The following is a 288,358-nucleotide window of genomic DNA, read 5'->3' on the forward strand; positions in this document are numbered from 1 at the left end:
GGTGGGGTGAGCATTGAAAGATGCAAGCGAACAGGCTGGTTGGAACAGTCGGGTACAGGGTTTCGGTGTGTCTAGCCCCCAGGGAAGAGGTGCTAGGAGCACCAGAGCATTATGGGAAGTGCTTTGGGGAGGGATAGCTCAGTAGTTTGCGCATTGGCCTGCTAAACCTAGGGTTGTGAGTTCAATCCTTGGGTAGGCCATTAAGGTATTTGGGGCAAAAATTGTCAGGGATGGTACTTGGTCTTGCTGTGAAGGCAGGGGACTGGACTTGATGACCTTTCAGTCCTAGGAGATAGGCAATCTCCATTTATTTATACATGCCTGTCAGCATGAAAGAAGTTATTTGTACATATTTGCCTGTATATGCAACCACATTTAAGTTGTGGCCCTCGGCATATGCTGTGAGTATCATTGTGGCCCTTGGGGCTTCCAAAGTTGTGTAGCCCTGCTCTAGACCTTACAACTAAAGCTGAGAGGGATATGGCTCAGCTCTCCTAATTCATACTGCACAAAGTGAAAAGAACACAGCGAAGACGAGTCATTTCCTGGAGGGGCCAGGCTCAGGAGGAATTACCAACTATATTAAACATATTGATTATGCTGCCCCTGGTGCCACTTTCTTACATCACACACAGCAGGTACTGTCCAAGGGCTTTCATTGCTTGGGGGCCGCCATGTAATACTTCCTACCAAAGGTAAAACGTCCACTGACTTCAAAGTGCCTGAGCAAAGGAAAGAGAAATTACACCAATTCCATGGCCAGTTTCTCTGTTGCCAGGAACAGAAGATTAAGCTCCTGTCTCATTTATGGATGTGACAATATACGAGGAATTGTGTCTGACAAGTAGTTCAGAGTGTCCTGATTTTGACCTGGGGCCACTCTAGCTAGATCACTCTGTGCTTGACAGAGCCCCGTGTACTCTGAGCAGAGAGCACCAACATGCATACAAGATCTAGGTTCTTTCTGGGCCAGAGGTGTTGGGAACTCTATGTAAATCACGGGTGGAGCAACTTTTTGTGGGTCAGGGGCTGCTGACCCATAGAAAAATCAGTCAGCGGCCACATACAAGCAAGAAGCATAAAACAAAACAAACAACAAAAAACTCCAAACACTCACTGACATGGCCCCGACTGAGAAAGAGAAAGACAACCCCCACATTCAAACTCACCCAGCAGTGCCTGGGGCAGGCCTGGCTAGTAATTTTTGTGTGTTCCAGCCCTGCAGGGGGGGATAGTGGGTAAGCTGGAGCACCAGCGTGGGCTCCCTGAGACCAAGGGGGGAGCACTTCCCCTCAGGTCTGGATCCAGGCAGTCAGAGCCCACATCTGGCCCATGGGACTTAGGTTCCCCACTGTTGATGTAAGTGATTTCACTCAAAGGCTCAATAGTTAACATTTATTTTTTTAGGTTTTTTATACAGTCCAAAGTAGGGGAACAGGAACTAAGGTTATAGAGTTGGATCCAACTCCACTGAAATCAATCAGAGGCTGTAATAAAGTCTCCCAAATGCTTTGTCTCGCTCTGCCTCAGTTTCCCTACACAAGTAAATTGGAGAACCAAATTGCAAGCCAGAGCATCAGTGAAACTCCCACTCTTTCGAGTTCAGCATCATTCAAGACAGGTATCCCAGGCCTCCTAAGGTACCTACTATCTCCTAAGGACTCTGTCTTAGAAAGCTTGGGTTGCTGCCAGCTACATAGCAGGTATCCCCAGCCACACCTAACTAGTACAGTTAGGATGGCCAGAAGTCCTGATATAATTGGGACCATCCCAATGCTAAGGGATTTGTCTTATATGGACAACTATAGTCCCCTCTGGGAAAAAAAGTGTACCCATTTTTCACACTTGCTATCTGATCACCAGGGCTTGCCAAGTGGTGGTGAGCCCCGTTTGCCAGCTGTGCGGAATCGCACGCCGCGTATGCGCAGACCGCGCTGCGCATGTGCCGAACGTGCTGTGCGGCCGCGCCGGGCTAAAATCTACTCACCATGGGCGAGTAGATTACTTTAATTGTTGAGCCCTGCTGATCACCCTAAGTGCAGTGGCAACCCCCTTCCCGCAGGTCATTTTCTTGTCCTTAGAGCCTCCCTACACACCATTCTTCCCTTTGAGTGAGTTGCTTCTAGGCCTTTTATCTTAACACCTTAAAAGCAACAAATTAGTCATGGTTTGCTGAAAAGCCCATTTTCTTTAAAGGGCCATCCCACGCTATGATTGAGACATTCCATTCAGCTCAGGAAGTGTTGGAACAAGTCTCACAGTACTTTGATGAAATGGAATATAAACTATCTGGAGACTGTATGCTTCTCGTACAAGGGGACTGACTCAATGATGTACCACGTCCTTTCCGTCTCAAACTGCTGTGTTTCAGTAGTGTCTAGGGGATTCCCTCTTCCCTCTTTATGAAGCTGCACTTCCTTGTAAAAATGTACTATATACTTTGCTAGGGAAAGTTCTGTGTATAATCCCACAACAAATAAAGTTCAAGAACCACCACTGCTTTGCAGTGGAAATTATGGAAGAGAAAATAAATTGGCTTAAGGCTAATTAATGTTAAAATAGTAATAATCTGGAGCTTGATGCAAAATCCATTAGATTCAGTTGAACTGTCTGCACTGATTTCAGTGGCTTTTAAGCATTCCTCTGGGAAGAAACATCTTCCAGATGAAGGGCTACATTTTCTGCCGGTGTAAGAGACAATAGGCCTATGCCAGCTGAGAATATGGCTCTAACTAGCTTTCAGTTGAAGAAAAAGCGTTCAGTTGTCATTACTAAATGTAGAAGAACAAAGAAAAACAAACAAGGCAAAGTTCATTATTTTGTGGATTCTACCAGAAACAATTAATGAGCTCCTCACACAGGCTTATTAACTAAGACATTCCCTAGAGCTGTGCAGCCATCTGCTGACTAATATCTTTACTACTGGTGCAAATCCAAGGAAATAAGCAAGAAAGCCATCTTGTCTTTCACTGAAGTAGAAACTGAGTAAATACAAATGATGCTGCGTTACAGAGTCTGAGGCTCAGCTCCTATGAAGACTTATGCACATACCTTCATGTACATCTGTGAATCAGCTCATTGACTTTAGTGGAACTACTCACAGGAGTAGGCATGTGCTTGGGAACTCCTTGCCAGATCAGGGCCTAACATGGCCTCACTGCCAAGGCATGGTTTATGATTCAGACTCCAGCAATATCATAGTCTCAAGCCTCTGATGATTCCCTAATCCTCCAAGAAAGGGGGAAGCTCCAGGGCTTAATATTTATATTTAAAATGGCTCTGCAAAACAAGCAGAGAAAATACAATTCAAATCATAGAGACAATCATTATACATTATAAAGCTGACAATCCATTTTTGCTGTGCCATTCTCCTCCCAAATACATTTGTGCCAGTCCGTTATTATTGCATGTCATGTCAAGCTCACAACTTAGCTCCATCCTAGTTCTCAGCTAAGTTAATTTATAAATCCAAAATGAAATAAAATAAAATAAAATAAATACATCTGAGTGGGAGGGGCAGCATCTTTGTCATCTGAGAGCTTCAAAGTTGCTCCCAAATTGTACTATTCCAGTTAACAGCCCTTTGGCACTTCTATTACACCTAGCCGTTAAAACATAATTTATAACAGAACTTTGAATGTTTCCTGGCTCACTGCATTTTTTAATATACTGGATCATTTGCATCAGTGTCTTTGTTCACCTTATATTTCAGGAGTAGGTAAATTGTGGGAGGTTAACCTTTTCTGTAAATAAAAACAAATAGGAATTTATGTAGGACTCTACATAAGGGCTAGAGGATCTGGCTCTGAGTTGACATAGTTAATATTTTGTCAGCTTCCTCCTTCCCCTTTACTGGTGAATTGAATGGTTTCTGCTGGAAAAATATTTTCAAAAAAAAATCCATGTCATGTTCTCTGCATTGTCTGGTCATAATTTGGATACTTACTCCCCACTTCCTGCCGTGGGGAGTATTCCTTCACAGAATACATCCATCTTAGGCGATTTATGACATTTAGAAGCCCATGTGATCATGCGGGCTTTGTAATGTCTCAGTGCTTAAGTGGACTTTTGGCCACATAGCACCTATTTCAGCTCAAGCTTGCAGCTGTGTGTCACAGCAGTGCTTGAGTGCTATGATTACCATCCAAGGATGTAAGAAGCGGTAAGAAAGCTTTCTCCAAAGACTGATGTTTGCAATTAACTGAATTACTTCAAGGGGGGTGTATATAGGACAGATTTAAAATGTTACTAGTTACTGTGCCAGTGGCTGGATGATGATACTGCTGTGCCATTCGAGGGAAAAGAAAATCTTTCTTTGCCAGCTCTCAGAGATGAAGTTCCTGCTGTGACAGCAGATCTAGCATGTATGCTTGATTTAATGCCCTAAGTGAACATATTCTTGTAATTATCGTCTGTGTCTGATGAGTCTTGTGGAAACTATAAGGCTTTGAGTGGAGGATCTAGGAATCTTGTACAAATATAACATCTCAGATTGATTTTTCTGTTTAATGTTTCATCACTCTGTAACCAATTGATCATTCTTTGAATAAAATCGTAGCATAACTCTATGCCAACACCTGTGATTCATTTTCACTTAGCTAATCAAAATGTTGTTTCACAAGACCCTGCTGATGTTCAAGGTGCCTTGTAGGAGGTATTACCTTACCCCAAGTTGGCATACTCAGATGGCATATATCTTAAAATATTATTAGACGAAAAGGCATCATTCATGAGACATACCTATCTCTATCGAATATCTCGGGGGGAGGGAGAGTATAGATCTGTTTCATTGAGAAGTTTTTCAACAGGCATTTCAACATTCATACTGAATGTTTTTCTGTTTAGGAAAATACAGCATCTCAGCATATCTCAGATCAAGAGCTTTTAGGCTGGATTTCTCCTTTGTAAATTAAACAAAAGGATTAACAGCAGCACATTTCCAGCACAGCATGTACAGAATAGTCAGTCATCTTCAGCTAGTGGGAGTCAAACATCTAATTTCCTACTCTATAATGCAGAAACTGTAACTCCAAGGTTCAGGAACCCGATGGTATAGTTTAGGAGGTCTTCTTTTACCCATTGAAACATTTTAAATTGTATCATTTCTCAAGAAAACCACAAACACAAATACCATGGTGAGACATCAACCCATCCTGTGTCACTGGATTTCGAATGGGTGTATGTCACTAGGTTAGCTAAATGATTATTTCTCACTGAGTGTGAAAATAACTACTCTTAAGTTTGTTGCCTTATCTCCCCTTACAAATTGAAAGAAGTATTAGTTTTTCAGATCTGCATTAGCAATGCAATGATAAAGCTTTGGGAAGTCTAAACAAGGAATCAAGAAGAGTCTGGGAACAATGATACTTATGCACTATCACTTGGCTTCTAATCCATTTTTCAGTGGTTGGGATGAAAATTATCACAGCAGAGAGGCCTAGCACAGAGGCTAATGCACCATTTAGTGCCCAGGCTTGAAGCAGGATCCAAGTGTTGCATAAACTTCATGCTGAACTTCAGCACAGGGCTGAATTTCACCCTAAATAAATACATATTTTTAGCTTCTTTGAATGCATGTCCCTAGGTTTTTTTCAGGGTTGTATATTATAGTTTGGGAGGGCAGGGGGTAAACAATAGCAGCATCAGAAACATTACACCATGGGACAGATTTTAAAGGTATTTAGGCATTGAGAGATGCTGATAGACACCTAATAGCATTGAAATCAATGGAAGTTAGGGGCCTAGACACTTTTGAAAATCCCACTAGAGATTTAGAGTAAAATACTTTTTAAAAACCTGGCACAAAGTGCTGACTGGCTACATGAGGATGATAATTCTTGAAGAGCACAGAAGATGGAGAAGGTAGAGAGTTTCCTATTACCCTGTTTTGAGTAGCCATTTGTCTGAGGAAAGGGGAAATACCGTGTGGATTACTTGAGTTACATTAGGATCATAAACACTTGGGAATAAGAAACATGTTGGTAGAAAAGGGCTGTGCTAATAAAAGTGGTTCATGTTGCTAGCTTCACTATCCACATTATTTTCAGAATTCTAGAACATTCTGTCACATGCCAATATCTGGTTAATAGCCTCATTGTCTGTTTAAGCCAGAAGTTTTCCTATTGACTTTAATGGATAATGGATCAGGCCCAAAGTAAAGGAGACTTAGGGTATGTCTACACTTGCCCCCTAGTTCGGACTAGGGAGGCAAATGAAGCATACCGAAGTTGCTAATGAAGTGCGGGATTTAAATATCCCGTGCTTGATTAGCATATTCGCGGCCGGTAGCCATTTTAAAATGCCAGTCGCCCAATTTAACTTGCCGCATGTAGACGCGGTAGTCCGATCCAAAACCCTTCCCTCGAATTAACTGTTACTCCTCATGCAATGTTAATAGAACTTTAAATGGGAAAAGATAGGTCTAAATACAATTTCCACCAATGTACAAGGGACCTAGATTCTTATGTGTTTTTTATTGCTGCAGTTACAAATACAGGCAGTCCCCGAGTTATGCGGATCCGACTTATGTCGGATCCGCAGTTACGAACGGGGCTTTTCTTGCCCCGGAAGACGGGAGCGGCGGGATGCCCAGATGCGCCACGGTCCGCCGCACCCGTCCTCCAGGGCAAGAAAAGCTGCTCCCCGTCAGCAGCGGGACAGCCCGGGTGCACTTGAGCTGTCCCCCTGCGGGCATGCTCCAAGGCTTTGCTCCCCGTCTCCCGACCAGCAGACCAGGGAGATGGGGAGCAAAGCCTCGGAGCACGCCCGCAGTGGGACAGCCGTGGCGCGCCTGGGCTGTCCCGCTGCGGGCGTGCTCCAAGGCTTTGCTCCCCATCTCCCTGGTCTGCAGGGAGACGGGGAGCAAAGCCTTGGAGCACGCCAGCAGTGGGACAGCTGTAGTGTGCCTGGACTGTCCCCCTGCCCACGTGCTCTGCGGCTTTGCTCCACGTCTCCCAGGTCAGCAGACCAGGGAGACGGAGCAAAGCCATGGAGGACTTGGGCGGTCCTGCCACCCCCGTCTCCCTGGTCTGCTGGGAGGCCGGGGGGTGCAGCTAGTCCCCCCCCCCAGCAGACCAGGCTTTTCTTGCCTACCCCTAGGGTAGAGCAGCTGGGGGCTGCCGGGTTGGTCCCGCAGCACCGCTCCTGACAACCCGGCAGCACCCCAGCTGCTCTGCCCCAGGCGTCCCCAAGTCAGCCGCTGCTGAAACTGACCAGCAGCTGACTACAGGAAGCCTGAGGCAGAGTAGCTCTGCCCCAGGCTTCCTGGAATCAGCCGCTGATCAGTATCAGCAGCAGCTGACTTGGGGACGCCTGGGTTTCTTAAGTTGAATCTGTATGTAAGTCAGAACTTGCGTCCAGATTCAGCAGTGGTTGAAACTGATCAGTTTCAGCAGCGGCTGACGCCAGTTCCCACTTACATACAGATTCAACTTAAGAACAAACCTACAGTCCCTATCTTGTACATAACCTGGGGACTGCCTGTATCTGCATTTAAAATTGAAATACTGTGCTCTCCCAAAGACCAATATTCCAGACTTCAACCAACTTCTTTGATTCTTTTCCTTTTAAAACATTGATGGGCCTTTCAGTTAGTGATTCATGCACAATTCCATATGAGTGCATCCAGTAGTCACCAGACCATTGGTAAAAATTCTTCCTCGTTAAACAGAGCATGCAAGCACCCAATGGACTTGAAAATGCTGACATTCTGCAGCCAAAACAAAGCTCTCCTGGAGTATTTAAAACAGTTTCAGGAAGGATTTCTTCTTCAAGAGACATGGTAATATAGTTTTGGATTAATGTGTGTTGTTGAGAAGCTTTTTTACTATGATGACTTTTATCCTTTCAGGCGTGCATGTTATAGCACTTACTTGTTCTGAATCCATATTATTCTAGGCTAAATAGTGAGACCGTGGAAAAAATGTATGCAGTGACATTTCAAGAGCTACTTTAGCAATTTCAGCCAATACCTTCTTTTACTAGACCTTCTTCAGACTAAAATTTTTAGGCTTTGTCTACACTATGGCTTTTGCCAGAAGAAGCAATGCAAATGAAGTGCTGATTAGCATTTTCTTGCACTTCATTTACATAAACTATTCTGAGCTGTTTTTGTGCAAGGAGTGTTTGCTCAAAAACAAGCAGTGTGGGCATGTTTGTTTTATGCAAAAACCCCTTTGTGCGCAAGATCCTTATGCATCTATACGTTCACACTGCCTGTTTTTGCTCAAAAACCTCTTGTGCAAAAATGAACCAGAAGAGATTATGTAAATGAAGTGTGAGAAAATGCTAATACATGCTTCATTTGTATTGCCTCTTTTGGCAAAGCCCATAGTGTAGACATAGCCTATGAGAAGATCCATAACTGGCAATTCCTTAATCACCAAATGACTGAGTTGTTGTCATCTAGTGAAAATAAAAAAAGACCCTATTCTGCTTTTGTTTTAGCATATGCTTGATAGCAGAAATTGAGGTTAATTAACCTTTATACCATTATTCAGTATGGTAGTAAAGCTATATACATACAATGCAAGTTTATTTGAAAGCAAATTGTATTAATTAACATTCATTGTGCATCCTTCTATTGTTTATTGCTAGTCTCTCATGTGAATAGTTTGTTGATCTTTTAGGTAGGGCAAACATTTGTTTCAGATAAGTAGAATTTTCAGTTGACTAGGTATTCATTAGATGAACCCCTATATTTACTTTTGAAATTGTGAGGTACAATAAGACTGTTCACTAAAATGTTATACTATTGATTTATATTTCTTGTAAATTTGTTTACTTTTTTGGCTAATAATATCTAAATTCTGTGCCAATTCCTCAACAATAAATTATTTCTCCAGAGTAAGGTATTAAATTATGATGCTGCAGAGAACAATCTAACTTGGAGCATATGGGATAAAGTAACACCAAAACCACAGGCCAGCTGTCTGATTCACAGGTCAGGATGCAAAAAGCATAGGTTGCTGTGAACACTGGTTCCTTCCACTGATAGACATTCAACCCAATTCTTTGCTAACCATCTTTCTATCATCACCAGTGAAAATTGTCGTTCTAATGATTTTTGACACCATATTTTTGTCTCCTTGAGTGAAGAAATCTACATCCAAGATACAATTTATGTCAAAGACTGAGACAGAGAGGATCGATCAACTTTACTGATGATCTGGTCAGCTTCTGCAAAGAAGTGCACCACATCTAACAGTAGCCATTCTCCTAACAGCTAATTGCCTATACATCTAGTTATGTGCGACTGTAACTGAAAGAGACTCTATAATTCCATCTAGTGAATCCCAGTAATATTATACCTCACTGGGATTTTCTATAACAACACAGATAGAACCAAACATAGAAATTAAAAAATCCAGAGAACCAGGCAGCATTAGGGAATTAAAAACCAGCACCTTTCCAGCTAAAGGGAGGCAACAAAGAGAAAGGTATTGCTAGTTCGCAGATCTAATCACACACCCAATGGCTTTCTATTCACTGTCTATGTAATCCACAAGAAAAAGAAGTTTACACTTTTTTTTTTAAATTACAGATCATAGGTTTTGGTTCATTCCAATTGAGCAAAGTCAGTACTGTTAGGCTGCATCTAGACTGGCATGATTTTCCGGAAATGCTTTTAATGGAATAGTTTTCCGTTAAAAGCATTTTCAGAATAGAGCTTCTAGATTGGCACAGACGCTTTTCCGCAAAAGCACTTTTTGCGGAAAAGCATCCGTGCCAATCTAATCGTGCTTTTCCGCAAAAAAGCCCCGATTGCCATTTTCGTGATCGGGGCTTTTTTGCGGAAAACAAATCTCAGCTGTCTACACTGGCCCTTTTGCATAAAAGTTTTGCACAAAAGGGACTTTTGCCCAAACGGGAACAGCATAGTATTTCCGCAAAAAGCACTGATTTCTTACAGTAGGAAGTCAGTGCTTTTGTGGAAATTCAAGTGGCCAGTGTAGACAGCTGGCAAGTTTTTCCGGAAAAGCAGCTGATTTTCCGGAAAAATTGGCCAGTCTAGAGACAGCCTTACAGTTTAGCTAAAGAAAATACTAAGGACTTGGCTAAATGTCCTATAGCCATGTTTGTAGTGCTGATGTATGGTAGCACTTTAATCAATCACACTAATAGTCTAGCTTCTTCAGAAAGCTTGTTGACATTTAATACTAAAATAAAAAATACATTCAATTTTTATTAATACATCAAGCCAAGTAAGTATTTACTGTATATATTTTCCACAGATTTAATTTAATATATGAGCTTAAGTAGGAAGCCCATAGGCCCCATTTCACCAGGCCTTTCTGATAGGGCTCGTCTACATTGGCCCCTTTTCCGGAAGGGGCATGCTAATTTTTCAGATCGTAATAGGGAAATCCGCGGGGGATTTAAATATCCCCCGCGGCATTTAAATAAAAATGTCCGCCGCTTTTTTCTGGCTTTTAGAAAAGCCAGAAAAGAGCATCTACACTGGCCCCGATCCGGCCCGATCCTCCGGAAAAAAGCCCTTTTCCGGAGGATCTCTTATTCCTACTTTGAAGTTTTCTACTTTGAAGTAGGAATAAGAGATCTTCCGGAAAAGGGCTTTTTTCCGGAGGATCAGGCCGGTTCGGGGCCAGTGTAGATGCTCTTTTCTGGCTTTTCTAAAAGCCGGAAAAAAGCGACGGACATTTTTATTTAAATGCCGCGGGGGATATTTAAATCCCCCGCGGATTTCCCTATTACGATCTGAAAAATTAGCATGCCCCTTCCGGAAAAGGGGCCAATGTAGACGTAGCCATATTGTTTACTTTACTAAATGTAGCTACTTTGGGAAATGTATCTTCTTTGGGAATTAGTAATTAACCTCCAAAACAAAGGAAGTATTGGAGCTGGGAGACAATTCATGATATGATGTGTTGGAGAGACTTGTATGAAGTCATGAAAGTACTTTGGTAGGATTTTTTTAAAATTTATTTTTCTAGAAAGCCAATCTTCCCGTCCTGCCCTGAGTGACTTTCAGTTTCCCTCTCATTTACACATATACTCTATAAAGTACAATATTGGTGGAGAAGATATTTGAAAAGCTCTTTGCATAAAAGAAGGTGCTTGCAGCCAGTATGAGATGGTTCTCAAATGATGTGGCAGGCAAAGCAGAGAGGGTTGAAGTATTATGTGCTGTTGAACACAGTACTTAAAGAGTACCTTGAAGTTTTCAAGTTTGGGTGATTGATTTTCAGATATTCTTCTAGTGCAGCTGAAGTACGTGGGAGCTGCATGTACTCTGTGCTTTTGAAAATCAGACCAGCAGCATCTAAAAATGATAACTCAAAAATATGACAAGAAGAGCAGAGAGTTTTTTTGAAAAACAGTTGGGAGCAGAACCTAACTTCTGCCTCTCAGTCCAGTGTCCTAGCACAGCTCCATATGGTTTTCTCAGAGTAGCAACTAACATTTCTCTCTTTCTAAGTTTTCCCATCATCCAGAAAATGTGTTTATGCAAGTCATGGGCATGAGCATGCTCTAAATCCAGTTACATTAATAATATAGCTGCACAATGCACAAATACAGTTTACATCACTAAAAGCCAGTCATCTATATTGCATCTCATAAAAGAGAGGGAATCGATGATTTGCAAACAAGTATAATTCACATGGATACAATATGCCCAAAATACATCTCACTCTGTTTTAGAAACTGATAATGGAGTGATTCCTGCTAATTTCCTTGATTCCATATATGATAATATAGGGGAAGGTGCACACTTTTATATAGCTGGGTGGGCTCCTCTACATGTCTCATATGAGACTTGAGTATTGCAATACACCTGGTCTTTGAATCCCATATACAAAAATCTGACTTAAGCCACATATAACTGAGTTTACATGTATGTATAAAAACATCTTCACATTTTTTTTCTTGTTTGCTTTCACATTTAGGGTACGTCTATACTACAGAGGAAGATCGAAGCTGCTACTGTCAATCTTCCAGGGTTCGAATTAGCAGTCGAGTTAAGACAGCTAATTCAAACTGAGAAGGGTACTCCTGTCAATGCCGGTAACCCTCATTTCATGAGGCGTAAGGAAAGATGAAGGAAGAGAGCTCTTCCTTCAACTTCCTGCAGTGTAGACAGTGCCAAAAGCCGAGTTAAGGTACTTTGACTTCAGATTCGCAATTATCGAAGCTAAGTTGTATATCTTATTTCGACTTTAGCATGCTGTGTAGACGTACCATTAGTGGCCTATTTCTACTCATCCTCTCTAAAGGCTGTAGACTCACCTGCCTTACAAAAACTGAGAGCAGGGAAAACCCCATCTAGAAACTTCATAGGTCTGATACTCTTTTCTTGTAGCTTGTATAATCGCTTGGGAAAAGTCAGCACAAAATGCAGCTAAATCAGAATTCACTCACCTACACTGCTTAGAGTGCTCTACATCATTTTGTACAGGGCTCGTTGACTATGCAAAGTACCAAGCATTGGCAAATCAGGCCCATTGAATTTCAAGGGATTTATGACAAAAGGCGAAGCAGGGAGCAGAGTCCAATGTCATGCAGTCCAATTCCTGTGAATTTTCAGAACTTCTACGTTACATGTTGACTCCTGGAATGGAGCCACTGGCCAGCTTTCACCTAAGACACACAACTGCCATAGAAGCCCTGTTCCTGTTGAGTCCTCTGTCTATGAAATATTTCTCTCCACATTTGACGTGGGGAAAGTGATGAGCAGAAGGCCATGCTGCTATAAGTAACACTGGCTTCTGCACTGGTATCATCCATGACTGCACTGTGAAACCCGGGGCCTCTTCAACTTTGTCTACTTTGTTTTGATCCTTCACATACACCCTACAATGAAGGGAAATGCAGGAATATAGGGCCTCCCATTTTGTCTGAGTAGGACCAAGGATCCTACATTCCCTCAATTAGGAGGCACAGGAAGATATAAAGAAGTGGAATAGGGCACAACCCCTCTCATAAATGCACAAAAGAGAGGACCTCCACGACATACTCTCCTCCTCTGAAATTCCTAGTAGCCTTTAGAATCTCCTCAAGTGGACATAAGATTTTTCTTAAAATTTCTTAACATTTCTACCACTTGTGCAGTTCATTTTTTACTAGGTCTTATTCAGACAAGACAACTTGGAAGTCAATAACTACATTGCTTGGATAAGGACTAATTAATAAAATGACTTTAAAATGAAAGACAGTTGTACATGCCCATTGCGTGTAACCTGATATTTTTATTTTTTTGTGGTATACAATTTCCTCATTCTTTTTCTCAGAATTGCTTAAGTGAGCGGAAATTTCTCAATGTGAGATATAATCATTCAGTCTTTACAGGAAGTTGCAATGGCTTAAATAAACTCAGTTACTTTGACACATTCTCCAGTACATGCACAACAATTTGGGCAAAAAGTTTACCATGCTTCTAACAGATTTGGGACACAAATGGCTAAACACGCAGTTCACAGCCACACTCTTAATAAGTATTTAATAGTCAATCAGAGCTATCAGCTGAATCTGGTGCATGGATTAGATGCTGTAAAATAATGGGTATGTGGATATTTTGCTAAATACACAGCCACACCTAACTGTGTTGCTGTAGCCAGTTAAACAAGTCTTCTCTCCTCCTATAAATCCATGCAGTTAGATATCCCACAATACCTTTGTGTCTCTATATGTCTCGCTATATTTGCCTTTGTGGACTCTAATCATTCATGCACAGGCTATCCTAGTAGTCTTAGCTGGCTGTCACTGGAACATGCTTCTTTGAAACAAAAGTTGCAATAATTGATTTAGCTCATGTCAGTACTATGCCTATGGGCTGAGTCTACACTGGCCTCCCTTTCGGAAAAGGGATGCTAATGTAGCACTTTGGAATAGGCAAATCTGCGGGGGATTTAAATATCCCCCGCGGTATTTGCATTAACATGGCTGCCGCTTTTTTCTGGCTTGGAGATAAGCCGGAGAAAAGCGCCAGTCTAGACGTGATTCTCCGGAAAATAAAGCCTTTTCCGGAGGATCTCTTATTGTACTTGAAAGTAGGAATAAGAGATCCTCTGGAAAAGGCTTTATTTTCTGGAGAATCACGTCTAGACTGGCGCTTTTCTCTGGCTTATCTCCAAGCCGGAAAAAAGCGGCAGCCATGTTAATGCAAATACCGCGGGGGATATTTAAATCCCCCGCGGATTTGCCTATTCCAAAGTGCTACATTAGCATCCCTTTTCCGAAAGGGAGGCCAGTGTAGACACAGCCGTACAGTTATGTACTGAAACAACTCATTCGAAATACATTAGGGAACTGATTTAGTAAAGCTGGTGCAAGTTTGAGTATAGAGATGCCCTAAGAGAAATTACATTTTGGTTCATACATCATCAAAAGGTTTGTTAACTCATTTCTAATTGGAGAACCTTTTTTGTTATTTATATGAAAACCCATAGAGCTTGACATGCTGATGCCAGCTCAAGTCTGCAGGGCTGGACATTAAAAAGCAAACTAATCCCACTCCCATCTTTTTACTTTTAAACGCATGTTTGATATGGAAGTCACTGACACACAGGCTACGTCTACACTGGCCCCTTTTCCGGAAGGGGCATGTAAATTTCACCAGTCGTCGTAGGGAAATCCGCGGGGGATTTAAATATCCCCCGCGGCATTTAAATAAAAATGTCCACCGCTTTTTTCCGGCTTTTAAAAAAGCCGGAAAAGAGCGTCTACACTGGCCCCGATCCTCCGGAAAAAGTGCCCTTTTCCGGAGGGTCTTATTCCTACTTATTCCTACTTATTCAAAGTAGGAATAAGACCCTCCGGAAAAGGGCACTTTTTCTGGAGGATCGGGGCCAGTGTAGACGCTCTTTTCCGGCTTTTTTAAAAGCCGGAAAAAAGCGGCGGACATTTTTATTTAAATGCCGCGGGGGATATTTAAATCCCCCGCGGATTTCCCTACGACGACTCATGAAATTTACATGCCCCTTCCGGAAAAGGGGCCAGTGTAGACGTAGCCACAGAGAATACGGAATCCCACAAACTAACTTTTCAGAGTAGAACCATGCATTAAGATTCTGAGGCTAACATGAAGACACCCACAGCAATGTAACATTTAAAGTGACAGGAGGAGAGAACCAGTCTCTGTTATAAGTCTCCATTTTCATTTGTTTATAACTTCCTCGGAAATTCTCTTTTTGAGAAACTTTCCATGCTTGGTCTCTTCTAAAGAGTGATTTTTAAAAAAATGTCAGCAATCTAGTGGAAACTATTTAACACAGACATAATTTATGAAAAGTGTGTGACTAACAGGTAAGAGAGGAAGTCGCTACATCGGTTTGATACAGATTATGCATGATAAAAAGTGCTCACATTAAAAAAGTACTGTATTTTAGATGATAGTGCCCACATTAAAAAATAAGAGTTTTTAAGAGTCTCAATCACATAGTTCTATTTATTGTCAAAGGAAATACTGCAAGAAGCAGGGAAAAAGAACATAAAAGATATATTTTAAAATACATGGAGGAAATGAATATTAGTTTTTGTATGGAGGAAACTGTTAATATACACCAATGCATTAGCTATTGGCTTTAGCATACAAACAAGTATTTCTACTAACAAATTTAATTTTAAGTACAAAACAAAGGAATTTCACCAAAAATAATAATGAAAGCTCACTTGTGGATATCGGTTTGCTACTACCAGCGGTCTCTTTCATTTTACAATGTTTAGAAAGAATGAAAACAATAAAAAAAGATAAATTAAAAAAAATGCCAGTTAAGAATTAAATTCAGACCGCAAGTTATTCCTAAAGGCTAACGAAGATAGAGGGCCTGATTCTCATTTACACTAAGGCCTCTTTGCACCACATGGTAATGTAAAGAGGCTTTAAAATGGCAGTAAATTACATGTGATGCCCACTTTAAGAGCAGTTTATGCAGAGTGGTATAAAGCAGCTTTAATGTAAATGAGACTCAGACCCAGTATTTTTTATAGTAGAATATGAATCTAATCACCTTTGTAATATAAAGGTATATTGATGAAAAGCATGTTTTGTATAAATACCAGAAAAACATTCATTAGAAGATAAAAAGGACAGTAATTAACATTTAGCTTTTAAGATAAATATGTACATTATTTACAATATTTCAAAATGTTTCAAAAGTTACAGTATCCAGGATTATGTGCCACCGGATAAATCACTCCCTTTTTTATAGAAAATGCATTTAATATACAAATATATATATTTATATTGCAGTTATTTTTCCCTTCAGCCATCTGTTCAAGAATTAATAAACAAGGAAAGTAGGAGACATTATTCTTGTCATCCAGAATTCAGCTACAGTGTCCATACACTGAATAAAGTAAAAAATATTGTACAGATATGTCAGCTGAAAACCCTAAGACTACTTTCTATGTTGAGAATATTTTGGAGCTGTTACTGTACTGCCCCACTAGTAAATTAGCTTAATGTATACAATACAGGTGAGACCTCAATGGTCCAGCACCCTTGAGAGCTGACCGATCCTGGATGAGAGAATTTGCCGACAATGGGAGGGTCCCCCTGGCACCAACCCCTCAGCCTGCTACCCCTTCCTGCTCTTGTCTCCTTTGGCCTAGCCGTGCTGCTTTGTCTGGGCTGCTGTGGCCCTGGCCCAGCTTCCCTGTCCAGGCTTCTGCGGCCGCAGCCTTGGCTCCGCTGCTGGGTGGCAGGCAGCCCCAATCATGCTGCTGTCGCCACCGTGCATGCTGCTGCGGTCCTGCTGCTGCCCATGCTGATGTGGCCTGGGCCAGGCTTCCCCTCCTGGGTTGCTGGGGCCCCAGCCCCGCTACTGGGTGACAGACAGCCCAGTTTGTGGTCTGCTGCTGCCTGGGCTGCTGCGGCTCAGCTGCTATCAAACTCGCTGGACTGTGCTGGGCTCCCAGCTGTTGATCGTCCTGCTCCGGGGCTCTCTCATCCAGGAACATTCATGGTCATGCCAGATCATGGATGTTGCTAGACCAGAGAGTCCCGGATTTGCGTGGTGCAGCCTGTAGTCCTGCCTGCAAAGCACTGATACAGAATCAGTTTGACTCAGTGATGGTAATTGTCTGTACTATGTCAGATAAGTTTTCTGGATCTAGCTCTTCTTTGCCAGGATCAGAATTTTCTGATAAGATGTAACAGCCAGAGTCTCTTGGACAGTCATTTAACTGTGACTTGTTAAAGCTGGGATCAGGGCTTAAGGTCAGGGGCTGTTGCTCATTTTCATGTTCTTGTTCATCTGTAACAAATGAAAAGGAAAGTATTATGAATCACCTGTGGATAATTGTTAGGATGATTACAAGATTGCTCTTAGAGCACTGCAGAAACTGAACTGGCAAACTGCAGACTTATTAGAGCCATACCTAATGTCTGTTAGAAACAGAAATCTTGACTGATCTGATTATTATCACCACATGATATTAACAACAACTGCAGCCCACTCAACATGAACATGATTCTGTAACATGTTGCTCACAGGTGGGTACTTGAACCCCAAAGACATCAAAAGGCCTGTGTACTGGTTCAAGGGTCTGCTTGTGCAGAATGCATTGTGACACTGGGGTTTATATAATGTCAGGCTCTTCCCTTTCTTCATTTTCAAAACCCTTTGAAAGACCTAATTATCATAATCTAACATTCTTCCCTCAACCTTCTGCGCTTGATGTGTAAATGTATTGTAGGTGCTGTACCTTTAGGCTATAGCTCCATAAGGCAGAGATCAAATGTGTCTATTTACAGTGCTAGGTACGGTAGCCATGCCATACAATTACAAGATTTTCAAAAGCAGCAACATATCGGGCCACATTTGCCAAAAAGCTCAGTTCCTATTTTAGAACCAAAATGAAGTTGCCAGATTTTCAAAAGCAGTAACTATCAGATTTTTAAAGATATTTAGTCCTTGCAGTGCTCAGCACTAGAAAGCCTGACAGGGTTAGGCATTTAAGTGTATGTCTACACTAGCCCCCTAGTTCAATCTAGGGAGGCTAATGAGGGCGACCAAAATTGCAAATGAAGCACGGGATTTAAATATCCTGCACTTCATTAGCATGTTCCCGGCCGGTCGCCATTTTAGAAATTGACTAGCCTGAAGTAACTTCCCGCGTCACGTGGCAGTGAAACGGGATTCCGAATTAAAGCCCTAAATTGAATTAACTGTTAAACCTCATTCCAGGAGGAATAACAGCTAATTCGATTCAGGGCTTTAATTCAGAATCCCGTTTCACTGCCGCGTGTAGATGCGGGCAGTTACTTCAGGCTAGTCAATTTCTAAAATGGCGACCGGCCGGGAACATGCTAATGAAGTGCGGGATATTTAAATCCCGCGCTTCATTTGCAATTTTGGTCGCCCTCATTAGCCTCCCTAGATTGAACTAGGGGGCTAGTGTAAACATACCCTAAGTCTTATTTTCAAAAGGGATTTAGGTACTTTGGATTTCAATGGGACTTAGGCACTGAGGACCCTAAATCTCAATGAAATCCAAAAGCCCTTTTGAAAACAAGACTTAGCGTACATCTAGACATTTGTACCCTTAGGCTTTGCAATGCTGAGCACAGCAAGGTCTAAATATGTTTAAAAATCTAGACCTTAGCTTTTCAGTGAGAGTTGCTGGTGCTGAGCATTTCTGAAAATTTGGCCATAGATAAATAAAAGGGTGAGATTTTCAAAGACCCAAAGGGCAGTTAGTCACTCAACTGCCATTCATACTGTTGAAAATCTCCCCACATTAAATAGACACAAGTTTTGCTTTCAAAACATTTGTCAGCCAAAATATTAATCTACCAGGGAATGGAAAAAAGACATGTTGCCTCAACAGGAAGAGCTTAAACTGATCTCTCAATTATCTACAATCTAGTATTTCATTGAACATAGCAAATGCCATGAATTTGATATATATTTGGCACAGAGGATCACTGGTGGTTCACTACATTATCAGCAATTCATATCAGGCCTGACATACTCTCTACACGTAACACATTGTTGCTACTCTGTATCTAAAAGGTGTTATGTAAAGTGTCATATATGAACTAGTAACATGCTCGTCTTGAAAATCGTTGTATGTTGTATGCCTGGGGTTTGTACAAAGGGTTATCAATACATGCTAGATCTGTGTTCTAAATCTAAACACATAGGTCTGGCAGGATTAAAATACATAAGAAATGTGGTTCTGTCTCCTTGACTGTCTCTGACTTAAATTAGGGAAGGTAATACCAAAATGAAATAAAAGCACATTTACATAAACGCAAACAAAGTTTTCAGGAGAACAAGTGGGGAAGAGGAATAGTCATCAGAAAGTTATTGTTCAATTTTATATTAATGATCAGTTTTATTCTCAATTAATACTATATTTTTAATGATGACAGATTTATAGTGGATATGAATCCTGTGTATTGAAAATAGAGTAAATTATGTGCATTTATAGAATGGCCTTACATGGCATATGTCTACCAGGAGGCTAGGGATTCTGGTTATATTTATAGTGTGCATTGCTGATACTCCAGGAAGAATTATGGTTTAAGAGGCAAACCGCTCCCTGAAAAAGGCAGGCATGCAAAAAGATTCATAGATAGTCATGTAAAAATAAACAATTACAATATTTAATTTAAATGTGGAAATGGGACATTTTGGCATTGTTAGAATTTTTTTTCCTTTTCCTCCTTAATCAAAATTCTGGCTAAAGAGAATATTATTACCATTACTATTAGTAGTAGAAGTAGTAGTAGTAGGAGTAGTAGTAGTAGTAATATTTATTTATTATCAGTTCACCACGATAATAGAGGATATATCTGTGATGCCTAACTTAGCTTTTCCGTTAGCTCAGGCTACATTCAACAAATGCCAGCAATAAACAAGTCTGCTTGGTCATAGTGTGCTTACACAATTCAACAATTTATTGTATGAATCCTTCCTTAGAGGCTGAACTCAGAAGGTCTTCCTATTCCTCAACTGTCATCCCGTGGTCAGTTTATGTCACTTGCAAGTGTTTTTATCAGCTTCTGTAGAATCATCTCTGTCTTGTCAAGCAGTGACCTAAAAAGTGTTAATGCTGTTTTCAGTCTTAAGGTCAAAAAGGAAGCTTAGTCTTCTATCGTTTTTGTTACTGTATTTTCTTTTTTTTAAATGAGATTGAACAGAATTATTGGATGAATTTTTAAAATGCCACTTTTGGTTATTCTATGTGTTTGTTTCATTAAAAGATGACTGTTTGACTATGTTCATCTGAATAATATAATTTCTTGTACACAAATGGATCTGTTGTGGGTTTTTTGCATTGTGTTATCACAATGACAAACACATTTGGACCCAAAATGGCAGAAGCTGAAACTTCTATAAGAGGAATTATATACATTTCCTCTGATGTTTGATTTCTTGTGTGCTATAAATATATGGGAATACTGTAATTTGCTAAAAAGCAGATTATTTTCATACACATTTTTGGTAACAAAATCAATCTGTGACAAATGAGTTAAAAACTAACTTACTACAAAAGGCAGGCTGAGACTCTGAATTGCACAGTGTCACCACTATATTATTATTGCTGGTCAGAAATTAGTATTTTCTGTGGAAAAAATTTCCCTTCAAATCTTTGAAATGATGTTTTCTTGGGATTTTTTAAACAAAAATTTGAAAACCAAAGTGCTCCAGTGTTTATTGTCTGAAAAAATATATTGTTCTGTTTTTCACTGAAAAACCAAAGTTTCAAACAAAACAAGTATTTTTTTCAAGAAAAACAGACTAACTTTCTCAGTAAAAAAATCGATCAAACAATAAATACTAAAGCTGCCTCAATATAATATTGAGCATTATAAATATATATTAAGTCAGTGTAAATGTCATGTTCTCCTACTTCACATTTAAAAACTATACTTATTTTTAACTTTGACTTTTACACCTACATGTTCTTAACTTCCTGGACATAGTCAAGCCCTTTATCATTAAAGGTAAGTTTGTACTGTTAATCTGGATGTCAGTCAAAGATACATTGCACAGGAAAAGGAATAGATAAAAATCAACTGCTGTTAAGTGTTGCAGATTCATCAGAACTCACTCTCTTATCAAAAAGTAGAAGGCATGTTATTTTTCATATAGTAAATAACTTTCATATGAGATAAATAGCTTTCCGTCAGAGTTGTCTAAGATAAGGTCAGAGGAGCTCAAGTATATAGAATTTTGACATGAGTATTCCAATATAAACTTTTTTCCAAACTGCTTTTTCCTATGCCCCCTTCTCCATGGAAGTCACATAAGTGCCGCACCCACTCTGTCCCATGTCCCATCAGAAAATGCGAGTGGCAAGGCCTAGCTGCCTCTACAAGATCCTTGCCCTCCTTGTGCCTCTATTCTCCACCTCTTGCTCTTGCAGGACTTGGAAGGTTTAAAATATGCAGGGCTATGGCCAGCCAGCTGGGACAACGGAGAAAGAACTCAGGGTATGTCTACACTACCCCACTAGTTCGAACTAGCGGGGGTAATGTAGTCATCCGCAGTTGCAAATGAAGCCCGGGATTTGAATTTCCCGGGCTTCATTTGCATGAAGCCAGCCGGCGCAATTTTTAAATGCCGGCCAGTTCGAACCCCGTGCCGCGCGGCTACACGTGGCACGGAGTAGCTAGTTCGGATTAGGCTTAATCCAAACTAGCTACTCCATGCCGCATGAAGCCGCGCGGCACGGGGTTCGAACTGGCCGGCATTTAAAAATGGCGCCGGCTGGCTTCATGCAAATGAAGCCCGGGAAATTCAAATCCCGGGCTTCATTTGCAACTGCGGATGACTACATTACCCCCGCTAGTTCGAACTAGTGGGGTAGTGTAGACATACCCTCTCAGCAGTCCCTAGCAGCCAAGAAGTGGAGATGAGGGAAATATGCTACTGACAGAGCAGGATGGCTCTGCTCTTTCTCTTGCTCCCTTCCCTGACCAGTGGGGACTCTCCAGTGCTGCCCTGCCCTGGTTCAGACACCTGGCTGGCTCCAGCCCTGAACCCCATCATCTGCTTCCTGATAACCTCACTGCATCCCACAGTTTGAAAACCTATGTTTCAATACTATTTTAGACTATGTGATTAGACTACAAGTACTGAAGAAATATTAGTCCTTAGGTTTTTGACGATGAATGTATGATGCATATGTAATTTTTCTACTTGTTAATGATTGGGAATATTTACTACTGCTACTACTGCATGGACAGGACTAGTAAAAGGATACATCCCTTCAGAAAAGAGTTTATAATTTAAAACTGTCAGGAAAACAATTACATTTATGCTTTAGCAAAAATCCTATTGAATTCAGTGGAACTAAGATTTCAATCATGGCCACTTCTTTGTACAAGTGCTGAAGACATTCTGCAGCACTCCTGCTGGACTATCAGTAGTGGGGCTATTGAATTAATATCTGAGACTGAGAGAGTAAGGGCATGTCTGCATAGCAGGACTAAAGTTGAATTAAGCTACGCAACTTGAGCTATGTCAATTGCATAGCTTAAGTCGAAATAGCTTAATTCGGCTTTTGGCGCTGTATACACATCAGGAAGTCAAAGGAAGAACACGCTTCCTTCGACTTCCCTTATGCCTCATAAAATGACGGTTACAGGAGTCAGAGTAAGAGGTTCTCCAGCTCACCATTATTTCAAAATAATGGCTTGCAGTGTAGATACACTCTTTGTTATTTCATAATAACGTCAGTTATTCCAAAATAACTCCTGTGTAGACATAGCCTGAATGAGAACAATGAAAAGAAAGAGTCTTTTCTGCCCCTGAAATTAGGAATCCAGCAGAGGAGACTGGGAGAAAAGGTGAAAAACACTGATACCTGAATGGAAGAAAGGGTAGTCCAGCTGCTACACTTTCTCACTAAATACATGACCCATTTTATACTTCAGAAAAAAATTACTGTGGGACTGGCTCCCTGATGATGACAGAATGCTGCTTGCAATTGATGAGCCTTTGGCCAGTTTCCAGAATAATGGGAGAGTGGACCTTCTCTGAGTACTAATAAAAATAAAAGGTGTTCAAACCAAGATTGATCTTTCCATGGTATATGTGCAATCTGATTGACTTAAACAGGTGGTGCAATGTGTAAATTAAGCGGAATCTGGGGTCCATATTTTGTCCAGCGTGGTTAATGTTGACTACTGTCACAGCAACGATAATGCCTTTGGCCATGATGCTTTGTCCCTGGCAATAAAGCAATTGCTATTTGTGCGCGTGACTGAACATTTCTGCAGGCTCAAATAAGCAATTATCAATGTTGTGACTATTTGGTCCAAAACACCACAATTTAATTACACCAGTACTTTTGAATAACCATTGGGAGACCCTGGCAAGATGAGAAATTAGGGATGATGAAGTTTCTATTTCCTAGGACATAACTGCTGTCAAATCTCTGGGGGTTTCCTTTCTACAAGCTAATCCTGATAGGGTGCTTTCTGCCAAAGGTTCTAGTGTGGGGTGGAATGTTGTTTTCCTGACCGTTCTTTCTTATAGGGGAAAGATATCCCCCATTTCCTCCCTCGCATCAGCAACCTTATTAGGTGTGAGGGCAAATGCTATCATGGAGAGTCCCTAAAAGAAGCCTATTATGGGCAGTGAGCAAGAGCCTCATCGAAATCAATTGCATATGAGGAATTTGCTGCTACTAATACTTGCTTCTCCAGACATGTGAACTAAGCTATGGGCTTGTTTCTCAATTACATAAAGGCTCATTTAATGCCACTTTGGCAGTATAAAAAGGCTTAAAGTGGGTGAGAAATGGTCCCCAAGAACAGCTCCTAAGCATAGGGTCTTAGGTGTAATATTAGCAAATGCACTTTCCACTGGTCCTGCTCCCAGCCCTTGGCCAAGAATGTAGATTGGGAGCACTGTCAAGGGCATGTTAAAATGCATTACAGATGGGGTTCTTAAACTTTGTAATTCCATGACTCCCCTCTAAGTTGCTCGCAACCCCCCTCTAAGTTGCTCGCAACCTGCCAGGGGGTCGGGACCCACAGTTTGAGAAATGTGGCATTACAGTATTGCTGTTCTCCGCTACCCTGGAACCATACAAGAAGAATGTAAGTTAGAGCTGTCCTGAGGTTGCTCTGATTTATACTAGAGGTCAGAGAAGGACCTGAATAGGGGGAAAAAAACCTGTATCTTAAATCTATGCTTTTAATGATCATCTGCTTCCATATCCAAGTGGAGTCTGAATATTATGAATAATATTGTTGTTGTATTTCAGGAAACCTTGCATTTCAACTTTGGATCATAACTTAGACTTCCATCAAGGATTCAGACAAAAGCTTCACTGGAACCCCACTACAGTGCAAAACTGTGGAACTGTTTCAATTTCTGAGGGAAAGGCAAACTTAGAACAGAAATATGCCATCAGCACTATTTCACACAGTATAAAGAAAGAACATTATTTTTACCTAGATGCATGCTCAAGTTTTATCTACTGTGCCTCCATCTAACTTCTACGGCCAGTAAACATTACCTTGTAGCAGAGGGTAATTATGCTGCCTACTTCTAAGCTCAGCAGAAAATCAATTTTAATTAAAATATCATTTATGCTGGACTGAGTCATGCCCATTTAAACATATATATTAACCTAGGAAATTTCAGTTCAGATGCAGAGTTCATTTATAAAAATGCTGTCCAACTTTTGCAGCCTATTTTTCCCACTTGGTTTGACTGAAGCACAAGGAGGTCAATTGAGATGACCAAGGTCACATAGTGAATCAGACACTCAGGTTGGACTTAACCCCAAGGTCGTCTTGGCTTCCCTTCTTTTGTTGTAACTACTTGATGGAATGGCCTATTTATATTCCTCTATGCAGTTGTATCAATTTTAGTTCTTAACATCTTTGTACTTTAGAGTGTCGTGTCAAATTTTGTACATTACTTCTCTCCTCATCAATCCATTGACAAATTCTTCTGTGCTCTGGCAATCAGATAAGGTCAGCTTCATCACCATGCTCCTAATTCAGGAGAGCATTTTCCTTGAATTTGTGCTTAAAGTTAAGCATACAAAAGTCCTACTAGCACCTCTGGGACTTAATCAAAGGTTTTAAGTAAGCACATGCTTAAATGTTCTCCTGAATTGAGGTTCATTCACTATTCTGCTTTTTGAAAATATCATTTGACTGAACTGAAAAACTTGTGTATTCAAAGCTGATGTGAACCAATTATTCATTTCACCCATGGATCTCATATTGCAACACATCATCAATAACCTTTAAACAAGGAGCACATAACAAGATTTATTATTTACAGAACAATTATAAGAGTTTCAGTTGTTCAACTGCAGCACAAATATTTTCAAGCATACTATTCTGCCTGAGGAACCATGGCATAAACCCACGCTGGCAAAGGATGCAGGGCTGGATTAAGAAAGGGGCTATAAGAGCTACAGCCCAGGGTCCCAGGCTAAGGAGGTCTGGCAAAAAGATTTCCTGTCCACCAAAAGTCCAAATCTTTTTGTGACACTCCCATAGCCTGGGGTGCTGGGCTGCAGGCACTAAAGCCCTTGCATGTTGTCTGGCCATACGGAGGGGCTCCGCATGCTGTCATCCCCCATACTTGGCTGGAGCCACGTCACTGCAAGCACCGGGGGAAGCTCCATCCCATGCTGCCCTTATCTGCAGGCTCTGCCCCTGCAACTAGCTGGGAATCCCAAAGTGGTTCTACTCCAAGGAAGCGCACTGCACCACAATTCGCTGCCCCAGCCCTGAGCCTCATCCCACTTCTTAAGTCCCTCCCAGACCCTGAACCCCAACCCTCTGCCCTAGCCCTGAACCCCAGCCCACACCCTAACTCCCACCCAGACCCCACATTTCAACCTCCTGCCCTGAGCCCCCTCCTGCACTACAAACCCATGTCCCTAGAGCCCTATCCTGCACCCAAACTCCTCATCCCAGCTCCACCCCAGTCAGAATCCCTGCACAGATCCCTCTCCCCAACAACCCTCCTCCACCTCAACCCACAGCATCCTCCCACACTTTGAACCTCTCATTTTTTGTTCCACCTGGAGCCTAGGGATCTTACAAAATCTAATAGGCCCAGGCCCCTAGAAGAGTTTACCCAGCCCTGCATGGATAATAAGGATTAATTAGTCAAGATTTAATGTAAAGAATATGAAAAGGCTATCCCAGGTTAAAAACATTTTCCCCTGATCCTTGTACATTTGTTGGCTTGGGAATATAAAGAACATCAAGTGCTTAAAAAAGTGGGAGAAAGACACTAACTGATGTCTGCCTGTTAAAGAGTTTAGATGGTTATGGCTTCCTGTAATGCTTGAGTATTTAAACCAGTAAACCATAACAGCATCATACTGGAACAGTATTTCAGGACTGCAGAAGCCTGTTAAAATTACTCATAATTTGTACCAATAGGAAAATCTTTGTAAAACTATAGCTTGAGCATTTTCTGTCCCTGTTTTGTTTAATTGTTGATGTGGAACATGTAGAATAAAATATACAGAATGTGCCGCATGGTCAGTTAGCAGCCTACATGCATATGGATTCATATGCACAGTGCAAAGGCAAGCCAAGGGAGGAGGGCTCCACCCAAAATACAGAGTAAACAATGGGGATAGTTCTCTCTTTTCTTCCAGGCTTGCTCCTCTTCATCCTCATGTCAATCACTGTATCTACTATACTGGCAAGGCCTCTCCCCTGCATTCAGCTGAAAACATCTACAGGACAACAAATGACTTTCTGATGTGTATCTGTCACCTGGTCCATAGATAACCATGAGGACAGAGAAAGCCATTTGAACTACCTCTCTTGGCATGGAGTCTCTCTTCTTTCCATCTTGGACAAGGAGACATAGTAATGGACAGAGAGAGATCCAAACAGACCCAAATATGGTCTCAGAATAAGGGGTCCCAAAAGATCCAGACAGAAAACTGGGGCGGGGAGAGTGCTAAGCCAGCCAGAGGAAGTCTTTGAACTCAGAGAAGCAGAATATGTATATAAGATAGGGGTTCCCACTTGAGGTAAATCTCCGAATAACGGAGCTTTATGTGTTCGATGTGTGGCCAGGTGCAGAAGAATCACTGAGTGGTGGAGAGAAATTCACTCCATCTAAGTTATCAGCCAGACTGGGGGGTTGTAGATGAGCTACTGCTCTTGATGAGCTGTAAGCTTGCATTCCTAAGAAATCCTTAAAATGTTTATCAGAGACTTTGCATTCCCAAGTCCCAATTTTTTCTTCCAGAGGATCCTCAATTTAGAGTGCATATCTGCCAAAGAGGTTGCTCAAGAAGGCTCAAGACTCTACTTAGGCCTGGTCTGGATAAGTATCCAAGTATGTAACTATTTATAGGAATTTATCTGAACTATTTTGAATTAGAAATCAGGCTGGAAATATAACAACAAATGCATGTGTTGTTGTACTTCCAAGTCCAGGAAGTGAAAGGAGCAAGTGCAAATAAGGATAAAAAAGGAAAGCTAAAAACAACTTGAACCTCAAACAAGATCCAGTTCAGTTTAATTTTGAACTAAGGGTACAGATCTACTACTGTTTTATGCAAACAATTGTTTGCTGATCTGTACTACAAACTCTAGCAAATTTCAAGGTTGTTACCAGAAGTGAAACTGGAAGAACAGTGCATGGAAAGGAGAAGAAGTTGAAGATCTTCCTCTGCAGGAAATCATTTCTAATGCCAAACATGTTTTAATTAATTTCTAGGAAGTAAGTCTGGAACATGGGAAATCTAATTTGAATTTCTTGGTTAGTCACAGAACTCCTTGGTGTCACTTATCCATTTTGTGCCTCAACCTTATCTGTAAATCAGGGATGATAGCGCTGGTCTATCTCACAAATATGTTGAAGATTAGGAGGGCATTCATATATTTCTGGGAGAGGGTAAAACAGTATCTAAGTTAATTTTTCTGGAATTTCTCCTATTTGAGGAAAAAGTCTAATATATGGACATTTTCTGAAGTCAAAATTATTTTAAATATGTTTGTGTCTCCATTTAAAATGAGACCATAACATCGAATGTAAATTTACACACTTACTTTCATAGTCCTGGAGATTTTCAACTGCAGACAGTAATCTTGACCTGTCTTCTGGGTTTGTAATATTTAGTTCAATCAAATGGCTCTCTTGTAGGTCCTTTAAATCCTCCAAAGTCTCATAGCCATTTAGCAAGAGAGTAGATGAGTATTCCTACAAAAGGTAAAGCACACAATTCCTTTAGTAAGCAATCATCAGGTTCAGTTAGGCTGTGTCTAGACTGTAGGGTTTTTTCGAAAAAACTTCACCTGCGTCTAGACTACAGCCGCGTTCTTTCGAAATTAAATCGAAAGAACGCGGCTTTTCTTTCGATGGTGGTACTCCTCATTTCACGAGGAAAATGCCTTTTTTCGAAAGTGCTCTTTCAAAAAAAGGCGTTCTTGAATGCAAACAGGGCTTTTTCGAAAGAGAGCATCCAGACTGCCTGGGTGCTCTCTTTCGAAAAAGCGGCTTGCTTTTTCGAAAGTACTGCTTGCAGTCTAGATGTAGCCTTAGAGACACAATCACAATTTCTCTCTTTCATTTTTGGTGGAAATGGGGAGAAAAGTCATCATGACTCCTGGAGCACTGAGACTGCCTCTGGGCTTTTATTACAGAGAGCTGCCAAGTTACTGTTCCCTTCCTCATTATGCCCATAATGTGAACCATCCTGCAACATGTCTAAGTGTACCTCAGACACACTAACACTTCACATCCAGACTGGATTTATCTAATTGAACTGTAACATTGTCTAATCTATTACTATCCAAACTGCTGACAGCAGGCCAGACTCCAGCTTGTGTAAATCAGAGTAACTTCATTGAATCTGATTTATAGCATATGAGGATCTGGCCCAGTGTTTATAACACTCCCATATTAATTTGAGAAACATGAGAAGACTTTCATAAAAGACTTTGTATTGTATTCCTGTTGGAAACTAAAAGTTTTCTATTTTCATCATGGACTGTTTGGAACTGTAAAACATATCCATAATGACAGGCATCCTTTAGTGTCTACTGCATGAGATAAGCCATTCAAAAGGCCACACAATGAAATTAAGAGCATTATTGTCCTTTATATTTTCTAATTAGTTATTGTTAAATTAAAGTTGGATTGCCTGGAGGGATAACTCTGATACAGAATTCAGAATATGATTCATTAATAGGCCAGGGGAAAAATAAAAACAAGAACAGAATAACTATGCAGACGACTCCAAGTTTGTGTCTAGACTACAAATTTCTTTCAGAAAAAGATATGTAAATTGCAAACTGCAGTTTGCGTATCTTTTCCTGCTTTTCTTCCGAAAGTTATTTTTCCAACAATTGGCTTGTCTACACTGGGCCAAATGTTGGAAAAAAGCCTCTTTCAGACATCCCTTCTTCCTCATAGAACGAGGTATACAGGGATGCCGAAAAAAACGCATCTGCTTTTCCGAAATTTTTTCTGAAAAGCAAATGCATTCCTTGGATGTGGCAGAGCTTTTCCAGGTATCCCAGAAAAACTCTGCAGTCTAGACGTACCCTCTGAGAGAGTTTATATTGTTTATTAGAGATGGAATAAACCAAACCCCTTCATTCTAATAACACCAAAATTTCAGTACTTGGATCAAACAAGACAAACCAAAACCCCAGATTCATTCATCCCTAAACATTGTAAATGTCTGATCTTTGTAGCTTGGGTCTCTTCTGTAGTTTAATGTAACATACTTTCTGAAAATAATTTGTCTTTCTTTTATAACAGAAAATGGAGTATAGATAGGGCTGAAACGAGGAGCTTCTGGTGTACTACTCACTGCTGTCTCAGGCTGTGACCTTGGGTTATTCACAACCTCTCTGCCTCTCCAGTTACTGATTTGTAAAATGAAGCTCAGCAGCCAAATTCAAGTCACGTGATACATTTGCTCAATAATATTTAGATTACTAACATGCAGTGGGAAATTTTGAAGATTAATTAAGGTTTGTAAACTGCTTTGAAACTGTAGTGTTGTATACATGCTATCATTTTTATTATTTTATGTCTGTCACAATATTTATTCCATTGATAAAACAGTCAAAGCAGCAGCATTCAGATTTTATGTATCCAGAAAAAAAATGTAGTCCAACTTTTTCCAGTCATAAAGAAGATGAAGTATCAGTCTGTTATAAACCAAAAGTAAGTACACAAAGGGATTCTTTTTCACTAATGTACTTTTATAGGCTTGGAAATGTAGCATCAAAAAGTTAGTGTAGACAGCAAGCCTACAGCACATAGCGTTACTTCCTTGTAAATTCAAACAGGCTGGCTATTTTGTTTTTACTGGTACTAGCCAGAGAGATCATGCAGGGAACAACGTAGATGGCCTTAGGACGAATGTACTGTTATTCAGCGTGCCTGCAACTGTGTGTGTGTGTGTATGCATGTTGCTCCAGAGAGAAGTGATTCATTCCCACACAAACACCAGTGCAATATCATTATTGTTGTTTATGATCTATAGTGCAGTAATACATAGAGACCCAATTAGAAATCAGGTTCTATGGGGTTAGCCACACTATATGCCTGTACTAAAAAAAGATTGCCTCTTTCCCAAGGACCTTACCAACTAAAAAAAAGGCATAGTAAATGAAGGATTACTTCATTCTCTTGTCTCATTTTGGCTATGTCTAGACTGCAGGATTCTTTGGGAAGAACCTTTTATCGGAAGAGATCTTCTGAAAAAACTTCTTCCGAAAGAGAGTATCCACACACAAAAGCACATTGAAAAAGCGATCTGCTTTTTCGAAAGATAGCATCCACACTGAATGGACGCTATCTTGCATGTAAGCTGTGATTATTGTGGATGGAGTGGCCACCAGCGCAACAGTGCTTTTTCCTCTTTCCACTTCTTTCGAAAGAACTCCCTCTTCCCCATCCACATACGCCTTTTTTCCGAAAGAACTCTTTCGGAAAAAGGCTTCTTCCTCGTAGAAAGAGGATTACCAATGCCAGAAAAAAACCCTCTGTTCTTCCGATTTACTTTCGGAAGAATGCGATTGCAGGGTGGACGTAACTCAGGTTTTCTTGGAAAAACGGCTGTTTTCCGACAAAACTCTGTAGTGTACACATACCCTTTGACAACCACCATCCTCACCTCCACATACACACAGGTTAGAAAACGGAAGGAAGTAGTATCTTCTGGGCTATTAATATTTCCTGAACTGCTGGAATTTGCCATTTTGGACTTGGCTCTATTGAAAAAATAAGAGCAAGCGCACTGAAACAACACATTCCACACACAACTAGGAGTGTGTTTGCTGACCTGAAGATGGACCCGCTCCAAAAGTTCCTGCAGAGATTTAGGCTTGGCCCTTTTGCTCCTTCTGTGTGCCTTTATCTTCCTGGGCGTGAGTTCCTCTTCCAGAATAATATCGACGTAAATGAATTTGAAGTACCCCACCTTGTTATTCAGCATGCCTGTCCACATACCCATGGGGGTTTTGCAGATGATGTCTATAATGTCTCCTTTCTAGAGGGGGAAAAAAGGTACATCAAATCAGAGGGAGACCGACCGTTAGTAATATGTGTCCTGTTACCTCAATGAAGCAAGAACAAAATAACTATCCAGATGACATTGAACAGAAGCAACTTTAATGTTCTGGAGTGAAGTAACTCTCTTTGCACAAGTTGGGAATACTTCTTGCTGTTACAAAATTTCAGAAAACAGTTGCAGAGTAATGTTTGGTAAGATGGGCCCTGGCTCTGTGAACTCCTGTTGAGAAGTAGAGGGCAGAAAGTAGATCTTTTTTCTGCTTGTATGGACAACACAATGCAACCTGTCGATCCCCACATATGGGATGAGACTTTATAAAATTTAACCTTAAAATAAACATTTACCATCCTGTTTCAAATAGTGTCATACAAAGCATATGCAGCAAATCTCCAAACCCATCTGGTTTGAGATTTTGTTGTAAACTTGAAATTGAGACCCAGTTTATTAAAATGTTTTTTATAAACTCTGCAAAACTCGAATACATTTCAGCCAAAGCCAATCATGCAAAGTTTAGGGTTTCACCAGGTTTTGAGTTTGTTTGACCATTAAACTCTGAGGTAGGAAGCCACATGAAATGAAAGGTAAGGAAATGTTTGTACACAGTCCCATGAAGTGAAGACACCATGTTTTTTGAAAGGTCTAATATATATATATATATATATAGGGGAGGCATTCAAGAGATTTGAATCTGACTAATTTATGTTCAGCCTGGGGGTTCAAAGCCAAGTCAGAGCTAAGGCTTGAGCTTTGATTGAACAGTGCTGAAAATTTATGTACTGTACTCACAAGTTTCCAGCCCTAAGCAGCAGACAGCTCATAACTCTAAAACAAGCTGCCTTAATAGTGAGAAATTTACATGACTTCATAGTTATGCCATTTGGTTCCCAATTAGCTGAGGTGCTTTGGGAACTGATAGAATAACTGGTGGTAAAAACAATCACAGAACAAAGGCTGAGACTGAGAATATAAAGTAGCATAAAAAGTAAACAGGGAAGAACTTTGTCATGTAGTGCTTTAAAACTGATGTACAAAGCTTGTATTAGATGTGGGTGAGAAGGAGGAGTCAGCAGAATAGCGTACATGGGCTAACAATCAAAGTAACAATCAAGAAATATGATTTTGGCACGAGTGTTTTAAATGGACTCAAGAGAAACGAGGTTACAGTAGCCAAGGTCAGAGGAGGGGGTTGCAGCAGTCAAGATGTTGAAGGTCTGGGTGAGAATTTTGGCAAATCTGCTCAAAGAGGAGAAGGTGCCTCTTGGAGAAGGTAAAAGGAAAAAGAATCAACATTTGGATACCATCTGGATGAGAGGGCAAACTCAAAAATGAGGACTGGATTATAGATTGGAGCAAATGGGAAGATGATGGCACTGGGAACACTGACTGAGAATCTGGAGAGAAGGGAGGCTTTGGAAGAGATGATATGTGGACAGCATCTTCTCAAGGAAAAGTTGGGTTCCCTGTAATGCTATTCTGTTGGGCTGCCCACCTCAGTGAAAAAGCTCATAGTGCAACTTTCTCCACCTTCACTTGCCCCAGACATCTTTGCCAGGCCCTCTGGATTAGGGAAATGCAATGTGGAATATTTTTATCGTTTAAGTATGTGCTTACGAAGAGGTTTAGGGGAACAGTGGATGGAGGTGTCCTGTGTAGAAGGACTGAGGCTGTGAAATATACCAGCTAACCCTGAAAAACCAGAGTCATCCTGATTTCCCAGGATCACCAGTCGAAAGTAGCACCCATTCCCACTGAATGGGGCTAGAGTATAAAGAGTATACCACACATTGACATTTCAACTGGATTTTGGTAGGGTGGAGTCCCCTAACTCAGAGACCCTGCAACACTAGGTTTGACAGCTCACTATGAACTGACTCTATAAAAAGGTTTTGCTAAAATGACTGTGTCTGTTTTAAAGAGCTATATACCCATACACATCAGAAACGAATGAACAAACTCCTTACATAACAAATGTCTCACCTTGATTTTGAGAGAGTCCGTATCATAAGGACTCGGTGTGAAGTCGGTGTGTACTTTGGCTCGTCCACAGAAGGGTCCAGTGTAAGGGACTTCATCCTCAAGTCTAAAACTGTCCCTGTTGCTGGTTCCCTCTGAACAGCTAGTCACTCCACCTAATAGAGATGAGAATGAAGATTTAAATCCCCTTCCTTGAACTACTAGCTATTCAATTCTGTATAGAAACAGAGAGGCTAATATGCAAAGCACAGAATTAAAAGACTGTACTCTAGACACTTTACACACATTTCCAAGAAAAATCTATTTAATAATCAAACCTACTATGAAAGGCTAAATAAAATAAGTTGGAGATCTTTATTTATTCTGTGCAATAATCCTTTATGATCCCAATGCTGCTAATAGACTGCTCATTTTATTTAGGAGGTTGCTGAAATATTACCTCTGCAGGTTAATAATGTGTACTTTAAAACTGCAATTTAGGGAAGTATATCTGCTGAACCTGTCCTGTTTATTCAGAGAAACTGAAGCAAATGCTGCAGAAACTACTTTATTTCATTATACTATAAACTAGCACCTGCATTATGAAGGAAATTTTAATATTATCAACATTTCTACCTGTCATATTATCCAGGCTGAATAATAAAACATCAGTAGAGTAAGTCAAGCAATATGCATCCAAGTATGTTTTGTAGATGAAAGTAGCAGTGTGTTGGAAGTAAACTCCCCATTTAGATTGCACAAAACAGCATCCGAGAAAATGACCATAACAATTATTGGAATTGATGTGAATTATTGTACATTTACCCCATTTCAACTCAGGGCCTCACTACACCTAAGTAGCCTTTGCCTACAGAACCCACTCTCATCATATTATATATGCAACGACACCAATGCAACATCACATGTAGAGACCGGTGCCCTTGGGTAGCAGTTTGCCTACTATATGGCATCAGATAATTGCATGCAGAAGGCTGACAGGAATCCCACTTCCTATTGGACAATCACATGCCTCCCTAAACCTCTAGTTTACGTTACCTGGTGGGGGAAATAGCAGGTTTTTGGTGAGCTGGGAAGGAGGCAGACCTCGATCCTCTAATGTTTGTGTGTTGGTGAGGATCTCCCACCACCTCCAGAGGAACAGAATTACACTGGCTACCCCCTTTTGGCTATCTGTAGAGTAGAGTCACTGGGTTCCCGGACTCTATAAGAGAAGGCTCTTATGTGGGAGACCCTGCAATCACTATTTCACAGGTGATGGGGCCAAGGCAGCAACAGGCCTAGGGCCAGCTGTGACATTTAAGGCTGTTGTGTCCATTGGCAGGATGTCAGGCTTGTTGAAAAGTTCAAGTTTAATTATTGTGGAGTTACATTTTGGTTCTAATTACTAAAATGGGCAAAGTCTGATTCACAGATTAGAAAGCTGTAAGGAACCACTGTAGCAAGTCTTGTCAAATTGTTCCAATGGTTAATTACCCTCAAGGTTAAATAACCACACACTACTTCCAGTCTGAATTAGTCTAGCTTCAACTTCCGGCCATTTGATCTTGTTGTACCTTGGTCTGCTAGACTGAAGATCCTTGTGTTATCAAATTTCTGTTCTTTGGCACCAACAGCTCAAGGCGTAGTCAGTAATAAAGAAAATACAGGATAAGACTAGGATTGTTTGTACTCACTAGATGAGCTCTGGCCACTGTTTAAACTATAGAGACTGTCCATGGAGTCACTGGCTTTTAGGCAGACTTTTTCTGTGTGTGTTCCATCCCCAGGGTCACTGTGAGAGTAAGAATCTTCTTTTCCTTCTTCATTCTTCAGCAATAAAAAAATCAGTGGTTAGATGCAGTGAAATATATTTTACATGCATAGCTGACACACAATATCTTGTGCACATTTACTTGGCCACCTACAACGGTTTTTAAAGAATTAGGATTACACTTGCAGTTTAAGGAAGTTTCTTTTACTAGCAATCATTCAAGGGAGGAAGCACATTTCAGGGTTATACCATAGGTTGAAAATTAGGAAGTCTGGGTTCAGTTCCCAGCTCCACAGCTTACTTAACCTGAAATCATTGGCAAGTCACTTATCCTCTCTGTGCCTCAATTTCCTAGTGACTACTCTACAAAAAAAGGACAGTTGGATAAATTCATTTCTGGTCTCCACGGAATTACTACAATAGTGAATTAACAGAACACTTATATCCATTTGAGGCTTGCCAAAGGTGAAATCCTATGTAGCCAGACAAGAGACATTCTAGCTGCTTTACCTCACCAGAGATGGGGCAGGAATCTATCCCAAAGTTTTTCACCTGTCATGTATTTCAAGTTATTTTTGCTAATTTTAGACATTCATAAGGAAAATACAAAATCATCTGAGGCCATATTAAAAAAGGCTGCCTCTTCCATATAGTCAGGAAGGGAACCATTAGCTGCAACTTCTTGATCTTCTGAGGAGCTTTCCCAGATCCCAGACTCTAGTGGCCTACAGCAGCTAGAACCAAAGTCAGGGGTTTTCAGAGCCAATCTTCCAGATGGGAATGTGGAAGATCATCTATCACACTCCCCAAGTTGTCTGCTCAAGTCTCATAATAAAAATTCTGCTTTAACAAGATTAACATAGGACTATTTCCCTCACAAAATCATCTAAGGCCTGAGTCCTGGACCTTGGAGGTTATATTTTTAAATGCTACCTCTTAAAGTATAGCTTACAGAGTTTGCAAAGATTAGAAAGTATGACCCATGCGTCAATCACCGCTGAATTTAAAGTAGATGTAATATAGCTAAATGGACCAGTGATGGTTTCCAAAAGAAGCTGGTTCTTTATGGTATTGCATGCAGTGTCAATATAGCATGACATGTTGAAGTAACCAGGATGTCATATGCTATCTGGAATGTTGCTTCAAACTAAGGAAATTGTTAAGCATATATTATGGGGTTCATAGAATGGAGCAAAGATAATATCATATTTGTGGTGTATGCCTAGGGCCTCTGCTGTAGGACTAATTTTTAGAAACTCACTTCCTCTTTTCATGCAGATGCATATAACACACATCACAGCATTTAAAAGTTATTGGTTTCCAGATGGGAGAATGCTAGTTTCATCATTCTATTGCACACTGCACTAGTTAATGAGTGGAGAAGAATTGAATTATATTAGTTACAGGAGAAAATAAGACTTTATGGTACACATGTTGTCTCTCTCTTTTATATGAAGAATTAATTTAATTACACAGAAGTAAATCTGGCACTCCTGTTTATCCTTTCTGGTTACACAGAAACAACTAATCACATAATGAAAATGAAACTCAAATATAAAAGTAGTAAAAGGAAAAACATTTCAATGCACAGTATGTGATTAAAATGTTGAACTTATTACTGCAATATATTAAGGGAAAAGGTTTAGTTTCAAAAAAAGATTATACATTCATTTTCATATATAATAAGAATATCTGCAGTTACATTAGATAAGATTAAAAAAGTATTAGGGATATAAACCCTTATGCTTTAGGACAGGGATTAGGAAGAACTCCTGAATGCAGGTCATTCTATAAATGTCCACTGAAAATTCTTCTGAAGCACCTAATATTGGCTTTGGTCAGAGACAGGATATAAAACTAAATGGACCACTGATTTGGTAAAGTAATTCCTTTGTACCTTATTTAGGACCAATATTTTGGATGTACAGTTAACAGGAAGTGTTTAAGGAGATTTATCCTCAGTTGCATGGCCATATGCATGGACAGATGCGTACACAGTCTTTTTACCATTGGCATAACAAAAAAATCTCCCCATTCCCAATGGTATAAAGCTCTCATCTCTGTGCTAGGCCTCAGTTGTGTGAAATTGTGTGTGCACACATGTATGAGAGAGAAATATGTGCATACAGGAAAGGTAGGGAAGTAGGAAAAGAACTGATAAATAATTGTGTTAACTACTATTTTTATTCAATATGCATCACTAAGTTATATACCAGAACTCTTTTATATCATGGCTAGTTTGTAATACACTATCAAAAACAACAAAACAAGCACCATATTTCTAACATAACTGATTGTACAAATCAAAAGATTTTTTAACCATATTTACCATATCCTCAGAGAGTGCCTTGATGTACTTTTTACCCATCTTTTTCTTCATAGTTAGGGAAATGGCCCGCATCTTCTTTCCTAAACTTCCTCCATTACCTGCCATTTTATTTTGTCCTGGATCTCCAATGTCACTTACAGTCTCCACTTCACATATCTAATTTGAAATAATAATAAAAAACAAAATAATTATTACTCATGATGAAAATAAACCCCGATACAATGGAGTGAGAGACTGCAGAGAGATATTTTGGATTCAGATAAGTTGGATGCAAGTTATTATTAGCAGTTCTTATAGCTTTAGATCTGTCTAGGGAATAATATGTACGTAACAGGCTTGCACTTCTCTTAAGTACTCACAAATGGGAGATAGGAAATGCTGTACAAATTGATGCTCACCTTATTTATGGTGTCTGATCTCAATGAGAGTGCTGGAAATTTACCAAACACACTTGAAGACAGAAAGACACATCTCCAGGCTACTAGCATAAAACCATTACTGTGGAAGCATCCCTTTGAAGTGTAGGATATTAAGGGTTTGATTGTGCAAGCCTGACTCTTGTTGCTCAGCATTGTCACGCAAGTAGTTGCCATTGATTTCAACAGGCTCACGCACATGAGCAAATGCTCGTCAATTCAAGTTTTACACAACTGAACTGTAGTGTTTTCCACAGGGAGAGGGAGTAACCAAAGTAAATTCTTGCGACATACAAACCTCATCTGAATCATCTGCTTTGGATACTGAATGGTGTCTAAAACGGTCAAAGCTTCCAAAACTGCTTGTGCGCTAGAAGACAAAAATAAACAAACAAAACTGAACTCCTTGACGATATTCTTTTCCATTATTCAGACAAATATACATTTTACCTCTTATGTTAAAAACCCTTTGCTTACAACTGGAAGATAACACACTATTTTCAAATAGAGCCAGAGACAGCGTTAGAGGTGCCTATAGGGATTAGGGACAAAGTATGAATGTGTATCTGGAGATGAAGCAATCTGAATCAAAGACATTGTTAACCCTTAACGCATGGGTATGATTATATGAGCTCACCAGTTTCACAGCCGTAGTTTATGCTGACTTAAGTGAGTTCTCTTCACGTACACTGGGGTAAGGGAGATCGTAATCAGGCCACTTACATTTAGTATTAAGCAACAGAGGATGCCAATTCTATTACTGTGGCTGTTCAATTCACTTTATACCATTTATCCTTCCTACTGGGAGCCAGAGCTGAAAACTGTTTAAGACTCTCTAGTTTGGGCTAGATTCAGTTCCCACTGGAGACCATGGGAAGCCTCTCACAGACTGCAGTTGGAATTGGATTGGCCCTTAAGAGAGCATTCTGAATAACAAACCTGAAGCTTATTTCTGTGTGGGAACCTTATGAAACCAAGTCAAACAAACAGAGTATTCATTAAGTGCCACATTTTTCAAAAAAATAGCTTCTAATTTAGGCACCCAGTTTTTAAACACACACGGACTCACTTCCCTCCTCAAGGGAGCTGGTTGCAGCTCTCTAAGCCTTGGCATTGCAGCTGGCTGGGAGGCTTTCTGATTCGTACCACTGGCACAATGGTGGAGAACTGAGTTTTGATGTGCTCTGTCTCCATCATGCTCCCTTATCGCTGCCACATGTATCCTGTGCTGAGGATGAGGCTGACTCAAAGTTAGCATTGAAGACTATGTCAGCTTTACAGCAGTTGGGAGTTCTCTACAAGAGAATTAGCTTCTGTGCATTTCCAGGGAGAACCCCTTCACTTTGATTTGCCTGGGAGTGGCCAAAGGGAACCAAGCACACAGGATAACTTGATTCAGTAGCTATCTCATATTTATCATCCAAAAATTGGAACTCCCAAGTTAGAAGTACCTTTTGAAAATCTGAACCCAGTAAACTAATTACCAGAGTTTCTAGACTTGTAATAGTATCTTTAAAGTGGTCAATTTTGGTTTTTCACAGTTATTCAAAGATAAGTCAAGAACTGTTTCCTTCTAATTTCTTGCTTGTTTTATATTTAAATGTTGTGTGCTCATCTCAGTACATATCTGGGTATCCAAAACCTTCAATTTGCATAATTTGGAAGGAAAGTTCACTAAACTTAATAGTAAATATCAGACTGCACATTTTGGAATTCTGCTCCAACTACATATGTAAAACTTCTGGGTTAAAGAATTGTTCATATTCATTTGTCCATTCCTCTCTCCCTGTGATTTCTGCCTGCCTAATGGCTTGCTTGTTCCTACTTTTTCTTTCAGTCTGTTGATACCTATCACACTTGTGTCCCATCAAGAATAACAGGTCCACTGACTTCTCTCTAGCTCTTTTAATCTTAAAATGACTTCAGAGAAGGTTTTATCAGGTATGATGTCTGAGGCTTGTTTACCAGCTTACTGAAATCTCATGCGTTTCCAAGATCTCTCCATCAGATATACCTCTGAATAGACTGCAGTTTTGAAGAGGAAGCTTCAGAAATGATTGAGGTTTCAATAGACCATCCACTGAGTGATGTGTAAGTAAAAAGAAGGGCAACTAAGGCACTGGACTGGAATTCAGAAACCCTATGTTAAATACTTAAGTCTGTCACAAACTCCCTGTGTCATCTTAAGCATACGTGGTATATATATAAAAAATGTTCTACATTGGTATAGCTCAACTTACATGACATTAATAGGAAAACTCAATTATTTTAGTAGAAGCAGAAATAGTCTAACATGAAGCACTTTAGAAAATATCATCTTTCTTCTCTTCATGCCACAGTTCTTGATTTATAAAATGGGGATATACTATGAAGATAAATTTGTATGTGTGTAAAGTACTTATATATTATAGTGGTGGGTGCCTTAAGAGAAATATACAGCTAGAGTTAGTTTATCTGTCTATGTTCTTAATACATAAATGGTCATGATATACCATGGTCATGACACCATTCATGTCCTTTCATCAAGTGTTCTTAAAAGCAGGGCATCTGAAGCTCTTATTACATTCAATCTGAGTAACAATTTAATCTTATGGTAATTTTCTGAGTGATGATACAGATCTGTGCCTTTTTCTATCCATAATTACTAAGCTGAAGTTTACTGCTCTGTATCGGTACAGCTACACAGCAGCGTTATTCGGAATAACTCATGTAATTCCAAAATAACAAAGAGCTTGTCTACACTGGAAGCCATTATTTAAAAATAATGTTGAGCTGGAGGACTTTTTACTCCGAGTCCTGGTAACCCTCATTTTGTGAGGAGTAAGGGAAGCCAAAGAAGAGTGTTCTTCCTTCAACTTCCTGCTGCATAGACAGTGCCAAAAGCTGACTTAAGCTATTTCAATTTTAGCTACGCAATTGCTGTAGCTCAAGTTGTGTAGCTTATTCCAACTTTAGCCCTGCTGTGTAGATGTGCCCTGTGGCTGTGTCTAGACTGGCAAGTTTTTCCGCCATTTTCGCGATCGGGGCTTTTTTGCGGAAAAGCACGTCTAGATTGGCCATGGACGCTTTTCCACAAAAGGTGCGTTTGCGGAAAAGCATCCTGTCAATCTAGATGCTCTTTTCCGAAAATGCTTTTAACGGAAAACTTTTCCGTTAAAAGCATTTCTGGAAAATCATGCCAGTCTAGACGTAGCCTGTGTGTATACTCTCCTTTTCTGAGCATAGTCAGTCATCTAAGAGTCTCATCAGTAAAACTGTCAGACTCCTGACTGTTGTAGAGGGTGACAATTTGATATTCAGTCTCAGCAACTGTGATCTTAAGGATGGTGCTCATCAAAATGATACCAACTATCCTGTGTACAGATATACTTCCCCGGGGTATTTCCAGCTAGGAAGGACCCCCCTCTTATTCTGTCCCTGGTCATAAATCAAAGGATCACTATCCATTTTAGCTCCCTTATCTCTCTTACACAGATGCTTTTAAACTAAAAATAGTTGATGAGGGGAGGGAGGTGACAGTGAAAAACCATGGAAAAATAGCAAGTCTTAAAATCTCAATTTTTTCTAAAAACAATAAAATAAAAAATCATGATCGCTTTTTACACTATTCAGATGAAACGTACTCTGATAGACCAATCCTTGCTTTCCCAAACATCTACACACCACTTCTTATTGGAGCTAGTCAGAAAACACTGTGTTTCGGTGGAAATGGTCACCAAAATATTGTTTCAATGAAAAGTGCACAACCACAGAGATCTTTGCCAGTAATGATTTTCACTTTGTAATTGGGTTCTAGCCACCAGAAGGCATTCTGTAGAACAGAGGGTCCCAAACTCACAGTCCACTCCCAGCTAGAGTGAGTGTGCCCATCAATTGAGTTCTGCTTCTCTGTGGCTCTTACTGCTGCAGGGAGTGCAGAGGAGCCTGACTACTGCGCTATTGCCCTGTGCCAAGCCCCTTCTCAGGTAATCCCTGAGGGGGACTGGGTCCTATGAAGGGGAGAGGGCAGGGCGGTGGCAGAAGGAAGCAGGGCTTGCAGAATGGGAACAGACAGGCCCTTTCCCTCTGCCCATGCTAGCACTTCTGAATTGAATTGTGCAACTACTCCAGCTGGGGATGGCCCATGGACTATGAGTCTGAGACCTCTGCTGTAGAATGTAGGTGTTGAGTCTTCTATCATGACATCATCTTGCTTTTTATATTCATTTTTGTTCATTTCATTTTGATTTTGTTTTAGCATGAGCTTGGTTTACAAAAATTATTACATGAAATACATTTGAATATATTCGTTAACTTAAATGGGTGACATTTAGTCATTTAAAAATTGACTTAGTAATTTTAAAAAAAAATTATATTTTATTTGCGATGTATTTTAATTGTTTGTAATCCATCAGAAAAAATCTTCTTAGAGAAAGCTACTAATAATTGATTATAGGACAATTTAGCCTGTTCAGTTTAATTTTATCTAATACTCTCAGATATAACTTCTATATTTACTAGATCAACAATATCCTGACACATGACAAGGGGTTAGCTCAATAGCATGATGTAAAACACAGCCCCAAGGATTATGGGACTATTAGACAGGATTAACACCTTTCACTGACTTGTCAGCCTTGCCAAATGTGCCCCTCAGCAGAGACGAAAGGATGGAAAGAGGGAGGTTGGGATTCACAACAATATTGGGAAAACATAAAATATTCTTATGCAGTGATCTCTAAACATACAGCGACCTTTCTGGAGCATTCCATCATTTCAAGCTGCCTACTAGGAATAACGGTATATTAAAGTGCTGATGTGTTTCAGATAGTTTAAAAAAGCACAGAGGAAAAGGGTTTATTGTTGCTCTTACTCATAAACAGCCTGAGCACAGGGAAATCAGTTATTCTTTTTAGAGCCTTGAAATAACCTTATATTCTATCTGGGCAGATGCTCTGGGCTATTGTGTAGTATATCTCAGTGTTGCTTCAGATCTATTAAATATTAATAGGAGTTACAGGATGATTTCCACCATTCCAGATAATGGTCTTGTTGCACAGAAGAGCACTAAATAGGGCTGCTTCAGCAATTCTCACATACTAACTTTTTCCATTAAGTAATCAATAGCTACCACCTTTTAAAATGTATTCAACCCCCATTATACTGATAAAGAAACGCAGATTTAGGAGCCATGGGCTAGGTGGGGAACAAGGCTATTACTTTTGGTATTGTCAGTCACCACATTAGTGTCAGGAAGCACCTATTTTTTGAAGGTATAGTTATAATCTGCAGGCCTCACTTCTACGTTAAAGAAAAGCTCTAAAAGTCAAGGCAAATCTACAAGACTAAAATATGTAACTGATTTTTGATACCGGTATCTTGTAAAACTAAGTGATTTTGCTGGCTGAAGTCACAAAAGAGAAATGATTAAGCAAATGTGAATCTGCAGAATGAAATCTAATGCAGGTAGATGAACAAACACCCTTAGTTTTCCACAAAAGGGCTGAGTAAATGTTCCTGTATCATTTGTTTAGATTCAGTAAAGGACTATTGCTGGCTTGCACTCCATTCACATTCTAGCATCCAATAAACATAACATGAAAAGGCAAACATATTGAATTGTTTATAATTACTCATCCATCTTCCTCTGCTTTTCTCATTCCCAGAAATTTGAGATTCTTTAAATAAGACTTTTAAAGAGCTAAGGAGACACTTTTTTATTTTATTCACATTTTTTCTTGCTTGTGAGCTATCCTTAAAATCTTAAATGATGTTTACAAAGGAGCAACGAATAGAAAACAACCCAAAGTGTTTGATGTGCAAATGGAAAACAACAAACACTAAAATATATGGAATATAGTTTTTTCGTATATATTTCCTAATTAGGGTACAAAGCAGGAAATTGCTATGACGATTTATTCACCACTAGTGGCAGTGATTGCCTTGTTAAATATTCATTTTGGGTGAAATTCAACCTGGTCATATCTCTAACGGACACTGACAATTTCTACCTGTTGAAGGGGCAGCCCCTAGCATAGAATGCCAGCACAGTGTTGATGCACCACCCAAGTCCTATGTGGTATAATATGTACTTGGGAGTTACATGGTACAGAGGCTTCATGATGGCTCTCTGCACAGGGATAAATGCCTCCCTGTTTGAAATTCCTCCACTCATTTTCAGCTGCATTTTTCACTTGTCCACACTAAATTGCTTATGGTAACTGTTGCAGGTCTTTGATAGGCTGTTCATACTTCAGATAATGGGGCCAGATGCACAGCAGGTGGGAATCAGCATGATTAGTGATTTCAAGCAAACTATACTGATTTATATCAGCTGAGGATCTGGCTCAATATTTTCCTTCTGTACTTTGTCTCTTTATGCTTCTCCGCCCTCACTAAGGATTGTTCCTTTGTAATGTGTTTCTAGACTGTCCCTGCTCTTTCCTCCCTGCAGGGAGAGAAGCCACATGAACACACCCAAGAGCACAGAATATGCCAGCTTGATCAATGGAGGTAAGTCAAGCTGGGCAAAGTTCACGTACAGATACTGGGGGTGAATACATCCAATCCATGATACTTCTAGTCCCTCAAACAAAAGATCCAATGATAGCCACTATGGAGATGAAACACAGAGCTATCAATGTAGAGATGACTATTAGCCAGCCCATCTTAATTCTTTAATAGATCAAAGGAAATGATCTTTTAACTAGCTTGAAAGCAAGATAACATCTTTTAAGTTTAGCACTGATCTGTATGAAGAAGTTTCTTAATTCTGTATGAAGTATAAGAATTTGAATTCCTGATTCAGAAACAATTAGAAGCGTAATGAAGAGCTAACGGAGGAGACATCAGGCCTACCATACTTCAGGGATTTAGCCCATTACACATTAATTACCTATTTAGAATATCTGACCATTAATATAACTAGTAATATGATTTTCTAGTCCGTTGAAAAAACAAAACCTCACCAGGCAAAGCAACAAAAAATGATACAGCTTGTTCTTGCTAACTCAAGGGGCAAGCTACTGAAATGGCATTTTAACTAGTTTAAAAATTACTCTGTAAGATGCTGTCAGTGTGCTCTGGCATTCAGTGATTGCATAGAGTAGGCAGGCTGAGGGGAAGAAAGACAAAGAGGTTGTTCAACAGAGCTGTCATGTGAAACATCAGAGCAAACACTCTAACTTTAATGATGGAAAAATCACTGGAAAATAAACAGCTGTGTGAAGTGGTGTGTTAATTATATTTAACACTTCCACATCTCAGCAAATATCACTCTTTAAAGCAAACGGTGAACAGCTGTTACATGAGTATATCTTTCTAATACCCACTTAAACCTCTAGACTCGAGCCTTCACCGAAGTGTTCAGTGAAACATGTAGCACACCTGGCAGCGTTGTCAGATTTTCTATTAAAACCTTCATTTTTCAGTGGTTTGGAGTCTATACCAGTGATATTCAGACTTCAACAAAATGACTGACCAAGTATTCTACAATAACAACATAGTAAAAGCATCCTTATGGGTTGATACCTTAGCTTGATCAATGATTGACATAGTGTTCTAATGTCACGTGCGACAATGAACCACAGGAGACAAAGTAAAGAGCCACTTGTGGCTCCTGTGCCTTACTCTGAGTATCCTTTGGTCCTGCATGCATGTGAACAGCTTCATTCAGTCAATAGGGCTTCCAGACTTAAGCATGGGCATAATAGCTTTCAGGACTAGGGTCCATCTCCTTACCTTTGTTAAATGTTTATGCCAAGCACATGGGAAAGCCTAAACTAACAGCCAATTTCACCTTGCAAGCAATACTGTATTTTAAATAAGTTATGTCTGAGAGGCCAGAAAATACTCATTGTAGAAACAATTACCTCAGAAATAGCAAGATTTTTAAACCATGATTTACAAGTGTTATGGGAAGTCAGGGGGAAGAGGGCAACCTCTTTTATTTCTTCTAAGAAAGGCACGTATAGTTCCTGAACTTTAAACAGAACCAACAGGCAGATTTTGAAATTTACTTAGCACCACACAGCTCCCAAACAGAACAACAGCTGCTTAGCACATTTATCGGCAAGGCAATTGGCTGATATTGTGCATACACCCACATGTATTTGTAATAATCATGGAATTCAAATATTTCTCTGTTATTTCATTACTATCTTGAATTGCACACAGACACACCAAAAAGAAAATGATGTGAAAGGAAGGTTGGGGAGTGTGACAAATTCACAGGAGCTATGTCTCAGAAGGGTAGTCGTGTTAGTCTATATCTGTAAAAACACCTAGGAGTTCCTTTCTAAAGATCTATTAGTCTTTAAGATGTGACAGGACTCCTCGTTGTTTAAGTAGGAGCTATAGAAACGGTCAGTTTAACACTTGCCATGATGAGCACATCTCCTTCACTGTCACCCCTTTTCATCTTTCAATTAGACATGTGCAAAAACATCCAGGGACAGGTCCTGAACCCCTCCCTCTGCAAACTGGCTCTTAAAGTCAATGAGCTTGTTGCCGGGGCAATGATTATAGTCATTAAACACTTGGTAAGAACATAAGGTTTGGACTCAGACTTGTGAAGGTCCTGGTGTCTAAATACTTTTCAGGAGCTGGGTCTTGGTCCCTGATCTTTAAATATGAACTTCCTTGCTTTCCCTGTTGTTGTTGGGTTTTTTTAAGAACCAGAGCAATTCAAATATCCCCACATATTATCAGAACCAGCTGGTTTGATGTTTAAATTTTCCCTAATCTTATTTATCTAGTGGAATTCTTTTAAAAAAATGTTTTATGTAAAACAGATCTAGGCCTTGCTACTATCAAGTTCAATGCAACTTCTCATACAGGGCTGGCCTTACCATGAGGCGAACTGAGGCAGTCGCCTTAGGTGCCAGACTATGAGGGGAACGGGCGCCACTAGGACCAAGAATGTAGAAATTTGTGTCTGCTGCTAGTGCAGCGAGGGGACATGGGGCATCATTTGAGCTTCCTGCCTCAGGTGTCAAAATGTTGCGGGCCAGCCCTGTTCTCATATTAGTAAAATTACACACACACTACAGTGTTTTTAGGACTGGGTCCCTAGAGAATAAAAGTCTTAAATACATATACAACACTATACGATAGAAAGGGTGAGTAAATTGTGCCTCAGAATGATATTACGTATGTGACATCATTTCTTGAAGCTTTCAAGAGCGGAGGAAGGCCAGAGCAATTTATTTCCTTCACTTTGCATGCTACCTCTAATTACCTCCCTCATACATCACGCACGCATAGGACAAATTGGTTTGAGCCTTCTCCCAATGCAGCCAGTAATAAAACTCCATTGCCTTTACTGAGAACACAATCAGGCCTTTACATCCCTTGCCATCGTAACATAGTGGAATGGTGAAGGAAACTGTGAAAAATATTCCATCAACTAAAGTTTCCACTGAGGTTTGGTATTAAATAGGAACACCAAGTCATCACTGTTAGACATGAACATCCTCCAAACTTGTTCAGTTTTAGAAGAGTGAAGGAACTTTTAGAACCCATCAGCTAGGTTTTACTGCAGCAATATCCTTGACCACAGGTAATGACCAACAATAAGCTAATTCTAAGAAAGTTAAAAAAAAAGAAGAGTTTTTATTACTTTTAAATGAGTATCTGAAGCATCATTTTGGTTCACTTGATTAATGTTCACAGCAAACTCAGCCACTGGAGTTGTAATGTTTCTGCAAGCTTCCTTATAGCAACGCTTAGCCATTAATTCAGTGGCATATGTCAGCTCAGCAGAGCAAGGTCACTCTTCTCCTTCAAGGGGAACGTTTTTAGAAATAATAAAACTGACAGAAAGTTCTTTTTTGCATGCTTTATGTCACCTCAGGTTGAGTGCTGCAGTTAATATCATAGAGCTTATAAACATTCCCATCTCAGACAGCCTTTAACTCCACCAGATTTTTGGAACCTAAACTTTTTTTTTTTTTTTTAAGTAAGATAGTGACAGTTTTACATGGGACAAATATACAATATGTGAACCTAAATGAGTAAAGAATGAGTAAATCTTTTCTTAGGATATTTGGAGGAGAAATTTTGGAAACCACTAACATACTTCTTATGCTGCAGTTGCATTTTTTAGACTGGTACTTTGAAAGAAAAATGTAGGATTAAGGGCTCTGTCTGTTTGAATCCAGGGATCTTTCAACCTTTGGGTACAAGATGAGGAAATTTATTTCAGATATTATTGGATCTTTATTTCTAGTTCACTGCCAACTGTTACAGCAGATCATAAGTCTGTATGTATACGAGAATGCCAAATTAATTGATTTGTTGTAGGAATTATTTTGAAATGTGTGCATTAATGGAGATTTGTTAGTAGTCTATGACAAATAATTGTAATTAAAACTTGTTTGTTGAGACACAAAAAGTAAATGTAAAGCATAATCAAACAAAATACTTTAGTAACTGCTAATGAAGGGCCCAATCCTGCAAAGAATGTAACATAGACTCTGGGGCTAACAGGGAGTTCATGTAAAGATCAGAACCTAAAACAACTGAAGGAAAAGATATATTGAAATGCATCCAACCAACAAGCCAAATTTGTCCTTTGAGTATATCCACTAAAACCTACTGAGTACAATTTTATTAATAAATCTTTGGCAACATTAGCTGAAACTACTTTTATGGGGGTGAGGGCAGAATTTGGACCAAAATTTATTATCAGTCACTGTTAATGTTAGAGTTATCGCAAATCTATATGGCTAACGATTTTCATTATTTTACCTATGGAAATGATGAAACAAATGAAAAAAGAGACTACACTTTGCTACTGATGGCTAACATTTGACTATTGTGAAGTGAAGGCCAGATGAAGGCATCCTTTTACTCATCCACTCCTGCGAAGAGTGGTCCTAGTTTCAGTGTCTGCATAATGTCTTCCACATTGTAACATTACCCTAGTGCAGGGCTACTCAACACATGGCCTGTGAGCCACACGCAGCCCACGGTCCATTTGTTTACAGCCCATGGTACGATTTGGATTTATGCAGGGCTCAACACACAGCCCACGGGTGGGATCCTTTGAACATGACCACCACTGGGAACATGCTCTACAACATTGAGGTGTCTCCCAGGCAGGGTGAGCACTGAAAGATGCAAGCAGACGGACTGGCTGGAACAGATGGGTACAGGGTGTCAGCATTTCTAGCCCCCAGGGAGGAAGTGCTTGGGCATTGTGTGAAAGAATATATATTTGCATGTATACGCAACCACACGTAAGTTGTGGCCCTCGGCATGTGCTATGAGCATCACTGTAGACCCCAGGGCTTCCAAAGTTGAGTAGCCCTGCCCTAGTGCCTGGACACAGGGAACACAACTTCATGTTTCACGGTAATAACACAAGGTTCACTGACACAGTAATTGTATGTGGTACATATATGCATGCGATAACATGTTTTGGACTCTGAAGGCTGATCATTAGGAACTGGAGATCATACAGGATGTGGTAGGCTTTGGATCATTAAGTAGGCTCAAAAAGAACATTCAGCTAATAGCTTGTGAGAAATGTAACACTGCCGAGGAACATTTCTTGGCAGGAAAGATACAATAGGTTGGGTTCTGTGCAGCTTGTATATACTAAGCACTACAGCTGCAGTCTCATGAGGAAGTCTAGTCTAATTAAATTAGTTACACCATCCTAATTTTCTTCTTTAGTTTTTACACCAGAAACACAGAGATACACATAGGATCTCTTTTGGGTAATGGGTGAAGCAAAAGGTGTAGATCTAGTAAGCACACGCCCCAGTCACCCGTTTATTCTCTCACCTCTGCCACAGCCATTCACAGGGCTTGTAATCCCCGAACTGATGCTCCTGTCATTGCTGCTCAGGAAATTTGGTGAGTAACATGAGGGCAGAAAGGATCATATTTGTGTTGAAAATGAGCAGAGCAGTGGAAAAAAAACCCCACATGCTGGTAAATCTGAAGAAAAACAATGCCCCCCTGAGAAATCTCACATGGTAGAAACAGTGCCAAGTTCCCCACAGGTTGTGTTAGTGCAGCACTCAGATATTTGACTGGCTAGAACCTTGCTCACTCTTGACATGCACTGGCTGGGTGTGGAGGGACACAGATTTACAAACCAATCATTTGCTCTGCTGAATTGCCTCTTTTTCTCCTCATTACAAAGATGACAGCTTGAAGAACATGTCTCACTCGGGGTACGACTATACCGTGGGGGTTTTCTGGGATAGAAGAAAAACTCTGCTGCATCCAGGGAACACGTTTGCTCTTCCGCTTTTTTTTTTTGCAGAAGTGCAAACACGCTTTTTTTGGAAGCCCAGTCTTCCTCATTCCACGAGGAAGAAGGGATCTTCCAAAAGAGGAGGATTTTCCAAAATTTGGCCCAATGTAGACAGGCCAAATTTCAGAAAAGCCTCTTCCAAAAAAAAATTGGAAAAAGCTGTAGTGTAGTCCCAGCCTAGGGGACGACATCAGAGTCTAGCCTTGCACTTGCAGTACAACTCAGTACATTGCAGATGACAGTAAACTAGGGCGGAAGGTAGCTACGTTGAAGGCTAGGGATAGGATCCAAAGTGACCTAGAAAAATTGGAGGATTGGGCCAAAAGAAATCTGATGGGGACCAATAGGATAAGCAGCAGTTCGGCAGAAAAGGACCTGGGGATTACTGCGGATGAGAAGCTGGATAAGTCAACCGTGTGCCCTTATAGTCAAGAAGGCTAATGGCATATTTGGGTGCATTAGGAGCATTGCCAGCAGATCTAGAGAAGTGATTATTCCCCTTTACTCGGCACTGTTGAGGCCACATCTGGAGTATTGTACCCAAGTCTGGGCCCCCCACTACAGAAAGGACATGGATGTATTGGAGAAAGTCCAGCGGAGGGCAACCAAAATGCAGGGCTGGATCACATGAATTACTATGAGAGGCTGAGGGATTTGTGCTTGTTGAGTTACAGAAGAGAAGAGTGGGAGAGGGGGAGGAGGGGTTGATAGCAGCTTTTAACTACCTGAAAGGAAGGTCCAAAGAGGATGGAGAAAGGCTGTTCTCAGTAGTGACAGATGACAGAATGAGAAGTAATGGTCCCAAGTTTCAGTGGGAGAGGTCTAGGTTGGATATTAGGAAAAATATTTTACTAGGAGGGTGGTGAAGCATTGGAATGGGATACCTAAGGAGGTGGTGGAATCTCCATCCCTAGAGGTTTTTCAGTCCCAGCTTGACAATGATTTAGCTGGGATGATTTAGTTGGGACGGTCCTGCTTTGGGCAGGGGGTTGGACTTGATGACCTCCTGAGGTCTCTTCCAGCCCTATGATTCTATGAGAGCCCCTCTCACAACTGCTTTACATTAGCCACTTACCTCAGCTTTACAACGGCTTTGAGTCACTGTTTAGATTGTTGTCTCTTTTTGGCTCTCAGCGCCCCTTTTTATGTTATACCTCATATGACACAGCCAGCAACACTGTTTTGCATAATGAAACAGCTCAGCAGAGGGGGTGTAATTCAGGAGTGACAAAGCCTAACACCCACTTTCCACAGGTGTAGCTGACTACATATGGTGCAGCACAGCAGGAAGTTGACCCAGCAAGTTCCTTCAGCTCTCTCAACCACCCTGTCATCTCAGCTTCACACATTTACTTTTTTGTTGTGCTGTTGCTAAGTGAAGTTGATTTCTCCATCTCGCTACTGCAAGATAGCAGTCTGTGACAAATTTATGTCTCTAACATAAAGAGAAGGGAACAGTCTTTTGTTTGTTGCTTTCCCTAAGTTTTACCATGACCATTCTGTTGGGTGGCACTCCCCCAATAATCTTTCAGGTTCAGAAGCAAAAGATGTCCTCCAAAAAAATCAACATAGTATTATTCCGTGCTCCTGGACTGTCACGTCCTATCATTCAGCATTCCAAAGCATATATCTTGAAACACCTTTTAAATGACATCATCGAGACCCAACACAGGAAATTTCTGCTTCCTTCAGTACCAGAGTAAGTCACCCAGCTATCCAGACATCTCATAAAGCTATAAATGAGACAAGTGCCAGATGAGAGAAAGGGATGGCTTTGTTGTTCTCCGGAAGATGAGAATGCAATTCAGACATGAATGGAGAAGAAGGAGAGTGGGTTGCTTGGTTTCTCCATAAAGATGGTGTGATAATATAGGGCAACAAGAGGCCCTTCCATATTTCTTCTTCAGTGAAAAATGAAAGCTGGTGGCTTGTCTGTGCCACGTTGGGCATGGCATGCCTTTGTACACACACACACACACACACACACACACACACACACACACACACACATATACACGCAGCAGTGGAGATTCAGTGATTCAAGTGGAGCAGGTTCTGACTCAACATCTTACCCTAAAGAGCTGTCTCGCATGTTAGGAGTATTGTTTAGTCAGAGGATGGTAAAAATATTTCATTTATGTTAAAATATGAATGGTGTGTTAAGGCTGGATCCCAGAGCTTCTTATTGTTAGATTATATTGGATTCACCCAGTCCTCCTTTTTTCTCCCCATTCATGGAACAAACTAAGGAAAAATGCAGAGATAACAAAAGCTACAGAATTGGCAGTATGGGGTGTATTATGTGTAATAATATAAGCAGCTGAAACAGCAGCACTGGTGACAGCAGAAGCTTTAAATCTCCAGGATTTTTGCTAGACTCTGAACTTTAGCGATCCATCTCAGGAGGAGGAAGAATAATAATGCTTCCAGAAGGGAAGAAGAGATGAAGAAAGAAAAAAGGTAGAAGAAATAGGAAATATTCCAGGTTGCCCCTCTGAGAGACAATTTGTCAACTGGTGATAAACCTGCAACCTCTTATAAACAACCCTATCATATATTTCTATAGCCTTCATTTCTTTTTGCATTACTGATTGCTCAAAGACTTTTTGCTGTGTTGTTGATACTACCATGAGAATGCACATAAGTTCATCTACAGCTTGGTCCGCAGTAAAAATGTTGCTGTTGCCAATTTGATAAAAAGAATAATACTGTTGTTAGCCTCCATCATCAGTCCCACCATCCCTTCCTCTTCTTCCTCTCTCCAGCTTTCAGAAAGAAGTGATGTGAGGCTAAAGTGTTCAGAAGTATGAGCGGTAGCTGAAAACACCATGCCCCCTCTCTCTCTTTTGCCTGAGATTCCACCTCTCCCACCCCCACTCATCCACCAGAGAAAACACCCCACATGGCCACGGGTCCCCAGTGTACCTCCAGCTCCAGTGCACTGGAAGGGTAGTGTAGCTGGAGCATCTCCCAGCCCTGGAAGGATAGGTGGGTTGGCCAGAGTGTCCTCAGCCCCAGCCTCCTGGGCAGTCACTGCGGCTGGAGCAACCCCAGCTGCAGAGCACTCGGTGAGAAATGCAGGCCACATGCACACCAGCTCCAGTCTGCCCGCCCCAACTTCTTGGCCAAAGGGAAAGGGATCTGGAAGTATACAGGAGTGGGTCTGGGGTGGGATTGTGGGCAGGGCCATGCCAGGTTGTTCGGGGAGGCACAGCCTTCCCCTGCCTATGCTACCCGCCACTTATGATTAGAGCCATTCAACTTCCTACTGCTGGTATCACCTATTATTTCAGTCCAATCTGCCATAGCTCCAAGAGCGGTTTTCACACCACTGGAGTCAATTATGTAGGAGGTTGTTTAATGCTATTTGCCACATGGAAACTATCTCCCTAGTTCATGGGGATTTAGACCTCCAAAATGAAGTCTCTTAATGGACTCACTCCTGGCTGGCAAATGCAAACAGCTTCTTGCTGTGCTAGCAATCTGTGAACAGCTTCATATGGATTGACGCAGGAACGCTACTTATTGCACTCAAGTTTCTTTTCTTGACTTGAAGAGGGCAGATCCAATGCAGAGAGACAACATACAGCATAGTTATGAAACATTTAGTTATGAAACATGTTTATCTGCTCATGATGCCACGTCAGTCCATACAATAATGTATGGTGTCTTTGGCTAATACATTAAAACTGTTCTATGCTAAATTAAATGTGGCTGTCAGTTACTTCAGGTCTCGTAAGTGAACTATGAATATTCTGACACAGATTACTGGCAGAGAGCGATCATAAACGAAGAACTGAAAGCCACATCGTCTGCTTCCCCAACACAGACAGTCCTTTTCCAAGTAATTATTTGACAAGTATCAAACACCTTATTCACTTATGTTTCAAAGGTATTTGACATTACCTGAAAATACAGTAGTGCAATTAGCCAAAGTGCTCTATACAATTAAATGTAGAAAAAAATATGTTCAGATTTTTAGCTGGTATAAATCTAATAACTTCAGCAAACCTCTCTGTTTTATATCAGCTGAGTATCTGCCCCCTTGGGCTTATGAGTGTGTGCATATGTGTGTGTCTGATGGAGAACCTAGTTTTTTCAAAAATGTCCCCTTTAGAGCAACTGGAAATGTGACATGAATATTCAGTACACTGAAGAGCTCAACTGGAGCATCCACCTGGGAATCCTAGGGCCTTAATATCTCATCATAGAATCAGATTAATTCCTGGAGTCTTACCCCTGGGAGAGAACACTACCTCTGGGTTTCAAAATCCCATCTTGCTCCTGGACAAACATCATGGAAAACAGCTGTCTAAATATTCCTCCAATGAAAGACAAAAAGAAAATCACCCATGGTTCCCTCTAACCGTGTTCTAGATTTTATACAGCCTGAGGGAAATAGGAAAATCTATTTGAAATGTCACCCATAATCTTTTGTATACACATTTATATATTTGGTTATTTCTAGTATGTTTTTTCACATAAGCCCCTTTTGATAAGGGCTACAGGTATTCCCATTATAAGCCAAATCCTTAAAATTACATCCCAGATGTCATCTCTTTCTGGTTACTTTTCTGGTTCAAATGTATTTTGACAAACAGTCTTTCCACAAGAGGTAATGCTGTAAAGACCTTTAATGACAGAACTGTGTGTTCCTTTTGCCTATGTGCATAAATTTGCATAGCAGGTAGAACAGCAAAACAGCTTATCATCAGTTCATCACCTCTCATCCCTGCTAAAAAGAAATGCAAATGGAAAGGAACACCACTTCAGTCATGGCCGTGAAAATTAGCATCCGTGACATGAGCAGGGCTCATTTATGCACTTGAAATTTTAGAAAAAAATATAAAAACTTGCTATTTTCACAACTGTATCAAACTGTACCTTTGAACCATCATTAAAAAGCTGAGCTTCTACTACTCAAGGATAAACCCTAGTTAATATTCATTAACTCTGAACAATCTCTACACAGCAGGCCTTAGTCTACAGAAGTTCTAATTATGCCTTGAATTATTCTGGGTTGTAAGGCTTCTGGCACCTTTATTTTGTATTTTCTTTTCTCTCATCAGTATTCCCCTTACAGAGTGCTGCTCAAACCCACATAGGAGAAAAAGCTGCATTGGGAAGCTTACTTAACATCTGCCCACTCTGCAGGCATGATCCGCAAACACTAATGCAAATGAGTATTTCAACTTCTACAGGACTAGTCATGTGAGAAATGAGCCCACTCCTGTGAGCAAACTCATTTATGTAAGTGTTTGCAGGATCATTCTCTACATCAAGAACACAGACCAGGAGTAAAATCCTGGTACCGCTGAAACCTCTGGTATTGATTTCACTGGGGCCAGGATTTCAACAAAAGTATACAAGAAGGGAAACTATTGGTGTGATGTAATTTTAGAGTACGATAGCTTTGCAGTGAAATATTTTTAGCTCTGATGAGATTAGCCTTGTTATTTCGTATGAACCCTTTGAGCTCTGAAAATTAATAATATCAAGCTCACAGGGACATTATGGAGCAGTTTGAACAAATGTTGAGAATAACGGGGAAAAGGTACTCCACATGATTCTGCACCATCTCACAATTTGGACAGAGGTTCAAGCACCAAGTAGGTGAAGTATATTTGAAAACAGAATGAAACTACAAAATGTCTTGACCCTTACACATAAAGCTAGGATAGCTGTCATCTAAATAAATATATAAGGCAACACTAGCTTCAACCAAGTCCTAAGTAAAGAGTATAAAGTAAGGCTTGCTTTAGACTGGAGTGGACACAAGAAGAATTCCTTCATTCTCTACCTCTCTGTATACATTTCAGAGGCAGAAACAAGAGATAGGCTAGTTATGGTTCAGTTCTATATACTTTACAAGCAATATTTCAGTACACAATATGCACTATCTGCCCCTTATGTTGTCATGTACACCTGGACAAAAGCAAGAATAGAGTGAATATAAAACACTGCCTAACAACACTACTAGCATTTTACGCTCATGTTGCACAAGTGCGGCACAAGGTGCATGGCACTAGAGCATCAGGTTCTTTTAGAAGCATTCTGATTAAATTATCCTTCCTCCCCTGCATCAGGATGGCAAATGCAACTGAAATCTGACCAGCTGCACATAAATAGCCCCTTTCTAGGTCTGGCAGAGGTGTGCGGATGGGTGGGCCTGAGTGAGTATCAAATGGTGATTCTAAAAGTCTGAAAAAAATCACTTCCATTGGTGCCTATTAAGATTATAGCAGAGTTTAAAGGAAGCAATCAAAATCCCACTGAGGTCATTGAAATGACCCCTATTGACTTCAGGGTCCAGGCTCTAAACAAAGCCCTTTGCGATATTATACGCATTCTCGCTGCCCAGAGACAGGCATAGAGCTTGCTAGTGGGAAAATGTACATAAACTTGTAACTGAGTAATCTAAACAAATTTTGTAAAGAGCATCCACTACTAGCTGCCCTAAAAATAATCTCTCAAGGCAGTAGCTGAAACTGGTGTAGAAAGATCGTTGTCTCTACAAGTCAGAGAAGTCTTAGAAGTCAGAGATCAGCATGACCACAGATCTCAGCGCTCAGAGCTTTCAGACCTAAACGGAAACCCCATTTTTCTCCTAACCTGTCCTCAGTATGACATTTAAATAACCGAAGTCCAGTCCCCACTGAGTAGAAAGGAAAGGGAAGAGGGAGCACTGAGAGAAATTTATCTTGATAGATGCACTTATATATATGGTACCAGAGTGATAGGAAACCACGTGAAAAATCTAAACGGAAAAAAATGAGATAATTAGGTGCATGAAAAAAATATAATGAACCTCACAACTTTAGGGTCTTTCCACATTTTGTTGTGAATTCTGCAGTATTTGAAATTTTCTTCTTTAGAAACGGAAAGGTTAGAAAATTTCAAAGTTTCTTCGCCAGGTCCTCCTGGCCAACGTATAAAGGTATAGCTCCAGTGAAGTATGTGCAGCAAAATAGATATGCATTAGCTGAGGATCTGTCCCTTCTTCTTATCTCTTTAGACACCACTGTCACAATGTAACCTTGTATTCTATTACCCTGCAAACCAGACTTGCAGAAAACTATCACAGAACACAGCAGAAGGAGAAGTTTTCCTTACGCTTTCAAAGCACACATTCAGCTCTGGAATGAAACCAGACATGGAAAGTTTTGACTCAAACCATGACTGTTCATTCGCATTACATAAATATATATATATGATATGTATTATAGACATGCATGCACACGTGCTTGCTATTTCCTCTAGGAAAGTAAATTAACAGGCACCCCCTCTATATAACACAGAGAATAGTAACACTATCTAATTGCCTTCAGATAGTAAATACCACCATTTTAACAGTGAACACTTATCCATACATACATCCTGCCATACATCCCAATACAAGTTGGGGGCCAGCTGCCAAAGAGCCTCTATAGTGGCCAACCAACCACCTCAATTAGTGAAGCATAGCTAACTGTCTAGCGGCAGCTTTCCAACCCCATCTTCACATGATTTTCCTTTGCCAACCTAAGTCTATTTGCTAGTCTTCATAGACATCAAATGCATGATACAATTATATTAAAATACAAGATTTGAAAAGGATATCATTATGGAAATTTCTTAAATTTCTGTGCATAAGAAAATATAAAAATGATGACAAAAGTGACTGGGTGAAATGTACATGAACAAATGTTGACTGGATAAAACGTGGTAGTCAGAAGACGTCTAGGGAAATCTGTTATGAAATTCTGTAAATTTCATCATAAGAGATCAACCTGCATCCTGTACATTTCCCAACTGCTCACTGAGTAAATTAGGTAACTATCTTGCTCAGAGAAAACAAGTTACAAAATGCATTATTTTATCAAACAATGGTTTAGATTTAGTATGTTCTTTCTCCATTCTTAATACCATGATCAGTAGACACTCAGCAAAAATGCTCCAATTGAGAGAGTGTCACACAATGGGGTCTAGTTCTTCTCTGCTTTGCAGCTGGTGGTGTAACTGTAACCCATACTCCTACAGGGTGTGGTTCACTGTCCCATGCAGTGCCACTTAGATCACTTATAGAGAGAGAGTTTCCTCTATATCCGCGGTGTCTAACACGCTAGCCACTAGCCACATGCAGCTATTTGGCCACTCTAGTGGCTACTGCTTCAGGACTGGTTGAGCTCTACAACCTTACCTGAGAACCAGGGGCTTTTAGCTCAGGTTGTAGAGGCTCCCAGTTTTGTTTTCGCCTGTTGAAGTTACATAATCAATGCCCAAAGTGAGTGTAAGGTGAGTGAAATGCATCCAAAGTAAGAGTGGCAATGAGGACACAGAGGGTATGTCTAGATTACATACCTCTGCCGACAGAGGCATGTAAAATAGGCTACTCAACATAATCAATGAAGCGGGGATTTAAATATCCCCGGCTTCATTAAAATAAAAATGGCCGCCATGCCATGCCGGCTCAATTGATCAACGGCATAGCGTGCGAGTCAAGATGTGGATTGGTCAACAAGGGAAGCCTTTGTCGACCTCTCCTGTAAACCTCATTTCACGATCAGCTGAGCCGGTATGGCGCGGTGGCCATTTTTATTTTAATGAAGCCAGGGATATTTAAATCCTCGCTTCATTGACTATGTCGGGTAACCTATTTTACATGCCTCTGTCAGCAGAGGCATGTAATCTAGACATACCCAGACTGACTTGCTCAGACCAGCAAGCTGTTTTCAGGCTGAATTCTAGATCTACATACTATAGCAGAAGAAGTGATATGTACGAAGAGTACAATTATACTAGGTACGAAGGTGATTCCAATATAAATCTGAATGGAAAATACATTTGATTTGGAAAATAAAATGAAATTAAAGGTACACTGTTTATTTATTTGTATAGCATCGTAGGTGTTCATGGAACTCTTTAACAGAATAAGTCAACTAAAATAGGAAATGTAGAAATGTCCTTTTAATTTATTATTACATTTATACGGATCACTATGTACCATTATTCAGTAGTCACCAGTCAATGCATTTTAATTTGGGCCTGATTCTGTCATCCTTAGCTAGGAGAAATCCATGAGTAGCCCTAATAAAATCAGTGGGACTATTTGGTCAGAAAGGTACCCATTCCATGGGAGTAAAGGTGGTAGTGTTGGGTCCTTAATGAATATATCTCAGAAGAAAATTAAAACTATTTACAAATGAGAAGAGAAGGATTGTCTCATGCTTACCTGAAACTATAGTAAAGAAGACCATTGTCAGGCACATAGATGAACATAATTTGTTGGGGAAAGTCAGCATGTTTTCTATAAAGGGAAATAATGCCTTACTAATCTACTAGAATTATTTGAGAGAGGACAGGATCCAGTAAATATAGTGTACTTAGAGTTATAGAAAACCTTTAACAAGGTCCCTCACCAAAGGCTCTTAAGTAAAGTAAGTTGTCATGGGATACGAGGGAAGGGCCTCTCATGGACTGATGACTGGTTAAAAGACAGGAAACCAAATCTAGAAATAAATGGTCAGTTTCCAGAATGGAGAGAGGTAACTAATGATATCCCACTGGGGACTGTAGTAGAACCAACCCTTTTTAACATATTCATAAATAATCTGGAGAATGGGGTGAACAGTGAGGGGCAAAATATGTGGAAGATACTAAACTGCTCAAGAAAGTTAAGTCCAAATCAGACTGTGACAAGCTTCAAATCATAAGAACATAAGAATGGCCAGACTGGGTTAGAGGAACAGTCCATCTAGCCCAGTATCCTGTCTGCCAACAATGGACAATACCACTGGCCGATGCCCCAGAGGGAGGGAACACAACAGGTAATCCTCACACGATCCCGCCGCTGTCACCCATTTTCAGAAAAAGATTTTACAAAACTAGGTGACTGGGCAACAAAATGGCAGATACATTTTAATGTTTATAAATGAAAAATAATGCATATTAGAAAACATAATCTCTACTATACGTACAAAATGATGGGAACTAAATTAGTTATTGCCACTCAAGAGAGTGCTCTTGGAGTCACTGTGGATAGTTCTCTGAAAACATCCACCCAATATTCAGCAGCACTCAAAAAAGCAAAACAGAATGATTTTAGGAATCATTAAAAAAAACTAGAGAATAGGACAGAGAATATCTTATTGCCTCTCTATAAATCCATGTATGACAACATCTTGAATACTGTATGCAGATATGGTCGCCTCATCTCAAAAAAATAATTTGGAATTGGAAAATTTTCAGAAAAGGGCAACAAAATTATCAGGGGTTTGAATGTCTGCTATATGAGGTGAAATTAATAAAACTGGGATTTTTTTCAGAAAAGAGGGGATTAAGGCGGGATATAATAGAGGTCTATAAAATCATGACTAGTGTGGAGAAAGTACATAAGGAAAAGTTATTTTCTTGTTCCCATAACACAAGAACTACGGGTCACCAAATGAAATTAATAGGTAGTAGGATTAAATAAATAAAAGGAAGTACTTCTCCATTCAACACACATTCAACCTGTGGAACTCCTTGCTAGCGGACATTGGCAAGACCAGGACTTTAACAGGGTTCAAAAAAGAGTTAGATACATTTATGGAGAATAGATCCATCAATTATCTAGGATGGATAGGAACAGTGTCTCTAGCCTCTGTTTGTCAGAAGCTGGGAATGGATGACAAGAGGGGAAATCACTTGATGATAACCTATTCTGTTCAATCTCTTAAGGACATTTGGCATTGGCCACCATCAGAAGACAAAATACTGGGCTAGATAGACCTATGGTCTGATCCAGTATGGCTGTTCTTATTTTTTGTCATGTGTCATTTATTTAAAACTTGTTAGTTGTTATTTTAATTTGCTGTCTATAAAATGCATCACAATAATTTGACAGCTAACTGTAAAATGTAAACATTTAACTATAGAGACAAAATGTGAATCGGGAAGGGCTAGATCCAGTGCTCATTGAAATCTATGAAATCAATGGTCCATAAATCATATAATAGAAATGGGGGTTTCTCACAGAAAGGCCAATAGAGGTTACAACAGAAAATTCTTCTGATGAACAAGTGTCCTCAGTGATCTTTTAGGACTGACAATTTACAAGCTGAGGCATGAACCCATGCCAGGGGAGTTAGTTCTACATGCTAGCAGACACACTACTGAGAGCAGTATGAAGTTGGCTAGGGCTCGCTATAGGGTGACTGGATGTCCTGATTTTATAGGCATAGTTCTGATATTCAGGGTCTTGTCTTATCTAAGTGCCTATTACCCTCTCCCCTTACCATCCTTCCCCCCCACCCCCCCCACCGCATCCTGATTTTTCACACTGGCTATCTGGTCACCTTGCTCGTGAGGACCCTTTGTTAAAATTCTGGCACTACTCAACTGAAGAAAAGTGTGGATATTTTGGATTTTGTCTCATGTTTCATATCTGCCAGTGATAACTTACCTGAGGACTCAGGAAAGTATTTTTGAAGGCATTTTATTTCTTTGCTTTGAGAAGGACCAGAATGCACCTAATTATAGGAATTGAAGTTTACTTCCTAGGACAAGACATTACCATGCATCATACCTTTTCTCTTCCTCCTCCAACTTCAGATCACAGAAGTTGAACAATGTGGCATACCAACAATTGACTCAGCATATATTTTCAGGCTGAAAGTATAAACATTTCCAGCAAAGTGCAGCTGACTAAAAGATTGCTAGCCACACACTGTCTCTTTCTTTACTATTATGAAACAGCAATTACATTTGGGAAAAAAATTATACTGCTGGCCCACACTTACCTGCTACATTCATGGTTTATCACAGTCTGAAGAGGGGGACTTATGTGGGTGCTATTATCAAAATAGCAGCAACACATTAGTCAACAAACAACACTAGCAGCCTGTTCAAATTTACACCTACAAATTTTGCTCTGTCCATTTACAGTGTGAATGGCAGTTCCATAACAAAGATTCTGTAAACTGAAGCCCCTAAACTGAATGTATGCAAACTGAGCCAGAAGATTATAGTAATGGAGCACAAGTCAATGCTCCCGAGGCACTATTGTGTATTAGATTTTCCTGTTCAACCTTTTCATAGATGCTACAAAGTCTGTACCATTGCACATGATTTTTTTTAAAGTGAATGACTGATGTTCAACTCTTTCAAGCATCAAAAACACCCACTTTGCCAACTGTTAAGCATCTCTTTTATTATTGTAGAGCATTCTCTTACCTTTGGCTTTTGACATTTCTCCTTCTCCGCCACGTTGGAAGGCCTTCGCTTCAACATTTTAAAATTTGGATTTATCCAGATTAGGAGCAGTTGTCTGACTTCAAGCTAACTCAGTGTAACAGTGCAGGAAATATTGAGTGCACTTCAGCAGAATGGTACTTCCTTACACTACTCAGGAAATGACTTAACTTTTGTATGGGGGGAGGGAAGGAAAGTACTACATTGTGAGGTGGGGCACATCATCAACCATCAAGGCAGCATCAGCCAAAAGAATGAGCACAGGACTCAGAACCAGTAGCTTCTGAGTTCTCTTCCAACCACAGTCACCATTCATTCTTAATAATAATATAGGGACCCTGCTTCTTCCAGACATCTCACCCAGCCTTGCATTGATCATACCAATCAATGCAAGCATCCCTGGTCTAGAGTGGGAGCTCCTGCTATGCTGAAATGACATTTTTCCTCAATGGATTTGAAGATTAACATGAGGAGTGCCCAAAAATAAGTTGAAGAGAGAAAGACATGGCATGTGGGAACCCAAAGACCTCTTTTAAATTCTTTAAAAACAGCTAAGATGCCTAAAGTAGAAAAGAGATGTAGGGTATCCAAACCAGTATCTCATTTTTTGTTTTCATTTTCATATAATTTGACAAGGAGACAGAATAAGGCAGCAGAAATCCCGTAGCTTCAGTATCTTGAGGAGAGCTGACCAGATTGCCACCCTATAAAAACCTGAACCCATGCAAAACACTGCTGACTTCTCGCTGAAAGCTGTAGGAGAATCCAGCAGCTTTAAACATATACCTTCAACAGGATCTCAAATGAAGCTTTTTGCTATAAATGGATAAGCATGGATTTTTTGAAGATTAATTGTAGTAAAAATATGGATTTTGTATTAAAATTTAGGCAATTAAAATGTCAATGTTAAAATTTGTCAAAATTACAATTTTTGAAATTTTCAACCAGCCTTTTATAATTTCATGGTTAGGTTTTGTTTTAATAATAAACTGTAGACAGCCAGTCATGGCAGATATCTTCTGGGAATAAAAATTCACAAATCTGGTTAAGCCATAAACAATGCAGATATTGCTTTGTTCTTGTCTTCCTTTTACAACCGTATTTGAATGAACCTGAATCCTGAAACAAGTTAAAAGGTGAGAAAGCAGATGAAATGTTTGTTAAAATCCAGCAAGAGATAGCCAGCTCTCATGACAAGGGCTGCCTTTTTCATATTCCTGTAAAGATAATTCTAATTTTCCTGATGCATAAATGAGGACAGGAATTAGGTAAGGGTAATTACTATATTTTTTAAATGTTCCCTTTCTTCCAGATTAACTATCAAAATAAGGCAACTTGGATATCAATTTTCAGGTGAGTCATCATTTAATTTTGTTATGCCAACTTCTGTGTCTACAGATGCATGATTTAGGAGACAATGTCAAGTTTGGGTAGCTGATATGTTGGGCAGATTGGTAACGTGCTGAAAGAGTCTCAGGAAATGGGGTAACTGAATGGATGCCTGAAGTGTTTCTTTCCAGACTTTCGAAAGACAGGTTTTCTTTAAAAGACGCAGAATGTCTGTGAAGACAATGCAATATCATTCTTGTGTGTTGGCTGGACTCCAGTGAAATATGTGTGCAAGAGGAACAAAAGATTTCTGTTTACATATTCTTATCAGGTAGCACCAATAAAGAAATATGAGGGGGTAAGATATCCATCCTCATACAAATGATAGCAACACCTGAAAAGTCCATTTAGATTGAAACACATTACCATAAGGGTTGAACTCACCCTGGTAACTTAGTAATTACATATTTTGCTGTAATTAAACCATTTTTTCTTTATAAATGTATTATGGCATTGGATTGTGTTTCTCTTTAATCTTTTAAGCTATATGCAAACTTTAGAATTAAATCAGACTGCACTGATCATTAGGCTGTGATTCTGTCCACTGTTTAAATCTTCATGATGAATAAATGGGAACTCATCTGATATGAGTAATAGATGAGCTTCTCTTCTGTAGCATATTTATTGTTAAACAGGACGAAAAAGGCCTTTGCAAGAAATATAGTCTCCACCCATATCTATTTCTTCTCCTCATTCACAGACCAGACAAATTATAACAGCTTGAAGGCTGACCTGATTATCATCTTGTCCTTGAAAGGTTGATACATACATTAGTTTTAGAAACTGCCAGAGGAGGGGGAAAAAATCCAAAGGTAACATTAAATGTACTTAATTTAGTAAACCAGTATATTTAAAAGAGGTTTCATTTAATATTTAAAATAACAGGTGTGGTAATATCATACTTCATGATGATAGCCTTTCAATTGGATATCCCCCAAATACCCAATATCCCAATACTTTTGCTATGGATCTGATAAGAAGAATTGAAAACCTTATCTACCCCATACAAAATATACACCAACTTGAAAAGAGGTATGGTGAAGTCAATAAGAGCTGTAGCTACTGAACTCTTTTAAAAAATCAGGCCCTTACTATCTCAAATTGGGCATCCAAAATAAATGGACACATTTGAAGATGTTGGTCTTTATATGTAGTTTACAGACATACCTACTCTTAACAAGAGAAAGCAACGACACAGCAGATATTTCACTTGCTTACATCACAGTCAGAGTGCACCTTGTTGCACTCACATTGTGTAAATCCTTGGGAAGAGATTTCTGATCTCAATGGAGAGGGCTTAAATGTCACCAGTTTCAGCCTTATCAGTGGAGCAACACTGGCATGTAATATGGTAGAAAAAGACCCAAAACCTCAAATATATTTCAGGATGGGACTCTAATGCAAACAATAAGTGCTCTCAGGAGAGCAGGACAAATGCTATTCCCTGACCCATGGAGCACTGACTTGGCATGCTCCTAATCTCTGCTACCCTAAGTGGAGAGTGAAGTATCAAGAGTGTATGTCAAACTTCAATCCCACATAATACTGTCATGAACTAAATGGCCATGCCAGCCACTCTAGTGTTTAGAATCAACACTGGCCAAAGGAAAAATACTTTATTGAATATGATGAGGGAATGATTCTCAAAGAGAACAGCTACAGGATGTTTCACATATATCTTTTATATAGCTTTGAACTGCATAGATGAGATTTTTTTTCTTTTTCTTTGAGTCTAAGCCTTCCTTTTAGGAAAATTCCCAAGTGAGCTGTGGGTTTGTGTTGTAAAGTGGGTAGCCACAGGCTGCTCCAGTTTCCAGTAATGATTCCACACTTATGATTTCTGATGCAAGTACGTCACTGGTAGATTTCCTGTGAGATTATTGTAATCAGAGCCCTGCTTCCTGTATGTGTAACAGACAAAAAATCTTCCAGGAAAATTCTAGTGTGGTTCTAGGTATATGTGGATACAGCAGAGACCTTGTAAATATAGATGGAACTTTAAAAGCTAGAATGCAATGTTCATGTCTAGGACATCTCAGTCGATTACATTAGTGAATTCTGAGATTACTAATCAGCTACCTGAGCGTTTTATATAGGTAAATTGCATGACTATACACGAGTTGGTTTATAATATACAAGCTATTACATAAGTTGTAAGAAATGTCTTTACAAATATATTGAAAGAATGAGGACCCAAGGTTGTGATGCATTGCAGATATACTCACTGGGAAGGCCACACAATTATAGTACTTTAAATAAAAGATCTGCGGTAAAAATGTGCAGATGCTCAGTGTTAATCTAATACACAAGATATAGCATGTTTCATTCTGCAGCTTGGAAAGCAGCTTACCATGCAAGCACTAGCAGTGCAGTTGGGGATTGTTCAGAGTACCTACATGATGCTGCTGGCCTTCCTATCTCTGATTAGAATCAAGATCAGCAAAAATAAATGCTCTGATTAACTCTAATGCAGCCTGCTGTCAGGAAACTCTTTGCAGTCTGAGCCATTTTTTTTTTACTAGTAAACATCTCATGTTAAATTTCTCCAAGGATGTCAGAATGTCAAGCTGCCATACTTACATCATTAGAACAGCTGTTTAAATGCTACCATGAAAAAGAATAAAAGGAATACACTCCCTATAGTCTCTTGCAGAGCTTTAATTTAATTTGGCCTTCAAGGAGGAGGGTATTTCTTCTGTCCCCTTACATGTAGTTTCAGGTAGGCAGGATGAAAATTTGGAATAACCACTTTTGAGTCATATTAACATATAGATCCAGTTAGCTTCACCAAGAGAATAACAAGGGCTGGAATGTCCTCTTGGACATTCTCTTTGGACCAGGGGAAACTGGGGACCAGGGGAAACTGGGGAGCAAACACAGGCGGGTCTGAAGGGAAACCTTAGGGATAGTCATGCTCAAAGAAGACACTTGGGCTGATACTTATGGTTTGTTATTGTTTTTAAGTGAAACCCCATGAAGGGATGAACAAGGACACTAACTAAGGATGTTAAGAGGTGGGTAATTCACTAATCATGTAGTCGATACATTTTTTTAATCAACTACACCATTAGTCAACAAGGAAAGGCTTGCTTAGTTGTGGCTCACATTGGGTCTGCTGTGGCTCCTCAGGTTAAATGTAGTAAGAACTGGGCACACAGGCAGACCAGCTCTTACCACATTTAAAATGCAGAGCTGCACCAGGGACCAGCACAAGCCAGGATTGAGCTAGGCTCTCAGAGTCCTGGCTCACACTGGGTCCAGCAGCCCCTGTCCATGAGGCTTCCTGCTGCTCACAGGGAACCCTGCAGACATGGGCTGCTGTCAGAACAGCCTCTGTCTGCAGTGAGCCTGGTCCCACTGCGAGCAGAGGCTGCTTCACAGCAACCTCTTCTGCCCCCCTACCGCACTGCTGCCTCTGATAGAGGCAGCAGCGCAGGAGGGGGATAAGGGGGGACAGGTGGCACTGCAGAGATGGTGCTGGGGGAAACTGGCTTTTAAGCTGTCTCCCCCCAGCACCAGCTCCTGTCCCCCCCTTGCTGCCTCTACAGAAGCAGCAAGGGGTGGGGGAGTGCGTAGTCAAGTAGTTGACTCAACTACCCAATAAACCTAGGCTTGTTGGATAGTCAACTACTTGCTATTCACTTACATCCCTAACACTAACTCAGAATATGTATGTGTTCTGTTGGTTAAGGGAAAGCAACTCAGGCTAACAACACATATTGCCTTTCCTCTGCAGCCTCAACAAACAATCCAGGGATTTTATTTATTTTTGGTTCCAATTTCTCTTATGTGTTGTGATTCCTCTTCCTGTTGCCTAGTCCCCCTCACCCTACTCGATACTCTCTTTTTTTGCACTGATTTTGTGGCTCTGCCCCTGCATACCTTTTCCTACATGGTCCTTTATTAGCCCACACTCCCTCTTGTGTATCATCCCCCCTTTTTACTTTCCCATCCTCCTACCCATCTCTCAGAGATTGTCCTTTATCCCTCATCTAACTGATACCAGAGAAAGAGAAGAGAAAGCAGGCTTGGAATCTATTGCCCCACATCTTTAGTAGCTGAACTAGGCAAGGTCTACACTAAGGAGCAAAGTCAGACTAAGGCCTGCAACTCCAGCTATGTGAATAGCATAGCTGGAGTTGATGTGTCTTAGTTCGACTTACCATGGCATCACCTTTGCAAGAGGTCAACAGGAGAAACTCTCCCATTTACTTCCCTTGTTCCTCACAACCCTATAGAGTTCCAAAAAATGACGGCAGTGCGATCAGCGGTCAATTTAGTGTGTCCTTACTAGACCCACTAAATCGATCCCCGGGAGATCATAGTCTCCCAGTAAGTGAAGACAAAGCCTGAAATGGCACTGCTACCAGTCCCCTCCCACGCACATACTGCTTGATCGGCTTCCGCGGCCTTGTGTGTGAAGGGAGGTCTGCTGTTCTTTTCATCCAACCCTGTGTGGCTGGTAATCAGCTAAGAGTGGAATGCAAGTGCTTCATAGCCATAGGCAAGGGTAAGGTCCTTTCACTCTGGAAGCAGCAGGGTCACCTTTAAGCCTGTGATGACACAGCAAGCTAAGGCTCCACATTTGAATGCAGCAGCAAACTTTTACGGGTTTTACATACTAGCTAGAAGAACACTAAGGTTCTGAAGTCACATATTCAAAAGTTAGGAAACAACAGTATTAAGGTAGCCTGTACAAATGTGATTCCTTTGTGCATGTGCATTTATACACTCAGTAAATAAATTATCATAATTTTTCCCTCCGGACCCCTGCCTCATTCAGGGCACAAGACGAACCTGCTTTGGGGATGAATCAGAGTTGTGTAGTAAAGTAAATAGTTGTTTGTAGGACCCCTGCCTCATTGTGATACCAGTTTTATGTCAACGAGGCAAGCTCTATGGTAATGCAGGAAGTACTGTGGTATTTCCTTGGCCCTGCATCACTAAAAAATCTGACAGCATCAAAATCTAGAATGTATTTATTCTTACGATATTCCTGTGAGGTAGGGAAGTGATATTTTAATTTTACACGTGGACAATGGAGGTCCAGAGAAGAAGTAGCTTGTCCAAGGACATACAACAAGTTTGTGGAATTAAGCTCAGGCCTTGTGAGTCCTAGGCTAGTGCCTTAAACACTGAATGCTGCCCTGGAGAATTGGAATCTAACCTTGTCCTCCCAGAGGTCTTATGTGATATTGGATAAGTCACCTGCACCAAACTCTTCAAGGATGGTCACTAATAGTTTGTTCCTCAATTTCTGGGAACCCAATATGAGTTCCTGGGTTTAATTTGCAAAAGTGCTGAGCATTCTCAGCTGCAGCTGAATTGATGCAACTGATGTGGTACTTTGAACAGAAAATCTTGCCCTAGGTGTCTTAAACTAGGCACTTAAATTAAGTGTATACTTTTGCTCTTTTCCACCTGCACAGATCCTGTTGCAAGACTGAAGCCTTAAACTGTAAACATTTTGAAGCAAGAACTGTCTTGTGAGTTTGTACAATAGCTAGCATTATAGTTGGGACCATGTATACTTCAATATACATGTGATGTATTCATTTTTATGGAGTTTTCTCAATATTTTATGTTGAATTACAAATTGTTTTTAATAAAAATGAAAAAAAGAATTAAAACTCTAATGAAAATCTAAATAGAGGAACCAATAAATGTTAAAAACAAAACATAGCCCATGATTTTAAATTATCGTAAACATCCCATACCTACCTTCCCCCACTCACTCTCACTACTTCTTGCACAAAATTAAACTCAGTTTGTAAGTAGAGATGACCAAGAAGTTGCAGCATTTTCTGATTAATTTGGTTTTCTCTTCTTCTCATGAACTAGATTCTATCAGATTATTATTTCCTCAAGCTCAACGTTATTCAAGTGAATTTTGTCTGCACAATTGTTTGATCAACTGTTCTCTAAATTTTAGTACTTTGAGCTATCTTGGTTAGTTAAGATTGATCAGCTTAATTACCGACTATCACTTATTTTTTTACAGTAGATAAAAGTTTAATTACACTTACAACATGAATATTTGTCTGCACAAATCTTAAATTTGCTTTACATACATGTTAGTGCAAGCAAATTTAATATTCTCTTTCCTGGCACTTTTTTTCAGTTGATATTTTTGTCCCTTTCTAAAACAAATGCAAAGTCAACGACATTCAAGTTACACTAAGAAATTAAACAAAACAAGCTCACATATCCCTAGCTGGAATTAAATTTGCCTTGGTTTAGGAGGTTGTCAGAACAGCAGACTTTCTTTCACTAAAAGATCTTTATTCATATTAAATATGCAGTATCTATTACACTGATGCCTTTACATTAATGTTCCTGATGTTGCCCTGAATTGGAAATCCTCTCTGCACCTCTCAAACCATTGCTCAGCAGTGACATTATGTGTCTTCTCCTACATTTCTAAATTGACTCTGTAGGAGAGATGCAATTCAAAATACGGTCTTTTTTTTTCCAATTTATGGAGCGCCTATCCTAAACCACAGATTTAGGTCTTCTCTTCTTGAGGAAACAGATGTGACTTAAAGGGCAACAACATTTAGACTATTTTGGATAAAGGTGGGAAAAGACTGTTCTTGGAAATGCCTTTCCACCAACAGTTACCCTTCTAAATGAGAGGGCAGATAGTTCAAGTGACTCCCGACAGCTATGATACTAATATACTAAGATCTCTGTACTGCACTCTCTTATTGATGGAACAAAGCATGTGCTTTAAATTAAACATTGATACTTTGTAAGTTTCAGAAGGGTAGCCACGTTAATCTGTAACTGAAAAAATGTAAAAAATGGTAAGTAGTCTTGTTAGTCTCTAAGGGTATGTCTACACAGCAAAGTTATTTCAAAATAACAGCCATTATTTTGAAATAACTTTACTAGCATCTACACAGCCAAACCGCTATTTCAAAATTAATTCGAAATAGCGGAGTGCTTATTTTGAATTTGGTAAACCTCATTCCACGAGGAATAACGCCAAATTCAAAATAGCTATTTTGAAATAAGTGCTGTGTAGACGCTTTTATTGAAATAGGGGGCCTCCAGCCTTCCCAGGGTGCCCTGGTGGCCACTCTAGCCTCAACCAAGAACACTCCTCTCCCTCTCTCCTCCCTGGAGCTCTTAAAGGGGTAGACTCTGGCCACAGTGCCTGTGCCAGCTCCAAGCCTGCCAGCCCAGAGGCCCCAAAACATGACCCTGCAAGCCACTGGTAGCCAGCCCTCCACCGCTAGCCAGGAGCAGTCTGCCAGCTCCCAGGAGCCTGCCAGGGCCCAAAGAAGGAAGGCATCTTCCTGTCTAGAGTGGAGATCATGGACCTTATTCAGGCTTGGGGAAGATGCCCCCAACATCCATGATCTCTGCACTAGATGGAGGAACGTGGCTGTCTATGGCAGGATAGCTGCCAGCCTGGCCACCAAAAGCCACATGTGAACCCAGGAGCAGGTTTGCATGAAAATCAAGTTGTTCCAGTGAGACCCTCAACCCTGAGCTTCCCCTGCCCCTTCTTTCCCTTGCTTCCTCCCTCCAGCTCCCTCCTCCCACATTTCCCCCTCTCCCACCCTCTCTTTTCCCCTCTCCCTACTCCTTTCCCCAGTCTCACCAGAGTTTCATTCCCTCACCCCAGTTTTGTTAAATAAAAAGAGTTTGTGTTCATGAAAATACATGTATTTGATTTGACATCAGGAAGGGGTGAGTGGAAGGACGTGAGTGGAAGGACGTGAGGGAGGAATGAGGCACAAGCCCCCTGTGGGGCAGACCAGGGAGGCTCTTAGTGCTCCTCAGGGTGGAAGCTCTCCCACAGGGTCTCCTGGATACTGACAGCCCTCCAAGGGACCTCCCGGATGGCAGCCTGCAGAAAGTGCAGCCAGGCTTGCATCAACACGTTCATGAGAAGCACCAGAGTGCCCAGGGGCAGCTCTGGCTCCATGTTGCAGAGTGCTGTGGTGTCCTGAGTGAGGGCAACCAGAGCACGCAGACACAAAATGCTTTGCTGTCCCTCATCAAGGTAGGCAAGCAATCAGGGAAAGCTGAGAACCGGCTGTCCAGGAGGGGTCCCTTTAAGAACAGGACTCAGATAGCCTCAGGCAGCAGCCACATAAAGTAACTCCTGATCTGATGCCCTGCTGCACCTGGTTCTGGCCGGCCTTAAATACAATTCAGCATCCACTCAGTGTGGACATGCTATTTCGAAAGAGCAAAACACTATTTCGAAATAAGCTATTTTGAAATAAGATATTTCGAAATAACGCTGTAGTGTAGACATACCCATAGGTACTGCAGGACTACTTGCTGTTTTTTAAGCTTATTCATACTTCATATTACTGCACTGTAGTACTTGTGCACATTCTTAAAGCCTGGGACTTAAAGACATGCCTACAGTTAAACATATGCTTCAGTGTAGTCCTGAGTAAAAAGATGGACTTACTGAAATGCTTCTCTGAGTCAGGGCTTAGGCGCTTTACTGAATCAGAGCCAGAATGTTCAGCACGTTGCAGGCCTGAACCTTAACATTCTGATCCTGCCACTGACTGTAATAAGCCTGGTGTCACATCAAGCCACGAGTAAAACTTACTCCTGTGCAGAGGGACAAGTTGCAGCAGTTAAGACCTCTGTACACAGGTGAACTGTATCTGAAGAGACAGGCTGTCATAGGAAGATAAGCCATAAATGGTGTGGGCTCATTGGTCAAAACCCTAGCCCTAGGAATTTCATGTGTTAGCAAAGCATAACATCCAAAGGTAGAGGTGTAATTCTTTAAAAGAACCACTTCATTTCACAAAATCAGAGGTGAGGTGATCTACCATAAAAAGACTATTCTTTTGAAAAATCCCCAAAAAAGTAAAGTAAAAATATACAGGACTGACAACAGAAAGTGATCCAGGGAAGGGCAGTATTACAGTAGCATATGTATGTAAAATAATAGCTAGACAACATTTAATTTTCTTTTGCGTATGCATCAGTGCCTCATTTTGACAATTCTAGAAGATGCCAAGGGAAAGTTGTGCTTTCTATTGGCAGTACTTTGTCAGCAGCTGCACTTAGTTTAATTAAAATGTAACTATCAATCATGCTTTGAGCAGCAGGCATTAGTCCTTTTTTATTTTTTAAATTGCAAATTTTCACAACATTGACAAAGAGAAAACACGTGAAATGCTGAATTTCCACATAACACTACTAACAGTAATATTCCCCTTTAAATAGATCCATGACTGCAATCCAGGAATTATTTGCCTTTCTTTCTGACTGTAGCTCAGGAGAACCAAGTAACAATGGAGGAAACAAAGCCAGCAGATCTAGTAACAGAGGCAAACAGAAACTTCCCCTTGTAAGAAGCTGCCAGTGAGATTGTACAACATATATTAGTTCATTTATTTTAAAAATATACTCTCTTAAGTATAATTATATTTTAGCAGCACCAGCAATAAAAAATTCTAAAACATATTACTGGAATGTCTCAGTAATTTACATACATACCTGCCATGAAATTGAATATCTAGGGCTACCATATTGGAATTTTCAAAAAAGAGGACACCCTTGAGAGGGAGTATATCTATATCTTTAAATGTGTTACATTAAATTCATTAAATGTGAGTTGGTAGATACTGATACAGATACACTCCCCCTCAAAGGTGTCCTCTTTTTTGAAAGTTCACATATGGTAACCCTAAATGGTTAATGTGTCTACATCCCCTAGCTGTCTCTGAAAATCTCAGCATGGTATTTAAAAACACTGAAAACCATAAGATGAGATTCACCCTGGTGATAAGGGATGTGCACCTGAGCTACTGCATCCCCTAAATCTCACAGTGGAGATGTAGGGACAACATAATCACAAAGGGAGACCCTGTGCCCTTATGGACCAATGCAAAAGAAGATGTAGCCTGTCGGATACAGATAAGTCACTAGATAGGTGATATACAGGAAAGTCATCAAACATTCAAGCTCTGATGCTTTAATAGTGCCTGCAGAGATATATTACAGTGTATTACCCATCAATGGTGGGATGAGTTTCTCTCTCCCTGTTACGCACTTAGTTCCTGGCACAGAACCTAAATAAACCAGGTTGTGTGTGTTAAGTGGTGATCTGCACTCTTTTTCTGTATTCTGTTGAACTGAGCCAAAAAGCATTTATAAACTTATTGCTACTAAAACTTCTTAAACAAACACACACCGAAATGCAGCAAAAAGCAATCGCTACAGATATCAAAGCACTGGAAAGATTAAAGTTATATGAAACTCAGTAGTTTCTGTTTGCTCAGTTCCTGCAGATCTTTGGTTTCAATTCTGATGGGTTCACTTAAGACCTTATTTTCTGATTCAAGTTTTAAAGAACCCTGAACTCTAGCTGAATCAGTAACAACTCCTTATTTGTCATGCATTTAATTATCCAAACCACGTAAAGGCCACACATTTCACATTTAGGTATAAACCATTCCTCAAATTGTCAGAACACCTTAATAACATTTCTGAGAGTCCTAGGATGTGTTTTGAGTTTGGAATGTGCCTTTGGACTGTGCAATAGACATTCTAGCCCATGTCATACCCTGCTCTCATCAACCTGCCATTACATGAAGGCACTAGTCATTTAATTTTGTGGCTAGCTGAACACAGGGCAAGAGGCTGAGTTGAAAGAATGAGGGTGTTCATAAGGAATGGGGGAATTTAGCTAAGATTTTAGGGGATATGAATAAAAACACATCATTATGAGTCTGTAGAGAGGCATTCATCTGGAATTAAGAAAAAAAACTAGCTAGAGGGACAGTGAAGATAATTTCTACCCACAAACAAACTCCTTCAAATAAGCATGGCACAAAAACCACAGTTCATATGCCTAACATCATTTTGACTGTTTTCTCTGTTGTAGCCCTTGCAAACACACTTCCTCAGATTATGCATCTTTTAGATTTTAAGATGATTTGTGCAGAGACTGTGAGCCACATTCTCAGCTGATATAAATCAGCATAGCTCCTATGGAACCACAGATTTACACCTGATGAAAATCTGGCTTTTTTCATGAGTAGATCTTAGCTTGTTTTGGGTGTTACTCTAATAAAAATAAGTAATAGCCACAACTCAGAAATATTGGCTACTTCCTGAAATTGGAATAAACTATGGTTTACATAGAATCATAGGGCTGGAAGAGACCTTAAGAGGTCAAGTCCAACCCCTTGCCCAAAGCAGGACCAACCCGGGATTTAAAAACTTGACTTTTAAGTCAAGCCGGGACTTAAAAACTTCTAGGGATGGAGATTCTATATCTCACTAAGCCATGAATTCCTGTGCTTCACCACCTTCCTAGTGAAATAGTTTTTCCTAATATCCAAGCTAGACCTCCTCCACTGCAACTTGAGACCACTTCTCCTTGTTCTACCATTTGTCACCACTGAGAACTGCCTCTCCCTTCAGACAGTTAAAGGCTGTTATCAAATCTCCCCCCCAATCCCACCACTCTTCTCTTCTGCAGACTAAATAAACCCAAATCCCTCAGACTCACCTTAGAAATTATGTGCTCCAGCCCCCTAATCATCTTCGTTGCTCTCCACTGGACCCTCTCTAATGTGTCCACATCCCTTCTGTAGTGAGGTGGATGCAGTACTCCAGATGTGGCTTTGCCAGTGCTGAATAAAGGGGAATAATCACTTCTCTAGATGTGCTGATAATGCTCCTCCTAATGCATCCTAATATGCCATTAGCCACTTGACTCATATCTAGCTTCTTATCCACTGTAATCCTCAGGTCCTTTTCTGCCAAACTGCTGCTTATCCAATCAGTCCCCAGCCTGTAGCAGTACTTGGGATTCTTTCGTCTAACTAGGCATCGAGCCGTTTATCACTACCCACTGAGTACAACAATCTAGCTAGCTTTCTATCCACCTCGCAGTCCATTTATCCAATCCAAACTTGCTGGCAAGAATACTGTGGGGGACCACATTGAAAGCTTTGCTAAAGTCAAGGTCTATCATAGCCACCGACTTCCCCATGTCCATAGTGCCAGTTACTTCATCATAGAAGACAATCAGGTCAGTCAGGCATGATTTGGCCTTGGTGAACCCATGTTGACAGTTTCTGATCACTGTCCTCTTTTTCAAGAGCTTCAAAATGGATTCCTTGAGAATCACCTCCATGATTTTTCCAGGGACTGAGGTAAGGCTGACTGGTTTGTAGTTCCCTGGATTGTTCTTCTTCCTTTTTTTAAAGATGGGCTCTACATTTGCCTTTTTCCAGTACAGGAGGCCCCCAACTTGTGACGCAATTGGTTCCAGGGAAAGCGTCACAAGTCAGGGTCGTCATAACTCGGAACCGCATTTACAGTAGGTGCCGTGCGCTGTCGTAAATGTGGGCTGAGGATGTAAGTCGGGAGGTTCCTGCCCCTTCTGCACTTACAAAAATGGTAGTAAGTGTGGGGGGTCAGAACTCGGGCAGTCATAAGTCGGGGACCTCCTGTAATGCCTACTTCTTTAGTTATACAATTTTAAAGCACGTGGATCGGACGGAGACTTCTCTTAGAGGAGAGTCCATTGATGGAGATTCTCTAGGTTTTAGCCAGAAAGAGAGGAGCGGAGATGATAAAGTATGGGCCAGATCAGAGAAGAAACAATCACACATACAAGAATCTAATACATCAGGCCAGGGCAGACAAATAAACAGTGGCAATTTTTAAAAGTGCTTCTACACAAATGCTAGAAGTCTAAATAATAAGATGGGTGACCTTGAGTACCTCGTATTAAAGGTGGATATTGATGTAATAGGTGTAGTCCCCTTACTAAAGGTGCCTCTGCTTATTTTCTGGGAAGACTCTGTGTGCTGCAATCTAGCCTCACAGACTACAATTCCTATGGGCCCTTGGGAAAAACAGGAAGGAAGTGACTCTTGTGTGAGAGGTCAGGGTCTCTCCACATGCATGAGAAGAGAGGCCTAGCAGTCTGGGACTCTGCCCTTGGATTTTGGAACAGAAGGGGACCCAGGCTGCTGTGGAGGAGTTTGATCCAGTCCAGGGGCTGTTGAAGTGCAGCTACAGACTGGGACTAGATGCCTTTGGAACTGGGATCTAGCAGGCTGCTTCTGATAGGCACAGCATGAGACTGTAAGTAATTGGGCAACTTTGAGAAAGTGCTTCCTGGGACGCAGCTGCTGTCTAGCTTGGACCCTCATACACACTGCCGACAGAGAATCTCCATTAAAGCTGCAGTTCTTCAAGCGCGCCCACGCAAGCAAGAGTCTGGGACTCTGAGTCCAGGGGTGTGCACATTCTGGAGTGTGATTAATATTGGCAGTGCAAATGCTACATATATAAGTTCCAATTATTGTTGTGCACTTTGTTAATGTTATTCATTGTTAATCTGTTAAACCCTGTTTATTTAAGTAAAGATTGTTTATTTTATTGTAATCTATTAGATGTATATGATTTGTAGTTATTGTTCTGGAATTAGATCCAGATTATTGCTAGAATGAGATTATTCCTGGAGGCTCTCAAGGCACACCAGTAAGTGTGTACAAGGCCAGCTAAGTGGAGGCACCGTCATTGTATGTTCTTTATGAGCAAGGGTGTTGATAGGGTTTTCTCCAACTGAACAACATCATCACTGGGATGTTCAGGATCTCCTATTATGTTAAAACCAACAGGTGCCCAGGTACACCTGTGAGTGTGACCTGCTCCCGAGTAACCCAAAGAAGAAAAAGGGGGTTACATTGGCATCACAGAAACCTGGTAGAATGAGGACAATCAGTGGGACACAATCACACAATCATATATCAGAAGGGCAGAATAGGTCATGCGGGTGGCAGAGTGGCACTATATGTGAAAGATAATGTAGAATCAAATGAAATAAAAATCTTAAATGAATCAACATGTTCCATAGAATCACTATGAATAGTAATTCCGTGCTCTAATAAGAATATAACAGTAGGGATACATTATCGACCACCTGACCAAGACAGTGATAGTGACGCTGAAATGCTAAGGGAGATTAGAGAGTCTATCAAAATAAAAAACTCAATAATAATGGGGGATTTCAATTATCCCCATATTGACTGCGTACATGTCACCTCAGGACGAGATGCAGAGATAAAATTTCTCGATGCCTTAAGTGACTGCTTCTTGGAGCAGCTGGTACAAGGAACCCACAAGGAGAGAGACAATTCTCAATATAGTCCTGAGTAGAGCGCAGGATCTGGTCCAGGAGGTAACTATTACAGGACCGCTTGGGAATAATGACCATAATATAATAACATTTAACATTCCTGTGATGGGAAGAACACATCAGCAGTCCAACATTCTGGCATTTAATTTCAAAAAGGGGAATTATGAAAAATGAGGAGGTTAGTTAAACAGAAATTAAAAGGTACAGTGACTAGAGTAAAATCCCTGCAAGCTGTATGGACACTTTTCAAAGACACCATAATAGAGGCCCAACTTAAATGTATACCCCAAATTAAAAAACATAGTAAGAGACCTAAAAAAGAGCCACTATGGTTCAACAATCATGTAAAAGAAGAAGTGAGAGATAAAAAGGTATCTTTTAAAAAGTGGAAGTCCAATCCTAGTGAGGTAAATAGAAAGGAACATAAATACTGCCAAATTAAGTGTAAAAATGTAATAAGAAAAGCAAAAAAAGATTCTGAGGAACAGCTAGCCAAAAACTCAAAAAATAATAGCAAAATGTTTTTTAAGTACATTAGAAGCAGGAAGCCTGCTAAAAAAACAGTGGGGCCCCTGGACGATCGAGATATAAAAGGAGCAATCAAGGACGATAAAGCCATTGCAGAGAGACTAAATGATTTCTTTGCTTCAGTCTTCACGGCTAAAGATGTTAGGGAGATTCCCAAACCTTAGCCATCCTTTGTGGGTGATATATCTGAGGAATTGTCCCGGACTGAAGTGTCATTAGAGGAGGTTATGGAACAAATAGAAAAACTTAACGGTAACAAATCACAGGGACCAGATGGCATTCACCCAAGGGTTTTGAAAGAACTCAAATGTGAAATTGCAGAAGTATTTCTGTAGTTTGTAACCTATCCTTTAAATCATCTTCTGTACCCAAGGACTGGAAGACAGCTAACATAACGCCAATGTTTAAAAAGGGGTCTAGAGGCGACCCTGGCAATTATAGGCCAGTAAGCCTAACATCAGTACCGGGCAAAGTAGTTGAAACAATAGTAAAGAATAAAATTGTCAGACACATAGAAGAACATAATTTGTTTGGCAAAAGTCAACATGGTTTCCGCAAAAGGAAATCATGTCTTACTAATCTATTAGAGTTCTTTGATGGGGTCAACAAACATGTGCACAAGGGGGATCCAGTAGAGATAGTGTACTTAGATTTCCAGAAAGCCTTTGACAAGGTCCCTCACCAAAGGCTCTTACATAAATTAAGTTGTCATGGGATAAAAGGGAAGATTCCTTCATGGACTGAGAGTTGGTTAAAAGACAGGAAACAAAGGGTACGAATAAATGGTAAATTTTCAGAATGGACAGGTGTAACTAGTGGTGTTCCCCAAGGGTCAGTCCTAGGACGAAACCTATTCATCTTATTCATAAATGATCTAGAGAAAGGGGTGAGTAGTGAGGTGGCAAAGTTTGCGGATGATACTAAATTGTTCAAGATAGTCAAGACCAAAGTAGACAGTGAAGAACTTCGAAAAGATCTCACCAAACTGAGTGACTGGGCAACAAAATGGCAAATGAAATTTAATGTGGATAAGTGTAAGGTAATGCACATTGGAAAAAATAACCCCAACTATACATATAATATGATGGGGTCTAATTTTAGCTATGAGTAATCAGGAAAGAGATCTAGGAGTTATTGTGGATAGTTCTCTGAAAACGTCAATGCAGTGTGTAGCAGCAGTCAAAAAAGCCAATAGGATGCTAGGAATTATTTAAAAAGGGATAGAAAATAAGACAAGAATATCTTACTACCCCTATATAAAACTATATTACACCCACATCTTGAATATTGTGTACAGATGTGGTCTCCTCACCTCAAAAAAGATATTTTGACATTAGAAAAGGTTCAGAAAAGAGCAACTAAAATGATTAGAGGTTTGGAACAGGTCCCATATGAGGAAAGGCTAAAGAGACTGGTACTTTTCAGTTTAGAAAAGAGGAGACTAAGGGGGGGGATATGATAGAGGTATATAAAATCATGAGTAGTATGGAGAGGGTGAATAAAGAAAAGTTATTTACTTGTTCCCATAATATGAGAACTAGAGGACACCAAATGTATTAATGGGCAGCAGGTTTAAAACTAATAAAAGAAAGTTCTTCTTCATACAGCACAGAGTCAACCTGTGGAACTCCTTGCCAGAGGAGGCTGTGAAGGCTAGGACTATAACAGAGTTTAAAAAAGAGCTAGATAAATTCATGGAGGTTAGGTCCATAAAAGAATATTAGCCAGGGGGTAAAGAATGGTGCCCCTTGCCTCTGTTTGTCAAAGGCTGGAGAAGTATGGCAGGAGACAAATTGCTTGATCATTGTCCACCCCCTCTGGGGCACCTGATACTGATCACTGTTGGAAGATGGGATACTGGGCTAGATGGACCTTTGTTCTGACCCAGCATGGCCATTCTTATGTTCTTATGTTCTGAAAGTGTATATCTCAGAAAAGATTTTTTTAGATTCCCCAATATGTCAGTTACATGCATACCAGTTCTGAATTCTATATTTAATCTTGAATACTTCTTGAAGCAACATGCAGGCTTGTAGCAATCAGAAAGGATAATATGTAAACACACATATAACACTGCACTGCCATAAACTCTCCTCTCTCTCTCTCTCTCTCTCTCTCTCTGTCTATATATATATATATATATATATATATATATATAAAGATAGTTCTGCTCAGCAGGAAACAGTAACCTGTCTGAAATGATGTTGAAATCTTCCCTTAAGTGTCCCCTGGGCCTGAGACAGCCAAAAAGCAGAACTGGATGCTTTCAACATCCTAAAATAAAATTTTGCAGAACAACTGCATATTCTTTTCTCTGTTCTTTAGTTACAGGATCTTCTGCACCCAAGGGCACCATTTTGGCGGGAGGAGGAGGCGGAGGAGGGGAGGAGCAGCTGTGCACTCTGGGATGCAGCTTGCTTTTTATCCGATTCTCTGGACACTAAGGTAGTGAGGGGAAAGTTCTTGCATTCCATGCATGCCTCACATATCTATCTGGTGAAGGGAGCTCACCAGTCAGGTGTGAGAGGCATGCACAGAATACCAGAACTTTCCCTTCACACTTGTAGAGTACGTCTAGACTACATGCCTCTGTCCCGGGATGAGGTATACCTGGGTGGTCGACAAATGCCTTTGATGTCAACACCCGCGCATCCAGACTACCGCGCTGATCAGCTGTTTGTCGGCTCAGCGCGGCAGCCATGTAAATTTAAATGAAGCGGCGATTATTTAAATCGCCGCTTCATTTTCCTATACCTGGTAGTCTAATCTACATGCCTCTGGCGACAGAGGCATGTAGTCTAGACATACCCTTAGGCTATGTCTACACTGGCAGCTTTTTGCACAAAAACAGCTGTTCTTGGGCAAAAACTTGCCTGCTGTCTATACTGCACGTTTTCTTTCGCAAGTAAATTTACAGTCTAGCATTGTAAAACAGGGCTTCTTCCGGAAGAGTTATTCCTCTTCCCACGAGGAATAAGCCCCCGTGCGCAAGAGCTCTTCCACAAGAGGGCAGTGTAGACAGGCAACATGAATTTCTTGTGCAAGAAGCCCTTATGGTTAAAATGTCCATCAGAGCTTTCTTGCGCAAGAAAGCGTCCACACTGCCACAGATGCTCATGCGCAAAAGCACATCTCTTGCGTAAAAACACATGCCAGTGTAGATGCGCTCTTGTGGAAGACTTTTTGTGCAAGAACTCTTCCGCAAAATAGTACTTGCGCAAGAAGCTGCCAGTGTAGACGTAGCCTTAGTGTCTGGGGAACGGGATGAAAAACAAGCCACATGTGAGAGAGCACGGCTATTCCCCCTCACCCTCCCAAAATGGCATCCTTGCTTCCACCTGCTACAATGTCCTACAGCAATGGTCCCCAACCTTTTGGGGCTGCCGGGTGCCCGGGGGCGGGGCCGCGCATGCACCGCGTGCCCGGGGCCGGCATCACTCATGTGCCACACACCTGGGGTAGGGGCCGCCCATGTGCCGCACGCTGGGGGCGGGACAGGCCCAGATTATGCGGTGGGCACCGCGTTGGGGACCACTGGCCTAGAGGATAATGATTTGGTCACAGTTAACTATAGGACGTCCAGGGGGCCCCCACCAGCACTTAGCACTGACAAGAAGAGCCATGATGATCAGGAACAGTGAAGTATGCACTGTTATAGCTGTGTCATTGCCAGGTTATTATTATTATAGCTGTGTCATTGCCAGGTTATAAGTGTGCATTAATCTCTCTTACTGGACCAACTTTTGTGGGTGGGAGACAAGCTTACACAGAGATGAGGCTGTAGAGTGCCACAGCTAAATATAACTTGGTACAAGTTGTTGAGCATAAGCAGTTAATATATATTTCAATGGACCATTCAAGGTGAAGTGACCAATTAACACTTCTCAGGTCATAGTAGGGGAAAGGGATAAATAAGCTTGAGAAGGGGCCCTGGAATTTAGTGGGTTACAAATTGTTTTAACAAGCCATGAATCCAATGTCTCTGTTCAGTGTCTAGTGGAGTTATGAAATTAAGCCCCCAGATACATCTTTTGAAAATATTGTACTGGTTTCGTTTGAGGATGAGGTGATCATTTTCTGAAGTGTTCAATCAGAGGCAGAGCTGTACTATCCATAGGATGGTGGATGACAGCCAGCTAGGCCCTACATTTTTTTGGGGGGGGCCCTGTGGTGGCCCCCCCAACCATTCTATATATGGGACAGTCCCCAGTATTGATAGGAGGCTGTGGGGGACAGAAAGGCCCAGGAATTACCTGAGGGGAGGACTGGCATGGGGTGGTAGCACAGGTCAGCCTCACTGCAGTGGTAGAAACCCAGGAAGTAGAGTAACACATGCAGCAGTCTTCACCCCTCTGCTGCCCATCTCCCAACCAGGTTGCTCTGCTTCACAGAGTGGAGTGGGGGCAGGATGTGGGGTGAGGAAGGGGGGTTTCCTGGGTCCCACACCCTTCTAGGGATGGCCCTGCCCACAGGTGACGTGGTGTCTTTGACTTTTATCATTTTTAGTGGGAGTTCACCTGAGGGTGTAGTGATTGTATGGTTTCACACTTAGAGTTGTTATTGCGGCACTTGATACATTGGATGTTGTGATAGGCCAAAGCAGAATGTGAGTAGAAAACTGGAGGAAGTATCCAAGAACTGGCTGCAGAGGGAAAACCAGGAAGAGGAGCATGATTGGTAGCTGAAGTCTGGGAGAGCTGTGCCACTGTCAAAATTTGTAATTGCTAAATGTTCTTCTGAGTGGCCATCCCTGCTCCCTCTCCCCCCTGCAGGCACCAATCGCTTATGTGCATAAGCATTATTATTTTGCAGATGAGAAAAATAAGAAACTACTGTAATAACGGGCTCCTTTTCTCCCCAGTTGTGGGGAAGTGAATAAAAAAGGCTGCTAAAAGAGATTATGTGACATAGACAGCAGCTCAATGGCAACAGAACTTAAATCTGCATCCCAGGCCACTGTTCTATACAATGGACCCTTTTAAAAGTCATTTAAAAAGGTATCATTTTAAAAGTCTTTATCTGTTGAACTTTTAATATATTGTGGGATTGTGTGGGCTATGATTACACACCAGGTTATGAGGTATAGTTATATATATTACTGAGATAGGTTGTGAGATCAGGAATGCCTACAAACTAGCCTTTGAGCTACAAAGGAGTAGCCATCAACAGCAAGACAGATGCTTAATCAACACACAACCATTATCCTAGAGATTTCTCAAAGAAGGCACATCCACCTCGGTAGTGGAAGATCCCAGGTCATAGCAAAGATCTTTCAAAAAGGCTGGAAAAAAGCATAAAAGAGAAGTGATATCATCGTTGGGCTTGCTCTCCCCCACCCACCATTTCAACTCCCAGAAACACATCTGAAAGATAAGGCTTTGAACGAGGGAAGTAAGTTACACGAGTGGAAAATAGTTCCAGTCTATACTGAGAAACTGTAACCTGATTGTACCACCTACCAGTATGACAAACGTTTATGATTAAACTTTTAGTCTAAGCAAAAGTTGAAGATTTAGAATGTGTATTTCTATTTTTCTTTCCTAAGATAAGTAACTTTGCCCTTTAAGTCTACCACTTACAATCATTTACATTCATTCTGTTGTTAAACGTGTTTTATATTTTACTTAAAACAGTGAGTTTTGGCTAAAGTGTTTGGGAAATCTCAGCTCAGTTTATAATGGCTGTTGTGTGTCCCCTCTGCACTGTGGGAGGGGAAGACTGGGTAATGAACATACACTGGCCAGGCTATTGACCAGAGCAAGTTAGAATTCTGGGGTGTGAGACTAGGAAGCTGAGGAAAATTGGCTGAGGAAATGTGTCACTTCCTGTGGATGTCTATATAAATGCAGTGTCTGTCAGAGGCCTTGTAGCTTCACATCAGTATCATAGTATGAGAGGCAACCTAGATTGGTGAGATGGAGGTCTCAGTAGTCCCAAAATCCAGGCTGCACCCTGGGAATCGGATTACAATATACTAGCCACAGAGCTGTCTGAAACCTTTTGATATACCACAATACTCATGATAGCATCCCCAATGATGTTCTATTGCAAATCTTACAAAGTTGCTCAAGGTTGACATTAGCAGGATATACTAAAGGTTACTATTACTATTTACTCCAAGGTTTTGTCTACACTGCAGGGCTTTTGCGCAAGAAGCTTTTAGCGGAAGAGATCTTCTGCAAAAACTTCTTGTGCAAAAGCGCGTCTACACTGTATGGACACTCTTGCGCAAGAAAGTTCTGACTGCCATTCACAGAATGGCCATCAGAGCACCTGTGCTTTTTTGTGATAGGCCCTTTTTGCACAAGAAGCCCCTGTTGAGCATCCACACACACATCTTTTTGCACAAGAACTCTTGCACAAAAAGGAGTTATGCCTTGTAGAAGGAAATATACCTACACCACAAAAAAAACCCTCTGTTCTGTCGATTGACTATAGATTTTCTTGCGCAAAAACACGCTTGACGTGTTTTTGTACAAAAACCCTGTAGTGTAGACATAGCCCAAGAAAGAAAGAAAGAAAGAAAGAAAGAAAGAAAGAAAGAAAGAAAGAAAGAAAGAAAGAAAGAAAGAAAGAAAGAAAGAAAGAATAGCATATTGTATTTTGTAAAGCAATTATTTTATCCTGTATTGAATACTGTGTATGGGACTATGTTAAAAAATACTAAACAACACAACTTCTGTTTGTTTGTTTTTAATAACTAGATGTTAGTCATAGTGCTATGATTTCTACTTTCCGGATGTGGCACTTCTACGTACCTTATTGCCCTGTTTTGGATAGCAAGATTTCTAAATTACACACAGCACAAGAAGAGCTTCTAGTAATCCACAGACCGTTAAGAAAAGTCTAAGCCACAACTGACGTACATTTTTGCTGATGGAATAGCTTGAGAAAGTGAGAGAAAAGGGGAACTAACAACCTCATAAATGTCAAGTATTTATTAAACTGATGACTGATCATTTCCCTCCCCCCCCCCATTTTTCAGCTGACAATATTACAATGTTTAATACTGAGGTGCTATACTCATTTCTGTACTTGACACACTATAAAGCAGTTCAAAGACACCATAATAGAGGCCCAACTTAAATGTATACCCCAAATTAAAAAACACAGTAAAAGAACTAAAGAAGAGCCACCATGGCTTAACAATCATGTAAAAGAAGCAGTGAGAGATAAAAAGGCATCTTTTAAAAAGTGGAAGTCCAATCCAAGGAAAATAAAAAGGAGCATAGACACTGCCAAATTAAGTGTAAAAATTTAATAAGAAAAGCCAAAAAGGAGTTTGAAGAACAGCTAGCCAAAAATTCAAAAGGTAATAACAAAATGTTTTTAAAGTACATCAGAAACAGGAAGCCTGCTAAACAGCCAGTGGGGCCACAGGACGATTGAGATACAAAAGGAGCACTTAAAGATGATAAAGTCATTGCAGAGAAACTAAATGAATTCTTTGCTTCAGTCTTCATGGCTGAGGATGTTAGGGAGATTCCCAAACCTCGCCATCCTTTCTAGGTGACAAATCTGAGTAATTGTAACAGACTGAAGTGTCATTAGAGGAGGATTTCGAATTAATTGATAAACTTAACAGTAACAAGTCACTGGGACCAGATGGCATTCACCCAAGTAATCTGAAAGAACTCAAATGTGAAATTGAAGAACTATTAACTATAGTTTGTAACTTATCCTTTAAAACAGCTTCTGTACCCAGTGATTGGAAGATAGCTAATGTAATGCCAGTATTTAAAATGGGCTCTAGAGGTGATCCCGGGAATTACAGTAAGTCTAATGTCAGTACCAGGCAAATTAGTTGAAACAATAGTAAAGAATAAAATTGTCAGACACATAGAAGAACATAATTTGTTTGGCAAAAGTCAGCATGGTTTCTGCAAAGAGAAATCATGTTTTACTAATCTATTAGAGTTCTTTGATGGGGTCAACAAACATGTGCACAAGGGGGATCCAGTAGAGATAGTGTACTTAGATTTCCAGAAAGCCTTTGACAAGGTCCCTCACCAAAGGCTCTTACATAAATTAAGTTGTCATGGGATAAGAGGCAAGATTCTTTCATGGATTGAGAACTTGTTAAAAGACAAGAAACAAAGGGTGGGAATAAATGGTAAATTTTCAGAATTGACAGGTGTAACTAGTGGTATTCCCCAAGGGTCAGTCCTAGGACCAATCCTATTGAACTTATTCATAAATGATCTGGAGATGGGGGTGAACAGTGAGGTGGCAGAGTTTTCAGACTATACTAAATTGCTCAAGGAAGTTAAGACTAAAGCTGACTGCGAAGAACTTCAGAAATATCTCCCCAAACTGAGTGGCTGGGCAACAAAATGGCAAATGAAATGTAATGCGGATAAATGTAAAGTAATGCACATTTGAAAAAATAACCCCAACCGTACATATAATATGGCGGTGGCTAATTTAGCTACAACTAATCAGGAAAGAAATCTTGGATTCATCATGGATAGTTCTCTGAAGATGTCCATGTAGCGTGCAGCGGCAGTCAAAAAAGCAAACAAGATGTTAGGAATCATTAAAAAAGGGATAGAGAATAAGACGGAGAATATCTTTTTGCCCTTATATAAATCCATGATATGCCCACATCTTGAATACTGCATTCAAATGTGGTCTCCTCATCTCAAAAAGATATACTGGCATTAGAAAAGGTTCAGAGAAGGGCAACTAAAATGATTAGGGGTTTGGAACGGGTCCCATATGAGGAGAGATTAAAGAGGCTGGGACTTTTCAGCTTGGAAAAGAGGAGACTAAGGGGGGAGGTGATAGAGGCATATAAAATCATGAGTAGTGTGAAGAAAGTGAATAAGGAAAAGTTATTTACTTGTTCCCATAATATAAGAACTAGGGGGCACCAAATGTAATTAATGGGCAGAGGGTTTAAAACAAATAAAATGAAGTTCTTCACACAGCGCACAGTCAGCCTGTGGAACTCCTTGCCTAAGGAGGTTGTGAAGGCTAGAGCTATAACAGGGTTTAAAAAAGAACTAGATACATTCATGGAGGTTATGTACATTAATGGCTATTAGCCAGGATGGGTAAGGAATGGTGTCCCTAGTCTCTGTTTGTCGGAGGGTGGAGATGGATGGCAGGGGAGAGATCAGTTGATCATTACCTGTTCGTTTCACTCCCTCTGGGGCACCTGGCATTGGCCACTGTTGGCAGACAGGATATTGGACTGGATGGACTTTTGGTTTGACCCAGTATGGCCATTCTTATGTTATGTAAAGTAGTTTCTCTGTTTTTGGGTGTCTTTTAATTTTTGCAAAACCATTCAGTACATCTTTAAATGCACTAAAATTTTTCTAAAGGAGGAAAGAATCATTTCCAGGGAGGCATATTGGTATCTATGACTGCTCACCGAAACCTGCTGAAATTCCAAAAAGCTACATAAGTGATGTGTTGTCCCCAGCAAGATTTTACTCTATATCCCATTATATTTTGCATGGGTAAACAATGTATCTTAGTTAACTCATGTGATAGAGGCACAGATGGGGTTTTGGCTGTAGACTGATAATGCAGCTACAAATCCATGGGGTTGTATAATACATTGTTATAGAATTGAAATCTGGAAGTGTTCTGATGCTATGTAATGAGCCTTAATATAACAACAAAGCTGACGACAGTACATGACAGTTCATTCTCTGTCACTCTGGGTACATCTACACTACAACGTTAATTCGAACTAACTTAGTTCGAATTAGTTAATTCGAACTAAGCTAATTTGAACTAACGGATCCAGACTAAAAAACTAGTGTTTTGCTAATTAGCGTTTTGCTAATTCGAACTAGCATGTCCACATTAAGTGGACCCTGAACCAGGCTTAAGGATGGCCGGAAGCAGTGCGGCAGGGCATCAGAGGAGGACTTAGAGCGTGGAGATGCTGTCTCAGGCTAGCCGAGGGCTATGCTTAAAGGGTCCCTACCCCCACCCCGGACAGACAGTTCTCAGGGGTGCCCCGCTTGCAAAGCAGTCCTGGCTTGGATTGCCCGGAGTACCCACACTGGGCACATCACAGCACTCGGCCATCAGACCGGCTGCACTTGCCACAGGCTGCCATCTGGGGAGAGGGGGCAATTGGGGGGCTGCAGGAGAGCTTCCACCCCCAGAAGCCTGCAGAGCCAGCCCAGTCCTCCCCATCGGGGGCGCGTACCCCATTCCTCCCTCACCTTCTTCCACTTACCCTTCCCTAGCCCCTCTTCTTGATGAACAAAATAAAGGAGAATTGTGTTCCAAAATGGAATCTGTCTTTATTGAACAAAACTGGGGGAGACTGGGAAAAGGAGGTGGGAGAGGGGAAGAGAGAGGGTGGGAGAGGGGAGGGCAACTAAAATGATCAGGGGTTGGGAACAGGTCCCATATAAAGAGAGGTTAAAGAGACTGGGACTTCTCAGCTTAGAAAAGAGGAGACTGAGGGGGGACAGGATAGAGGTCTCTAAAAGCAGGAGTTGGGTGGAGAGGGTGCATACAGAAAAGTTCTTCAATAGTTCCCATAAAGAAGGACTAGAGGACACCAAAGGAAAGGAATGGGTAGCGGGCTTCAAACTAATAAGCGAAAGTTGTTCTTCACAAAGCAAAGAGTCAACCTGTGGAACTCCTTGCTGCAGGAGGCTGTGAAGGCTACAACTAGAACAGAGTTTAAAGGGAAGTGAGATAAAGTGATGGAGGTTGGGTCCATGGAGTGCTATTAGCCAGGGGGTAGGAGTGGTGTCCCCGGCCAAGGTTTGTGGAAGGCTGGAGAGGGATGGCACGAGACAAATGGCTTGGTCACTGTCTTCGGTCCATCCCCTCCAGGGTCCCTAGGGTTGGTCGCTGTCGGCACAAAGGCTACTGGGCTAGATGGACCCAGGACGGCCATTGTAAGCTCAGGGCTCAGGGTCGGGGGTCTCAGTGGACCCCCTTGATTCTCTTGCACACCTGCTCCTGGGTGGCCAGGCTGGTAGCCTCTTGCGGTGCCGGGCAAGCTCCCGGGAGCCGCCAGCCTGGTCCTGGGAAGAGGGGGAGAGCTGGGGGGCATCGGGCGGGTGGCTCGATCCGTGCCAGGTGCAGGGTCTGCTGGCTGGGTGCTGGCAGGCTTGCACCTGGCACAGGCACCGTAGCCAGCCTGTGCCCCTTTAAGGGGTCTGGGGCCGGGAAGGGGGCAGACGAGTTTTCCTGGTGTTGGCCAGAGTGGCCACCAGGGAAAGCTGGGGAGGGCTAGCCTCCCACTAGTTCAAATTAAGGGTCTACACAGCCCTTAATTCAAACAAGTAATTTCGAACTAGGCTTAATCCTCGTGGAATGAGGATTACCTAGTTCGAACTAAGCACTCCGTTAGTTCGAATTAAATTCGAACTAACGGAGCGCTAGTGTAGCGCCTATGAAAGTTAGTTCGAACTAACGTCCGTTAGTTCAAACTAACTTTGTAGTGTAGACATACCCTCCCAGAGGAGAAAATCAAAGCAAGTCATAGTTCTGTTATGGACTGAATTAGGGAGGACAGGGAAAGTTTAGCTTGAGGAGTTTGAAGGGTCCCATGCAGTTTCACTCTGATTTTGTGGTTATGTGACAGAGCTCAGTAGAAAGAATGGATCAGTGAGGTACAGATTTGCTGTGACAGAAGATGAATATCCTTTGTCCTGGAGGTGCTTATTCTGGAACCCAGTCATTGCACTTCAAGGGCCATCTTAAAATGCCCGAGAAGATACACAATGATATCATGCATTTGGGAAGAGGGGCATTCGTTATGAAACTTGGGGTAGTGGGTAGGAAGAGAAGAGAAAATATAGAGTGAGGTAGTCTTAGTTCCATTGTGGTTTTGTTCATTATCTCTGAGGAAGGCAGGGTATCAGACTAAAATTTATTTATTTATTTCATTCTGACTAATGAGGCCACTGTTTAATTAGTGATTACAGTGATGCTGAAGTCCCCAAGTTTGCATATCTAATCAAGTTGTGGTTGGATGACACTGCAGCCAACCTAAAATGTAGATTGGTCTCCTGTTCCCAAGCTAGCTCAAACAGAGCACATTTATTTGAAATGCATCTTGGAAACTTATTCTTGCATGTAGAATATTTCCCTTCCCCTCTTCTTGCTCCCATGAAAGCAGAGCACCTCCATTCTAGTACTATAGGTACTTGAGTATGTCTGTTCCATGTCCTATTTGGCCAATGCCGAGAGAATATTACCCAAGGCAAGCCAATAAAATAAAAAGTCCTTAGCTATATGTTGGGTTGAAGACAATATATATGAATACACTATTTTTACTGGTACAGATAAATCAATATTAAAATTACCATCCACATCATCCCCTAAATCTGATTCCTTCACGTGTAGAACAGTCACTTCTGCCAGCTATGATTCTTGAAAAACAAAACAAAACAAAACAAAACATCTAATCCTTGTAATCTTTTGCTGAGCTGGTTGTTAGGATGTCTATGGGAAGAATGAGTTGATTCTCCCTATTCTATAATCTGAATCAAAAGAGTCTAAGCCCACAAAGATAAATCACAACCAGGGAGAAAATGGTCCACTAAAAAAGCAGATAGCTTAACAACACTCCTCCCCCACTGAAAACATCAACATAAAACCAACTTTTGCTGGCATTTGTACTTGACTCTGGCTGGATTTCACCAGGGTAAAAAATAATGCCACAGTGTTGGTGTGAAAAGCATCATAATGTTTTAAAAGGACACTGATGTTTCCAGGTGCATTTATATTAAGTGAGGCATATCTACAGCATTCCCAACAACAAAAAGGTATTTAAGGTAAAATGGGAAAACCTCATATTGTCTTCAGTGTAATCCAAAACAAGGCTAAAGTCTTTGATCTAACATTTTGGTATCTCTTTGGCCACTGCACCAGCTATAGCCTCCATCTGCTACCTGAAGAACTGCACTTGCTCCCTCAGGGCTCACTGTACATTCGGAACCAGACTCTACCCCAAGTACAATACGAGTAAATGGGCATGGTGCAGTGAAAGTTAGAGATCACTGTCTGGTTCTTCCCAGCCCCGCTTCAGGCAACTAGTACCTCAGTAGATGCTAGCAAGGAATGATCCCTACTCTGTGGAAAGGGCTGGAGCTGAAATTTGACCTACACCATTCTGTCTCCATGCAATCCACACTCTGGGCCTTTGCAGCCTTAAACAACTCTTCCAAATGGAGATCAGATTCTGCATCTCTGTCACTGCCTGCTTGAATCCCCAAGAGCCACAAAGGTTTCCTCAAATCAAGTCCCTCCTGATACAAAGTGCACAAACATTATTACTGGCAATTTTATCTTTTGCTGGTTTTCCTCTGGATAGAGTTCTGGAACTCATCACTAGTATCACAGTGATTGATATGTGCTTGATTCAAAGCTCATTAAGTAACAGAAAAGCCCCCATTGATGTCAGTTGACTTTGGATCATGCAATATGAGAATTTCGGAAGAACCCAGTTTACTGTTGAACAGACATATTGAAAAATCTTAAATTTAAACACGCTCGTTGATCGCCCAATGGTGAAAAATAGTCAATCCCTAAACCATTGGTATTTAAATTGTTAGTTTGTATATCCCAAACCAAATCCAAACCTGGTATAAATGGGTACAACTCAAACATAATTTGCATTTGTACAGATCAAACCCGAATTTGACTTTTTGAATTTCCTCCTCATTTTTTCACTTTGGATAATCATGTGCTAAATTTCAGTGACTCTTCAATTGATTTAAATCAGTTCAATAAGTTTCCACTTTTGACACTTTTAACTATAAAGGAAATCACTTACCCATGAATATGGAAGATCCACATCAGTGACGGAGCAAGTAAGATGTGGATGATGAGAACAAGTACAATTTTCCCACTTTTCTACTTTTGAGATCACAAAATCACATGGACAGAGCTGATTATTGGGAAAAGGCTTCCAGTCACTCCATAGCTGAAATTCAGTTTCTGAATGGATGGAAATATTTCCTATATTGCTCAGTCTAGAAGTATAAGATCTACCCAATGAAGCTGAAATAAAATTTGCTCTAGTCTCAGTTTCTTCCTTTCGCCTAGCATTGTCTTTCCAGAGCTTCTTTTCCTGGGACTTTGTTAGTTTCATGCAGGAAATCAGTGCTTCCTCGTCTTCTTCAGAGAGACAGGAGGCGTCAGGTGATGGATCTTTAAAAATTTAAAAGATTTGCTTTTTATGTGTTGCATTTGCAATCAGACCATTTGCTACCATTTGAAATATTGCCCAATGAGACATATATACTGAAATCAATCAAAAACTCCATAAACTCAAATAATAATGGCAATTAAAGAGATGGAAAAGACCTAATAATAGGTCAATGACTCTACTCTCTAGACAAAGCAGGTTTTTTCAAACTTTCCATTTGAAAAAAGAATCTTGCAGCTCACTCAGAAGCCTGGAGAATTTTGCTGGCTCCACAGAGCATTACAATGGTAATTTTTGCATTGAATATGGGGACTTCATTAATCAAACATCATGCTGCAATAGTCACATAATGTGTGAGTTTGGCTTAGGGGACTAATTGACAGAAACCAGAGTATTTTCCTGAATAATTCACCTACTCCTAGTCCATGCATGGATATCTCAAAGTAGCTGCCGAATCCTGAATTTCCTTACTGATCCGACTGAAACACCAGTTCATTAAGTGGTCTCAATTCATTTTTCTGGGATTAGTTTAAAAATATCCATAAAGGCATATCTACACTACTGTTTGCACTCTGAGAACTAATGCTAGGAAAACAAGTTCAGACAAAGAATGGCTACACAATTGGATCAGGGATCTGATGAAAGCAGTTGAAAGCACTTGGGTTCACCATGGGTATGTCTACACTACCAACCTAGTTTGAACTAGGGTGGTAATGTAGTCAACCGGAGTGGCAAATGAAGCCCAGGATTTGAATTTCCCGGGCTTCATTTGCATGTTGCCGGGCGCCGCCATTTTTAAATGTCCGCTAGTTCAGACTCCGCGCCCTGCGGCTACACGCGGCACGAACTAGGTAGTTCCATGAGGAGTAACGGTAGTTTGGAATAGGAATCCTAGTCCAAACTACCTAGTTCGTGCCGCGTGTAGCCGCGGGGCACGGAGTCCGAACTAGCGGACATTTAAAAATGGCGGCGCCCGGCAACATGCAAATGAAGACCAGGAAATTCAAATCCTGGGCTTCATTTGCCACTCCGGTTGACTACATTACCACCCTAGTTCGAACTAGGTTGGTGGTGTAGACATACCCCATCAGCTTTAGAATGCCTGCTTGGCATCAGCTTTGGGATAATCCAAGCAACCTGATATGAGGCAACAAGAACCTGCTCCCTTGTGCAGCAGATTGCTGTTTTTTCTAGCACCTCCCACTGCCATTGACTTCTAGATGGATAAAAGTCATCTTCTCTTCTGTGCATTTTGCCATCCTCATGTAAAATGTAAGCTAAAGCTGGGAAACTTCATTAAAGAAACACAATGGCTCAAAGATAAAAGTCTGGATATTCCACTCAGCTGTTTAGGATATTCCCCTCCACCCCAATACACATACATCCTACCCATCAATTGCAAGAACAGTATTTATTATTACATATAAACTGATGCAATGGGAAATAATTTTCACATATCACCTTTGTTGTATCATTGCATTGCAGTGACATTTGGTGTGGCATCTAAGATGTGGCACAGACCATCTAGACTTTGAATGACAGCTCAGCTCAGATAAGAGCAAGCTCAATTATACCTTTGTTCAGTAAAGTGACATTTTCCAAATGTGTGCAAGTACACCAAAATGGCTCTTTACTTACTGAGAGGTATCAAAACATGTTTGACGTCATCCAAACTATGTATACTGGCTTTCTTGGTTCTGACCAATTTCTGCAATCGTTTTAATGTTCCCATTGATTCAGCTTTATTGTCGTCTGATTCTGTAACCTAATTGAAAAAAAAATAAAATGAGAATAAACAATAAAAAAAACTTTAGAATGTTTATTTTGAGAAGCAAGGAAGTTCAGCATCATAGCCAAGCATTTTGGAACAGTGATCAAGATGAGAAATAACCATCTCTGTAATGGCTTTGGAAGATGAGTCTTGAATGGCAGTTTTGAGGTGATGAAAGTGAGGACAAGAGGACAAGACGATAAAAAACTTCACAGCAAAGCCAGGAGACCCATCAGCCCTCAATCTATATGCTTGCTGCTCACCTTCAGGTTTTCCAAATATCAGAACCTTTAAATTATATAGATAGGATGATACCAAAAGGTATGGAAATATGCACAAAACTAACTAATATCACCAGGCAAAAGAGATATTTCTCTAAACAGCTGCCTTTCTTTTCTTCCTATCTTAAATTCAAATAATCCATACAATAAGATTTTTACTGGGTATTTTCCATCACCACAAAACTATCACAATACCCTACTGTATATGAACAATCCTCCAGAAATGTGGGCTGTGTCTACACTGGGCCACTTATTCCAGAAAATCAGCCGCTTTTCCGGAATAATCTGTGAGCTGTCTACACTGGCCCTTGAATTTTCGGAAAAGCAACGACGCTCTACTGTACAAAATCAGCCGCTATTCCGGAAAAGCTACGCTGCTCCCACTCGGGCATAAGTCCTTATTCCAGAACACTGTTCTGGAAAAGGGCCAGTGTAGACAGCCCAGTAGTCTTTTCCGGAAAAGCGCGTCTACATTGGCCACAGATGCTTTTCCGGAAAAAGGGCTTTTCTGGAAAAGCAGCCTGCCAATGTAGACGCTCTTTTTCCGGAAATACTTATAACGAAAACTATTCTGTTTTAAGCATTTCTGGAAATTCATGCCAGTGTAGACACAGCCCTGAAGTTTGGATTCCAAAGGTTTCTATTATTAAGTAATATCGTGTGTGAAACTACTAGAAAGTTTGGATTGAAACTGTATTTATTATATAATAAATAGCCATATGTAAGATGTAGCCATATCATCGCACATAGAGCCAGGAACTCATAAGTTTTATTCTCAGCTGCAACACTAACTTTCTCCTTGGAGTTGAGTGCAGAAATTCTCCATTTCAGTAGCAAGCAAGCTGTTTCCCATGTCAAATGGCACTTGTAGTAATGCCTTCCAGAGGAAACAAACAAACATGAGTAAAAGGAGTAAAACTGCAAATGGTTGTTTTTTACAATGGTAGATTTTTGACACATTGCTAATTATGATCTTCTAATTAAATGCCTGTTCTCTGTTGGTGCAAATGGATCTAGCTCTATTGACTTCAGTGGAATGTCTCCAATTTACACCAGCAGAAAATGTAGTCTAGTATGTCAAAATCTCTTCTGCAATATTCCACATGATTAATTGCCAATGCTAGCATTATCAGCAAGTAATTCACGGACCTTATTGCACTCTCCCCTCCAATTAAGTCAAACATCAAGGTTCTTTCCCACTTCCTTATATGCATAATTCTCCACACCAAGACAAAGACAGAAGAAGAGGTCTGCAACATTTCTGCCAGCACAAACTAATTAATGCACACTGGTAGATTACTTAAGGATTGAGTTTGAGAGTTTTGACACTCCTCGGCTCTGACTCTGGTGCTGAGAATGTAGGATGAGGCACTTTCAGAGTACTAGCATTCAGGCAGTACAAAGTAGCATCCAACAATAGCTATCATAAAAGAGGCATAAGAAACACTCATTTTAGATTTCACAAATAATGTTCCATAGATCAACCTAACAATGCTTGTCAAAAGAGATTTCTACACTTCACATGCCAGCAGTTCAGACACTGGTGTGTTGAGCTTTGAAAGTGCTCCAAGCAGGAAAAAAGGACATTCACTAAATGTACAGTGGAAAGGCAAGTGGTTTATTTAAGGAAGGCACTGGATGGTGACTTTGTTTCACTGTCTTGTGGAACAAGAGTGGACAATGGCAAACTCACAAAGTGCTAAATCCCAAGCTAGTGGAAAATGGAGTTATAATCAAAGTTGATTTGCAACCTACATTATAGCTCTTGTAATATACAAGTTGTGTGGAGTTTATAAGAAATGGACGGAACTAAAGAACTGAACAAAATGAAGAAAATACTACAAACTAAATAGGCTCTTGAAATAGGATAGTAGAAATTGTGTTGACCCAAGCATAACTCAGCAAAATAAAGGATTTTACATATCTAAGAACATTTAATCAGTACACTGCCTGAAAGATTAAAAGCATTTCAATATTTGTACATGCTATACAATTTAGGCATTAGAAGCCAGCTCCTTTGACTTTAGTAGCACTCACCTGGCTTATGCCAGCTGTGAACCCACCCCCCAGGAGCCTTCCATGAGAAATACATAAAGTCCTACCCCTTGTACCTGAGTCTTTGGCTGAATCCGAACACCCACACGTGAGCCAGATTTCAAAACCCCTCATTCAGACATGTTCAAATTTAGGTTCTAGTTCTCCACAGTGCAGAGATATGGGATTTAATTGTCCATTGTGAATTTAATTTGCAAAGTGCCAAAGGGAGTGCAGATATTAGCACTGGTGTATAAGTGGAGATCTCTGATAAGCACCCACTTTGCACAGTGTCAGTGACTACACAAGGGCACTGAAGAATCAGGCCCATGACTTTTTGATCTAGGGTTCTGATCTAGGATTTATGTTTATGGAACATCAAAATAAAATGGCACATAATCTACTCAGATAATTTTACTAATGGACAAAGTGTAATCCTCTGTTTTTGTAAGCACTTAGTGGGATGTGTCTAATGTTAGTTAAAAGTAATAATAAACAAAATAGCTATCTTGTGTGGGCACAGATAACTTTGTAATATCTATGAATGACGGGGGAGCTTTTAGAAGATGGGGAGTTTTGCTTTGACTAAATATCCAAATCCAAAATGTTTGGCTGCTTAGCCTAACTAGCTGAATTGTCTTAGTCTAAAAAATAACACTGAAAGTGAGTCCCCATTGCATTACTAGTCTGAACCTTGGCACCATTCAAACTGCAATCCATCCAGCAGTGAAAGTAACTTAACATTTCTTATAGATACTGTCCTATTGCAAACTATTTAAATAGCTCCCTACTGCCTTTTGCCACAGCTCAGCCAGCTCTTCCTGGATCTGCGCACCCGGGTGCACCCGCTTACTTCCACCTCCCTGATAGACTAGCTAGTTTTGTTACTCTTGTTAGAGATTATTGTTTTACTCAGGTGTTGGGTGAGAGGTAACATTACACCTTGAGTTAACTATATTGCCAAGACCCTGAATCTCTTTAGAGCTGGATTTCTAGTGCTTACTTATTCCAGATGAGTGGAAAAGTATCACAAAATCAGCCATCTCATGGCTGATGTTTTATAATTTCATTGCAACCCTGAGCCATCCCAAAATTAAGATATGAAAAGAAAAGTTAAAATTTTGATGCCAGTATCAGGCAAAGATTCCACCTGGTACTTATATTACGTGAGAATCAGCATCCCAAGTAGTCTCAGCTCAGGATTATGAGACAAGAACTACTAGTTCTACTGGCTTTGATGATAATGCAGTCTGATCCCGAGAAAGTCTCTTTTCTGCATTTTCCCTGCCTAAAACTGGGAACACTTGGTGAATATTGGAAAACGGTGTTCATAATTATAGGTTTGAATTCCAAACAGCTGCTCATTTCAACCATATTTGGGACTCCCTTTAGTCACCATTCCTGAATGTGCCTCTGCGTGAGTATTTGTTCACATAAACATCAGGGAATGGCTTTTTCTCCCCACCGCAAATACCTGAGGCTATGTCAAGACTGCAGGCTTCACGTGCAAAAAGCTATTATCGGAAGAGGTCTTCTGCAAAAACTTCTTTTGCAAGAGCACATCCACGCTGCAAAAGCACATTGAAAAAGCAATGTGCTTTTGTGAAAGAGAGTGTCCAGACTGCATGGATGCTCTCTCGAAATCGCAAGCTCTGATTGCTATGCACAGAATGGCCACCAGGACACCTGTGCTTTTTCCTCTTTACTCTTTTTGTGCAAAAATCCCTCTTCTCCGTCCACACATACCTTTTTGCGAAAGAGCTCTTTCGCAAAAAGTCATTCTTCCTCGTGGAATGAGGAATATCTACGCCAGGAAACTTCTCTGTTCTTTCAATTGTTTTGCACAAAAGTGCGCTTGAGGTGTGGATGCTCCACAAGTTTTTTTCAGAAAAACAGCTGTTTTTCAAAAAAAAAAAAACCTCTGTAGTGTAGACATAGCCTGAGAGAAAGAGTCTTCATTTACCCATGCATATTCATTATTCTCCATGTAGCACTTTAAAGACTAACAAGGTGGTTTATTAGGTGATGAACTTTCATGGGCCAGACCCATTACCTCAGATCAGATAGTGGAAGAAAATTGTCAGAACCATATATACCAAAGCATACAATTAAAAAAAATGAACACATATGAAAAGGACAAATCAAATTTCAGAACAGAAGGGGAATGGGGGGAGGAAGGTAAATGTCTGTGAGCTAATGATATTAGAGGTGATAATTGGGGAAGCTATCTTTGTAATGGGTAAGATAATTAGGGTCTTTGTTAAGACCCCTGTGCAAAGTGTCAAATTTTAGCATGAATAACAGTTCAGAGGATTTTCTTTCAAGTGCAGTTTTAAAAGGCTTTTGAAGCAGGATGCAGGTAATTAAGTCGTCGAGACAATGTCCTTTCTGGTTGAAATGGCAAGAAACTGTTTTTTCTTTGTGATCCTGTCTAATATCTGTTTTGTGGGCATTGATCCTTTGGCGAAGTGTCTGAGACGTTTGTCCAATGTACATAGCAGACGGGCACTTTCGGCACATGATAGCATAAATTATATTTCTGGATGCAGAGGTGATAGCATAAATTATATTTCTGGATGCGCACAAAACATTATATTTCTTAAATTCGACACTTTACACCTGAGCCTAAATAAAGAATCTAATTATCTTACCCATTACAAAGATAGCTTCCCCAATTATCACCTCTAATATCATTAGCTCACAGACATTTACCTCCCCCCCCATCCCCCTTCTGTTCTGAAATTTGATTTGTCCTTTTCATATGTGTTCATTTTTTTAAATTGTATCCTTTGGTATATATGGTTGTGACAATTTTCTTCCACTATCTGATCTGAGGAAGTGGGTCTGGCCCACGAAAGTTCATCACGTAATAAACCATCTTGTTAGTCTTTAAAGTGCTACATAGTCCTGTATTTTGTTTCAGCTACACCAGACTAACACGGCTACATTTCTATCATTATTCTCCAGTTTAACAACTTTTAGTCATGTGGAAATACTATGTCATTAAGGTGATCAAGTAACAAGTTTTTAATAGTCTAAATAAACAAACCACCTATTAGCTGCTTTTCACTGGCATACCCAGTTTGAACGCTAATGAATAACAAATTTCTAAACATTAAAAAATCTATTAATGAAAAACGTGTGAACTGAAAAAAAGGCTACATTTGGCCTGATAAATTATTCCCAATAAATACATTGGACAGCTGTACTCCCTGAGCTGTTATAAGGATTAATTTGATGAGCAGACAGCATTTTGAAATCAAAATGAACAGTGCTATCAGCCAGATCCAAACATCCTTACTCCCTTTTAGTAATACTTAATTTGAGAAGAACCTACACTGGTTTCAGTCATTTTACTTGTGAAGCATGGAATGTCTCAGCATAAATAAGCATAGCAGAAATGTGTGATCATTTTCTGAATTGGTTTACAGGTCCCAAAAACATTCAGCTACACAGCAATTACTGACTTTTCAAAAAAGCAAACTAAATATAGCAAGTAAATGAACCTGTCTTCCTGTCTGTAATGTTATTATGTTCTTACTATGAGAAATACTTTTATATTCTTTCTTTGGAAAGTATTGGTAGTTTCCAATGACATTTCCAGATGGGCTATAAATATGTGAAGTCTATGTGTGAGAAAACATTTGCTATTGCATTTGTATGGCAGAACTGTTTTGCAAAATATACTGACTTTTTTTTAAATCTGGAGAATCAAATTAATTTAGCTCTCAGAAAAGTTTCTAGAGGTTGAACCTCTATCATCCGGAACTCTGTGGTCAGGCAACATTCATGGTCTGGAAGGACCACAAATGTTGTGGGACTAGAAAGCCCCAGTAGCAGAGGTTGCTGGTGGCTCAGAGCAAATGAGGTGGTGGAGTCAGTGGGGTCAGTGGAGCCCACAGGGCAGCTAAGCCCACAGTGGCAGGCCATAGGGAGCTATACTGGGGCAGCCGGGCTGCCACGAGGTTGGTGTGGCCCACCTGAAACTCCAGCTGGGCTGCCACAGCTCACAGGACTGGGAGGCTGGGGAGAGAAGCCCTGGAGCCTGTGGAAAAGAGCCTAGTGGGGAGGCTGGCTCCCCTCCTCCCAGATCTCATTTGGTCTAGAAAAATCCTTTGTTCGGGACTGGTCAGGGAGGTCCAACCCGTAGTCAGGAATGATGCAGACACGTCTTTCACACACCCCTGCTCATGAAAGAAAAATTCTTTCACACATCCCTGCTCATGAAACTCGTCCTGAACTTTCAGCAGACTTGCTGTGTTAATCCTGGGCCTCAACTTGTCATTTATCCCAATAAGGGATCAGGCTGGTAGTAGAGGCAACACATGGTTCCAGGAGGAAAGAACACCTAGTAGGAATTAGAAATTCTGTGTCTATAAAGGATAAAATTACTGTCACTAATAACATAGATTTGGAAAGAGGGCATTCAGGATTCTGGGAGTTGAAATCCAGTGAAAGAAATCATAGTGAAACTATCCCCTCTTTCAGAACACTCACATCTAAGGATAAATACAAATGTTAGCAACACAACTCACCGTTTCACTGGCACTGGGCTCTGTCAGATTGTGAACTCGAGGTGGGATCCACTGTTCATAAGTCATCACCTAAACCATAAGGGAAAAGAGACCCAATAGATATACATTTATGATTTTTCATAACCTAACAACAAGTGTTATTAAACCAACAGTCTGAGAGCTATGCAAGCTCTTCACATTGGGTGTGTCTAGACTGCAGGCTTCTTTCGAAAGAGGCTCTTTCGAAAGCATCTTTCGAAAGAGCCTCTTTCGAAAGATCGCGTCTAGACTGCAGGCGGATCTTTCGATAGAGGAAATCCGCTTTTTCGAAAGAGAGCACCCAGCGAGTCTGGATGCTCTCTTTCAAAGACAGCCTCTTTACATTGAAGAACGCCTTCCTTCGAAAGAAGAACTTTCGAAGGAAGGCGTTCTTCCTCGTGAAACGAGGTTTACCGCCATCGAAAGAAAAGCCGCGTTCTTTCGAAATAATTTCGAAAGAACGCGGCTTGAGTCTGGATGCAGGGGAAGTTCTTTCGAAAAAAGGGTACTTTTTTCGAAAGAACCCCTGAGTGTGGACACGGCCATTGTACTGCATGTGTAAAACAACTGTATCTGGCACTTCTGCATTTGGGATAAGTCATTAAGGCAATCTGGTATTAAATTGTGTTTATTTCATCAGTGGTCTCAGAACTAAGATTATTTTCCCCTCCTGCCCATCCACATTGGGTGCATAATTGCACATACGAGTAGGTTATTCCACTGACCTACTGATGGGTCAGCTGTACATTGCTAGCTGGGATGCTCAGGTCTCAATTTTCTACTCCCCAGATTATTAGGGGTTGGGAATGCTGCGGAGTCCCAGACTATTCTCAATAATGACTCCTCCAGCTGATGTAGGAATAGGAATGGTGGCACTAATAGATTCATAAAACATGCCTCATGCCTCTTCAGTTGGAAGGCTGGTGGATGAGAATAAGAACTAGAGGATGTGAGTTTGAATAGGGTTAAAAATGCAGAAAGAGTGGAAAAATTCTCAGAGGTCTATGAAGTAAGAAAAGTACAGACCACAGACTTTTCTCATGTGTCCATAAACCATTCCTCTGGTCACAATGTCCCCATGATGGGAACATCATAGAGAAAACACTTTTGCAGTCCTTGGTGGGCAAGCCTGACAGTGCTTATAGCTTATCTGTGAACGTAATGAACAGTAGCCCCCTTGTCCTTATGAATATGAATGACACTTTGAAGGCTGAATGCAACCTAAGAATTTACGTGAGAAATGAGGCATGAAACATTTTCAAAAATGTATTAGCCCAAAGACTATTACTTCATATTTTATATCCTTTCCAATATGCTACAGTGGGTTTGAGCCATCAAGTGAGTGATGCCAGAGAAGAACAAACAAGAACAAGGATATGAAAATAAATGCTGAGAGCAAAGCTTCCATGAGACACTCTTTATAGTAAGCTATAATTATTGGAGAGCCATTCATGCTGCTCAACCTCAAATGTTATTTCCCTTGCAAGCTTCTTTTTTCCAGCATTTATTTTTTACAGAGTTTCACATGTAGTCCTAGAATAAAATCAGACATCAGGTTGTAGGCTGAGGAGGGGCTCAAGTTTTTAAAACATTCAGAGAAGTCCATTACATTATTTTTAAAATTGAGAGAAATAATAAAATGTTTGCTTATTCTATTTACCATTCCCACAATGTTGGACCCTGCCATTTCAGCTTCTGAACAGAATGTGGAAGTGAAAAATAACAAGAACAACATTTCAGAAACTTAAAAAGACAATTACATCAATCTTACCCTGATCCTCATTCTATTTGTGCAGTTCCCTACTACAAATTGGGAGGGGCTAAAGCAGCCCTAGGAAGGCTTCACAGAGCCCAAGTAATGCAGAAAGGACTTATAAGGAGACAACCAGGGGGAGGTTGAGAAGCAGCCAATCAGGGCCAAATGGGCCCTATAAGAAGGGACACAGAATAGTTCAGTCTCTCTCTGCAACATGAGGAAGAAGGCCTGGCTGTCTATAAGAACAAAACAGTACTCAGCAGGGTCATGGGTGCAAGTGTAGCTCCAGCCTTACTGGTAGACAGGGCAGATGGAGGTGCTGGGGCTACAGGGAAGTGGCCCAGTGAGCATAGGAGAAGCAGGGAGTGGCTGCTTGCTAGAGGGTCCCTGGGCTGTGGCCCAGAGCTGCATGTGGGCCTGGACCCCTCTTTTGCCCCATGGGTCGCAGAAGACAGCAGCCAGCCAAAGAATTGCAGTTTGCTCCTGAAATAGGGGCTAGACAATGGGCTGCAGTTTACCACAGTCATGGGAGGTTGGGTGAAAGACTGAGTCCCTCCAGAAGGAGGAGAACAGCCTAAAAGCTATACCCTGAAAAGGACACCAAGGTCCAGGAGAAACATAAGTCCAGACCCTAGAAGGAGGAGACAGCCGAGGGATGACAAGCAAGATGTCACCCAAAAAGCAGCACATTCAACTGGACTGAGCCAATTCCTAGAGCAACCAGCAGGAGGCACCATGGCAATGAGTCTACACCCTATTACAGTCACCAACTCTCTCAGATGTGGGGAAGGGGTAATAATCATCCAGTAAATGTTGTTATTTTAAAACAAATCCATAAAGTCTAATATTTTCAAAACCAGCCTCTGAAAAAAAAATCAGATCTTGCAGATCTCAAGCTGGCATAAAAACTTAGAGATGTCTAGTCCCTCCATCTTGCTTTGTGAGATCAAAACAACAATGGAGGCAGCCCAAATTAGAGGCCATTTTTCATATGCTGGTCCAGAATTTTTGTGGTGATTCAAAGCCATCTAAGAGACTCTGAGACTCAAAGCAAAAATAAACCTGGTCTCTTGTTCTGATGTCTGAGAAAATGTCCCTAGGAATTCATCCCAGAAGCAACAAGAGGCAACCTAGTGGCTGTTGCTCTGTGATAGGAGAATAGTAATGTACATCCCCCCCAAACTGATGAGGATGAGAAGAGAGGGAGATTTATGGAGCACACCCCAAATCCCATTACATTGATGAGGAATAGCTTACTAATACTTAGCAGCAAGATAGGGTGGGAGAGACCATGAAGCATAAAAGAAACAGAGAGGGGAGGGAGCCAACTCCTATTCCCAGACCTGCTTTTGTAGGAGACACTGGAATAAAGATCCACTCCTCCTGCCAACAATACAGCCACAGATGAGGCTCTGAGGGAAAGCAGAAGGAGCCAGTACCAAAGCAGCTATCCAGTCACTGATCTCCCTCTCCTTCGCAGGGACTCCTTGACTTCTAATAACTGTAATGTGTCATCTCTGATCCTTGGTTGCTGAGCAGAGCACAGTTAAAGGGTGGATCTGACCTGGCCTGTGAACCATCCCAGCTGTCTCCAGTTTGGGAGATTGTACTGTGGACATCCTTTCTTTTTAAGTCTCCAAATTCTTCTGATGAAGTGGGTTTGCCCACGAAAGCTCATGATTCTATATATTTTGGTCAGTCTCTAACATGCCACAGGACCATTCATTTTTATTTTTAAGAGTAGCATTCCAGAACCCATGGCACTGTTCTTTGCAGGGCTGACCCAGTGGAGAAAGCTCACCTCAGAGTCTTTCACAGTGGTCATTATTGGTATGCAGAAGCACGAGAGCACTTAAAAAAGAAAGGTACTGAATATCGGTTTTAAACTTCTCTCATACATTACAGGCTTTGTAATATTTTGGCCCACATCCTCAAGCTTGTGCAAACTGACCTAATTCCATTGAAATCAATGGAACTAAATCAACGTATACCTGATGAGGATTTGGCCCTTTAAGTGAAAATAATGGGAAAGGAAATTCTAGGCTGGAAGCAAGTGGGGGGGGGGGGAACAGTTCTCGTGACTCCTGAGCCATCACTAACTACTCCAGCTCCTCCTGAGCCACTCTGCTCCTCAGCCTGACAGGTCGTTAACTACTTTTATGTTATTATTATGCAGGCCCAAAGGTCAGACTTCCTTAATTGCTCATACTAGTGGGCTAATTAATGTAGTCTTATGAAGAGGAGTGTCAGGAGACACCGTACATGTTTATATAAATTCAGAAAGCATTAAGACACATCCATCTATGTAGAGTATGCAAGATTGTTCTAAGCACTTAGCATAGGTCTTGTCAGATAAAATTCCAGTGCACTAATTTAACAGATATCTAGTCACTCTGAAAAACAAGTCTGTAAAGCATTGAAGTGCATATGCTTTGCATAATGAAAGTGGCGTATAACTCAAATCATCATCTGAGTCTTCCTTGAAACTCCACTCCCCTAATACCGATGCACATCAATTTATAAAGTCAAATCCTGGTAAACTCATACTGAATAAATGTAGGAAATATACTAGTTTTGTGAAGACAGCATTAGAAATTGAATACATCACATATTTCTTTTACCTGACATGTAGTTTCTTTTATCTTTTTTCCTTGCAGTAAGTGTATTCTATCACCAATAAGAAAATCTTCTTTGCGCTCTGGAAAAAGATTACACATTTGCTTACATAATTCTGAGAGTCCACAGTGTTACTTGTTTACAGGCAATATACAATTTGAAACTCTCCAAATGTGTTTAATTATTTTTTGACCCTCCAAAGTTAATTTCACATCACTTAACTGAACTCTTATAACGAAGATTTGAAGTAAAACTAAAAAGGAAACTGGCAAAATAGCTCACGTAAATAAAATCCATTTATGTATTGTTGTTTTATTTGTACTTAACACCTCAGTTTACTAATTCAGAATCCCTATTGAGCAGCATCTTGCGCATCCCAATTTTTACAGCTTCGGAGTACGAAATATTTATGCGGAAATTATGGCTCTCAGCAAAAACAATTCCTACAATCCAAGATCTTTCTTCCTTTGAACTATAAGAAGTGTTTTCAAAAGGCCAATCTTTGTATTTTGTTCTTTTCAGGACACCATGACATTGACCTGTGAAAGCTATGAGCTTTCTATAGTGACAGCCAATAGATGAGCAGGTGATTTATGTGAAAAACTACATCTTGAACCCACTTTCCCAGAAGTCAGTGGAAAAGCTCCCACTGAATTTAATGGGGCAGGGGCAGGGACAGAGAGTGCTGATTCCATTTTCATTGACATTAGTGGGATTAAGCTTTAGGAAAAAAACCTTCATTCTGGGCAAGAATGACCTCAAAGTTTGTACAAATTGGTTAGGAGGATTTTTCTTGTCTTATGATAAGCTCCATTCATTTCAGGATAGACTTTGTCACATTGATTCCTGTTGAGCAACACCTTACAAAACAAGTACTCTAACTGACTGCAATGGGACAACTCAGAATAAGACCTTCAGGATCTGGCCATGTGCGATTAGAATTCAATCTAATTGCACTTTCCTATGAGCTAAATAAAAGGTAGCTCCTACAAACACTTAAGTTTGTGATTGAATTCAATGGGACCACTTGTGTATCAAGATTATCACATGTGAAAGTGAGGGTATGATCAGAGCCTAAAATATGCTCACATGAGGGGAATATTTTTTTAACTGGGAAGTTCTTAGGGACTGCACTTCTGAAAATCAAGCCACTTAAGCATATACATGTGGATTTTGTGACTCTCATTTTAGGGATACATTTTGTATGGCCCATGATATTCAATTTTACACTTCATTACAGTCAAATATGTGTAACTGATTTTGCCCCTAAACAAAAGCTTTAATGGAAGGCATTACATTTTGCCATGCATATTTTAACTTACCAACAAATAAGAAGATCTAGCCCAAGTTCTAGGTGCTTTTGATAAACAATTAAAAGTTCTGTGCAAACCAGTTACAAATTCAGCATCATCTCTGCACTCACAACCAACCCCAAGATCAAACCTTACATAACCAATACTTTTTGGAGCTACCCACCTCCATATCCTGTAAGGCCTTAGGCAAATAGATGAGTGCAACCTTAACTATTTCACAGATAAAATAGCATGCCATGATGCAAACCAAAGGAAAGAGTTAGTTCCAAAATGAAAGACAACACGCAGACAAATCCTGCCAGCAGCCCTTCCCTGGAAATGGAGGTGGCTCAAGCTAAACATGTATGTTAGGTGCATGTTAGTGGATGGTTTCTTGCTAGTGCGCTGCAAAAGGGTCTGCTTTGATAGCAATGAATGATACAACAGGCAGGCAGAGTTATAGCGCTTCATGATCAGAGTTTTGTGTTTGTCCAGTAGAAACTTGACCCTTCCTGAAGAAAACTTTCTTCAAACCCATTCACACTAGCTTGGCAAATTTGTTCTTGTTGGTTTTTTCCTTAAAGATTTGGGGTGCAATTTTTCAGCATTCCCTTCAGGCTTTGACTGACATTTTAAAAGTTCACTTTTAGACTAAGCTTCAGGGCAATGGTTACTTTCTCTGTATTGTCACATGTGTTCACACATATATATCAGGCCCATACTTGGGTGTGTGTGTGCAAAGGGTGCAAAAGCACCCCCAACCATGGTGCCCCAACTAAGCATACTCCAGCAGCCAGGGGAAGGCAGGAGCAGAGCACTGACCAAGCCTCCCTCCCCCATGCTCTGGCTGGCTGCGGAAAGGCTGAGGCTGATTTCCCCACTTACTTGGGAGAATATGGGGGGTGCATTCACACCCTTGCAGTCCACATTTACAAGAAAGCACCCTCACCAAAGAAATTCCTGTGTATGGGCCTGTATATAGTCAAGTGCATATCTAGTTTTTCTCCAAGAATCTGTTCCTCATTGGAAAGAGAGGTCCCAAAGCTCATACAAGCAGACAGAATTTTTTCTGTAACTGTTTATTATAAACACCTAGCTAAATATTTGCAGGATCAGGAACTTAAATGGCTTCTAAAATGTTGTAGTTTCTCTTGTGAACACTTTTGCCCATAGAACTCCTGAAGAAAAATGGCAGTGCCAATTCAAGTGCCAATCAACATTTTTGCCAGCTCTGATTAAAGTGTAGTCCTACTTGGAAGTGAAAAGGGCATTCAAGGGTTCCATACTTGCCTCCCAGTCATTTCCTCATGACATTTTCCTTCATTTAGACTATTTTCTTTCTAATCAGCAGGCCTGCAAACGCAAGCTGAGATCTGAAAATCAGCCTGGATTCTCTGTGGCTGAGGTACCACTCCCATCAATAATGATTCCTTAACCCAAGTGACTTTGATGTGGCAACACAGGAATAAAACCAGCAGATGGCTCTGCAATTTGGAACTAAGTAAATCACAACTCTCACCTCCCTCCCGCCCCCAAAAAACCAACCACACTTCAAAAGATGTCTGTGTTTTGTGGAGCCCATACTGGTAAGTAAGGGGGAAATCTTACTTTGTTATTATGAGTAAGCAGAATGATTACATACACAGAGGAAAGAGATCTGCCAAGTGCAAAGATGCTATTTTTACATAGTCACTTTGCAAGCTGAATCATACATTAAACAAAGGACTATTGGGTGTACACAATGAATTGAATTTAGGCTAAAAAAAAACCCTGGAGGTTACCATCTCTTGGCATCAACAACCACAAAAAAGAGTCATCAGAAGCAACAAATGTGACTAGAATCCTCTTTCATGATCATAAAATCTATAATCAAAGCATCACAAGTCTGACCTGTAAACACAGACTAACCTGTGCAGTCCATGGAGCACACAAAATCCAGCAAGCAGCATACATATACCTCACAGCAATTTGTGTAAATGCTAATTGCAGTGTACCTACGGGGGGCTGACAGACTTGCTCGGCTCCTGGGCAAGGGTGGGTGCGGGGGGCAGCTCTGTGCTCCATGAAAGGGTGTGTGGCATCAGGCATAAGGGAGGGTCAGCCCCCCACCCCTCAGTGCTGCCTGGATCACACAGTGCCCCACCATAGTGGAGGCTGGAGACCCAGGCCCTTTTGAATTGCCGGGACCCTTTGTCCTGCCCCGTCAGCAGGCCTGGCTCTGGCTTAATAGTGTCATAGACTCACTTTGCCATAGTGTAAATGACTGTACACAGAACAGGGCAAAGGTGGATCTGGCCCATTAGTTCGGAGAGATGGTAACTTCTCCCATTTGTCTCAGTCTTTTTTCTCTGATGCTAGTAATGACATTTTAAATGACAAGATTATTAATTGTTACAATGATTATCATTTTAGGAGAAACAGCCAGTGAGCCTAGCCTTGTGAACAGCCTGAGAAGAGTACACCTCTCTGACCTCTCTCTATATGTACAGGTTGCATCAACAGTCTGATAAATCCACTTTTATGGAAACTAAATGAGCAGTCACATGAAGGGCCTGATCCAGAGCATGCTCACAAAATGGGGAGAGGACTGTGTGCTGTCTACCACATATGTAGGGTGGCTAACTTGCAATTCGCACAAAACAGAACACCTTTGCCTCACCCCTCCTCCAAGGCCACGCCCATGCCCCGCCCCTTCGTTGGCTTCATCCCTGCTCACTCCATCCCCACCCCTGTTGCTTTCTTTCCCCATCCTCGTTCACTTGCTCATTTTCTGGGGGCAATCGTGCAGGAGGGGGTGAGGGCTCCAAATGGGGCTGCTGAATCACCAGGCAATTTTCCTTTTGCCTCCCTCTCCCTCCTATCGGTGGGCCTGGTTACCGGTGCTGACAAGAGCCATCAGGAACCCTTTTCAATGGGTGTTCGAGTTGAAAATGACACACCTGGTCACCCTAGATGCATGACTTGTAACTTCTAGCACAAGTTCATATTTTGCAGTAGATTTGCAGACCTTGAACAATCATCTCGTTCAGGATGAAAATTTGATTAACAGTGGTGCTCTGTAAATATTCTTCCCATGATTTTCACCACTGTGTGAAGGGGACTTCCACTGAAGTAACTGTACTGCAGAGGCATAAAGGGAGACTTTTGTTTGTTTGCCAGCCTTATGTCCTGATCCGTCTGGGCTCCGGCCCTTCCATTGTAATGCCTGTCAACTTCAATAATATGCTTTCTTTTGCATGCTTTGGGAATTTAGTCAGGGTAAAAAATACATATTTAGCACATCAGACACTGAAGAAGATCAGAAAAACTCTACCTTTCCATTCAACACTACATTTCTAACCACCTTATTTTTCTCAGATGGTCAACACCTTCTGAAATATTACAAAAATATTGAAACTTTTTTGGTTTGTTTAAAAACCAGCTCCTGCTGAAGAAAAATGACAATTATTCCCTCCACACATATTTTTCTTCTATGTTCCCTACTGTACCAGCCACTGTTCTCCTTCCATAACACAGATCAGTATTAGCCCATCCATCAACAGCCCCCTTCTCCCTTCCTCTACTTGCTACCAAAGCATGGTACACTCAAGTTGCACCCCTTGCAAAGATATGACTTTAAAGGCCTCCTTTAGGATTCCTGTGAAATTGATTGGCCCATTTTGTAGAAAGGAGAAACAAAAACTGCATAAGCAATGAGGAACAATATCATAAGAACTGCCATACTGGATCAGACCATGGTTCATCTCTTTCAGTATGTGTCTTCCAACAGTGGCTGATGCTGGATACTTCAGAGGAAATGAACAAAACAAGGCAATTATTGAGTGATCTATTTCCTGTTGTGTGGTCCCAGTATCTGCCAGTCAGAAGCTTAGGAACAGAGCCTGGGGTTGCCTCTCTGACCACAGTGGCTAATAGATTTTGATGGCACTATCCTCCACAAATCTTTAATTTTTGTTTGAATACATTTTATACTTCTGGCCTTCACAACATCTCCTGGTAATGAATTCCACAGGTTAACTGTGCACTATGTGACAACGTACTTATTTTTGTTTGTCTTAAACCTGTTGCCTAGTAATTCCATTGGGTGATTCCTTGTTCTTGTGTTATGTTAAGGGGTAAATATACTTCCTTCTTCATTCTTCACACCATTCATGATTATACAAACCTCTATCATACCCTCCCCTACCACAAACACACACTTGTCTTTTTTTCTAGCCTGAACAGTCCCTGTCTTTTTTTTTTCTCTCCTCATGTGGAAGCTGTCCATACTCCTAATCATTTTGTTGACTTCACCTCTACTTTTTCCAGTTCTAATATATCTTTTTTTGAATTGGGGCAACTGACACTACGTGATATATTAAAGGTACGTGTGTGTGCCATGGATTTATATAGTGCATTATGATATTTTCCATCTTAATATATATCCCTTTCGTAATGGTTCCTAATGTTGTTGGCTTTTTGACTACTGCTACAAATTAATCAGATGTTTTCAGAGCACTATCCAATGATTCCAAAGTCTCTTTCTTGAGTGGTACCAACTAATTTAGAATCCATGGTTTTGTATATACGGTTTAGATCACGTTTTCATATATGTATTACTTTACATTTATAAACACTGACTTTCATCTGCCATTTTTTGCACAGTCATCCAGTTTGTAACCATTTGTAACATTTGTAACCCTTCACTGTCAACTTCAAACTTAACTATCTTTGAGGAATTTTGTATCATCTGCAAAACTTTGCCACCTCAGTGTATACCCTCTTTTCCAGATCAAAAATAAATATGTTGAACAGCACTAGTTCCTATATTTTCTAACTTTTATTAAACCGCCAGCAGGGATTTTATTAAAAAAATCTCCTTATTAAATTTTCAATTGATTTTTCCCACCACCTTTCCCCTTCCATCTACTTCTTTGATAAGGAAGTAGGGATTGTGGGTGCATCTCTGATGGCTTACAGAGAAGCAAATATGGTAGACAACCAGCCTGGCTTAGCAATGAAATCCTTGGTGAGCTTAAACACAAAAAGAGAGCTTAAAAGAAATGGAAACTTGGACAGATGACTAGGGAAAAGTATAAATATATTACTTGAGCATGCAGGAGTGTAATCAGAAAGGCCAAACTGCAACTGGAATTGCAGCTAAGAAGTGATGTCAGAGGTAACAAGAAAAGTTTCTACAGGCATGTTAGCAATAAGAGGATGGTCAGGAAAGGTGTGGGACCCTTACTGGATGAAGGAGGTAAGCTAGTGACAGATGATATGGGAAAAGCTGAAGTACTCAATGCTTTTTTTGCCTCTGACTTCACAGATGAGGTCAGCTCCCAGACTACTGCACTGGGCAACACAGTATGGGGAAGAGGTGGGCAGCCCTTGGTGGAGAAAAAATAGGTTAAGAAATATTTAGAAACGCTGGACATACACAAATTCATGGTGTTAGATTTAATGCATCCAAGGGTGCTGAGGGAGTTGTCTGATGTGAATGCAGGGTCATTGGTCATTATCTTTGAAAAACTGTGGCAACAGGGGAGGTTCTGGATGACTGAAAGAAGGCAAATGCAGAGCCCATCTTTAAAAAAGGGAAGAAGAACAATCCAGGAAACTACAGACTGTCAACCTCACTACAGTCCCTGGAAAAATCATGGAGGGGATCCTCAAGGAACCCATTTTGGAGTACTTGGAAAAGAGGAAATTGATCTGGAACTGTCAACATGGATTCACTAAGGGCAAGTCATGCCTGACCAACCAGATTGCCTTCTATGACAAGGTAACTAGCTCTGGGGACATTGGCAAGGCTGTGGATATGATATACCTTGACTTCAGCAAAAGCTTTTGATATGATCTCCTACAGTATTCTTGCCAGCAAGTTAAGGAAGTATGGATTGGATAAATAGACTGTAAGGTGGATAGAAAGCTGGCTAGATTGTTAGGCTCAGTGGGTAGTTATGAACAACTCAGTGTCTGGTTGGCAGTCAGTGTCAAGCAGAGTGCCCCAGCAATCGGTTCTGGGGCCAGTTTTGTTCAACATCTTTATTAATTACCTGGATTAGGGGATGGGTTGCACCCTCAACAAGTTTTCAGATGACACTAAGCTAGAGGGAGAGGTAGCTATGTTGCAGGGTAGGGATAGGATCCAGAGTGACCCAGAAAAATTGGAGGATTGGGCTAAAAGAAATCTGATGAGGTTCAACAAGGACAAGTGCACTTGGGATGGAAGAATCAAGCTAAACAGAAGGGATGGGAAGACAGCTTAATAATCACAACAAGGGATGGAGCCTGTACCCCCAGGAAGCCTTCCCAGCTCTTGAAACAGAGACAGTAGACTTTAGGAAATCTAAGCGGAAGCAGAAAACTATTTTGGCACTCACCACCTGGGGCACACAAGAGATCAGAGCTCTTGTAATCAGAAAGAAGTGGATCCTTCAGTCAAGAGGGTTGAAATCTCTGCACATTTATTATAGATGAAAAAACCATTTAGACAGTTTGTAACCTGCTGACGTTACGTTTTAAGAAAATGTGTTTTGTTTACCTGGTTTTAGAAAGTGTGTTTTGTTTTACCTGCAACCATAGCTGTGTCTTCCATTCTTATAATTGTTTAAATCTATGCTCTTTATTAAAAACTTGATTTGACTACATATATATATGTAGTATAGTAAACAGAAGTACAGCTCTTCAGTTAACCCATCAGGCTAGTGTATGTTCTGTCTCTTTGGAAGCTGTGAACTTAACTCAGTGGTGTGCAACCTGTGGCCTGTGGGCCTTACATAGTTCATCAGGCTAAGCCATTGGCAGGCTGCCTGAAAGGTTGTTTATATTGCATCTTCAAGTATGGCTCCTGCTGCTTCCATTTGCCATGGTTAACTGTTTCTGGCCAGAGGAGCTGAAGGAAGCATCACAAGCCACTGGGACTTCCTGCTTCTCGCAGCTTGCACGTCTCGTAGCTCTCATTGACTGAGAATGGTGAATCACAGCCAACAGGAACTGCAGGTGGCCACACCTGTGTATGCAAGGTAAACAACCTGTCTGGTGGCCTACCAGCTGCTTAACCTGACAAGCCACATATGGCCCATGTCCCACAGGTCGTCCACCAATGACTTAACCTCTGTGAGTATCCAGTGAGAGGGACAGTACACTACATTGGGGGACCTGCTGTGATGCATAGACTCAGGGTGAATATCACCTACAGTGTGTGTACTTAGGTTGTTTTTTTTTAAGCTACATTTTTCCCCTTCAGGAAGGAGGTAAATCCCAAGATGGCTTGACAAATTATTTAGACAGATTATTGGTGAAAAATGAGAAATTTTTCTAGGTGCCCTTTAAAATACTTTGTGGAAAATGCAAAATCAGCTGAAATACGTTTAGCAATTACCTTCAAGCTGACAGTGCCTTGTGATGTACGAATCATTCTCAGGCTTCTTGGAATTCTGCCAAAGTGTGCCATTCACATTTTTCCTGTCTAAAGTAAAAGCACGGAAAACATTCACTGGCATTCATATAATAACTGTGAAATAACAGGAAAGACTATATAACAATATCATAATGCAAATCAAACAAGCACCAACAGTATACTATAGTATCTGCTCAGAACATTGAAATGAATAAAAGCCTTTGTCAAAGTGGAAATATGATGGATGGGTTTTAGTGTGGCAGAGAACACTTGTATCATCTATTGACATCACCTGCAGCCTCATCTAACGCTGCTTAAACATTATTTAAATTAGTAATAATACTATAACCTCTGGGCTCAAGGCTTTGACATCAGCATTCTGTGACTTTCCAAATATCTTTTCTGGTTTTACTTCTAAAATTTTTATAAGCATCATTTAGATTTATAACGTAATGAATTAGTTTGGGTCTCTGAGTACAATTATTCTCTATTGGATCCAAAATGTTTATCATTGGCACTATATTCCTAACATGGATTCCACTTTTTAGCTCAAAGTGGAAGGGTCAATACTTGTGAAACAATAAGCTTCCAAGTGGCCACGTTATACAGCCCTGATATGTGCACTTTTATGGTATATTGGGCCTCATTCTACTATTTTCAGAGAGCTTTCAAAATCAACGAATTACTTAGTTCCATGAATAGTAATAGAGATGTATCTGTGTTAGTCTGGTCTAGCTGAAACAAAAGACAGGACTATGCAGCACTTTAAAGACTGACAAGATGGTTTATTAGGTGATGAGCTTTTGTGGGCCAGAACCACTTTCTCAGATCAAACTGTGGAAGAAAATTGGCATGACCATATATACCAAAGGGATACAATCATAAAAAGTGAAGACGTATAAAGGACAAATCAAATTTCAGAACAGAGGGGAGATGAGGGGGGAAGGTAAATGTCTGTGAGCTAATGATATTAGAGGTGATAATTGGGAAGCTATCTTTGTAATGGGTAAGATAATTAGCATCTTTGTTGAGGCTCAGTTGTAAAGTGTCAAATTTAAGCATGAATGGCAATTCAGAGGTTTCTCTTTGAAGTCTTGTGTTAAAATGTCTTTGAAGCAGTATACAGATAGTCAAGTCGTTGAGACAATGCCGTTTCCAGTTGAAATGGTAAGAAACTGTTTTTTCTCTGTGAAACTGAAAATGACAGGAATCTGTTATAAATATAGAGCCAAATTCTGTAGTCCAAATAATATTGCCTTTTAGAAAAGTTTTCCTTGCGTAAGACTACAGAATCAAATCCTCTATGAGTATATATATCCTAAAATGGACATGAATGATGGGGAACCATAGAACTTTTTGAAATGACACTGTTAAGCAATTTCTTCATTCCTAATTCAGTCAGGATGTTTAAAAAAATATCCAGAATATATAATTAAATATTTTCAAAGACTTCACACTGAAAATTAGCAATTGTAAACTTTACAAAATGAATTCGTGAAAAAATAATCACATTATTGTTTAAAAAATTTGGCTGACAAAATAGTAACTGTAATATCACAGTTGATAAGATAGATATAATTTAAGAGCAATATGTAATGACTCCAGAAATTTTGCAAAAAATAATTTCCCCTTCAGTAGCAACTTTAATAGTGACCCCCCAAAAATGAAGGGTAAACCTTTCATTTTTAACAAAGAGAAATGGGAGGAGATTAATGTGATTAGATCAGTGGGGTTTCCATTCTTAATTTAAATGGATAAAGCAAATACTAAACATTCATCTCTGTCTCACTCTGTCCAAAGGCCAGATCCTTTAACATCTTCATTTGGTTTTTACATTAATCTGGTTGGGGGGGCGGGTTCTGTGGGGCTACATCTACACTATGAATTTTCTCGGCCAAAAATATGCTAATGAGGGATCTTGCAGAAAAAGGGGGTTTTGCGCAAAATGAAAATGTCCATACTGCTTGTTTTTATGCAAAAACGGATCAGCAGGAAATATGCAAATGAGACCGCAACTCATGCAAATGAGTCCCTCATTGGCGTATTTTTTGCCGAGAAAACTCGTAGTGTAGACGTCGTAGCCTGGAAGATTCACAGCAGTCGTTTCAATCATTCTCTGTAGTGTAGACGTACCCTGAGTGTATATAAGCTGCAGCTTATCCTGATCCAAAGAAAAGAGAAGAATAGTAAGAGGACTATATATCTACCTCAGTCACACTTTAAAACCCGAAAATCAAAAGAAATCTTACAAAAAAGGTGGAAACATGATAAAATTACTAGGGGCGAGTACAAAAGAATAGCACAAAAATTTAAAGACAGAATCAGGAAGGCATAAAATGAATTGTACCAAGCATGGGACATAAAAGCTAATAAGAAGAGGTTCTATAAATAGATTTGGAGGAAGAGAAAGATATAGTAAAGTGTAGGTCCGTTACTGAAGTAGGGAAAAGCGATCTAATAACATATGACACCAAGAAGGCTGAGATATGTATTGCCTATTTTGTTTCAGAGTTCACTAAGGGCACGTCTAGACTATATCCCCCTGTTGGCAGAGGGATGTAAATGAAGCATGTCGAAAATGCAAATGAAGCAGGGATTTAAATATCCGTTGCTTCATTTGCATAATCACGTAATGTCGCTCTTTCAAAAAAGCAGGTGGGTGAATAGTTGACAGAAAGGACACACTCAAGTCTTGTCTACTCTACTGCACTACTTTAGCACAGCTGCAGCACATCTGGTGAAGATGCAGTATGCCAATGGGAGAGCACTCTCGCATACGTATAGTTATACTACTTTCAGAAAAGGCAGAAGCTATTTTGGGAGGAAAGCATCTTCTGCTGACAGCACTTTAAGTTGTTATAACTTGTGTCACTTTGGGGTGTTATAGTCACATCCCAAAGTAATATAAGTTACATTGACTGAAGTGGTTGTGTAGACCAGCCCTCAAAAAGCACTTATTGATGGTTTGCTGTCATACTGTGGCAGTGGATCTAACGGAGTCTGACAGGGTCAATCCTGGGTCAAGAACTATTCAATATTTTCATTAATGACTTGCATAATGAAGTGGAGAGTATGTTTATAAAATATGCAGATGACACTGAGGCAACATCTACACTGCTGAGAAAAGTCAGAAAAAGATACGTAAATTGCGAACTTCAATTCGCGTATCTTTTTCCGCTCTTTTTCCCAAAAGAGGCTTTTCTGAAATTTGGCCCGTCTACATGGGGACAGATTTCAGAAAAAACTCCTCTTTTGGAACAGCCCTTATTCCTCTCTCCAAGAGGAATACAGGGATGCCAAAAAAACACATCCGCTTTTTCAGAAACTGTATTGGAGGTATCCCGAAAAGCTCTGCAGTCCAGACATAGCCTAATCTGGAAGGAGTTGCAAGCACTTTGGAAAACAACACTAGAATTTAAAATAACCTTGATAAATTGAAGAATTGGTCCAAAATTAACAATATGAAATTGAACAAAGGTAAGTGCATAGTACTACCATTTAAGAAATAAAATATCAAATGCACTACTGCAAAATGGGGAATAAATGGCAATTCAGTAATAGTGCAAAATGTGTCCTGTGGGTACAGTGAATCACAAATGAAATATGAGCCAACAATGTGATGCAGTTTCAACAATATTAATATTCTGAATTGACATTGGTGACTTATATAAGGACACAGGAGGCAATGCCCTATTTGGCACTGCTGTGACCAGTTTTGGGGGTGGCAGATTTGGAGAAACTAGAGAGACTCCAGAGAAGAGCAACAGAAATGGCAAAATGTTTGAAAACCTGATGTATAAGAAAGGTTAAAAAAGACAGGGTGTGTTTAGTTGTCACAAAACAACACTTAGGGTAGGGAAGACTTGATAAATCTTCAGCTGCTAATGGTCATTATAAAGAGGCATGTGATTAATGGTTCTGCATATCCCCTGCAGACAGAACAAGTGGTAATCAGATTAATCTGATTAGACATTAGGACAAACTTTCTAACTAAGCATGGTTAAGTACTCAAACAGGTTACCAAGGGAGGCTGTGGAAACCCTATCAACGGAGGTTTTTATAAACAGATTAGACTAACACCTGTCAGGAATGGACTGGGTATAGTTAATCCTGCCTCAGGCTACGTCTAAACTACACCCCTCTGTTGGCAGAGGGATGTAAATTAGATGTCTCAAAAGTGCAAATGAAGCCGGGATTTAAATATCCTGCACTTCATTTGCATAATAGCAGCCGCTGCTTTTTTTTCGAAATGGGGCTTTTAGAAAAAACCGGCAGTTTAGACGGGACATTTTCGACAGATCCTGTACTCCCCGTTTTGAAAAAAGCGGCGGCTGCCATTATGCAAATGAAGCATGGGATATTTAAATCCCGGCTTCATTTGCACTTTCGATACCTTTAATTTACATCCCTATGCCGACAGAGGGGTGTAGTCTAGATGTAGCCTCAGTGAGGGGGGGATTGTCATTCAAGGTTGACCCAGCGCTCTCCCTTGCAGGCAGGTGTGGTGTTGCAAAGTGTGTGTAAGAACAAAAATCACGGATCACAAATCTAGACAGACTGTCACACCATAAAGAGCACTACTACCCCTTTTGCAGGGCCACATTTGATAACAGAAAAGTCATGTGTAAACAAAACTTTCATCCCAACATTTTAGCTGGGTGATGAGGTCATTTTTAGTCCATCTCTCTCCCACCTGAATCTGCTGCCCACCTCTATTCAGACTCTTCCTTGGTGGTTATCTTGTTTCTGGTCTGTGGGCCTGATGTCAGTTCTTTTGCCTCTGCCTGATTAAAATCCTTTTCTGGTGTCAGGGGTCTGGGAAGGTCTATGCATTGGGTCTCTTTTTCATGGACAATGGGTGTTACTTTCCAGACCAGGCTTCCAGTCAGCATCAAGGAGATACCGTGGCCTTCTTGAATGCCTGCAAACTGCAGTCCTCTGTTTATAAGGCTCTTCTCTGAAGGAACAACTCTAACAGACTCCCCATTTGGAATGGCTCCCCAGAGAGTTCACCCACTAGACTCCCCTGCTCAGGCCTCTCTCGGAAACTGTCTATGCAGAGACTTTATATATCAAATAGTACAACAACTATAAAGAACACCCAGGTCTAATCCCCTGCACTCATGGCAGGACCACATGCCATCTAGACCATCTCTTACAGGTGTATATCTAACCAGCTCTTAAAAATCTCCAATGATGGAGATTCCACAACCGCCCTAGGAAATTTATTCCAGTGCTTAACCAGCCTGACAGTCAGGAAGATTTTCCTGATGTCCAATCTAAACCTACGATGCTGCAATTTAAGCCATTGCTTCTTGTCCTGTCCTCAGAGATAAACAAGAATGATTTTTCTCCTTGTAACAATGTTTGGGTACTAGAAAGTTGTTATCGTGTCCCCTCCCAGTCTTCTCTTTTCCAGAGTAAACAAACCCAGTTTCTTCAGTCTTCCCTCAAAGGTTATGCTTTCTAGATCTTTAGTCATTTTTGTTGCTCTTCTCTGGACTGTCTCCAGCTTGACCACATTTTTCCTGAAATGTGGCGCCCAGAATTAAACATAGTACTCCAGTTGATGTCTAATCAGCACGTAGTAGAGTAGAAGTAGTATTTCTCATGTCTTGCTTACAACACTCCTGCTAACACATCCCAGAATGATGGGAAGTTTGGCAACAGTGTTACATTATTAACTCTTATTTAGCTTGTGGTCCACTATGACCACTAGATCCCTTTCTGCAGTACTCCTTCCTAGATAGTCATTTCCCATTTTGTATGTATACAACTGATTGTTCCTTCCCAAGTGGAATACTTTGCATTTCTTTTTATTGAATTTCATCCTTTTCACCTCAGGCCGTGTTTCCATTTTGTCTATATCATTTTGAGTTATAATCCTATTCTCCAAAGCACATGGAACTCCTCCCAGCGTGGTATCACTCGCAAACTTTATAAATGTGCTCTCTATGCCCTTATCTAAATCACTGATGATATTGAACAGAACCAGTCCCAAAACTGATCTGTGCGGAACCCCACTCATCATACCCTTCCAGCATGACTGTGAACCATTGATAACTACTCTCTGGGAACAGTTATCTAAACAATTATGCATCCACCTTATAGTATTTCCATCTAGGTTTTTTTCCCCTGGTTTTTCAATGAGAAGGTCATGTGAGATGGTAACAAATGCTTTACTAAAGTACAGATATCCAATGCCAACCATTTCCTGATTATCTACAAGGCTTGTTATCCTGTCAAAGAAAGCTTTCAGATTGGTTTTATATGATTTGTTCTTGACTAATCCATGCTGACTATTACTTATCACCTTATTATCTCCCAGATTATTTCAAATTATTTGCTCCATTATCTTTCTTGGTACAGAAGTTAAGTTTACTGGTTTGTAATTCCCTGGGTTGTTCTTATTTCCCTTTTTATAGAGGGCCAAATATACTGCCTTTTTCTAGTCTTCTGGAATCTCCTCTTTATTCCATGACTTTTCAAAGATGATAGATAATGACCCAATCACCTCCCTGCGTGTTCTAGGATGCATTTTATCAGGCCCTGGTGATTTGAAAATGTCTAACTTGTCTACGTAATTTTTAACTTGTTCTTTTTCTTTTTTAGCTTCTGAATTTACCTCATTTTCTCTAGCATTCTCTATGCTATGCATCCAATCATCACCAACCTTCTTGGTTAAAACCATAATAAAGAAGTCATTAAGCACCTCTGCCATTTCCACATTTTCTGTTATTGTTTTTCCCTCTTCGTTGAGTAATGGGCCTACTCAGTCCTTGTTCTTCCTCTGCTTGGAATATATTTGTATAATGTTTTTCTGTTACCCTTTCTGTCTCTAACTAGTTTGAGGGTTTTTTTGTGCCTGGGCCTTTTTAATTTTGCTCCTACATATTTGTTGTTATTTGTTTGTATTCATCCTTTATAATTTGACCAGGTTCCACTTTTTTGTAGGACTTCTTTTTTGATTTTTAGATCATTCAAGATCTCCTGGTTTAGCCAGGGTGGTCTCTTGACGTACTTCCTATCTTTTCTACACAATGGAATAGTTTATTCTTGTGCCCTTAATAATGTCCATTTGAAAAACTGCCAACTGTCTTTGATTGTTTTTCCTCTTAGACTTGCTTTTAATGGGACCTTACCTACCAATTCCCTAAGTTTGCTAAAGTCTGCTTTCTTGAAATCCATTGTCTTTATTTTGGTGTTCTCTCTCCTACCATTCCTTAAAATCGTGAACTCCCTCATTTCATGATCAGGTTCACCTAAGCTGCCTTCCAAATTCTCAACCAGTTCCTCCCTGTTCGTTAAAATCAAATCTAGAACAGCCCCGCCTCCAGTAGTTTTCTCCACCTTCTGAAATGAAAAAAAATATATTCCAAGAAGTTTTTAGATAATCTGTATCAGCAGTGTTACATGTATAAGAAGATAACATAAGAATAGTCATACTGGGTCATACCAAAGATCCATCTAGCCTAGCAGCCTGTCTTCTGACAGAGGCCAATGCCAGATGTTCTAGGGGGGAATGAACAGAACATATAGAGACTCATCCCCTGTCACCCATGCCCAGCTTCTGATAGATGCTATGGAAACCTACTCTTCCCATCCTGGCTGATGACTTCTGATAGACTTATCCTCCATGAATTTATCTAATTCTTTTTGGACCCCTGTTATAGCCTTGACCTTCACAACACTGTCTGTCAAGGAGTTCCACAGGTTCATTGTGCATTATGTAAAGAAATATTTATTTTTGTTTGTTTAAACCTGATATCTATTAATTTCATTTGGTGACCCCGGCTTTATGTGTTATGGGAAGGATATACTGGATAGCTGAAGTCCCCCATCACCACCAAGTCCAGTGCTCTGGAAGATTTTATTAGTAGTTCAAAAAAGTTTTACCCATTTTTTCTGGTTAGATGTTCTGTAGGAGATCCTGTAGCCAGACAGAGACTCCCCTGTAACATCCATTTTTGCTTGCCTGGAGCATACAGGGCACACAGAGCAGAAGGCTTAGGCTGTGTGACCATGAATGGCTGTAAACAGAGATATGCTAATTGCTGACTAAGAGGCTGCTAAGGAGTGCTCTTGACTTAACCTATATTGATACGAACACACAGCTGTCTGCGGGGGGAGGAATCTTTTGCTTAGTAAAAAAAAATGTCTAGTGCTTACAATTTAGTTATCTCTCTTGCAAGTGTAAATTAACTTGAAACTTGCTTGTAAGAACTGGCGCTACAAAACGGACTAGTACAATTTGGCATCTTAAGATAAGAAAGAGGATATGGGCCTCCAGGGGTATAAAGATGGGTCTAGCAGCACATTTACTCTGAGTGTCAATCTACCATCTATCTGCTGGTCGGATTAGGTGTTTGATTTCCTGAGGTTTTAAGGGGACGCCCACCTCGTATTCATCTTTCCTAGGAATTGAGAGACCGGCTCTGGCTTGACTCACTGGAGTCGAGAGGCACAGAAAGGGGTAAAAATTGTACCTGGATGTGGTCTTTTGACTTAAGTGTACACATAGATTTAGAGCTCTTTAAAGATTAAGTTGTCACTTGGTACCATTATTTCTATTTTCTATCTTTATTTTCTTTGTAACTGTACTAGGGGGTCCATGCCCGTCGGGTCTTCGCGCCCTCGGGCCCCCGTCCCGCGCGGGCTCGAGACCCACAGTAACCAGTCTTCCCGCTTTCCCGGCGGGAGCGGGGGTCCTAGTGGTCGATTGCACACTTTGTCGCAATGCCGCCGGTCTTCTGACCGAGTACTCCCTCCGCTACTGAGGGGGAGGGAAAGGGGGGCCCGGGCCCACCCTCACTCACGGGCCCCAGCCCAGGGCCCTAAGGACACGGAACTAGCGAGTACCAGTCCAGCTGACAGGGCTCCTGCCGCAACTTGTCAGCCCGCAAGCTCGAACGAGCTCTGCCCTGGGCTGCTTCCTTTCCCTCCCCAGGTGGCCCTCCTCCTCGGGGTGGTCACCTTGGGTTCGTCTGACAGGCTGGCGGTCGGAGATCCGTACCCACACCCCTTCACGCCGGGGCTGGTCCTGTAGCCTGTCTGGCCACCGGGTCTGGGCTCCCAGGGGGAGGGGCGTTTTAGCCGCCGCTCGCCTCTCCTCTCCCCGCTGTCCTCCCCTCCGGGTTCACCACCACTCACTCCTTCCTCCCCCCCGTCGGGCGGAAGGGGCTCCACTTTTAAAGTTCCCGCCGGGTTTCCCTTTCCCCTGCACGTCATCGGGCGGGTGTTAGCACCGCCCGTCCGGCCCCCTGATTGGCTGGCAGCCCCGTCAATCAAGGCGGGAGGGCACCGCCCCTGCTATCTCCTGATTGGTGGGCCGCCCTGTCCATCTGGGCGGAGGAACGCCGCCTGCGCTACCCCCCCCCCGCGCCATCTGCCACCGCGCGGCCGCTTGCCGGCAGAGCGACCCGCTTCCCCTGTCCTGGCGCGGCGTGAGTGCACGTCGCGCACCCCTGGCAGACCCCCCCCTTGCGGCTAAAAAGGCCTGCCCTGCCGCGTCCCAGGGACGGGCGGGGGTCGCCCCGTCACAGTAACTATTTTTTTTTAAATCTATATTTGCTAGCATTTAAGAAATAGAGCAATAGCCATTGTAACCATATGCTTTTATACGTCTTTTTAATAAACCTGTAACTGTTTAAGCTTTAACTTGACTCTTTCAGTTGCTGTAACAGAACCAAGCACAATTTAAAAGAACTTCAGCCGGTCATAAGGGACAGGTATAGGAAGAGCTCAGGCATTTGGATTTGTGTCACTCCCAGGTGACAGATGCATTGTGGCATCTCTCAGTCTTTCCCAGACTGCCCACTGTGAAAGGATTCTGCATCCTAGCAGCAGAAATCTGAGGTGTAATAAGCTCTTCCTATAAAGGGGCATCTGTTGGCCTGCTGGCTACCCTCTGTGATGGTACCCCGGTCCTAGCAGTGAAAACACGGATGTTAAACCTTTTCTCGGAAACACACACACACTGCCCTGACCGTCGGCTGACAGATCCCTACCATGATATCACCTTTGTTTTTTACTTCTTTTATCCTTATACAGAAACTCTCATATAAAGAGTAGCTGCCTTGTGACAGGGATGGACTCAATGACCTCTTGAGCTTTCCTCTAGCCCTGTAGTTCTATGATTTTATTACATACATTTTTTCTTCTTTGGCTGGGCTGCAACATCATGAAAGCAAAACTAAGTTTTCACTGAATTTGACTCTGAGCAATTAGCACAAACAGAAAATAGTTTAGAAGTTACTAACCAAATGCTTCATTTTCAGACATGGACTTCTGGATGGATCTGAAAGAAATCAAAGAGTGTATCATTAGCTGCCATTTAGAGTTAACAAGTACAATAAATATATTTATTTACTGATATTTTCTGACAAATTCTTCAAAGCAGTGTGTACAAATTTAGCTGTGCTACTTCCACTGGCTTTAAATCGAGTTATCTAACTTTTCTCATACACACAATCACACATTCCATAATGGAGTTTTGAAAGTTTATTCCGAAAAGCCATTATTGTTGGAGTTTCATTTTGGAATGGAAAAGCATTAGCAGTACAGTTAAATAGCCTGTCAAGAAGACACAAGGAGATATTTTTCATCGAGATGATCAGAATCATCTCAGAATTGTAGCCCTCTAGAACAGGGGTGAGCAAACACTGGCCTGAAGGCCTCATCCACTAAAAAAATTAGCCCCTGGCAAACCCCCACTCCACCATATTTACCTGCGCCTCCATAGGTATGGGGGATTGCAGCTCCCATTGGCTATGGATCGTGTTCCCAGGCAATAGGAACTGCATTCCCCCATACCTGTAAAGGCACAGGTAAATATAGTGGCAGCAACTAATCCTGGTGAACCACCACCATTTTATTGCTCACCCTTGTTTTAGAAGCTGAAATGTGCTACTTTGCTAATGGAATGAACCAAAATCGTGGATCTGAACATAACTGACTTTAAGATGCCCAAAATCTGAGTCCAAATTTTCACCTCAATCTTCTACTAGTTTTTGGATACCTGTATTTGATAGTAATATACCTATAGACTGTGATAATTCTTTCCACATATATCCATTTGGAGTCATTTAGTTTTATATATTATCATTAGATGTGTATACCAAGTTCAATTAAAAAATTAATCACTCTGAATCAATATAATGTTAGCTTGTGAATTATTTTTTCCATCCTATCCACCTCCCTCTGGCAGCTATACAATGTTCTGCAGAAAACAGGAAATTTCTGATCTACCTGTGGTGGTATGATTTGAGTATCAAGATGGTTACATTTTTCAGGTTGAGTGAATCTATTTTCTTCCTACTTACTATTTTTTTTATTTATAGACATAGATCAAACAACTGGACTTCCAGATTAAAGGTTGTTTGCAAAGTTTTGACTTGGATCATTCACTTTTATTTTGTATTGTATTGTTGGTTATCTGAGTCATATGTTACTGTTTCTAACCAGTGATGAGAGTTATTGAAAAAATTTAACCTACACTACTAAATTTTACCATATAAATAAACCATAACACTCAAGCTCATAAAGAAGTGACTTTTGCCCATGAAACCTCATGATATTATATATATTTTGTAAGTCGCTAAGGTGCCACAGGACTACTCATTATTTTTAAAATTACAAATTAACTCAGCTATCCCTCTGAGCTACATAAATATGTCAGTTAGTAGTGTGTTGTTTTATTGCAATAGTTATACCAGTAAATACTCAATCATGGACACAGTTATACCTATATTAAGGTGTCTTACACACTGATATAATTACTCCCCTTCATGTAGAGTATAATCTATACAGGCATAAAGCCCATATATACCACTATAAATGCTAGGAGGGTAGTGCTGCTTTAAACTGTACCAGTAGAGTTAAAGTAGACAAGTCACATGGGAACAATGAACAAATCACAAATGATTAAGTTGCAGTATGTGAACAATCATTCATGCTAAAATTCATTACACTTTTGAAACTTGTGAACATTTTCACAAGGATCAGTATATATCAAAATACTGACCAACAACCAGTAAAATTTCAAAAATCATAGTACACTTATAAATCAGTGTTCTTAGCATTTTAGCAGATCTATAATAAGAACATTGGCCAAGATCTTGAAGTTTTCCTTTTATCTTTGAATACTTTGGTGTCTCAGCTATATTTGCTGGCAACACTTATTCTGAAGTTATTAGAGTCTACATTATAAATAGCAAAACTAAACACATAATTCATATGGAGTCCAGGGATTTTCATGTCTGTCATAGACAGACAGTTAAGCTCTCTTTCAAACATCCCATTAGATGAGATTTCATTTGAAAAAGACCTCTTTAGCAATGCAATAACCTGCATTCTTAAGCCAACAAAGAATTCTCAGTAAATTCCTCTACTAGCTTCTCCCTAGACTGTTAGTATTTACTGGTCATTAGCCCAAATCATAACATTGGCTCACGTACAACATACTCAAACAATGCTGCTGTCACAGAAATACTTTAGAAAATACAGTCTGGTTAATCCAAATCATTTTGCAAACTAATTTTTTATTTGGATTAAACATAACTAAAAACCCTTCAAAAGATTATCAGGTCAATGGTACAAACATACTAGAAACTGGGTTACCACTTAAATCTTTCAGAAAAACAGACATATGGTCCTGGCAAGCTCTGATTAACAAGGATTCACTGCATTTGATTTTGGATGTCCTGGATCCTTTCTTTTGAATGGAAGGCTTTATGCATATGAAAAAAGCAATGGTGAAGGACCTTTGGTAATGCATTTTGAGCTTGTAACTTTCTTTGCAATCTGCAATACTTTTAGAATATTTATACACCATTAATAATACATGTGCAATTTATAATAAAAATGACAAGGTTAGGATGTACAGACAAAAATACTGACAAGTATAGAACTTGACATGAACTCAACTTACTTTTTCTTTCTTGTCAGAGTGTTCTCAAAATCAGAAAATTCCTTTAAAAAGACAGAAGAATATCTGTGAAATACAATAAAATTTAATCCACATTCAACACTATCAACTTGGGCTTGAATAAGGATATTAACTGGTTAATGCACTACAGAGACAGTTTCCCCTGGCTTTGATATTCACATTTACACATCAAAAGCTATGAATGGGACACATCCAGCCTGAGTCAACTAGCATCATTAACACTAGTCCTACAATTGACAGGTAACTGTTTTTGTTGTTATATATACTCTAGATTCTGTTATTTCCACTCCAACTCATCTGATGAAGTGGGCTTTATTCCCAAAGCTCATAATATAATATATTCATTAGAATCTAAGGTGCCACAGGACTGTGATTTTCTTTTAAAGTTACAGACTAACATAGCTACCCCTCTGAGGCTAATCCACATATAATATTCCTTGTACAACACAGGGTATGAAAGAAGCTATTATATTCTTTTCTATTTATGTTTATTACATACTAGTATATAAAGTATTTTCAATATTTTAGGTAGGGAGACACTATACCATGGAAAAGATATGTAGTCGAACTCTAGGAGGTTTGGTTTTCAGGGATTTGAAATATATACTTCCCAATGAGATATGTTTCCCAATGAGTGCACAAGACACTGAAATTGACCCTTTCAAGCATAAAATCTCTGAAAAATCAACCCTCATTATTCTTATCAGCTAGCAAGTGCCTTATTTGTTCAACAGTGTGATTCCTAGAAATATTCTCTTATAAAGTTCAAAATAGCTGCACGTATTAGTACATGTATGCACATACTTGCCCATTGGATAAGAATATGGCTTTAGAAGGAAGAAGAAAGATGCAAGCTGTGTATCTTTGTTTAAATGCATGGAAAATCAATGTACGAAAGATATCAGGAAGCTTATTTTGAGGGGGGGAGGAGTTAAATCCTCAGTCTTTAGGTCAGTTGGACCCACCTTGGTCTTGAAGTAAGCTTAATTTCAAGAACGGCTGCAGAAGACAAATTAGGTTAGAACAGAATCTCTAATTGCAATATTATTTGACACCCTTTTATACACAATGTGTGGACAATAAATCAGTTTCATGTCTGTTGATGCCTGTGATGGAAGCAAAAATAAGGGGAAAATGCTTGTGATGCACCCTATTTTGACTGGATAGACAGTGATACATTCAGAAAAAGAAAAAGTAATATAAATAACTTTGCAGCTATTTCCCTCATACTTCTTTTTATTTTATTTCACTTAAGTTTTTTCATTTAATACCATCTGTGTTTTTATATTGTGATCAACACCATTGGATCTAAAGAAATTCCTCCATAAAATTTAATGTAAAATATGGGGAGGGGTCAATCAAATGTGAAATTTAAGTATTAAACGACTTGTTACGCACTTTTCATGTCTCTTTTGGAAAAAAGGTTAAAGGGGATACTTCCATATAGATTGTGTGGGGTTATTTTAGCTGGAGTAGAAGGTTCAATTAGTGACCTGGCATTTTGATTATTATATGTGCTTTAAAAAAAATCTTTATGCACCTGGAGATTTGTTCACTAGTGCAGAGCACAAATCAAAATAGTAAGCAATATTCAGTCTTTTCTTTGACATGCTGCATGCAATTTACTATGAATGTCTTGCAGATTAAAGTACAATATTTCAGTCTTAGGATGTTCATAGGAGGCTATTAGTTGCCCTAAGAGAAATAGCTTCATTAAGTTAGGCTCAGATCCTAACACACAGAAGTCCACATCACAAACCAGAATTAATTAATGCACTTTCAACTCAGGCAAGATCTAGAATTTACCCAGATAAAAGATTACCTTTTTCAATGTTCCAAATTTGCTACTTCATCATTGTACCTATAAGGACAAAATACAGTGTTCCACACAAAGTGCTATATGAAAAACTAGGAAGAGTTCACAGGTGTTAATTGTAATGCTTTTATGGTGCTGTGTCTGATAAAGGTGTAGATAAAACTCTAGAAAAGATATGTTTATTCTCCCTGCTGTGCCCTTCTACTGTCCTCCTCCCTCAAATATACAGTAAGTGCAGAGAGGTTGTAAGAGCAATATATCAGAGAGTTTTCTTGGAAAGCATAGTTCCAACAACTGCTGTAACATATTGATGCACTTTGATTTGTCAATAATGTTCACAGGGGAAGAATCGTGTTTGGGTGTCTGAGACCTTTGGTCAATATTATTAAGGATTAAATGCCCTCCAAATCCTTAGCAGGTCAGTGCCTCAAGTTGAATTGCACCTCTGGCTTTGCAGCCAACAGTCCTAGAAAGAACTTTATAAACCAGAATCCATCTATTTTATGTGTTGTCAACCAAGAGACAATATTAACACAAGACAGAAGCAATGTTCCCTCTAATCCTTTCCATTCATGTATGGATTTTTTTTCCATCCATGAGCAGAATACATGTTTATGTGCACCGAGACATGTATGATTTTGCACCACCAGTAGAAACTAAACTTTGCTGTGGACACTCAGCTAATCAGCTGAGTTTGAATCTCTCCTGAGTGATCACACAAGAGCACAGCTTACAGGGAATACTGGACAGGAGAGACTCCCAATTCACTCATTGGGAAATATGGGAAGATTAGTCCCAACTGAATATTTTATGACCATGTAGAATTAGTTCTGCATGTCTCATTTTCCTCATTGGAAAAAGATCACAATACACCAAATATCAATTTATTCACCCATCCAGAAATTAATTAGTGACAATGTATTGTTTTATTATTCTAATCAATTATTAATAAACTCATACACTGTAAAGCCGGAAGCCTGACATAGAACATCCCTTCATTTTCCATTGGCACTGAATATGAAAATATAGGTGGGCCTGTTTGGACTATCATTTCAGATCTATGCTTCAACAAGTGTTTATTTAAATCTACTTAGATGTTTATATGCTGTTACATGGCTTTGCTGGTGCTTTACTGGACATACTGAAACAGTGACTAAAATATTAAAGTATGATAGCGGTCTGAAAATGAGTATGTAAAAATTGTACCTACTTACACAACAGACCTGCTTCTTGTCATGGCTTAGTCTGACTAGCTTACCTTAGGCACAAAAATCAATTATTTGCAATGTAATATCAATGTAGCTGTGGAAAAGAGCTGGATTATCACCAGCATATTACCAAGATTTCTGACTATATTCTATTTGCAGAATAGAGGTTGGTCCTCTCAGTTTCTCCTCTACTACCTGCAGTAGGGCTTCTCTAGGACATTGGCAATTCTCATAAAAGTCTGCCCTGGGGTCCAATGATAAATAACACTATTCTCCAGCTGCCCAGCTTTGAAGGCAGAGTCGCCACCGGCAGCAATACAGAAGTAAGGTTATCAGTAGTACAAACCCCTACATTACTCTTGTGGCACCCGGCACTGAACAAGGTGGGATTAAAACCCTGTGGGCGGAAGAAAACCTACCCCTTCACCCAGACTGGGCATGTTCCAAATGCTGGTCCGCTCATTCTGGGCTGGCTATGGGAGGAGAAGGACCTCCAACAGGAGCTCCAGAGCCCAGTGGAGTAAGGTGTACCTGGGTCCCCCTACTGGGGCTGTTGCCCTCAACTTATTGATTCTGGCCATTAGGCCATGCTTCTGTGAGTTAAGGGCTCCCCCTTTTACTGACTCTGGTTGTTAGACTGTGTACCCCTTATTTAGTCTGGCCCTGGGCTAAGGGCCACCCTCTTTTATTGACTCTGGCTGTTAGACTGAGCCATCCTGAGTTAAGGGATAAACCCTATTGACTCTGGCCATTCGACTGTATTGCTCTGGGATAAGGGCTAACCCCTATTGACTTTAGCCATTAGGCTATACTACCCTAGACCATGAGTTGTTTCTCACAGACTAAAAGGGGTTGCCTATGACCCAGCAGCCGACTAGGCAGTGTCCACACCCCTGAGTACCCTCACCCCAAAGGCCAGGGGGTGCATATGTCGCAATATACCCGAACAACTCCTTTTTGGGTCAGGATCCCTACAATTACAACACCCTGAAATTTCAGATTTAAATAGCTGAAATCTTGAAATGTATGGATTTTTAAAGTACTATGACTGTCAAATTGATTCAAGTAGACGGCAAACAGGCCCTCCAAAGGGGGATGGGGGGAAGCGGGCAGTTGCCCCAGGGCCCAGTGATTCAAAGAGGCCCAGGGCTCTGTACAGCTCTGAGGGCTGTGGAGTAGGGCACGCTGCAGTCTGGGTGACATCATGGGCTGGCTAATGTCTGCCTTTGCAGCAAATTGTTCAGACAGATGCAGTGTTCCCTGAAGGTATGTTTCACTCCAAACAGGGAATTTTGTTCCACAGCTCAAGGCCCTTTGCTCTATGTCCAGCCCCCATCTTTTAAAGCAAAGGGCATCAAGACTGAACCTCTCTTCTGGTCATAGCTGCAGCAATATGGCAATGAAGAGAAAGGTGATCCCTCTAAGAGAAACACTTTGACTTCAAAGCATCAGTTTTTTAATAAGGTTCATGCATGAAGAACACAATATGGGCTATGCTAGGCCTCAAGTCAGCAAAACACTTACACGCATGCTCAAAACACTCCCTATTCATCAATGCAGTTAAGCATGTGCATTCCTGAATTAGAGCACTAGAAAGTGAATGATGCTTAGAAGCTACCAAGTGTGGGGGAGCACCCTGTGGAATGGAACTGAGTGATGTAATTTAAAATGGGGGAGGAGGACAAATGGGCTCAGTTTATAAGCTTCATGGCTGCACATAAGGTGTAAGTCTGGCAACCAACATGCTAGAAATAGCAAGTGAGATTATGCATAGCACATGGGCCTTAGCTGCATTTTTTAACAGGCCCTTACAGCTCAAACGTCATCACTAATCTCAGTTTCCATTTCTAGAGACTATTTTATAAATAACCACGTTGATTCTGCAGCCAGCACAGTGACACAGCATGCAGACGTTATTTTTAGCTAACTACTCAACTGAATTTTCCTGAAAAACCAAAACAAAATAACTCCCCTGACCATCTTTGTATGTGTCTCATTAATACCTGGTGACTGTGCAGTTTGTTTAACTGATTTAGCAGCACTTCTACTGATGCTGAATTTTAATGGAGTGAAACGTAAGAGAATCAGCTCTGAAATATGCCATTGAAGGAAACTGAAAGATGTGAAATGAGTGAGGGCTGAAATGGTGGGTTATTCCGAATGCTGTTTTTCATTGATTTTTTGTGGAGCATCCACTGTGTGCTGTAAAAAATTCACTAAACAATGTGCATGTTTTGGTGCAATTCGTGCAGATTAAAATCTTGTATTTTCTAATGGATATGGATTGTAAATCCCATCTGCTTCTCTAGTCTGGCTCAGTCAAAATTGTGTGTCCAGAAGGTTGATTATTTTCATTTAGTTAAATCATAATTTCTAAAGCCCAACCCTACATTAAAATAATGAATACAGCCTGATTTAATCCCATTGAAACAAGGAGGGAATGGGGAAAGAGGGCAGAAGAGGTAAAACGGTCACACTATCCTTTAATTCTCTCCTGTGCTTTGTAATGTTGCAATTCAGTTTGACATTGTGAATCTCTCTCTATACAGGTTGGACTTCCCTTGTTCAGCACCCTCGGGACCTGATTGGTCCTGAACAAGGGGATTTGTCAAACGAGGGGAGGTCCCTCCCAACATGTCCTGTGCTGCCCCCAGCTAGGACTCCAGATGAGCCCCACTGCTGCCTGCCTGGCTGTGGCTCCCAGGCTGGAGCTCCATGGCTACCTGGACCAAGATTCTGTGGCTATTGGGGCTGCCAGGGCTCCATGGCTGCTGGGGCTCTGTGGCTACTGCTGGGCCCTGCTATCACCCGGCAGCAGCGGCCAGAACTACCTGCTGCACCACTCACCCCTCCTTCAACATGGGACTCCTGGCTGAATCTCCCTATGCCACCATTCCAGCCATGTGGCCTGACCTCCTTATACCAGGAGCATCTGTGGTCCTCCTCGATCAAAGATTATGCCAGACCAGAGAGTCCCAGTTAAAGGAAGTGCAACCTGTAGTACCAATTGTTGGATAAGCACTATTAGTTATCCATTCGGTGTCCTTAATCATAGAATAATAGAACTGGAAGGGACCTTGAGAGGTCATCAAGTCCAGCATCTCCCCTCACAGAAGGACCAAGCATCATCTAGATCATCTCTGAAAGATGTCTATCCAACTTGCTCTTAAATATCTCCAGTGGTAGAGATTCCACAACCTAGCTAGGAAATTTATTCCAGTGTTTAACCACCCTGTCAGTTAGGAAGTTTTTCCTAATGTCCAACCTAAACCTCCCTTGCTGCAATTTAAGCCCATCGTTTCTTGTCCTATCAGCAGCAGTCAAGGAGAACAATTTTTCCCACCTCCTTGTAACACTCTTTTAGATACTATCATGTCCCCTCTCAGTCTTCTCTTTTCTAAACTAAACAAGCCCAGTTCTTTCAGTATTCCCTCATAGGTCATTTTTTCTAGACCTTGAATCATTTTTGTTGCTTTCCTGGACCTTCTTCAGTTTGACAATCTCTTTCTTAAAACATGGTGCCCAGAATTGGACACAATACTCCAACTGAGGCCTAATCAGTGCAGAATAGAGCAGAAGAATGACTTCTCATGTCTTGCTCACAACACTCCTGTTAATACATCCTAGAATCATGTTTTCTTTTTTTTGCAACAGTGTTACACTGTTGATGCATATTTAGCTTGTGGTCCACTATGACCCCTAGCTGCCTTTCTGCAGTACTCCTTCCTAGACAGTCACTTCCCATTCTGTATGTATGAAACTGATTGTTCTGTATGTATGAAACTGATTGTTACTTCCTAAGTGGAGTACTTTGCAATTGTCCTTATTAAACTTCATCCTATTTACCTCCGATCATTTCTGCAGTTTGTTCGGATAATTTTCAATTATAACCCTATCCTCCGTAGCACTTGCAACCCCTCCCAGCTTGGTATCATCTGCAAACTTAATGTTAATATCCAAATCATTAATGAAGATATTGAACAGAACCGGCCCCAAAATAGACCCCGGGGATCCCACTTGTTATGCCCTTTCAGTATGACTGTGAACCATTAATAACTACTCTTTGAGAACAATTATCCAGCCAGTTATCATCATCGTCATCTACAGCCATGGGCTCAACGCCCGTTGGTGTCCAATGCTTCCCTCGCTATTTCCTTCCATCCTACCCTGTCCAGTGCAGAGTGGCTTAGTTTCTGTAGATTAGCTCCACACCAATCTACTATGTCATCTACCCATTCTTTGTGGGGTCTGCCTCTCCTATTCAGACCATCCATTATGCTGAATACCAAGGTCTTAACTTTTCATTCCTCGTTCATTCTGCTGTAACTTCCGTTGCATAACCTTCTGCAGTAGATTCTCTTTTGACTGACTCTTCCTATATAATTCCTCGTTGATGACCTTCTGCATCCATCCTATTCTCAGGATCTTTCTATAACTACTCCTCTTGAATGCCAATATCCTTCTCTTCGAATCACCCATCTCACATCTGTACAACATGCTGCTAAATACACACGTTTTCAAGATGCTCAGCTTTGTTCCTAAGCTAGTCACTTTAATTTTCCAGATCTGATCCATTGCCTTCAAACTCATTCTTGCTTTCTCTATTCTAGTTGCTATTTCCTTTTTACAGTCTAGATCATACGTCATGTTGCTCCCCAAATACATTAACTTCTCTTCGTTCTCTAGTTCGATTCCATCTACACTGATCTTCCTTCCTATTTCCTTATCTCCAAATACCATTGTCTTTGTTTTATCGATATTCATAATCAGTCCATACCACTTCCCTTCCTCATTTAACACCTGCCCCATTCTCGCTAGCTTCTCTTCATCTTCCTTGATGATAGCAGTATCATCCATGAACCTCAAGTTGTTAATTCTCATCCCATGCACCAATATCTCTTCTACCTCTTCCTTGATCTCGTCCATTGGTCTCTCTAGGTGTGTGATGAAGATACTTGGTGATATCGGATCTCCTTGTCTTGTACCTCTATTCGTTCTATGCACTCACCTTATTGTAGTCCCATCTGGGTTGTATTTTCCTAGTTTATTGATAAGAAGATAATGCAAGACCTTATCAAGTGCCTTACTAAAGTCTAGGTATACCACATCCACCGCTTTTCTCTTATCCACAAGACTTTTTATAGCTATCAGATTGGTTTGACATGATTTGTTCTTTACAAATTCATACTGGCTATTACCTATCACTTTATTATCTTCTAGATGCTTGCAGATGAATTCCTTAATTATTTGCTCCATTATCTTCCTGGCACAGAAGTTAAGCCTGATATAATAAGGGTTTAAAAACCATACATAATACAACGATGTAGATATGTACAAACCTACAAGGAAAAGTAATTTCGATTTTGAATTTGCTTTGCAAAGTCCAGTTCCTAGAATATAAGCATTAGTATGACTGAAAATCATTAGTATGATTAGCATAGTGGTCACTAATTAGCATGATGGCTACTAGTCTCAGGTGAGGAGAAAAAGACAAAATGAACATGGAGACTGAAATATTATTTAAGGCACCACCCACATTACAAGAATAACCATGTTTAAAAAGTGTTGTGTAACATGGTTGTGGCTAAACTTTGTTTCCTCTTTCTTATAGGGACAAACATTAAAATGCCATTGCCATCTTAGAGAACCATTTATTTACAGACACTGGATGATAAAACCACATCTAAAACTTGATTCTCTTACATATGTATTATTTTTGCTGGTATTAGACATAAATTAACCATATTATACTGTTTATTAGAATCAGATTAATTATATTCTTCTGTTTAGTCCACAGGTATAATAACATATATATAATTACATTTAAACATGATTATTTTCCAGAGTTTAGGTACGATCTTAGTCCTAGAAGTGGTTCTATCTTGTCGAGGCTGAGGTGCATTAATAATGTAGACAGGGGAAGCTTACATTCTTGTCCTTGCTGTACTCCATAATTTCAGTTTATTTCTATGCCCTTTACAGATAGAAGGCTTCTGTTCTATGCCCATCTGTTTTGGGCATACATAGAGGATTTTGGTCTCCAGGGATCTGTTTTCACTAATGTTCAGTGGTATTGTTATCTCAACCAATGGGGCATTGAAAATGCTTTTCCAATCTAAAGCAAAGAAAAATTTGATTCCCTTTTCCCTATACACACTTACCCTTCCAGAACAAGTATTCTCCATCAACTTCACAAAACACATGCAGATTACATAGGCTTATAGTTATCTGTAATACTTTTTTTACTCTGTCTTATACAATAAATGTAAGAAGGTAAAACAATAAGGGGTCACCAACCTGAAAATGTTGCAAAGACACAGTCCTATACGATATAAATTAATAATAATAGAAAGACATTGGGAATAAAAACAGACCTTCAAAACTATATCATTTTTATAGGCATACTTCATGGACAGGATCCTGTAATATTCAAAAGGTGTTATTACAGGTTGGATCTGCCTGGTCCAGCACCATTAGGCCCTGACCAGTCCCAAACAAGAGAATTTTTTGGAGCAGAGGAGGTCTCCTGACACTGGCTCCCAAACCCAGAGCCTGCTACTGGCAGGCTGCCCCAGCAGGCATCCTGCCTCACCCTCCCCTCACCCCCAATCTGGCTGGGCTGCTTGCCCAGCTGCTGCCAGCTTCCCGGGGCAGCAGATGCTCTGGCTCCTGCCATGGGGCAACAGCCCCATGCATCTGAGGGCAGCCACAGAGCTCTGGCCTTGTGCTCTAGCCGGCTACTGCAGGGCTCTGGCCCTGTGCTACCAGGGGGCTCAAATCCAGCCCCATATTCCCAGGGGCTGCTGCAGTGCCCCAGCCTAGCACTCCAGGAAGCTGTTGGGGGACTCTGGTCCTGCACTGCGATAGGACTCCAACCACAGCCCCTAATTCCTGAGGACTCCAGCCCTGCAGCAATCCATGCTGCCGAGGGACTCCAGCCCTACCCCGCCCTGCTATAGGCTGCTACAGGCTGCCGTGGATCTCTGGCTCTGGTCTCATGTTGCCCCCAGCCAGGCTGCCAACCCTGTTTCCCCAGCTCCGGCTGGTCCTCCTGTCCTTCGTCTCTTTGCTCTCTGGTCCAGGAGAATCTGTTGTCCTGCTGGAGGACAGATGTTGCCAGACCAAATAAAGTTGTTTTTTGAAGGTACAACCTGTACTCCCTCAAACAACGCACTCAGAGGCCAAAAGTGGAAACTCAGTTGCAACATCCAGATATTCAGCATCTTACCTCACAAGTATGCTTCTTCTGAATATGTGAAAAGAGCTCCCAAATAGATAACCAAGCGTTCATCTGCACAGCAGCGTTAATTTGGAATAACTTACATTATTTTGAAATAACAAAGAGCGAGTCTACACAGTGAGACATTATTTCAAAATAATGTCAAGACGGGCAACTTCTTACTCCAACTCCTGTAACCCTCATTTCACAAGGAGTAAGGGAAGTCGAAGGAAAAGTGTTGTTCCTTCGACTTTCTGCTGTGTAGACAGCCACCAAAAGCCAAGTTAAGCTCTTTCGACTTCAGCTACACAATTGACATATCTGAAATTGCGTCGCTTAATTTGACTTTTGCCCTGCTGTGTAGACGTGTCCTTAGGGTTCAAAACCTTTGAGAAGCTGGACACCTTTGACTGCTTCCATTTCATGGGAGCTCAGTACCTCGAAGGATCAGATCCTTCATGACCTGTATGGCTTTCCTATATGAATGTACACATATTACGACCTGCAAACTGTGTAATGGATCTCATGGGAAGAGAAATGAAATAACAAAGAAGAATAAAAGACAAACGCTTGGGGACAAATACAGATGAACTGCCAGAGGGATGGGTAAATTACATGTCCTTGTGCCTGCCAAGCCACTTTCACCCCAGAGGTAATTCATCTGTGAGGTGAGGATGCTATTACTATGTTAAATTTACCAGGAGTAAAAGCAGCTTTCATTTGCACCAAGGCTCCATAGGAACTCTGCCAGCAGGAGGAATTCCAAAAACATATTTCTTATTGCTCTGACCACTCCATCTGTCAAACAGCACTGTCCTTTGTACAGAGAGCACTGATCCCTTATGCCCTTCCACTAGCATAAACAAATCTGCTTTGCAGTGTCATCAACCACTACATTTTGGCTACAAGGTACTTATGCATAGGTTTATGCTGACAAAATGCAACATAAACCCTACATGCATGCAGCTTTCTCCCTTCTTGCACACAAGCAGCTTTGGCTTCTCTTTATTCTTTGTAGATTTTATAAACACAATTTATTTTGCAAAGTTAGAGAGAGATAATGTTTATGATTGGGAGAGTGTGGTTAGGCAGGAAAGGAAAGATTATCAGACACATTAATATACTGAGTAGAAATGTTTGTTTAGCCCTGATGATATATTATACCAATAATGCACCAGTCTTGAAGGATTTAAAAAGGTAATATATTGGGTGTGGGGAGGGATTATTTAATGCGTTTACATTTCAAGGACTTCTTTTTCAAGTAGAAATTTAGAGGCTTTTCTCAATTGCCATAGGTTATAAAACACATGTAAATTTACTTTTATTCTTAAAGACACTTTATAAGAAAAAAACCAGTGGAAGGAATGTCAGCATATTCTCCAGTGCCAACCTTCTCTGATATGGAAAGTCTGAATAAATCTACGCCTCCCTTTGCAAAGGGAAATTCCTTTGTACTATTAAATTCCACCCATCTTTTCCATTTCAGTCCCTAGCACTGAATGTGCTCCCAGAATTTTAACAAGACACTTAATGAAAAATTGCAACCTTTGTCAGTAATACCTGTGCCATTATCTAGGTCCCCTACCACCACCTTCCAAAAAAACCAACCTATCTGTTTCTATGGCTTCTGCTTCTAGCCACACTTCCCCTCCTTTCCCTTCTTTTTTGCTTCATAATTTCATGCTCTCCTTCCTTACCTATCCTGACCTAAAATACAATTATTATGTAAGTACAAATATAATAAAAATATCCATGCCCCTAAAATTCACCTAAAAATTAACTTGGTCTTGCGTTTTTAACCCATGGGGCATGGACTGTCTCTTACACTAGCTTTGTACAGTGCCTCATGCTATGGAAACCCAAATATGGTCACAGGGCTGGTAACAGACTGTACCAGGCCTGGGCAATCTAAGAGGTGAAGCCTTGAGTGAAAGGGGCAGGGTTAGGGCAGCCAGCCCTCAGAACCATCCAGACCATGCCCTTCGGGGCTCTCATGCAATTTAAAGGACCCAGAGCCTCAGGCCCTTATAAAATAACCAGGTACTGGGGCAACTACCCCTTCTTGGCTTCCCTGTTGGTGGCCCTGTGTAGTTGGGCCCCTGAGCACTACTGGAATACAATACACACACAAAGTCGCATCATCTCATAGCCTTTGATGGTTGAGTCATGGTTGGTTGCACAAGAAGCAGGATGACTAGTTGGTAGACTGTATAATCACTTAGGGAATGGGTCTTCTCTGAGACATTATGCATTTAAAGCTTCTTTGACTGCTGCTGGTATCCCCTAAATATAGAATCGTGGGCAGGTGACTCACCTCAGCTGGTCAGGTGGGAAAACAGGACTAAGGCTGCAAGTGGCCTGTAGCCGTTATAATGATTAAAAATGCATAGTGGTGTGGGGTTTTTGTTTTTGTTTTGTTTTTTTCTTTAAACAACCATCTTCTGCATTTTCTGGTGTTGACCCTTTGGTCAAATAGGAGCCATTCTACCTTGACATAATTACCAGGAGGAATGCAAATGTTTGGAAGGAGCCATGATGAAGGGAGAAAAGTACCACCAATTCATGTTGAATAGAAGAGATTCTGGGCTGAGGTTGATAACAAGAAGGAAGAGAAGAATGAAAGGTGGATCCAAGGGTGGGCTGGGTGTGAAGAGGGCTGCCTACTGAAATGCTAGCTTTAGGTCCACAGACTGAGTCTGGCTAATCGGTCTCCAAAATTCATACATCATTGCTAACCTTGGGCCCAATCTTGTAATTTCTATCCTAATCCCACTGAAAATGGCAATAAGTATACGTACAGGATTAACTCTGTGCAGGATTGTGTCCCTTGTTTGGATACTCTTTGTTGTGACTTTAATCTTGGCCACTTACAGTAGCATAGTGACCTAAATTTCAAGAGATAGCTGAAATATATTCATACCAATGTCACACACAGTTTGAAAATAACAGTTGTTGATTTATATTCGATACATTCAATTTTTTTTTTAAATCTTTCAACCAAACATCTTTCAGATGGTTTACTGCATGTACATGTATTGGAAAAATAATCCACATCTGGTAGTAGACTTGGTTGTTTTGCTGATTTTCAGAAAGCCTCTTTCAGAAAGTCTCCCTGATTTCATTCAGAATCAATATATAGCAACAGTTTACATTTACATAGTGTCTTTCATCTCTAATGCTCCCAAGAGTGCTTTACTAACTAGTCAAACTGTTCAAAACATAACCTGCCTTTAAGATGGAGAGAAACAACTGCTCAATCCATGATACAACAGTGAGACTATTAACCTGATTCTTTCCTATGTTTATCTACAAGAATCACTAATCTGACACAAAGATCACCCATCTTTTCACTCTGTTCTATTTTCTGTCTTCTACTGTACAGCAGCAATACATGCATTTTTCATAGGACATAAATAGTGAACATATTTCTAACCTTGTTGTTATTATCTCCCCTCTCTGCACTACCCTTAGTTTGTGTTAGTTTTCTTTTCTTATTTATACTTCTGGCTAATTTACAGTCCCAAGAGATTTCCGTAACATGCCAACATTGACTTTGCAAATCAATGTACCATACATAAAGCTGGCTAAGAAATTATCTTCCTCTACATAAATTCCAACCTTTTTTTCCATTTTGCTCAATTTTTTCTTCGGGTTTTATTTTAGTTTTGAGTTTTTTTGGCAACTGAAAAGTAACAAAGAGATAAATTGTTTTCAGCTTTTGAGTCTTCACTTAAAAATACCTAAAAAATGCTGCTGAAAATAGATTTTGTGTGTGTTTATATGTGTATGTGCATGGGAGAAAGAGAGAGAGAATCTCCATAAGGTTATTTTCCATTAACCTTATTAATGGTAATTTTGTGGCTAACTCTAACCTCGTGATACTACTATCAAATCCAAATACTGCTACAGTTTGTTCCCTGATGCACTTTTGGTCTGTGCTTTTGGAAATACACCCAGAAAACTAGCAATGATTCTAACAAACTTCTCATTCATGATCTTTTTATTAATCTATAGTTATTCCAATGTACATATCTTAATATGATGTATGTTAGAAATATAGCCTTGTTAATACGTTACCTTCCATTCATTTTTTCATTTTTTTCTGCTTTAGCATACTTTTATGATATGTTAGATGTTCAACTTGCTGCTCTCTGTTTTAATCATACAGTGAACTCTTTCATTTAACCATATAGTTTTTTCCCCACCTTTAATTAATAAAAGGGAATCATACACTATACCCATAAAATAATTTATCTACATACACCCTCTCAATCTCTTTTCTTATGTGGTTTCACACAGTGGTTATATTATATGTCCTTCTACATAATGGTTACTTAATCATAAAGGGCTCATTGACATCCATAGAATGACTCCCATTGACTTCAATAGATTTGGATCATGTCCAAAGTGCTACTGAGCTCAGAACCTGTTTTTAAGATCCCATCTGTAACACTGGACATCACTAAATTCACTAAATTCATCTCTCACAAGCACAAAGGTCTGAGAAAACATTAAAAGGATTTTGGTAGGTTCCCAGGAGTGTAGATATTTAAAATTTGAGGCTGGGACAACAACACTGACTCTGTTGGAAAGACAGACAAAAAAGTAAGTTGTTCAGAGCAAATGCATTGGTTACGTCACAACTTATTTTCACTCACCAAAGACAGAGATCTCTCTGGAGGTCCACATTTCACATAGGTGCTCAGCGGAGTGCTGGCTCTGCTGCTGATGCTAATGGTCTCTTTCGGTTCTTGGTGCTCTTGGACTGGTTCATACAAGCTGTCCATGGAGCCTTCCTGAAATAAAGAAATGCACATATCATTAGCTGTACATTTATAAACGTGCAGAAAGAAAAAAGAAAGCCAGAACCTTCTAGGATGGACACAATAAAGTGAAAGCACAGTGCTCCTCCAGAGTGAAAACCATCTTTCAAAACTTCCATGGCCTTCCTTTGCATATATAATCAAATTAAAAATAAATTATATCTAGATGCTTGAACTTGCTTCCCAAATCATGATTCCGAGGAAGGTAAATACTAGAAGGATAGAGGGAAGGGAATTCTGACATAAGCCTTTTCTGAAGAAGGCTAAGAGCGTCCCTTGAAGGGAAAGAAACCGTATTGCCAACTCCAAGCATTCAACATAAGAATGACCATACTGGTTTAGACCAATATTCTGACAATGGCCCATGTCAGGTTCCCCAGAGAGAATGAACAGAAGAGGGAATCATCAAGTGATCCATTCCCAGCTTTTGAAAAACAAAGGCGAAGGACACTGTTCCTGCCCATTCTGGCAAAGAGTCATTGATGGACCCATTCTCCATGAATTTATCTAGCTCTTTTTTGAACTTTCAACAGTAAGTTAAACGCTAACAAAACAAAAACAGTATGCATCTGTCCTCGCAGCTCTTTACATCTATGCAGGCCCAAAAGGCAAGTCTTCTTCTTCAATAGTCCAGCTGAAAGATTTCCCAGTGTACTCCAAGCAAGACAGCTAGCTGTGTCTCAAGTGCATGTTATGGTTCTAAATATAAAAATATATATATTGTTGCAAACGGCTCTGCACTTCATTGAAAAGAAAATTAAAGTCTTCAACTATAAACGTATTTGTCTTAAAATTTGCACTTGACTTCCTTATGGAAACAACTTCTTTTTCACTTTTTTCAGCAATTAAAAAGGACCTATGACTCTTGTAAGTTCAGTGTTTTGAGGAGTGTAGTACATTCATTGTTCTTGTTCACTGGTGCACAGACTTCCAAGCTTAGGCTGGGACTCAGGGACACCTTTCAGGGTCCTATAGCCCAGGCTCCAGCCCAAGCCCATAAGTCTACACAGCAATGGAATAGGCCTATGGGTTTCTAGTTGCTGTATTGTAGGGGTTCACAAACTGGGTGTGTCACAAAGTTATGACGTGGGTGGTTGAGAGATGATAGCCTCCACCTCCAAGTCCCACTTCACATCCAGCATTTATAATGGTGGTAAATATAAAAATGTGTTTTTAATATATAAATGTGGTGTCACAGTCATAGTTTGCTGTGTGAAAGGGGTCATCAATATAAAAGTCTGAGAACCACTGCTATATAGACTTATCCACAGAGCTCTTCTTCTGATCTGGGAAAGTACTCCCAGCATCACGACAAAATTCAAGGTGGAAGAGATTGTTTAGCATAAGCAGATAGGGCATATTATAAGGGACCATTCAAGGTAGAGTGACCTGTTAACATTTCTTCAGTCATAGGACAAAAAAAAAGGGGGGCTAGTTGGTTACAGATTGTTATAATAAAGCTATATATCCAGTATCTCCATTCGGGCCATGACTGTTAGTATCTAGCAGAGTAATGAACGTAAGGTTTCATTTTGCTATGACACAGAGTACCGTCCCTTTGTAGTTGGAAAGCTTGTCTCTCTCACCAACAGAAATTGGTCCAATGGAGGATATTGGATCTCCATGGCAATTGTGGCCTGTTGTGGTCTATAGCAGTAGTTATTATGGAGACCTCTTCCAGGAAAGGAAGTGAGATGTGGAGCACATTGAAGATGATCTTTGTTTTTTCATGGAGCTGTATTCAATCCTGCTGCCTCCTCAGCACTACAGCCATAGTGAAATGTTATATTTCACAGTCAAAATTATGTATAGCTATAGCCATGGTCAGACTTGGGGAACTTTCTGAAAAACACATGCTGCCTCACAGCGCATTGATACCACTTTAAAAATGGATACACCGGATTATCCCCTACAGTTTTCATAGGGCCTAGTTTCTGTCACCCTTACTCATGCTGAGTAAAAATTTACTCCATGAATTGTCCCGCTGATTTCAGTTGACCAGTATTAGGGAATTAATTTGGATATTATCATACCACAACATTTGTTCTTCTGGCACAAAAGGAAGGTTCAGGACCCACCTAAGATGTGGTTGATGTGAGCAACCACCCTGGCGCACTGTGATCAAGAAGGTGCTTCATCAAGACAGTGTCACAATAACAGCCCACTGCCTGGCTCTGCCCCTTCTCCCCTCCCTCCCAGTCTTGTTCTCCTTACAGGCACATTCCGCCTCCAGCTCCAAGGCTGCCACCTCTGTTCCTCCTTCCACTCTGCTCCGTCCCAGCCAAGCTCCGCCTACAAACCTGTTCCTCCTCCAGTTTCACTCAGGGTGCCATTTTAGGTAAGACTGACCCTGGGAAGGTTATGTGAAGCCATACTGCTAACATTTCAAAGCTTTACAGATTGGAATTAGAAAACATACTGGCTGCATCTAGACTGGCATGATTTTGCAGAAATACTTTTAACGGAAAAGTTTTTCCGTTAAAAGTATTTCCGCAAAAGAGCATCTAGATTGGCAAGGATGCTTTTGCGCAAAAGCATCCATGCCAATCTAGACACGCTTTTGTGCAAGAAAGCTCCGATGGCCATTTTAGCCATTGGGCTTTCTTGCGCAAAAAATTAATGTGCCTGTCTACACTGGCCCTCTTGCGCAAGTATTCTTGTGCAAGAGGGCTTATCCCTGAGCAGGAGCATGAAAGTATTTGTGCAAGGAGCACTGATTTTGTACATTACAAACTCAGTGCTCTTGCACAAATTCAAGCGGCCAGTGTAGACAGCTGGCAAGTTCTTGCCAGTCTAGACGCACCACTGAGTTTTAGATAAAATCTGTCTGGGATTTGAAAAACAATTGTGTTGGCTGGTAATACAGTAGTTGAAGCCACATCAATAATTCTTTGCATCCACATATGTCAGAAGTACTGTGCTTATTTTCTGAATATTAATAGCCTCATGCCAAAACATAGTTGAAAAGCAAAGCTAAAATTTAAGAGAGTATCATTTGAAGGTTTTAATAGTGATAGAAATGTAGCCGTGTTAGTCTGGGGTAGTTGAAGCAAAATGCAGGACAATGTAGCACTTTAAAGACTAACAAGATGGTTTATTAGATGATGAGCTTTCGTGGGCCAGACACCACTTCCTGAGGAAGTGGGTCTGGCCCACGAAAGCTTATCATCTAATAAACCATCTTGTTAGTCTTTAAAGTGCTACATTGTCCTGCATTTTGCTTGAAGGTTTTAAAATTTGGTTATCCTTAGGTTTTACACAGTATTTTATTCCAGGAACTAATGAGTTAATAAATTATGGGAATGTAGCACATGGCTTAAGTAGAACAACATGTGCTAACTATGTTCCTAAAAGCTAGTAGTGGGCTTAAAGGGCAAATGAGTTCATCTGAGCTTGTCCCTTGCTAGCATTAGAATTGTTTTGTTTGTATAACAGGGATGGATTTTCTAAGCAGGAGGATTGCTACAAATAGCTGAGTGCACACGGTTAGATTGCAATACAGGTTTTTTTTTAAAGTCTACATTAAAAGGAAAATTAACTCTTCTGAGGCTAAGAAAATCAGATTCAGGAATACCCAGCAATCACTCACACTCACCTTGTATTAAAATACATTATTTTAAAAATTGTCTATTTCTGAAAGAAACCATTTTTCCTCTCTAAACCACAGTAATTATAAAAGAGCTGCAATTTTGTGGTTAAAACAACTGACATGCTCCAAACTGCCCATAGAATAAGGAGCCTGCCAGGCATACAAGGTAGCTATGACTAGGATGTGAGAAACCTTGAGAACACACAAGGTGAGAAAAAAACACGCAAAAATTCTATTTGCTCACATCCCCAGTCCTATGTAGAAACACTTCATGATGTGTGCATTATAAGGATGTGTGTAATTTCTTTTTCAATAATCTACAGCAGGAAGTGAGGGGGAGGGAAAGGGGAAGAGGTTAGGCAGAAGCTCTGTAGTGAAACAGACAAAGGCTGAGTAGCTTTAGGGATAATACTGTTTTCCTTAGTCTAGGTGACTGTTCGGCCAGGTGTCATTAGCAGGACTAAGGGCCAGGTTCAATGTTATATAGAAATGCTTCTTAAAATAGTGATTGGATCAAGCCCCCACCTAAACCTTATCAACTCGTAGGGTAAATTTTAATCCCCCAGGTTCCTTTTGGAAGTGGTTCTTCCCACTCCAAAGCACCAACACAGCCTTGAGTGCATGAAGCCACCAATTGTTTTTATTTGGGAAAACAAAATAAGCCCCTATTTACATGGTAGAAAGAAATTACAAGGAGCTTGGCTAATACCATGGCTTTTGTTACATGGCTTCTTGGGGGCTCAGAGCTCTAATTCAGATCATATGCTTCACCCACATTCAAATCCATATCGACTCAAATGGGAATCAGGAGGCAGCTTTCCCCACTGCCTACTCCAGTCAAAAGAAGTCCATAGCACCAAGCCCCACTTCGATCTGGAGCTTCCAGGTCTGGTTCCAAAAAGGCATCTCCACCAGGATCTTTTATGCTATGTCCTGGTTCAGCAAAATCAGTTCCATCCGTTCTATGGCAGACCTATCTGGATCCACAGTATCAGCTTCACCAGCTCAGCTGCTAATAATCCAGTCCCACAAAATCACTTCCAAACAGGGTCTAGGCAGGTAAATCCAAGTAAGGCCCTACTTGTTTTCTTGAATTTGAGTTGACAACCCAATTAGAGTCTGTGCCTGTCAGTTCAGAGTGATCTGCTTCTTCAAGCTTTCAGTTCCCCCCTCCCCTTTCATAAATACATTTACATGCACCATTTAGTATTACTTCCAAAACACAGAACATAAGCATTCTCCAAGTAACATAAAACTTTGTGCAGAGCTCCATTGGGGAGAAATTCTTATATGTGCATTAACTGCCATATCCAGCATTTCTCCTTTCTCCTGTGAGGGAGCAGAGAACTTATCCCAGCTGTCTATTTCTGGGGTTTACATAAAAAAGTTCCCTTATTTGGTATCAGAAGTGGCGTTTTTCTGTTATACTCTACTTGTCACATAACATACATCACCACAGTACGTGTGTATTGTTTTTTTTAAAAAAAGTCTTATCATATGGAATGTATGTATCTTATAAATGTCTGAAATTCTTTCCTGTCTTGCTGGGTGTTTCGTGTACTAAAGATTCTGTACTTGTCGTACCTGGACATGATGGTTTTCTGCATTCTAACAAGCCACATTTCAGAGAAGTAGCTGTGTTAGTCTGTTTCAGCAAAAACCACAAGGAGTCCAGATAAAAAGAGAAGAAAAAAAATCGCGGAGAAAAGGATACTAAGATGAGAGTGTGACATCAGTGCTGATTAAATCAAAGTGGATCCATAAATGAAAGGAGATTTTAGAAGCACGTAATTTGGAAACTTTGTTCACAGATGATTCCTTTGAAGTAAACTCTTTTGCTTTGGAAGTCTGATAGGTTCTCCAGTTTCAGCTGGGAGCAATTGTATAAAATTAAGAAAGATTAATTTTTCCTAACAGAGGGATCTATAAGTAGCCTTGCACATGAATTAGTGCAAGCCCCATTGCTTCTGTCATTTAAAGCTGTACTGGACAAATCTTCTGAGTATATATTACAGGAAACAATTCAACCCTGACTGAAGGATAGACACAACCACCTGACTTGTAACTATTCCATCTCCATTTTGTAGATTGTGATTTATTAGTTGAGCTACCAAATTAATTTTTCTGACATCAGAGCTTCCTCCCTATTGAAAGGGAAATAGTACCTCCTGTTACCTGGTAAAACCACAACTTCATGAGGCAAGGGAAGGCAGCTATTGACTGGAATAATTCCCATCAGCATTTAGATTGCCAGAAGCTTTACTATTTTGAGGGGTGGTAGTTAAACAAAGTTTTGGACATCACCATTCTGTGCAGCAACAGAAACTGTCAACCCTCAATTTTAATGCATTTTTGCTATTGTAGCACAAAAATCAAACCAACGGATATGAAAACAGAGGCCACCTTTGTTAAATGCTGAACAAATTATCCAGGATGACACATGTATGGTGCTAATGGAGTAAGATGCTTCTTCAGTTTTTAAAAATACCCCACCAAATCTATTCTTATTCAGACATTCCCCCCATGACTCATGAGAGAAAACCTGTCCCTTCCTTACATCTTAATGCCATTTGCTGCTGACCTTTTCTTTCTGCAATTGCCACAATGCCATATTCCATTTCAAAACAGTTGAACACCAGCATATAAGTGGCTAAGCAGACATATTTGTACCAATAACCCGCTTTCAAGACAGACAATCCTGTTTTAGAAAAGAATTGCATTTCATCAGGCAAGTAGGGATGAGTGCACATGGACCTGGTTTTTAATCAAGTAGCATATCTGGATTAGTGACCAATAAATTGTCTTAATACAGTTTTTGGTATGCTATAAGATGTGTTGCTAACTATTCAAAGGATTATCTTCGTGTTCAGATTGACTCATAAAGAGACCCTGAAAAGAATATAGGTTAACTTCTTAGAATCAAACTTAAACAAGATTAATTATTTCATAAAGAAACTATAGCAACACTGATTTTTACACATAAGAAGGTATGTTGTATTTTCTGTTAGAGTTACAATGAGAGCAGCACGAGTTGGGGAAGTCATTTTAATGAAAAAAATCTGGGACTCCTATTCTTTATTCACGTAGTGTACCCATTTATTTAGCAGAGTCCCTGTTATTTATTTGACACACAACTCGCAGTAGTCTTGTTTGTTAACAGCTGGATTGCATCAAATGCAAGCTACTGCTCTAATGTAACGATAAAATACTGATGTAACAGTGCTAGTTACAGTCCTACGTAATTCCACAAATTAAAGCTTCTCTGATGGTCAAACTGACTTTTTGCACATACATTTGGGTGTTAACTTTGACCAAAAGAAAAATAAACTGGGACCAAATTAAACTGGGACCAAAAGCATCACTGGATTCTGACAAAAGTATTACTGTTAATTGGAGGGGTCCAGAAAAACTCTAAAAATCTACTGCATCTTATTTTCAAGATCCAAAAAGCAGAAGTAAATCCTTAAAACTGGACAATGCTGGGTATTCTGCAGTGAAGTTGCTTTAACAAAAAGGAGCCATAATTTACTCAAGTGGAACCACTAATACGTGTGTGATAAGCACCAAATGCAGTTCATTTTTTTCTTTCTAGTCCTACACTAAAATATCTGGAAAAGAGAAGCAAGCAGGTGTAGTATACTATAAAAATACAGCAGATTTACACATTTTTCACTATTAATATGTAATCTGGGGGCTGGCAGGTAAACCATTGAAAAGAGATAGAGTCTTCATGGATTTTGCAAATCTGATTCTACCAGTTTACTCATACTGGTTACTCCTCAGGCAATAGAAAGGGGAAAAGGATTTAAGTCAACTTGGGTGTGTCTAGACTGGCAAGATTTTGCACAAAAGCAATTGCTTTTGTGCAAAAACTTGCCAGCTGTCTACACTGGCCACTTGAATTAGCGCAAGAGCACTAACTTTGTAATGTACAAAATCAGTGCTTCTTGCACAAATACTTTCACGCTCCCACTCAGGGATAAGCCCTCTTGAGCAAGAATACTTGTGCAAGAGGGCCAGTGTAGACAGGCACCTTAATTTTTTGTGCAAGAAAGCCCGATGGCTAAAATGGCCATCGGCGCTTTCTTGCGCAAAAGCGCGTCTATACCGGCACAGATGCTTTTGCACAAAAGCACTTTTTGCTCAAAAGCATCCATGCCAAGCTAGAAGCTCTTTTGCAGAAATACTTTTAATGGAGAAACTTTTCTGTTAAAAGTATTTCCGCAAAATCATGCCAGTCTAGACACAGCCCTTCTGTATCATTGAGTGAATACAACCATATGACTAGTTTAGTGCCTGAAATTGTGCACTGATAATGTTCTGCTAATGGGAAACACACTAGAAAAAGTTCTGTTGTACTTCATCAGCAAGAAAATATGGTTCTCAGTATCATTTTAGCATCAGGGAAATAGCAGAACAGAATTAATTTATTTCATAATTGAGATACAAATAGGGAACTTTTGAAGGTTTTTATTGTGTCAAACTTGCAACATTTAGCAGTTGAGTTTCTAAACTGCAAAGTTTCACAGATATCACAGGTATCATATAGTATGTCCTTAAAAGCCTCCAAGTGTCAGTTTTTATTTATTTTCAGTTTATTTTAATTAAATCATATGTCCCTATCTTCAGCTTTTTATACACACACGTCTCTTTTTTTTCCCTAAGTGGCCTTTTTGTATGATACATGCAATGTACAGGGCTCTACACAATAACTTTAATCTCTGTCCTCATTCTGGTCACGTGTTAGTTCAGTTTACAAAAGCAGTAATACAGTAATCAAATATACAAGAAGCAAGAAGACTTACCAATGAAAAACAGAAAAGATTCATTTTGATATGAAGCTCAACTCCAGCACTCCAAAATTCTGTTTCAAAGAATTCCAGACACACAATGTAGCTCCTTCTTGTCCTCCCAGCTGTTTGTACATTTCGCCCTGGAGATTACAGCAAGATAAAATCCCCTGCAATAATCCACTGGATTCAGAGCCCATTATCAAATGAGACAGGCTTGCTTGCACCAGCACACACAGTTTCCAAAATTAATGAATAATGTTTACCAACAAAACAAAAGCATGGCATGACTTATTATGATGGACTAGGAAAAAATAGTTTTTTGTAGGTTGTTATTACCATCTAGTTTATCATAATGGAAACAAAGCTTCTTCTGTCTAAAAAGCAGTGGAATATGCAAAGAACTTGAAGGTGAGCATGCTGGATTTACTTCACTCATTTGACAAGTATACAAGAGAGACAAGTTGGATGAGGTAATATGCAAAGAAGAGCTCTGTATAAACTCAACGGCTTGTCTCTTTCACTAACTGAAGTTGGTCCAGGAAAGGACCTTGTGTCTTTAATATCCGGAGACCAATATGGTTACCACGATGTTGCAAACAAGGTATGGAACAGGCATTTTACAAAAAAATATTTATTTTGTATATAGAAAAATGGTACAATAGACTTAACTACCATGGACTAGAGCATGACTTTTTTCAGCCAAAACTTGTTTGGGCCAAAAAATTCAGGCTTATGTTGACAAACATCTCACGTTGAGTTTCTGAAATTGTTTTGGTCTAAATAAAAATCAGGGGAAAACAGCCCTCAAATTGAAAAGGTTTGTTCTGAAATTTTCTAAACAAAATGTTTTTATTCAAAATGTCTTTTAATTTAGAATTTTACTTCAACTTTTATGCAAGTAGAAAAAAGTTAAACACACCAAAAATACAAAACTTTATTTTGGGTCAAATTAAGTGTTTTGTTCAACACAAAAGAATTTGTTTTCTTCTGTTCTGCCATTGAATTGACGATTTACTGGCACATTGCAGTCCATATTTTAAAAACCAGTGTTTGAAACTGGATACTTAGATTCAGATTTAGGAGTCAAAATATATTAAAAAGTACCTATGTTTGGGAATCTACCTTTGAAATCTGGTCCATGCTTTATTCCCTTTTCAAATTGAATCTCTCAGAAAAAATCAATTTCTTACCTATCTACAAAGGAATAAGTTGCCTGCAGGAGTCCAATATGTCAACCATTTGATGATGAAGGCTAAAACGGAAATAATCAGTTTTGCTATTAGAAAATATTAGAAGTGAAGAAGTCAAAGAGGGCAGAGACAAGGACTCTGATTGTGGGTGGTGTAGGGAGATATCGGTGCTGTCCACTGTGACAGCGAATGGTGGGGAGGCGTGATATTACAGGAGAAAGACAATGGTCCATATAATCAACTGGTGTGAATTAATATAGCACCACTGACTCAAGAATTACCATAATAATAGCACATTTTTTACTGACCTGACGTTAAGAAAGAAAGAAAGAAAGAAAGAAAGAAAGAAAGAAAGAAAGAAAGAAAGAAAGAAAGAAAGAAAGAAAGAAAGAAAGAAAGAAAGAAAGAAAGAAAGAAAGAAAGAAAGAAACTAGCCCCAGTGTCTCTAAAACTGATTCCTTTTATGAACCACTTAAGATTACATCCTCTTATGGACCTTGTTCCCTCCCAACCTACTAGCCTTCATTCTATGTCTCCCCATTGACAGCTCTATTACTTGTTCACATGACCAAGCAATAGTCTGTCAGTATATTTTCCATGAATCACTGAAAACAAGCCAGCAATTAGGTAGCCCTGGATTCCCAAATGGAAGGTCAACACTCTCTCTGGGTGGCAAGTAGATCCAAGCCCAGCAATAGGAATTAAATGGACTGGCCGTGTAATTTGAATGCCTGAGATCCAACTTTCAAAACCAGTCTTATACTCTGACTTCAGCTCTGGCAAGTGTAAGCAGGGAGTGCAGATAAAATTCTCAGATACACTCCGAAACAAAATCTGTGCAGAACAAACATTTCTGACTCAATCTTTGAGCATCTGACAACTGATCATACTACATGGCCCCAACCCATAAGGATGGGTGGTCACAACTTTAACAAAAAGCTCATGGAACAACTGTGGAAATAAATTGCAGCTCACGCAACACAAACAGGCAAATAGCTTTGTGGCCAGTGCAGTAAATATTCATTTTCCCCATTTGATCTATGGAGTGCATCTATTAGTACAAGTTATTATGGTGGACACTGTCCTCAAAATCAAGGTGACCATATTGTATTGGAGCCTCACAAGAGGAAAAAGTGTAAATATCATAAATAAAGTTAATTGAATAAATTGTCTGCCCACATAACCATTGAAATCCAGAAAAACTGGCACTTTTTTATTGCCATTTTATTTTGTTTTGTAATATAGAGTGAAAACTGCTAACTTCCATCTTCAGGCCCATTTATATACTACCAGACAAAACTGATGTCTAGAGTGAAATATGGGTACAGGAGTCATTATCTTCCAGGAGCACCTTGAAAACAAGATGTCTAATCTCAATAATGTAAGTTTTCTGATTAAATAAATCCCTTATGCTCAGTAATTCTGTGCATTTATAGAAAAGATGCCAACCCCCCACCTTCTTTAAAACCTTAAAAAACATTTTAAAAGCTCAAGGAGACTTGAATCCTTACTACACAGAATTGATTTCTGTACTTGCTATTTAGTATTCTTAATCACACATTCCTCATGTTATTGTTGAGTAATGGATTGGCAAATTCCAGAGAATTAACCTGCTTTGCAAACATTTGCCACACAAGCTTAAGGTTTGGATATGCCACCCCCATTCCCTTTTACTTTTGACTCCCCTCTCCCAATATTAAAACAATGGTCTTATTAAACAAACACAGATTGAGGCAGCTCTGAAAAATCAACACTGCCTTCTCTGCCAGCAGCCATGAAGGTCTCATGAAAGCATTGAAAAAAACCAACATAATTTTGAGTTTTGAAAGGCTTACTCAGATTTCCCAATTCACTTTGCAATAAAGCTTACATCTCCTTTTACATACAAGTAGCCACATTAAGGACTTGTTAGACTATCTCTTCATTTAAAGTCTGATTCAAAGCTAATTGAAATCAACAGGAGTTGAATCAAGCGCATTGCTGGTTCAAAGTCATTACCCGCAAATCTAGTTTGAGATTTCTCTATCATTTATTAGAAATATGGCATATTTTTGAAGATTTGCATAATTTGAGGAGAAAGGGTTTTAAAAAAAATAACCTATGTCTGCCATCTTTTGTCAAGATTACCCTGTCTCACCCCAAGTGCTGACACTGGTGAAAATAAGATGCTAAGTTCACCTCTGCCCATTAAAGAGCACACCATTACACTCTTGGGGTCTGACTCTGCTCTTACATTTGTGTTAATCAGTAGTATCTATCAAAGCCAGTGAAGTCACACCAGTTAAATGAGAGTAGAGTCAGACCTTATATTTTGATTTGTGAACTCTTGGAGTTTTAATTTTCACATCAATTTTGTATGAGTCTTACAGTGTTTACTTTTGTAATCAAAAGGAAAGACATAGCTCTTCTGTACTAATTGTAAGTGTCTCATTAAAGTAGTGAGAGGGTTTTCTGTGGATAATTCACTTGACCTATTTTTCATATATGCTGTTATTCAAATATCCCCCAACCCTTACTTTCCTCTTTAATTTGTAGAGCAATTCATCCAAAAGAAACACCTACAAAAATCAAGATGTAGATGTAGAAAAAAAATCCTCAGCTGATGGAAATCAACACAGCTTCTTAATTAGGGATTAATTCTGATGTACATAATCTGAGAATGCAGTACTCCAGCTCCAATATTACAGCTCCTAAAAATGATGGAAAAGTGAAAGTGTCTCCTTGGTCTTTTAGTACACATACTGTATCCTTAGGCCAAAACAGCTATAGATGATCTTCCTGTTGCCGATGTTCATGTTCTTTGCTCAAAGACGAATCACTGAGTGTGCTTGCAAAGCAATAGCATTTTGATCAAACTGATTCTAAGTTTGATTCTGAAATCTCTGAAACTGTGTTCCTGGCAAAGAAAATATACTGTCTTTAACCAGCCACTAGAGCGTAGTGGTAAACATACACACTAGTCAATATGTTCAAGTGCATGTCACTGCCACCTCCTATGGCCTGAAAATTATATTTTCAGTCTTGTAGGAGCTAAGGTCTCTAGTAAAGCATGATAAAGTATGCTGTATGTTATCACTAAATATGTTTAAAAACCAAATTCTGAAATATGGGTGCAAAATGAGGTATCTATAGTTAAGCATTTGGAATGGTGCAAAACCTGCTTTTCCAAGGGTGCTTGCCTGTCCTTTGGTGGGTGTACAAAATAATAGCGCTATTTGAAAACACTTATGTAGCATGTCCATGTCACAGCAGTGCCCTTACGCTGCTATGTGGGCCTTTCTTTATGCATTCTTCTCTACACTATCCTTCTGCACTACACAATTGTTGGAGCTGGTAGTCTAAGATCTATTCACAGAATGCTGGTCAGTATTTTCTTCTTGTCTGGGGAGACTGCCTAAGAGCCAGCTGGTGTATATCAGCACAGTACCACACATTTAAATAGAGAGATGCTTGTTTATATTAGCTGAATATCTCACCCTATATTTACAATTGTCAATGACTTTTAGGACACTTGTACATTAAGAGAAAGGAGAACTTCTTTATTTTTGAGCCTGAGAATAGTGGAGTTTCCAGACGGATATACCCTCCTTTTCAGGTATTCGTGATCCTTTTTTTTTCTGCTCCAGCAACCTCTTCATCCTCTTTGTCTGTCTAAATGTTCATTTTCACTTCAGAGTTTAGATGTTCACTTCTTACAACAATTTTTAAACCTTTCACATCCCTTCTTAGCAATTTACCCCACTGCATGTCTCTTCAGAATTTGACCTCCCATGTTTCTTCTTGAAAACTCACTGGCCTTTACTGGGAGAGTTACTTGTACAGAAGAAATTGAGATGAAGATAAAGAAGATAATATTTTTTCCAGGAGACATCACCAATAGGATACTGTATTATTCTAAAATGAAATAGGAGAGCCAAACATTTTATTCTGATGATCAGATACCAGTGAAGAATTATAGGAGTGACTCAGGGTACGTCTAGACTACAGGGTTTTGTCGACAGATTCTGTCGACAAAACTTCTGTCGACAAAGCGCATCTAGACTACATCAAGCCATAGACAAAAGTATTTGCTTTGCCGACAGAGAGCGTCCAGACTGCAGGGCGCTCTGTCAACAGAAGAAAGTACCCGGAACAGCTTTGCCAGGTCACAGGGGCAGCATGTACTTCCTGGTGCTGCTGCCTGCACTTTGCAGAGACGCATGCTAAAAGGGCCACCCCCCCCCCGACTAGCCATTGCTCTGCTGCTGCAGCTGCCTAGAGGAATAGCAAAGGTTCTGCAGTGCCTGTTTGGAGTGCCCTGCTTCCTGGCACAGCACAGCAGTGTGTGTGGGGGTTTTTGAAGGTTTTTCCAAACCTTTCTTTACCATGGAGCGAGAGCTTCCCCTGGCCAGGCGTTGGCCCCACTCCACGGTGCTTCAAATGCTGCTGCAACTGCATGAGACTATCATGCTGTTAATGTCTGGTCCAGAACCTGAGCCCAGACTGGAGCCCCTCCTTCAGGATGCAGCAGCACTGTTCCTGCCTCCGAACTTTTTCCCAGACAGGCGATGTTGGAGGATAGAAACAAGTACGGACTGGTGGGACCGGCTCGTAATGGAGCAGTGGGATGATCAGGCTTGGCTCCAAAACTTCAGGATGCGGAAGTCCACCTTCCTGGAGCTTTGCAACTGGCTTGCCCCCACCCTGCAATGACAGGACACCCACCTGCACCCTGCCATCCCGCTGGAGAAGAGGGTAGCTATTGCCCTCTGGAAGCTGGCTACTCCTGATAGCTACCGGTCAGTGGGACAGCAGTTTGGTGTGGGGAGATCTACTGTAGGTGCTGTGTTGATGGAGGTAAGTCCCTTGAGGATGGGGGAAGGGCAGTCCATAAGGGGACTGTAACCGAAAAAGGGTGGGTGGGGGGCAATGGAGGGGAGGTGGTGGAGGGCTCCTGTGTCTTACACCATGATACTACTGGGAGCAATCACTGGGGGGGGAGCCGGGGTTCTTGGGGGGGGGCGGATGGTCGCCAAAGGACTTGGGCAACCCCTCTGACTTCATAATCTATGTTTGTTTGTATGTGTCTATTTTTGCAGGTGGTGAGGGCCATCAACTCACAGCTGCTGAATCGGATTGTCCGCCTCGGAGACCTAGACAAGATCATGGCTGGTTTTGCAGGGCTGGGATTCCCAAACTGCGGAGGAGCGCTCGATGGAACGCACATTCCCATCCGTGCACCACCCCATCAAGCCGCCCGGTATATCAACAGGAAAGGGTACTTTTCCATTGTGCTGCAGGCCCTGGTGGACCACCGTGGACTATTTACAGACCTGTGTGTGGGGTGGTCGGGCCGGGCACATGATGCTCGGATCTTCCGCAATTCACACCTGTACGAAAGGCTGCAGACAGGAACCTTCTTCCCCCAGCGAACCTCTGCTATTGGGGACATAGAGATGCCGGTCTGCATTGTGGCCAATGCGGCGTACCCCCTCATGCCCTGGCTTATGAAGCCATACTCAGGGCATCTGACCCCGAGCAAGGAAGTGTTTAATGCGCACCTGACACGCGCCCGTTTACAGGTAGAATGCGCATTTGGCTGGTTGAAGGGAAGGTTTAGGTGTCTGCTAACTCGCCTTGACATGGGGGAACACAATATCTCAGAAGTCGTGGCAGCATGTTGCATCCCCCACAACCTGGTGGAGAGCAAAGGGGAGGCCTTCCTCCCAGGTTGGGGGCCAATGGCTGAAGTGGAGGGCAAGCGGTTTGTGCAGCCTCAGACAGCTGCCGTTCGCCAAGCCCATCAGGCGGGGGTTCGCATCCGGGAGGCTCTGCGTGAGCGCTTCTCAGCTGGAGGCCTATGACTCCCCAAGGTATCCCCAATGGGGTCTGTGGGCCTTCCCCCCATCCCAAAACCTTCCCTCCCACAATCCATCCCTGCATCAGCCTCTGAACAGTTAAGGCGCACACACCATGTTAAACAGTAAAAATATGTTTATCAAGGAGTAACGTAAGAAATTAGATCTGTTATACAAATATAATTGTTCAACAACTGTGAAAAATAAAGTTCTTTTTTTAACTAATAACCTGTGTTTATAACTGTGGTAGGAGGGGGGATTTCAACCTGGAGGAAGGGAGGGAGGGAGGAGGGATTTCCAACATGGAGTGAGGGAGTGAGGCAGGGAGGGAGGGCAGACACCTTAAGGGTAATGGCGGTCTCGCCTGGGCCGCAAGGCTTTGCCACCCCTTGTCTGTGGACCCTGCCATCCTCGGGCTCGAGTGGGGGCTGACAATGACTCTGCTCTAGCAGGGGGGAGGGGCAGGGCTGGAGGGGTGGCAGGGGCTGAGGGAGAGGAAGGGGTGGCAGGGGCTGAGGGAGAGGAAGGGGGGTCAGAGGGGGCTGAGGGGGAGGACAGGGGGTCAGAGGGGGCTGGAGCTGGATGGGCAGGAGGAGTCCCCAGGGGAAGAGGGCCTGGCACAGCCAGAGACTCCCGGACAGTGGTACACATTGTGCTCCACTCTGGGAGGAAGTCCTGCAGCAGGCGAGTATGCCACCGAGCCTCCTCCCTTGCTCTTTCAGCCATGGTCTCTTGCATGTTGGCCATGGTCCCCTCCATTTTTTGCATGGCCTCCACATGCCTCCTCAGGAGGTCATTGTAGGTCCTCCAATGCCTGCGGATGCTGTGGGACCGGGTGGGTGGTGGCACAGGAGTTGCTCGGTGGACAGCAGCAGCAGGTCCAGCTGTGGAGAAGAAGAGGGAGAACCGATCAGTGTTAGCAATTCACACACAAGTCCATACAACAAGGGATGGGAATATTGTTACTGGTAGGCCACGTCTGGCCTTGCCAGCCACCTCGGCTGCACAGGGGACCCGTTGTGGCTAGGACAATGTCCACCTCCACCCCCTAGATCCTCCCAACCTCCACTGTGGCCGCACAGGCCAGATCAGTGTGCAGCCACATTAGGACACGGGCCTGCTGCACCTTGGGTCTCCCATGCCCCCCACCCACATACCCACCATCTGCCCGCCTGCTTGTACATGCACAGAGAGATGCAAGCTGTCCAGGAGGGAGGATCAAGATGTGAACACTGCTCTGCATCCTCTCTTCTCCCACCTCCCCTGTGCTGTGTCTGTGACCCTGCCTGCACTCACCTGATGTTCCTTCTCCTGCATCGGAGGGTGCCTGCGAGGCTTCCTGCGTCTCTGGGACAGGCTGCAGAGTCAGGGTCAGGGTGTCCTCCATCTGCTTCTCCTCCTCCTCCTCCTCCTCCTCCTCCTCCTCCTCCTCCTCCTCCTCCTCCTCCACATTTTCCCTGGGGACCTCCTGCCGGCTCTGCTGCACTGGTGTGTGCAACCCTGTCTGCATGAGCACTGGTACAGACATAGGTTCCTAGCCTCCCAGGATGCGGTCCAGTTCCTGATAGTAGGTGCAGTGCACTGGGGCTGCACCTGAAGCCGAGCTCTGCTCTCGGGCCTTCATGTACCCCGGCGAAGTTCCTTCACTTTGGCCCGGACCTGTTGGAATGTCCTGGGGTGGTGCCCTTTATCAGCCAGCCCCTGAGCCATGCGGCCATAGATGCTGGCGTTCCTGCGCCGGGTGTGCAGGGCCTGGACTGCTTCCTCCTCCCCCCACAGTTCAAGCAGGGTCAGGACCTCTGTCCCTGACCAGGCTGGGGCTCTCTTTTTGTCACCTGTGGGCACCAGGGCTGGCTCCCTCAAAGGTTCTTGGGAGCCTCGTGGCGCTGGAGCTGCACACATGGCCATGTGCAGGTGACGCTGGGAGAGCTCTGGGCTGTCAGGCTCTGTCTGTGGCCAGCTTCCTGTCACAATGCCTGCCAGGGATGTCTGTGCCTTTAAAACATGGCTACAGACAGGACCAAGAAGAGGTTTTTCCTGAAGAAGGACTGTCCAGCAGGGGGCTTGCCTGGAGGACTTTTTCTGTCGACAAAAGAAACCCCCGCGTCCAGACTGCCCTTTCTGTCGACAGAACTCTGTCGACAAAGACGTTATGCCTCGTAAAATGAGGTTTACCAGCGTCGACAAAATTGCTGAGTTCTGTCGACGTTATGTCCACAAAACTCTGTAATCTAGACACACCCTCAGTATCTGAATCATTCTCACCAAACAGAGGCCGATCCAATTGGTAGAGTTGATGCCATCTGAAGTATATTTATTTCAATGGAGAACAGGATTCCTTGCTGTAGATTAGTTATCAAGACACATTAAACTGACAAATTATCTCAGAGGAGTAACTGAGTATTATTAGTTGTTTGAAATCCATCTCAACTTAACATGGCATTTTGGAAATGCCAATTTCTGAAACTTAACTACCGTGTTCAGCAGACAATGTTATACTTACTTTGGAAACTTCTATGATTTCATCCAGGGTGAAAACTTGGGAAATGAAACATGCAAAGACCTCTTGCTAGAAACATTGTATCCTTCTTCTTTTGGCAGAAAAGGTTCATGCTACAAGTAATGGCTGTCGTCCTAGTGAGTTATGGATGGCAGAGGGGATTGTGTACAGCTGTTTCTAAGTTTGTGCAGCAGCTTGTACCTAGATGCCCTGACTTTAAACTCAAGAGAGAGAAAGGGGAAAAATAAGGTGACTCTTGAAGGAGAACTATGACTGGCATTCAGAGATCTGAAAGAGTTGCAGACAGCTGAGACAGCTTACATCAAAGATTTTCACATCAAAGAGTGACCCACCCCCCACCCATCCCTCTGTTCTTATATCTCTGTAATTCTTCAAAGTAGGGTTCATGGAATCAGTGACATTTTTATCCATTTTTAACCAAGGACATGCCAACATTTCCCCTATATCTATTGAACCCAGATGTGACCTGAAAACCTGTTACTGTAATAACACATAAAAGAAAACATTGCATGCACAGATAGAAATGTCCACAAATAACTTCCCAATATTTACCAAGAATGGACTAATACAATTCATACATGTTGGTTAAGTGTTACAGAAGCAGAGTTATCCACATCCCTTGGAGTAGCATATAACCTGAAGCATGACAATGATATTGTTAAAAGAGGCAAAATAATCCATTTTGAGTACTTATATGCATCATACTCAGATCTATTTAGCCTCACAACCGATCTGTGAAGTAGTGAAGTGCTATTATCCCCATTTTTTGGATAGGGAACTGTGGCATAGAGAGTTTAAGTGACTTGGCCAAAGTCACAAAGGAAGTTTGTAGTTGAGTGGGGGGACTAGAATACAGCTCTCCCGAGTCCTTGGCTAGTGTCCCTAACCATTGGATCAAGCTGAATGCTCCACTGGAAGAGGGAAGAGGGTGGTAATTTTGGCTACATTTTGTTTTTACATTGTCAATTATTTGGCTTTTTCATAACCATTGTTAACTGACTGTTCTCTTTTTTGTTTTTTTTCTGGGAATTCAGAGGAGGGCATGCTGCGAGTATTTTCTGTCCTGACAGCAGCTGCCCAGTGCTTACCTCCTTCTGGTATTTGTGCAAGAGAGACAGACCACCTAGTTGGAATTGGGCTCACGGAGAAGGAGACTGTGCAACTAGCTCATTGTCCTTCACTCCATGTACTACCGAGAGCAATACATGGATAAATCTGGGGAGTAACAAGCCAGGATATTCTTATTTATCTATTAGTGTGGCCAGTGATGCACATGAAATAGAAGAGAAATTTCTGTTCTGACAATTTCTACAGACTAAACAACCGCATTGGGAGGCAAATGTAGCTTAGTTCAGAGGACTAGTTATTTCTACATCTGGATTATTCCAGTTCTTCATGGTTTACTGTGTGATACTAGGCAAGCATTTAGAATTCAATTTTCAAAAAAAGTGTTCACTAAGGCTGTGTCTAGATAACATCTCTATTTCACAGAGGGATGTAAATTAGACACTTTGAAATTGCAAACGAAGATGGATTTGAATTTCCTGTGCTTCATTTGCATAATCACATAATGGCGCTCTTTTGAAAAAGCGCTCTTTCGAAAGTAAAACCGCGGTCTAGACATGGTTCTTTCAAAAAAGGGAAGGCATTTTTGAAAGATCCTGTATACCTGAGGAGACCGCGGTTTTACTTTCAAAATAGCGCTTTTTCGAAAGAGCGTCATTATGTGATTATGCAAATGAAGCACAGGAAATTCAAATCCCGGCTTCATTTGCAATTTCAAAGAGCCTAATTTACATCCCTGTGTCGAAGAAGGATGTAATCTAGACACAGGCTAAGTTTAGGTGCTCAAATGCAAGTTATTAGATGGTACCTCAAGCTGGAGACCCCAAAAGTAAGACATTAAAGGGAATGGATACTTTAAAACTGGCACCATACCACCATGTCAGTCACCTTAACCTTCTGCAAAATGGGTACAGAATCACCTCACATGCAGAGTTATTGTAAAGGGCTATTAGAGATCCTAAAGTTAAAAAAATATTGCAGTACAACACAGGGAGTGGATAGGTAAGATCCCATGAGAAGCAAGTATAAGAGGAAACACAACTGAAGACAGTTGGCAGTTTTTCAAAGAGACATTATTAAGGACACAAGGACAATGTGTAGGAAAGATAGGAAGCATGGCAAGAGACCCTGACTTAACCAGGAGATGCTGAATGATCTAAAAATCAAAGAGGAGGCCCACAAAAAGTGGAACCTAGGTCAAATAACCTAGGATGATTATAAATAAACTAGCCAATTAGCCCATCATAAAATGGGATTTTCAGGTCTCTCCTCCATGTCCTATTCCCTTTCTATCTTGGTCTTCTCTCCTGAGCCTCCGGTCTCTCGCTCCATCTCTCTTTCTCTCCCCTCCTCCTACTGCCTCCCCCTCTCTCTCTCTCTCTCTCTCAGCTCTCCTCTGTCTCCTGCCTCTCTCTCCGTCTCTCTCTTTCTCTTCTCCCCTCCTGCCTCTCACTCTCTTTCTCTTCTCCTCCCCCTCCTGCATGGGGAGCGCGGAGCCCAAACGGCTGTTTGCACCTCTTGCTCCCACATGGCAGCCCAGCAGAGTGGCTGCCTATAAGCTCCAGCTGTCCCCCTGCACCATTTCCCTTCACCCCAGCACTGATCCTGCAGCCTCCCAGCTGTCCTCCTCCTCTTCCCCCTCGTTCCTCTGCCCTCCTCCTGGCCAGGGTCTGTTCACGGCCAGGGGGTGGGGCCCAGCCGTGTACGTCACCACCCCGCCCTCCTTCACTTCCCGCCGTGGCGTTCGGCTGAGTTCTGCGCCGCTCAGCCGGGCCGCCACAGGGGAGCCCAAATGGCCGCTTGCTCTGCTTGCTCCCCTGCAGTGGCCCGGCTGAGCGGTGCAAAACTCAGCCGAGTGCCACGGCGGGAGGCGAAGGAGGGTGCAAAGGGGAGCGGGGCAGTGATGTACCTGGCCGGGCCCCGCCCCCGGCCATATACATCATCACCCCGTCCTCCTTCACCTCCCACCGTGGTGCTCGACTGACTTCTGCGCCACTCAGCTGGGCCGCCACGGAGGAGCAAGCAGAGCAAGCGGCCATTTGGGCGCCGTGGTCCACATGGAGCATAGCTTGCGCAGCTTGCTTCTCCACGGCGGTCTGGCTGAGCGGCACAGAAGTCGGACGAGTGCCACGGCGGGAGGTGAAAGACATGACTCAGGCAACAGTGTCGCCCAGAGGGAACAGCCAGCGTTTCAGCGTTACAGAGTCACAGACATTGGGCTATTATATATATGATAACAAAGTATGTAAGGGCAAAATTAGAAAGACCAAGGCACAAAACCAAGCTCAGACTAGCCAGAAACATAAAAGGTAACAAGAAAACATTCTACGACTATATTAAAAGCTAGCGGACAGGGTAGGCTCATTACTCAATGAAGAGGAAATGTGGAAGTGGCAGAGGTGCTTAATGACTTCTTTATTTTGGTTTTCACCAAGAAGGTTGGAGGTGATTGGAAGCCTAACATAATGAATGCCAATGAAAATGGGGTATATGCAGAAGCTAAAATAGGAAAAGAACAAGTTTAAAAATCACTTAGACCAGTTAAATGTCTTCAAGTCACCAGGGCCTGATGAAATGCATCCTTGAATACTAAAGGAGCTAACTAAGGAGATATCTGAGCCATTAATTGTTATCTTTGAAAAGTCATGGAACCAGAAGACTGGCAAAAAGCACTATATTTGACCTTCTGTCAAAAGGGAAATGAGGACAACTCAGGGAATTATAGACTAGTCAGCTTAACTTCTGTACCAACAACAATAATGGAGCAAATAATTAAGGAATCCATTTGCAAACATCTAGAAGATAATAAGGTCATAAGTAACAGACAACATGGATTTGTAAAGAACAAATCATGTCAAACCAATCTGATAGCTTTCTTTGACAGGATAACAAGCCTTGTAGATAAGGGGGAAGCAGTTGATATGGGATATCTGTTCTTTAGTAAAGCATTTGATATCATCTCACATGACCTTCTCATTGACAAACTAAGGAAATACAACCTAGATGGAAATACCATAAGGTGGGTGCATAATTGTCTGGATAACCATTCCCAGAGAATAGTTATCTATGGTTCACAGTCATGCTGGAAGGGCATTACAGGTGGGGTTCTGCTGGGATCAGTTTTGGAACTGGTTCTGTTCAATATCTGCAGTGATTTAGATACGGGCATAGAGAACGTATTTATAAAGTTTGCAGGCGATATCAAGTTGGGAGGGGTTGCATGTGCTTTGGAGGACAAGATTATAATTCAAAATGATGTAGACAAACAGGACAAATGGTCTGAGGTAAACAGGATGAAATTAAGCAAGGAGAAATGCAAAGTATTCCACTTAGGAAGAAGCAATCAGGTGCACAAATACAAAATGGGAAATGACTACCTAGGAAAAAGTACTATGGAAAGGATTCTAGGGGGTCATGGTGGACACATAAATATGAGTCAACAAAGTGACACTGTTGCAAAAAAAACAAGCATTATTCTAGGATATATTAGCCGGAATGTTAACAAGATATGAGAATTTAGAAGTAATCCTTCTATCCTACTATATACTGAATAGGCCTCAATTGGAGTATTGTGTCCCGTTCTGGGAACCACATTTCAAGAAGGTTGTGGACAAACTGGGGAAGGTCCAGAGAAAAGCAACAAAAATGATTAAACATCTAGAAAACATGATCTATTAGGGAAGATTGAAGAAATTGGGTTTGTTTAGTCTGGAAAAGAGAAGATTGAGAGGGGACATGATAACAGCTTTCAAGTACCTAAAAGATTGTTACAAGGAGGAGGGAGAAAAATTATTCTTCTTTATCTCTGAAGATAGGAGAAGAAGAAATGGGTATGAATTGCAGCATGGGAGGTTTAGATTGGACATTAGGAAAATCTTCCTGACTGTCAGATTGGTTAAGCACTGGAATAAATGTTATGGAATCTTTATCACTGAAAATTTTTAAGAGCAGGTTAGCTGTCAGGGATATACTATATGGGTGTGTCTAGACTACATGCCTCCTTCGACGGAGGCATGTAGATTAGCCAGATCGGAAGAGGGAAATGAAGCCGCGATTAAAATAATCGCGGCTTCATTTAAATTTAAATGGCTGCCCCGATCTGCCGATCAGCTGTTTGTCGGCAGATCGGGGCAGTCTGGGCGCGATGCGCCGACAAAGAAGCCTTTCTTCATCGGCACAGGTAAACCTGGTTTCACGAGGCATACCTGTGCCGATGAAGAAAGGCTTCTTTGTCGGCGCATCGCGTCCAGACTGCCCCGATCTGCCGACAAACAGCTGATCGGCAGATCGGGGCAGCCATTTAAATTTAAATGAAGCCGCGATTATTTTAATCGTGGCTTCATTTCCCTCTTCCGATCTGGCTAATCTACATGCCTCCGTCGAAGGAGGCATGTAGTCTAGACACACCCTATGGTGCTTGGTCCTTCCATGAGTGCAAGGGACTAAACTTTATGACCTCTTGAGCTTCCTTATAGTTCTATTATTGCATGATAACCACCAAAATATTGTTACAAGTATTATGACAAATATTCAATTGCATAGGCCCAGTCTACAAAAAATAACCTATGCATTCCTACAAGTTAAGGATGGGCTGGATTCATCTGTATCTGGAATCAAGACATGGGAAAAGGTGAACAGACAGGAATTTGGTTGATGCCTGATCTGTTTCTCACGTTTTGCAATGGAACCTGAAATGAGGCAAAAACCAACAGCCTACTTGCTGTTCAGTTACAGCATAAAAATCTCCCAAAGCTAACATGTATCATGCATATGTAAATGGCCCACAGAATTTCACTGAGAATAGCTTCCAGAACATTTTAAACCCATTTCCAGAGTTTAACATCAAGGATATATTTCTATATTACATTCTATATGCTGGTTTAAAAAAAATTGTAAAATGGAGTGCCTTCTCCATTAAAACATGACTATTTTTAGAGTAAAATCTATAGAAACCTATTTAATTATTACGGAACTTGTGGTATTTTTTCTTATTAAATTCCTGTAGTATTTGCTGGCTTTCACTGCAAAATGAACAAAACTGCCTCACATCACCAGTTGCATTATAAATCAGACTAAACTTGCTAGCTTTATCTGCACTACTTCTTTGGATTCATAATAACTGAAGACTCAAAGCAAAATTAGTGAGGGTGTAAAAATCCAAAACCTACCATGCATCAAGAAAAATATTTAAAGGTACAAGTTAGGACAAAGATGAAGATGGTATCAAGAACTCAAAGGAGAATTTTGATGTAATTTCTTTCCCTCAGAAGTTTTGGCTTCTAGATCTCTCTACCGAACTTACTGAAATCAACAGGAGTCTTCCCTTTAATTTAAATGAGTTGTGATTTCACACTCTAAAATCATATCTGTGAAATTACTTGTAATATGAAGCAAGCTGTATGCACACAAATCTAGGAAGATAGTCTATTCTACAAATGCCTTTATATTGTTCTTTATATTTTGAGCATCAAAAACACTAAAAAAATAAGATTCTAAAGCATACAATAAATATACAATTGTAGTATTGTGTAAGTGAAAATGTTCCCTAGGCTTTTTTCTCCCAACAACCTTTTTGCATCCATGCTGCTAAATTTATTGGAAAGCAAAATGTCTAATGGGCAAGTCTATTTGTGCTCTTTGGTCAGAATTGTACAACAAAAACTTGTGTACTGCAACTTATGACTTTCATTTCAGTTGCAGTCTGTTATTGCTAATGGAAAAAATACACTTTCTAGCTTTTATAATGTATAAATGAGATAAATTGTTAACACTTAAGAACTCCCCAGGGAGTAATGAATGACACAGTTTTCTGTGTTATCCCTGATAAAGTTTAGGATATGGAAAGCAGTTTAATCCTCTTTCTGTACTCTCCCATCTGTGCTTTAGAGCTGGCAGAGTGAATTACTATATGCTGGAGCACTGCTGCAGACATCATTTCATATTTTCAAAGCCTAGATAATTTTCCTCCATAGTATATTTTTAATCTCTGTAAAAAAGCAAAATGTCTGAGAAAGCCAGGCCAAATAAAACTGCTGCATTTAAAAGATGGATGGTGACTTTTGTGAAAACAGAGCTCTATAAAAGCTGCTCAGAATACAGAACTAAGCCAAACTAATTACTTTGTTTACAGAAAATCAGCAATTCAGAGTGTCAAGGTTTAACTCAATTTTAATCTTCCATTAATTGTAAGCCACTTTTACGCAGGAGTAGGCACTGATAAACATAACTGGAGGCAAATCTTTTAATTGTACCTTATATGTCCTGTCACCTCTGTTTTATGACTTTCATTCAACTTTTGTGTTGCAGATTACATTCACTTGGTGAATTTTGCCATTAACTGTTTAATCATATTTAGGGTTCATTTTCTGATCTTTTCTATTGTCTGTGAGTGAAGCTTGGATTTTCCATTGGATTTCTACATAATTTGTCAGATGTGTATCTTGCCTGTGGTTCCACCGCTAAGGATAAGGGGACTGATCCAATACTCACTGATGTCAACAGAATGACTTTCATTGACTTCAGTAGGTCTGAGATTAGTTGCTGGTAACTATGCAGGTAAATGTTGTTTACACTGGCACTTTCCAAAATAGAATATAAAAATGTAGTTATCAAATGTAATCTATTATAACACCACAAAAACCTGGCCAGCCCAGTGTGTCACTGAGGTTACCGTATAGATTAGGAAGAGCTGGTTAAAATGGAATCCTAACAACATGGAGTCATACACAGAGGAAGATCCTTTGAAGGGTTTTCGGTCACCATGCAGCCTTTACCAGTCTATGTCATATGTCCGCAAATCATCAGAACACTCCTCCAGGCTAGGAATTCTTCAGGATTCCTTAGTGACATGAGGCCCATAAGTATAGGTTGAATCTCTGAAATCTGGGACTCTCTGGTCTGGCAACATCTGTGCTCCGGCAGGACTACAGATGTTGCTAGACCAGAGAGACATGTTGCCCCACAGTGTGAACCCCATCCCCAGGAAGCCTTGACCAGGTGGGGCAGCAGTGGGGCAGCCAGTGGCAAAAGTGCAGCAGCCGACAAGTCCCATCCCTGGGGGTCTCTGGCTGAGCATGGCAAAATTGGGGCAGCTTGCAAGCCCCATCCCCAGGGATTCCTGGCTGAGCAGCGGAGAAATGGGGCCATGGTGGCTGGGGAGCTCCTTCCCTGGGGAGTCCCAGCAAGTCGGAGCCCAAGTCCAAGCCCTGCAGGCTAGAGCCCAGTGGCAGTGTGGCAGGAGCGGAGCCAGCCACAGGGAGAGGGAGCATCCTGGGAGGCCAGTGGCAGGGGACCTCCCCTGATCCGACAAATTCCCTCATTCGAAACGGGCCAGATCCCAAGGGTGCTGGTCAAGGGAGGGCCAACCTGTAACAGCATGTGTAAGTTCTGACATCTGTAGCTAGCTAAAAGACTCTTTCATTCTTGCTGGTGATGGCCTAGCCTTAGTAATACATAGCTTTGTTACCACCCTGCTGGATTATAGCAATACAATTTATCTTCATGTAAAATCACTAGGAGATGTTGACAATTCTCCTCTTCGGGCTATGGCTACACTAGAGCGAGTTTACGGGGTGAACTAATGCAGCTGTGGTTCTGTAAACTCTCTAGTGTAACTGCTCTAAGCCAATAGGAGAGAACTTAATTAATCCACCCTCAATGAGCAGCAGTAGCTCATTGGGTGTGAGAAGCAATCCCGCCAACATAGTCTTGTTCACACCAGTGCTCAGGCTGGTGTAACTTATGTCACTCAGAGGTGTGAATATGCCACTTCCCCCAAGCAACATAAGTGGTAGTTAGATACCACATCAGACACCACAGGTCTACTGAAAGGTGGAAGCTCTTTCATCCAAGATAGAGATGAAGCTTCCTAGAGACCTATCCCAAGACTGTGGGGCTCACTCATATAGGCACTACAAACTGCCTCAAACCTCACCATTTCCCTAACTCCACACTTCTTCAAACTTACCTTCCAAACAACAACTCTGGGCACTTCAGCTAATGGAAGAGAACATGCCACCTCTTCCCCAAGGAGCAGAGAGGGAACTCCACATGACAGGTATTAGCTAGTATGCTTATATTTCAGTCAGGAAGGTACTCCAGTACGATTGAGTGGAACACAAGGCAAAAATCTAAATAGTGTATTAGCCATGAGGAACAAAATCTCAGGGTTGGCCACCTTACTTACAAAATCTCAGGGTTGTGCCCACAATAGGGCTTGTTGATTCTAGAAGATCTTCACATAAAGGAATCACAATTACATGATTTACAGTATCTTCACTGTTAAAATATAAACAATGGTTTTTGTTCTAAGATCTATTTGCAAAGAAATAAAGCATAAGGGTACCAGATTTAATTTTTAAACACTGATATTGGGGATTTCAGGTGAAATTGATGGCTGCTTGAGTAATATCTGGAGAGGCACAAATCACAGGTCAGCTATGAGCGCAATGAGATGACAAGGCAACTGTCAATTTGAAGCTGAAACATCTGAGTTTGTACCGAATGATCAGGAATCCTTTCTACCAAGAAAGCATAGAAATAAGTTGCTCACTGAAGGCAGATTGTTACACCCAGAGGGCTGTGTATGCACATTTTCCCTCTCTTGCATATGACTGTTCCAGCCACTTCCACAGCACTACACCCCTTTCTCCTGACCTTCCACCACTGGTCTTCACTAGGGGATAAGTTCAAATTAAGGCAATCAACTTCAGCTATGTTACTTGCATAGCTTGAGTCAACTCAAATTTTGGTGCTGTCCTCACTACGGGAAGTCAAAGGGAGCACACACTCCCTTCGATTTCCCTTACTACTTGTAAAAGTAGGACTACGGGTATTGACAGGAGTGGCCTTTCAATTCAAATTAGCATGTCTTCACTAGACCCACTAATTCAACCTCAGAAGATCGACTGCAGTTGCTTCAATCTTCTCTGTAGTGTAGACATGGTCCCAGAAGGTACTCCTAAGGTCCATGGTCTGTACTGGTGAAAGGAGGAGTGGGTGACTCAGGAGATAAATTTCAAAGTCCACCCACCCTGGTCCAGTGAAGATTTCCTGGAAGACATAATGCAGACTGATGCTGTACTGTTTGCAAAGACTGAACCCTGTGTACATCACTCTTGGAGGTCTCTGGATACCACTGACAGGGGAATTGCTTTATCACCACATGAACATGACCACTGCAAAAATGGGGGCTCACTGAAGGCCAGAGCAACCATGGAGGCACATTTGCTTTACAGGCACATTTGCCCTCTTCAGAACTCTGGAGATACACAGGATTTCAGGGGAGGCACTGGTGTCTATTCCATGGCAGAACAAAGCTCCCCTCCCCAATTGAGCAGAAAGAGAAAGAGAGAGAGAGAGATGGAGTCAGGGATGGGAACACCATGAGGGAACCCTGTGGATTCTTTTGTGGGAGGGAACAGGTCAACTCCATAGATAATATTCTGCCCTTGGTGAAACAGTTACTCCACATTTGTGACTGGGTAAGGCAGTGAGAATCTTGGACATTTTAAAATGTGAATTTCAGTATTTCTTCCACTGCCTCATAAACATTGCACCACAAAACAATCGCTGCTTTTCTTCTGGTAAAGCACAGTACAAATTTTGTATATTCATCACCAACACTTTAGTTAAAGGGTTCCCATAGATGTAATGATGCTCATATACAGTGCATACAAATGGCAATTCATGGTGTGTTTTATGTATCTTCAAACTAATCATCCCCAATTTTCCACCCCATTAACTTTGGACAATATCATGTTATGCAGAACTTTCCAGAGATCACCCAAAGGGCAGGCTTCTTAAAAATTAGCAGCATGATAAGGCTGCATGTGTGGGGTTTGAGGAAATAAGGAATCAGGACTGTCAAATGTTCTGCAGCTCGTGTGACACTCAGGCTGTGTCTAGACTTCAGGGTTTTTTAGAAAAAAGTAGCCTTTTTTCGAAAAAACTTCACCTGCATCTAGACTACAGCTGCGTTCTTTCAAAATTAAATCGAAAGAACACAGCTTTTCTTTCGATGGTGGTACTCCTCATTTCACGAGGAAGAACGCCTTTTTTCGAAAGCGCTCTTTTGAAAAAAGGCGCTATGTAATGCAAACTGGGTGCTCTCTTTTGAAAAAGCGGCTTGCTTTTTCGAACGTACTGGTTGCAGTCTAGACACTCTTTTTCGAAAGAGGCTTGCAGTCTAGACGTAGCCTCATTGGAATAAGAAGGCCTTTATAGGCTAACATCCTTTGTGGCAAGATGGGAAGCTACCAATAGTTTTCCTCCCACCAACTACCCCATTCCCACAGTCTGCCTCTGGCTCTCTCCATTTTCTGCCCATCCCACTTTCTGAAGATGCCATGGAATAGGCTCCTATCTTCTTCTCCCCACTCCATCTGCTCCAGTTGGGGGTAAGTGCTGAGTAAAGAGAATCTAATGAGGAAATAATGATTTGTTCTCATTGGTAAGAAAAGTCACACATGGAGCTGCACACAAAACTTGGCAGCTAGTTGGCTGTGATTGATTAACTATCCTGTGTAGTCTAAATTAAAATCGTATATACAAATATGATAAAAGATACTAAGGTTGGAAAGCAAAGCACTTGATATAGTTAGGAAAGACCAGAGTTCAGATTGTCCACACAACTTTCACTTGATCCCCTTGGAAATATGTGTATCATACCAGCATCACTAGAGCCATGCCCTGGGGGTGACCAGTCTGGCTTTCTCTCACGCTCCTACCCCACAAATGATAAGAAAAGCTCCTTACTCATATGATGCCTGCAGCAGTGGGGTACAGGGAGTGGTGCTTTTCCAGGCAAGGTAAGAATTGTTGGAAGGATGCCTTTCTCTCCCAAGTCTCCAGCCTCTCAGACAGGATGTCTGCTCTTGAGATTCTCAGTGTAATCTTCGCTGTCACTGCTTCTCTGGTAGCATCATGGACCCAGCTCCTTAGGATGCTAATATTCAGGTTTTTTGGCAAGCTGCCCATTTTTTATTTTCTACGGCAGGCAAGGAAGGGGAAAAATGAGGGAATGGTAATTTACATCTAAGCAAAACCTGAATGGAATTTCATGAAATAAAGAAGAGATAGCCTCTCTAGCCTCAGAGCTTTTCCTTTGTCAAATGTCAAGGTCTTGGTGCAAACAATGGAAGAGTAAAAGCTTCTCAAGAGAGGTTTAAAGGCTCTTTTCTAAAGGAAAGTTAGGCAATCTAAGCTAATGAGTTTCTACCAGCTCCCCTTATAGTGCCTCACAAACAACTCAATAATCATTTGAGTAAGTACATGTTGAAGCAAATAGATTTTAGCTCACAGGTGCTTAGCTTAAAGCACCACTGGAAATGCTAATAACAGTTTATGAATATGTAAATTGCAACACGGTAGGCAACATTTGCCATATGTCTCAGCACAATGACCTAAGCAACAATGATTCATGGTTTCTGAGCTTTGACCCTTTGCATTCTTGTGAGACTGTAACTACCCTCAGTCTAGCCTTGGCAGAGCGCCCCCTTAAGAAGGTATGCAGGAGTGCAAGGTCCAATTATCCCTGCTGAAGAATGTGTCAATCTAACAGGGCTGGTGCTTAGTCCTCCAACTGAGGAGCCGAGGTGCTCTCTAGATCTCTCTTTCCCTCTCAGAACCCCAGATGAAACAAACAAAACAGTCAACAATAAGTAAACAGAGATAAATAAATATCCAAAGGAAAAGAAAACAAGTCAGAAGGTAGCTATAGTGAGGCCACTGTCCTCCCTTACTTCAGGAGGCTTTGAATCCACTGGGCCTCCACTATAGACTATGGGGTTTTTCAAACTCCTCCGCATCCAAGGAATGTGTCTGCTCTTCCAACATTTTTTGTGGAGAGCAAGATGCGTTCTTGCGGAAGTCCTGTATTCCTCATTTTATGAGAAATAAAGGGTTCTTCCGAAAGAGGAGATGTTTCAGAAATTTGGCCCTGTGTAGATGGGCCAAATTTTGGAAAAACCTTTTCCAAAAAAGCAATTGGAAAAAGGTACGCAGGTGAGTGGCATTCATGTTGCCCCTGTAGAAAACTGCAGCAAGGGCTGTCTTGGCCTGCATGCCCCCGGGGCCCTCAAGTGGAACCATACCCACAATGCTGCCTCCAGGCATTCTTGCTTGGATGTTTCCTATGCACCTCCCCTCCCCACTATGGGGCCAGGTCTCATAAGGTATAGTCTAGCCTCAAGTACACTGAAAATCAGTTGAATTTCTTGGGTCTAGTTAACACTGTGCTTCCCTTCCATCCAAATGTACATAACTGCAGTTAATTAGTGGCAGTCCTAATTAAACTTTTGCCAAGTAAATTTAGTTAATCGCTCAAAACACATTTGTGAGATTCTACACAATGAGCAGCTTACCCTTCACCTTTGTGAAATTACTGTTAATCATTGACTAAATGTTTGCATCATCCGATTTAAACCTTTCCCCTGTGGTTTTTGATTTCCTTCTGCCTGCTAATCCACCACAGGGAAAGTGATGTGTAAACATCCCAGTATATTTTTATAGGCTTTTCCTGCTCATGATGGTAGATTCTATCAGCTGTATTTATAGCTTTGCCAAGCATTATTTAAAATTCATTCCCTCTCGCATTCGATCAAATTCTTTTAAAGGTGTAATTCAATTGAACAAACATGCAGCTCAGTGTACAGAACACTGAGACATACAGCACCTGTTTCAGGCACCCTGAACTTTATCTCATTGTTCCCCTTTCATCCAGACTCTGGACTCAGCAGTGATTCTATATGCCATAACCTCATGCTTCAGTGAAACTATGAGGAAAGCAACGGGAATTTCTATATATACTAACTGTATAAAGGACATCCAGCAATGCAGTGCTTCTTTGTGTTCCCTATTCACTGAATGTGTGTATCCTTCACTCTTAAGCGATTATAAGCTAGCCTTGATGTAAACTACTGCGCTCTTGCCTCTGACTTTGCTGAAATCCATTATAGGTAGCCCTTTCCTATGATTTATGCCTCATTATAAAAATCAAATTTCTTTGTTGTCAAGATCAAATTGAGTGCAGAAAACTGAAGGAACTAGCTCTCTGGCTTACTGTGATATCACATCAGACTGAGGCTGAAACTTCCAAAGCAGCGGAATGAAACCTTAAAGACACTGCATCCCTTGAGAAAGGGAAAGAAAGCCCTAATCATCAGGTTGAATGCAGATGGCTCTGAACTGTTCAGGTACATCTACACTAGCGCTATGTCTATACTGCAAGGCTTTTCCTCAAGAGGAAATGCAAATGGACTGCTCATTTGCATATGTCATGCTCGCATTTGCATTTCCTCTTCGGATCTCTTTTGCACAAGAGGTTTTTACGCAAAAAAGAGCTGAGTCGACGGCTCCTCTTCCCACAAAAACCCCCTTTTGTGCAAGAGCTGTTCTTCCTCATTTTTTCAGCTAATTGCGTAGCTGAAGCCAAAGTACCTTAACTCGACTTTTAGCACTGTGCACACTGCAGGAAGTCGAAGGGAGAACATTCTTCCTTCAACTTCCCTTACTTCTCAGGGAAGCAGGACTACCAGCATCGACCAGAGTGACCTTCTCAGTGCAAATTAGCATGTCTTCACTAGACCCGCTAATTCAAATCATGCAAGATTGACAGCAGCAGTGTAGACATACTCATAGTGTGCAAGAAATATGTATTTTACTTTTAAGGAATACATTTTCTGATGTATCCTAGAAGATATATTTTGAAAAAAAAAACAGATACAAATTTTGTTTGGACATATTCCTGAAGATTTCATCACATGACAAAATCTTTAAAGATTAATCTTTAATTCATGGAGACTCTGGGAAAATCCTGGAGGTTTGGCAACCTAATTCCCACTTGTTCTGTAAAAAACATTTCATCCTAACCTTGCTGGCAAGGCCAGTTGAAATATTAATAAATGTTCAAATTAAGTATTGTTCCAGTTCTTTTCAAGTTGTGGAACCTTCAAGTTCCTTTGGAATCCTGTGACTAATTGTTATAATGGCCTTATATTTTAAAAGGAAAATGGATGTACTTGCCTTTTTATGTAGAAACAAGCTGAGTCAGTATGTATGCAGGACAGAGAACTTAGTTAAGAAACTTAAATTCTATATTACATAAAATTACAAGGATAAATTTAGATCACATTGATCTTAAAATTAGACTTGCATAACATTTCCTTTCTTCCAACTACTCAGAGATGGCTTTTTTTTTTTTTTTTTTTTTTTTTTTTTAAAGAACTGGGTTCCCCCTGCTGGTCTTCATCAGCTTTTAATCCTTCATGCAGTGGAGTTTGTGGGTTTTTTTTTTTTTTTACGTTTTTTGTTTTTTTGAGAATGGATTACATTGGGTGCACTATTTAAGGACAAATTGACAAACAGATCACTGGATTATGTATAGATAACCCGACACCAAATAATACAGCTGCAAGTGTAAAACAATGCACATTTGTCTTCTAGTACTTATCTCTTTTGCTCAAATTATAATACATACTGGTAATACATATTGCATCTGATATCTATCAGAATGTAAGTATTGAAATACTTCACAAGAACACAGAGAATCATTGTTACTCAAGAAGATCCTACATAGCACAGTTCATATGCTATTTTTGTTCCAGAAAAATATTCTCCTTAGTAGTCAGACATGATAGTAACCCTAGCTACTTCCTGCACATTGTCATTATCAAATTACAGTATCATATTTTGGATAGGAGCACAATGAAATGTACAATAAAAGTAAATTAATTTTACAACGATACAAAGTGTTGCTTTTGATTATCATTGGCCCAACAGTAGCCCCCTCATCTATGCTGACAGACTACTTATGAAGTAGGATACTACTCAGCATTAATGAGTATGTCCGAATCTGGCATAAAATGGTCAAGGCTTCAACAAATATAATTTCACTAGGGTACAGTAATTTTTAACTATGTGTTTACTTCTTTTTCTTAACTGACTTGTGTAAAAACTATAATCCGATTGCCATTAAAGAGGCTTTCAATATATGGACAAGTGGGCACTGCTAAAAAAATTTCTAGTTTGCATCAGATAAATAGATTAGGTAATACTGCAAACACAGGAGTAATCTTAATGTCTTTATTCTGGGTGGAAAAAAACTATTACTGTATTGTGCAAACATTCTTTAGTGTCTAAGGAAACAGGCTTTTTTTTAAAGTGACCATTATCATTATCTCTTAATGAATGCACAAAGAACTATTAAGCCTCTTTACTAATCAAATCATTGCCCACAAGACTTTATATTGGCTATTTTATTTTACTTGTTGGTTTCTTTATTACAGTTTACTCTCTTTACTTTCAAGACAGATTACTTCTTCACCTGGAGGAGTACTGACTGTTTCTTGGAAAGCCAGGTTGTACTCTTTTGCGGGAAGGAGATAGAGGACTCAGGAAATCTTCATGGAGTTTCTTTAGGCTGCTGCATGTATAGTTTAGGGGGGCCACAGAGGAGGCAGGAAGATAGCCTTTTGGACTGGCTGAGCTTGGAGAGCTGCAAGGAACCCAAGCTTCAGTTAACATGGTCTAAAGATTCAGAGGGGTAGCTGAGTTAGTCTGTAACAAGAAAAACTTAAAAAACAATGAATAATCTAGCAGCACCTTAAAGACTAACAAAACATGTAGATGGTATTATGAGCTTTCAGAGTTACAACCCACTTCTTCAGATCAATGGAGTATTAAAAATCCAGTTCCAAAATAAATAGGGATAATTCAGCTATAAAAATGTCCCTTTGCCCAAATATTGACTTTTAATGTCCCAGCATAGCAACAGTTTTTTTTTAAATAAATGGAACATAATATTTAGTGGGCTATATATTTTAAAACAAGAGAATAAAAATTATCCAAGCTGTAACTGTACTCATTAAGGCCTCAGTTCTGACAGTTGAAAAAACACTTAATTTGGACTTTCATTTAATTGACCATTTAAAAAAAAGTTTTTTGTTACAGCATCCTTTAAATAGTACTTAAGACATTACAAAAAATCCAAACACACACTTCTATAGGGTCTTTTCTGCTCCTGTTCTGCATTTTGGAAAAGCTTGAGAACTGTACCAACATTTCTCTGACTCACTTTCTCTCCTCTCTTTGCTCTGTATATGGGCTCTTACCCATGGGTTCTTCAGCAGCATTTTTTTTCTGCTGCTGTTATTGGTATTACAAAGTCTAGAGACGAGGACTCATGAGAGGTCCAGCCCAGACCAGTGCATGACAGAGATGCAACCTATTATCAATAAAATAGTAAAGCTGACTGTACCCAAAATGCTGTCAAATACACAAAGTACGTAAACTGAAAATTTTGAAGTAAATATTTTTCCCAGTATCCTTTTGTGCTAGTCATTTTAGGTACTATTTGTAGCAGCAGATACAACATTTTCACATGGGCATATGTTGTTTTCAGTTGATGGCATCCCTTTCATTTTGCCTTAATGGCACCAGTTCTGTCAGGGTAGATCCTGAGTTTAATAAGAATTCAAGTGATTAAACATTCTAGGCTTTGGATCAAAATGGTTTATTAGTACCTTTCCTTTCTCTTATCTGGAGAATGTCATGCCCTTAAAATGGCACACTTTTGGAACTCTCTCCAATTTCAGAAATTTCCTATGTCTTTTAATACCTCATTGCTTTTGCATCAATTACAGCCTGACCTAAAGCTGCACTAGAAGTGGATGTGATATATAGTGGAATCCATTTAAATGAATTTCTGATGAAAGAATAAAACTGTTAAAAGAATAAATTTATTGCACACCGATTTATACAAATCCTGTATATGAAATGAAATCCTTTCAAATGAAAAACTGATGAAAGATTAAATGTTAAACGAATTAAAACCCTACATCCCAGTGAAATATAATGATTATTTGCCCTATTAAGTGAATAGACCCAATGAACATATAAATGTGAAGTGCTCAAATATAAGTCAATTTTAAATATGCAGTGAAACTCCATAAAGCAAATACATGATCAATGGATATTTTTGTTAGAGGAATAAATTTATTGAACATTGAGGAAATGCATTCGAGAGGCCTCTATTGTTTTGTGCCTCTAACACTTGAGTAGCGTGTATTTTATTTCTAAGGAAAGCAAGAACAAAATCCTGGGTGTTAAATATTTTTTAACTGAGAAGTATGAATCACATATTTCCAAGCCCCACTAGAATATCTTTGACTGTGAAATGAGCACATGGGGATGGAGGTTTCAGAAAGACACCACTAGTCCTGTAACATTCATATGGACTCACCACTTACTGAAACAAAAGGTATCTTTCCTAAAATACTTTTGTGGGTCTGCCCCATGAAAGCTCATCACCTAATAAACCATCTTGTTAGTCTTTAAAGTGCTACATGACTGCTTTTTTTGTTTTACCAACATCAGACTAACACAGCTGTTACTAAATACATTGACCAACATCTAATGACTTGGTGTTATTTTTCAGCTTTATGCATAGGAAGCTAACCAAGTATCTAGAGCTGATTAGGAACTGGAATTTCCTTCCAACAGAAATTTCAACATTTTGAAGGGACGTTCAGAACCGAAACAAAAAGCTAAAATTTTTCTGTGAACTAAGAGTTCTGACAATTGTTTATTCAGGGGTATTACAATGTTTGGTTTGAATCTGTTTCAATTTTTAACATGACATATTTTTCATATATATTAAATATTTACATGCAATATTAAAAGTAAATTTTAATAAGATATAAAATGCAAAGCAGTCCCAACTTTTTTCAAAATCACAATGTTTGTTGAAATCAACAGGTTCCTGCTAATCTTTTCACTTTTGACAAAAATGTATTTTTCAATAAAAAACAGTTCCAGCAGCATTTTGATTAGCTCTCCAATTAATTCCATGGTTTTAAATCCAAAACTCCAACTAAAGCTCTGAAAATGTGTATTGTAAACCCTTGGGCAATGGGCTTATATCTCAGCATTTCATTTAAGAGGAGGCTGGTTCGTCTCCAGTTTAGGTCATAGGTGAAATGAATTTGTTACTCTAAATCTAGTATAGAATGAACTTATGCTTTGATCACAATGACTGTGCTATCTGATTAAATATTGCTTGAAGCTACTGATCATTAGACATGAAGACATAGTCCTGGGGTTCTAGAGGAAATACATGATAAGATGGAAATTAATATAGGAAAATCTGTACAATTTCTAAATTATGTCCTACTCCAAACATTATTGTCTTGGTAACAATAAGCTACATTTGAAAAGAGCAAACTTCCTTCTGCCAAGCCTTCATATTCATACCATGTCACCCACTATCTTATCTTAAGTTCATATGGGAGGAAGGGAATTGTTTTGACTGGGGAAACACCTCATGTAGCCTTTTTATGTGAATTTTCCATTCTATAGGAGTCTGGTTCTCCCTTAGATACAAGAGTGTCTACTAAATAAGTGGGTCTGGCCCACGAAAGCTCATCATCTAATAAACCATCTTGTTAGTCTTTAAAGTGCTACATTGTCCTGCATTTTACTAAATACAGTGAGACTTTGGACATTTGAGAGAAATTTTAGTCATACAAAATTATTCTGTCCCCACTTTACATTTGGATAACCAAGATTGTAGTATTCTTTGTGGGCAGAATGGAGAAAAAATCATGCAACTAATCTCCTCCCTGTCTCTCATCTCTCCTGCCTCCAACACACTACACTGTACCTTTTCTACTTTACCTAATAGAGCAAAATATTTCCTGCATAAATGAAAGCAGGTTGAGTGTAGGGGAGGCAGAGAGGGTAACCGTACGCTAGAGAAGACATGGACTATAGTGACATTTGTTTAGAGAACAACCAAAATGATTCAGGATTTTGTGAATTACAGTTCTGATGAAAGGTTAATCAGACTTGCCCTTTCTAGCTCAAGTTAAGGAGCCTATGAGGGCTATCTCCTTGAGAAGTGCAAGTCACTTGAGAGATGGGAACAGATTGTTCCTACTGACAAGCTGTCTGAGATTGCAACTAGCTAAACAGAATGAGAGATGGATAGATAAGGAGGAGGTTATCCAAAATCAATTCAGATTTGATGGGGCTCAGATGAACATGCTGTGTGAGGAGGAAAATCACAGAACCCGTGAAAGTGATGGGTTTGTGGTTTCAGCCCTCACAGGATATGATGGACGTTTTTCTATATTTCAAGCAGCTTATTGGTACACTGACTGAAAGCAAACTTTGAGACAAGGATTCTGCAAACAAACACAGGCAAACCATTGGAGTGCACTTGGTGGTAAAGCAGAAAATAAATGAAGCCCTGTCTGCTTAAGAGACAAAACGTAAGCATAGCAGACGTCTTCCATGTGAAATCTACGATGAAAATCTAAAAATGCATCTCATGTAAGACACCACCAAAAAGAAAGAGGAAACCCCTCTTCCTAAGAGGTGAGCTTCAGGGGAGTTCCTTCTCTTTTCAAATATCCTTCTTGTTGAATACTCATTGTTAATCTTAATTTACATCTCCCTACAGTCCATCTCTCCTAGCATATAGAGGGGAATGAATTCCCCACAGCTGCACTAAGGACAGGCAACTTGGGTTTCTTCTTTAACGCCTTCTCTGCCAACTACTATATACACAGTTGCAGGCACCAAATGAAGCAAAGACTTCAAATCAACTCAAGAAGAGTGCACTCTCTTTGGACAGATAAGAAGAATGTAAACAGTCTGGATGTGAGGCTGTAATCTAGTGGTGCACAGTGGGTTAATCTGATTTAATCTAAAAAAATCAGTGCCAAGCGGTGCTGGCTGTAGAGTCCTTTATTTTACTTCCATAGACAAACCAGGAAATATCCAATCCTCCCACCAAATAGTTTCTCTGTATTATCCATCCAAGGGACTTCCAAAAACAGAGCTTTCAAGATTTGTGGGTTGCACATAGGGTCACCAGCCCTCCAGGATTGTCCTGGAATCTCCAGAAATTAAAGCTTCATTTTAAATTGAAGATGATGTCATGTGATGAAACTCTCAGAAGCACTCCAACCCTACTTACACACGTCAGTCACGACTAGTGAGGTACCTCATTCATTGCAAAAACTATGACTTAACGAGACATTCATTACACTTGCAAACAAACTCACAAGGAAAAATGGAAAAAATCCATGTGTGAACACTTTTTACAAATTGATCATTCCTCTGCTGAGCTCTTAGCCCTTCTCCTCAAAGGAAACCTGTACAACACTTTCAAAAGATGGGCCTGGAAGTTTACATTCAAATACTGTTAGACACCAAAAAGCATGGATCAATAAAACTAATTATTTGACCTATTACTACAGAGGTGTTAATGGCCCACTTCACCATAAATGTTCTCTTGCAATGTGTCAATTCTTTATCTCACAGGTGAGGAACATTTTTCTCTATGGATGTTGCCCACAGAAAAATCAGTCCAGGGCCAAACACAAGCCAACCACCCTCCCCCCAAAAAAAACCCCAAAACAAAACCTGATACACCTCAACTTACCTGTAGCCAGAGGCCAGATTAAGTCTTCTGGAGGGAAGCTCTACTAGATTTTGTGCCCCCTCCCCCTAGACTCTGGAGTAGGGCCAAAAGTGAGGGGCTCAGAGTGTGGGAGTGGGCTGCAAGTTGAGGCAGGAGAAGGGCAGGTGTGGGAGGGGATGAGGCAGTTGAGGAGCTAGAAAGGGGCTCCAGGTTGGGGCCCAGGAGTTTGGATTTCAGGAAGGCGCTTAGGACAGGAGGGTAGAGGGAAGATGTGAGGTCTGATGGGAGTTAGGGTGCTGGGGCAGGCTCAAGGCTGGGGTTTCAGGTCTAGGAGGGACTCAGGATGTGGGAGGGGGCTCAAACCTGGGGCAGGCAATAGAGTGCAGGGTGCTTACCTGGGACAGCTCCTCTTTGGTGTTTATGGGGAAGCAGGTGGCTTGGCATGGGCTGCACTGCCTTGCATTCACCTGCAGGCACTGCTGCTTGCAGCTCCCATTGGCTGGGCTTCCTGTGGCAATGCAGCTCTAGCTCACCAAGGGGGCAGGGAGCAGCAATGTGAAAAACTGCCTCCCTTTCCCCACAAGCTAGGCAGGGCCCGATAACGTGCAAGGGCTTTATTGCCTACAGCCCTGTGCTAAGGAGGCCTTGCAAAAATATCTGGAGTTTTAGCAGCCCAGAGATCTTTTTTGCTGGGCCCCCATTAGCCAGGGTCCTGGGCTGCAGCCTCTAAAGCTACTTACTTAATCCAGCCCTGACTGTAGTGGGAATGGGTTGGGGGCACCAGTGCTCATGCTCATGCCCTACACAGGGGTACTGAGGCTCAGGGATTCCATCCTGTTGCATGGAGACTTGATATGGTCTTATTTCAAAATAATCAGTTGGCCAGATCAGCCCCATGAGCCACAGGTTCCCCATCCCTGCTTTACCTGTTCCAGTGTATATTCAGCTGCGACTCTTTGAACACTTCTCCCAAACCTGAGGAAGAACTCTGGTTTAGCTCCAGAGCTTCCATTCATAAGAGTTGGTGCAATAAAAGATACTACTGCTCTCACTTGGTCCCTCTATTAGCTAAGGTTTTCTGAAGTAAGTGATATTTACTTTTGTATGGTACTTATATAGCCTCTGTTACCAGATTGTCTGGGCTACCCTCCAGTCTTTAATGTATTTCTCTTTACAACATCGGGTGAAGCAGCAAAATGCTATTATCTGCACTGTACATTGGGGAAACTGAGGCACGGAGATACTAACTAGCTTGCCCAAGGTCACACAGGAAATCTGGGATAGAACAGGGAAATGGACCCAGGTTCTTTAGTAACAAATCTATGGTCTCTCACTAACTGCCAGCTGATAGTCACTATGGGCCAGAGGTTGCTCTCCTGCCTCTCTGTGTAGCATCTGCTTCTCCGTGTTTCATTTCACTAAAGATAATGGGATTGTGTGTGTGATGTAAGATGCTATTCAGCATAAGTAAGGATATCCAAATCTGCCTTTAAACATTATACTTCCCTATTCCCTCTGCACATTGTAAATTCTGCAAGGACTTGGAGTTATGGGAACTAGACCAGTCTCAGAAATGGTTTGCTCTTTATCTGAAAGCACATATGCAGAGGTGAAAGACACTATGGACTATTGTATCACCGATTTTATTGCCTTGCCATAACCTATAGAAACACAGGGCAAAATGCACCACTGGTTTAAGCACCTGCTTCTGCCAACATTTAATTCAGTCCCACTCTACATGCTATGCACAGAGAATAAATTCCTATAGATGCATCATGTCTGAAATCCAGGACACCCTGGTAATTGAAGCAATACACCATTTGCATACTGATATTATAATCCTGCTCTTTGCTTTAAAAAAAATCTATTCATTTTAACCAAGAGCACATGTATCACATCCAAGTGAATAGGGAAAGTTAGACAGTGATTAGTTTGCTAACAGCTCATTTTGCAACAGGAAAGACACTATCAAGATTTATCTAAGAAAGAAGTTACAGCGTCCCTCCTTCTTTTAGATTGTAGAGGAGATTTAAAATTTAACAACATCCATTCCACAACTTTCTGGCTGCCTCTTCTGGAGGCTTTCTTTTAAAAAACTGTTTGTCTACCGATGTATCCTTGACCATTCATAACCTTGCTATCATTCATTTGGGTTTGATATTGGAATTTTGTCGGGGTAGTTTTATCAATTTTTTTTCCCTGTGAGGTAGTTCTTTACCCCATCTCCCAACACATTCAGTCTTGGAAGTTACTTTTACTGAGTGTAACCCTGCATGTATTCCACTGCAGAAAGCCTGCTGAAGAAACCTATACTGCAAAACACAAGCAAGGGAACTTTACCTTCATGTATCTCTTCAGTGTTTTTGCATGACTTGAACTCCCACTCTCAAACATCTTCAGCATACTGCCAAGCTGACTGTAGTCATTGTTTATCTGAGATTACTTTCTCTCTACTGAAATGTAATTCATTACTTTCTTCAGTGGAATTCTAAATCTATTCACTAATAGATTTCTAATCCGTAAAAAGCCCTGCACTTGACATATGGTTAGCCTGATTTTCATTGACCCCACCACACAGTTTTCATTAAGAGGGTGTGATTAGGATTATACCACACCCCAAAAAAATGCAAACCCCCCCAGCTTCCCCTCACCACCCTTAACCAACTTCCATCATGGCATCCTGCCCAGCAGCCCAGAGGATTAGATGTGCTTCCCCTGTAAAATCTGTCTGTGCCACATTGAGCAATGTCCAGAGAAGGTCTTTCCAGAGCAAGGTTGAGCATTATATGTCAGACTCCAGAGATAATTACATTGCTGCCTCAACACTCAGAGCCCATTTGTCAGTAGCAAGAAAGGAAAGCAAGGGGCCTTCTCAGTGATAGATGTCATTAAAATGTACACACTGTCCCCTTCCCCATTTTTAAAATAATGGTTGTGCATGTTACTCTCATCCTATTTCAGCTCAGACACAAGGTCTCTATTTCAGCACAGACCACATCAAAGATCTCATGGCAATTTTCACACCATTTGGGGACGTGATTGTCATGTCCTTAGCAAATTCCATCTCCACTAATTGCACAACACAGCTTCCCCAAAACAGCTACAAATGGATTCTCTCTTTACATCTTCACTTCCTGTTCTAAATTATTGTGTCCTGTTACTGTGCATCGATAAATACGGGTGCTTGTTGGCTCTAAAAGTGTCTGAATTTTAATGAGAGGAGTGACTATTCTATGTACCAGCCCCAGGTGTTTAATAATAGATGCATAAGCAATGTGGCTCATTGTTTGAGTCTTGTTCATTTAAATAATACTTCCTGCCACCAGGCTGTGCAGACCATTTTGGTAGTGAGATTCGCTCAAATAATGCCTGCAAGAGTTTTCACATTATTCCATACGGTATACAGATTTACCATTTATTTTACAGCAAAGGCTTGGAATGGATGGATGGGATAGGCAGAATTTCCCAATATTAATTGATGTTCTGTTATTCTAACTCAACAATTCCAAAGCATTGAAATAAACATGTGATGATGCAGTACTGGATTATAAGTATCTTTCAGCACTTTGTGCATCATCAGCTATTTATTTCAATATTCTGTGTCATCAGCGCTTTGGCTGGCAGCCAGTTTTTTCCATTTTTAATATTTCTTTTGTATAAACAGCACATATAATAGCATAGTTTTAGAATAACACATTAATCTTCACTTGTTAAGGGCTGACTTGTCAATACACACTTGTCACTACATCACTCATGTTATGAGATCATTCAGCTCATGAAGATAAATGTTACATAAAAAATATCAAATAAAGATATTATAAATCTTATATGTATATATTTGACCAGCAAAACAGCTGTGAAAGCAAACATGGGTCATCTCTTTCTAGAAGGAGAATGGCTGTGTTTCTACTTATACCGTGTTTTAGAACAAGTTCTAGTCCTCCTCACACTGGGTTTTCTCTGTTGATGGCTAGACCAGTGGTTCTCCACCCATGGGTTGCTCGCAGCCCAATCAGCAGACATCAGCAGTCCATGTGACATCCTCAGAGCCATACAGGTATATCGTGCAGATATGGCCCACATAACACAGAGAGCTGCAGATGTGTCCCTGCCTCTGGAATCAGCTCCTTCTGCTTCCCTCTGGTGGGGTTTCCCTCTCTCCTCCAGGCCGCGTCGTCCTCTTCACCACACAGCCCTCCGGCAGTGCCCAAGTCCGTCTCTGACCCCCCTTCCGGGGTTGTTTCTCCACCGGGCCGTTATACAAGCCCTGCAGTCTGGGGGTCCTAGGCGGGGCCGGCGTTTGGAACTAGGCTTCTCAGGCCATATTTACTCTAGTAGAGGGGACTCTGATATTGGACCAGGCCTCAGCAGCCATATTTACCCTAGTAGAGGGGACTCTGATATTGGCCTAGGCCTCAGCAGCCATATTTACCCTAGTAGAGGGGACTCTGTTATTGGACTAGGCCCCAGCAGCCATATTTACCCTAGTGAAGGGGACTCTGCCATTGGACTAGGTCCCAGTGGTCGTATTTACTCTAGTAGAGGGGACTTTGCTATTGGACTAGCCCCTAACAGCTGTATTTACCCTATTAGAGGGGACCCCGATATTGAACTAGGCCTCTCTGGCGGTATTTACCCGAGCAGAGGGGACTCTGATATTGGACTAGGCCATAGCGGCCATAAGTATCCTAATAGAGGGCGGGATACACTCTCCCCCTCTCCCCGACAGGTAGCAATTACTCATCTGTGTAGTCCCACTAACTATTCACCACCGTGAGTGAAGGCTTCACAATCTTGTCCTCAGTATCAAACTACAGGCCTGTATACTTGCAAAGACTAACCTGTGGTTGCAACCTTCCTGTCAGGGAACTCATTTGCTTCAGTGTTTGTGAAAAGAGAGTTCTGAAGGGAAACAGTGCACAAACATAAAAGCGTGGACAAACCTTCAGAGAGGTTCCCAATCCCCCATGGAGTATCAGTATTTTCCTACCTTCACTGAATATTGTCACTGCAAGTGGTACATAAGCCAATAATGATACTTTGATTCAATTAGAAATAGGATGGAATGGAATCTTTTGTGAGAGATTGACTTATCTTCATATCAAGCTCTTCTTGCATGAAAGAGGGTTATGGCATAAAAAAAAATCAGGTCCAGGAGTCTTCCTGTGTTCTGTAACTTTTCAGACACTCTCTCCTCATCTCTAAACCCCTTCAATATTTTATCACAACTGTCCAGTCCTCTAGACTGGCTTCTTCCACCAGGCTATTGTTAATAGAGGTAATTCCCCCACATGCCTAATTCCCAGCATTTCCAGTCCTCATCCAAAAGCCTCTCCAATCTTCTCACTGAGCTCCACCAGGTATGATTTAGGCCTTGATCAATTTCCTTACACTCAAGGCTCATATCTCTCCACATTCTCCTCACTCTGGATCATCCTCACTCTGAACCCCCCTTATTACAGGGGGTCTCAAGCTGTTATCACAGAGTGTATGACAGTTTAACAAAGATACCATTTCTGTCATTCAAAGCTTCATGGAGCAGCTCCTCTCCATTTAAGAACACACAATACCTCTGTCACAACTACGGCAATCATTTGCACTAAAAAGTAATATCAGGAAGCATTGCTTTCTTTTAATGTAATAACTGAAAGTATAAGTTGGGGGAGGGGATGGAACTAGCATCATGTAATCAGTAAGCGCTCCACAGATCACAGTCTTAGAACGTCTGCCTCAGCATTATAACCCTCCATTGCTATCTGCCCTCTGGGGGCTTTGCATAAGGCACTCTCCCCATACACACACTCACAACCTCTCCAATGCTAAAGAAAATGTCTCTCTCATTCCCTGACTTCTTCTCTAAAACTATTAATTGTATTTCTTTCATTTCAGTTGTTTAGTGAGGTTCCTGTCCTGGGGGCTATGCCCCAATAAATACTGAATTAGAAACAAGCCTCAGTCAAGAAAAAAAGCAAAGCAGCAGCAAATCCCTTCTCACCTATGTATGTTAAAACAGCAAGGAAACAGAAAACAAAAATCCCCATAGAAATGTCCTGTGCCTCCCGTATCTTAGCATTTCTAGCAGACCTCTTTCATAACTGACAGAGATACACTATGCAGTACTTTCCAAAAGTGAACAGAATGCTGCAGTAATGCTTTCCTATTCCCAGCCTCCTTCCCCACTGGATCTAACCTGTCAATTCTTCTCTGCCTCAACAGGACAGCATGAGTTCACTTCTGTATTTAGGTTACATGCAGTGAAACTCCACAGTCCTAACTCTCAGTTATGGCAATGGGTGTAATAAGTGAATACAGATTACAAAATTTGATCCATTTGTATAATTACTTAGCATTTCATTAACCACCCCAGGCATTAAGATCACCTCTGAATGTTTATATAAACCTGAAAATATTTGTCCAAAGTTTATTCATTATTCCTGAACCTAGGAACAAGTTCCTCCCAAAACCTCACTGCCTTATTTCCTCCCAAAAGGCCATGTCCTTTTTGTCAAGTCCACCGCATACACACACAGAAATTAGATACATAAACCCAAACATTCATCTTGTAAGGTTGCAACAAAAAACAACGCTACTTGATCACTTCTGTTTATTGTTTTGAATCCCCAAAACAGACTCTCTCAAAGCAGGCTGCTCCCTAAAACAGAGGTGCAACTCCCAACCCTCCCCCACTATAGGCAGGATGGCTGTAGCCCTCACACTAATTGCTTACACCCACACTTCCCTACAGATCCCCCTAGCTTGTACCAGTACCAGGAATGCCCTCCTGCCAGAGCCAGATTACCCATTAAGCGCAATAGGCACTTAATGTACCTAGAGCCTACAAAAAAGTTTACGACCTACAAAAAATTCATAATGGACTCAAAAGTAAGAAAAGAAAACTGCTAAATCAAATTATACAGTCGTAGCAGCAACATTCCATTATTTTCACTTATCAGCAGATTAACTATCAGGTACATTCTAACTATAATTGTAATATACATAAAAATGGCTGTTATTTTAGAATGAAGTACCATGAATTGCTCACAGGGTGCACCATTTTCAAGAGCAAAAATTGAAGTGGGCAATATTAGGTGTATAGGCAATAGGGCATTTCTCCCTTATATATTTAAAGGCCCATGCTTACGAGCATGCCTAGGACCTATGAAGTCCATACTCCAGCCCAATCTCTTGCCCTACCCACCTTGAAGTGGTAGCATCAATTCTACCTCAGTCCTAAATATACCCCAATTATTTGTCTCCTCAAATAAATAGTTTCACCAAAAACCATAGGCTGCTCCTTACCTAGTGGTTAGGAGAGGCAGGCTAGAAGCCCTTTTTCTTGCGTCTTTCAAGTATGATCAATATGTTCATTCTTCCTTTGGGTTGGTAGGCCCAATCTGTACACTCTATCTCAAATTCTTAGTGTTGACCTCTTTTAGGAGGCAAATGGCTTGTTTCACTTTAGTTCATTTAAATAAAGTCACTTGAAATGTGGACACTTAACAAAAATAATTGAGTACTCCAGTATAGGCCCGGTAAGATGAAGAACAAAATGGAAGGAGGGGAGGATTTCAAAATTTTGGGAAAGTGCCAAAAGTTTCCCTCAAGGGAGGGGAAAAACCCCAAGCAAACAAAGTTTCCTAGAGGGGCATTTCATGTTTCCTGCATACAGCTGCCAATTTGCTTCACTAGCAGGTTTAACAGAGCATTATGGTCCTGGTTTAAGGCAGGTTAGTGGTCCAGAACTATATACTGTGTCCAGAACAGAAGCATTCTGTGCATTGTAAGCCCCAAAATGTCCTTGGATGGAAACCAGAAACAATAAGGATCTGTAATGTTCTTTAAATGGTAAGTATGAAGTGTTACAGAATGTTTCTGAATTCCTGAATGATTAGTGATATGTATTTCCTGGGACATACCTATACCAAACTTAAGTACAATTCTCAACAGAAAGTAAGGATTCCTGTAAGATCAACTTAAGTATAAGCAAGTACTTTAATAGCACCAGCAGGAAGGATGCTGTAGGATACACACTAGCCAATATAATGTTAGAAGCCCTCCACAAAGGGTAAGGAAGAACTAAGCAGAGGAAAATATGAAACCTTTCTCCAAACACCAAGCACTTTTTCAAAAAATCTGTCTTCACGGCTAAATGTATATTATAAACTTCTATAACCTAAGCTGAAGATATTTTTGGTTTGACACTTAGGTGGGGGCACAGGATCACTTATGCCAAAATTTTATAGAGGGTCCACTAATTTCTCAGTTTATGATTTTCAAAGTGATGGGCATACATTGTCACCAGCACCTCCAAAACTCAGGCCTAGCTGTCTCACCTAAGTACAATTCTGATAAATTTGGCCTAAGCATTGGAGACCGTCACAGTTTTACTCCTACTCTGCTCGGCCTCCTTCCCTCCCACCTCCATCTGAGCATTTATGTGACTGAAAGACTGGAAAATACTAAGGTGCTTAAGAGTTAACGTGATTTTCATTTGCGTGATTTTTTTCTTAAAAGTCTCTGGGGGAAAATAGTCAAAGCAAAAAAAGAGGTCTCACTAGCTCTACTGATGAAACCAGTAGTATTCTGCTCTCCATCCTGTGTAGCCAGACTGCTGTCATGTGGGTGTGCAAGATGTATTCTCACCTTATGCAGCACTAACATGGCAACTTCTGAATCATTCTGGCAATTAAGAGCGAGGCAGCATCAACAGCTTGAGTTTCAGATACCAGACTGAGCTAGTAGGCAGAAAAAAAATCTTGCTTTGGCTTAAAAACTGAACACATTTCAGACTAGATTGTCACAGTTCTAATTTGACTGCATAGGGTAATAGAGGGGAGTCTGCTTGTCCCTGTTCTAATTGTACCTCCTGCCATTGTGGGGCAGTAAAAGCGACTTGCCTGTAACCTCCATGTCAACAAGTAGATGGAGATATGGAAACATCTTTGGCTCCACCTCCTCCTCACTTACCAGTCAAAGCAGCTGGCAAAGCTCACATTCAGGGGTCAAGTTATTCAACAAAAAGGGGTGAAGGAAATTACTCCCTTCCAAGAGAAAGGTGGGAGCAGAGGAGGAATTGCTACCAGCGTTGTTCTTTCATCTGTTCTGCTGAAGAATAGTGCTGTTATAGTTGTGGTATACACACAGTTTAGGTGAAAACAAATATATTTGCTGGAAGGTTACTACTTTATTGCTTAGAATTCAGAATGATAACACACAAGAACCCCAGAAAAGAGAGAGACAAAGAAACTGCTTCTCAAGGCAGAGGGGCACAACTCACCCCACTATTTTCTAAGCAGGTTCTTTCTTGTCTGTAACAAAACATAAGATAAGAATCAGAGTCTTCTTACCTGTAAGTAGGACCTCTTCTCAAATCTTAAAGTGATAGTTTGCTATTCCAACATACTACTCGTAACTCAGGTGCTACTATAGTATAATTAGCCCTTAATATGCAAGTTTCTAGTAAAGAATATTTTAAATATGAAATCCCAAAATGCCACATGTACAGCTACTACACACAGTGGCACTATTTTGGGATACATCTGGTATCCCGAAATAGCATATCTGAAGTCTTAACAGCACATCCATTATTTTGAAATGCCATCAAAATAACGGGCTTGCTAGTCTATTTTGAAATTAGATAGCATCAAATTGTATAGATAGCATCACATTTCGAAATAGACTAGCTTGAAATAAGCTCGAAATAAACTACTCAATTTGTGTAGCTCAAATTGTTCAGCTTATTTCGAGCTAGTGCTGCTGTGTAGACTCACCCTGTAGTCCTAGACCTCTCCTCCTTAGTTTAACAGGCTATTATTTTCCAACAACATTCTCCTGGAACTGTATTTTAACATTTTAATTAAGAGAGCCAACACATGCACTAAACGTATTCTCAATAAAAGGGCACACCTTAATAAAGTCAGTGCAGCATGCATCTGTAACCTACCAAGGTCAATACCTGAGAGGAATTACCAACAAGACTCTCGGCTAACTGCCAGAGGTTATGACAGCCCATTTCGGGAGGGTGCTGTCTGCAGTTATCTGGGAGGGAAGGGCTGAAATTATCAGAGGCAACACATGGCTAATTATTTATATTAGTGTTCACCCAGGAAAGAAATTAACTGTAATTTTTATTTCTCATACTGGAAGGCATCTACCAGCCTGGACATTATTCATGGACTATTTTATTCTTGCTCTTTCCACAGTGGAGGAATCTTAATCTTTCCTTCCTTCTTTGAGTTCTAACTCCCCCTACTGTCTCTCTACATATTGACCCAAGTGACATCCTCTGAAGATGAACCTACATAAGCTAGAAGAAAACATGAATAATAATTATTGCAGAATATAATCTTAGATAATGTAATTCTGTCAGGAACTCTAATATAGAGAGATCTGTGCAGACCATTGGATACCCTTTATTATTGTAAGTAAAAATAATCAGTAAGGACTTTTTTTATGTCTGAGTAGGCCAAGTTCCTGACGTTTTCAGAGGGCAAGCTAACTTCTGGCACACAGCAAACACCAGAGCCAAAGGGCTGGTACAGTCTTCTGAAATGTACCCTTTCCCATTATATAATTTTCCTTATTACATGGGCACATTAACCTATGACATGCTTGCTAGAAAATTATACATATAAATAAATACTCACTTCATTTAAGTCTTTTGATCAAGGATCTCATTCTGTACTACTCAAAGGTTTTGTCCATTTTCTTTTCTGCCGTATTAGTTTTATTTAAGCAAACATGCTGCCGTCTAGAAAAAAAGTTAAAAATATTTGTTCAAATGTGAAAAATCACCTAACAAATGAATTCCTAGGTCACTTTCTTTATTACTCACTGTCCTCCAAAAATATTAAAAACTTATACACAACTAGAATGTGCAAGTTAGGGCATGCCTAAGACGGCCAGCATCCACACTACCAAGCCTGTTATTTCAAAATACTAACTCCTGCTTGTGAAGAGGAATAAGCTCATTTTGAAATAGTTATTTCAGGAGTTATTATTTCGAAATAAGGTATTTCAGAATAATCTAGTAGTATAGATATAGCCTCATAGACCAGAATCTTTGCCATATTTTCTTCATGTGCCTATTTGGATTGACTTTATGTATTAAGTTGCATGAATGTATCCAAAGCAAGGAAAAAAACTTCATAGGTTATTGCATGTAGGAAGTGTTATAAATATTATTGCTTGGCTCTGTTTCATCTCTGCTAACTTTTCTCTCAGGTCTCTGTTCCACGCTCAAGGCCATTACTGGACGGGGGGAAGTACAGTTATAAGAAGCTGATGTAAATTTCCTTTGCGACATCTTATATGTTAAATACCACAAGGGTTACAAAACAGCAATTTTGTTTTCTTTTATAAATAGCAATGGAAGAAATATTTTTTCAGAAGATACCTAAAATAACGCATGTTTTCTATTTGGGCCCAGTATCACGTACCGGTAGGACTTCCCTTGTCTGACACCCTGGGGGTCTGACCCATCCCGAAGGAGGGAATTTGCCTGATCAGAGAAGGTCCCTGCCACTGGCCTTTCAGGATGCTCCCCCTTCAGTGGCTGCCTCTGCTCTGGCCCCATTGCCACTGGGTTCCAGCCTGCAGGGCTTGGTCTTGGGTTCCGACCTGCAGGGGCTTCCTAGGTAGAGAGCCCACCTTCCTCCTCAGAACAACCTTTCGTGTACTTGAAAACGGTTATCATGTTCCCCCTTAGTCTTCTTTTCTCCAGACTAAACAAACCTTTAAGCATTTCTGCTGCTGCTTCTGGATTTTCTTCAGTTTGACCTCATATTTCATGAAATATGGTGCCTAAAACTGAACACAATACTCCAGGTGAGGCCTTATCAGTGCTGACTGGAAAAATGACTTTTCATGTCCTGCTTACAACACTCCTGGTAATACATTCTAATGTGATATTTTCTTTTTTATAACAACACCATACTGTTAACTCAGATTTCATTTGTGATCCACTGAAACCCCACAATCCTTTTCTGTAGTACTCCTTCCTAGGCAATCATCTCCCATTTCATATTTGTGCAATTGATTAGTCCTTCCTAAATCCATTTGTCCTTATCAAGTTTCAGCCTATTTATTTCAGACCATTTCTCCAGTTTGTCAAGATCATTTTGAACACTAACTCCATCCTCCAAAGTGCTTGCAACCCCTTACAGAATATCCACCACAAATTTTGTAAGTGTATTCTGTATGCTATTTTCCAAATCAGTGATGAAACTATTGAATGGAACCAGGCCCAGGAGAGATCCTTGCAAGATCTCACTCAGTATGCCTTGTCAGATTGATTGTAAATCATGGATAACTACTTTCTGAATATTTTTTACCAACCATACCTTATAGTAGGACTGCCTAGGGTATGTTCCTCTGTCACGTTTAATAACTTAGTTTATGTCTTGCTCTACAGTTTATGTCTAGTTCTGGACTTTACATATATTGTCTTTGACCTTCCCCCACATAATTTTACATTCAATAGGTTCCTATCCAAAATCATCCCACTGTTGTAATTTTTCATCACTGTGTTGCTCCAGAATCTTGTGGGGTAGGGGGAAGACCTAAGAAAGAGTACTTAAAAAAAACCAGTTCCAAATTGACTTAGCCCAAATATCTTCCCAAGCCCTTTACAGCTAGGGTTTCTCCTACAGGCTGACCTATTTGTGTCTCATTTGAAAATCAGAAAGAGCTTTTTAGAGCAATTAGATCCAGCAAGTCTTGTTACCAGCAAAATAACTCTGCATATCTGCACAGGGTCCTAAAGCCTGAAACCCTCTCACAACAGGATAAAACTTCATGGAACAAAGAAAAATAGATAAAGCAATGTACAAATGGATAACTGCTCTTCACACAGCACTGCTGCATTGGTGCATTGATTTGCCAGTGATGCCAATGGACCAAATACTCTAGCCTTTCTTAAGGGGAACACTTTCACGGAGTAAGGGTGTCAGGATTTTGTTCATTGTTTGTTTACATTGAGCTTATTTTTCTGAAGTTGCAAAGCATCCCCAGTTCCCATTATTGATGCTTGCCAATAGTGGAAGTCAGCCTTCATAGTGCCATCTGCGTAAAAGTACATTATAGACATGTAGCAAGGCAGAGTCTGCTCTGAAGAGCCTGCACTGTGAAGACAAAAAAAAGCTAGGGATAAGGGATGCAACAGAAATGCAAATTGAGTGTGCAATGGCTGTCATCCAACTAATCATAGAGCATTTTGAATAGGGCATGAAAGCAGAACAAAGCAGGGCAGTCAGCTGCAGAAGGCAATCTGACAGGAGGGAGAGATTTTAATAGGGACCTTAAGGAGTATCTCTGCAGGAAGAGAGAAGCTGTTCCAGGGAGAAGTAGTTGCATGAACAAAGGCAAAGAAACATGAGCAGGAAAAGATGAATGGTTTGCAAGGTGAGATGGCAGACTGTAGTGTGTAACTTAAAGGCCAGGTTGTGGTACTCCTGGGATATGTCTGCACTGCAATTAAATACCCTGGCCTGTGTCACCTAAGTCAGGCTTGCAGGGCAGGAGGTTAAAGGGCTGTATAATATATTGCATTGCAATCTATCAAAATGTAGATGTTTGGACTTAGACTGGAGGCTGGGCTCTGGAACCAAGTGACGGTCCCAGAGTTTTGGCTGTAGTCTGAACCCAAAAGTCTACACCTCAGTTAAACAACTCTTTGGCCCAAGCCAGAGTCAGCTGATGTAGGCTAGCCATGGATTTTTAATTGCAGTGTAGGCATATTACTTAGTGGGACTAAGGGCACCTTATTCCTTAACCAGTCTTGCTAGGTATGTCTGTTACACCCCGGCTACGTCTACACTGGCCACAATTTCCGGAAAAGCCATGCAAATCAGGTAAGTCAGGATAGGGAAATCCGCGGGGGATTTAAATATCCCCCGTGGATTTAAATAAACATGTCCGCTGCTTTTTTTCCGGCTTGGGGAAAAGCCGGAAAAAAAGCGTCTAGACTGGCGCGATCCTCCGGAATAAAGCCCTTTTCTGGAGGATCTCTTTGAAGTAGGAATAAGAGATCGTCCGGAAAAGGGCTTTATTCTGGAGGATCGTGCCAGTCTAGACGCTTTTTTTCCGGCTTTTCCCCAAGCCGGAAAAAAAGCGGCGGCCATGTTTATTTAAATCCGCGGGGGATATTTAAATCCCCCGTGGATTTCCCTATCCTGACTTACCTGATTTCCATGGCTTTTCCGGAAATTGTGGCTAGTGTAGACGTAGCCCCCCTGTTCATAGTGAGTAGTACCTTAACCTCACTGCAACTCACTGTGGAAGGTTTTATGCAACATAGGCAAAGGCATCATAATTTGGCCTCTTAATACCAATGTGAATGCTCAGTAAGAAAGGTACAACTCAGCATGAGAAAGGGAATCAAAATTCTGGTCTTTGCAAATAATAACATCCAAGAGGTAGGCAGCAGTATTTAATGCCCAGAGATTTGAATGGAGGATGAGGCATTTGAATCTGATGAGAAATACGACAGGAGCTAAGAGACTCAGGAGCATGGGTTGACATCATTAGTTTTTGAGCTATGCACTCAAGAAGATAAAATAGATATGTATATTTACAGAGGATTGGGTTTCCCATAATCCTATCTCTATTGATTTATATTTCACTCGAGAGACTTACTTAGTTTTCTAAACTAAATTAATTGTGGCTGCAATAGCAAAATGAGCATTTGCTAAAAGAGCACACACAGCACCCACACACTACCATGAGGTGGGAGGGCACATATCAGTAGTTTAATAGACAGAGAGATAAAATCTGCCAAAGAGACTGGTTTTTTGGTTTTGTTTTTAACATTGACATTTAATAGACATGCCTGGTTAGAGAAATGTATAATCAGACATTTCATTTAGTTTAATAAAATCATTAGAAACAACACATCCCGTGGTGTGTGAAGAGGCTCACTCTATGCAAATGCTATTAAATAGACAGCTTGGATGATTATATTACTGTATAATGTTTCTCTAAACAAAAGCTCACCATTGTAATTACTGTATTAATGCTTTGTCTCATTTACAAAGCAATTATCTGTAAATCTGTTAAAACTTTCTAAATAAATAAATAAATATATATAATGATGTTTTATTTATTTAAGATTTATGGGTCAAGCAACTTTGTTTTAAGTTTTACCACATACTATAAGTTACAACATTTTATGACTTAGTCACTTTTTCACTCCACAATTGATTTCCAGGACAATCTGTTGTGATGCATTAAACATATTGTAATTACTAATATAATGTAGAACCAATGGATTAATATCATATCACCACATCCATGACTTTCAAAATGTTCATAATACTGTCATAAATAATTACCAGCTTAACTGTAATGAAAAGATGGTATCTGATCCCCCTAGGTTCACAAATATATAACTGTAATGTTGCAAATGCTTCCCATCAACAGCTCTGCTTACAATCTATGCAGATAAAGTTTGAAATATCTGCTTCCCACCCCATGTTCAGAAACTAACTGCTGTCATTTCACGGGCAGTCAGTGCCAGCCCTACTGACTGCTAGTCCTAATTCCAGTGAGGCCTAGAAGAAAACAACTTGCTACACAGCACAATGATATAATGAAAAAGGTCAGACTAATCAATCTAAAATAAAAATATTACACTGCATTTAACTATCCATTTGGTCTGTGTCCCTTTATCTTTCTCAGTCAAAAAAATGATCTCTCTTCCCTCCCCCTTCACAAGACAAGACTCATCACCATTCCTGTTTAGATACTTGTATCTCCTTTATGGTTAGTTACAAATGTGTCCATCCAGTTTATTTCACCTGGTGCCTGTATCACCATTTTCTGAGGTATATCAGAGCTTCGTATATTTAAGGCACGTTCCTAATATAAGGCGCAAAATATAACAACATCTGAACTGTCAGTGTGAAGCAATCAGACAGCCCCCTCTCATTCATACCTTCAGTGTTGTGGTTAGTCAGAACAATAACAGCATAGATTCATTCAGGGATGCATTGCATTGTCATCTCAGCAATGCATTTAGGGCCCCACTGTCAGCAGGTGTGAATTGGAATCGATCTATCCACTTGGTGCTAGATTATCCCTCATTGACTTCCGCATGGAGCTATGCCAATTTATGCCACTGAAAGCTCTGGTCCTAATCCTGCCAAGTGCTGAGTGCCTGCCACTCCTATAGGCTTACAGATTAGCCCTCACAGACTCCGAGAAGAATCCTAACAGTATTTCAGAGTCATTCAAAACCTTCCCACTTACATTCAATATAATTAATTTTTATCTGAGATTTTCATTATGTATATTGGACAGCAAAGTTTAATTTATGTTAAATGCAGTGAACCATAATCTACCATTTGGGTGCATCTGTACTCTTTGCTGCTTAGTCAAGTGTTGTCCCTACTGGGATTCTGTTTGACATATCTTCCCTGGCTGCTATAATTGCTTATAAAACTCTTTTTTGTTTTCGGCATTTTGTAGACGGGTTTTAAAATCTATTTCTATAATAAGTCTGAATCCCCAGCTTGACAGCTTATAAAGTGTTCCTTAAAATCTAGATAAATTGTGAACTGCCAATGTCAATCTTCAGTGTAATCTTATAAAAAAAAGTTGAAGTTAATTAGGAAGGATCTCATCCTTCTAGATCCATATAGGCTTAACATGATAATAGAGAGATGAGATAAATTACTAGTGGTATATCAAGGGTATGAACTTACATGGTAATGATTGAATGCTTGGCCTTGATGTTCAAAAGTCAAGGTCAGAAAGCATTCCAAGGACAGATTTGAAATCTGTTGAAGTAAATCACTCATGGAAAATAAACAAGTGAAAATCCTCATGTGTAGGACTAATGGTTAAAGAACCTATTGATCTAAATCTTTCAAGGCCAAATACAAAAGACATTTCTACATCTCCTATTGTCATATTCAATAAAGAGAGGCAGGGGATTAGAATGTCTGAAAAATGGAGATCTGCTGTAGTTTAGAAGAGTGTTCACAATATAACTGAGACATTCACATGCATCTAATTTTATGTTGTATTTCCTGTGAAAAATGAGGATCAAGGCCCTAAATCCTATGCAGCATGTCAGGCATCAGTTGTGCAGCAGAGACACTATATTTAGCTGGCACTGACACTCAGCTCGAGACTTTTTATTTATTTATTTATTTACTTATTTAACCTTCCCACTTCCCTCACAAGCATCAACTCTCAGGCTATGTCTATGCTACAAGGTTTTGGGGCAAAAACATTAGTTTTTGCACAAAAAATGTTGGCGCGTCCACACCTCAAGCGCGTTTTTGCACAATCAACAGGACAGAGGGATTTTGCTGGTAGAGTTATTCCTCTCCCCATGAGGAATAACTCCTTTTTGCACTACAGATCTTGCACAAAAAGGCAAGTGTGGATGATCCGCAGGGGTTTCTTGTGCAAAAAGAGCCTATCAGAAAAAGCACACATGCTCTGATGGCCATTCTATGAATGGCCATCAGAGCTTTCTTGCACAAGAGCATCCGTGAAGTGTGGATGCTCTCTTGCACAAAAGAACATTGAGGTGTGGATGCGCTTTTGTGCAAGAAGTTTTTGAGGAAGTTTGCTTCCTCAAAAAGCTTCTTTGTGCAAAAACCCTGCAGTGTAGACAAAGCCCCACTTTAATCGAAGAAAGAAGGAAAGTCCTGCTCAGCTTAGGAGGTGACACAATTGGTTTTGGAGAAAGATGTCAGGAAAAGGCAGATCTCCGAATTTTTTATTTTATTGGAGTTTGTTTATATATTTGGTCAGGGTACCAAAATATTTTGTCATTATTCCCCACAAAGGAGCTGCCAGCTAGCTGAACTAGTGAAATTGATAACAAGCTGGATATGAAAGGTTCTCACATGTGAGGTCACAGCCCCAAATTTGGGGAATCAGAGGACTGGAAGGGGACTTGAGAGGTCATCTAGTCCAGTCCTCTTCACTCATAGCAGGATTAAGTATTATTTAGCTCCGGTAGGAGGCAGCTGTCAAAATGGCAAGGAAAGTTTCTCAGTGGTTGGGTCTGTATCCCAGCATATGACGTATCTGCATTAAATTGCTTATTCTGTCATGCATTTCCGTTTTGACCAAAATAAATCAATCCCCTGTCCCTTGAACTCTGAGCACCCTCTAAAATAAATCAGTTACATTACAGTGTATAGTAGAGTAGTGAAGTATAAACAAGCTATTGTATGAAATTTTAGTTTGTACTGGAATAACCCCTTTAGTCTGGCACTCTCTGGTCCAGCAACATATATAGTCCAGCATGATTTTAGTTAGCTAAATGTCCACTTGTCATGGGTGTGACCAAGTTTTCCCCAGTTCCATAAAGTTTATTTATATCCAACAGGTCCTGGCTCTCAGTGTTCCATGCTGATATTTAGTTCTAATATCCCTAAATGTCTTCTAAGAGTCCGATAAGGAGTGGAAGTGTTGTTAATGCTACTAGACAAATTCTCTTATTTGACACAGGTCAGGTCCCAAAGATGCTGGTCTAAAGAGGTTTGACCTGTTCTGATGTTGCTAGTGCTTTTTATTTAGCCTGTTGTAAAACACATATATTAACTGATCTGCATAAACCCTGCTAAAAGTTCTCTAGTGCCTATTAATGTAACATTGTTTCATACCCCCATTGTGCATTACTGTACAGCATAGACATGTTCTCCCCCCTTTTCTCCAAGGCTACATCTAAACTATACCCCTCTCTCAGCAGAGGAATGTAAATGAAGCACTTCAAAAGTGTAAATGAAGGGATTTTATGAAGAGTACAGGATCTTTCGAAAAAACGCCCCGTTGTCAAAAAAAACGTGTCTAAACTGTGGTTTCAGTTTCAAAATGGCACTTGTTCAAAATAGCGCCATGACGTGATTATGCAAATGAAGTGTGGGATATTTAAATCCCCACTTCATTTGCACTTTCGATGTGCTTTATTTACATCCCTCTGCCGACAGAGGGGTGCAGTCTAGACACACCCCAAATGGCCAAAGCCTCCTCTCCCCATGATCACAGCTGCCTGTCATCTACTGCACACAGCAGCGAGGCAAGGGTGGAAAACCTGCCACCAAGTTGGAGACAGAGATGCTGTCTGCTGAATGTGAATGGAGAAACAAGGACCATTACAAGAATCTGTGTAGCTATGTGGATGAGGGTGACTTTGAAAAAGCACTTTAAAAGGTCAGACACATTACTGTGCTGTTTTTGACTGCTGACTGAACTAGAAGCTTAGGGTGCTGCTAAGAATAATGTAGGGTTTGTTGTGCTTTTTAAAATATGATTGGGTGGTATCTGAAAGCTATGAATTATATGATGTTTGCTTTAGAATTACAAATACTATGTTCTTGGAGTGTTATTTCCACAATGTGTTGTGAATGAATAAAGGTACGTTTATTCTCCAACACTAGAATTGTATGGGGGAAGGGGGAGAAGAGGAAGTAAACAGTGTGGAAATTTTTAAAAAACCCATAGGCACTATTATACACATTTTTCACCTAAATTAGCTCAGTGGAACTTGAAAATTGGAAAACTGGAAAGACAGCAAAGGCAAGTGCATCTCAGTGCATAGATGAAGTCTGTTGTGGCTACAGATACACTAACCATAGCTCACACAGGTCAGGGACAGGGTATGGGAGGCTGTAGTTTTCCTAGCTGTCCCTTGTCATAGAGTCATAAGGGTAGGGATGCAACCTGTGATGCCACACGATATGTTGATGGCTGCAGAGAGAAGTACCATCAAGTTTTTCTTCCCCAAGGACTGCAAAGAAGGGAAAGTCCAGGATTTCTGAGCCTTTTAGCCAACCAGGATCTGCAGCATTTGTGTTTGCAGTTTGAGAAGACTCATTATGCCCTGGCACATTTCCCTCTATTTGTCCTGCTGGGCCTGTGATTCCTATTGAAGGGCTCCCCCTCCTCCACTGTTGAGTACAGTGAAGTGCTTGCAGAAGCTCCCTGAACATATCCTCCCTAGTCCTCTTCTTTCTCTTCCTCCACGCAGACAAGCACTCTGCAGTTGTGAAGGAATACCCCTCCAGGCCACCATATCAGATGCTGCTAAGGACAGATTTACTTTTGTCTTCTGGCAAGGTTGGAGTCCCTGGTGATCTTCCCAACCACCTCCTTGTGCTTTTCCTCCTCACTGTCCATTCAGGGGTTGTTTCAAGTAATCCAAGGTTGGTCTGAGAGGTACTCGTGGGGTATCGCCAAGCTTGACTTGTTATAAAAGCAGGTTATAAAAGCAGAAGGTCTGTGAGGCACCAACAGATATTTGACTGGCCTCCTTGGCCTTTGTAGTATGTCTGACAAAGTTCCCTCATTTTCACCTAGCACTGCTGCCAATCCCTACCATACAACTTTGCCTGAATTCCCTGTGCAATCTGTTCATAGACGTCTGTGTTTCTATGGCTGATCCGTAGCTGTGATTGCACATTTTCCTCCCCATAGGCCCCAGAGAGCCAATACCTCCTGCCTGCTGTCAGGCTGACGTGTGGCTTGTGTGTGGAACTGGAATGGTTGATTGGGCAGCTGCACATTAGGGAGAGCTTCTAGGTGTACTCACCAAGCCAGACAATCAGAAATAGGCACTGAAAAAAACAGAAGCGGATTTCAGGGGTGGGGGACTGGTTCTGGTTTCTGTGACACTTCAACAGTGGAGTCGACACTCACATTGAGTTGATTGTAGTAGGTTGACTATGGTTCCATGACATGCAGCAAGGTGGTTTTACTGGGTAGCTGTAATAGGGCACTAATATTGGCAGGAGAAAAATTTGCACATGGATGCAAAAATAGGTTGACAGAATTTGCTGTGATGTATTTACCTAACTTTACAGTTTAGACTAGGCCTAAATGAGAAACTGCAAATCCTTGTATTTGTTCCATTTGCTTTTTTTCTGCCCTATCTCTTCAAGGTCAGAGGGGTTGCTCTCACTTTGTTTACTGCTGAGGAGAGGGCAAATTGTTTATGGTTTGACATCATAAGGGGAAAAAAGTCATGAGGCTGATTATGCATCCTTATGGAATCAGACAAAAGTTTTGAGAATCAGAAATGTTACGCTAAAAGGGATCTGGAGAGATCTTATAGTCCAGCCCCCTATGTTGAGGCAAGATAAAGTAGTAGGATATAATACTAGTCTCCAATGTCTATGCAAGGCAATTCACAACAGACGTCTTAAGCAAACAGTTGGATTCTGGGCAAAGGGCAATTATACTAGCTTGTTATAATAATTCCCTCAATTTTTAATTCAACAAATAGAACATAACATTTGTATGGCATGAAGCCCTGACTATTCTCCATTTTCCTCCCAAACTGAATGAAGTGCATACAAGCCACATTGCCTAAACTATAATCATTGTTGGACAACCAGGCTACTGAGCATAAGAAACATTTCACAATCAGGCTGCAGTGAAGGGAAGACTAACAAAGCCCAGTGAAATCTGGAAAGCTGACAGCTCTATGTCAGGACATGTCAGGATATTAGGTCACGCCATCTACTTGAGGAAAAAAAATGATTTCAGAGACAAAAGGTGGAAGAATGACATTAAGATCAGCCTTATTTAAAATTTTGCCTACCGGTGTAGGCAGCAGAGAAGCCTGGGAGGAGTGGAGGGGGAATTGTATGGTGGTGGAGGGAATGGTATCCTCTAATGGTTTCCTTCTCCACTCACATAGTATCCTCTTTACAACCAGCAGCAGTGATAAAAGCCAGTATGAAAGCATATCCAGTGATACCCCAAATTCGGATGCTGTTCTGGGCAAAGAACCTGAGTCAGATTATTGTCAACGGCTCTCTGTAGATTTATATCAGCTTTGGGCCAGGCCCTCCCTTAAGCACTATGCACATTTATGATGCTACCTACAGTATATAGAGTGAAAGTAACTCAGGCACTATATTAAGGCAGAAATAGTGACAAATCCAAACCAGACACTGCAGGCGAAGAAATATTGTTTTGATATTATTTTCACCCCCAAAGGCCTGAAACAGGGAATAGAGGCAAGAAAAACAGCTACAAGATATTTAAAATGAAACTTGCCAAGAAATGGATAAGATTCAAGACCAGACAAGTCAAAGGACATGGAATATTAAAAGAAATGCTGCCAAATCTGTGTTACTCAGAAGCTGGAGGAACTGATGGAGATGCTGAAGAACAGATCTGACAAGAAACTTCAAAATACACTGCCTTTGTCAGCAGCTGACACAAGTTCTGACACAGCCAAATACTGACAGACTTTCTTTACCATGTAAAACCCACATTCAGCAGACTGAGGGGGTGGGGAAATCACCCGCAGAGCTTATCTAGTTAATTCACCTATTCAGAAATAAGCCAGTTTTGAAGGGGAATTATCTGGGGGATGATGGCATTAATACTGGTTTGAAATAACTCAAGAACTGAGAAATTAAATGTAATGGAGAGGTAGAGGAAAAAGAGCACCGTCTCTTCACTGTTAGCCTAAAAGGACTTGTATTTTGTTAAATTAATTAATAGTGAAAAAGCAGGATGAATGAGCAAGAATTAGTATCGGCAATAATTAGGGTAATTTAGAAACTGGACATGAAAGCAAAGGAGCCAGGATGCAGTTTATGAATTGCACACAAGATGGCATGAGGCAGCTCCACCAGAATCCTTTAGGGACAAGTAATTGGTACACCAACCCATGTGCCCTTCTATGAATCTGTGTCAGAAAGCAGCTTGGGGATAGGAGCTTAAGCAATAAGCTGTTTACTCAGAGCTTGTTTAACAAATATACATATAGTAACATCCTGAATTACCCCCTTTACTTTTAGCCACCATGTTCTGTTCCTTTGCAGGGACCCAGCTTCATTATGAACACATCAGATCCCCAGATGAGTGGCTCTGGCTCATGAGAGTTGTATGAATACTGTACCTAAAGCGAAATAAAGAAATAGTAGGATAAGCCCGTGGACATGACAACTTTCATCCAGTAAATTAAAATCAAGAAACTTTAATTAGCTAAATTAGAAAACCAAGTAGAGCGGGGTAAAAATGGCTATGATGGCTTATTCCACATTCTGGGATTAAAATAAAAACTAAAATAAGCAGCCTCTGGCAAAACAAATGATGAGTTTGTGTCAATAACAAGCAGTTATGCAGAGCAAGTGAGCTCTGACCAGAAATACAAGTAACTTTCAGATGATTTCCTGTGATAAAGCAGTGAAAAAGAATCCAAGAGAAAACCTGTCCTAAGCTAAGCAATAACCCAAGAGTATTTCACTATCAGTGCCAAAAGACCAACATCTATTATACTTCAGAAGTGTCTTTGTGAGATGTCATTTGGTTTCCCCAGGGCTGTCTCAGTTTATATTAAGAAGACTGAAAATATTAGTCTTGAAATCCCGTTTTAGGGCAATGCAATACAAAGTAAGTGCAGCACAGCTAGGGCCACAGTTTCAAATACTATGTAGGGCTTGACCAGCTATATTGAGGATCAACTACAGTGATTTTTCAAAATAATAGATGCAAGTATTTTGTGGACAAAATTTTGATTGAACATAAGAACGGCCGTACTGGGTCAGACCAAAGGTCCATCTAGCCCAGTAGCCTGTCTGCCGACAGTGGCCAGCACCAGGTGCCCCAGAGAGGGTGGACCGAAGACAATGATCAAGTGATTTGTCTCGTGCCTTCCTTCTCCAGTCTCTGACAAACAGAGGCCAAGGATACCATTTTATCCCCTGGTAATAGCCTTTTATGGACCTAACCGCCATGAAATTATCTAGCTTCTCTTTAAACTCTGTTATAGTCCTAGCCTTCACAGCCTCCTCTGGCAAGGAGTTCTACAGGTTGACTATGCGCTGTGTGAAGAAGAACTTTCTTTTATTACTTTTAAACCTGCTACCCATTAATTTCATTTGGTGTCCTCTAGTTCTTCTATTTAGGGAACTAATAAATAACTTTTCTTTATCGGCCCTCTCCACACCACTCATGATCTTATAGACCTCTATCATATCCCCCCTCAGTCGCCTCTTTTCTAAACTGAAAAGTCCCAGTCGCTTTAACCTCTCCTCATATGGGACCCGTTCCAAATCCCTAATCATTTTAGTTGCCCTTTTCTGAACCCTTTCCAAGGCCAAAATATCTTTTTTGAGGTGAGGAGACCACATCTGTACACAGTATTCAAGATGTGGGCGTACCATAGTTTTATACAGGGGCAGTAAGATATTCTGGGTCTTATTTTCTATCCCTTTCTTAATAATTCCTAGCATCTTCTTTGCCTTTTTGACCACCGCTGCACACCGTGTGGAAGTTTTCAGAGAACTATCCACGATAACTCCAAGATCTCTTTCCTGATTTGTCATAGCCAAATTAGCCCCCATCATACTGTACATATTTTTCTCAATGTGCATTACTTTACACTTATCCACATTAAATTTCATTTGCCATTTTGTTGCCCAATCACTCAGTTTGGTGTGATCTTTTCTGTAGTCCCTCACAGTCTGCTTCTGTCTTGACTATCCTAAACAGTTTGGTATCATCCGCAAACTTTATCACCTCACTGCTTACCCCTTTCTCCAGATCATTTATGAATAAGTTGAAAAGAATTGGTCCCAGGACTGACCCTTGGTGGACACCACTAGTTACCCCTCTCCATTCTGAAAATGTACCATTTATTCCTACCCTTTGTTTCCTGAGTAGGGTTAGGGTCTTGATTGTTTAATGTATCAAAAATGCTATGCCTTCAGCAGAAACAAATATGTCTCTTCATAGTTCTGTGCAATAACGAGTATGTTGGCGATCCACCAGACAATTATTTCTTAAAGAAAATGGCTATTATTACCACAAGCCAGACTGAACAACAAAAGACTTGGAAACCTCTGAATCTGATACTAATAGCAAAAAATATAACACAACTTATGCACATTTAAATCCTAGTAAGGGTAATCAATTTAATAGCAGAAAATAAGACTGTATGGCAATATAATTTCCCATTGTGCACCAGAGAACTGTGTAAAGTTCCCAAAAGGATATTTGATACAGAAGAGACTTGGTCTTCAAAAGACTTTTGTGCAGTATTATCTTTTTATCAGCTTAGCTTTACACAATTAAAAAAAGGAACATCTCTAGTTAAGATATATTTTCAAACAAGGTACAGAAAACTCTAGTGTTTTAGAACATTGCAGGACACAGGGGCAGATATAGGGCAGGGCGAATGGGGTGGCCGCCCCGGGCCCCGTGCTTCAAAAAGCCCCACGCATGCGCCGTGGCAAAGGGGGGGCCCTGCGGAATTATGCTGCCCGGGGTCCCGCAAAACTGTCATCTGCCCCTGGCAGGACACTAGTGAAATCAAACCCGTGCTATTGCAACTACATGGCTTCTCTATTAAAAGAAAAGAAGGATGCGGACAACCACGAAAATACTTATAAACATGCAATTATTTTCAGCATTGCTAATAAGGTATTTTTCAAAACAACAGAAAACTTGAACTGTGGAACTTCAGAATGAGGGATTTATTGAAGTTGCTTAAAAAAAAAGAATCACAATTGGCTGATACCCTTTGCTACTATACTCCAATTCAGCAAGATGCATACACTGTAATCATGTCCTGAAATACCTTGTTAAATTATAGCCTTAATGCCTGAAACCAAAGATGGACCCAATCTAGGCCTCAAATCAGCCCCATGCCCCATGTGAGCAGACCCAGAGTTCACATAAAGTCTCATTGGCTTGAGATGATTGTGATAACTATTTATAGCTCCATAGTCTAAAACTGACACAGGTGGTTACAATTTTCAGAGATAAATTTTTCAGACAAGCATAATTCACTTAGGTAATTTCAAAATTTCTCCATGCTCTTTTGCAAAATAATCAAGAACTCTGGGGAAAATTAAGAAGTTATTTTTGTGGCATGTCATGGGGTACCACTCACCATTATGGTGCAGTTGGGTTACTATGGGGATTAACTCGCTCTACTTCTGACAACCCCTTCTATGACTAGTCACTGACGATCTCTCGCGCACATGCCTCTCTATGACTCAACAGGCATTCTCTTTGTGGCTTGGTCCTCCAGACAGCTCATCATACTCCTCACATTCTGGTGTATCAAAGTATTCCCATTCACACTTGTCTTAGGCATCCTTCCCATTCACTGATTACATGGTGCCATTTCACCAGAGGCTAGTAGGGGAACTCAGGCCCACCCTATACTCTGAGTTCCATCTCAGGGACCATCTAATCAGAACCCACAGTCTGCACCATTTTAAACTTTGCTTCCCTTTCCTTGAGCCTTTTCTTACACTCTTTCTCCCTCAATTTCCTTCCTTCCTTTCCTTTCCCTGTATGGAGGCTCCCTCATTGCAGCTCTTTCTGCTGCGGGTTTCCTGGCCTTATTCTAGCCCCACCTGTTGATTCTCAGCAGGGCTCCATCATTATTCAGAGGATGACTTAGACCACCTATTTCCTGTCAGCTGTTGCCTGTCCAGTTAACAGACCCTTTCTCAGCCTCCTTAGCCCCTTCTAGGCTAGTGTGGGGCATAAGAGAAGATTTTCTGAACAATCTCCTTTGTGTGATACCAACTCTGGAAATACTTCAGACCAACACGATATTAGGCTATGTCTACACTACACTGATCTATCAAAAAAATGGTACGCAATTTGTGTACCTTTTTCCGATCTTTTTTTGGAAGAGGCTTTTCCGAAATTTGGCCTGTCTACACTGGGCCAAATTTTGGAAAAGCCTCCTCTTTTGGAAGAGCCCTTCTTCCTCATAGGAGGAGGAAGACAGAGCTTCTGAAAGAGCACATCTGCTTTTCCTCAAAAAAAGGTGGAAGAGCTGACGTGTTCTCCGGAAAAACCCCCATAGTGTAGACATAGCCTATATGGCAAATTTGCTAACAGAAAATAAAAATAGTTTTTATTCTCAATTACAACATGAATATACTGTTTCACATTTTTCAGACTGTACATTACTAAGAAAACATGTATAAATATTGGTTAACCACATGGAATAGATGGATGAACAGTGAAGTTAAGTACTGGTTGGACCTTGCTGGTCTGGCATCCTCAGGACCTGACTAGTCCCAAATGAGGGATTTTTCTGGACCGGGGAGGTCATTTCAGGCCTCTTGCTGTTGCCCCCCCACTGCCCTGCCCATAGGGCTTTCTGGCTGCCCCCACAGCCCAGCTGAGCTGTGCATCATTTCCCAGCCCATCTGAGCTGCGTGTCAGCTCCCGGTCCCTCCTTGCAGCCCAACTGAGCCACACGCCGGCTTCCAGCTCTCCCTTTGCAGCCCAGCTGAGCCATGCACCAGCTCCTGGCTCCCCTTTCCCAGACCAACTGAGCCGCATGCTAGTTCCCGGTCCCCCATCCTACTGCAGCACACTGGGACTCTCTGATCCTGGAACGTCCATGGTCATGCTGGCCCATGAATGTTGCCAGACCAGAGAACCCTGGATTTTAGAAGTGCAGCCTGTAACATGCCCAAAGCCCTGTAGTGAATCAATGGCAGAGCCAAGTTTCTTTGTTGACTCCCAGTCATATTTCCTAACCACTAAACAACACTATCACTTCCATATAAAGACCCATTTTCTTTTCTGAATGAAAAAGCCAAACCTTTGACTTTCACTTGATAATGACACTGACCTTCTTTTTAAAGTGCTTTGAGATCTATTGACAAGAAGCACTATAAAAGTTCTAGGTACAATCCATTTGTAAAAATATCATGTTGTGCAGCACATGAAAAACAATTCACTCTCTTCACTGAAACTTTTTTTACTAAGGCGTCATGGCAGCTGCAACTTACATAAAATGGTAGATATGTTTTTTGTGTTTTGATTTCCTGATAGTGTAACTCCCAAAATAACTGAGTGTTTTCACTGGATAGCGATATTAACAATATTCTGAAAAATTAGCTGGAAGAAGAAGGCCATAAAGACATGTGTCTCTAACCACACCAGAGTATTTGAACGTATACAGAAAGAGCTTCTATTAAAAAACAGCTCCTAAACTATTAGTACCTAGAATCTTCATAGTTGCAGGTTGTTATGGGTTATTTTGATGTATTAGCTCTGTAAAGGTACTGCTCACTGCACAAGAAATACACACAACTTCCACACAACACATAGAGTGGAAAAAACCACCCACTAATTAAAAAGAAAACAAGGGAAGGGCAGAGCATGGCCCCAAACCATAATACATTGAGTAACCCATTGACCTTCTGAATGGCCACTTTACTACAAGCAAGAGTTTCCAGTGGTATTCTGCTACTAAGAAATTGCCACTTATTGCTGACTTGCTGGGTTTGGAATACTACTAGGGAACCAGTTACTTAGTACAGAATCAGACCCCCTCAGAAAGTTAACAATTTAGAATGTAAGAAGCTCCAAAACCATTCTATTACCAACTGAGACAACATGATGGGAGGGTTGAAGTACAGAACTGGAACTCACCTTTCTTCAGACTCACCCTGGAAGGCTGGAATAAAGCTATACCTTGCCGTGTTCATTATTGCTTGTGTTGTTACCAAGATGTTACATTAAAAAGAAAATCATGGCTAGCTGCTCTGGCCAGGACACAAGACCACGAGTTGGATCCTAGCTGTGTTAAGGGACAGTCACTTGGGTGTCATACTGCAAGGGTAGGAATTCCTTCCAGACCTACCTGGACTGCAAGCCAAGATTTGTAGGAGGCTACTGCCGTATACTTTCTACTTGGAGGAAATCAGCCATTTGTGGAAGACAGATCTTAGCCTCCAGTTCTTAGTTGCTAGTTGGCCCAAATGAGCCAGCACGCGGTGTACCATAATTTAATGCAAATATAGGCTGGCACTGAGGAAGGAAAAGTGACTTAGACTAACTACTCTTAGGATAAGGCAGCTTTGCAGGGCTAAGGTTAAAGGCACTTCTGCAAGGTGCAATCCCAGATTGCATCCCCTCACTATATGGTGAGGCACTGCAGGCACCTTAGTCAGTTTCCCTCATGGTTCTCCCTGTAACTCTCTCAGTCTCTAGCACAGCTCCTCTACACAGGTGACTTCCTCTCACTGCTGAGTCACAAAAATCCACCCCTGTCAACCAGTTAAAGACTAAGTAAAAATAAGAACTTCCCACCTCAAGCACCGCCCTTCTTTCAAGCAGGTCTGTAGTTCTTCTCTCATTTTGCTTCCTCGATCATAGTACTTTCTTCCCAAGCTCCATTGTCAACCATCCCAAGCTACAATAAGTCCGGACATCCCCTTAGATGCAGGGGTCATTGCCTCACCTCACTTAATGGCATCATAGAAGGAATCCACACCCACCCTTTTCTATGGGCTACCAAGCCTTGGAGTTCCTAAAGAAGCAAGGTTGTCTGCCCCCCCACCTCCACCTCAATTCTCCTTCTCAAACCAAGTGCCCTCAAACCTGCTGCACAGGGTGCAGTGTCATTCACATTTGGCTTGGCATGACCGATGGCAGAACCAAATTTGTGTGAGTGACATTTCAACCTGGCACATGAGATCTCAGATCCCTCAGATATCCTCCAAGTGATTTTCACCACTGGCATCAGTAAAAATTGGAGGATGTAAGCCTCAGTGACTGTCATTGATACTTAAAGACAAGGTGAGGTGTGTAAGTAATATAGTTCTTAAAATAGAACTACTCAGTTCTCTGTGTTTTCCGAATAAGAAATGGCAACCATACAATCCAGAGAATAATATAAATACTCTCTCTTAACCTAATTTGGCAATGCTACCAGATTGACCTGTCCTACACACTGTAATTGAGAAAAAAAAAACTTTCCACAGACCGAACAGAAGCATAATCTAGTTTTTAATCAATACTCATATTCCCAATGGCTATGTATTTCAGTTCAGAACATTATAATTAAATATAATGACACACAGCAATTCTTTATGAATGAAACCACAACATAGTCTTTGAAGATGTATGTGCACTACAATATGTTTACTGTTAAGAAAAAATGTCTTGAGGAAAAAATGGAATAAAATCACATTGTCTTTTGCAAGCAGATCTAAGTTTCAGGAATCAGATTGGCAATATTTTATCAATTAAATATTTTACTGGGGAATTTCTTTGCAGTTTCAGAATGATGGTAAAACCAGATGAGTGGAATTAATTAGACACAACTTCATGGCAAACAGTATTATAACATTTCAGCATATAAAGAAATTTAAGAACAGACAAATATGAATTTTTCAAAAACTATGCTACCTTTATGCATACAAGCAGTCTCACTGATGTCTAGGGAGCCTACTGTTATGACTAAGGGGAGCAGGAGTCAACTCTAAACATAAAGGTATTTTGGTCTTATTTACTTTTTTACATACAGGTCATTCACAGATTAATATATTATTTCAAACTGGAGCAGCAACATTTACAAGTTAATACAGACTAACCACAGGTAGAATGGCAGACTATAACATTGCAATCAGAACTAGAATTGCTTTTCAAAAATAGTTAGATTCAGGAAATATTTTGCATTTCCAATAACATCACTTCACAGTACCAGATAAAACTACAATTTCTCCTATGAATGGGAAGAAAAAATCCTTATACTCTTATGTTAAAAAGTAAGGAAGAGAAAACTGCACAAAGGTGCTGTGAGGAGAAGGGCATCCTCGTTCTAATCCTCGGTGATTAGTAGTGTATCTCCACTGATGCTACTTTGCATAAGAATATCCTTTTGCCCTTGACTTTATCTCAGGCTAAAGTTAATGGGGCAACTACATCCTCCATTGGCTTAAACTGAGTTATACCAAGGATGAATTTTACTCCTTGTGAAGAAAAGCCTCAATGACTGTAGAAATAGATGGCTCTCCAATAAATGGCAGCAAAGAAAATTGTAATTGTAGGGAATAAACCCAAATCTTGGCAGAAATCCCTAAATACATTGCTTGGATTATACATAAATGCAAGGTCAAATGCCTATGCAAAATACAAAGAATGAACGTGGTTTTCACAATAACCCAGACCTACAGAATTTGAAAAGGGAGCTGTATATGTATTATTTTGAGGCAAGTTTGTATAAATAAGGAAACAAATTGTGTTATTTACTTTATTATTTAACATTGTGTTATTATTGACATGTAATTGATGCCTATCTACTACCTGCAATTGTCATACTGCAGTGTGGGATTTAGAGCAGAAGATGGAAAGATCAGAAGGTGATATTTTCTTCTCAAAAGCGTTTTTGGCTATAGTTTGCATGAGGACACAATGCAAAATAAATGCACAAAATAAATCCTGCAAAATCCATATTCACAAGGGTTTGCAGAGTTAGGCCTTAAAAGGTAATGTCTTGCATGTTCCACATAGGGCAAATTAGTCTATATTAATAGCAATATAATAGCTCTTCATTTATAGAACTTATGTAAGGACCAGTTTATACAAACATATGACCAACAGACTATACCGGAGCTCTCTAAGATTTAGAAAGTTAAATGCACAGAAGCCATACTTTACCATAATGATGCAAATGACATTCTTAGCAAGAACAGGCTTATGTCAAACAATAGTAATACATCAGAAGAACAGTACATTAGTATTTCTTTTGATATATAGTTGGATATATAAGGCATACAAACTATGATCACTTTAAAGAATTAGTTCATTCTTTAGGATAGACCGAGGAATAAGGTCAGACCTATGGAATAGGGGAACTATAGCAATGGCCCTGGAAAGCAGTAACTCTGAAAAGATTTTAGCAGTCATAATGGAAAAGGAGCTCAATACAGGGGAGGCTCTTTTACCTATGTATATAGCATTGGTGAGACTAGTGTTGGCATAATGCTTACAGTTCTGGCATCTACATTTTAAAAAGGATGTTGAAAAACTGGAGATAGTACCAAAAAAAGAGCCAAGCGAGTGTTGGAGTGTATGGAAAATGTCTGCCACTGTGAGACTTGAAGAGCTCAATCTATGTAGCTTGTCAAAAAGACTGAGTGGGAGATGTGCCATGGTACAGTGAATAAGTACCTTCAAATGGAGAAAATACTAGGTATTGAAGGTGGCGAGAAGCTGAAAACAGACAAATTCAAATTAAAAATAATTCGTTCTGTCTGCTTTGGTTGCCCTGACTCGGGACACCACAGCACTCGGCGCCATGGAGCTAGAGCTGTCCCTGGGCACTCTGGTGTTCATTTTAGATGTCTTGCTGCAAGCCTGGTAATAATTGCTGAAGGCTGCCTCACCGCATCTGCTGCAGCCCGATCCCCAGGCCCTCTTACAGACCCTCCTGGGGGACGAGGTAGAGCAGAAGCAGTGCCTGGATGCCAGCGTGCTCCAGAACTTCAGGATGAAGAAGGACACCTTCCTCGAGCTCTTGAGTGGCCCGCCCCTGCCCTGCAGTGACAGGACATGCACGAGGCCCGCCATTTCCCTCCAGAAGCGTGTGGCCATCGCCCTATGAAAGCTCTCCATGCCGGATAGCTACCAATCCGTGGGGAACCAGTTCAGCATGGGGAGATCCACTGTTGGAGCAGTGCTCATGCAGATATGGCGGTCTCCAGCCACTGTGCCTGGGGGGACGGGGCAAGGAGGGGATGGGCTACCCTAGGGAAAAGGGGGGGAGGTGGTGCAAGTCCCCTACCCAGGTGGGTTTGTTCTGTCCCAGCCACACTACAGACTGCCCGCAGTGGCCAGGATTGCAAGGGGGGGTTGCTCCTGGGGAGGGGGTGCGGGGCAGTGGCAGGGAAAGAGCGCTGTCAGCCACCCTGGCACCCCAGTGACTCTCAGTTTTGTGTGTCCCTCTGCAGGTGGTCAAGGCCATCAATAGAGTGCTGCTCCGCAGAGTCATCCGCCTCACTAATGTGGATGTGGTCATTGAAGGCTTTGGCACTGTGGGCTTCCCCAACTGGGGGGGAGGGGGGCGATCGATGGGACGCATATTCTCATTCATGCCCCAGACCACCAGGCCTTCCTGTACATAAACCAGAAGGGATACTTCTCAGTCATCCTGCAGGCTGTGTCTGACTACCGGGGCTGCTTCCTCAACATTAATGTGGGTTGGTCCAGCAAAGCACATGATGCGTGGGTGTACCGCAACTCCTCCGTGTGCCAGAGGCTGCACACTAGGACTTTCTTCCCTGACCGCCACATCAGGGTCAGGGACGTGGACATGCCTGTGCACCTGGTGGGGGATGCAGCCTAACCACTACAACCTTGGCTCATGAAGCTGTACATGGGACTCCTCAACCCCTCCCAACAGGCCTTTAATGCCAGGCTTAGCAGGGCCTGCATCGTAGTGGAGGGTGCCTTCGGCCGGATGAATGCCCAATTTAGATGCCTCCTCACCCACCTGGACCTCTCCGAGAGGAATATTCCGCACGTGGTGGTGGTGTGCTGTGTGCTGAACAATTTGTGCAAAAGGAATGGGGAGGCTTTCCTGCCAGCCTGGATGGCAGAGGCTGACCAGTTGGCTGGCCTATACGCACAGCCTCGCACAGCTGCCAGCTGGGAGGCCCAGCAGGGGGCTGTCGGTATCCAGGAGGCCCTGCGGGAGAGCTTCCAGATGGAGGAGGAGTGAAGTCTCCCTGGCGTGCCCCACTGGGACCTTGTGCCTTATTCCACCTTCACGTCCTTCCACTTTCCCCTCCCTAACCCCCCTTCCTGATGTAAAATAATCACACATGTGTTGCTAAAAACAAACTCTCTTTACTGAACATAACTGGGGTGTAGGGGAATGAGGGTGGGAGAGGGGAGGCGAGAGGGTGGGAGAGAGAAGGGGTAAACCTGGGAGGAGGGAGCTGGAAGAGGGAGGCAAGGGGAGGAAGGGAGAGGAGAAGCTCAGGGTTGGAGGTTTTGCTGGTCTACCTGTCTCCGAGCACTGTGGGAGCAGGGGCCTTGGCGTCCCCAGAGGGGAGCGGGGGGGGGGGGGGCAGAGGGGGAGGAAGAGTCAGGAGGGAGAGCAGGAGTGGGAGGAGGAGCAATGGATGGGGCAGCAGCAAGGGCTGGAGTGGCAGGAGGCACCAATCTCTGCACCAGGGTCTACGGGTGGTCACAGATGGCATGGCCTGGGCAAGCAGCTCCCACCAGCTCTCCCGCCACCGCTGCAGGTCTTCATGCACCCGGTGCTCCAGGATGCAGACCTGCCTTCACAGGAGCCCCAGGTGCTGCCCCTGGTAATCCTGGTTCTGGGAGGCTGTCCCGGGTGGGGTGGTGCACCCTGCACTCGCAGGTGCTTCAGCTGTGGAGAAACAAGAGAAGTGGTCAGTTATCCCTGGGGACACAGTGGGTGAAGACCAGCCCCTCTCTGCAAGGTGAGGACGGCAGGTCTCCGCACCATCAGAGCTGATGTGCTTGCACACAGGCCATGTTTGCATTGTCCTGCTATCCCCGGGACTGCACCTATTCCCCTGTGCTGTATATAGTGTGGGGGTGGGGAGGGGCAGAGAGATGTGCCCTGCCTCTGTGTAGAGGGGGCTTGTGGAGTGAGGAGAGCATCATGCAGTAGAGGAGGGCATCATGCAGTGTCCCTCCCCAGGGTCAGGAGCATGTCATGTGCCTTCATACACACATGTGTCTGGGTAACAGGCCAGGGCCCGTGTGGCAGCCAGCTGGGCCCACATGCCCAGGGTGGCACGGCACATGCACAGGTTGCTGTGTGCTCTGTGGTCAGCAAGACCCTCATGCACAGTCCCTGATCTCCCTCTCCACCTGCCCCTCCCTAGCCCTGCATAAGGGGACAGTGATGGCACTCACATGTAGAGGCCTCCCCGGTTTCGGATGTCACTAGGGACATGGGCACTGTGATGCCTCGGGGGTCCTGGGTGAATGCCATGCTCCCTCTGGGCTCCTGCAACTCCTGGCCATCCTCCTCCTCCTTCGTGCCCTGCTCAGGGCCTCTGCCCCAGGGTCGATGACCCCCTGGGGGGCATGGACCATCAGACCCCCCAGGATGCGGTCCAGGGCATCAAAATAGGAGCAGGGGTCTGGGTCAGCCCCTGGTTGGGAGCTGCCCCCCTGTGGCCCTGGCATAGGCCTGCTGCAACTCTTTAATTTTCATGCTCACCTGCTCCTGGGTGCGCGTGTGACCTTTGGTGGCCAGGCTGTCAGAAATCTGCCTGTAGATGGCTACATTCCTGCATCTAGTGTGGCGATCATGGACATTGGAGGCCTCCCGCCAAACCCCAATCAGGTCCATGATCTCCACACTAGACCAAGAAGGTGCCCACCTTTTGCGGCCCTTGGTAGGCTCCTGGGGAGCAGTGGGTTGCTGGCTCATGCTGGGCCAGGGGCAGCCACTGCTGGCTCTGGGCTGGCAGGCTTGCAGCTGGCACAGGCACTGTGGGCAGAGTCTACCCCTTTAAGGGCTCCGGGGCTGGGGCGGGGAGCAGAAGAGTTTTCCTGGTTTGGCCCAGAGTAGCCACCAGGGCACCCTGGGAATGGCTGGAGGCCCCCTACTTCGAAATAAGCATCTACACAGAGTTTATTTCGATTTCACTATTTCGAATTTGACGTTATTCCTCATGGAATGAGGTTTACCAAATTCAAAATAAGTGCTCCGCTATTTTGATTTAATTTCAAAATAGCGATTTGCCTGTGTAGACGCTAGAAAAGTTATTTCAAAATAACAGCTGTTTTTTCGAAATAACTTTGCTGTGTAGACACACCCAGATTATCCACTGAAACAGGCAACCAAGGAAGTGGTAGATTCCCCATCTCTTGCTGTCCTCACCTCAAGGCTGGATGTCTTTTTGGAAAAGATCCTTTAGCCCAAAAAATGTTATTAGGTTCAGTACAGAAGGTAATTGGGTGATATTTAGGCTATGTGACGGGGTGGCCACAGGTACTCCAACGGTTTTATTGGCCCGGCCTGTATCAAAACATTAACAATTTTTGCGTATCATGCCCCCAGTGTTAACGAACTGCCAGGGCTAGGGTACCCCGAGCGTCACTGGTTCCCATGCCACTGGTCACTGAACCCTTTGAGCGGGTGGGCATGGACCTGGTAGGACCCCTGGAAAGTACACGAAGTGGGCACCAGTATATATTGGTGGTAGTTGACTACGCAACACGTTACCCGGAGGCCGTGCCCTTGCGCAAGACCAACGCAACCACGATAGCAGACGAGCTAGTGAAAATGTTTGCATGGGTCGGCCTCTCTAAAGAGATCCTGACCGACCAGGGCCCGAACCTAGTATCCCGCCTAATGACAGAATTATGCAAGTGGTTACAGATCAAGAAGATCCGCACAGCGGCCTACCACCCCCAGACAGACGGACTGATTGAGCGTTTTAACCAAACCCTGAAGGCGATGTTACGAAAACTGGCGCAGAACGATCCGCGAGACTGGGATAAGTTACTGCCACCCCTGCTTTTTGCGGTACGAGAGGTACCCCAAGCCTCAGTGGGGTTCTCTCCGTTTGAACTGCTATATGGGAGGTGGCCACGGGGAATATTGGATCTGGTACGCAAAGGGTGGGAAGAACAAACCTCCACGGCGCTAGGCGCAGTTCAGTATGTGATTAAGTTGCGGAATAGAATGCAGACGGTAGGGCGGTGGGCCCACGAGAACCTACAGAGGGCACAAGAAACACAAGCCCGCCACTACAATGTGGGAACACGAACAAGAACCTTTAGCCCGGGCGACCCAGTGTTAGTGCTATTACCAGCCGGAGAGTCCAAACTATTGGCCAAGTGGCAAGGACCTTACCGGGTATTACGAAAGATCGGGGAGGTAGACTATGAAGTACAAGTGGGGGGCAAACGACTGGGACGAGCCAGATACTTATCAACGATAGACCTCACAAAAGGGTATTGGCAGATCCCGCTATCACCCACGGCGAAGGAAAAGACGGCGTTCGCTACTCCTTTTGGGCTGTTCCATTTCATCACCATGCCATTCGGGCTACACGGGGCCGCAGCCACATTCCAGCGACTGATGGATGAGATCTTGGAGGACCACCGGAACTACACAACAGCTTATATAGACGATATCGTCGTCTTCAGTGACTCATGGGAAGAACATGTAAGACAGCTGGAGGCAGTCTTACGGGCGCTCCAACGAGCAGGGCTCACGGCCAATCCGAAGAAGTGCCAGTTCGGAAAAAGGGAGGTGTCGTACTTAGGATATACGGTAGGGAATGGACAGTTAAAACCACTATTAGACAAAGTACGGGCGATCAGAGAATACCCGCGCCCTCATACAAAAAGACAAATCCGCCAGTTCCTAGGCCTGGCAGGGTACTACCGGCGGTTTATAAACCATTTTGCCTCACTGGCCACCCCCCTAACGGACCTTACAAAGAAGGACCAACCCCAGAAGATATCATGGACGCCCCAAGGGGTACAGGCATTCGAGACGTTACGTAAGTGCCTAATGTCGGGATCGGTGTTGCAGCCACCCGACTTCGAGAAACCGTTCCTGGTACAGACGGATGCATCGGAGGTGGGACGTGGGGCGGTGCTAGCACAGGAGGAAGGGGGTGTGGAATACCCGGTGGCATACCCGAGTAGGAAATTGTTTCCACGCGAAAGAAATTACGCCACAATAGAGAAGGAGGCGCTAGCTATTAAATGGGCAGTAGACTCTCTACGCTATTTTCTCATAGGTAACCCCTTCACATTGGTGACCGACCACGCACCCCTGAAATGGATGCAGAACATGAAAGATACCAACGTTCGAATACTCCGGTGGTATCTAAGTATGCAACCGTATTTTTTTGAAGTGACACATAAACCAGGTAAAGACAACCAGAATGCAGACTGCCTCTCCTGACTGCTGGGTAACGAGCAGGAGGAGGGAGTAAGCGCAGAGATAAGTGGGGAGATGTGTGACGGGGTGAAGCAACCCCGCCACTCACCAGCTGCGCAAGGCACGGGACAGGGCGAAGGGTCCGCGGCCGCAGCTCGAGCGGCACCAGAAATGCCGGGCGCCGGGGGAGAGGCGCGTCATCAGCGTGTGCCCGAGAGTGACGCTGACGTCATGGGCGTGCACTGACAGGGCCGGGAAGAAAACCCGGAAGTGGGGAGAGCCTGGGAACGATGGGGGGAGGGAGAATGGTATAAAGGGGGGGACGGGACATCAAGGAAGGGGGAGGACGTGAACGAGGACCCCGGAAGGAGAGGGAGTACGAGGCACGGGACGATAGGAGGGGAGGAGAAGAGAAACGCCGGGTTGTAACGCCGGCGGAGTGGAAGCAGCCCAGGGCGGGCCATGAACCCCGAGAGCAGGTGTGTTTTGGGTACACACACCCCTGCTACCGCCAAGAGTCATGCTCTTGGCGTTAGGGCCCTGGGTTGGGGTCCAGAGAGAGGGTGGGCCCAGACCCCCCACTCCGCCCCACAAAGGGCTGTGAACTTGAGCCGGTCCCGCTCCCACCTCAAGGAGCCCGGGGTGAAGGGGGGAGATGGTGGGTTGATTCGTGACAGGCTATGTCTACTCTGCAGTGCTATTTCAGGATGCTGGAGTATCCCGAAATAGCTATCCCGCATCGTCACAGCATGCCCATTATTTCAAAATATAACAGTCTCACTAGTCTGATGTCCCTGTAAACCTCATTCCACAAGGAGTAAGGGACATTTCGGAAGAGTGATTTATTTTGAAATTTGACTCTGTGTAGACAATGCCAACGTACAAAATAAGCTATTTTGAATTAAGATCGAAATAAGATATGCAATTTGCGTAGCTCAATTCGTATATCTTATTTCAAGCTACAGTGCAGTGGAGCTGCACCCTCAATGGCCTGTAAGACACAGGATGTCAGACTAAACGATCTAATAATCCTTTCTAATGATCTCTAATCTGTTAGTCTAAGAATCTATGTTATGGATATTTGATCTAATCTGTGTTCTATGGGATTGTTTTTTCAGAGAGTTTGCTCTCTCATTGGAACCCCTGAAGGAACTGTTGCAGTTTAAGTGAGGGAACAGAAGCTTTTTTCTACTATAAAAAGCAAACACAACTAGCCATTTCTATTTGTCCATATCTTCTTTTAAACTGAAGACTGCAAATACACAATTGTAATAGTAGCTTGGCTTGTTACTGAGCAATCTGAATCTGAATAACTTCCCTGGTGTCAGAAAATATGCCTACAGCGTGATCAGAGTTCTGTCACTGTTGTCTGTCTTGTTGTTCCACAAACAGTAATAAATATATATTCATGCCCTAGTTTGTATGGGTAAGCAGCAGGGTTTGAATCTAGGACATGCAACCCTACATCACAGATCTTCATCAGGTGAATTAAAGAAGTAACTCAGTGACAGTAGTATACTGTTATTTTTCTAGTGAATCAGCTGCTAGAGAAAGATACTACATGTGGTTTCAATAGGTGATGTTCATCTAATTCTATGCACAATTATCTGCACTTGAACTCTGGACCACCTTTGTTCACTCTTCTAGTAGCTAGACCACATTGCCTCCTCTAGTTAATGCTCTAGAGAAGATAGAATTTTCACTGAACCGTGAACCCTACTTGGCACAAGAAACATCCCTGGATGTTCCACAAAATGTGTCACAAAATGAACTCCCGTTGTCTGCTCAGATCATGTCAATATAATTCCCTCCTTATGGCTGTGATTTATAGGTTCTCTTTTTTAGCCTTGTTTCTAGAAAGGAGGCTCCTTTTTTTCCTGTATTTCATATGCTTAAGCTATTATTCATGTATTTTTGTCTTTGATGCTAGGAAATTTTCTATGGTGGGGGTGAAGGAAGGGGCAGGTACAACTTCCTTACAGTTTGTCATTTTTAACCTAAATGAGGGCCAGATCCTGCATTCCTTATGGAACAACATATTTTCTATTTATTTATATTAGAGCTATTAACAGACCTGCATTGAGGCCTGAGATTAGTGCAGGACAGGATTAACATGTTCATTATTTTAATGTGTTAATTGCAGGTGTTAATGCTGCACTGGCCCCTTGGAGTGCCGCTCCTGCACTTCAAAGGGGCAGCACAAGCAGAGCTGGGGATCAACTGGAGTCCCCAGCTGATCCCCAGCTCCTAATGCGCTGCCCCTTTAAAGCACCAAAACGGCACTTCAAAGGGGCAGCGTACGCTGAGCTGGGGATCAACTGGAATATCCAGCTGGTCCCCAGATCCGTGTCGCAAAGCCCCTTTGAAGTACTGCTCTGGAGCATCAAAGGCACTTTCCTATAGGGGAGCCAGAGATCATCTGGAGTCACCAGCTGATCCCAGGTTCCTACTGCACTGCCCCTTGGAAATGCCACCTCGGCGCTTCTAAGGGGCAGCTCTGCATGGAGCCCTGGGTCAGTTGGGGAGTCCAGCTGATGCCATAATCCATGCAGCACTGCCCTGTTGAAATGCTACCACTGCATTTCCAAGGAGAGGTGCACGCGATTAATTACGATCAAATTTTTAATTGCGTGATTAATCGTGATTACATTTTTAATTGCTTTACAGCCCTAATTTATGAGAGTTTCTAAATCAATCACAAGTATAGGTTGAGGCCATTGTCAGTAATTGTCTTAATAAAATTGTGCATTTCATTTGGAGGCATAAACAGTGGACCAGAATTAAATGTGGCTGATGAGATTACTTGCTGAAAGAGTGTTTGTTCTAGCATGCATAGGCTGAAACATTGAGTAAAGTAATAGGTCTATCTAATATTGACTTTTCCTCTATATTGTTTGAGACTTTCTGCTTTCATCTGCATTTGTGTTGTGCAGTAGTTACTCCAATGAAAACAGTGTACATAAGCCCTGTTATTTAAAAATTAACTTGAGAGCTGATCTTTAGTGATGGACACTATTTTTAATAATATTGCCATGTTTCCTGCCCTAAGAGTAGGCTAGATATACTCATGATGCAAAGCAACAGGCAGATCCAGCCTCTTAAAGGGCATGTCTACACAGCAATTTTATTTCAGAATAACTGACATTATTTTAAAATAACAAAATGTACATCTATACTCCAAGCCATTATTTCAAAATAATAGTGTGCTGGAAGATTTCTTACTCCAACTCCTGTAACCCTATTGCATGAGGAGTAAGGGAAGCTGAAGGAAGAGTGTTCTTCCTTCAACGTCCTGTTGTGTAGACAGCACCAAAAGCCGAAATAAGCTATTTCAACTTCAGCTGCGCAATTGACATAGATCAAGTCGCGTATCTTAATTTGACTTTCGCCCTGCTGTGTAGACATACCCAAGGTTCCCCAATGCCTGGGAAAATCCCTAGCTGGTGTATGGCTGTGGTAGCTCTGTGCCGCTTAGACCTAATCTGAACAATCAGACGGCACAAGTGATGGATCAGCTGTGTATACTATGGATACTATGGTTGCTAATGCAGGTAACTCTGAATGAATGATAGTAATGGGTGGAGAAAATGATGACAATGTCCCATTGCCATAGGGCCTAAAAGTTTTTCAACAATTTTAAGTTTAGTAGTGTTAGGTTTCCAGTATTACTGATATACTATGGTGCCATATGACCACTTTGTACATATTTGCCTCTGGCATTATCTAGTAATCATATTAAGGCCAGACAGTGCCATTATGGTCATTTAGTCTTTCTGCACAACCATAGACTCCACCAATTTATCTAAAAATCCCTATTCAACTCCAATAAATTCTAGACACCATCTTTTCAAAAGCCATCCAATCTTGATTTTAAAATGAGGATCCATGACATCCTTTTATATCTTGTTCCACCGGTTAATTACCCTCACTCAACAAATTGCACCTTCATTTTCTCCAGGTTCGATATCCAGGCATTGACTCTTGTTATATCTTTGATAGGTTAGAGTTCTTTATGATCTTTTCCCCCTGTAGGTATATATTTATTTTAACAGGCAGTTTTATTTACACCCACACAAGCAGTGTTTTGCTCCACTTATTATAATAAAAAGAATAGATTAACGGCATTGCTGAGTTACGCTTCAGAAATACATACTTTGCCAACATCCTGAAGAACAATCATTTGGCTACAGTATAGGACTCTATTATTCAGTCTGGAGTTATAATCAGTGGCAATTTTAAAAAGGATCAGAGGGTGGGTGGGAGGAGAGTAAAATCAGTTTAATGTTAAACATTCAGGTCCTGAATTTCTGGAAAATAAAGGCAGATTATTATTTCTTGGTGTTGTAAGCATGGAAGGCGGTAGTGATATTGAGCCAGCAGGAGATTCAAGGCTGCATATTATTTCATCTACCATAAAGGTTATGACACACCAGCTAGAATCAACATAGAGTCAAACTGCAAATTTGATTACAGAGCTGAAAATAATTAAGCAATAATGATGGAGACAAAGGGCATTTCCTGGGGCTTAATGACCAGCTGAGAGGAGCTGAGGTCATTGATGCTACTATCAGCTAAACATCAGAAAGAAATATGCTACTTTGTTTTCCCTGTCCACTGCATGGACCATATTCCATACCATTCTGCGTAGTCAGATTTCCTTAGTTATCAGTGGATGCACTCTGGTGTATTGCAGGCCCCAGATTGTGGTAAAGCCACTACAGCCCAGACAATAAAAAAAGATTTTCTTGCCAAAGTTGCTACTGAACTGAAGTGTATAGGTTAGATCTGTTAACCCTACAAAACCTTCCTGGGAAGTTCCTGCTGCCCAGCATGGGAGATTTACAGGAAACTGCTTCACCTCAAGGATGTGGGATGTTGTACAAAGTGAATCAGCCCTTTCAGAGAGAGAAAAATCAGGTAAGAGACAAAGTGAGTCATTCTCTTCATCTGGAAGGAGGTTCCCAGCAGCAACTCCCTTGCATGGCTCCTTTATCAAGACCTGCCACAAGGAGACCAGTTGTGAGTGTTTTCCTCACCCCCACCTAAGCTGAATTTCTAATGAATGTAGTTGTGCAACTGAAGGTCAGCACTGTTAGCCCTACGTAGAAAGGAATGGATACCAAGAGAGCCTGAAACACTGGGTTTGGAGTTCCTCACTCCAGAAGGTTCCTCTCAACTCCACCAAACACTAATCTACTGTTTTGGAGAGAGGATGTCACTGAAAGGTGATAGATTTTCCATCCAACCGCCAGACCTTATCAGCGCCAAGAGGGAGCCAAATTTTTACTTACTCTAAGGCAGTGGTCACCAACCAGTAGATCGGGATCTACTGGTAGATCATGGAACCTTTGACAGGTGATCGTGAGAGGTTTGGTTGGGAGGCTCAGGTGCTGGCACTTCATCTGCCCCTCTCAGCACAGACATGTTGCTCCTGCCCTCTGCCTTGGAGGTGCCCCTCACCCCTGGGAACCTCCTGCTTGCTGTGCAGGGCACAGAAAGAAGAAGGGGGGGATGCTCATGTCAGGGTGGTACCTCATCTCCACAGAGCAGAGGGGGGCAGGGATGGAGGGAGTTTGCTGGCTGCTTTTGAGTGGTGCAGGGCCAGGGTAGGGGTGAGCTTGCCTTAGTCCTCTGCACCCCCACCCAGAAGCCCAGCTGGAGCCTACATTCTGAACCCCAGCTCCAGTTCTGAACCTCTCCTGCACCCCAAATCCTTGCCCCAAGCCTGATACAAATGAGTGAGAATGGGGAGGGAGGATGGAGTGAGCAGGGGCAGGGCCTCAGAGAAGGGGAAGGAAGGAGGCGGGGCAAGGGTGTTTGGGTTTGAGGTCGATCCTGGATTGCACTTAAATTTAAAAAGTGACCTTATGCTTAAAAAGGGTGAAGACCACTGGTCTAAGGCTATATCTACACTACTGCAGTAGTCAGCCTATGCTACATAACTCCAGTATGTGAATAATGTAGCTGGAGTCGACATACCTTATGTTGAGCTACTGCAGGGTTTATACCATGGGGGGTTGATGGGAGAGTTTTGATTTCTCTTACTCTTCTCAAGAAGAGAGGGATTGACTGCAGATCAATTTGCAGGTGATTTGGTGGGTCTTAACTAGACCCACTAAATCAACCACCAGTGGATAGATTTTGAAGCATGGGCACCAGCTTTTAGCTTCCCCTTGCCCTTCTGATGCAGAGGCAACAAGGAGGGGAGTGTTGGTGCGTGTAGTCGATAAGATTAGCCAATAAGCCCAGGCTTATCAGTTAATAATGTAGTCAACTACATGTTCACATCCCATGTCCCTACTAGCACTGAGCTGTCCGTAGTGCTGCAGTTCCCTTTGGCCAGCTAAGAGGGCCATCTGCAGTCCTCTGTCTCCAGCAAGGAACTGCCTGTGTCTACCTCTGCAACTCCTTTCTATAGATCCCTTCTGTGCCCTGATTGGCTGCTTCTTCTGCAGTTACTCTAACCTGCTTGGAGACGTCTCCACTGCACTTTTCCTAGGAATAGTGTGTCAGGACCCTAAGCCTCCAATAGGGGCCTCTGGGCCTAGTCCAAACCATCACACTGCCATACAATGAGGCAGATAGCTCTCTGTGCAGCCCCCATTCTACACCACCACAATGGATCATAAGGCCTTAGCACAAACCTTGGGCACCAAAAGGGATTTCACCCAATATGCCCAGTATTACACACAAGACTACTTACAAGCAACATTAAGATGGCAAAGTCAAGCTCTCAAAACTTTGGGGATACATCTATACTGCACATTGTTGTGCAAGAAGATATGCAAATGAGGTGTGGGGACAAATATCGCCGTGCCTCATTTGCATACCTAATGAGCAGCCATTTTTGCAGAAGGGGGTTTTGCTCAAGAAGTAGCAGTCTACACTGCTCCTTCTTGTGCAAAAAACCCCTCTTGTGCAGGAGCTGTTCTGCCACTTATTTTCAGGAAGAACAGCTTCTGTGCAAGGATTTTTTTATGCAAGAAGAAGCAATGTAGACAGCTCCTTCTTGCACAAAAGCCCCTTCCACAAAAATGGTGGCTCATTAGGTATGCAAATGAGGCATGGTGATGGTCAGCCGCTCACCTCATTTGCATATCTTCTTGTGCAACAATGCGCAATTTAGACATAGCCTCAATGAGTTAAAGCAGTCTGTGCACACCTGATTCAGTCCTCTTTTGTGAATGAATTATGACAGTCTTTAATGATATAATCACATAGGCTATGTCTAGACTGCAAGCCTCTTTCGAAAGAGGCTCTTTCGAAAGATACTTTCGAAAGAGCCACTTTCGAAAGAGGCTCTTTCGAAAGAAAGCGTCTAGACTGCACACGGAACTTTCGAAAGAGCAAGCCGCTTTTTCGAAAGAAAGCACCCAGTGAGTCTGGATGCTCTCTTTCGAAGAAGCCCTATTTACATTCAAGAATGCCTTCTTTCGAAAGAAGCACTTTTGAAAGAAGGCGTTCTTCCTCGTGAAATGAGGTTTACCGCCGTCGAAAGAAAAGCCGTGTTCTTTCGATTTAATTTCGAAAGAACGCGGCTGCAGTCTAGACGCAAGTGAAGTTTTTTCGGAAAAAGGCTACTTTTCCCGAAAAAAACCCTGAGTCTGGACACAGCCATACTGTTTTTCCACTGGAACCACTGCCTCATTCAGTGTGCATAATGGGCATGTTCTAGAGATGAATTGGGGCCTTTCGCATTGTCAGAGCTGTGCGGTTCAGCCTGCATCTAAATGAGGCCTAGCATTTTCCCATTTGCTTTGCAGTTGTGTCTTGTTAAAACAAGAGCAGTCACTAGATCACAAGTCAGTACCGACTTTTCTCCGGAGGGAAGAGTTAGTTAGTAAATTATAAACTAAACCTACTTGCCTAAGAAAGCAAACCAAATATTTTAAGAAAAATACTGGGACTGGTTTTCTGCTTGACTTCAGATGCACAATGGCTCCCTGTCAATACTGATTCTGTGGGACTGTAGTTGATTTGTAAGATGGTGGTGAGCTGATTGTGTGATGGGATGAATTCTAGATGTGGAATTTGTGGGGAAGAAGAAAGTTTAGTAATGTGGATCTTTGTTTGCTTGGAAGCCTTTTCAAAATTATTTCCCTCCCCTTTGGGAAATGTCACAGGGTCCCCCCATTTTTCACTATTTCACAGAGTCAGGCTGAGTCAGGCCTGGTCTATACTTAAAATGTTACTACGGCAGTTAGAGGTAGTGACTTTTAGTTGACATAATTATTTAGGGGAAAAAAAACATATTATATTGTGTGGCAGACAGCTGGCTAAGCCAGAGCTCTGCCACTACAGCCTGGCTGAGAAGGCCAATTGCAGACAGCTCAGCAAGCCCAGATCTGATGGGCTAATGGAAGCAGCTGTGGGCCTCGTTAGGCAGAGGGCTATATGAGGCAGCCAGAGGGGAAGTGAAAAGGAAGGAGCAACGAGCCAGGGTGTGGCTGAGCATGCTCCCCCAGGTAGAAGGAGAGGCTGGCTGAGTTTGCTGTAATCCAAAACTCTGTAAATAGAAAGTGGTGGGACACTTACAATAAAAAGGGTCTGCACCAGAAAGGGTTTCTGGATGGTTTGTCGACAAAGAAGGTGTCCCAGGGTGAGGGGCTTGAGCGAGGACCTTGGTACAATTGGTACTTTCCAGTTATGACAGCACAAGTCACTTTGCTTAAGTGGAATAAACTAATTGGTGGATCAGCTTCTCTACTGGGGGTAGTGGGATTGGGCAATAGAGTTAAAGCAGCAAAACTTGAGTGTAGACATGGCCTCCATGAAAGTTAAAAAAGCATGTGTGGGGTTCGGAGTAGGATGGTGGGGAAAATTGAAAGGAAGAGAACTACTAGTGAAGACGAGATGGTTAATGGGATGGGCACCTGAAAAAGGAACTCAGAAATTAGATGTAGCTTGTGGCATGGGTATATATTTTGGCCAGAGCCACAAAATGTAATGAAAATCATGCGCTTAAGATGTGCAATTTATTTGCTATCCAGACAGGTTTTTTTCTCCCTGTTTTTAATATGCTTTGAAATATTCTGGCTTGGAGATTTGTGAATTAAAGGGTGAAATTAAATAGCATTAATAAAAAAGAAATAGTCTACCCCTCCTCTGGTTAAGGTCAGTGACAAAACTCCCACCAACTGGAAGAAGAACTGGCCTGCACCCATGATCCTTCTGTATAGGCTGTAATGTGAAATCACGCTTAAGCTATTCCACAGACTCAATGAGCCGAAGTCATCTATGGTGTAGCTCTGCTGGAGTCAATGAGTCACAGAAGGGATGGATTTGGCGCATTCTCTGGAAAACAAAACTGTTAGGGCAGGCTGACCTTATATGCAACAAGAATGTAAATAACGTGATTTTTTTAAAATTACTAAATGCCTTAATAATCTTATTCCTAGTACCAAGGGATTTTTTAAGCAAAGTTCAGACTCTCTACATTGAACAGTTACATGCCAGAATAGATATTTTGATATCTCTTTAGTAAAACAACAATGGAATGGTTCATCCATCTGAATCTAAAAAGGGTTTTGAAAGCTTGTTGTACAAATGATGTAGCAGGTATCTCTTTGCCTAAGACTAAAATGCAGCCCTGAGGCAAAACATGGCTGCTATTAACAGCACACTGCGATACTAGACAAGGGCTTGGAGCACAAAATAAAGAATAATGCCATATTAATTTGAAACTGCTGGGGTAGTATAAGCAGGCAAAATACACAAATTGCCCACAGTGGAATTTAGCCAGAAGAGAGGCTAATACCCATAACTCTTGTCAAAAGCATCATGGGATTATAGCGAATGGTCAGTTTCATGCCTCATCCATAAAAGCTATTCCAACCACACAGAGCTTTTTTAATACCACATGGGGAACTTGGCTCAATAGCAGTACAGAGAGAAGACTGAAAGGACTTAAATGGATCACTGTAACCACTCCTTGTACTTCTTAGATTTTCCTTAGGAGTCTTCCATCCCAGTGTTGCTACCCCAGCCTCACTTAGCCTATCAGCTCTCACAAGCTGACATCTTGAGGCGGTTTTGCTGCAGTTCATGCAAAATACAGAGGCTAATGAAACAAACATCCTTTTTCTCTCTCATCTCTAGCTCTCATTTCCTGGTGGTGAATTTGCCAATATTGAGGGCTTCACTGGGATTTAATAGGTACACAGGCTGTATTCTGGTCCTTTACCAAAGGGGAAATTTACCTTCAGAAAAAGAATCTGTCATCCATCAGTGGTGGCAACATATTGACAAAAAGTGCAGAACTGATCATTTCCCCTCACCATGTAAACACACAAGTGAACACATCTGGATACTGTATTAGCATGTATGCAAGCCCATAGGAACCCTTAACAACTAATATTCACTAAAAGAATGATCAATGTTTCATACACTAACGCTCATCTCTACAGTCAAATTTACTGACAGGTTTTTCTCCATTTAATACAACTATTTTGAATCACCATTCCCAAGCAATCCAAATGGAATGAAGTTTTGAGCCTACATTTTAGCAGGAGTCTGCTGGATGACCTGTCCAAGTTTCTTTTCTGCATTTATATTTTCCAGGCACAGATGAATATGTGGTATTATATATTGTGTTGTTCTGTTCAGACTGGGGTTGGCATGAACTATTTTAAATAGTTTAATTGTAACTGCTTCTGTAGAGAGAAGAAGCTGAAATACAAAATTCTAAACAGTTTCCCAATGAGGAGCACTACATGCTTTCTGAATGTGTAGTGTACAACATTCCTTCAAGTTCCAGTTCCTCCCCTCCAAGCACACCTGGGCAAACAGCATCCTCTCCTCCTGTCAGCCAGTTAGTCCATAACAGGGGCTACCTAGCCACTAAGCAGTCTACTAAGGTAGTCTGCATGCCATACCAACAACTGCAAGAAAGGGAAGATTTGCCTAAGAACCATGTGACAGTTTGAAATGTCCTTGTGCCTGTCAGGCTGCAGTGGAGAAAATGTCGCCTCACAGACAAAAGGAAAGAAAAATGCCACCCAAGCAGGTGAAAGTAAAAGCTTTACAATTCATGTCTTCCAGGTATAGAATGAAGAGTTATGCACTTCTCTTCAGGCATTTTCCCCCCATCTTGTTTATGCACTTCTAACTGACCTGATTATGTCAATGTCCTCTGATATTCTTTACAATAATTTCAGTTCATTGCAGTGACACTCCTGATGAGGGCAACGTTGAACTTAACAGGAGGGTTGCTCAGATTCCTGGATGAGGTTTCTGTTACTGTGCCACTGTGAGTTTTATGGATCAGGATTTGCTACCCTACAAGGAAAAAAATGCCAATGCACTCAGGATCTGGAAACATACTATGCTATGCCCACGAACAGGAGGAAGAAAAGGCAGGCTCAACATGGTATTAACAAATCATTCACCCAAAGGCTTCTTTGCATTCTTATTTTCTTCTCCCTCCTCAGGAGAAAGTTTACATTAAATATATGAGTGATAGAAACTGAATGTGTGTTTCTTATTCTTATTGTTATGCAACAACATAATTGTAAATTACAACATCTTGAAATATATAATTGTTATGTCTATCAATTAAGAAGCACTTTTCTAAAGACTTATATATGATTAATTAGTACTTAGAATGATTTTCTTCTATAGATTGTAAAATGCTTTACTAAAGAAGATAAACCCCAAATTTCATAAAAGAGAAGCTGAGATCCATCACATCTAGGACACAACTGACAATGGAATCCAGTTTCTTTATTCTTAATATTGGACCACACTATCTCCTCTGATTTTCAAACATTCACATCAATTTACTTAAATTCACAGAAATTATAAAATGTATTTCTCCCTTAAATTTTCCCTTTTGCTTATTTTCTTTAAGGCATACATTATTCTGGGCAACTATTTATTTAAATAACATAGTTTAAATGCAGTGCAATCCTTTATAAAGGGGTAACTATCTAGAGAGATTTTATAAATTAACTGTAGTAAGTCTCCAACAGGGGCAAGTTTAAATCTGCCTTTTGAAGAGAGTGTCTTGAGACTACAAAGAAAACTAGAAAATGAAGACGAATATTTTGTCAGATTTAACCTTTGTGGAATATGAAAAGATGCTGAGGACACGTAGAGCCTGTTAAGTGCCACTGGAACACAGGTATGCAGCAGCTCTGACAACCATCAGGCCAGCAACAAAAAACTATGGTTGAGCTTTTTAAAGCAGTACAAATCCTTGCAAAACATCAACATACTCCAAACATAGCGGGTGTCTAATAAACTTGCCATTTACTGCCATAACTCTTTAAGATCAGTTGCAAACTCTCCATACTAAGTTTGGGAGTATGTCCTTTAGCACTGTATTTCTCCAAGCTAACAAAGAAAGAGGCATATTGGAAGCTTTTTCAGGTTCTCTACACTGCACCTGGAGCTTGAAATAAGCTACACAATTTGATCTCTGCAAATTGCATAGTTTATTTCAAGTTAATTTCAAAATAGCTTATTTCAAAATTTGGCTCTGTCTACACAGCACTTATTTTGAAATAAATTGCTATTCTGAAACATCCCTTACTCCTCGTGGAATGAAGTTTACAGGGACATTGGAACAGTAAGGCATGCTCAAAGTACGCGGAATAGCTATTTTGGGATACCTCTGGTATCCCAAAATAATGGTGCAGTGTAGACGTAGCCTATAACAGTAATATACAAGATCCTGTTTCTATTCTGAAAAAGAAAAATTTGCAGTGTCCCTCATAGCATCTAGATTGAGGTATGTCAGAGGAAAATAACATCTTTGGATGAAAGATGTTGTGCACTTTTCTGTATTTCAAGCAGCAAATACCACGTTGGCCTGAATGACTGAGGAAACAAAAGCTATTTTGTAAAAAGGAATCCTAATATAGGCCTGTTTCATCTCATTCAGAACTTCCATTCAGTAATTTCTTAATTTATAGCCAAGATACTTAAAAAAAACTATTCAGAGCACACAGGCTCCAATTAATGTATTCTTAAAAAGAAGATAAACTATGTTCTTTCAGCTTCATGTGTTTTAGCAAGAATCATGAGAAGTAACATTTTCTTTAGCTATATTTTATTAGTGGTGATGCATGAGGCAAGAGCACAGTTTGATCTTCATATTCTGTAAAAGTCCCATTGCTGGGAGTAAGGAATACCTTACTTAGACCAATAAGGAAAGAAATAGTGACCTGCGAGTGAGAAATACTGAATTTCTATGCCTCACCAATTTCTCACATTTATACAGTAGTGTAATTTATCCAGCAGAGAGTAAGATATGTTATCCATTACTGACAAAAAAATGCCACTTCCTGTGAGGGGTCCGGGAAAGAGGGTTATCTCAAGCCTTAGCCTATGTAATAAATTGTTAGTACATTATCACAAGAGCACTCATAATGTACTCTGTACTGCCCAGCTAGAAAAAACAATGCAATCCTGCCCCGACACTATATACCTGTCACAAGGTTGTGAGGAGCAACTAGTGCTGGTAGAGCATTCTCCAAGTTTAAGGGGAGTTTAAGAGGTAGAGCAAGAGATCCTGCTGCTGAACAGGCTACCAGGTAAGAATACTAGCTTTTGGTGTAAGTCAGTTTGCTCAACTGTTTGAATTTTGAATTTTGATTCTGATTTCAGGTGACTTCAGTTTCAGTTACTGTGGCAATTGGGACTGAGTGCCTGACCTTTGTTCCCTTGATTGCCTTTGATCAGCCTTCCCCTGTGTGACTCATGAGGGGGTAGGCCTGACCTACGTGAGCAGGCTTTAAAAGCCAGTGGCAGCGGGACCAGGGTAGCGAAGCAGACAGAGGAGTTTAAGAGGGCGTTTGACAGAGGGAGGCCTACAATGGTCAGGAAGACCCACAACACCTGTGCCAGCACTGCTTCTGTCTCCTCCTACTGAATTCCGAGCCAACTGTTCCCCACCTCCACCAAACAGGAGCTACCCCAAGTAAGCCCCCTCCCACCTCACACTCAAACCTCCAGCCCAGCCTTGAGTGCCCTCCTGCATTCTGAATCCCTAATTCCCTCCCAAATTCTGCACCCCAACCCTGACCCCACTCTACCAACCTAGTTCCTATCTAGACCCCACACCCTAAGTCCTCCCTGCACCCTAACTCCCACGTAGACCCCGCACCTCTAGCCCAGCCTCCTGCCCTGAGCCCGATCCCACACTCCAAACCCCACCTGTGCCCCAAATAACTCATCTCCAGCCCTACCCCATCCCTCATCCCACCCCTGCCACATGTCCATGTGCAGAATGAATTTTTTCTATGTGTACCAATATGGAGATGATGTGCAACAAAATTCATTTCACATATGGACATAAAAAATTAAAGGGAAAATGGGTTAGTATGATTTGGTCCATTAGATACTCCCTTTGATTTAAGCTGCAACTTAAATGCTCAACACTTTTGCAGATCAAACTCCAAGATCTGAAGTCAGGCACCCCAAAAATGAGACACGCACAATTAACAACCAGTTTACTGAATGTCACTTGCCTAGCATCACATATGAAGTCTATGGCAGAGTTAGGGACAGAATAAAGTTCTCCAGGGCAGCCTTCTACTGACTTACACTGGCTGAAGATTTGGTCCAAGATCTCCATTCAATAGTTGTTTGGCATTGCCACAGGTTAGGGTATAGGAGAGTACTGAATGCTGTCATCTCAGCTTGCCTGCACCTCATCACAGACTAGTTCATAAGTTTGGGGTAAAATCCCCTTCAGGAGTCCTGATCTTCCTTCTCGAGAGCAGATCTTTGATGTTGTGGGAGGGTTTGGGGAGAACCTGGACCCACCCACTACTCCAGGATCTAGCCTAGGGGCCCTAAGGCAATGGCAATAGGCAGGGTTACTGCCTCTCAATCTGGTAGCTTCTCCCTGGGCCAATTCCCCAAATAATCCCCCCCTCCCCCAGCACTTTTCCTTTGGTACTTTCTCATCAGTTCTCTTCTACACCAGACTCCCTCCTTCCTGTTCTTCACTCTTTTCCTTCCCCCATCTTAGCCTTTTAAAGCAACACCATAGGCCTTAAATGGTTGCAGGTGTCTAATCAGCCTGTGGCTTCTAGCAAGCTCTAATTGACCTGCCAGCCTGATTATGCTGTACTTTGGCTTGGCTTTTTTTTTACTCAGGGAAGATAAATCTGTTCACCAAAGCCCCAGAATGCCTTTTCTCCTTTAGTGTGCAGCAGACAGCTGGTCTGGGTCTGTTACAGTATTTATTGAGAGATGATTTTTCCAGGTCACTGTATGTTTTCCATCTTCCTATTTGAATTTCCAGTCCAATTAAAAAAAAACTTTCAAAAGATGATAAAATACTTTGCCAGGCAGAAAAGACATTTCTGCTTGAATCACACTATTCATTTGGATATGGAGGATAGAGGAGAGTTTTCTTTCACCAAACAAGAGTACTTCTATTCGTCAGGCTCCTTAGGTGATATAAAAGAGCCACAACAAGACACATTGGATCAGCATAGAAGAGTATACATTATATTTTTCATGTTTCATAAGAACTTTAGTGAATATACAGGGTTATGGTGGAGAAATATTGAGAGTCAATGCTGTGTAAAGGCTTTTATTATCATGATAGGAAAGACCGAGCCTGCTACTGCTTTTTGAAGGGTAGTCCCATTCTACAGAGCTAGCTCAACCTGAGGCTGCACTTCTGACAATATAGCCCAGTATGGAATAGCATAGGCACTCTTTCTTTGTTTATATCCTTTTTCCTGCTAGTCACCAGTAGCATGATTCTCTCTACATCAGTTAAATCCACTTTAAGTCCAAATTGTTCGGGAGGGGGAGACACAAATATAAGAGCACCACAAAGGAACATCTGGACAATTAAATTACACATTAGGGCAAAACATAGCTGCAGTATTCAGATTCTCACGATTCTTTATTAACAGCAATTAGAGCTCTACAAAAATATATCAAAAAGAAAATGTCAAGTTTTCCAGTGCCTCAGTGGAAAAAAAAACAAAACTATGACATACATAAATCATGTTTCAATATAATGTTTTTCTCATTTCTTAGCATCACATCTTGGGAAAGTATTCTCATTCTTGAGGGCACCTTACCGAGAGTTAGATGGAAGAGCATGTCAGGTATGGATGGCCTGATTGAGCTTGTTAGCCAATATCCATGGTCATAGCAACTACATAGGGATTAGAAAACTAGTTCAAAAAAATTATCACTCAAGCTCAGAATTTTCACTCCTTTGAAGGATTAAACTTGAACCAAACCCAAATATTGAGATAAACAGTTTTCCCTTCCAGTTTCTGAAGAGACAAGTATGATAAGTTATGACACAGGCTGTGTTTCTTACCATGTCTGGAAGTGGAAACGTCAGCATTCTTTCTTAAAAGCCATTTTCCAGTGAGATTTCAGACCCCATTTTCAAGCAGTGGCAGTCAGATCAATGGTTGTGAATCATAATATGTACAAAAGTAGCCCTTTTTTCTGTTTGTAAATCAAGTCTTATATCTGTTAACAGGGCCAATCAGATGAGGGGCCAGAAAGGCCATTTGGCCTGGGCGTCATGGCCAGGGGGCCTCAAACGTAGACACTTGTTAATTTTTTGCCATTTGATAAGTTTCATGCACATCCCTATTGGACCAAAATATGAAACACTCTCTAAGCATAGAGCTGAAGATTTAAGCAAATAAGAGATCTGAAAGTCTAGAAAAGCATCTGTTAAATTAAAAAATATTCAAACTATGTCTCATTCTTTTTTGGTATCTTATTTTGTTTTCATGTGTGGCCATTTTTTATTTTTATATAACTAGGAGCCTTAAAAGCTGGAAGTGGAACTATCAAATAGTTTAGATAATCAACCTTCAGTCAATCGCATACACTGACTAGTCACTATATCATGTGTGTACTTTGTAATGGAGGCTACATTCCCTACACTTCTCCTGTTTGAATGACAGTGATTTTAAAACAGCAAAATATTGAATAATAAATAGCAAATCAAATAATTCTGGTGTGATTTTTCAGGTGAATAAGCATGTGTGTTAAAATTTGAAAAACTTAAGGGATTCAATAATATTTTCACAAATACCAACTGGTATGATCCTATGAATAAAACCCATTTACTCGAAGTATATTGGCACATTTTTTTTCATCATTCCATCAGCATAACGTACTTAAAGGGTTTGAATAAGCTTCCTAATTCTGAACTTTTGAGTTGTAACCATCAATACTTATTGAGACAGCCAACCAGCCAAAATTTTTTCCTTCTTTCTAATCTCCTAATAATTCTACTATAACAGTTTCATGATCTAATATGTCTGCCTCCAAAAGACCTTCACTATTTTATTGTGTTTCCATGTCTAAACTAAGAATAACATGAAAGTTACAATTAATTCTTAATGCAGAAGAGCTGCTAACCTGAACAGAAGATATTTCTCCAACATGGCATCTACTCTGGCATGGAGAGAGCACTTAGTGCTACTTATCATCCCTTTCTGAACTGGAAGGCCTTATCTGCCTTCCTAAATTTCTCATGCTGTAAACATGTTGTGAAACTCACTCACTCTTGTTTCCACCTCAGTGTTTTGCCGCTCTCTTCATAAGAGCATCAATTATTCATTCATTCCTGCTTCTTTATATTCTTTTGCAAATAAGGTGTTTTATATAGAGCTTTATTTGATTGTTAAGGACCGTCCATAAGCTGTCTGCCTAATGGCCAAGGTAGGAGGCTGGCCTAGCGGTTGAAGCAGAAGTGACTGGGTCTAGTGGCCAGAAACTGAATTAGGAGCTAAATTACCAAGTTCAGGGAGTAAGCCAGAGCTAAGAGACAGGAATCAGGAGCCAAGAGCTGGAACCAGAGTATCAGATAGAGCATGTCAGGAGCCAGGAAAGTAAATCAGGAACAGGGAGCCAGGTGAAGGAAACTAGGAGTCAGAGCCAAGGACAAAGGACAGGAAGCAGGGCCAGAAACTTATTTATAGACAATACTTAACAGCCAGGAATCCAGGCCTGCTGCAGGATTTAAGAATGTCCTCCTGGAGTTTTCAGCCATTCAGGAGGCCAGATTCATTAATTGAATCAACTGAAAGCAATGATCTAGTCTGGATTCAGTTGTGGGTCCCTTATAGTGCCCAAATAACACTACTGCTAGAAGGTATAAATAAAGCATTTACTGCTTCCCACAGATTAATTCAGAATGTTTCTAAGGGTGCATTTACACAGCACCCTTAGCTCAAAATAAGCTGCGTAATTTGTGCTATGCATATTGCGTCGCTTATTTAGATTATATTTTGAAATAGCTTATTTAATAATTTGGTGCTGTCTAAATAACTCACTATTCTGAAACTCGTTATTCTGAATAACTCGCTATTCGTGGAACGAGAGTTACCAGGACATCAGAATAAGCATCCTGTTATTTCAAAATCTATTTCAAAATAACCAGCTGCTTCAATAGATGTAGAATAAGTATTTCAGGATACTTCCAGTATCCTGATATAGATCCGCAGTATAGACATACCCATAGTGAGTACTAGCATCTCAGCCAATGTTGAATCTTTGTTTAATTGAGATAAGCAAGCATATATTAGAAGTATTTTCCAAATGTTCCTCAATTCCTATGACATTTTATTTCTTTCTCTTGTAGACATGGCTGTATGAAAAGGCGATTTATATGCTTCTGTCTATAATTCATGATATTGCTTGTCTGAGTATTTCCTCGTCAATAAATCTATAATCTCTTGGACATCTGAATATCACCATGTTTAATGCTTGAGGAAATAAACCCCAGTGAAGCTGTTGAGTAAAGAGATAAAATACTTCTATTCTGTAAAGAAAATGTTGCTGAGAGGCAACAATGAAAGATCAGTGTATGTACTAAAGGTAAAATACAACATTGTTTGAATTACTTATCCCTAGTGCAGAGTCTGATTCAAGGTTTCTTCTCCCTTTTGCCTGTTAACTGTACTTTTCACTTCCTAGAAAATAGTGGTCTTTATTATTTCTACTTAAACAATATTTCCCTTCAGTTTTTAACTGTTATACCCATAGAAATGAAACATTAAAAACAAAGTATAATTTTAACATAACAGTATAACTGCTGACATTTTGCGTCTTCAAGGGCTAAAGAAAGTTAGTAATGAGAGAGTTTACTGTGTATGTCCCTGCACACTAAATACATTACTCAAGAGGTTAAAAGTTCAAAGTTGAGTCAAAGTCTGCACTGCCTCCAACTCTTCCCTTTTAATTGTCGAGGTCAGGAAGTTAATAATACCAGTAATCCCCAGTAGAAACCTCTTTCTCGCTGAATGAACTTTAAACTTGTTCTCTTTTTTGTTTTGGGGTTTTTTTTAAAGGGTAAAAAGTTCAGTGAAAACAGTGGATTTTCCTCTAGTCTCTGCCAATTCAACCTGAAGGGTTAAAAGTTTAACTGTAAAAGAGAAACCTTTGTTCTCTGAGCTATGTTTAAAGAGTTCAATTATTATAAAGGGAAAGATTTCAAACACAAGTGAACGTCCAAAGTGATTCAGTTCCATAATGATGAAAATATTGCAGTAAAAGGAAGTCCTTTGATCTGTTATCACTTATCTCTGAAGTGACTGTCAAAATCTATTTTCTCTTCATTTTGAACTTTGGGAGAGTAATGTAGCCACATGTGTCCCTACATCCAAATGTATCTGTTAAACAGCAACAAGCTGCATTTGTGAAATTGTCCTGCTTTTCACTGGCAATATCTTTTCCCCATGTAAGTATAATGGGGAGGAATGTTGCCTTTACTATGACTTCACCTAGCAACAGTGTGACCCAGTTAGTATCATCAATGGGGGAAGCATCGAGTGTAGATCAGTCAAACGTGTTCTTACCACCTCCCTGTTTAACCTGTCCCTGAAGAATTAAAATCTTATTTAGACCTTCAAGCAATAGTTTTGTTGGTTTCTGTAGAAACTAGAATTAGTCAAGATTTGTGGAAGTTTTTATACTACGCACTTTAGTTAAGAAGAAGATAAAATAGTCAAATGAACTGATTTCAATTAAAAGAGTGTTCAACTAATGACGTGAAATCTAGAGACAACTTACCAGCTGTATACGGTTCCATAACATCACGTGTTTGCTTAACACTAGTGTGATTACTGATGCTAGACAAACAGCATGAAAATTCCAAGATCTACAAGCTTTTTTAAGTCCATTTTGCTTAAACCAATAATCCAGGTAAGTGTAAGGCAAACTGAGCACAATTCCTGGTGCGTTTGTCAGAGAGATGCTCCTTTCAGTTCACCTGATAGACATGTTTTCTACAGATTAGGCAGGATTAGTACCTAGGAGTATGGGGGTTCAACTGATTGGCCCATGCCAGCATACAAATCAGGAAGTCATCACAGTGAGACACACCATAGACTGCTTGCTTCTTTCCACTCCAGATGGTGCTGTGCTGAAAACCCCGGATTCCGGCTTTTGATCACAGTTTGACCCTGACTCTGCTACTGCCTCCTGTCTGCAATTTGATGCCTGATCCTAACTTCCTGGCATCTTGTCTTGGCTTGACCCCAACTCTGCAAATTGTCTCCTGAATACAACTTGGTAACTGACCTGTGTAGACTTCCCAGAGCTTAGTGTTGATAGTTTGTTCAGACCCTTTGGCTCCCCACATCCAACCTCTTCATAAAAGATGAAAAAAGTGACCCCTCCTACCAATGGCCCCAGAGACCTGCAATCACCCATCAGCAGGCAGAGAATCTCATGCTATAGGCCCAAGCTACACAATTTGGAACCAAAGCACAGACCCTATGCAAGCAGTTAGCTTGCTGCTGGAGCACGGGCACTATGTTAGCCATTTAGTGTCCCAGTTTTGGCACTGCAGTTACTTGAACCACTGGAAGCTGTTCTTCCTCCTCCACAACAGAAAGTACCCCACAGATCAGACAAAGGTGGAACTGGTTCTCAGCCTCTTTACTGACGAAGTATTCAACTAGGTATCCCCGTTGGAGCAGAATAGCACTATGCTCTCTTCCCTCCTTGATGATCTTTGACAATCCATATAGCATCCACTCTGCAGAGTCTGCCCTCCAGAAACTTCCCCCAGGGCAAAGGCTTGCCATTTCCTATGCTGCTCTGACAGTTTGTGGCTGACGTTGAATGGAATGAGGTAGCCAAATATACCAGCTCTGGTGGGAACTCAGTGAGGAGATAAAAGATGAGCTAGTCCACAACAAAAAGCCCAGCTCTCCAGAGACCTTTATTAATCTTGTCCTGTGCATTGACTTAGGCTGCATGAGCAGAAGGAGGAACCCAATACCCTCTTGTGCACCCACTACACCACAGTCTTGAACCTATGCTGGTCAACCAGGATTGCCAATATGACTCCAAAGGAGAACAAATGTTGACATGTTGAAGCCAAATAAATCTATTTTTTATTGTAGAATGCTACAGTGTGCTCTGGCCTTCTGCCCAGCTTGGAAGAAGTCTAGACACAAACCAGTCAAGGCCCAACAGGGGGAAACAGCCTAGGCATCTCCAGAGTGCTATGTTCTAGAACCACGCACAAGTAGAACACAATCCTATTGCCACTGAGATTCTGGGGGAGGCAAGACAGATTCCCTTGCAACTGATGACAATCTCTAGAGTCACTACCAATTTAATAGGCTTTAAGGCAGCTCAAAAGCATTGTGATCTCTTTCAGGCCAAAACTCATGCTATACCTGGTACAAATTATTGAAGTATTGCTCCAGTTGTTAGGAATACCATCCCCCTCAAGGCTGTAATGGAAGGGGTACCAGGAAATAATATGCTTTATATAATCCATTCCCCATTTTTCCTGATAATTATTGACATTCCTTGGTTGGAGCAGTGAGGCCCATGTAACTTCTGATAGCACAGGAGCATTAGCTTCTCTCATGAATCCTGCAGAAAACTTGCCTCCAATAAGTCAACAAACCCTACTCTAGTAAACCACACGTAGGGCCTGAGGAACAGATAAAACCCTGGGAAGCGAGCCTTCAGACAGTGGGGGCTAATCAAAAGGCTCTAAATCAAAATTCTGGCCTCTCTAATAAGTACTGAGATTACCTGAATGTGTTTCAAAGGCAAACATGGATTCATTACCCTCATTGTCTGATATACCCTAGGGATGTCTGTACACGTCTGAACCAAAGCTGGAGACACTGTGCATGCATATGCGGGGGTGGGAGCAGGAAATCACACAAAAGGGCTTTATTTGGCCATCCACATCTCCATTAGTCCTATTTGTGTGAAAAATAAGATGTGTCAGTATGCCTCGGTGTAAACTATTGTGCACTGAATCATAACCGGCGCTGCCTGCCACTTATCCTAGAATTGTTGGACCACCTGTTGAGTTCCAGGCTCTTCACTAAATTAGATCTTCAGGGGCCATACAATCTAGTGTGCATAAGGCCTGAGGACAAATGCAAGACTGACTTTTGGTACCCAATATAAGTATTTTGAATACATAAGAATGATGTTTGGCTTAACCAATGCACTTGCAACATTTTAAAATTTTGTAAACGTGTTGAAGGACAATCTGGCCAATATGTGATCATCTACATAGATGTGTCCAAAGTGGCCCTCAGGCAGTTCTCTTGCATAAACTCAGTCGTCAATCATTTTGTATTCTTGTGCATACTACTCTAGAAAACACCACCTCCCACAGCAATAGTGGGCAAAATGCTACTTGCCATCAAACCTGTTTTTGAAGAATGGTATCACCACCTTAAGGAGCTCTCTATTTGGTACAGGTCCTTACCAGCAATAAGAAGCTTGAGAACCTCTGCAAAGCCTGAACTTTGACTCAAATGCAGTTAAGGTGGATTTTGTTCACCTACTGCATCAAGATGCCCATGGCCCTTTAGAGCCCTTTGGCACCTTAATTTCCCTGGAGACTCCAGTGAGGCCTTGGTCTGCCTTCACCCTTGACTTTATTGTTGAACTTTCAGCATCCAAGGGACACATAGTAGGGCCTTAAAAGCCATGATCTGTCTGACTAAAATGTTTCCATTTCATTCCTTGCAATCATCTGTGCTGTGCTGAGACTACTGCCCAGTTCCTGGTGCAAACCATATTTCATCCTCATAGAGTTCAGACAACAATTTCAGATTGAGGCCCACAGTTCATCTTTCACTTCTGGTTTGAAATGCTCTGGTTAAAGAACATCTACCTCCACCATATACTACCTCCAAACAGATGGACAAACTGAAAGGGTGAAACAATTACTGGAACGATACTTTGTTTCATGAAATATCAACAAGATAACTGGTCCATGCTCCTGTTGCATGCAGTTTACTTATAACAATGATGACCATGCCATTCCAGGTCAGAGACCCTTCTCTGTGAATTACAAGTTCTACTTGGTGGTGCCAGCAACCTCCCAGGCAGCACCAACAATCCAGGCAGAACCAACTCAAGTTCTGTAGATCCATCTCATCCAGGAATAGCTCAAGAACCATATAAAAGAGGTGAAGAAAGCTTACAAAAGACATGCATAGCATGCCAAGCTTCAATATTCAGTAGGCCAAAGTAATTCCAGCCTAGTTGACACTCCCAGAAACTGGACCACTAATTCCTGGGACTCTTCCACATATGTCAGCAGAGCAAACCAGCTTCCTTTTTAACTACAGCTTCTCAAAATACACCCATTTTTTCCTATTTCTTTTATGAAGCCCTGGACTGGGACTCCCTACCCTGACTGAACCACACCTTTGGCTCCACCAGTTGAAATCCAGGGTCATGAGCAGTGAGTTGGTTGGGGGAGGATTAAGAAAAAGTGTGGTACTAGAACCAGGGACCATAGCAGTTCCAGCTGCTAACACTTTCATCAGAAACTCAGGCTGGGTTTCTTCTGGGGGACCCAGTGAAGCTCAACATTGCTGGCAGTACTGCCCAGTGGGGCCTGAACAAGCATCCCCTGCAGCTCACTGCGTGTCTCATGTTCATATAAAAGCCAGTGAGCCGTCACGGGGATCTGTATGAACAGCAACTGCCTTTGCTTCTGCTCCAGACTTTGTATTGCCTTTGCCCAGACTCCAGCTCTTAACTCCAATTCATCCCCAGCTCTGCTACTTTCCTCCAGTCTGCGACTTGAAATCTGAGCTTGACTTCCTGGTATCCTGACAAAGCTTGGCCCCAACTTCACTACTTGTCTCATAACTACAATTTAGTAACTGACCTGTGAATACAGGCTGCCCATGTCATGGCCTGAGAGGAAGATCAGGATTATAGTATCAACGAAAGTAACATAAGAAAAAGTGTATAAGGGAATATGCATTATTTCTTTAAGTCTGTAATAAGATGCCAAACTGGAAGGGGGCAGTAGAGAAGGTGCTTTACATTGAAGTATTAACAAAACACAAAAGGTAGCATTAGATTCTTGTGCATTATTTAAAAAAAAAAAAGAGGAGTTTGATTCTTTACCATCATCACATAAGATACAGAGAGAAGGTAAGAATCTTAATGGATAATCAATTAAGTCTTCTTTACTTGTCAGAATTCCTGCTGACAGACAATGATAAGAGGTACTTTGAAAAGTCAAAAGTATTATAATTAAGGCCCAGTTAATTCCTGGTGTAAGTCCATCACTGAAGTAAATGGAATTACATCAGCAATGAATTTGGCCCAACGTTCTTTTTTAAATCTAGTTTAGGTTATGAGTCTTGCCATCTTGCTGGAAAGTAATGTCATTTCCAACATCAGTAGCAGAGGTACTTTTTCAGAATTTACTTTTTAAGAATTGAACACTTTCTTCAGTTGTTGTCTATGTGGTTTCACAGTCCCCAAGTTTCAGATCTGAACAAATCGAAGGGCTCAAAATGCAAATGTATTAGATTCATATGTTTATCCTATATTCTCCTATGAATTCTGCAGGGAATCGTACCATTGTGAAGATGTTTAAGAGAACATGCAAGACATCCTTCAAGACAAGCACATTTTCTTAAAGATTGTACATTGCCAGAAAATGATCATTCCATTTTCTGTCATTTCAGCATTTTTAGATTCTGTTGCTCTACTTGTATAGCCTGAGTGCACCAATTTCCTGGGTGAAGAGTATTTGTTCTAGAATCACATGGCTATGCTTTTCTTATTTTTCTGGTCTAAAGTTAGTTTACCAATTCATTATCCAGAGGACATTGGAAAGAAATACACTTCATTGATCATTTCTCTTTTTTAACAGAGATGACAGCTACAATTGTCAGTACAAACAAAGGATAATGCACTTGTCTAACTCAATATGACCTTTGTTAGTCTAAATATTTAGTTCATACTGGGAACATCTTGCACTTGTGCTTTGTGATGAGTGAAGTTCAAGGTGTTAGTTTTGATAAAACTTTGTTTTGGGACATGGTGGGTACATAATGCAGAGGCTACCCCCGTGTAATATAGCAGAGGCTGAGATCAAGGTGCCCAAGTAACAGATCCCTGGTTTAAACTGATGGACTCAAGGAGAGGACATTTAAAAAAAAAATGTCACGTTTACACCACAATCCCAGTTTGTTGAAGAGAACCAGAAGTTTTGACCTTCAGACCACTATTTATTCACCCAGGCTTTCCATAAGGGAGCTGGCTAATTATAATATGAGTGTGCCGTGTGGAGGAGGATGCAGAAGACTTTATTTTGTTGTGAATGCAAATTTTGAAGGCACTAAATGTGTGTAAGGAGATGAACATTAATTGGAGTTGGCCAGGGAGTTTTCTCTAAAGATATAAAGCCAGTACAAATATTAAAAACATAAACAATATTTATATAGGGCCCATCTCTCAGACATTTATTAAACTAAAATATAGAAAAATCCTGACAATTGGAATTGCATGGGAAATATGTATTTTGGTCATCTGAAATTTTGGGAAAAATCAATTCTAATTTCATGGGGATTACTGAATTTCTTACAATTGAAATGTTGGTTCATTAGGGTTTGGCTAGACTGCCTACTAAAAAGTTATTAAAATTGCTTAAATAAAACTGAAATACTACTAAAGAACTGTCATGTCTCTTCCATAAATTGGAAAAGAAGAAAATGAGCTTGAGCATTATCAGTCCTGCTGTATTCACAAGCACAGATATCCCATATGGTGTTGTGGAAAGCACAGCTGTGATGGATATTTGAGACTCTGCTCAATAAGAACCTTACCCAAAGCTAACAAAGTTAATAGAAGTCTCTCTATTCACTTCAGCATGCTTTGGATCAGGCCCTATAAGAATTCCATTCCCAAACGCATCGTCAGGAACAACCAAATCTGGATTTTTCTTACAGGCACCAGGAATTTTTTTTCCCCACTTTCCATTTTCAGAGGCCCTTTCCATAGAGCAGCTCCTCATATCTGTACAATATCTATAAATTAATACATGCATAAACAGAAATTCACATAAAGGAGTAACGCAGACATGCCTTTACTAGTAAGCATCTTCTCTTAAGTAACCCTTACTATTTTTGTATTCTTCACTAGAATTTTGATGATCCACTGATTCATTTTAAACTGTCATTTGCTGCCTTTTCCCCTCAGGATAAAGATTACAAAGTGTATTTCTCCTCTAGGGTATATTTTCTTTTCAGTGGTCTGACAAACTTTCTTTTTCCTTCCTCTGGTCAGCAAATGATTAGCACTATGTGAACCCATCCAAGTTCAGTTTACTAAGGGTTTGTGAACTGTATCAGACTTGGTTCATTCAGGTATGTAGGCCCTGGAGTTCAAAATTTTGGGGAGATTGAATGAATCCAATTTTCATCACAGTTTATTCTTATTGTGATCTTACAGGACAGGTTCATGTTGAACTAATTTATGCACAGATCTGTCTGAGGTTTGCTGGTTCTTTACAATTAGAAGTAGATTAAGTGGCCATTTAAAAAAAAATCATATAACCATTTCCGTATGACCTCTCTCAATGAATGGGATTCAAATTCAAAATGTGCTGACACATAAATTCAGTATGGCAATAGAGCAAACTAAGTTTATGTCCAATTTTGACAAAATATTCATATATGTTGTAACAGGGAGCATAAATTAGTATTACTGGGAAAGCTCCCACTTGGGACAGCATTGTTACTTCACTTGCTGTGAAATTACAGTTATGCCTAACTAGTACATTTACCCAGCATTGTTCGGGTCATTAAAGAGAGGCTATAGGCAGAGGGACTGGAGAGGTGTGTGGGGGGGGTGTGTGTGCAGAAGTCAGTGCAGGGACTTGGGGATATGGGGCGCTCAGGGCAGGAGACTGGCATGGGGGGGGAGGAAGGAGTTAGGGCATGAGGTTGGGAGGTGTGTGTAGGCTCAGAGTAGGGCATGAGGGGTGTAGGAGGCTAACTGATCCCTGGGAATGACCAGGCCAGCAGGACTTACACTGCCAATTGCGAGGCTGACTGAGGCAAGGGCGGGGGGGTGGGGCACGCTGCCTGGTCGGCAGCTCACCAGCATAGGAACTTTACCTATATATGGTGATCGGCAACATCCAAAGCCCCTCCCACAGCTGGTCAATCTCTTACCAGTGCGCCCACCTCTGTGTTCATTCTGCAGTAAAACTGCACCTACTAGCAGACCCCTCCCTTTCTGTGAGAAAGAATCTTATTCCAGGCAAATCCCATTGTCTTGGCACTACCAAACCCTGACCTTGTTTTAAGTTAGGGTAAGAGGAAGCTGCATACCAACTTTGGTGACCCTAGCTCTAACCATTTCGGAGGAGTTCTTGAACAAACAAGACTCACAGACAGACACAAACTCTCTGAAATATATAGTAGATAAAGAAAGAACAATTGCCCTTTGAACACAGCTAACATGGACCAAATGTGTGCAGACCACTATTTGTTCACAAACTAAGGCCAAATTTGAACCCAGGCTGAGGTCAAATGATTCCATGGACAAACTCAGTAATCTGCAGTTATGCCTCTGTACATCATTTAAAAGGGAATCTGCATTTCTAGATCCTTCAGCGCAGTAATAATCACTCTGTAATCAGAATTTTGCTTCTCTAATATGGGTATACGCAATTTCAATTTCTACATATGTGCCATGGTCTTTCATCATATTTTTCCATGTGATAGCCCTTTCACTCAACCCCCTCAGACTTCTGTTGTGTTCTAAACTTGAATTATGAAATCAACTTGTAATTTAAATCTGCTATAAAATGCCATGCACGAAGTAACTTATATGTATTGTGCATGATTGGAGATTTTCTTTTCAGTAGTGAAAATATCTAGTAAATTTTGGGTACAAAGTTCAAATACAGGTGTGACAAAGTGCTAGGTTACCTAGTGGTTATAGCACCTGACTTCCAGCATCTTGATCCTGAATTTAAGCTGGAATCTTCAGTTTTCTACCCACATCTGGGTCTCAGTCCTTAAAGTCATGTGGAAGAAGAACCTAGTCCATACCTCAGCATGGGGTCCAAGCCCTGAGGAAAGTGACATTGCAAAGTGACCTCTGCAATGAATCCAAATTGCTTCCCTGGCAACTTCCTATATATAGATCTTTTCAGTCAAAGCAGGCAATCAATCACCTTACAACCAAAAAAGTCCAAAGGAGCAGGTCTAAAAGGGGCTCGTAGTTATTTAGACAAGACATGCTTACAGTACTTAGCAGCTCTTTGGACCACTCCTTTGCATTACCTTTTGTCTGGGCTTCTAGCTCCTTTTAACTTGCTTCTCCAGTCAGAGCATGCTTGTCAGGTGTAGAGGGATGGGGCTGTCTGGGGCCAGTATTGCCTTTTAATCCCTTTGTGCCCTGTGTGTGGTTTGCATATCCCATTACAATGAGTCTTCAAAGAGTTTCTTTACCCACCCTCATTGGGATCACAGTAGGTTAAATTTTCATCTTGCTTTCATGTACACATTTTTAATTCAATGACAGCTATAAGCAGAATTTGGCCTCAATTATAAATTTGGCCCAGGTATGAAGGGTATTTTCTAAAATGAATGGCATATCACATTTGTAAATTTCTTTGGCACTTTCATTCTCCTTGCAGTTTTTAAAATGCTACAGTTTGTTTCAGCAGAGATCCCCTTTTAATTATCTGCTGAATCTTTTATATACCACTTAGGCACCTTTATTATAAACTTCACTGATATAGCCCTGTCATGACCTTCAGGAATATACTGCCTGCCACCTTCGATACCAGGAACATTCAAAGTAGTCTTGGTGTGTTTCCTACATTAAAGACGGCACTTCTTCAGGGCCATCTTCCCACATTGTATTCTGTGTGAGGGGAAGAAGAGAGGATGTGGAATCTATTGCAGTGTTAAATGGTACAAAAGCTATTTCCTGATACCACCTGATTTGATTTCCATAAATTAGGCTAATCGATTTCTTTGCACAAATAGCTCCTTCCTCATAGTGCTATTGCTGCCAGTCTAAAATGCAACCAACCATGAAAAATAGCAGTATTGTCAGAAGCCAGACAACTCTAACAAGCACTTTGGGTTCTTTTATTATAATATTAATATTACTATTTTAATAGATGGTAATAAAACAATAAATATATCATCAGATGATCCTGTTAGAAATGAAAGTCTGGCACATGCAGGAAAATAGGAACCAAAAGGGAAAATAGCCACCCACCTCTGCTCTATACCATAAATCATTATGTGGATTCTTCATATTAAAAAACTGTGTGGGTCAGTTGGTGGGGAAGAGAGTAAGCCAGAGATGACAGAGGGACAGCCAGTCTCTTGGGAAACTAGCAAGTAAGATAATATTGACCACACACCCATTTATTAGTGCAACCTTTCTGTCAGATGGAATTGGCAGAAACAAGGGCTGGATTCAATGTCTACGTCAGGGTTCCTCAAAACAGAACAAGCCTGAGCACCTATCCAGTAATATAGGAAAACTAACTCCACCCCAGCGCACATTCAAGAAGCAACACTACTTTACTCACAAGCACTGAGTCTGTGTATAGCAAAAGAAAACTTATTACAAGGGAAAGGGAACCCAGCATTAGTTTGGGTACAATTCAAGGGAACATAAGCAAACACACCCCTCACTGTATATTGGATAGTATCATTTGCCTGTTTCCCACCTTGCAGTACAAAAGACCAATGATTGAACACACCACTCCCATTTGCTTCCACTATACCCCCATTCCCAGTTGGTTGTCCTCAGTGAAGGCCAAGGTGCAAAGGTGCATTCATGTGATTCCACTGGGTAGCAAAGAATCTCTATGTTGCTGCCTCTTTATGGAGTTTTACTACCACACCGTTCCCAAACCAGATCGGCTCATCAGCTTCCAGTTACCACTGAACTGAAACAAGGACTCTCAGTTGCATCTAGTCAACACTGTCTTTAAACAATGAAGAGGGGACAAGAAGGGAGGCTCAAGTAGTACCGAGGTCTCTTTAAGCAGAGTCCATACCAGGGATGAGTAAATTCTGGCCCGTGGGCTGGATCTAGTCCTCAGGGTTAATCCCTAGTCCCCAACTCTCTTTACCTGCACTTCTGCAGGTATTGGACAATTGCAGCTCTTGTTGGCTGCGAACTACCATTAGTGGTCAATGCAAGCAGCGAGAAGTGGCATGCTGTTCCCACCATTCGCATTGGCCTCAAACGCTAATCTGCGGCTAACAAGAGCTGCAATCTTCCAATACCTGCAGAAGCACGGGTACACACAGCAGCAGCAGCACACCAGGGATCAACCCTACAGGCTGCCAGTTTTTTATTGCCCGCCCCCGGTCCACAGCTAATCCCCTCTCATTTGCACTTGGATTTGGCACGTCTCCCCCTTGGTTAGCAAGTGAACTTGTACTTAGCATGGCACTTTGTAGGGGCAGGGTAAGTACAGTTCTCCTGCCGTTTACTCACTCAACAGGGAGAACAACATTTCATTACCATGACATTCAAATTTATTTTTTAAAGTAAAGATTATGTTAAAATTAAGCTTAGACTAAGAAGTAAGTGTCTCTATGCACAATGCTTAAATTATCCACAGGTAAAAAGTCATAAAATACATATCATACATAATCTGCAACATCCCAAATTATTTAAGGTTAATAAATGGAATGATACTGTTAATATTAGCCAAATATTTGGGTATATGACTCATAAAAAGTTATGAGAGTAGCTTGTGGAAAGCAAATATAGCAATGAATTTAGACTGTTCCCCAGCACTGAAAATTCAGGACAAGTTGTCCCTCAGGAAAATACAATCCATCAGAGAAGTATTCCAGTTACAATTCACTATACAATATAAGTAACCCAAACAATCAAAATCAATCGCTTTAGCCAAGTAGCTCCATGTGCTAAACAGTTAGGCAGAGTAGGCACATCTATTCAATATGGTCTGCACCTGACAGTTTGTCACCAAAAGACAGGGAAAAGCTCATTCAGCCCCTGACCCTAGCTCACTTTCTGGGAAGACAGATTCTCCCCTTCCTTTATTAGCTCATTTCCCTTCCGCCAAAGGCAAAAACCTGAGATAACAGCTACCAAAGTAAAGTCCATGGCAGTACCTGCCAACCCTGTGTTCCCAATGGGACTGAGTAAGAATTGTTATGAGGCATTTGTCACCAGATGATCCTCTGAGATCCATTGCTTCTACTTCTGATCCCTTTGTTCTTTCAGTTAAGATGGTGAAGGGGAACTGGATGGGAAATGCTGCTCCTAATGAAACAATCTGAGAAATTTTGTAAATGAAAAGACATGACTTATGCTTTCACCCATGAAAAGAACACCCACATAGGGATAATTTGGCCCATCTTTTTGATAGCATGGATATTCAAGCATACAAGTTTCCCCTTAGGGACAATTCAGTTAAAAGAATAGACTTATTAAACCAAAGAGTAAAAACAAGAAGCAGAGATTAAAGGGGTACATTTCTTGTACAAAGCCAAATATGAAATGATGATTATTTATTAAAACGAGTCTTTTTTGTAACACACGTTTGTGTTAACCTATTTCTTTCCATTACAACCAACCAATACATATTGAAAGTTACCACAGCAAAATGTTACAGGCAAATTTCTCACAACCATGTATAAGACAATTCATTTCCATGAATTACTGAGTCATAATCACCATCGACATTCACAAGATTTGGCCCCTAATTGGTAAAAAAAAATCTGCAACTTTCAACTATCCAAAAATGAGAGCAAGGCATTTAGAAATAATTAATCATGTAAAACTCAATTAAAAGCGTATTCTTAAATAGCTTCTTGATTAAGGACAAATACCTCATGAATCTGGAACATATTGACTTAGGAACATAAGTAATGTCAAAAAGTGAATAATGATGGACATGACATGGAACACAACATACTGCGTGTTCTCTATCTTGAAGGCTTATAAAGAACATTCTTTACAAAGGTCAGTGGATGCGGTGAGCTGAAAAGGAAATCCATAGTGATTTGCTGATTTAAAAAAATCAAACCATTTCATTGCTGAGCATTGTATAATACATGGTTTCTATGGCAGTCTTCAGAAAAAACACCCAGCCAGCTATGATGTGCAGCTAGCTCTATGGTCAGATGCCTCTGGGAACACTTCCACTGTTCGTCACTTTTAAATGAATATTTAATTTGTAAAGATACATTCTGGAAATCTCCTCTCTCTTGATATTGAAATGTTTCCAAGTGATTTTGTAGCTTCATATTTTTAAACTATTAAAACTGAGATTTTCATAATTACATAGGGAAATAAAGATTTGAGTAGCTAAATCCCTTAGCTGTGTTTGAAAATCCCAGCAAACTGTTTTCTTTAAAGTGTGCTTATAACACTAGTCTACTTTGTCTTTTCCAGAGGTACAGCTGTGTTTATGAGTGGCCTGCCATGCCACTACCCATGCATTGCTTTTGTCTGCTGTTGTAACAGAGTATCTTCGGCATAAAGTCTGCACTGAATGCCACCATTCATGTTATGCCTGTTGTATCTTCAAATCCTGGCAACTAACGCTAATTGGTAATTTTTCATCAAAATAGTATTTCCATAGAAAAATGATGGTGTTGCTGAAATGTTTCAGACTTCCATGATGCACTGCAGTCTCCCCTTTGAACCTGTGCAGTTCATCGGGGAGGGGGCATATGAGTATGGCTCATGATGGGAGACAGTCTGGCTATGGAACCCAGTCTATGGATGAGAATGGGGACACGATGCACATGAATGACAATTCCCATAAGACACTGTGGCGGCAAAGGCAGGCACAGATTAATGAGAAACTGAACTGACATGAAATGCTTTGATTTGGGAATATCTAGATTTTTTCCAATCTAAAATGTCATGAAACATTTCTGAGACAATTTTTTGTCGTTATCCATTCTACCAAAAACTTCAGAATTTTGACTATATTTTCATCCCAAATAAAAACAAAAAAATCTGAATTTCAAAATATTGAAATTTGTCACAGGATCACAAATCAAATTTTCAGACAATTGTATTGATGGCTACAGTTTAATTAAAAGATACAATCTGATCAGTTGGTAAGCATATAATCTGTATCAGTTTTCAATAGATTATAGGTCCTCAATCCAAAAAGCTCTAAAAATGTGTTTGATCTGTTGAAATGAGTGGAAGTACTCATGTGGTTTATGTTAAGCCTATACTAAATGGTTTGATGGATTAGGGCCTAAAACCTCACATTTTGAAATGAATTTGCTCCATTCACAGTTGTATTCTTTTGAATTCACTTTGGCAACAATTTTTGCCAATCAGACTTTAATGGCATGAAAATTTGAGTTTTAAACTACTTAAAACTCACATAGGCATGTGTATTTCATATAAGATTCAGCTGGCCAATCAGGGAACAGAAGCAGTACCATGCAATTCACTAATCACACTGAATTAAATATGGCTTCAATAGTGAACACTGACCATCAAAAGCTTGCAGAGAGTGTATATGAATTATAAAGTATTCAAGTAATAATTCATCAGATAATTTTGAACAAATGTATTTAAAGATATTACAGTCTTTCCATGAACAGAAAAAGAGGCTACATTGCTCAAATAAAGTACTAATTACCAACTAATCATACAACCCTCAGGACTGTTCGTATAGCAGAAGTAAGGGCTTAATTATTATTATGTTTAATATTTCGCCATGCTTTTAAAAATTACGTTTAATAATGTTTTCCAACAATAATAGTATAATTTGACTGTGATCTTTATTCCTGTTACTATTTATTATTAATTCAGCTTGTACTTTATGCTCTTTCACCATTGTAGATCCTAGTATAGCGGGATCAAACACTGTATGTAGAGTTCATATTTACAAACATGGAGGTTGCTGTGTTACTGTAAGTATGAATGCTACGTGAGGCTAGATGCCAGTCTCAGTTTGTGTAACCGGCTGTGTTTCCCCAGGAGTATAAATTACCCTTCACAAATTTAGACTATGATCTTACAATGTGGTATGTTTTCATGGACCCATATGCTGGCACTGAGTCCCACTGTAGTCAGTATGGCTCACATGTAAGCAGTAATCTGCTCCCATCAGACTGGATGATTTGGACTTTAAATTGTTCCCTAAAACTTTCATAGAAAACCATCTGAACGATGGATGCCCTTCTGGACATTTCATCCAATCACCTGGAATATCCCGATGTCTTGATTATCTAATGGTCCCATCTGGCCTTACATCTACGAATCAGTAATTGTCCCTTCAGCTGTATCAATATAACCTCTTTGGTCTCCTGTCACCCTCTGCACAGTACTGCTAGCAAGTGGCAGAGACAGCCAAAACAGAGAATGAAGCAGCTAAGAGGGAGTGGGGAATATAGTGCCCAGCCAGAGCCTCTTCTCCTAGTATCCACCTAGACCAGAACTATGCAAGAGGAACTATCCCATGTGCTGGGGGAACTAATATCCAAAAGGTGTTTGCCCTCTCCCCACCACTTGGACTTGAGCAAAAGCTGCAGAGAGGAACCAGCTAAGGTATGTCTTCAGCTGGCAGTGTGCGTCTTGGCACACAGTCACACTCTAGCTATACTTAGATCAGTGTACTAAAAATAGCATCGTGGACATTGTGACATGGGTACTGGTATGGTTAACCCATGCTGCTATAATCCCCTGGCCTCTGTATCCAAACTTGGTGGCTAACTTGTGCCTAAACATCCAGGCTACGTCTACACTGGCCCCTCTTTTGGAAGGGGCATGTAAATTTCATGAGTCATCGTAGGGAAATCCGCGGGGGATTTAAATATCCCCCGCGGCATTTAAATAAAAATGTCCGCCGCTTTTTTCCGGCTTTTAAAAAAGCCGGAAAAGAGCGTCTAGACTGGCCCCGATCCTCCGGAAAAAGTGCCCTTTTCCGGAGGGTCTTATTCCTTTGAAGTAGGAATAAGACCCTCCGGAAAAGGGCACTTTTTCCGGAGGATCGGGGCCAGTCTAGACGCTCTTTTCCGGCTTTTTTAAAAGCCGGAAAAAAGCGGCGGACATTTTTATTTAAATGCCGCGGGGGATATTTAAATCCCCCGCGGATTTCCCTACGACGACTCGTGAAATTTACATGCCCCTTCCGGAAGAGGGGCCAGTGTAGACGTAGCCCCACAGTGGTGTTTTTAGTATACTAGCTCAAGTAAAGCTAGCCATATCTCTCTGCCCAGCCTGAGAGACACACTTCCAGCAGTAGCATAGACATATCTCTAGAGATTTAGAATATACAAATGGCCATACAGGGTCAGACGAAAGGTCCATCTAGCCCAATATCCTATCTTCTGACAGTAGCCAGTGCCAGGTGTCCCAGAGGGAATAAACAGAATAGGCAACTATCAAGGCAACTATCAAGCCCATTCCCAACAGAGGCTATGGACACCATTACTGGACTCCAGACAGTAAAGGTACAGACCTTTGGTCCTTTGGAGAACTTTATAGAGATTTGATTGTATTCCTCTGCCCTTTGATGATTGGCTTTTCACTCACACATTCTTCTCCTTGGGATCTCTTTTTTGGCCATGTTTACATGTACAGCACTGGTATAGACACACTATGCAACTAGCATTAAAAAAAAACCCACCACACACTGGCAAATGGCACAAGCTATTTCAGTGGGAGAAGCTGTCTCACTGACATAGTGCTTTGCACAATAGCACTTAAATTGGTGTAACATGTTGCTCAAAGGGGGTGAAAATGTATACCCTTTGGCAACATAGGCTTTACCAGCACAGGTAGTACTGTAGACATGTACTTACTCTCCTCTTCCTTTCCTATCTCTCTCACCTGCCTTCACTTCAGTGTTCTTTCTCTTTGCCGTAGCCAATCCCTTCCTAAGCAAACCCACCTAAAGAAAAAAGGATGGCACTAATATCATGTTTGCCAGTGTCACACTGTTCACTTTGCTGTGTTTTGTACATTCTTCTCCTATGCTGTGTCAGCCTTGTGTATCTAGATTGTAAGCTCTTCAGGACTGTCTTTTTGTTCTGTGTTTTTACAATGCCTAGAACAAGAGGCTCCTGGTCCTTGACTAGGAGCCATAGTTTTATGATAATACAATATTATTAGCTTCCTTTTCTCTTCCACAACTATAAAGTCATCAGTTCAGGTTTCTTGTGGCCCACACATTAATAGAACACTTGTGATACTATATTATTACTATAAGCTTTGGGCTCAATTGTGTAAAGAATTTAAGCACATGTTTACCTCCTTTCCATTTCAAGAAAGCATTAAAACATTGCTTAAGTATTTATCTTAATTGAAATGCTTGTCTGAACTAAAGCCCTTACCAACTTAATAAAATAATATTTCAGTTATTTCTGTAATGAAACAGTAGTGCATAGTTTCTTCCCCTGCTCTCAGTTTATCAAGTTTTTTTCACGACAGAACACATCCTACTGACACCATCACACACGATTAAAAAACTTCAAGCCTCTGACTAGTCCCTTGCCTTCAATTAGACTACTCCTGTGAACAAAGTTATACTTGTGCATAAGTGTTGACAGGATCCATGCCTCTCTCTTTTCCTTGCAGTCTCTGAGTCACTAATAATCTGCCTCTTTCCAACAGGTAGTTTACCTCTGAGCTTTATGAGTAAATATATGTTTTGTTGAAGAAATTACATAAATGTACTATACATTTCAAATTTTATGTATTTAAACAGCAGGCCATTGCAATTAATTTCAAATGAATCATAAAGATGAAACTCATATTGGATTCTACTCACACACACTCCCCCCCTCCCCCCCCGTGATTAAGCACTGATCAATTTTTCCATGATATACACCTATTTTTGGCTGAAAAAAATCTGTTTTGCCCTGAATCCAGTCAGCTGTCTCTCACATGATTTAGCCTGAAAGTAATTTTTTTTGTTTGTAATTTATTAAAATCTAAAAAGAATCAACTGTGATATTTGAAATCAACCCGACTCTAAGATGAAAAGGGAAATCCTAGAACTAGGTTAAAGACATTTTGTTTTCCTATAATGAACAAAAATAAAGAGGGGCAAAAAGGTGTCCTGCATAGTTTCCCACTTCTCTTGAGTTTATTGAAAAAGTTCATCTGCATTTTAGAAGAGTATGTGAATCCTTACCTTTATACTATGGAAATTGTTTGGAAGAAGGCCCCTTGTGTCCCTTTGTCAGAGTGCTGGGAGTCAATAGCTGACCCAGCACTCTGGTCACTTAACCTTTAATTAGTTCCACCAAGAAAGGCTTGATGGGGGAGAATACTTAATTGCTGAAATGGACTGGGGGCTGATGAGCTGATTATCCCATTGATTGGGGAGGCTAGTGAAAAGCATACACTGTGTCTAGATTACACCCCTCTTTTGACAGAGGGATGTAAATTAGGCACTTTGAAATTGCAAATGAAGCCAGGATTTGAATTTCCCGTGCTGCATTTGCATAATCATATAATGGCGTGCTTTCGAAAAAGCACCATTTTGAAAGTAAAACCGTGGTCTAGACGCGGTTCTTTTGAAAAGGAAAGGCTTTTTTGAAAGATCCTGTAAACCCAGTGGTCTAGACCGTGGTTTTACTTTCGAAATGCGCTTTTTCAAAAGAGCGCCATTATGTGATTATGCAAATGCAGCACAGGAAATTCAAATCCCGGCTTCATTTGCAATTTCGAAGTGTCTAATTTACATCCCTCTGTCGAAAGAGGGTTGTAATCTAGACATACCCATAGTGAGGAGGGGTTAGCAGAGCCCATGAAAAGCTAGGTCACTGGCTTGTGAGATTATTTCCTCTTTCTGGAGAAAGCGCTGAGGGTTGAAGGACATGCAGGTAGAGGTGCTGCACAGGGATTGTCACAGAGATTTGTTGGTGGTAACATTAATAAAACCCACAGAGGTATTAACAAATAAGTTGTATCTAAGATTGTTTATAAGGGATGCAAGGTGGGAAAGGAGCCTACCCTATCACAAGGCCACATCCTCCAAAATGTGGGTTGTACAGAATAAATATCATCAGCCAAGCTACACACACACACGCACACACACACAGAATATCCACCAAGAAATAGATGCACAGATTGCCAGAAAGATCAGATCAAAGCATTTCAGTGTGAGTTTTCCAAATTCACTCAGCACTTTATCATTCTGTTAGCGTGCCTTTTGGGGAGTGGAGTAGTGACAGGGGTATTGGGATTTTTTATACACTACATTATACTTCGCAATGAACTTTCTTTTGGGTGACACTTTATAATAATTGGCCTAATCTTTATTAATTCCTTTGGTGTTTGCCATACTAACATTAATCACGAGAGACTCATTAAGTATTAATTTGGACATCATATATACCTGCATCAGAATTCAATTGTAATTAAACATTCATTTGTTCTTCCTGCCAATTTTTATTTAAAAATTGAAGAGATACATGCAAAAAAAAATAAACCCTCTTCTGAACACTGATGTGCTAGCATATTTGATTACATGATCACAAACATTATTTATTCATTTGGATGATTCAGTTATAAATATTTTTACATGATCTACTCAAAGTACAGCAACCTTCATTAAAATATTTACAGTTGCTTTCTCTAATTAACATTCCTGCATGTAAAAAATGTGTGCCATCCCATAAACTCCCTTGTGGTCCGGTGTGGTACTGGGGTTATGCTTAGCCTTATTTTTCCTCAGTTAGGGCTGCTTGTTCAGATCAGGGCAAGAGGAAGCCAAGCATGCTAATTAATGTAAGCATGAGTCCCATTAATGAAGTCCCAGGAAAGGAACACTTGCACTACAGTTCAGGGAACTGACCAGAGATCACCTCCCCTTGCCAGCTGCCTAGTCTCTGTGCTCCAGTCAGCTTTCCCTGTCTCTTAATAGAGGAGTAGGGAGACTTCTTGTTTATACTCAGGCTATAAGTTCCTTGCTGTCCCTTAAGGGTGTAGCACATTTCTTTACACTGCAGGATTAGCGGTATTCTTAATACTAAGAAAACTGTAAAGTTATAGTGACTGCTACATTACAATTAATTTTTAGTTTTGTAATGGACCTCCCAAATGGAGAACTGGAATCTCAAAATAGGTTTCAAACTTAGGTTTCTTTCATATTCAGCATTCTGTACAACTTAACACCACTGAAATGGCCAACACCCTGAAAAGCTTTTTTGATGATGGAAACAGAAAGAGAGAGAGAGAATCATAGAACACTAGAACTGGAAGGGACCTCGAGAGGTCATCAAGTCCAGTCCCCTGCCTTCACAGCAGGAGCAAACACCATCTGCGTCATCCCTGATAGATGTCTATCTAACCTGCTCTTAAATATCTCCACAACATCCCTAGGCAACTTATTTCAGTGTTTGACCCCCCTGAATGTTAGGAGCCTGGAGAGTTAGGTTCTCTGACACACACTTTTGTGTGACCTACAGTCAGTCACTAACCTGTCTTCCCTTCCCCTCCATACACACACGCTTCTTCCTTCTGCCTCTTTCTGTATCAGTTTTTGCCATTTAAAATGAAAAAAAAAATGTATAGAATGTAGGACTTTTGGGCTTTCCAAAGGGGAGGAAGTGCCAACTGGGAATATCTATTTTCTGAACAAATACATGATCAAAAGTCTCCATAATGAAAAAGAACCCAGTGAATGCCTGCAAAAATATGTGAACAAATTTATGAGGAAGCCTCAGCAAAAACTTTAAAACGCAATATGCACATCTAAACACAGCTCTCTCTGCTAACCTCTTTCATCCTCTAAACAACTGCCATATAATCTTCAATTATTTATAGCTATATATCAGAAAAGGAATAATTGTCTTTTAGGCTAGAAAGCTTTTATGCAACAGCAAAGTAAAATGATATGAAAAGTGAAGAAAGAGTTCTACAGTTTTGATTCCCCTCCTATAAGCACTTATGATAAATTCTTTACACTATATCCAAATATACTATTACAGCTTTAAAATGGAGAACCTGGTAAACTTAAATTTAACAAAACAAATGATTCTGTTGTTGAAAATACATTCAGTTTCTCCCGGTACAAGAAACATGCACTCTCTTGAATCAATAAGCGTATTCCTAAATAGAATTTAAAAGTACAAGGTAGATGGATGAGCTACTTAGATACCGAGAAATAATCATGTGGGGAAGTGATATGGGATACAATTTCCAAAAGCACCCAAATATTTTGGACGGACAAGTCCCATTTTCAAAAGCAATTTAGGTACTCAGCCTATTGCTTTTCCATGAAACTTAAGCTCCTAAGTACCTGAGTCACTTTTAAAAATGGGATTTAAGATAAAAAATCACTTAGATCCTTTTGAATATTTTCCTCTTGTTCCAGATTTCAAATTTAGAATATTAAAAACACTGCATCACTTCTTACAAAGTGCCATCCACACTACCCTTTGTAATATCACCTGATTTTTCTTCTCAGTGCCAAATAGCAAGTGGTACTTATACATATGGTATACCAGAGACCCATGAGACACCCTATTGACAAGCTAAGTATATTTCATGCATAACAAATTTAATCCATATGACTCCAAACTATGTCTACTCCATATCATTAGTGACCCTCACACAAGATGCAGAGTCAAACACAAATAAAATGTATTTATATTGCCCTCCTCCTAGTCAAGGACAAAATAGCTCTGCAATGGACAATTATTCTATCAATCTAGGCATGATAATAGGTACAAAAATGGCAGCTACATCAAAAAAATCATACTGAGTAGCAAAGAGTGAAGACTCGTTCACTACAGCTACACTTGGAGCAAGATATAATTCCCAGGTCAAGTAGACATACTTTTATCATGCTAGTGTTCTAAAAATACCATAGCCAGGAAGCCCAGCAGTGGTGAGTGGTGGCATAGGATAGCCACTCCAAATGTGTGTCCAGAGGGTCTTGATAGGTTTATAGTCAGCATGGCTAGCCCATGCCGCTGCTTGTTGCTGCTCATGCTACCATGGCTATACTACTATTTTTAGCACACGTCAGTTTCATAAGAGCTGGCATAAGTCTGTATGTTCAATCTGGGAATTATCCACCTATCTCCAAGTGAAAACAATCATAATTTTAATTTATTTGAGAAAACACTATTGAATGTTGTTACAGTGAAGCATAGTGATTCTTCAAGAAAATTGTATTACATACCATCCCACACAATTAGAACACTTTGCTCATTGTGATAAAGATGTAGAATTCTTATCACTTCGTTCTTACAGCTAATATCACTTTACTAAGAAAAGGTAAGTACTATCTATTATCATCATTACTTTAGAGGTGGGGAAACAGAGGTTCAAAGTGGCAAAACAACACTCCCAAAGTCACATAGTAGGCAGCAGACTCCAGATCTCCTGAGTTGCAGTGCTCTCTCATCTAAACTATTCTGCTTCAGTAAGAACAAACATCCAGGATGTCATGTGGGAACCAAAAGTATTATTCTTGGGCCCTCAACTGTGCAGTGCATATTGAATGTTGGAAGCTGTAATACACTTTTGCCTCTATCCAGGTATCCAGTGAGAAGAAACAGTCTGAGAGGGGAAAAAAAAACCCTTATCATACAAGCATAAAAATGATTATGGCATTGCATGCTGCATGCCTCAGTACTTAAGATTATTTGATCATCACCTAGATATTCTAACTGATCAAGAATCACATACCTATTCTGTATTTGCAAATGGCTATTTTTTAAAATTAGCCATGCTTTGTTTGCTTATATTTGTTTTGCTTAAATGATTTTAATTACCATAAACGAAAACTTAATAAAGATACTTATAAAAAAAATCAACAAAACAAGGCTACTCATTATCTGCACCAAAGGAGTATTAATTCAATAATATTTGTGAAGGGCTTGGAGAACCTTAAAGGAAAGTGCAAAAGGCCTTGATCAGGTGAGCTAATAAGATACTGTACATGAGAGATGATAGCAGGGGACAGTGCACTAGCATCGCCAGCAAATCTGTCACTCAACAGAAAGCAAAAGAAGAGGAAAATAAAGAACAAAAATGTGCTGCCTGAGCACAAGCTTGTAGTCCCAGCGAGGGATTTAGATGATGTCACAGGCTACAGGGAAAGGGCTTGAATGGTTTACAAACAGCAGGCAAACTCGGACACTGAAATACATCTTAAGCATGTAATCTCCCATCATGTGGCATTATGCAGGAAGCCAGTTGATCTTGGAGGTGACAAGGATCAGTCTCTTAGCGTGTGCTGTTGCGTTAGCAGGAGATTACTGTGCACACAGCAGAAAAAGAAAAGGATTGCTGTGCACGTAGCTCAGGAGAGAAAGGCGGTTATGTATCATGAGCCATAGGAAGGAAAAGATCCACATACGCACAATGGAAGGAACACATGAGAAGCCCCGTGACTAATTTCAGGGCTGTCAGCATCCGTGACAATAATGATCATTTATTTCAAGTTAAAAATCACAATAAAACAGTGGAGAAAACAGAGAAAATTGAAGGTAGGAATGAAATATGAAAGAGGAAATGTGTGTATCATTTATAAAAATGTTTTAGTTGACTTTTTTTTAAAAAGAGAAAATACAGAAAACTGAGCATTTACAGTTAATGACCAGTTTGTTAACAATAAGGGCAAGATGCATGATTGGTTCAAATATGCAAAAACTTTTGTGCTGAACTGTTCTATGAGTGAAGCCTTTAAAACTAATTTGGATAATCTGACTCCATTACTTCCACTAGGTCTGAGTCTGTGCCATCATTTTTCAGATCAATACCTAAGGATGTTTCCAAGGCATCACAATATTCTTTTGGCAGGGTTACAAATAAGAAAGTGCCTTCTTTAAAACTCCTTGCATCTGCTGTGATGAAGGTAGATTTTAGTCTTTAAATCCTTTAGGACTTTTACAGGAATAAGAAAGAACTGTTCTCCACTGTATATTTAAGATAACAAAAAGTGGATGGATACATTTCATAAGGAGGATCATCTTTTTAGATCCTTTGCCTTTTCCAACAGATAAAAATGAGTGATATACATGACAATGGCATCACCCTATGCATACATAATTCATAACAGAATGAATGGAGACATATTCCAGAAGTCACTGAATTATATTTACCAGACATATGCAGAGCCAGATATATATTTTTAAAACAATACATGAATGAATAAATGTTTTGAGCATTTAGGCTTGGTTATCACCGTTGTTCTGAATGCTCTTTTGCCATCTTGCCAGTAGGGCCTCAACTGAAAAAATGAAATATTATTATCCCCTTCCCCCCCCCCCCAAAATGCATTCTTACTTCTTATTTGGGGACTTTTTCAGCTATTCCCCATCTCTGATGATCTGTGAACCATTTCTCAATATTTTTATTACGTTCATTAAGTTTATTTATATATAACGCCCACTTTGGCTCAGAAAGTGTTAGGTCTGTCCATTTTTGTAAGACAATGTAATGGCTTTAATATTGTAGGTGGATTCCAGGACACTCTCTCATTATTACTTCTTGATTTATTGACTACATTTGACAAGATCAACCATAGTGTATATTTAAATAATTGACAAAAATACTATTAATCTTGTGGGCAATGTATTTACATGATTTGTTTCCTCTCTGCCAGACTAATCAATTTCTTAGGTACATTATTCATTATTCTGATTTACCCAGGTGTGGTCCAGTGTACGTTCTGGTACATTTTTGCATTGGATATCCATGACTGTGTCCTCTCCCTAGCTTGTATAGCTTCCATTACTGCCAATTGAACTATTACTGTTACGCCACTGGAATTAACTGCCATGTGACCAACCTCCAGCAAGTAAAACCAGGGATAAGACAAGATATGCTTTTATTAGTAAAATGTGACACCCTAAGCAAACACAGTTGTATGCAAAGTTCTTTTGTTTCAAAGAGAAATATTGCTCAACTGAGTTTTGCAATTAACAGACTGGAATCTGATTTTTCCCCTCTGTATTGGAGGCTTGGATTACCTGAACTAAAGCAGAGTCATCAACGGGAGTGTTTCCATTCACTTTCATGCACTTTAGATCAGTCATACAGTGCCTTTCATGGTAAAGTGATTATTATCCTCCCTTATGGGACAATGGCTCTTATTCTAGGAAAACACACAGAATATTGTAGCTAGAAAATGAGATGCTGAAATAGAGGAAATTATGAAATATAAAATTAAATAAATTATGTATCATCCCAGAATATGGACATGAGGTTGCATCCTGACTGGCTGTACTGCCAAGTCACTAGCACTCCTCAAACTTGTAGGTTGAAAAACACTGGATTCCCTGCAGTTTAGTAGTTAGACATTAGGGCTACGTCTAGACTGCAAGCCTCTTTCAAAAGAGGCTTTTTCGAAAGATACTTTCGAAAAAGCTTCTTTCGAAAAATAGCATCTAGACTGCAACCTCTTCTTTCAAAAAAGTGAGCCACTTATTCAAAAGAGAGCACCCAGGCAGTCTGGATGCTCTCTTTCGAAAAAGCCCTGTTTGCATTCACGAACGCCTTTTTTCGAAAGAGCACTTTTGAAAAAAGGAGTTCTTCCTCGTGAAATGAGGATTACCACCGTCGAAAGAAAAGCTGCGTTCTTTCGATTTAATTTTGAAAGAACGCGGCTGTAGTCTAGATGCAGGGGAAGTTTTTTCGAAAAAAGGCTACTTTTTTCGAAAATACCCTTCAGTCTAGACACAGCCTAGGTGAGATCGCAAAGTGCATTCCTAGCTACAATAATTGGGACTATTAATTATTAGTTGCAAGAGGAACTGCGAAAGCAAAATAATTTTCAAAAACATTGTCAGCACTTGGTTTGCAAATAAAAACAACTGGTTTATTTTGAATGGGCACTTAACCAACATAATAAAAAACAACTAGTCAATAAACATTAAGGAAAAAGGTACTGTACAAGGCAAACCATTAATCTGCCACTCCACTTAAAATATAGCTATCCATTTAGTCTATGTATTAAGGGCAAAGTGTTAGGGCCTGAGCTTTTGACCACTGAAATCAATGGGATGTAAAGCTACAGAATATTTCTGTCTAATAATAAAAATTGCAAACAGAGCGAGTGGCATTAGACAATCAAAACTACCTATTTAAAGAGAAAAAGGTGAGTGTCAGTTTAAAAAAAATCTGCTTGCCAGCAGTCTCTTGAACACATCTGATCCATTCTGAAGATCCAAGCGAAAGGTCTCAAAATGAAATTAGGTGCACATATTAGTTAAGGTAGACCAATTTATTTCAGTTGGAAATTTGCACAGAGTAAGGTCCCTAAGAGTTCCCACCCATACTCATTTCCCTTAATTAAGCAGAACAAATTCTAGAACAGGTCAAAATATTGGAAAAAATTACCAACATTTTTTCTCCTTTTTTATTTGCCAATTCTACTGAGCTTTGCCTAGCATTATTACTCCCTGGTTTCTCCTCCAACAAAGGCCCATACATGCTAACCACATTTTCTTGACCCCTCTTTCCCCCCCCCAAAAAAAACCCAACTGCTTCTCCATCTGTAGTTGTGTCATACCATGCCAAGCAAGCAACCAAACTACTCTTAAATCTGTTGCTCTGGCTTACATATGGTCCTGATTTCAACCAGACTATCAAAAGGCACTGAGATCCAATACAAGATCAACACTATGAATGGTCTGGAGCAACAGATGTGTTCCAATATATTTCAAGGGTATATACTAGCAGCAATATTAAACAGTGTTACTAGTGACTACCTAAATCCAAGTTGTTTTTGTCAATTACTATATGACTAGACTTGCAAAATATTTGTTTCTGTCCCCAAATACATTTTTATCGAAGTAACCTGATCATAGGTATGTTGAAACTCTACCTATTGCATCACTTACCATTTGTCTCAAAATACACTTGCTGTAGCAAGATGTGTGCCTCTGGATAGACACAAGTGAGCACCTAGCCATACATTCACTTTAAAGTAAGCTTTGTTCCATATTTCAACCAAAAGCATCATGAGCTTTTTCTATATCTCAAGAACTGTGTCATTTGCTGTTCTTTCCCCCACATAGCCTGCTGCTTCCTCTTTACCCAAATTGCTGGGGGCAAACAATGAAAAGATAAACTTCACAATTTTAAGAGGAAAAATATACATTCTACTACAAAAAATATATCAGAAACAAGATAAAAAAAAACCTCAAGAGAAGTTGGCTGTAATAACATATAAAAGCCATACAACATCCTGAATAATAGAGAAATGCAGGTAGAAAATAGCAGCCGACTTACAAAAAAAAAACCAAACAAACAATAATGAATTCAGGTGCTCATAATATAAAGTTAATACCTTTGATTAGGACCACGCATAATAGCAGAGAGTACTTCCCCACTCAGCTCTGCTACTGCAAGTCTCTGAGTAATCCAGTACTTCCCTTTTCCCAAGCAGACACTGATCACTGGTTATAGCACAAACCACGCTGTTAACTTAACTTGTGAGCTAAAGTGCATTTGCACCTGGGACTTTTAGCAGTTCAAGTCTAGCATGAAAGGACACAACAAATGTCAATGGTTACAATACAGTGCTCACCTCCAAAATGAGGTTCAAGAGACATTAAATATCTACAATTAAATTAATTTTTACAGTTGTCTCAAGTAGATTATGCAGAGGGACTACCGAGATCGAGGGGCATCCACATTCATGTTGTTGTTCCACTGAAACCAATGAGCTGGGATTAAATGTTTGATTCCCAGAAAATACACATAGAAATAGTGTGAAAAACCTTAAACTACAAGGCTGTGTCTAGACTGGCAAGTTTTTCCGCAAAAGCACCAGCTTTTGCGGAAAAACTTGCCAGCTGTCTACACTGGTCGCTTGAATTTCCGCAAGAACACATTCCGTTAAAAGAATTTGTGGAAAATCATACCAGTCTAGACGTAGCCGCGCATTTGTTGACAAATAATGTTTTAAAACATTCTGTGCAAATAGTACATGTGGAAGGTGTTCCTATAAAGATGAACAGTTTTAAAGATCCTGAAATACTTTCATAGCATGCAGAGATGTGTACTTTAGTAAGGGAGACTCTCCCAATGCCTTCATTTTGTATGTTCCCTAAAAGAGAGGCTGGAATACATTTTTACAGATCCATTTATTTCATTTACACTAGCTGAAGACCCAAAAGAGGACAGGTAGGTCCATTTGAACTTCAGTTTAAGGATGTTAAAAAGTGGGTAATTGCCTAATTGTGTACTCAATACAAATTATATTGAGTACACAATTAGTCAATAAGGGGCCCTGCTGTGGCTCTGTAGTTTAAACATGATAGGAGCCCAGCTTCTACTACATTTAAACTGCAGAGCTGCAGTGGGGGTGAGTCTGGGATCCAGCATGAGCCGGGACTCAGCAGTCCCAGCTTGCATTGGGTCCCGGACTGCTGCGCCTCTGCTTTTTAAATGTACAGGTTGAACCACCCTTAACTGGGACTCTCTCATAGAGCAGCATCCCTGGTCTTGCTGGACCATGGATGATCTTGGATGAGAAAACCCTGAAGTAGGAGGGCCAGCAGCTGGAAGCCCTGCGAGTCTGGTGGTGACGGGGCTGCAGCAGCCAGGGCAGTAGTGGTGCTGGGGCAGCCCAGGCGGTAGTGGAGAGCCATCTGGCTGCCTACCATCCAGCAGCAGGGCCGGGATCATAGCTGCCCAGGAGGGGAAGCCTGGCTGGGGCCACACAAACCCAGGCAGTGACCAGGCCCTAATATCCTGGGTGGTGGCAGCAGGTCTGCAACTGCCCCAGCAGTGGCGGTAGCATGATTGGGGCTGCCTGACTCGCAGCAGCAGGACCAGGGCTGCAGCCACAGCAGCCCTGGATGGGGAGGCCAAGCTGGGCCACGGCAGCCCAACAGAAGCAGCACAGCTAGATCCATGTGCTACTGGGCAGTGGGGCTGAGGCTGTGGAGGCATCAGCCCAAGAGGGGAAATCTGGCAGCCTGGCAGAAGCAGCATGGCCAATCACACACCGCTAGTGGAGTCGGGGCTGGAGCTGGCTAGCAGGCAGTCTAGCTGAACCGAAGGAACCAGCAGCGTGGAGGGGCAGTGGGATGAAGGGCTGGTGTCAGGGGACCTCCTGTTGTCCAGCAAATTCTCTCATCTGGGGCTGGTCAGGTCCTAGGTGTCGGACCAGGGAGGTCCAACCCGTAGAAAGAGCCATCCCCCACTATGGCTCTGCCCTTTAAATGTAGTAAGAGCCAGCTTTTGTAGTAGTGAGGCGGTTCTTACTACATCTAAAAAGCTGAGGGGCAGTGGTCCAGGATCCAGCACAAGCCAGGACTACTAAGTCCTGGCTCATGCTGGATCCTGGACCACTGAGCCTCTGCATCCCCTGTTCCTCCTCCCCCCCCCCTACTGTGGAAATGGTACTGGGGGAGCCAGCTTTTAAACGGGCTCCCTCCAGCACTGGCTCCTCCTCTGCCCCCTTGCTGCCTCTGATATAGAGACAGCAAGGGGAGGGGAAGCAAGTAGTTGAGTAGTGACTTGACTAGTCACTTACATCCCTACTCCAATTGGGCTTGGCTTGGCAAGTGGGCCAGAGGCACTTAGGGGTACAGGCAGTACCTCTGAGCACTGACCTGATCTACGAGGAGCAAGACCTCCCTAATACATGACGACTCCTGGTGCCCCACAGGGTAATTGTGTCTCTTTACTGCCTTCTACTTGGATCGATGGCTGAATATATAACTTGACCTTCTGACCTCTAAGCACAATGATTCCCCAGTGTTCTGCAAAGCGATGTCAATGAAGGAAAATGCGATCCACTTACAGTATGCTCCTCTCCTACTTCCTTAAAACCCCTACAGAAGTGAAATTGAGCAGAATGTACTATGAGCAAATTCCTATTAAGACATGCTGTAGATGCCATTTGCTTCTTATTCAGTCTACCACAGCAATGCAGTTCTCCTTGATTTTCCAATATTGTATTTTTATTCTGGTTTAAACAAACAACCAAAAAACTGAGTTAGGACTGTTGCGATTCACTGTGCCCATTGACTTCAGTGGGTTTAGGATTAGGCCTTAGATAACCTAAGGGGTGTTTTCCAGCTCTGTCTGAATATTCTGTGATCTCAAAAAATATTCAGGTGAATAGTGATGTACATTAAAAAGATGTGTAGCACAACAAGTTATGTAATGTTAGTTTAATGATGGAATGATAGCTTGAGACATTGTGTTCATGAAACTTAGCTTTTATTAAAGATTCCAGTAAAATTTCCCGATTCTCAATACCTGCACTAAACCACAGTGAAAAAGATTTAACGGACTCAGTTTTACTGAATAGACTTTGCTAATGTAAATAGTAGAATATCACCCACTTCCCAAGAGTCCTATGCAAATATAGCATGCTTAATTTCATGGTCTTCAGCAAACGTGGCACAGCAAGGTGCTTTTGCAGCTAATTAAAGTGGTATATCTATTGACAATGAAGATTACATTTGCAAAACCTGTATGATTTCATGACGAAGATTTGGAAATTTATGGCTAGGAATGTAAAAATAGTGCTACCCATCAATTATAAGTTATAACAAGGATCAGTTTTGCACTTGCTTCACAATAGTAACCTGAGCTAAATCAGGCCACTACTAGATAGGATTTGACCAGTGAATTCATATGACACATGCCAGGATACTCTGCTTACGAACTGAACTGATATGCTCTGGGGATACAATTACTCTATGATTCCAAAGTATGTAACCTTGCTCTGTTGAGAAGGGTTTCACCCGAAGAGAAATAAGGAGAAATGATTCTTTCACCATTCTAGCAGGGCAATTATTTGCATTCTGATTCATGGCTGTTACTGTATATTCCCAGAAAGAGCATCTGTCTGTTTTGGAAATTCATTTAGGAGTGTAAAAACAGAACTGGGTGTTTTTTGTTTTTTTGAGGCTTTTTTGCAAATGTATATGACCCGTTAATGAAAAGTATTAGCACTGCGATGTTTTGCACAGATTTTAGCACTGCAATGTTTTGCAAAAGCGGAATATAGTATTTTGGTGCAACTACTAAATGTACATTTCCTCTTAGAGGGGCCACATATTTTTTCTGAAGGACTTGCGGTCATCCTCAAGCATATATTTAGCCCTGTGGAAATAGAGAAGTATACGGACTTGCTTATGTATGGATGTAGGAGAATAAAACACATCTGTATGACTCAAAACCAGTTTGGGAGGGCAGGGGGAATGTTATTTCATCCCATTCAGAAGCACTTTACAAGCAATTACTCTCAACATGCATTAGAGATTCCATGTAGATGTTTGAGCCATAATTCGTGTCTTCTCTTCAAAGCCTAGTTAGAGGGGCTTTGCATGGACCCTACACAGAAATTAGACAAGAGAGACTCCTCTCTCAAATCCACAGTCAATCATTCCCAAAGCGACTCAGTGCTCATATTAGCAATAGCCATAGCCCCCTGTAGTCTGTCCGTCCATTCCCACATGGTGCTTGGTTTGTGGCCAGTGAATCTGCACAGCTCATGCATCTCTTCACCATCTACCCAGCAAACACCCTTGCAAGCTACGCTGAAACCCACTTCCACAGTTCCTCTCACAGTCTTTCCATTTCCTGCCCACTTCTATGTGCAGAACAAATGCTGTTATTTCACTCTGATTTGAACCTTCTAGGACCACAGATTATGACTGAGTCAGGAATTTTACCCTAAGGCCAGACTGTTTAAATGGCGTTTACATGGCTTGAAACTGCCTCTCATTCTAGTGGATACAGCCACTTTTTCCAGTGGGCCAGAAAACACATCTAGTGGTTGTACTCCCAAGGTGGAGGTAAGAAAATAAGTTACTGAAGCCAAGGTGGAAAGATCTGGGGTCAGATTCAGTCACTGGTGTGATTGGATACTGTTAGGTTTTACCACCCAACAAAACTCAACCATATACAGGCAGCCTGAATGTTTTGTTTCGATTAAAGTGAAACAAAAGTAAAATTTTAAAGTAAACTGCTAGACTGCATAGTGTGAGCCACTGCCAACATCCTGCATCATTTATCCTCTACAAAATGGCAACTGTAGGTAAGCAAATGCATTCAAAGTTTAAAGTCACAGCATGCAGAAAATAATCTGCTATAGAAGCTACCAGCTACATACATCACAGCAGCAAATCTGCTGAAGCCAATGGTGTTCTGTCTGCTTAATAATGATGGCATTTGGCATTTCTACAGACACTTCCATCTGAGGCTCTCAAAGCACTTTACAGTCATTAATGAAATTGCTTCCACTACTCACTTTACTGAGGCACACAGAACTCTGACATGGTCAATAGTGATGGAAGATACCATTAAAGACCACTTTATCCCAGAGCAGTTTGAAAAAAAAATCTAGTTCTCACTTCACAAAACTTTAATCCAAAGTTCCAGAGACTTCTATACTACAAATATTGGCTGAATTTCAGATTTGTCCTCTGTTTTTTTCCCCCCCCTAAAAGGAGTAGATTTAAGCCAATTTAATATCCCCTGATTTCAAGTGAAGAAAAATCCAGTATATTCCACCTCTTTACTCACTGTAACCCCAAGTAAGTTGCTCCTTTGATGAAAAGAATCGTTATGAGTACAAAAGTTTCTCAAACAACTGTGAGGCAAGCCTTAGTAGGATTAAAAAACTATAATAAGATAACGGCTCAGAAATCAATAAACAAACATCTAGTAGTGTAATGCACACCACTCAGCTTTTCTCTGTCAGGTGAAACATTTCTCAGTAACTGAATTTACTGCTGATCCTTTAGGAATGCTGATGAGCCACACAGCTGCCTTGGATTAAAAACTGGAAGAAGATTCTGAATCATTTTATTATTTAATAAACAATAGATAGCTAATATTAAAAGTCCCGTGGCTATGGCTCCTTAGCTTTTTATCTAAAAAGGACTGTAATGAATTTACAATTCAGTCAGTGGCTGTCTACATTTTACTTACCAAAACATTTCAACTCTCTGGTGGACGCATTTAATGATACAGAAATGTAGGAATATAAAGGACTTTGACAGGTCACCACATCCAGCCCTCTGTGTTGTGGCAGGACCATGTAAACCTAGCCCATCCCTGACAGGTGTTTGTTCAACCTGTTTTTAAAAACTTCCAATGATGGGGTTTCCACAGTCTCCCTTAGAAGCCTATACCAGAGCTTAACTACTCTTACAGTTAGAAATGATTAGGTGTCACCCAATTTAAATGGAACAACTGCATAGTAAAGGAAAAGGGAGCAGGCCTTTGACAAGTGCACACTGAAAGCCCTTGGGACTGATTCTCATCTTACTTATTGTTGCATTCACTTCTGTGTAACCCCATTCTTTAGTGTGATGGGACAGTTAACCCCCTTGGTTTTCATTTCTAGCTCTTGTAATTGGGTTGGGAATTGCAAGCAAAGCAAAATGGCATAGGTGCATCTCAGTGTATGTCTACACTGTAATCAAACAACTGCATCTGGCCCCTGTCAGCACAGAGATAAAATTGCAATGTGAATGTTCAGGCCGGGGCTGGAATCTGAGACTCCGTGAGGGGAGGGAGAGCCCCAGAGCTTGGATGTCTGCATTTCTGTTTTAAAACCCCACAGCCTGAGTTCTGCAAGCCTTAGTTTGCTGACTCACTCTGGCTACAGAATAGTGATAGAAATGTAGCCGTGTTAGTCTGGTGTAGCTAAAACAAAATACAGGACAATGTAGCACTTTAAACCATCTTGTTAGTCTTTAAAGTGCTACATAGTTCTGGCTACAGATGTAGTGTAAATATATCTCCTCCTCAAAAGGAATTTTTTTAAGGAAAGAGGAAACAAGGAGGATGAAATTGGTGCAATTTATACAACTTCTGTCTATACAGTGGACACCCATTAAATCTGTGAACTTGTTCCACAGAAAATGTAATTCTTTAGCAAGTCTATTTGTTCACCAGATGTCCCATTAAGCTGCTCCCTGCTGATATCATTTCTATACGAACGTTTCATTCCAACAATTATCACATTACTGTCCATTACATTTGAAAATGGTGGGGGAGGTCCTCAGCCAATGTAAATTGGCACAGCTGAATTGCAGTCAATAGAGTTGTACTGATTTACACCAGCTGAGGATTTGGCCCAGAAAATTTGTTCTTTTGCTATACATTCCTTGTATATTGTGGCAGAGCGCCAGCCTTTTGCCTCAGGGGTCCTGCACTTCTAGGTGGTCACTGCATGCCTCAGAGGCTCACTGTGACCCTCAATGTATCATAGAATCATAGAATACTAGGACTGGAAGGGACCTCGAGAGGTCACCGAGTCCAGTCCCCTGCCCTCATGGCAGGACCAAATACTGTCTAGACCATCCCTGATAGACATTTATCTAACCTACTCTTAAATATCTCCAGAAATGGAGATTCCACAACCTCCCTGGGCAATTGATTCCAGTGTTTGACTACCCTAACAGTTAGGAACTTTTTCCTAATGTCCAACCTAAACCTCCCTTGCTGCAGTTTAAGCCCATTGCTTCTTGCTCTATCCTCAGAGACCAAGATGAACGAGTTTTCTCCCTCCTCGTTATGACACTCCCCCCCCCCCCATCTTCTCTTTTCTAAACTAAACAAACCCAATTCCTTCAACCTTCCTTCATAGGTCATGTTCTCTAGACCTTTAATCATTCTTGTTGCTCTTCTCTGGACCCTCTCCAATCTCTCCACATCTTTCTTGAAATGTGGTGCCCAGAGCTGGACACAATACTCCAATTGAGGCCTAACCAGTGCAGAGTAGAGCGGAAGAATGACTCCTTGTGTCTTGCTCACAACACATCTGTTAATGCATCCCAGAATCATGTTTGCTTTTTTTGCAACAGCATCACACTGCTGACTCATATTCAGCTTGTGGTCCACTATAACCCCTAGATCCTTTTCTGCCGTACTCCTTTTAGACAGTTCCTTCCCATTCTGTATGTGTGAAACTGATTGTTCCTTCTGAAGTGGAGCACTTTGCATTTGTCTTTATTAAACTTCATCCTGTTTACCTCAGACCATTTCTCCAATTTGTCCAGATCATTTAGAATTATGACCCTATCCTCCAGATTAGTCACAATCCCTCCCAGCTTGGTATCATCTGCAAACTTAATAAGTGTACTTTCTGTGCCAATATCTAAATCGTTGATGAAGATATTGAACAGAGCTGGTCTCAAAACAGACCCCTGAGGAACTCCACTTATTAAACCTTTCCAGCAGGATTATGAACCATTAATAACTGCTCTCTGAGTATGGTTATCCAGCCAGTTATGCACCCATCTTATAGTAGCCCCATCTAAGTTGTATTTGTCTAGTTTATTGTTAAGAATATCATGTGAGACCATATCAAATGCCTAACTAAAGTCTAGGTATACCACATCCACCACTTCTCCCTTATCCACAAGACTCGTTATCCTATCAAAGAAAGCTATCAGATTTGGTTTGACATGATTTGTTCTTTACAAATCCATGCTGGCTGTTCCCTGTCACCTTGCCACCTTCCAAGTGTTTACAGATGATTTCCTTAATTACTTGCTCCATTATCTTCCCTGGCATAGAAGTTAAACTAACTAGTCTGTAGTTTCCTGGGTTATTCTTATTTCCCTTTTTATAAATGGGCACTATTTTTTCCCTTTTCCAGTCTTCTGGAATCTCTCCTGTCTCCCATGATTTTCCACAGATGATAGCTAGAGGCTCAGATACCTCCTCTATCAGCTCCTTGAGTATTTGAGGATGTATTTCATCAGGCCCTGGTGACTTGCAGGCATCCAACTTTTCTAGGTGATTTTTAACTTGTTCTTTTTTAATTTTATCTTCTAAACCTACCCCCTTTCCACTGGCATTCACTATATTAGGCATTCCTTCAGACCTCTCAATGAAGACCAAAACAAAGTCATTAAGCATCTCTGCCATTTCCAAGTTTCCTGTTACTGTTTCTCCTTCTTCACTGACCAGTGGCCCTACCTTGTCCTTAGTCTTCCTCTTGCTTCTAATGTATTTATAAAAAGTCTTCTTGTTTCCCTTTATTCCCGTAGCTAGTTTGAGCTCATTTTGTGTTTTGCCTTTCTAATCTTGCCCCTGCATTCCTGTGTTGTTTGCCTATATTCATCCTTTGTATTTTATCCTAGTTTCCATTTTTTATATGACTCCTTTTTTATTTTTAGATCATGCAAGATCTTGTGGTTAAGCCTAGGCGGTCTTTTGCCATATTTTCTCTCTTTCCATCGCAGCAGAATAGCTTGCTTTTGGGCCCTTAATAATGTCCCTTTGAAAAACTGCCAACTCTCCTCAGCTGTTTTTCCCCTCAGTCTTAATTCCCATGGGACCATACCTATCAGCTCTCTGAACTTACCAAAATCCGCCTTCCTGAAATCCATTGTCTCTATTTTGCTGTTCTCTCTTCTACCCTTCCTTAGAATTGTGAACTCTATAATTTCATGATCACTTTCACCCAAGCTGCCTTCCACTTTCAAATTCTCAACCAGTTCCTCCCTATTTCTTAGGATCAGATCTAGAACAGCTTCCCCCCGGTAGTTTTTTCAGCCTTCTGAAATAAAAAGCAGTCCAAGAACTTATTGGATAGTCTGTGCCCTGCAGTGTTATTTTCCCAACATATATCTGGATAGTTGAAGTCCCCCATCACCACCAAATCCTGTACTTTGGATGATATTGTTAGTTGTTTAAAAAAAGCCTCATCCACTTCTTCCACCTGGGTAGGTGGCCTGTCTTAGACTCCTAGCATGACATCACTCTTGTTTTTAATCCCTTTTAGCCTAACCCAGAGACTCTCAACACTTCTGTCTCCTATGTTCATCTCCACCTCACTCCAAGTGTGTTCATATTTAATATATAAGGCACCACCTCCTCCCTTTTTTTCCTGTCTATCCTTCCTGAGCAAGCTGTACCCTTCTATACAAACATTCCAATCGTGTATTATCCCACCAAGTTTCTGTGATGCCAACAATATCATAATTGTACTTATTTATTAGCACTTCCAGTTCAGTATGGACTTCTCGCATTTGTATATAGGCATCTAAGATACTGATTTGATCTTGCCTCCCAGTTTTGCCCTGATCCTCCTTTCTCTCTGCCATTATAGCCCATGCTTCCTCCCATTTCCGACCCATCTCCCAGGTCTCCATGTTCTCCACTTACCTGTGGGCTTTGCTCACCTGTCCCCGTCGAACCTAATTTAAAGCCCTCCTCACTAGCTTAGCCAGTCTGTATCCGAATAGGGTCTTCCCCTTCCTTGAAAGGTGAATATCAGCCCTGCTTAGCAGTCCTTCCTGGAATAGCATCTCGTGGTCGAGGAAGCCAAAGCCCTCCTGGTGACACCATCTTTGCAGCCAGGCATTCACCTCCAGGATGCACCTGTCTCTGCCTGGGCCCCTCCCTTTAACAGAAAAGATGGAAGAGAATACTATCTGCACTCTAAACTCCTTCACCCGTACTCCAGAGTCCTGTAGTCACTTTTGATCCACTCAGTGTCACACCTTGCAGTATCATTAGTGCCCACATGGATGAGTAGCATGGGATAGTAGTCAGAGGGCCGGGTAATCCTCGACAATGCCTCCGTAACATCTCGGATACGGGCCCCAGGCAGACAGTATACCTCCTGAGATGAAATGTCAGGGCGACAGATGGGTGCCTCCGTCCCCCTCAGAAGAGAGTCTCCGACCACCACTACCCTACGTTTCCTATTCGCAGTGGTGGCAGCAGACCTCCCAGCCTTGGGGGTACGAGCCTTCTCCTCCTCTGTTGCTCGTGGATTTGGGTGCTCCTCAACTTAGTCACCTCCTCCTGTAGCTCTCCCGCCTGCTGCCTAAGAGATTCCACCAACAGGCACCTTTCACATTGGATGGTCCCCCCAGCCTGGATATCAGTAAGTAGGAATTGCAAGCCACAGTTCCTGCAAAACCACACCAGGATCTGGGTACAGGCACCCATGCTCAGGCGCTCTGTCTAGCTTCAGACGCAGGTGGAGGAGACAGAAGCGGTGCTGGCACAGGTGTTGTGGGTCCTCCTGACTATTGTAGACCTCCCTCGGTCAAACTCCCTCTCAAACTCCCCTGTTTGCAGCCCCCTGTCCGCTTTCGCCCCTAGTCGCTCTGCCTCTGGCTTTTAAAGCCCGCTTGCCTAGGCCTGCTTGCCAGGCCTGCCACCTCGTGAGTCACACAGGGGAAGGCTGACCAGATGCAATCAAGAGAGCAATTGAGGGAACAAAAGGTCAGGCACTCAGTCCCAACTGCCACAGCAGCTGGAACTGAAACTAGTCACCTGAAAGCCGAACCAGAATTCAACAAACAAAATTTAAACAGTCGAGCAAACTCACTCACACCAAAAGCGAGTACTCACACTCTCACCAGGTAGCCTGTTCAGCGGCAGGATCTCTTGCGGTCCCTCTCAAACTCTCCTGTCTGCAGCCCCCTATCCAGCTCTCTCAAGGCAGAGATCACAGCTTTTTTAGTAGAAATGTGAATGGTTAATCGGTAAGCATCACTCTTAACAGTTAATGCTTATAGGTTATGGTTAACCAGTGGCCCAGTGAGGCTGGATCAGCCTCCCCTCCAACTCTCCCAACTCACCCTGTACTCACCACTCATTTAAGTGGTTAAACATATCATTTAAGCCAGTGGTCTCCAACCTTTTTACACCCAAGATCACTTTTTAAATCTCCGAACAGGGGAAGATCTACCGCCCCGCCCCTTCCTTGAAGCCCCGCCTCTCTCTATTCTCCTCCTGTCCATCACTTGCTATCCCCAGCCCTTACTTACACAATCTGATAAACAGTTTATTTTTAAATTATGTGATGTATAAAATTAAAATCATGTGTTTGTAGTTCTAAATGGTCTGTTTTTTATTCATGCTATTTAAATCTAAAATGAAGCATTTATAATTATACATTTTGTGGGGACAGAGTTCTGTGGCGGGGGACAGGGAAGATGGAACAGAGTGCTGGGAGGGTGGAGGGCAAAGGACGGGGTTCTGCAGCAGGGGACAGAGTGCCAGTGGGGACAGGTTTCTGAAGCTGGGGGCAGGAATAGGGACAGAGCTCTGTGGCTGGGAACAGGGGAGTGGGGACAGAGTTCTATGGCTGGGGACAGGAGAGTGAGGACGGGAGTGGGGACACAGTTCTGTGGCTGTGGAGTGGGGGCTGGGTAGTGGGGTGCCAGTTGGGGCAGAGAGTCCCCTGCGTCTGCCTCCTCCCAGGATTCTCCCCCCCCCCCCCCGAGGGAAACCAGCACGTGCCTGCCCCGGGACCAACCCCCCCCCGGGGCGCAGGGAAGCCCCACGCACGCACACCTGCCCCGGGGCCAACCCCAGGCAGGGAAGCTCCCTGCGCACGTGCGTGCCTGCCCCGGGGCTGACCCCGGCCCCCAGCGCAGGGAAGCCCCTCCCGTGCGCCTGCCCCGACGCCAACCCCCCAGCACAGGGAAACCCCGCGCGTGCCTCCCCCAGGGCTGACTCACCCCTCCTGTGTGGTGCAGGGACCTGATGCTCCCTCCCGCAGTACACCTGGCAGCGCAGCTAGCGCTACTTCTGGAATCGCTGGAAGTGGCGCTAAGCTGCGGGACTTCTGTTCATCCCCAGCAAGCCTATACTACCTCCATTTTCACTTGAGGTAGGTAGTGGGGCTTCTCGGGGGTGGGAGGGAAATGGGGGTGGGGCAGACAGAACGCCTCGCGAGTGACTGGTCGAGGCCTCGCGATCGACCTGTTGGTGACCACGGATTTAAGCAGTTAGCTGCTTAAATGAATTCAGAGGGGTAGCTGAGTTAGTCTGTAACTGGAAAAACTGAAACATTGAATAGTCTACCAGCAGCTTAAAACTAACAAAATATGTAGATAGTATCATGAGCTTTCATGGACATAACCCACTTCTTCAAATCAATGGCGTTATTAAAGGTCCAGTTCCAAAATAAATGGGGTGGGGCAGAAGAGAAGGAAGGGAAAGGGGGGAAGGGAAGTCAATTAGAGTGTTCATGTTACATGAAGCTGATAGAAAGGTACAAATTGTCCTTAAGTACCCATTGTTTGTTTTTTTAAGTCATTAGGATGTGGAAGGTAGTGGTCTATCCAGGTAATGTCTTTCTTCATAGCTTTGTAATGGGTCCCAACCTGTAAATGAAGTTAAATTCCATGGCTTTCCTGCATATTTGGCTTGTGGAATTGGCCTGAAACAACATGGTGACTTTGAGAATCATTAATGAGTGTCTGGACTAGTTAAAGTATATTCCAACAGGTTTTCGTGTGTTGCCTTTTTGGATATCAGGATTTGTGTCCATTAATTCTTTCCTGTAGAGACTGTCCAGTTTGGCCAATATACATGGCAGAGGAAACATTGCTGGCATTTGATGGCATAAATCACATTAATGGATGTGCAGTTAAATGAGCCTCTGATGTGGTGGCAGATGTGATTGGGTCCAGTGATGAAATCGCTGGTGTAGAGGTGTGGACAGAGTTGGCACTGGTGCTGATTGCAGGGGTGCATTCCTGGATGATTGTGATGGAGGTGAGCTGCGTGGTTACTGGAAAGAATTTTTTTGAAGTTAGGGGGTTGTCAGTAGGCGATGATTGGCCTTTCCCCCAAGGCCTCTGAGAGTGAGGGGTCATTTTCCAAGATAGGTTGTAGACTGTTGATAATGTGTTGGAAGAGTGTAAGTTGTGGGCTCTAGGTGATAACAAGTGGAATTCTGTTGTTTTCTCTTCTTGGCCTGTCTTGGAGTTGTTCATGCCGAGTGGTTTCATCACTGGACCCAAGCACATCAGCTCATCCTCCCAGCTCCTCCTTATTTCCAACTCTAGCTCCCTACCCCCCCTTAAGGGGAGCTCTTAAAACTAGTCCTAGCAGGTTCGTAATGGGCCGAGGAGTTCTGGTGAGCCTGTCTCTCTTAATTGCTTCTATCAAGTTCATAATTGGCTCCAGTACATTCCTGATTTATCTAGAGCAGCCCTTGCCCTGGTAACTCAGGAGATAGAAAACTACTCATCCAATGGCCAGTATTTTTACCTTCTACCAGACTACTGCAGCTAGCTGGTCTGGGTCTGTGACAATATATTCAGTTAAGAGAGCTGCATTATGAAATTTGAAATGATTTTGAATGGAGGCAGAGATGAGGCAACATTCACTAAAACAATCTGATTGGGTGCAATCATTCAGCAACCAACAATAGAGAGGTAAACAATGCTCTGAAAGCAGCAGCCGGATTCTGTCTTTGCATTCTGTCTAAGCCATACTCTCACCTCAAACTGCTTGTACCACAGTCGTGTGACTAGATCATTTTAAACACACCAGAAGTGAACATAACTAATAATAAGAAAAAAGCAAGTCTGATGTTTTTACAAATGAAGTCATGGCCTAGTTTTACTTCCCGACCTCGGGCAAGTGATTGACACTGGAGCAGACTGTGACCTGCTTAGACTGGTTTAGTGTGTCAACTGCCACCTGGTTTTATGTCACTGAACATGTAATGAAGCTCACTAAATACAGCAGAGCTAACCTAGAACACTGTGGCAATCTTAAACTATATTTTGAGGTTGATTTCTTTTCAAATACATTTAAATACCCAACCTGAATCATTCATTGTGAAAGTCTGTATATGCTTCCCTGCACTATCAAGAAGGATTAAGGCGTCTAGCTGACTATATGATGCCACTTTGTCTTGCTTTTGCTTAATTGATCTTTTGGGGAGCTGAAAATCTTTTTTCATGCCAGAAACCTTAGCTTTACATTATTTTATGACACACAACACAGCTCCTTTTAACAAATTAATAAAGTTACCATTGCCAGTCTCAGTAATCAGTTGATGTTGATGCTTTTGAGTAGTGACCACTTAATATTAAAACAAATCATCTTTTATTAATAGAACTAGATCAATGTCAGGAAGTAATGATCCTTCTATATGCTTCTCTAACCAGTAGAGGAATAAATTGTAACTGATAAACACAGGATGATTTAGCTGCATTTTTGCACTGCTCCAGGAACAGCTCTGGAAGATACAGTCCCAACCAGTATCAGAGGGGTAGCCGGGTTAGTCTGAATCAGCAAAAGTGGCGAGGAAGCCTGTGGCACCTAACAAAGTGGGTCTTTGCCCATGAAAGCTTATGCTCTAACACTTCAGTTAGTCTATAGTCTATAGTACCACAGGACTTCTCGCCGCTAGTCCCAACCAGCATTCTCAAATATCACTTTAACACCTCAACTTTGCCATTTAAAGCTTTTGCCTATGAGGTAGGGTAACATACCCGATTGGGTAGCGATCCTTAGCATACTAAAGTGTAGCACATTATTTGGTCTCTTTAGACAGACCCTGCTGATATACTTTAACATGGTGCTCTATGAAATAGCACTACATTAAACTGCACTGAGGAACCCTCAGAGCACATAATCTGGTCTAAATGGACCAATTCAAGGGCAACACATTACTGCATTTTAGAAATCACAGTCCTATAGAATTCATTGCTCCAACAGGTAGGCAAGCCCTAAGGCATTTTACAGGTCTATTGTGAAGCAAGCAGGTTATATTCTCTTTCTGTGCAACTGGTACCTTTCAGTGGAAGTAAGAGAGCCAACAGGAAGTGTGGCACCGCACAGCATCCCACAGGATGTGTGGTATAATAAAGATCTGACCCACTGCAGTGATGGCAAAACCCAACTTTCATTTCCTGGCCTCAGTCAGGATCACAGTCACAACAGGAAATCACTCAGTCACTCAGACAAAACTTCCTGTGCCTCCTTCTGGCTTAATTAGCATAGCTGGACAAATCAGTGGAGCCGAGTGATCCTCCAGTCAGGTCACCCATGGGTGGTGCCTTGACTGCTGCAACAATGTTACCAGCGTTTTCATCAGCCATTGGGGTGGATGCCAGGATGTGGTGACTGTCTAAGAATTCCCAGACCTAGTCTAAAGACCTGAGACAGACCAAACTGCATATTAAATATTGACCAAATCTTAGGCGTGTCATGCATAACTGGCTCTGTCATCCATGTCTCTCTTAAGTACGTTGTTTCCATTGCTGGATATTCACCCTGGGCTTCGTTCAGTTTAAGCTTCCTTTTTACAATTTCTACTGCTCTGCACCATCGTTCCTGATTGTGCTGTGCTGCCTCAGATTAGGGTGTCAATAAAAGGCACTTTCATGCCGAGAGGCCATCTAGCATCCGCAACTATTGCCACTATCAGACATATTCCAACAACATATTCCTCAATATCCAAATAGCATATTCAAAATGCAGATGTTGGAGTTTCTGCATCCAGAGGAATCAGGCAAAACCCTATCATTGCATTTAATTTGCTAAAAATGTGGCTTCTTTCATCCCAGAAAACATTTCAGTGCTGGTGAGGAAATAGAACCATTCTGTTTTAATGTAGTTATTTAAGCAGTGTCTGTGTGAACCCAATCTCTTAATTCTTCTGTTTTATTAACTCTTCCAGTTGCTATCACAAGTTTTTCTTGTGAGAAATTTTCATGTTCCTTTGCAGACAAAAGTTGTTTAGATGTGGGCTTTGCTACAGACTCTTATGGAAAGAAATTGGTGTCTTGAAACAACAAAACTGTGTGTGGAGTTTCAGTCTATATCACTCACTGACTTTATGGACGTGCTTGGACTGATATGTATATGGTCTATGAGTGAGAGCTTGGTGATTCCTGGATGGCCAAGTATTGAGTCCAGTGTTTCATTAAGGCTATGTCTAGGCTATAGAGTTTTTCTGGGATACTCTGCTATATCCAGGAAACGTGACTGCTCTTCCAACATTTTTTGCAGAAGAGCAGATGTGCTCTTTCAGAAGCTCTGTCTCCCTCATTTCACGAGGAAGAAGGGCTCTTCCAAAAGAGGAGGTTTTTCTGAAATTTGGCCCAGTGTAGATGGGCCAAATTTCAGAAAAGCTTCTTCCAAAAAAAATAATCGGAAAAAGGTATGCAAGTCGTGGAGTGCAATGTTTTGCCCCAACCTCTAGAAGCCATCTCTTGATCTTGACAAACTGGCTCTCAACGTGTGTCCCATCTCCCGTGACAGGGACTGTCATGGAGAAGTTTGGTATAAGGCAATATTGGCAGATTCTTGATTCTTCAGATAATCAAGATCCTGGACAACCCGGTACAGTGTATAAACTGCATTGGTTGTATTAGTTGGTGATTGCTTCTTGTTCAGGTGTGGGAGGATTACTGTGGTAACATTGGCAGCAGTACATTTATACAGATGGCAGTTCTTTGACTGCATGGTGCCTGACTCAGCCAGAGCAGGAGAATAAATTACACAGGGCTTGTCTACACAGGTGTAGCAATACACTAGAAGGGCTTGAGGTGTATAGCACACTAACATACTGTGTATCATATGGTCCATGTAGACCGTAGTGATGAATGCTAAAAGTTCCTATCACACTTTAATGTAGTGCTGCCTGAAACAGTAATATGTAAAAGTGCACTAAGGAACTTAGCTGATTGTGAGGTAATAAAATAAGACTGAGATAATATCTATGTGTTGGGGGAAGCATACAGTTTAGTTGACAGAACTTTTTTCTTTTCTCCCCTCAATGAGGGAGGGCAACCACTATTTGTAAAAAATGTGAGCAACTCTGGAATACTGGTAGATCCTGGGCTGGTCTTGAATGCCCCAGGAACAGCTAATGACCAGGGCACTTTTTCTCCCCCATTATCTGTGCCTGGAAAAACAAAATGCAGGACAATGTAGCACTTTAAAGACTAACAAGATGGTTTATTAGATGATGCGCTTTCGTGGGCCAGACCCACTTCCTCAGATCAAATAGTGGAAGAAAATAGTCACAACCATATATACCAAAGGATACAATTTAAAAAAATGAACACATATGAAAAGGACAAATCACATTTCAGAACAGGAGGGGGATGCAGGGGGGGGGAGGAAGGAAGGAAGGTAAGTGTCTGTGAATTGATATTAGAGGTGGGGAGAGTGGGATGTTTGTGAGTTAATGGTATTAGAGGTGATAATTGGGGAAGCTATCTTGGTAATGGGTAAGATAGTTCGAGTGTTTGTTGAGTCCTTTTTCGAGAGTGTCAAATTTTAACATGAATGACAGTTCAGAGGGTTCCCTTTCAAGTGCCGATGTAAAAGGTCTTTGTAGCAGAATGCAGGTGGTTAAGTCATTGAGAAAGTGTCCTTTCTGGCTAAAAAGTATTTCTGGAAAAACAAGTGTGACTTTCTCTCTCCAATGATTGCCTTGCCACAGTTATTCATTCTTTTGTCACCTCAAGCTTAGGTTACTGCAAAACACTCTGCATGGAGTTATGCTGATTCAGAAGCAGAAACCAGTGCTCAATGCTGTGGCCTGCTTATTAAGTAGAGTTGCACATTGGGAGTGGTGCACACTAGTGCTAAAAGATTTGTTTTGGCTTCCAGAGATCTTTTGTGTGGAATTCAAGGGGTTGGATTTTAACCTGTAAAGTTAACCTTCACTCTCCTTGACATACTGCCACCACTGAAATCATCCCACATGCTGTAGCTCATATAAATGAGAAGATGCCACCATCAGGGTTTCTCCATTTTGGAATTCACAGCCCCACAGTCTGTCAGAGCCCGTGTTTCTCAATCTTCAGTCAGTCAGTCAGTCTCTCTTCCTCTGTCACATTTTGTTATCAGAAATATTATTCTGACTTTGAGGGCATATCGCTCTTGACCAACACTAGCACCTGCCAGAAGAGCCCACTACTGGTCAGTCTATAGTAAACAATATGCTTGTGGATATTTTGCATCTGTATTTCACAGGTTGCTCATATTTGCCCAAGACTAATGGGGTATTTCCCCCCTCTTTGTAGGGCTGATCTAAAACAGTGTGGAAAAAATTAAAACCAAGACATTTTGTACTACTCATTTAAACCTCTTGATAGTTTTATAATATTTGACAAAAATCAGATTAAGGTTTTGTCAAACTAATTTGAAAATTTGAGTTATGGCAACTTTAAATGATAATAGATGAGTAAATTATACATTTTAGTGCCACTACCAGTAAAGTAGCTTGAACTTAATCTGCCCTGCCACAGCAAACACTTAAGCAGGTAGATAGTATTACTGACATTAACGGTCTAACTGATTCATTGTAATAGGATTAAAGTTAAGGATGTTTACAGCATGAGGAGGCTAATATTATATTTTTATTAAAAACTTCAGAGCAGTATAAAATCTTTGTCACTTGAAAACAAAATTGGTCTATTGTCAGCAATAGAAAGTTATTTAGTCTTTTGATACATTTACAAAGATATTGTGAACTCTTTACATACACAGGCTAAAGTTATGCTCCTAAACCCATTTATGGTAAATCAGGAGTGGATTTTAGAATCAGAAAATGAGGTGTGTTTTTTTCCGCCTAAATGATTTCAAATCACAAATCTTGTTGACTTCAAACTGTAAACCCTTATGGGAGGTATATTGCCTGGTTAAGGCAGTTCGGTTTTCTGGGATCATGGATACTCAGCATATTGGAGAGGGGTATTGGTTGCAAATAAAGCAGCTATTTGGTTATCAACTCCCGAGGAACCCAGACTTCTTATCCACTGCCAACCTGCTACTGCTGTGGTCAGGAAAGGCACTTGAACTGGATCTCCATCATTATAAGTCCTGGTCCTGCTTTGGGTGTGGGTGGGGAGCCTGGACTCGATGACTGCCTGAGGTCTCTTCCAGCCCTAGGACTCTATGATTATATGATCTATAAAAAAATAAGAAAATGGCTGGCAGGGTGTCAGAGTTCCAGGACACTGACCTTTGCTCCTCACCTGGGTGTGGGGACTTTCCTGGGTGAGGGTGGAGGGAATGCTTCCCAGATGATCAAAGGACTAGGCAGCTGGCTGAGATCCTCTGGAACTGATTCTTTATTGGTTGCTGAGGTTTAATTTGGATTCTGTTTATATAATGCAGCTGGAATGTGCCTCTCAACTCAGTCAGGTGTGTGCTACTTCTGCTTCAGCTAGCAAAGGAAAAAATAGTAGTTTGAGTACTACCAGATGAGTGGCAGGACATAGCCTATCTGCCCAATTACAAAACTGCCAGATACTCTGGGTTCAAATTTGGGTGGCAAGCCTATGCTATCACCCTTGCCACAGCATTCACACTAGTTTGATCAGAGCTAGGAAGTGTCTATCTACCTGAACTGAGACACATGCTGCTATGTAGACATACCCTCTTTCCAGACACCTGATTCATTTTCCTCCCTAATCCTGTCTCCCAAGAAATGAGGCCTTGCCTCTCTCCAATTACTCATGTCAAGACAGGCCTACAACCCTTAATTGCATTGATTGTATAATTAATGATGCTAAGGCTCCTAGACACCTATCAGAGGCACTTTCTCATTTTAAATCTAATAAATAACCATCCATTTTGTGTTGGAGTTTGTGTTAATGAGGCCTCGTACTTTTCTTTTTCAGCATAATTGAGAATTTTAATTGCAAAGGTTTTAGTAGAAAATAAAATCTCTTTGTGAGATCTGAAATTCTCCTCATGATTAGGAAACTCTTTAATAGCAAAACATCTTTCCCAATCTGAGGCTATAAAATGGGAATAAAGTAAAGAATTAGCAATATGTAAGAAAAAATGTGACTTTTTTTAAAAAGTGACTTATTTTTTCTTTCAATGTGATATTCACCCGCTTTGGGCTCAAAGCCCACCGCTTTTGCTGACAAACTTATGCCAAGTAGATGGGCTTCCTACACCTTTTCCTGACTGCTGGACATCCACTATACTCAGGGCAGTTGCCACATCACCATTCCTTCTTAGGCACAGATAATTTTCCTTTTATTTTAATCTTTTCTAGTTATCCTTCAAAGAGATTTATATCTGTGCCTCTTTCTAGAGCCGTTATTTGCTTTCCTATTAATTTGCTGTTTGGCATATCATTTTCCATTTGCAAGTGTTAGCTGCAAGCCTACATTCAACTGAACCCAAGTAGAGAGCTATAGGGAAACATAAAAAATGGTGGAGACACCTAGGGACATCCATTCCTGGGAAATGTTGAAATAGCCGTAAATAATTTTGTACCAGTCATGGATAATATCTGAGAAAGAGAAGAAAAAAAGTGAAGGTGGTATTCTGCATTATAAGCAATATTTGTCTTAAAAAAAAAAAAAAAAGAGATGAGAGTCTGACAAACATATCTAGGCCCCCTTTACTATAAGAGCCTCTGACTTTTACTGAGAGGATCCTTTGTGCTGCAATCTAATTCTAGAGACTACAATTCCCATGATGCCTTGGAAAAAAGAGGGAAACTTGCTCTCTTCCAGTCAGTGCAGGGAGAAAATTGGAGGGCTCCAATTGGTAAAGAGGAGTCAGATTGTGGGTGTGGAGCATCTTCAAGTCCAGGAGCTGCTGATGGAAGCTAGAGCCTGCTAGGGCTTTGCTCTAGAATAGTGGTGCGCAACCACGGGTCACAACCCCAAGGGGGTCACAGATGTCTTCCCAGGGGGTTGCAGCACTTAGATCCGGCCAGTCGGGGGCTGGGCCCAGCTATTGGTGGCTACACTGTCCTTAGATTTGGGAGGCTGGGGGCTGGGCACGGGCCTGCGGTGCGGTGCTTAGATCCAACTGAGCCTAGCAGTTGGCGGCCCCCGCGACACGACGCCTAGATCTGGCCGGCCGAGGGCTGGGCCCGGCCGTTGGTGGCCCCCGCAGCGCAGGGATCATTGATCAAAAAAGGTTGCGTACCATGGATTTAGAAGGCTGCTTCAGGGGCTGTTGGTGATTGTCTCTGAAAGGGAGAGACTCTGGCTGTGCCTGTGGCTGAGAAGAGCCTGCATAGAAGTAACTGTAAGTAACTGCGGTTGTTTGGGAAAGTGCTGCCTGGGACAGAGCACAGAAGACAGACTGACTCTGAGTCCAAAGAGAGACAGCGAACTCTGCCCAGGGAGCTAGAGCAGCTGGCATTTGGTAGGGCCTGAGCCAGTGGCAGAGGGAGTGGGCCGTGTATAGCCTTGCCTGGACTAACACACACAAAACCTGCACAGTCCTGTCTCCACTCCAGCTGCAGATTTGCACGTGCGCCCACACAAGTGTCTGGGACTCTGAGATCCAGAGGAGCACACATTCTGGAGTACACATGGTGGCAGTGTAAATGTCAGTTAGAGAAGTTTAGTTTATTTCTATGTTCTTTATAAATTGATGTCCTTCAACTTTAGTGTATAAAACCCTGTTTCTTTAAGTTCTTAAGAAAAGGTGTGTTAATTCTAATTTAATCAATTAGATGGATACTATTTATAATTGTTTTGGCATTAGATCCAGATTACTGCCGGACTAAGTTTATTCCTGGAGATTCCCAAGGCACACCATTAAGTGTGTACAGGAGCCAGTCAGGTGGAGGCACCGCCATTTTATATTTCTTTATAAGCATGGGACTGCAGCAGGGGGATGCGTAGGGGATCCCCAACATCACCACAAGGACACTCAGGAACTTCTTTAATGTTAAAATCACCAGGCACACAGGTGAGTGTGGCCTGCTCCTGGGTAACCCAGGAAGGAAAGAGGAGGTTACACATAGCTGTACCCAAATTTAGCTATAAGGCTGATGCATGACCCCTACATTTGGCTAACTATTCTTTAGTCTGAGGTGGGGAATTTTTTAGGGTTGGAGGCCCCTGACTCTAGAAAAACCAGTCAGGGGCTACAGATAAGTAAAACAAACAAACAAAACAAAACCCCTCACATGGCCCCTACCTGAGAAGAGAGACACTGCTCATATTCCCCTCACACACCAGACCTAGGGGGGCCCAAGCTAGTAGATTTTGTGCGCTCTGCTGTGTGACAGTGGGGGGCTGGAGCACAGGTGCAGGCTCCCCAGTGTTGGGGGGAATCCTGAGCCTCAGATCCAGGCAAAGCTGGGGGCCACGTTTGGCCTCTAGGCCTCAGGTTCCCT

At 41.3% G+C, this 288,358-nt stretch overlaps 1 protein-coding gene and 1 long non-coding RNA gene across 4 annotated transcripts; both read right to left on the bottom strand.

Annotated features, from left to right (window-relative positions):
• Window positions 1-14,934: 14,934 nt before the first annotated feature.
• Window positions 14,935-151,903, bottom strand: SAMSN1 (SAM domain, SH3 domain and nuclear localization signals 1). 3 transcript variants are annotated; one of them, XM_075909842.2, is made up of 17 exons: window positions 151,856-151,903; window positions 150,678-150,805; window positions 142,119-142,256; window positions 127,200-127,240; window positions 124,531-124,568; window positions 114,254-114,340; window positions 105,601-105,677; window positions 101,206-101,274; window positions 94,223-94,349; window positions 92,210-92,586; window positions 38,220-38,291; window positions 37,506-37,661; window positions 35,100-35,232; window positions 33,430-33,581; window positions 31,222-31,428; window positions 27,971-28,121; window positions 14,935-17,213 (listed from the first exon to the last, which is right to left on the bottom strand). In XM_075909842.2, the coding sequence occupies exons 2-17, from the start codon at window positions 150,699-150,701 to the stop codon at window positions 17,014-17,016; spliced, it is 2,049 nt and encodes a 682-aa protein (XP_075765957.1). In that variant the 5' UTR covers window positions 150,702-150,805; window positions 151,856-151,903; the 3' UTR covers window positions 14,935-17,013. The 3 variants fall into 3 exon arrangements, with proteins under 3 accessions (XP_075765957.1, XP_075765959.1, XP_014436012.1); XM_075909844.2 differs by lacking the exons at window positions 92,210-92,586; window positions 94,223-94,349 and having other exon boundaries at window positions 14,938-17,213; window positions 151,856-151,893; XM_014580526.4 differs by lacking the exons at window positions 92,210-92,586; window positions 94,223-94,349; window positions 101,206-101,274; ... (5 more) ...; window positions 150,678-150,805; window positions 151,856-151,903 and adding an exon at window positions 62,361-62,516 and having other exon boundaries at window positions 14,942-17,213.
• Window positions 151,904-211,432: 59,529 nt separating this feature from the next.
• Window positions 211,433-235,730, bottom strand: LOC149525673 (uncharacterized). Its single transcript, XR_016347904.1, has 2 exons — window positions 235,634-235,730; window positions 211,433-215,826 (listed from the first exon to the last, which is right to left on the bottom strand). It is a non-coding gene; the product is annotated as an uncharacterized LOC149525673 (long non-coding RNA).
• Window positions 235,731-288,358: the final 52,628 nt, after the last annotated feature.

Source organism: Pelodiscus sinensis, chromosome 1, assembly GCF_052426305.1.
Source record: "Pelodiscus sinensis isolate ZL-2025 chromosome 1, ASM5242630v1, whole genome shotgun sequence".
Taxonomy (NCBI): Eukaryota; Metazoa; Chordata; order Testudines; family Trionychidae; genus Pelodiscus; species Pelodiscus sinensis.

Bases quoted from the DNA above. Each gene is read 5' to 3' on its own strand.
- SAMSN1 (XM_075909842.2), bottom strand. From the start codon at position 150,701: ATGAATCTTTTCTGTTTTTCATTG. The intron at 127,241-142,118 runs GTGAGTGAAAAT...GTCTTTTTAAAG, and splicing joins CAGAGAGATCTCTGTCTTTG to GAATTTTCTGATTTTGAGAA. The intron at 101,275-105,600 runs GTAAAAGAAATA...CTTATGGTTTAG, and splicing joins TAAAAGAAACTACATGTCAG to GTGATGACTTATGAACAGTG.